Source organism: Lathamus discolor, chromosome 6 (genome assembly GCF_037157495.1).
Source record: "Lathamus discolor isolate bLatDis1 chromosome 6, bLatDis1.hap1, whole genome shotgun sequence".
NCBI lineage: Eukaryota > Metazoa > Chordata > Aves > Psittaciformes > Psittacidae > Lathamus > Lathamus discolor.
The window spans coordinates 88954587-89213024 of NC_088889.1; the positions used below are offsets into that span (position 1 = coordinate 88954587).

At 48.3% G+C, this 258438-nt stretch overlaps 6 protein-coding genes and 1 long non-coding RNA gene across 10 annotated transcripts; 3 read left to right on the forward strand and 4 right to left on the reverse strand.

The window, feature by feature from the left end:
• Nucleotides 1-39306: 39306 nt before the first annotated feature.
• On the reverse strand, nucleotides 39307-71504 carry MAP2K3 (mitogen-activated protein kinase kinase 3). 3 transcript variants are annotated; one of them, XM_065684608.1, is made up of 13 exons: nucleotides 71315-71504; nucleotides 52888-52917; nucleotides 52655-52724; nucleotides 50960-51008; nucleotides 48247-48360; nucleotides 47690-47809; nucleotides 47068-47184; nucleotides 46856-46907; nucleotides 45922-46049; nucleotides 45229-45306; nucleotides 43031-43170; nucleotides 42318-42363; nucleotides 39307-41899 (listed from the first exon to the last, which is right to left on the reverse strand). In XM_065684608.1, exons 1-13 carry the CDS (start codon nucleotides 71328-71330, stop codon nucleotides 41816-41818), a joined length of 1044 nt encoding a protein of 347 aa, XP_065540680.1. In that variant the 5' UTR covers nucleotides 71331-71504; the 3' UTR covers nucleotides 39307-41815. The 3 variants fall into 3 exon arrangements, with proteins under 3 accessions (XP_065540680.1, XP_065540682.1, XP_065540681.1); XM_065684610.1 differs by lacking the exon at nucleotides 71315-71504 and adding an exon at nucleotides 70157-70294; XM_065684609.1 differs by lacking the exon at nucleotides 71315-71504 and adding an exon at nucleotides 58006-58359.
• Nucleotides 71505-75107: 3603 nt separating this feature from the next.
• NATD1 (N-acetyltransferase domain containing 1) lies at nucleotides 75108-86808 on the forward strand. The gene is made up of 3 exons (XM_065684611.1): nucleotides 75108-75410; nucleotides 82678-82796; nucleotides 83576-86808. Exons 1-3 carry the CDS (start codon nucleotides 75314-75316, stop codon nucleotides 83690-83692), a joined length of 333 nt encoding a protein of 110 aa, XP_065540683.1. The 5' UTR covers nucleotides 75108-75313; the 3' UTR covers nucleotides 83693-86808.
• A 2436-nt stretch (nucleotides 86809-89244) lies between these two features.
• On the forward strand, nucleotides 89245-97869 carry TMEM11 (transmembrane protein 11). Its single transcript, XM_065684612.1, has 2 exons — nucleotides 89245-89352; nucleotides 96945-97869. Exons 1-2 carry the CDS (start codon nucleotides 89288-89290, stop codon nucleotides 97459-97461), a joined length of 582 nt encoding a protein of 193 aa, XP_065540684.1. The 5' UTR covers nucleotides 89245-89287; the 3' UTR covers nucleotides 97462-97869.
• Nucleotides 97870-100702: 2833 nt separating this feature from the next.
• On the reverse strand, nucleotides 100703-113546 carry DHRS7B (dehydrogenase/reductase 7B). The gene is made up of 7 exons (XM_065684617.1): nucleotides 113450-113546; nucleotides 107660-107835; nucleotides 105712-105827; nucleotides 104865-105075; nucleotides 104135-104227; nucleotides 102330-102482; nucleotides 100703-102007 (listed from the first exon to the last, which is right to left on the reverse strand). The coding sequence occupies exons 1-7, from the start codon at nucleotides 113500-113502 to the stop codon at nucleotides 101802-101804; spliced, it is 1008 nt and encodes a 335-aa protein (XP_065540689.1). The 5' UTR covers nucleotides 113503-113546; the 3' UTR covers nucleotides 100703-101801.
• Nucleotides 113547-123729: 10183 nt separating this feature from the next.
• Nucleotides 123730-128171, reverse strand: LOC136016901 (uncharacterized). The gene is made up of 3 exons (XR_010613737.1): nucleotides 126936-128171; nucleotides 125950-126095; nucleotides 123730-124076 (listed from the first exon to the last, which is right to left on the reverse strand). It is a non-coding gene; the product is annotated as an uncharacterized LOC136016901 (long non-coding RNA).
• Nucleotides 128172-129267: 1096 nt separating this feature from the next.
• Nucleotides 129268-230668, forward strand: USP22 (ubiquitin specific peptidase 22). Of its 2 annotated transcripts, XM_065684639.1 has the most exons (14): nucleotides 129268-129528; nucleotides 167453-167585; nucleotides 175779-175892; nucleotides 176437-176481; nucleotides 181103-181204; nucleotides 202845-203014; nucleotides 209726-209873; nucleotides 217629-217734; nucleotides 219367-219525; nucleotides 221754-221880; nucleotides 224613-224704; nucleotides 226178-226240; nucleotides 227998-228147; nucleotides 230069-230668. In XM_065684639.1, the coding sequence occupies exons 1-14, from the start codon at nucleotides 129403-129405 to the stop codon at nucleotides 230109-230111; spliced, it is 1578 nt and encodes a 525-aa protein (XP_065540711.1). In that variant the 5' UTR covers nucleotides 129268-129402; the 3' UTR covers nucleotides 230112-230668. The 2 variants fall into 2 exon arrangements, with proteins under 2 accessions (XP_065540711.1, XP_065540712.1); XM_065684640.1 differs by lacking the exon at nucleotides 176437-176481.
• A 4274-nt stretch (nucleotides 230669-234942) lies between these two features.
• On the reverse strand, nucleotides 234943-241638 carry TNFRSF13B (TNF receptor superfamily member 13B). The gene is made up of 5 exons (XM_065684642.1): nucleotides 241560-241638; nucleotides 239557-239697; nucleotides 238474-238590; nucleotides 237717-237944; nucleotides 234943-236717 (listed from the first exon to the last, which is right to left on the reverse strand). The coding sequence occupies exons 2-5, from the start codon at nucleotides 239693-239695 to the stop codon at nucleotides 236443-236445; spliced, it is 759 nt and encodes a 252-aa protein (XP_065540714.1). The 5' UTR covers nucleotides 239696-239697; nucleotides 241560-241638; the 3' UTR covers nucleotides 234943-236442.
• Between the last annotated feature and the right edge of the window lie 16800 nt (nucleotides 241639-258438).

Genomic DNA, 258438 nt, shown 5'->3' on the forward strand with positions numbered 1-258438 from the left:
CCATCCCTCCCTCCTCTCCCCAAAAAGCAGCTATCCAGGGAGATGCTCCGCGCTGCAGCTCTGCCGGTGGCACTGGCGCTGAGCAGAGTACACTGCAGCACCGCCGTTATGTAAGCCCCAGCCGGGCTCCGGGGATGTAGGACACCGGGGTTACCCCCCACCCTACCTGGGGGGCTGCCCCCCCCTAGCCCAGCCTGTCCCCGGGGTCATGGAGCAAAGGGGGGGACCCCCCGTTAACTCAGCTCGCACTGCAAGGGTGCAAAGGGGAGCAGGGTGGCCCTGCTTTGGGGCACACGGTGGTGGCAGGGGGGCAGCAATGGGGGGGTGCTGTGTGTGCTGGGGGGCTGTGTAGCCGTGGGGCAGCAGATGGGGTGGGATGCGGCTGGGAGGCGGTGGGTGAGGCACTCGCATCCCACTGAGTCCTCTGGACCCCTCAGCCCCAACTTGACCGGGGCTCACCCGAGTAGGTGAGAGCTGAGGGATGGAGCTGGGTGGCCAGGTTGTGATTCCTGGGTTGCGCCTCCCTGAGAGTGACTCATGGAGCAGGATGAACGCAGCCAGCGAAAAGGATCCTGGCCTCTCTCTCTGCCTGCTGTGTGTATTCCCCATCCTTGCATCCCTAGAGGGTCAGCATCCCTACGGCCAGGCTTCTTGGGCTCAGCATCCTTGGCATTAGCATCCCTGGGACAGCACCCCTGTGGTCAGCTTCCTTAGGATCAGAGTTCTTGGGAACAGCATCCATGGTGTTTGACAACCCTGGGACAGCATTCCTGAGGAGAGCATCCCTATTGCTTCCAGTGCAGTCTGGGGAACAGCATCCTTGGTGTTAACAACCCTCGGGCAGCATCCCTGAGGAGAGCATCCCTGTTGCTTCCAGTGCAGTCTGGGGAACGAGGATCAGGGCTTCAGAGCTAAAGGGGAGATCCTGCCCTTGAGGATAGCCCCAGCAGCACCTGCCTTGCAGGGAAGCAGAGGTGAGGGATGGCACAACGGGCATCATCCATCCTGGAAGCACAGGGAGCGGTCAGGAAGCGCTGGCAGCACCAGGGCTCCCCCAGGACCAAGCCCTACCCTGGCTCATGGACTGGCAGAGACCTGGCGGCATTCCCTGTCATGGTGCAGGACAGGGATAGGGAGCCCATGGCCCCCCAGCCATGTGGCTTCTCCCTGGCCTTCTGCCAGGCATAGTCTGGATCTGGCCATTCCTTTTTGGAGGTGGGGAGAAGGGAAGAAAGCCCAGGCAAAGGCTCCCAGCAATAGGAGATACCAGAACAGGAAATTAATGTTAATTAATTCATAATGACGCTGAGATAGTGATACCAGATGCTTCAAAAGTCCAACGGGGGAATCTGAAAGAGCTTTGCAAGAAAACCATCGCCCACCGGCCCTCCTGCCTCCCTGCAAGCTGGGAAAGAGGGAGCGAGCTGGGGACCAGGCGCTGGGACCAAAGGGTCAAAGCTGGCACTGAAGGACCGAGCTAGGACAAGGGAATAAGCCAGGGATGGGAAAAGAGGGGCATGTCCCAGTGAGGTGACAGACCCACAGTCACCCAGAGCCGTGGGGAGCAACACCAGGCACTCACCACCCTCCCACCCCAACTTAGAGCTGGAGTGGGGCCGTGCTCTGCTCCCCGGGGTGCAGAGGCTCCCTTGATGCTCATTTTCCCCTCCTTCTTTCCTTCCATTCCAGACACACTGGGAACAGGGCAGCCGGATGGATGGGCACTGTGGGCATGCAGTGGGGATAGAGGGACAGGCTCATGATGTGGGACAGGGACACAGGTCCTTCCCCAGCCCATGTCCCATGCTCAGAGGACAATTCCCAGCTCCTGCAGCGAGGCAGCAGCACCAGGAATGGGGGCAAACCGGGCTGGTTTCTCCCTTGTCACCCACAAGCAGCCTTGCCCTGTGCTGTCAAACCCAAACAGGGCTGGACCTTAACCAAAGGGTGCAGAAGAGCCTAATAAAGGGGCTTAAGCCCCAACACCGCCTCCCCAGGGCCGGATGACCATGGAGCCTGTGCCGTGAAGATGCAACCATGAACTATGCAGAAAGCACAGACAATGGCTTGAAGCCATTCACCACCCTGGTACCCCCGGTCAATAGCATGGATTATGAGGCCCCCCAGTGATGCAACAGCTCCTGCGCCCAGAGGGGACCCCCAAAACAGGGGTTAAGGGAGGTAGCCGAGGCCATAGGGGCTGGCAGTGATGGAGCATTATGGCAGAGCACGGCCAGGGCACGGCGCTGCCATCGCTGCTTACATAAGGTGCCTGCTCCATGTGCCACATCCCGAGTGGTGACAGGAGAAGGGGATGGATCCATCCCTCATAGCAGCGGCGCTCCCGCTCCTTCTAGAGACAGCATCCTCCCAAGTGCCACCCTGCCCTCTCCTCTACCTGCACAGAGGTTGGGTGAGGCTCCCAATCACATCCACGCTCCAAATCCAGACCCCAGTTGAGAAGGAAATGCCAGGGTTTAGCTCATGGTGCAGTTCCCTCGACAGCTCCTCCGAAGTTTATCCGTATTGGAGAGCCATTCCCACCACACTGCCAGGGAAGATGCTCCCGCAGCCTCGGATGGATGGTGGGGAGGTGAGGGAACCCGCAAGCCACAGCTATGCCCACAAAGAGCCACACCAGGGGGAACGCTGCCATCCCACCCCAACTGATCCCATGGGATTTGCCATATTCCCTGGGGTCATCTCAGGGCTCAGAAAAAAACCCCACTTGGACTCCATAGATAAAGCAACTCTTTCAGGTAAAGAGCAGCAGAGGTAATAGTGGATTTTAAAGCCTATAAATCAGAGGGAAGAAATAAAGTGGCCTTTAAGGCGCCTTCCCCAGCAAAGCCAGTGCTTTATCCGGCATGGATGGAACACTCGCAGTTATTCCAGGCCTGAAAGGAGCAGGCAAGGGATTCATCATTATTGTATTACGGGGTTTTTAGCCTTGTTTTCGTTATTTGCTGGTAGCTCCATTGCTTTGTGCTCGCACAAAGGGAATTTCACCTCCTGTTCATAACAAAAGGCCCTGGAAAGTTTGGCGGAGAAGGGGATGAGGAGAAGGAGCTTTACAGAAGCAAAAGGAGTTGTTGCGGGGTTTGGGCTTGGGTTTCTTTGCAGTGAGCTGTAAAACAGCCCAGGGAAGACCTGACACGAGAGTCCCCATCCCCACCAGTGTCACCCCCGGGCTGGGGGCAGGGATGTCTCCCAGCCCCTATGAGACCAGGATTGATTCGGGGTGCAACGGGGAAGGCAACGGGATCGCTTCCCATCCTTCCCACACGCAAGCAAAGTCCTCACCACGCTTTCTAAGAATGGGGAAGGAGAAAACCCAACCCTCATTTGCCGACACCGCTGCTAAACAGGTGGTTCTAAATCACAAGTGCAGGAAGGGGGAGAGAAGACAAAAAAACCCCCTTGTTTTGGTGATTTCGGGCTCGTATTCAGTGCAAACGCGCCTGGGAAGGGATGCTGCTAAATACACACCATTCCCCCCTCCTCGAACACTCTTCGCTCTATAATTAAGAGAGACTTCTAAAAATACAGATAGCCTCCAGCACCCAGAGAAGGCGTGTGCAGGTGCTGCAAACTGGAGGCACTTGAGTACAGCTCATTTTGTGGACCATTTTACTAGCCTGGCTCGTGCTCCGCGCCGATACTATTACAGTGATGCAATTATGCTGCTGCTGCTGCTGTCGTTGTCGGCTCCCTTTGCCTTTCCCCCCCCCTCTTGCTTCCTTCCTTGCGGTTTGCAGTTCGCCTTGGAAGCACACAGACACAAACCCCTCTTCTCTCACATCAGCTCACCCCAGCAATGGTCCAGGTAGCCGGGAATAAGAGGGTCACGCGAGCGCGCATCGCACGCGCGCGTGCACACGGATGCGGGCACATACACAGGGGGCATTATCCCGCCATGGGCATTCCCAAAACCAGGCGGTGTGCAAAAGTTTTGGCTTGGGAAAGCGAGCTGGATGTGGGAAGCGAGCGGAGGCAAGCGTGGCACCAGCGCTCCCAAAAAGCCAACAGCAAACCCTTTGGCCAGGGAGGGAGGGAGGGGGCCCGTGGTATCGGTATGGTGATAGTGGTCAGCTTGGTAAAATCCACCCCCTCTTTCCACATCCCCAAACTGGCATTTTGGGGTACAGGGGTGATGGGGGGGGGGGGGGGAACTTCACGGCTATGAAACTTCCCCCGTCTGATTTCTCCATTAGGGCTGCAATAGGTGGAAGTGATTGACTCACTATGAGACTGCTGTTTTTGCCTCTGACTTGGGATGGAGACGGAGCTGGAGGAGCAGTGGCTCTGTGGCAGGCAGGCGCTGGAGCTTGTCACTTACCTCTCACTGCATCCAGCCGTGCCCCCCCCCCCCGGCTGTGGGGCTGCAGGTCCTGGAGAGTTAGCTGGCGGGGGACCCCAGATCCACTCGGGTTTCTTCCAGGACCGACGTTCGGCTGCTGCTTCTTAGGCACAGACCCAGCCCCTCCATTCCAACCATGGGGGGGGAATAATAAATGTATCTTCTTCCAAACAGGAAAAACAAAAATTAAATCAAAAAAAAAAATTAAAAAGAGGGAGATTCTAAAAAATAAAAATAAAAATAAACCCCACGGGTTTGTTTTTCTTGGGTTGGTTTCCCCCTGCCACCCCCCGGAGGAAATAAAGAATAAAAATAGATAAATCCCAGCGAGCAAAAGATCCAGACTCAGGTGAATTTAGCTTCAAACTCCCTCTGCGCTTTCAGAGCCTTCGGCCACAAATGGGCTCTGGAAGATGCTGGGGGACCCATCGTCGCCAAAGTGTCATCAAATATCCTTTCGGGCTCAACTCCGCTCCTGCCCGGGGAGGGTGGACTTCTTCCCTGCTTGCTGCGTGCTGTGGAGTTGGCAGGGACCTGCCTGGTTCAGCCCCAGCGTGCAGGGTGGGTGGGTTGGTTGGTTGATGTGGGTTGGTTTTCTTCTCCTTTTTTTTTTTCCTCCTCCTTTCTCGCTGCTATTGGTTTTCCTGCTATCTGATCCTGAGCGAGCGCTGCAGCTCGCCGCTTCCCTGCTTTCCACCCCCCCCCCCCCCCCCCCCCGCTTCTCCTCTCTCCAGCTCCCAGCCTTTTGACAGGGAATGAAACACAGACACCCAGTGAGGCAGGCTCCAGCTTCTACAAAGCTCCACTCCCTCCTACTGCCTTTGTCCGTGAACAGCAACTACTCCAACTCTGCCCGTAGACACAAGTGAACCTCTGCATCAGCACTTTCCTAATGGCTGCTTCACTCGACTCCTTCGGCCCTTCTTCTTCTTCTTCTTCCTTGCTTCCTCTCCTTTACCTTGATGGCTTCCGCTTGCTTTTTCTAGCCCGGCCCCAGCTCCGAGAGCCACAACCACGACGAAGCAACAACCCTTTCCCGATGGATCCATCTCAGCTCCCCCGCGCCGGCTGCTGCGGTCGGGGGGTTGTGGCCCCGCAGTCCATCACCGTCCTTGCTGGGCGCCTTCCATGAAAAATCAATGGCGGGTACCGCCGGCCCCGGAGGCTTCGCTCCACTTTCGGCTGCTTTATAAGGGGCAGGGTCTGCGTGAGGTGAGAGGAGGGCTGGGATTTGAACCACTTCTGCCTCTATTGCAGGCCGAGATTGCTATTTTTTGTTAAAGATTGATTGGAGTCCAAGTTTGGGTCGTGGTGGTGAGCGTTATTTTAAGCCATTCGGGAGGCTTTGGGTGCCTCCAGGTCACTCTGTCCTTATAACAGCGAGGCCTTTTTGGACAGGGTCAAAGTGGAACCTTGCTCCAGCAGCCTTTTCCCCCCCATGGAGGCTGGGAGGCAGAGGGATGCTGCAGTGGGCTCACAACCCCGGCTGGCTTCCAGCCAGAGCGAGATGCAAACCAGCCACCGTCTGTAGTTTCTGATAGACTTCCTCCTCACCCTGCGAGATCCCAGAGCTGCTGCCTGCTCCTTTTTTGGGGATTCGTGGGCTTTGCTCAAGGAGTCACAGCCAGGAGCCCTCCAGCCCCAACAGTGATGCTGAACACGGCTCAGCTCGGCTGCCACGCAGCCAGCGGGTCACATCAAACCCATGAAGCTTCCCCATGTGCCCCATCTCCTTTTTGCATTGCCTCCCACTGCTTCCCAGCCTTCCCTTCACTCTTTGCCTCCCAACATGGGTTTGGGACCAGCAATCGCTCCCTTTCCTCTTCCCAGAGCAGAGATGCTCCTCATCCCCAGCTCCCATCCTCTCCTCAGCACAGCAATGGAGCACCGTCCTTCCCCTCTCTGCTCCCAAACACCCCTGAACTCCAGAGCATCCCAGGGTGATGCTGGCAGTGCTGCCTTCTCTCCCTTCTCCAGACCAGTTTCCCCATCTCATCCCATTGCACCAACCCCACAGAGTAAATTTTAACCAACACTTTGGTGAAATTAAAACACAAATAAAACCACTTTTGTTTTTAACCAACGATCCCCAGGTGAAAAGCACTGCAGGGCCTTGTTCTGAATCCTGATGGATGAATCCAGTGGGGATTAGGGTTTTGCAGATCAGAGGGAACAAGAGCTCCCATGGTGGGTATGGTGGTCGCAACCACCCAAAGAACAAGGGGCAACCATCAGCATCCTACCCCCAAATCACTGCTCCCTTCTGCCTGTCGGGCAGCCCCTCACACCCTGGCTTGCTCCTCGTTGAGGGCTCCTCTCCTTCCACCCCACCATGCCCACCACCCATGGAAAGCTTTCCCAGTCCCCTTGGTCCCTGGCAGTGGTGCCAGCCCCAGGCTCCCTGCTCCGGCCCCCCAGCTCCATCCATTCCCTCCGGCAATAACCATAATTAACATGCCGGGCAGGCTGAAACTGGCTGCAGGGCTGGGGCAGGGAGCTGGACACAGGCCAGGACAAGGCATAGAGGCACTGATGAGAGCAGAGGGAGCAGCTATAGGATCCCCAGTCCTGGCCCCCTCCCCAGCACAGTGCTCTGCCAGGGCAGCAGCTTCAAGCTGCTCGAGCTGGGTATTGCTGCAGCAAAGCAGCAAGTAGGAGATACTTAGGGCTTAAATGCAGGGGGAGATATGGGCATGTTGTGGGGCTGCAGCCCTTGGGCTGGCTGGGAGGGCAGGATGGAGCTGGGCAGCTAGAACTGGTGAGGCTGGTCTTGCCATCCCCCTGCCATGCTGGTGGCTTATCCCTCGCTCCCTGGTTTACAGCAGGAGATGCTAATAAATAGCCTGGGATTTCCATCCCAGCAAGCCCCAAGGTTCCTTTTGCTCTGGGGGAAGCAGGAAGGTCCCCCATCAGCGCTGAGCACCACGGCCCTGGGGATGAGGAAGTACATCACCCCCATCCTCCTGCTTTTGGGTGCAGGACTGCAGCACTGGGAACCCCAAGTGCCTGGCAGGCTTTTGGCTGGGGAAACGGGTTGGGATCCATCCTCACCCTGCAGCCAGGCCAGACTCAGCCACTAGCTTAGGATCCATCAACACAAGCGAAGGAGGACAAGAGGGCGAAAGGAGGGGATGGACCCAGTGGGGTCTCCAGCAGGCCCCTTCCCGATGCCGGCAGCGCGGCTGCGCGCGCGAGTCAGCACAGAGCCATTAGGGCTAATTTAATCAAGACGGATGGCCCCGTTGGAGGGCTGCCGCCCGTAAATCCCGCACTCCCGTTGCATTAGTGTCAGGGCTTCTGGAGGAAGAGGCCAAGAGGGAAGCATGGGGGGTGCAGGGCTGGGGAAACGTGCTAAGTCACCCGTCCTCCCAACGGCACGGGGATGCTTGGACTGGGTACCACCATCCACGTGAGCTCCCCATCCTACGGTGAGCAGCCTTGCCCTAGGGATATGATCCACCATCCTCCAGCCCCTCCAAAGCCCAATAGTTGGAGAGGGTGGGATGGGGAGCAGCCTAGTTTTGCTGAACCCCAAAAGGTGCAGGGTTGTTCATAAACCCACCATGCCAAGGCAGGGTTTTGCTCCCATGGGAATCTCCTCTGCTCGCTCCAAGGATTTGCAGCAGGAGGGATCAGGATGCTGGTGGAAACAGGCTGGAAGCCCCACAGTAGCTCACAATATGATGCTTGGGACTTGAAAGTACAAGCTGAGAAAGACCCAAGGCTGATGGATGCAGCATCCATCCCGGAGCACAGCCAAGACACCCCAAACTCAAGCCATGCCAACGTGTGCCAGTGGGGTACCAGCTCCACTCTCCTGGTACCCTGCTCCTTTCCCATCTCTGCTCCTACAACATCCATTTTCAGGCTCAGGGTTACCATTTGATGACCCAAAACACCCTTGTATCCCTGGCCCCATCACCATGTGCAGAAGGAGACCTGTGTTGTGCTGTCCTGCATAAGCTGAGTCAGGAAACAAGCACTCATCCTCTATCAAAGTCAAAAATAGCCCTTATCTTTGCCATTACCACACCTCGCCCCTATGCCACTGTCTGCCTGCACACTGAGGCCACTCTGATCCCAGCCCAAAAGCCAGCCATGGGGAAGGGACCATTCGGCTGCTGCCATCTGCTCCAGGCGGGGGCATCAGCATGGGATGCTGGCTTTGCCAGGCTGGGATGTTGGCTGGTGCAGCAGTGCATAGGGCCAAGTCCTGGTGGGTTTTGGGAAGACATGGACCAGGGGATGCGGCGGATGGATGGCGTGGGTTTGTGGGCATCGCTCTCACCCCTGGAGTGCTCATGGAGCCCAGCAAGAGAGAAAACAGGGGTGCAGAAGGTAAGATACTTGTACAATAAGGATAACAGGCTACAGCGGGGAGAGTGACTGAGAACATCAAGGAGCAGTTGGATGATGGAGAAATGGATGGTCAGAGCAGGTCTCCATGTCCGGAGCATCTCGAGGGCCATGCCAGCAGCCAGTTAGCAGGGAGTATGACAGAAATAGCTCAGAGAAGCTGAACTCAGAGCACAAGGAGCGATGAACTGTGGTGCTGCCATGGATTAATCTGGAAAAGGGAGAGTGCGCATCCCTGTGCACCTTTTGTTTCTGGCTGTGCTTCAGTGCGGACAGGAGAGAGGAAAGGAGGTGGACTGTGGCAGGAGGAGCACTGTCAGTGCTTGCAGTGCTCTTATGAAGCCACACGTGAGGTCCTGGGGACCACGAAGTGCTGATGGAGGCAAGAACCATCCCCTTCCATGCAGGGATGCAGAACAGCTCTCTGCAGGCTGGGTGCAAGTGGCACTATACCCAGCAGGTCTGGCTCTCCGGGCTCAGCACCTTTGCATCCACTTGCCCAGGAAACAAAAGCAAAGGCAGGATTGGGCCCGAGGAGCCATCAGCCAGAAGCAACAACCTGTCCCATGGAAAGCCATGGAGCAGGTGAGCCATTTCTCCCCCAGAATGGCTAGCACAGGGGAAAGGAATGACATTTGTATTTCTGCCAGGCGACAAAATGAGACGCTGCTCGTAGCCAGTGAAACTCTGCAGATTTTGCTAATAAAGGATTGCTCCGTCCAGCTTCCAGCTGGATTCCAGCCCCAGCCACAACGCGGACACTGGCAGCATCAGCCGTCGCATCCCAGCGCTGGCATTCCCAAGTGGACCGGCCCCGTGCCACGCCGCGGGTTCAGGCTCGCTGCAAGCTCAAGCGCTGCCCCGCAGCAGGGATGCAGCTCCCACCCTTTCCATCCCTGTGCTAGCGGTGGGGACCTTGTTGCTGGGATCACACTGCATCCCTTGGGAAACTGACACATCTTGGGAAATCTTCCCTTTACTATTCAGCTTAATTGCACCCATTAGAGCTTGTTTTAACAGGGTTCCCAGGGGATATTGCTCCCCAGCATCCTCCTCTGATTCTTCCTCTGCTTTTCTGCTCCTTCATACACGCACTGCTCATCTCAGGGAGGCTGATCCTTGCTCCATCATGAGCAGCAATGGTCCAAACAACCCTGTCCTCCATAGAACACGGATCTACATCACACCAACTGATAGCACTAACGTTTTCATATGGTCACAATACTCTTTTTAGGACTTCAGAGGAGCTGACTCTGCTTCAATGCATGCAGAGAGGCCAAGGCCATGTCTATGGGACAAACACTTGAGGAGCTCTTGGCTGGTGATGGGACCTTGCTCCTTATCTACAGCTGAAGAGCAGAAAAAGAGGCAGTTTGGGAAAACCATGTGTCCTCAGCATGCTGCCGTGCTGGGATCCTGTCTGGAAAAGAGAGGACGAGCAGGAAGCAAGAAGTTTATCTGCCACTGTAGTGAGCTGCAGTGCTTTGGGGCAGCAGATGGGATTTCCTAGACCTTGTGCACAAGCCCAGTGCTAGATCTATGACCCGGGCCAACTGGGGTGAACACAGCTTTGGCTTCTTACCATGGGATGCTCCAAAAGGAATGGTAAAAAGCAGCTCCTCTGGGATGCCCACAGTGCTCACAACACCCAAGAGAAAGCATCAATCCCCTTTCTGCTCTCCTCATGCCATCACCAGTGCTCAATCCCCCCGTCCCTTACCCACAGGGTAGATCATTTTAGGCCATGAAGGAGGAAAGAGCAGCAGGAACCAGCCAATGGATGGCTGCTGATAGCAGAGCTGGACCTCTCAGGGGTCACCCAGGCACCTCGTATAACCCAGAGGCTTTCCCAAAGGGCTCTCTGTAGCCAAAGAGCCCAACTGGCTTCTTATATAAATGACCTCAGGGCAGTGCCTCTGGGACCACCAGAGCAGGCAGCAGATGCTCGGAGGCAAAATCCACCCTGTCCTGAGCAGACGTCACCTAATCAGCACGTTGGCTCCTTCCCAAGGCGGTCTTGGGGCACACAGTAAATACCTTATATAAGCATCGGGTCGGATCCAGCTCAGCCCTGTCATACAGCAATGTCCTCCTGGATAGAGGGACAAGAGGTGCAGAAGGGGCTTTTCCCTGTTATGTGGTTGTAGAACCCCTTGATGAGCCATCGCCACGGTTTTGCCATGAGAAACCTTGGAGTGTGGAGAAGAGCATCTCATCCCCAAGGGCAAAAAAGGACAGAAGAAGGGGTGAAAATGCCTGCCCCTAGACTATTTGTCCTCCAGGACTTGGGTATGCAGCTAGGTCTCTACCTTGGATAGCCCTACGTCTTCCACAGCGTGGTGAGTTCTGAGTTCTTCCAACCCAGCTACAGCTTTCTGGCTGGATGCTGAGTACCTTGTGCGATGGAGGCACCACACCAAGCCAGCACTCGGCTCTCACAGCTTGGGAAGTTTCAGATCCCAGTCTCCTCTGCTGTAGGTTAGCCCCAAAACCCCTCAGCGTGGCCAGAGGCACAACAGACATCTTTCCTCTTTCTCCCAAGCAGTGTCCTACAGACCACTGGAGTTGGGATGCTGGAGAGAGCCTATGGACAGACACAGCCAGACGTAAAAGCAGCTGGGCTAGGGCATTAGCAGGCTGCAAGGGGTAACCTATGAGCATCCACAGCACTTAAGCTGTCAGTCCTGGCTTTGCCTCCAGGCTGCTCAGTGAGGTGGGGGCTGAACTAGCAGACAGATGCTGACTCCTTCCTCACTCTCCTCTCTTCAGACTCACACCTCCAGGTGATATACCCACACGGCTGTACATGGGTTAGGTCAAAAGAAACCCTACCAAACAGGTGGGCTCGATCCTCACTATTGCCTTTAACTGACAGCACCAGCCTTGGAGGACTTGCCTATCCACAGGACATCACCTTTCTGCCAAACCAGCTCACGCACAAGCACGGTGGGTTCAGACATCAGCAGCAGGATGCTCAGAGGCGCAGGCAGCAAGCAGCTAAAGGCAGCAGAGAGGATGCAACCTGCCCCTCTGCCTGCCCCAGCCTCCCCGCTCCTCTTTAACAGGTCACTTAAACACTGCACCACCACCAACCCATCCTCATCTTTCACAAGAGGCATTTCACACCAGCCCTGGCTGCTAAATAAAGCAGCCCAAGCGTTACTTGCACCGACCGGCCTCCACTGGACAAGGAGCAAGGTTAAACTCATCCGTGCGCAACCAGCAGCTTCTCCAGCAGGACAAGCCCTGGGATTGAGCATAAAATAGAGATGAATGGAGAATTTGGGTTTCTGTTGCTGAGGCTGGTGCATGGTTGTGTTCTCCTGCTATTGCAAGGCCTCTCTGCCCCATTGATGCTCGCTCACAGATTTTGGGAAAGGGCAAATGGGTCTCCCTGGATCCAGGGCACAGCAGTAAATGTAAAGCCCTAATGAATTGCTCAAGCTCTGTCCCCAAGAACACAGCATTGGGTGACACTGGGTAGCTCCAGGCTACAGAGGTGAGTGCTCAAACTTGGTAGAGTTGAAGAAAGAGTCAAAACCAGCCCCAAACCCCCCAGTTTTCATTGTCTGCTTGAAGCCACGGACAAAACCCACGCCAGAAAGCTGGGCTGTGTCAGGGGAGCCAGGACAGCAAGAGGGCAGCCTGAAAGAGAGAGCTGTATTTTAAGAAGATAACAGGGATCAGTGATGGGTGGGGGCTCGGAAAACAGGAGCTCGGTAGTGCTCAAAGCCAGGCAGATGAAGGGTTGAGCTATTCTTGGGCTTGTTGAGCAAAAGAAAACCGTACATTCAGATGGAAACCAATTATTTTTAAGTGAAAGACAAAATTACACGGGGTTTTTCCTCCCCACAGAAGGCTCAAAACGGTTTGCATTGAGCAAAATGAAGAAGCATCTCAGCAGGCTATTGCACCCGTTTGCAAAATCACAGTTTTCCTCTAGATGAAAGGCGTTTTCCAAGCCAGAAAACGCAACCCCGCATTAATCCCCAAACAGAGTATTCCGACTCTGTTGAAGCAAACCCCGCACAATCCCAAGGCAGAGGTGAAGCTCCGTGCTCTCTCAGGCATTGCCCTCCCCCATTTTGTGCAATCACACGTATTTCCCAAAGGCTGCCTGAGTTTGGGATCAGCGCCAGGCTCTGCAGCGCCGGTGCCGAGCACACACAGCTGCCGGCACACGCGGATCACAGCCGCAGGGACACGGCACCCAACAGAGCCGAGCTCCTGAAGGGGTGGGAAAAGCCCTTTTCCCCCCCTTTTCCACCGGTATTCATCCCTCTGGGATGAATCAAGGAATCCCATTCAGGATGTGGGGTTTGTATGCAGATCGCACTGGTTAATAGTGAATGAATTCTTTACTATGAGGGTGCTGAGGCGCTGGCACAGGGTGCCCAGAGGAGCTGTGGCTGCCCCATCCGTGGCAGTGCTCAAGGCCGGGTTGGACACAGGGGCTTGGAGCAACCTGCTCTAGTGGAAGGCATCCCTGCCCGTGGCAGGGGTTGGAGATGGATGAGCTTTAAGGTCCCTTCCAACCCAAACCAGACTGGGATGCTATGATACCTGCTGCTCCTGGATGCTTCAATGAAACGACTTGCATTTCCATGAGGGATAATTTGCACATGGAAATGTTGTGGAGCTTCCTTTTCAGAGGGGACCTCACCCTCCTGCCACACACAGTGGCACCCGCACCTCACATGGGGACAACAAGCATAGGAAGCCAGAAGCATTGCATAGATGAGGTGTAGTACCCAGAGAAGGTGTGATCCAGGTCCCTAGGAGAAGGGGAAGGTCCTCCCTCTGCTACAGCAGCCTGTGCCTTAGATTCAGCCCCACTGGGCTGGTCATTTGGCTGTCATCAGGTATATATGCACAAGCTGTCATCAGGTATATATGCACAAGCATATATGCTCTTCCCCATGCCAAGCACTCTGCACTTCTCAAAGATGCTTCTTTAGCACTTCCTGATTTCTTTTGCCCCATCCCTCTTTGCCTCCAGTCTGGATGCTGGATAATAAAAGAGAAACCAGCAAAAGGCTTCCCAGAGCTCCATCACCCCTCCCTCCCCACCAGGTCCCCTCAACCCCCTTGTTTTAAGTGTAAACCTTTGGGTTGGTTTATCAGGGATCAAACTGTGCCTCTTCCCAAGGGATCTTCCACCTCTGGTCCATTAAAGAGAAAGAAGAAAACCTTAAAGCCCCCAGTGTTTGACAAGGCAGCTGCAGGGAGGCTACTTGACTGATTGAGTTTTTACGTGGCCCTTACAGGCAAGCTAAAGTACTTAACATAGAAATGAGGTTTAGTCACAGCAAGGCGTTTGGGATTAGAGCTGGCTGCAGAACCTCAGATGGAGCCACGCTCCTCCAGACTATGCACTCCTGTCAAAATTGAAATGCTTTGTGAGATTGAATAGGTTCAGCCAGAAGTTCATTTTCTAAAGGAAAAATCAGGGAGAGGGTGCAGAGAGAGAGACATTGAATGGAAAAATGAGCTTTTCCTTTTGAGCCGTGCTGGTGTGTGCGGCGTTGGGAAGGGTTTGCTTTTAAGTCATGCATTACCCAGGGAGGAACCTGAAGAACTGTTTGCTCTCTAATGACAGGTTTACCCCAGTTCAGCAATTCCCCACTCCCTGCTGGCTTCCAGGCTGGTAGCCCTGAAGGCATTTATGGCTCTGCAAGAGATGTTTGCCATTGGACTCAATAAGAACAAGCTCTCAAAACCCACCCACAATGAGCCTGGGGAGGCAAGGAAAGCCCAGCAGGACCTGAGCAGGCTGTGTAATTGCAAACAGAACAGCGATGACCTTCACTAAGGTGAGGCCGCAGCGGCAAGTGGGAATATCTCACCCCAATCACACATCTTCTGGGGAGCTTCGTCCCACTGGAAAGCAGGAGAAGGGATGGGGGGCCACTCAGCATGAAGATGGGTGAGTGACTTGACTTCCATCCAGAATGGCAGAGCCTGGGGGAGTCTGCAAGCCTGTTGCTTTCTATTTCCAAATGGTTCCTCTACCAAAATCCAGCATTGTTGCTGTTGGGTAAACCTGCTATTCGAGCCTCAGCAAATGCTCATGGGTTGAACAGGTAGAAAAGGGTCAGTCTTTATCAGGATGTGAGGATGGATCTCCACTTGGGTCAGACTACACTGCGTTCTTGGCCTCCAGTGTGAGCACCACTGTGGAACAACGATGGCCTGGGCTCCCTCTCCATGGCAGCATCCTTGAGCACTGAGATTTTGGGATGTGGAAGCCAACAGCAAGCCCCAGAATAATCACATGCATTGTGCACAGCCCTTCCTCAGGATCACAGCCCATAAAGGGATGCAATTACCTCCATGCTTAGTTAGCAGATGCCAACAGCCTCCCTTGCTCAGCTCCAGGAGGTAGAGACTCCAAACCCCCTGCAATCATGCAGGTACTTCAGCATCCCTGCCCAGAGCAGTTTAGCTCAGAGGAGACATTGTCCAACAACAGGAGGCACAGGCAGAGCTGCTGGACCCAGCCACAGCTACAGATCCCACCAACAGGTCAAACGATAGCCCATATTACACCAAATCCCCTTCCCCACGAGGGCCTGCAATCTACACAAGCAGTTTTGGGGAGCCACCAACAAACAGCCTATGGTCCAAGGGAGGAAATCCAGCACTGTGAGCCATTCATTGCCATTCAAAACCAAGCAGGGTTTGTGCCATATCTCCATGAACCCCCTGACTACCATCCCTGTAGCTCCAGCTGCACGCCTGAGCATCCAGATCAAGCAGTGTTAGAGGGTTTTGTTTCTATTCGCCCTCCCTCCCCTTGCTTTGGGATGAGAGGACCTTTATAAATGACTTCCTCCTAATCTCATTGCCAAACCAACATCGCTGCTTTCTACCATCACATCGTGCTCTGAAGACAGAGTTTTCTGCTTGGGCTTAAAACGAGCATTGTTTGCCGAACAGAGCGAACAACAAGTGAAAAGGAGAAGGGGAAACAACAGGCAAGAGATCTGTGATGTTTGCTGGAAGAAAAACCCTCTCGTTTGTTTGGACGAGGATTCTCAGCACGTACAAACACGGAACAAAAGGAGTCACTTGTTCTCTGCTGTGTTTGTGGGAAGAGTCCTGTAAATACGCAAAGATCACCCGACTGCCTGCAGAAATCACTCCTGGCACCCCAAAAATCACTGCTCAAGGGTCCAGCCATCACACAGCCCCACGGGCCCATCAAAGCCCACCTGGGTACCCATCGGGTCTGGATACCGATGCCTTCCCTTTATATTCAGTGCAAAACCAGGCCGTTCAAATAAAATAAAGGCTACTAAATTCCACACTAATAAAATACCTTTGGGCAGAAGTTTTGGGAAGAAGCACAGCTCCACCTGACCTTGCCGGTACTCAACAAGACATAGGTTAAATACTTTAATTGCCAAGTCATTAATCCCCCCATGCACTTGTATTGCTGTGGACTTATTGCCTTCTGAAGCTGCGGGGGGGAAAGAAGGGGCTGCCTGGATTGAGGGGGTAGTAATTCCTGCTGAAGTACAGCGCTGGATACAACTGCTCGGGATGAATGGTTCTGACTGCAGGGAGAAGTGAGTGGAGCAAGGGGGAGATCCAGATCTGGTTGGATTCAGAGCTTTTTGCCACCTTCCCGAAACAACCGCTCCATCCTCCCGCATCCGACGCAACGATCCCAACCTCCACAGACAGCACCAGCAGCCCAAATACACCCTCCAAACCTCCCCTTCGCCCTCCAGAAACTCAGAGCCAAACAGCAGTTTTACACTTATAAGCAATCAGACAGCAAACCAGCCCCACCAGCGTGAGCTCCTGCAATCATCTCACCGGGGCTTCTCACGCCTGCAATGCAGCCACCTCCAGGCTGCAGCACTCCTTGCAAACCAAGACTCCTTCGGCAGGGAGAGGATTAGTAAATTGCATGGATGCTCCCCGAGGAATTCGAAGAGATGAAGTGTAATTACCCGCGATGGAATTTGACTCGCATGAAAACATACAACAGCAGGAGTCACAGCTCCCAGGTCACGCAGGGACAAGCAGGAGGACCCTGAATCATCAACTCCAGCCCCTGCCACCACCGGCAACCCTGTTGCATAATCCAATTTGGAAATCTGTCTTGGAAATCTTCGAATTAGCTCAATTTTCTACCCCCCACTGCTGCTGGCATGCTGCTCGGTGACTGCCTCCTTCCAACAGCACTGAGGATGCTCTATTACGGGTAAACCCACCTCGGCGTGGGCTTCCCCACATGGTTGGGCACACAGAGGTCAGCATTAGCTCAGTGACAGCGTTTCCAGAGAGGAATTACGAGAGGGGAAGGTGGGAAGTGTAACGCAGAACACGTTTTCAGTCCAGAATTAAAAGGTCAATTACTTTATAATCTCGCAGGTACAGGAATGGGCTTGCTCATTCAAATGAGACTTAACAAGACAAGGTCCCGGCCCAGAATAGAGGCATTGCTGCAGACCAGGGAGTGAATAATAAATACTGATGAGACAGAGGTTGCGTCGTTAAAATGGAGCAGGCTGGATTCTGCCCTTGGATCTACCCCTGTAAATCCTGGATACGGGATTTTCTAGATGACGCGTGCACATTCCATCCCCTGCTGCTTCATTAAATAATGCACGGTGCCCGTTTCATTGCATGTGCTGGAGCACTCGCCCCATGCATGCAACAAGCAGGCAGACAGTGCTTTGGATCTCGGGGCTACCCAGGGATGAAGATACACCAGGGAAGGAAAAAGAGTGTGGGGTTTTTCCTCCTCTTTCCCAATTGGCAGGGAGGATGCTCCTTTCCTTTGGTGTTGTGGTTGGAAAGCTCAGGTTGTGGCACCGGCTTAGTGGATGGTAAGAGGAGTTGGGTAATTTGCCTTGTCCAGAGACCTGGGACATGATGCTGTCTGCTGAGGCATCACGTGGAGATGCTTCATTTTCAGTCTTGCTTTTGCAAATAAGAAGAAAACTGTTTCTTCCTGTTAGGCCCATTCACTCAAAGATGCTGTTGGGGCACCTGACAGCAGGGGATGCCCCAGCTTTGGGATGCAGGAGGATGGAAGAGGCTGTGCCTGCTGCAGTACAAAGCTTGTACCTGTGCTTAGCTCCACGTCGCTTACATCTGGCCACTGTATAAGTGCCCAAAGCCCATCCCATGGAGAGCACAGAAGAGGTTACAACAGAGGATGTTGACCTCTGGACCAGGCTGGTCCTTCAGTGCACAAAATCTCCCTGGTGTCCCACAGGGACAATTATCAAATGGGAGAGTTACTCATCCTAAACCAAAGCCATTAGTTACAAAACAGGGAAGAGGGCTTTAAGCTCTTATGCTCGAGCATGTTAGCTCAGCCCTTTAGGGAACTCCTGATGTGCCAGAGCATCTAATCTCTGCAAATCACTTTTATTCTGCCTTGCTTTGGGTTTTCGTTTTTAATCAACTTAATCTTTATTCATGAGGTGTGTTGTTGCATTACAGAAACACCCAGATCCCGAGCATCAGGCTCAGGGAACGGAAATTGGGGAAGCTTGGTGTTTGTTCCAGCCAGGGCTTAAGGTCTGGAGCAATCCATCTGGACTCATGGCAGGCCCCAGCACTCCTCCATGTCCCGGCAGGGAGGAGAAGGAGGAGGAGGAGGAGGAGGAGGTGGGAAGTGGCCCAAGCACGCAGAGGACAAGCACTACAGCCCGAGGCTGCGATGCTTTGATCAGCACGCCCTATTGCTATATTTAATCAGCGAGGTCCACGCTCACCTTGTCTTGCTGATGGAGCCTTCTTTTAAAGAATATAGGGGAAAAAAAAGTTTCTTTGAAATAAAAATAATAAATTAATAGGATCAAAGAAACAAGAGACCAGCGAGTGACAGCGACACGGAGCAAAGAATAAAGGAAGTGCTAATGGGATTTCAAGGGGAGAAGTGGGGCAGGAGGGAGGCTTCGCTCCCAGAACTGGGATGCCAGGACACCACGACCTGTTCCACATAGGCTCAGCCTGTTACAATGATCCATCCCCACCTAAGGCAGAGTTGCACAAGCTGTGTCCGAAAAGGGATGCAGGCAGAGTGCAGAAGGACAGAGCAAAGTCTGACACCCAGCACAAACTCCCAAGAGAGGGCTAGGAAACACTGGTGTTAACACTTCTGCTTTAGGAAAATAGGAGCAATTCCCATATATGCTTCCCTGGAAGCAATGTTTCATCATTTGGGCTTCTCAAGAGGAGCTGACTGAGCACAACTCCATGCCCTCAGATCAGCCCCAAAGCATCCCCAGTTTCTCCAATGCAAACAGCGATGCTCAGCAGCCTGCGGTGCCCTCACTCGCATCCTCCAAGGATCAGCTCCCCCCCAGCCATAATCCAAAGGTACTTAGGGGTTTGTAATTCCACTAATGAGCTCTAATTAATTAATTGCCCTGTTAGCACAAGAGTTTTACAGTTTTTGGCAAACACGGAGCCGTTCTGTAGCTGGAGGGATGCTCTTCCCCGGCACCATCAGTCTGATCGCGGCTGCAGGCAAGCCCCATCTCAGCACAGAGCACACTTGCTTTGCACCCGGGGAACTCATTCCTGTTTGTAGCACAGGGAAAGGACCCTGGAAACAGCCCCGCAGCCCACAGGGCTCCCCGGATTACAGACAACCAAGTCACAGGCATTAATTCCGAGGGCTCACAGACGTCAGCCCCTTCAGAACATCAATTCCCTCTGGCTAACGTAAAAATAACACGCCAGAAACAGACAGTAAGAGATACCAGGACCCTCTGTGGTCCCTACAGAGCAAGAATGGGCTGAGACGGGTGCCCAAAAGCGGTGAGGATGGAGCCAAAGCAGGCTGGGGACCAGCAGCCCTGGGATGCGCAGAGCCGCGCTGCAGCCTCCTGCATGCTGGGGATAGAGGACTGCACCAGTGCATGGCAGCCACCTCTCCTCGCTCAGCTTCTCCATTACCTCCGTGCTTAATAATTAAAGCATCAGTGTAAAGGCATTAAAGTTTCAGGGAGTGACACGTTCAGAGCAAAAGACAGCAGGGACCAGGCAAGGGCTGCTGCTACTTAACCCTGCACAGTGCAGGCAGCGACGGGCAGGACCCTGCCAGGCTGCCCCTATGGAGAAGCCCTTTCCTCCCTATAGATGCTGTCTTTCCAGCCCTGCTTTCCAAGATCATCCACCCCAGACAAGGTGTCTCTAAGCAATCCCAATGGAGTGGGGGGGGGGGGGGGGGGCCGGATTCATCCCAGGGAGCACGGCTTTTTATAGACCACACGGCTTCGCTTGGAGCCAGCTCCGAGCAAGGGTTACGAGTTACCTTTGGCTGGCTGCGGAGGATGAACAGGAGGGCTCTTCTGCAGGAGCAGATGGAGCTGTCGTGCCTGGGAGCCAGCCCAGCCCTGCTGCGGTGACAGACTGTCCCACGCTGCCTCCCCCGACAGCGCTGCGCCGAGACCCCCGTGCAGGAGGCACCCGAGGGGCTGAGCACGGACACAACTCATCCCCCTTCCTATCTCCTAGGTATAACCCAGCAGGCTGGAGAGGAGGATGCCTCTTCCCCTTTCGTTAGTCCCAGCTGGGCAGAGTACACCATCCTCCCTCAGACAGAGCAATTAAGCTGATTGCATCCCCCCGGGTAGCTGGTGCTGGTCACACAGCCCAGGACACAGGGTTTGGGTGCTTCTGCACTTTGGGGGATACAAGCCCCTCGTGTATGGGATGCAATCTCCCAGATAAAAGGCTTTACACACGCTATTTACTCTTAGAGCTTCGTTAATGCAACCACAGCCCACATCAGCCTGAATAGGTGCAGGAGCAGAGCCCATCCCTCCATGGAGCAGCAGAGATTTGGGTTTGGTGAAGCTCTGCCCTTGGGGTACTGGGGCCAGGAGGGGTTTGGGGCTCAGAATGGGGGCCAGGAGTGCGCAGGCAGCCCCTTCCCGTTGCTTGCTGCATCTCCTCCAAACTGATGTGCTCATTGCATTAGGAGGAGCGGAGCCATCAGAGCCGGAGTCAGGATTTGGTGTGCCAGGACCAGTGATTAATCCTTCCCCACGACACCGCCTGGGCCCGGGTGCAAGCGAGCATTACCTTGATTAAAAGAGATGGGTTGATGCAGCGCTTGGTCCCAGCAGCCTCCCAGCACCGTCCCTCGTCACCGAGTGCAGCTCCCCACATTGCAGGTCCCCAGGACACCGCTCAGCCACCCGCTGCCTGACGCTCCCAGGGAGCATCCCTCCTTGCCAGGCAGCCAGAGGTTGTTTCCCTCATTAATCCAGCATTTGCTCCTCTGAGGATGCTCCTGCCCTTTCAAAGCATCTCCTGCTCTGTCACCTGCCTTTTCAGGCACTGCAGATACAAAAACACCCTGTTCTCTGTGCAATGCCACCAGCCAGGTGTGCAGCCCCCCTGGGTGCAACCCTGGAGCTAAGCTAATGATGCCACCGGTCACCCTCTTCTTCAACCCCCGGGTCGTTGTCCCAGTTTCCAGCCTTGTTTCACCACTTTGGTCTTTCAAAGAGAAGTTTCTTTCATAGCAATATTATAAATGTGATGTTTTGTGGGCTTTGAAGGCCCCTTTCTCAGAGCTGGGCAAGTACAGGACTGCCCTGTTGCAGGGGCAGCCCTTAGGCTAGCCCGATTTGGGCTGGTCCCTCTCCTTCCATCTCTGGAAGCTGCAACCACCTCTCACAGGGACCCAGCTCCCTTTTCCCCCTTGTGCTGTTCTTGCACCTACTTTGCTTTGCTTAATACCAAATATCTCATTACCTCTCTGGAAAGATGCCCTAGAATAGGAAACATTCAGAGCTCTGAGCTGCTTCAGGGGATGCATCAAGCCCAGGGATAGATGCAGCCAGGCTCACCCTGCACAGACGAGCTGGGCAGAGCCCAGCCCCAGCCTTGCCCTGGCACCACCGAGGCATTAGGTGTGCTTCGAATATGCTTCTTTTACCATCATCCCTTTTGATCTGGGCCTCTGACCAAGCCATGAACTTTACTGGTGGCTGCCAAGATCTCGGTGATCACCCTCCCCATCACCGCCGTCTCTTTGGCAAGGCGATGCTAATCCCTGAGCATGCTGTGGGGCAGCAGGACCCGCCAGAGGACATCCATCATCATGGATGCTTGGAGGGTGGAGAAGAAGAGCTCACATCAGCAGTATCTCAGCCCCATGGGCTCCCCACGCTGCTCCCGTTCCCTGCACCGGGTGTCAGGATGATAAAGCCAATCCTATCCCGCCGGAGCCAGGCACAGCACCCGGCAGCTCCCATAATTAATGGCACCTCCAGCACTTCCCTGCCGGGCCATGAATAAAACATCCTTTCTGAGGACCCAAACGCTGAAAAATCTCTTCTTTTCCCGTTAATTATGTTTGGTGGGACACTGTGCTCCTCTTCTTCCCTCCTCCTGCTCAATCAGGATGGTGGAAGGCGGTTCGGGGCCCTTTCCTTCAGGCTGGTACCCCATTTCATAGGGGGATGGTGTAACTGCCATGGCGATTTCAGACCCCATATCCCCCTTTGGAAAAGCAGCCACCCCTGCGGCTCCAAACCCGCTGGATCTCAGGATCAGTTACAGCCATTGGAGTTTTTGGCATTTCTGGGTCCTTCAGCATCCAAGAGCCTCTCCTGGAAACCAGCCTCCCCAGACCCTTTGCCATCTTGCAAATGCCTTTGCCGCATAACCAGGTTATGAACACGAAGCTGTTCGTTTTCATTCTGGAGATGGGGCTGCACATTGTCCCTGACCCCTGGAGAAGGAGGGAGAAGGAGAGGGTGATGGAAGCCAAAGGGCTCCAAGCACTTCAGATGAACTCCTGGCATGAGTTTCGGCACCACCACCACCACCCCCATGCCTCAGTTTCCCCATTTCTCTATAAAATCCATTAAACCCAGTGGAGGTTTTTTCCCTGCCTGCCTGGTTTTAACCTTTGGCTGTTGCAGTAGATGCTCAGAGAGGGGGAGAGTGGATGGATGCAGGCTGCTCACAGCTTCAGGTCTCAAACAAGACCCTTTACATCTGCCCGCCCAGCCTGCCATGGCTTATACCTGTAATTCCTCAATCCCGACCAACAATCCATCATATTCATCCATGTCAGGGACACAGGGGTTTGCATTCCCAAGTGCTTTCTGGGAGGCTGAGCTCTGTGTTTGTTCCACAAGCCAGTCCCACCCAGCAGCTTCTGAGTAGCTCCCATTGCCACTTGGCTTAGGGAATCAGAGCCATGTCCCAGCAGAAGAGAGCTGCTGCCTGCACACATCCAAGTCTCTGAGCATCTCCCCTTGTGGAGAAAGGTGAAATTCCAGCCCCAGCTTCCCTGGCTCCAACCCAGGAGCTGCATCAACAGAGCTTTGCCAGGTCAGGATCAGACCCATAGCCAGGTCCTACCATTGCAGAAGCCACTCCAAGTGCGAGCAAGGGAAGATGCTGCCCTGTGCCTAGAGCCCAGCAGGCGTTGAGCTCAGAGCTGTTCCATGCTGGTGGTCCCATGCAGGTAACAACAGCCAAGACTTGCATTTCCACACTGGGTTTGAGCTGTGGCTCTGCTGGGCAGCACTGGGGCTGAGTAATGCAGCACTGCCCATCCTTGGCTAAAGGATGCAAGAGGCACAAGCTCTGGGAGACGTGGCAGTTTCCTGCCTGAGCAACAAGCACTCTACTTCTCACCGGATCCTTTGCCAGCCAATTTTCAACCCTTGGGCTGCTTCCAGCTCAATGGTGCAGCCCCCGGCACAGCACAGTGATCAACACATCCAGCCTGTTCGGGATGGGGGCCAGCACCGGCTCAACCCATCCTACAAGGTGCTTTCTCCTTTCCTTTCCTGCCCCAGGGGGGTTGATGGCATCCTCTGTGCGTCCTCCTTTGCTTCTGTCTTGCTGAAGGGCTTGGAAAGGTTCATCTCTCAGCAAGATCTGTGCCATAACTCTCAAGAACCGGAGTGTAAGTGTTTGAAGTGCTCTCAAAGGGAAGAACTGGCACCTTTAACACTAGGAAATACAGTGACATCCACTCGCGCAAGCTGAGGATGCTTCAGTTGTGTTTTAAGAGGGAGGCCTGCAGAGGAAAGAGATCTTCTAGTAGCTTTGTCACCGCAGTGAGAGTCTGGAGCTAATAAAGGAAATTGACTCTGCCAAGGTGGAGAGGAAAATGAATGAGTAATGTAACCAGGACCACGAAAAATCTCCCGGTGCTCTTCAATAAAGCACAGATTAGCAGGAGGATTTGCAGCCATGCTGCAGGCTGGGGCTCAGATCTGCCACGGAGGTTTTGCACGGGCTTGGGTGAACCTCTTCATCTCGCCCTGTCCTCCTGTTTCTCCATCTGGGAAGCAGAGACAGATTTCATTCCCCAGTAAAAGCTCCATTGGGTGATGGCTTTGAAGCCCTTTGAGATCTCCCAGAGGGGACAGAAGCCATAGGGATGCAGAGCACGGCATGGCGGGGCGGTGTGGAACAGAGAGCGTGACCTGTCCTCCTTTCTGCAAGTGAACTCTTCGCTCAGATGCCTTCATCAGCCTCAGCTAATTGCTCATTTGATGTCACCAGGATCCTGGCGCTGCAGATCAGCCCCAGCTCTGTGTTAGCATCGGTACCACAGGGCAGCAAGTTTCCCTCCTTAATACAAGTAATACAGAGGGGGTTTAGCCAACAAAAGATGGAACCAAAGCAATCCCAGTGGGAGCGTATTTTTATAAGCTGGGGCTCTAAGGGAAAGGGCAGGGAACCTGACCCAGCACAAATCATTCTCCTGTCACTTGCTGTAATCTAGAAATGCTCTATTAGAAACAAGAGCAGCCCCAGCTGCTGGCAGCGAAGCAGAATCGAGGCCAGGGATGAGGGCAGCTCAGGTTCGGGTCTGGCTGCCAGGTAGATGGGAGTCTCTGAGGCTGGTAAGCGCTGCACTGCTCTGCTGTGATTTATGGATACATAGAGCTGCCCTGCTCAGTGACATCCATCACCCGCAGCCAGCAGATGTAGCCAGGGGGGAAATGTCTCCCTCCATCCCAGCCGGCCGGGCTCAGCTCTTTGCTTGATAAGGACAGAGCCACATGTTCCCGGTTTGTCCCCAAAAACACCTTCCCTGGATGAGGAAGGGGCAGGAAATGTGCAGGGCTCATTGAGCAGTGGGTTCCTGGGGAGCAGGAGGGTGGCACGGCGACCTAATCCCCAACCAGCCATGGAGGGCTCAGCACCGCTGGGCAGCCCAGCTCAGTGGTCCGGATGGTGCAAAGCATCCATTGTGCAGCGATAGCACATGTCCTCCTCTGGGTGCTTGCTCTCAATGAACGGGACCTGGTGCCAATGAGGTTGGGAAGTTGCCTTCTGCTCATTCAGTCATGACAGCTCTGAGCTCCCATGTCCCACCACTGAAACCAGAGCAGCAAAAGCCATCAGCTAACAGTGATTTGCCTGGAAAAGGAGGCTCTGGGGAAACTGGGGCTCTTTGCCAATGCAGTACAAAGTGGGGCAATACGTGAAGGAGGGCAAAGAAATTCGAGGGTGTCAAAGCACTCCAGCGCTTCCAGAAGGAGCGGGTTGATTTCTCTTGGGAAATGCAGATTCCCGTTTGCTTTGAGGTTTTCCAGGTGAGACCTTTGGCAGCATTTGAACATCTCCCGTTTTCGAACCCGTTTGCTCTGATAGCAGAGGACAGAGTAGCTCAAGAGGAGGAAAGAAGCATCCCAGAGAGGAGTGGGAGCCTCCTTCTTCCCTCTTTGCCTGGTTCCATCAGGGTCTCCATCACCACAAGACCTTCTCTATCTTTCCTATATGGCAGAACCAAGCTCTCTGGACCACCCTATCTCCAAGCACTGGATGTGGGGATCCCAAGCGTCTCCTGGCTATAGGAAAATCCCATCTGTGCAGATTATTTAGAGGAGAACGTTTGCTCTATTGCAGAAGATAATTTGATGATGAAAGTTTAATGGAAGAACTGAGCAGGGTGACCTAGAAATGGATTCAGCCCCATGAGTCCTTCGTGGGGTGACATCCCCATGGCACCACCCCTTGACCCTGAACACCAGGAGCACATAGGCAGTGACACAGAGGCTGGGATCCGCAGAAAGCCACCAGCCCTTGGACAACCTGCCCTGCAGGTTATAGGAGACACGGAATGATTTGTCCATACACGGAGTAAAAACCCTGTTGGTGACCAGAAGTCCATCAGGGAGAGCCCTGTGTGCTGTGAACAGCCCCCAGGAATAGGCACGGAGATGGGGAAGGGCAGAGCAAGCGGAACCCTTCACAGAAGCCCTACAAGCAAACATCTGCTCTCACCTCCTTGCCCAGCTGGGAAGGAATAGCCCTGCTCAGGGGCTGGAGCACATTGCTGCACCCCAAGGTAGACCAGGAAACCACCTTGGGTCCCTACAAGCATCGAGATAATCCCCAGGCCACCACATCCATTCTTCCTTCTGCCATTGGGGGCAGATGAGGAGCCTGAAGGAAAGCACCCAGTTTTCCTCCCAGCCATTCCAGGTCCCATAGGATATGGTTGGTTTGCATCTAGGACACATCCAGCAGGCACAAACTGTTGGGGATCACCCCTTTGAACCTCCAAATGCCCTTTCCTGGCAACGAAGGAGCCATGGCAGGAGGTGAAGTACAACCAAAGCAGCCGCATGCGCTCATCCATCCCATCCCAACCCACCCAACACGGACTCACACTCACTCAGCTCCCTCTTTTTCAGCACCCTGAAGATGGCTCCTGGAGCTCTCCCCTTGCTCCTACCAACGTCTCACCTCTTCAGAGCCAACCTTCTCCAGCTTCTTCTGCTGCTGGAGCCCAGAGCCGACCACCATGTGTCCACTCCTCCTGTGGGTAAGGCTGAGGAGCATCAGGAGCTCGGAGATGTCTGCCTATGGATGGATCCAGAGGAGGGAAAGGGCTGGGGAAGTTGTGCTCAAGCCAGCAATGCTTGCTCAACCGCTGGTTAGTGGCTCCACAGGAAACACCTTCCTATGCTCACCTGGAAAGACATGTTCCGAGTGTAGTAAGGGAGCAGGGAGTGGACAGGATGCTTTAGGAGGTACACCCCTTGGCAGATGCAACTTCCTCTTCACCACAGCTGGCAAAGAAGAGGCTTCAGCACGCAGGATTCTTTTGCTCCCTGCTTTTCAGCATTGGGGTCTGATATGGCTCTTTCTAGAGGTAAAAGAGCTTTCTCATCCAGGCCTAATCCAACCTGGGCTTGCTCCTTGGTAGCTCTACTATGTGCCACTATAACATTGCAAACAGCAACCCAAACCTGCCTGTTGCAGTCATGGAAGAGCTGACGGTGACAAGGAGCAGGTCTGTCCCACCATGGAGCTGCTCCATCGCCACCCTCCCACTGTCAGCTCTTATGGATGGGTACCAGATGTGACTGGATACACCACCCATAGCCCCATTGACTTCCCTGGGAGCACAGAATGCGGCAGAAGGCTCCATTCTCTGTCTGGAGAAGGTTACTCAGGTTAAAAGCACGTGTTCATGCGTCATGAAACCAAACACTGCTTCCTCCTCCCACCGCCCTCATCACGGAGCTGGGCGGTATCTCCAGTGCTCACCGCAGCGCTCCGGCCTCCTCACCTTTCCTGTCACACCCCTGCGAGGTGTGACACCACCCCATCCACTCACACCATGGGCACGGGATGGAGGAGACCTGCACAGGCATGACAGCAGCAACCACATCCCAAGGGGTCACTGAGCTGGTACCCGGCCTTACCTTGTGACATGGCATGATCCTATGCCATGATGGTGCCGGATGCTCATGGCAAAGCAGCACAGCTCCATGACTCACAGCCATCTCCCAAAGGCTGCTCTCATTCCTCCTAGGTATCAGGTACTTGCCATGCTCAGACCCTTCTTCAGATGCTGCTTCAAACAGCCTCTGGATGGCAAAATAAGGCCCATATCAGCTGATTGCCACACCTCCATGAGGCCACATGCCTGTTCTAGCGCAGAGCTGCTCCGGGCTCAGGAAGGCTGGGACATTAAGTGGGAAAACACTGATTTTACAAGGGGTTCTATTTACAAGGGGTTCTATCAGCACAGGAGAAGCAAAGCCCTACCTGAGATTGCTGCACATCAAACCCAGCCAAGAAGCGTTTCTTGCCAGTCACAAGCAAAGGAATGAGAGGAGGAGAACCAGGTGAAGCTAGGGACAAAGCACCATCTGCCATATGTCTTTGCGGGATGCCAGCCAGGTTTTAGAGTCCTGGAATGGAGATCTCTTGTTCACAAATACACAATGGTGTCTGGTGCAATCAAAGGGCTTGAGAGGTCAGGAAGAAACCCTCCTCCACAGCCATGAGTCAGCCCGCAGCGTTGCTGTAGACAGGAAGCCACGCGAGTCACGAGCTGCAGGTGGGATGGAGATGGCCACTAAGAGCACCACTGTTGTTCATAGCCAAGACCCTGATATGGGCAGAAAGACCCCGAGAGCTGCCCCGTTATCAGCACATCATGTCCTGGAGACCTGCTGTTCCCATCTCCGAGTCTCCATCCTGGTTTCCCAACCTGGAGCTGGGTTCCTGCTATGCTGGATGTGCCCCCTTCACCCAAGTGATACTCTCTATCCAACAGCCAGTCTCTATGCTAAAGCTAATGTCACTGCTAAACATCATTTCCCAAGGCTTTTCCCACATGGATACCACCATTGGAAAGAAACATGAAAGAACAAATGGATTTTGCAGAGGGATTTTGTACATAATCTATAACTCAAAAGGTGCTAAGGAGATACAGGAACTCTTCCATGAAGCCTTCTTTCACCTTGAAGGTTTTACTTCTCCATCTTTGCCGGTCAGACCTCACTTTGGTGGCTCAGGACTTTCCTCCTCATCTCACACTCATCCTCATCCCTCTCTGTACCCTCATTTCGAGGCATTTGGGTTGTTCCTCACCCATGGTGAAGGAGCAGCTGTGAGCACAGCATGCAGAGCAGCGAGGCCAGGAGCAACGCTTGCCAAGAGACTTGAAGAAGGGCTGGTTATAAGAAGCTGCCCTTTGCTAGCTGGTTTGCTTCATGCCTCCCTTCCGACTGCGTGCTGCACTCGGCCAAAAAGCATTAAAGGTTTCTCCACACGCTCATCACCTCATTTGCCTTCAAAGCTGGAGCGAGATCTCGCTCTTCAGGGAGAGGTGGTAGCGATTGCACCATGGTCAAAGCCAACAAAGGCTGTGCAGACCGGCTCCGAGCTCGCCTGGCTGTGGGAATTGGTCGGCATGCTTCCGAGGGAAGCGGTTAATGCCTTCAAAGTGAATATGGGTTGGTAAGTGGGGAGTGGAAAGAGACGTTTAGCTCCTGGTGGGTAATTATCACCTGTGGAAAGCTGAGGAGCTTGCTGATGGGAGGGGAATTATAACCTAGCATAAAACCAATCTCTCCCCCAAATCCAGTCTCTTCAGTGTTCAGGAATGTTTGATGTCGTTCCAAGGCTCAGTTTCTGGAGTTTGGAAGGGTCCCTCAACAGACTTCCAGCATCACTGCAAAGCAGAGGCTGCATCCCTCTTGTTCAGAGGGGCCCAGGAACGGGTGATGCCTCGGGGCAAGAGGCTGAGGGGAAACAAACGGCTTCCTTCAGGAGAACCAGTTGTGGTGAGATGAGAAGTGACTTAATTACAGTGAGTCCCTTTACAGCAGATGTGCCAGGTGCTAAAAGACTTTAATTTAGCAGGGAAAGGCAGATCAACGCCAAGCATCTGGAAGCTGAACCCGGAGAAAATCCAATTAGAAATCAGGCAACGCTGCGAGTGGAGCAAGCGATGAAGCGATGGATTATTCATCCCAGCATGTCTTGAATGCAAGGGAGGGGGAATCTAATGGATCCTTCTAGCACTGTATCTGTGGATGACGAACACTCCTACCCGACTTCTATGAGCATGCTCGCTCCACTGCAAAAGCAAGGCTGGGAGTTAGGCTAAATGCAAAGTACCCATGCACGTGATGGAGGACGACCCACAAGTCCTACTAGAGAAGTTGCTCTGTTTCATGCTTGGAGGCATTAATAACCCAGAACTAGCAGCCAACTCCATGGAAACCAACTGGTAGTCAGTGACAAGTTCTCCTGTTGCTATAGGAACAGGGCCCAAACAAATAAAAATTACCTATAATTTTTCCTCCCCAAAGTTCTCCCACATCACATTTCCATAGCAACCAATTAGCCCATTAGTGATCTGAACCAAACCAGTGGACGGGTGCGAGTGTCCGGCTGCCTTGTCCTGCTCTGTCCTCTCCTGCAGTTAGCTGAGAAGAGCCATTACGATAGTTTATGCTAGGTTAAGTGCAAAGGCTTGAGCACGAGGAGTTGGGTATCTCAGGGCTGAATTCCTTCGTGCCTTCCTCATGGTATCTCTGCTACAAATATCACTTGGTCCCTTCTATTTCTAGCTGTCACCTTACACTTCGGTTTCTTGACCTTGATGTTTTCTTTCCAGACTTCTCATGTCTCCTCCGGGATCAGCATAGGTCTGGTTGACAGCTTCATGGCTTGGCAATGTTTTCTCATCCTTCTGGCCATGATATTCAGGTCTCTTGGCTTGTTGCTACCTTCTGCACCAAGCTAACACACTTCATCTGCAAGGTCCTCTGCAGGAGCCTCTTCTCATTTACACTCCACAAATACCTCCCTCCATCCTCCTATGGCAATTTGCTATCATGAGTCTCTTCCATCTCTAAGCCATGCTGGAGCATTGTTCAGCCATTTCCACCTATGTCCCAACAGTCTGAGCCCTGGGGAAGCCACTGCTTAACTCTACTTGACCAAACCTGCTCTGAAGAGACCCATCACTGCCCTGTTTAAAATAGCAATGGATGCCATTGTCACCTTCATGGCCAAGGGAAGACATAGCTCTGCAGATGTAGGGCTAAAAGGGTGCATTGGATCATCTTCTCTTGATTTCAAGGCATCCTGGGTACATCACGATCCTTCCCCGAGGCTGCCGGGCACATTTGCACCCCAAGTGCTGCCTATTAGGCTGAGTTCAGGCTGCATGGCATCAGTGTATGGTCCTGTGCGTCCCGCCTGAGCTCAGCAGTCACATAATGGGAGATGAGCGGCCACAGAGCAATTGGGTGTAAAAACCCAACTGGGAAATAAGAAAAGACGCTAAAACCCAAGAACGAAGCTGCAGAATTGCTGTTGACAAGTGGTGGTGTAATTAACACCAACAAGTGCATCCGAGATTAGATGCATTAAACCACAGTTGCATGCCCACGGAGAGGAGATGCTACCTTCAATTAGAGCCAGAAAACAGGGTTTGGAAAACAGAGAGCAAGTCTGATTTCCTTCGCCGTAGTAGAAATCTACTGAAAATCCCTGGAAATCCCCCGACTTGCAGGCACAGGGAAACAGAGCCCAGGTTGTCCTGGGTTTCTTTCCTCGGATTTGATTATTTTGGCACTTCTCGAGGATTATGTTATGAAAACAAGGTAGAAAGGTGGGGAAAATCAATCAGCAATGTAAAGGCAAACAGCTGTGAGTCTTAGAAACGTTCAATCTCGAGTCTCTGGTTCGGGGACTTAAATACAAAGTGAGAACAAAAAACCCCAGAGAAAGCAGTTGAATTCCAGGCTTTTCCTACCTGGATTTGCCCAGCTTCCCTTTTTTACCCAGCCTTTTGAATGGACAAACCTAATCCTGAACACCGCAGGTCCATGGTGAGATACAGCAAGGGAAGAAGTGCCTCAGGGAGTCAGCCGCGGAAATGCAGTTTCCTTCTCCCATTCCCTTTGGTTTCACCATTCCAGCATTCCTGGGAGGCTGGAATAGAAGAGTATTCCTCATTCCCGAGAGCTGTGTCTCCAGCCTTGCTTGGGAAACATGCAAAGCTGCTGTGCCTTCACCTTTCCTTCCAGCACGATGATTAGCAAGCTGCTCCCAAGAATAACCTACGTAGGTGTCCTCCGGGACAACCTGAATGCTCAGAACCTGGGGGCTTCACTTGAGATCCTTTATTGGGACTTGTGCACCGAGCGTTTCTCCTAAGCCCCTCATATGAATTGTTGATAAGGATGAGTCAGTGGAAACGAGAGTTCTCATTGTTGGTTTCATCAAAGGCAAGAAAGATCACCCGAATTCCTGCGGATTGGATATCACCAGATGGGAGAGAATCTGCTGCAGAGACCACTGATACTCCCTGGAAACCTGCCCACCCTCTGCATCTTCAGCTTTCAACACTTTCTGCTACCACTTCTGCTCCACAGGCTCCTAAATACAGGAAACCCTGCTCCAGAGCATCCTCATTACCATGCTGCAGGAGTGCATCTCCCATCACAGCACAGGGATGAGCAGCCCTTCCCTCCCATCCCCAACCACTGGCCAGGGCAGGGGTTGCAGCAGGAGCCTGGAGGGGACATATCCCTATCTCCCAGCACTTACATCCCCCGTTACATGCGTGGTCAGCATCTGGAGCCCTCAGTGGGAGGAGAAGGATGCTCGTCTTGATGGTTTCTTCTTCCTCACTTTAGGATCCACTTGGGGTCATTTTTAGATACTCATTTTTACACCTTGTGTTTTCTGCATTGCTCTGCAGCTCCACATCAAAGCTGAATTTACTGTATGCTGTGCCACTTTTGTATGTTAGATATTATGTCTTTATTCTCCTTATTACCCCTAAAATCAGTTCTGCATGTCCTTCACTGACTACTGCCAAGCTGTTTATAGCCATGGGGTCTCCATCCCCAGGTCTCATCATCCCATGTCTGTGCTCCTCTACACCACATCCCACATCTCCACTTCTCACATCTCTGCTTTCACACCAGGCCTGTATTTCTCTATCTCACATCATGATATTAGAGTGAAAAAAACCCTCATTCCACAAAGAGTAACTGCTCGCTGGTGTTATCTGTAGAAAGCTAAGGCTGCAGCATACAAACAGAAGTAACATAAATTAATCATAGCTTCTTGCTCAACTAGAAAATCAGCTGTTACATCTAAACCAAGTAAAACAAAGCTGTGGAAGGGCAAAGAAAGTTCAGACAGAGCAAGTCCACCAAGCTCAGTCCTGAGGCCTTGCACACTCAGCACAAGGCTTATGGGAATGGCAGCATCACATCCCGTATGATGGAGCCTCATCTTCTCACCTCCATATGCCCTAGTGTAGGCAGCACTGGCACCCTGGGCTGCAGACTGATGTATCCCTCCCATGGCTCATTGAAGATGCTGAGGTCAGGGTGGGGGATTATTGTTCCAAGCCCAACCTGGGGGCAAAATGCTCCATGTCTCAGGCAAGGGATGCAGCCCCACTCAGGGTCTCTGATGCCTTCACTGCTGTGGCCAAGCCATTGCTGAGGACCAGGGGTGGAGGCCAGGCTGCCGACCCACTCCTCCCCGCCTGCTTCGTTACCTCCACAATTACACACATCATAAATGCCCAGTTAAACACTTGCTGACAAAAAGGCATCTGAAGCAGAGGGCAGCGCGTCTCTAGGAGGAATATTCCCCCGATCCCAGGGGCTGTGCTTCCAGTTGAGTTCATGTAAGTCACACATGGATTCCCATCATTAATCACTGCCATCTCTGGCTGCACAAGTGCGAGCAATAGCAGACCGGGCATGTAGAGCTGAGCCCACATCCATGCACAGATGCAAGACAGGTCAGGATGAGGCCGGGCTGGGTACCACATCTGCTGGAGCAGCAGCACTGGGGATGCTGGAGGTGCTGCAGTGAGATGGAGCCACCTCAGGGCTTTGCCAAGTAAATTGGCTTTACATTTAAGCAGAAACACCACAGCCTGTCTGGTCAAGTCCCCACTGGGACATAGAGTAAGTTCACCTTGCCCCAAAACGTGATCTGACCCCAGGGTGGATGGAGTCTGGCAGCCGTGGAGCTTCTCTGTTGTCTCATAAGGACCAAGTGGCATCAGCACGAGAACAAAAGCCCCCCTCTCACCTCCCTCCTCCTCCACCAGCCCCATCTCCATGTCACCCACGGGAATCTGACTATCAGCAAGATCTCTGCCACTGTCAGATGTGATCAAAACCACACTTCAATTAAATCTGATTGGATTAAAAGACGAGGGTTTCAAGGATACAGGCACATACATCCAGGACAGCCATTCCCGAAGGAATTGGGCTGAGATCCACAGGACAGTCACCTCTAGGTGAAGGAAAACCCAGGACACGGCTCTGGCCCCAGGATGAACTCCATCCCTTGAGGCCAATTCACACATCAGCCTTCCGGAGCATCCCAGATAGAGTAAGGTGAGCCCAGCCTCCCGGAGATGCTTTTAATTCTTTCTCCTCTTTTGAAATCAAATAACGTTCCAAAGGAGAAACTTTGTCATCTGAGCAACGGAGCGGGAATGGAGGGGGGGGTGGAAACATGCTTGGAGATGAAAGGGAATTAGAGATGGGTATTTCATCTCTTGCTCTTGGAACGAACGTGAAAGCAACCAAAAGACAGAAACAAACAAAGAATCCCAGACACGGTTAATGAGCTTTGCATTTAAATGTGGCACCAATGTCACCGCACAGGCTGCTCCTTCAAGGTCCCACCTACCCGCGACGGGTGCGGGATGGCCCCATAGAGCAAACGTTGGCTGGGATGAGATTCCCCTGGTGTTTACTAGATAAAGGATGCATTTCCAGGGAGCAAGGAAAAGTTTGTTAAATATTTTAGTACATCTGGTCTCCACCCCTCTACAGACTTACAAAATGCTTTGCATATTTATTTTAGCATGCACTAGATTGATGCAAAAATAGCATCACCAGCACTGGAAACGGCCCACTTGCTTTTCATCTCGATCTTTGCATTGAATCAATGAATCCAAAATTAAACAAGGTTGGCTGAACTAAATCTATACAAGGACCTCTTTGCTGATCGATACGGAATGTGGACGGCTGGGATCTCTGTCCTGGCTGAAATACGAGAGAGAAATTGCTTGTGTTATTATATTAAAAGAAATCAGATTTAATCTCCCCACATTAAAGATTATTTATCGGAGAGATGCTTTGCCCTAAATAATTCATGCTGGTTGTATAGTACCCAGAAGAGAGCAGACTCCCGACTGCCATTCCTAATGAGAAGGAAAAGGACCTCAAATATATTGGATTCAGCTTCATCAGCACAAGGGGATGAAACCGTTTGGCTTCTAGAGCGTGTCCTCCTCCACCACCATAGGAGAGCAGACACTCCCAAGACACAACACGCTGCATACGGAGGGAGAGGATCTTCAGACACCTCTGGAGGCCAATCTCAGATCACCATCGGAGGCGCATGGCTTTGGCATTGAGGTTCAGAGGATGATGGTGGTGACCAAGCAGCCAGGCAAAGGGAAGAAGCCAGCTCAATATGGCCATAATATAAACCCAGCCTCCACTGTCTGTGGCTGGAGGTGTTGCTCTCAGACAGGGTGATGGTGAAGCCATCCCAGACTGCACCAAGCATTGCCTAACCCAGCAAAGCAAGGCTGGAAGACCACCAAAAGTCAACCCAGGCCACCCTATATGAAGTACATTGAAGGCATGAGCCACAAAGGGCAGTGGAAACCTCTCCTGGCCCAACCCTGGAACAGAATCAGGGCTCAAGAGCGTGGATACAAGGGAACAAAAGAGGTGATTGGCCTTTTTGTGGGCACAAACCTGGAGCTGGATCCAGGCGCTACCAATGCTCAGCCAGGACCCTTTCTCCTAAGCATTCTGCAGGGATTGATCCATTGAGGGCTGTACTTGCTCCACTCCAAATAAATCTGGTGATGAGCAGCTTCCATGAATGAAAAATGCATGTGCCAGTAAATTGGAGGTGAAGGAATCCATCTGGTGTCAGCACTCCTTTTTCTTCCCCTCTTCTGTGAGTTTCATTAACAGCCATATCGCCCCTGATAAAGTTAACACCACCAGTTCTCTAATTGCTCCTGACACTTCCCTGTTGCTTTGATGATGGATCGCTGCAGAAACACCAGCCCCAGGCGGGCAGGGAGGGATAAAGTCACCTCTTCAGGCTATTTCTGGCATAAAACAGAGCAAAGCTACAAAGCCCATGCCCGGGAACAGCTCCAGGCTATGGGGAAGCTGGGGACAGGGGTGTCCCATGAGCCCTGTGAGGTATCAGAGCTGGATGCAGATGCTGCAGTGCTGCAGCCAGGTCCCAGTGTGCTTCCTCTGAACGAGCCAGTGCATGGATGAAAGGAGGGATGAGAAATAGGTGGCCGTGGTCAGACAATCCCAGGCCCAGCTTTCCCCATCATCCAACTGCATCTTTCAGCCCTTCTCCAGACCAGGAGCTGGGGAAACCCATAATGACTGGGTTTGGGGTCCAGCGCTCTCTCCTTGGGGTGCTGGCACTCAGCCCATTTGCATCCCCATCGGGAAGGACTCCATGGTGTGAAGGATGCGGAGGGACCCGGTGCTCAATTCCCACTCACACCTCAGGTGATTTCAGCCCTCCCATGGACAAGGCAAGGGTGGTTCCAGCAGCCAGATCTACTCAGCATCACCTTGGGATGCCTGGAGGACGCCAGGTGGGGTAGCGACAATGCCAGTGCCCTCCACCTCAGCATGAGTCCCATCCCTACGCTGTCCCCAGTGTCCCTGCATGGCCAGCAATCAGATGCAGGGCTTGCAACACACCCAAGCACGCAGCAAAGAGGCAACAGCTGCTTCCCACTGGCCCGGATCAAGGATTTTAATTAAGGAGAAGATTTAGGGGAATAAAGGGCAAGATCCTTCCAAAAGCTGTAATTAAGGAAAAGAAGGGTGAGGCGGGATGACGAGGGAGGGCACATCCTGCAGCCGATGGGGGTCAGCTCAGGAAGGCAGTGCAAGGGGAATAGAGAGCATCACCACGGCCCTATGGCGGTGGCAGAGCCCTGGGAGCCACCAGCACCTCCTGGCTTATCCCTGGCTCCCCATATTGCATCCAACAACGCTGCCCATCATTCCAGCTGAGTCCGTGTCCCTGTGCAGCACCAGCCAGTATCGATTCAGGTGAGGCAGCGCTGCGGTCGCATGGCAGCTGCTGTGTATTTACACAGCAATTATGAGCCCTGCAAGGGGGAGGAGGCAAAAAGCATCCATGTGGATCCCATTCCCAGGGCTGGGAGCAGCTACACATGAGCTAAACCCCTGCTGCCACCAGTATGGGCTCACCAGGCCTGATTTCCATTGCACGGTCGTATAATGGGGAACCCTCAAGCTCATTCAACAGCTCCTCATTGCCAGCACTGAGCAGGACCTGTTGCAGGCAGTGATATTCTGCAGGGCCCCTGCAGCAGGTCGGGATGACCTGGGAAGTAATGGATTGCCTTGCTAAGCTGGAGCAGGGATGTTTGGCAAAGCCACGCACACAACGCACACTCCATGGAATCTGGGGCAGCTTCAGACCCAAACCGGAGTTTTTGCCTGGAACCTCGGGGTTTATTCATCATATTTCAGCTTCCATAAGAAGAAAAGGAGCCTATGGCTCCAGAACAGACATCAGCAGCCCTAAGCGGGGAATGACGCCAAGGAAAACACAACTGATATCAAGGTAACTGCTTAGGCTCATCAAGGTTCCCATCTCCTCCACTCCAAGCTGCTCCGAGATGTAAATCAAGTGCAAAAGCCACCCTGGCTCACCAGGCTGCTCCACATCCCTGTGCCCACGTGCCTGCAGCACTCTCCGGAGCCGGGAAATAAACAGCTTGTTCCAGCACCACTTGGTATTTCAGGAAAGGTTAACGCAGCGTGTGAGGGGCCGAAGCACCGCTCATGCGGATGGGGAGCCTCCGGCACCAGGGCTCTCTCTATAAGAGGTGACCTCCTCAGCCACCCCCCCCACACACACACCCCCCCAAGAGCCTTTGCTTCAAGCTTTGGTATTTTCAGGCTTTGCCTTGCTAAAGCTCCTTTCTCCCACCCCCATGGCTCCCCAGCAGCATTCCCACCTCTGAGGAATCAACGGGAATTTCAAGCTGAGAGGGAAGCCAGGAGGGCTGCGTGCACTGGGTAAAGCCAGGAGGCTCCCCCCTGCCTCGGGGCTCCTGTTGAAGGCAGCAGGAAATCACCCCAGTTCGCCAGCATCCCATCCATGGGGAGTTGTGGGCGCAACTCCTAAGGGAATGCAGCAGCAAAGCAGCTGCACGTGGACCGGTCTCATCCGTGCTCCATAAATACGCACACACTGGGGATGGATTCGCAAACCAGGCTGCTGGGAGAGACAGGAAAGATGCTTTATCCGTGTCAGTGGTGAAAACCCATATCCAGGGACGAGCAATGAAAAGGGAGGGCACCAAAGCACTTGGATACCCATGGATAAACCAGAGCTTGAGCTCTCCTCACCCCAAACCAAGCCACCTACCTTTCTGTGGGGAGAGAAGACATCCCACCTGTGGAGATGCAGCTCACCATAGGCAGCAAAGACCTCCTCCACCCAAGCGCATCTCACTTAGCCCCATCCCCTTCTGATGGGGCTGCACTAGGTACCATCTGAAATGATTTGTAACGCCTCTGCCTGGGCCTGGAGAGGCTGATTCCGTATTCCTGAGGTCTCATTGGTATTCTGCAGCTTCCGCTCATTAGCACTTAGGTGCTACAAGAGCGAGCCCGGTGGAAGTTTCTGGTCCAGACAGCTATTAGGGGAAGGATGGAACACATCTAGGAGACAATGCCCTGCCTGAACTCCCTCCTTTACGCTATCGATCTCACAAGCGCCCACAGGCCACCTGAACCAGACAAATAAACCCCAACCCGGCCCCAGATGCAGCCCCCTTCAGAGGAAGGAGAGAAATGAAAGGGAACCAAACAACCCGCAGCCCCAGAAAGCCGCTTGCATCATCACACCCCCTGCTAACGCTATTAACCAGCCCTCCTCCACAAAGAGCTCTTCAGGAACGGCGTGAGCTCCGGCTCGGCAGCTCCTGCAGAGACACAGCAAAGGGCAGGTAGGGCCAGTACGTGCACCCACAGCGTACTGGGGGAGTGCATGGGACCGGTTCCATTGCGTGCCGCTCCTTAAAGGGTAGGGAAAGGTGTTTTAAAGGCAGCCCTGCTGTCCTTTCGCACACTGGATGCTCCGAGTTTCCCCTTCTCTGCACTGCGAGCCGCGTCCTCCTCACCCAAACCTGTGGGCGCCTCGTGATGGGAAGTAACCGGGAACAAAACCTCTCTTTTTGCCCGTTTTTGAGACAAATGGGAAGGAAAATAACCCCACCATTTCTCCTAATAAGGGAGCTCAAAGTAACGGATTTTGTGCTTCTCCCGGAGTTCTTCCCCCGGGGGCACTGATGCATCTTTAATGGGGCTCCATGTAGCTATTAAGCCGCTAATTGAAACACAGACCCCCCCCTTCCCCGGCCCGCTCCCAGCGCATCCCCGCACCACACACGGGTGCGCACGGGAGGTTGGGGGGGGGGTCTCCTCGGTCCCATCTGCGGGCACAGACACCGAGCCCCGGTGCTTAAGGGACCGGTATCCCCGGCCTGGTCCCGGCAACAGGGAGCGCTTGGGGCGCTGCTTCCCCCTCGCGGCCGCGCACGGCCCCTGCGGCCCCCGGAGACGGGGAGGGGGGGGTCCCCGTTACCCCCGGTAGCGCTGCTCTGGGTTCCCGCAGTTGAGGACCAGTGTGACCCCATGGTACAAGGAGCAAGCAGCGCATCCCCTCAAAGTGGGATGCTCAGAGCAGCCCCTGATGCTCAAACAGCAACAAGAGGAGCCAAGAAGTGTGTTTGAGGGTGAATTTTATTGGAAACAGTGGGGGGGGTTCCAGGGGTACAGATTGTTCTTAGAAATACAAGGGTAGGGGGGCTGCTGATGGGAGCTGAAATCATTGTCCACCTTAAAGATAAGCTGGGGCGGGGGACAGGGCTGTTGATCCTCGACATGAACATCAAGAGATAGAAAAGCCCCGTGTAAAGTGAAGCAACGCAGGGATTGCCTCTTCAGCAAAGCCTTGCTTCAGCCACAGGGACCTAAAACCCACCCCAGAGGTATGGAAAGGGCAGATGCTCCCTTTCCCCATAATACAGGAATGGGGATTTTCATCAGCGGGAAAAACACCATGCAAAACCAAATCACCATTCCCCACAGCACCAAAGAGGCAGATAAAGGGGATGAAACAAGGAGAGAAAGAAGGGGAAATGCTAAACATCAAAACAAGAAACAATCCAAAGTAACCAACTATGGAATAAAAATACAATTGTCCATCAAAGCTGTCAAACCGAGCGGGTAAGGATGCTCCCAGAGAGCAAGGGGTGGTTTGCAGAGCAAGACTGAGGAGGGGGACACGGAGAACATCGATCACCTTATTTTACATAGATTGGTGGTGTTGGAGGTCAGGGTCGCACCAAAACTGCACTGGGTTTGTCCCCCTCCGCCCAGGCTGGGTCTCTCAGGGTTTATATTGACACAGGGAAGGGGATCACATAGTGATGGAGAGGACAAGCACCAGCACTGGGACATGAAGATCTGAAAACCATGGGCCCTGAAGCAGCATCCCTAGGGAGCAGCTTGCAGGAAGAGATGGTTCCAAGCAATCCCGATCCCAGGCAGAGCATCCCCAAGTGCTGCTTCAAGCCCTGTTTGGAGTGGGGAGCAATGAAGCTAAGGGGACATCATCCATCTCTTGGCAGGGGGGACCTTGAATGCTGGAAATGCACCCTGAAATCCAGACCTCCAGGGTAGGCATTTCAGGACAAAAAAAGTTAAATTCAGTTAAAAAATAGATGCATTTCTTCGCTATAAAAAGGAGACAAAAAAAAAAAATCTTAGGCCAGGGTGTTTTTTAATGCCCCCTTCCCCACCACCCCAAACGTAGCCAGAAAAACGCTAGCCCTTTCACCAAATCTGCTGGCCACAGAGAGAGTCACACATTCATCATCGATTTAAAAATATATAATATTATATATATTGCACACACACAAATATATATCAGAAAAGAGGAGAAAAATCCCTCTGAAAACTCAAATCCATTAAAAAAGGACCCCAACAAAATCCACAGCCGGTGCGTTCGTCCCATGATCCGTGTACAGTAGAAGCCAGAAATCCCTTTTGCTCCTCGCAGAGTGTGCTCAGGCTGGGAACGTGGGGAAACACATCAGGTTTTCACAGTGGATTTGTTAGTGGAGAAGGAACTGCTCCTCCCTTCTCCCACGCAGAAGGGCTTTAATTTATAGCAAGTTAGATTAAAACTAGGAAGCACGTTACAAAGTCCATTATATATAGACATCAAATGTACAACCGGCGGCAGCCCCCATGTGAGTCACTGGGCTCTGGGGCTTGGCTGACACCTCGGCGGGCAGCTGGAGGGTTCAAAGGCAGTTTGGGACATGAGGGGTGCAAGGAGAGCCTCCAAACCAAGCTGGGGTCACAGTGCGAGGTCTTACGTGAGCTCCGGGTTGGAGAGGAGATGGAGCAAGGTCTTCTCCAGGAGCCAGGGAGGGCTGAAGGTGTTGGATGCCCGCAGTGGGGATGCATCCTCTCAGCCCAGGGCTGGAGGGGAGAGAGGCAGCACCCAGGGACCTGCTTGTCTCCATCTCCTTGTGCCTGCGCAGGGAAGGGAGCGCTGGGTGAAGTCCTGTGGGGAGAGCTTGCAGCGAGGTGGGTTCAAGGAAGGATGCATTATGGTTTTGTCACCCCAAGGGAGCAGGGTATTGATTGATGAAGGGGGATGCTCAGTCTGGTGCTACCTTGAAGGGTTGTGAAGGCGTCAAGCCAGGCATTACAACAGCCTCTGGTGTGAAAGGCATGGCCAAGGAGCCCCACAGCCCCCTTTGAGCTGTGGAGGCTCCTGGGGGCAGAGAGCCGGGCATAAAGGGAAGGCGAGCAAGACCAGACTGCAGGGAAGGGGCTTTGGGCAGGCAGGGGAGAAGAGTGGGGCAAGCACAGCAGCGTTTTCTCTCTCTGTCTTCCCCAGGCAGAGAAACATAAAGAAACATAAACCCCCTGTGCTGGGAGGGGAGGGGCCCAGGAGGGACACGCTGGTGTCAGCAGGGAACTCCCGAGCCTTCGGTCTCCGTGGCTTGGTTGGGAAGGTGTTGGCTTCCAAAGGCTCATCCTGGGGGATTTCATTTACAGGGCAAAGAGAAAAGAGACTGCAAGGCCAGATGGGGCCAGAGATGCCCACGGGCTGGGGAAGCGCGATGTGTGCAAACCACCATTAACTGGAGTCCTCATTTGCTCTTCTACAGGGAAGCCAGGATGGAAGGGACTGCACAAAGCCGTGAGGTTGGAGTTAGGAGTCTTCCCCGAGAATCTCTGTCACGAAGGAGGCCATGTCAGTCTCTTTGGTGTCGTGCAAGGTAAAGAAAGGGTGTTCCTGCCAACAAGACCAAAGACAACATCAGCTGATGCCCAAGGAGAGTCCCTAGGGGATGTCACACGGATGGGAGGTGATGGGAGAAGTAGGCACCAACTTCCTCCCCAAGCTCCCTTAGACACCATCCTTTAGCTTAAAGATGAACTCCAGCATTTCTAGGTTCAACCCCAGCAGGACACCCCCCACCTTTGCAGCTGTACTACCATCACTTGAGGTCTTAACAAGAGCAGGTAGGTCAGAGGAAGAAAACACTTAGAAACCCTAACCTTACACATACAGTCAACACACCCATCCCGCTCCACGCCTGAAAAAGGACCCACACCTCCCATGGTCCCATTTCCCCAGGACCTGCTGGTCCATTCGTTTCATTTTGGAAATGTGTGGGGATAAAGACCAGGAGAAATGGCTCCACGCTTACCATGAGTTCTAAATAGTTCATTCGCTCAGCAGGGTTCTTCCTTAAGCTGAAAGAAAAAGAACGGGAGACGAAAGGCTGTAGGAGCTCTCTTTTGGCTGGATGTGCGCTGTCACAGGGCATCTCCCCTTCCCAACCAGCACAGCATTCTTCTCATGGGCAGCACCCATTCCTCTCCCTCCTTGGCCAAGCAGGTTTGTGCCACCAGCAAAGCAGCCAAACAGGTAAGTGGGAAAGGACATCTCACAGTGCTCTGCCACAAATGGGGCGGAGAGGAGATGGGGTCCCACCACCCATAGGGTGAGCCTTGCCTTGGTGGGCTCACATCTGCCTGCCAGCTCCCAGGGAGCAGCGGAACACCCCGAGGGGAGCAGCTACCCACAAAACCACAAAACCAGCTTCACCCAGAGGCACCCAGACGCTGCCAGGGCTTCGTTCTCATTTCATCGCTGCTTTGCCAGAAACCACCAAGACTTCAGCAGCAGCAAAAGGGGAAGAGAAACCTCTGCACCTTCCAACCAGCCTGGGTGAGTCAGGCCGAGAGCAAAACCAGTTTGAGCAGCGCTTCCTGCCATGGCCAAGCACCAGCCCCACTAGGAGAAGGTGATGCTGTGAAAGGACAAACCCAGCCCCAACGCTTCGGTCCAACCCCTCACGGATCAGGGCTCCTCTTCAGCCAGGCTGGGAGAAGCCAGCGGTCCCTGCCAGAGACTCACCACTGCGCTGTGAAGTCCACAAACTCCTTGGAGAAGCGATCAGCAGGGAGCTGGGGCGAGGGCTCCTCCACCACTTGCTTGAGCTGTTGGAAGGGAGTCCCCCAGGATTCGTATGGGAAGCGAAGAATGGCCAGCTCGATCTGAGGATGGAGACAGGCTGATGTGAGACACTGGGGCCCCCTTGACAATGCACACCCCTACCTCCGCCAGCTTAAGTCTAAACCGAAAACCTCCTTTCCTTGCAATCCATTTTCAATGCAGGTCATGCCACTCTTTTCTTTATTGAAACAAAAAGACCTAGAGGCCAAAAATACTTCCTTTTGAGGGCGGCTCAGAATATTGATGCCTTTACAGGAAGCCACCAAAGAGATGTAAAGTGGGATTATTTCAAAAGATAGCAGTTACAGCACACCATTTCTGCACCGGCTTCCTAAGGGCTTTGCTCACCATAAGGCAGCCTCTGGGCTTCAAGCTAGTATTGTATGAGCTAGACACAAAAACCCCCAAGAAAACCCAAGTGCTAGAATATCACTTACAAAGATCTTTGCCAAAATCACCTCCATTACTGGGTTCCTCCTACAAGTCACCTCTGCTCCATCACTCATTCAAGCAGGAAAAAGCCTGTCATGGCTCTCGGGCAGTGTCCTCATGCCAAAGGTCAGCTCCCATCTTGAAATGGGCAACAGATCCTCCAGCCCTGCCTGGCAGGGTGGGACAGGATGGGAGGAATAAGGAACCTGAAAGGACATGGGGCAGAGCCAGATGTCCCCGCCTGACTCTGGCTTAGGTCAGGGGAGCTCAGCTCCTGCTGGTTGGAAAAGTGAATGAAGCCACCAGCCCAGAAAGGCCTGGATTAGCCCTGCAGCTCAATGGCCTTAAAACCAGCTGGGCTGAAATCAATCAAACCCCTTCAGAAACAAAAAGGAAACAGGAAGCCAGCCCAGGAGGAAAGCATTAGAGGGAGTCAGACAGGTCGGGGCTCCATTCAGCCACAGGCTGGCTGGCTTTCAGCAAGGTCCCCTCTCCCATCCACCTTTGGAAAGGTTCAGAGATTTCATCATCCGTGCAGTGTCCCATCCCACAGCTTCCTGCATCTCAGGAGGAAAGCCGGAGCTGATTACATTTCCAGTCAGGCAGCCCAGCTCTGCTCTGGCACAGGGACACCAAGGAGCGGAGCCGGGGTTTGGCACTATGGACACGACCGGCTGGGAAGAAGGGAATTTAGCGCAGGCAAACACAGGGATGCAGCACCCAAAACAAAGGCCGCAGCGAGCAGGGAGCAGGAAGAATTCCTGAACACAATCTACACAATCTACGTGGAAAGCGAGGCGGCATTCCCTCCAGCCAGCAGCTGGGATTTCCTTTGTCCTCTGGCGCCAGAGGATTTCAGCTGCTTTCTGCGAGATCCGTTTCTTGCAGGAGGTAGATAAAACCATCCCGAGCAGCTGCGATCTTGGAACTGAAAGTATTTCCCCTTCCTGTTGCCTGCTCCGAGCTACCCCTGCAGGCAGGACTTGCTGCGAACCATGCACAGCACCCCTCGCTGCAGCAGGACAGGCTACCTCACCCCAAGGCTTTGCTAACAGAGGGGTACGCATGCAGGAAGGCTGTGACCCAGCTGCAGCAAACCCTGCTCCACTCAATGCTCCTCCAGCCAGCACATGGGGAAGTGCAGAGCAAGGAAAAGCCACACTCTCGGATGCCCAACAAAGCCCGTTGTCATCCAGATATTGCCCCCTGGGACTCTGCCATCCACAGCAACATAGCTCCATTTAGCTCTGAGCTATCTGGAGCTGGCATTGCACATCAGTAGCGCTGTGACGCCGAGGGGTACAAAGGAACCACATGGGAATAATAGGCCTTTATATATCCCCCCCCGGATCCAGCAGGAACATACAAGAAGAGAGAAGGGGCAGAAGATGGATTATCTCCCTGCAAGCTTGCCAGCCACAGCAGTGGTGGCAACACTGGCTGCACACCCGGGCGCCCAGGTACCTGCCTGTGTGCACAAGGCAGCACGTCCAGCATGTACCCTGGGTAATGCACCTCGTAACTGCGCTATTGCGCTCAGGATTTAGTCCCATTTGATGGGCATCCACCCAGCTGCTATTGCTCGGAGTACAGGCAGAGCCCAGCCAGCACAGACCCCATCCCAAAACCATGCCTGCAGGGTACTGGTCCCAGCATAGCCCAGTTACCATTGTGATGCCCAGACTCCAGACATCCGACTTCACGTTGTAGCCCTTCTGGTTCAGCTCAGGGTTTATTCTTTCTGGCTGTAACAGCAAAATGGAAGGTATTATAACTATCTCATTAAACCAGTGCAAACCCCACGGACCGAATCCCTGGCTCTAAAACCCAGGTTGGGTTGATTCCCATGGTTCTTGTCCCCGTGGAAGGCAGGGTCTGAGGTTCAATCTAGCACTGATGAAAGCCAAGTCTTCCTCCACACAGCTCACAAACTCTCCCCTCCAACTCCTGAGTGAAACTTGTACTATCCCTAGAGCATGATCCCTGCCCCAGGAGCCCAAGCTACCCACACAAATGGCAAAGGGAAATTCAGAGACTTGAGGATGAAATTACCCTGCCAAGAAAAGCCTCAGCATCTTCTAGCCAAGAGGGAGCAGCCCTTCCAACTACCACAACCAGCACCAGCCAGTCTTCCACCCTTCTGCAAATGGAAGGAGGCTGCTGTGGGATTAACACAAACAGCAGGGTTTATAGGGAGGGTAAATCTGGAGTACTTTGCTGAGTCAGGAAGCCCTGAGCCCTGTCAAGTGGTTTCTTCAGAACAGAGGTGAACCGAGGCTATTTCTAAGCAGCAGCCTCTTTGAGTCAAGGCTGAAGGCAGGTGGAGGCTGCCAGCTCTGGTCCCACGTGAGCACACTTACAGCCATGTAAGGTTTGCAGCCAGCATCCATGGTCTTCGCCACAGAGTCCACCAAGTAGCCGCTGATGCCAAAGTCACACATTTTCACGTGTCCTTCCTTGTTGATCAGCACGTTGGAAGGTTTCACGTCTACGAGAGAACACAAGAGGGCAGATTGAGCCCTCGCAGAAGTAACACTGAGCCTGACACACCATGGACAATTCCCTCCCTACCTGGAAGGGGACCAGGCAGGCCCTGACACAAGTGAAGGGAAACAAAACCCCACCAGTCTCCTGTTTCAATAGAAGCTGTTCATAGCTAAAACCATACCCATGCTCCCCAGGCAGAAAAGGCCTCCCCTCTAACCAGGCAGGTCAAAAGGTTGGAATAAAATGAGGAGTTAATGCCCAGCTCCTTAGGAGAGACTCATGGGCCAAAGACAGCCTTAAAAGCCTCAGGACAGCTTGTCTCATGCCCATTGTGACCTGTCCACAACTGCACAAGGAACTCTATCAGGATGAAGAGCAGGAGCTGGGTGTTACAATTCCCACCTGTGGTTTTATAAGGCCGCCTTCAGCCCTTGCCCTTGCCCTTCCACCCAGCCAGGAAGGCATGGGGATGTTGGTCCCAAGAGCTACCTTCAAGGCACCTCTGTACTCTAAAGATACACAGAGATGCCCATAGAACACAGGTAGTAAGGAATTCTGTTATTGTATTCAACACTTCACCTGGAAAGGGGGAAGGGAACTACAGCATGCAAGCAGATGCACGGGGGATACACCTCAGGAATAAGCCTTGGGCATCTCAATTAGTCCACCAGCATCCTGAGTACCACTAGACCCCACTGTAAGCATCCCATAGGGACACACCACACATCTCCTGGAAAGGAGTCCTCATATAACTTATTTCAAGGCTCAATCTGCTGCAACATCATGTTCACCCCATCCAGCACCTACCTCTATGGATCACAGACAGTTTACTGTGCAGATGCTCCAGAGCTCGTACAATCTGGGGACAAGACAGACAAAGAGAGCACCCATTAGTCACATACAGCACCAGCCCTCCACTGCAAACAGCTACCCATTTCCACAGGGCATGGGCCTCAACAGAGGCCTCGGACAGGCTCAGGGGATGCTCAAACCCAGGTCAGAACCCAAGAGGTACTCACAGACACAGCCATTTTCCCCAGAATGTCTTCAGGGATTGTCTTCTTCTTCTCCAGTACTTTCTTGTAGAACTTATCCAGGGAGGTGTCCATGAGCTCCATGCAGATCCACACATCACCCTAAGGATGGGGAGAAAGCAGCTGAGAATTCCCTGGAAATCCCCAGGAGCTAAAGGGAGCAGTGGGGAGGGATGGATAAATGGACACTGCCTCTTCCACACAGGGCAAGCCACGGTCGCTGCCATGCAGCTGCTGTGGCCACCACCAGCACATAGGCTCTGTACTAGATAGCAATGGGCATAGATGCTCTGGTACCACCACAACTACCTGTAATGGCCTCCCTTTGAGGGTCTGCCCCATGGAGGACATTCTTGAGGCACTTCCCTCAAGATCATGGGGCCATGGGCAATAGCCTCGAGCATCTGCCACAGAAGTGAGGAATGGGACCTGGTCAGTGCTGTCTGAAGGAGGGAAGCCTTTGAGCTTTAAGTCATGGCAGCACCTCAGACAGGCCAGCTAGGCTGAAGGGAAGGCTGAAGTGATTTAGGACAGTTTAGTGCCTTCAGCACAATCACACAGGCCCCAGGTGCTGCACGGCCCCATCAGCCATCCACCAGCTCGGTACCTCACGGAAGAGGGCTCCATAGAAGGTGACGGTGTAGAAGCAGTCAACTGTCCTCATAGAGATGTCCAAGTCCATCAATAGCCTCTTCTGCTCCTGAGTGTTTACAGTTGCTCGAATCCTCTGAGACAAACAGGAAAGAAGAGGGGATTTATGTTACGGGATAACACCATTATCCCTCAGTCTGACCCAGAGGACCTGAGGTTTTGATGCCAAGGCAAGCGTCTCCTGCTTATTTTGCAGCCAGTAGCACCAAGGAGATGCCCGGATTCTTGCAGACAGCACCTCAATGAATGGCAAATCCTTGGCAAGCTCTGCAGGGGATGCAGGCCACGGCCAGCAGCCTGGACAGGCTCTCTGACATCCACACTTTGCACTATCTAACTGCAGGCACCAAGCCTGGATTGCAAAGCACAGACCCTTCAACAGCCAAACCACACCAGGAATGCTGGAAGCTGACAAACAAGCCCATTCCCACTCTGTTGTGACCAATGGAGCTGTGCAGAGCCTCTCCACTCCCTTGGAGCTGCACATCCTGACCTCCAAGCAGCTCTCCTCACCTTCACGGCCATGATGGTGCCGCTCTGCGTGTGCCGGACCTTCTCCACCACGCCATAGGCGCCGCGGCCCAGCTCTGAAATTGCCACCAGGTCATCGGCTTCCACCTCGAAGTTCTTTAGGGACAGAGACAACAGAACATCAGGTAGGAGCACATTTATCAACAAGGGCATCAGCAAAGGTCCACCACTTGCAGAGCATTTCCAAGTGACAGGACCTACAGGACTATACCACCAGCTCCTACACGCACCAGAGGCGCCATGCTTAGAGAAGATGGGTCCAAACCCTTTCATCTCATCCTCACCAGGGCTCATTTAATCCCCCTTTGCAGCTAGAGATCAGGACCTTCCATCCTTTAAGCCAGGGCACGCTGCCACTGGAAAGGGCACTAAAGGTTGGTGCCTCTCTGCCTGCTTGGGATTACCCACACAAGGGCATGACTGTGGTTGCTGAAGTACTTGCAGGGTTTTAACAGCTCCTGTATCAACATGGGCAGCAGTCAGGAGCTTCTCCCACAGCTCAAAATCCCTGCGTACAGACTAGGACCCCCCCCTTCACCCCACATCCCAAGAGATCACGGGTCACAAACACACCCGTGTAGCTAATACCACTTCTGCCCGTGCAAAGCCTTTCTTAGAATGGTGTATGCAGCAACCCAGCAACTCAATTCCTAATCACTGGCGCATCCAAATGGGTTTTACCACCATCAGAAAGGTAAACCATGAGTTAACACCAACAAAGAGGCTCAGGCAAGTTCAACTATCTCGTTTCAAGCTGGAAAACCCCCATTGCCAGCGCTGACACAAGCAAGTGCCCCACGCAGCAGGGAGCCAGCGAGCTCCTGAACAAGCCTCCCTAAAGATGTGTTACCCTGCAATTGCCTGTCCTGCTGGGCAGGGCACGGGCTGTGTGAGTGAGACATGGGCTATTTTTGGGCACTGTGTTCATCGCCTCCTAATAAGTCACAGAGCTCCTTTTAGCCTGGCTTTATCCAGCCTCCAGTTTTCCTCCGGTCTCAGGGAAACACAAATAATACCAGGATGCCAAATTGCCCCAGTAGCCACAAAGGCGGCGAGGGTGGGAAACACAGACAGCGCAGCGCCGGATACTGTGCCTGTGAACTACGCCCAGAGCAGGGAGGAAACAGCCTTTGGTGTGAAGGAGCCAAGCTGGAGATGGGGCTGTTGGGCTCCTGGCCATTGAGTCCCCTCGGTGCTGGTCACAGTGACCAGCTCCACTGGACCTTCCTGCCAGCCCTGGCTCCAGTTATTCCAGCCAGATGTGGCTGGCAGGCAGCTGAGGCAGGGAGCAAGGGAAGGCTGTGCTTGAGCTCAGCACTGAGCTATGTGCTGCTCAGCACAGGAAGGTGCCAGCCCTTTCCTGGGCAGGACAGTGGATCCTGAATTGAGGAGATTAGGGTAAGGGGAACATGTCCGACCCCACAGGCAGCTGGCAGAGGAGCAGTGCCAGCTCCCAGCTCCTGCAGGGGCCTCCCAGAAGGATCTGGTGATGCCTTTCAGGACACGTGCTCTGCAGTTGTTCCACGCTATTGTTTTGGGCTTTTTCTTTCCCTGGCATTTTCCTGAAGGCTTCCCCAGAAGCTGGCAGTTCCCAGCACACTCCAAGAACTAGCATTGCCCTGCCCAGCAACAAGAGGTGATGCACAGCCAGAGCCAGCGCTCCCCTCTACCGGGAATGGATGTAGGGCATCATCTGCATGGATCTGATGGACCCATCCGCCCCATAGCCGACAGCAGGCTCCTGCCCAAGCCCTCTTCCTCCATCATGTCACTCCAAAACACCCATGCCAGAGCCCTGCACACACGGGAGCAGGGAAGGAAGTGACCATAGGGAGCTTTCCCCAAGCTACACCCCTCTCCCCTTGCATACACCATGCCCAACCTGCTGCAGACAGCTTATCTCCCTGAGCTATTAATACACGCGACACAATGGCCAGAAAATGGCACAGGCAGCAGGACTGCTCCCTGGACACAGCCATAGCTTCCTCTCCTCCCCCTTAACCCTAAAACCTTGCACTGAAGCCGAGGGGCCCAGATCCCATCAGCCTGAAAGCAGCCAGGCAATGCTAGCTAGATCCAATGCATGGTATTTTTAGCTCAATTACAAACAGGCTTCTGCAGTCCTAGGAGAGCCCGTAACAAGAGCATGAAATAAAAGAGAGGCAGTGGCTATTTCTAGCAGTGTTTTTCACCAGGTCACTAGGAAAGGCTCTGGAGAGAAGCTTTATGCCCAGCTTATGGGCAGTAGCAGCCCTGTGGGTACGCAGGGCACAGGGGACTTTCAGCCACAGCGTGCAGTGAGGCCACACTGATTTAGGGCATTTGGGCCCTAATCCATCCAATCCCTGTGACCTCCCACTATGGACAAAATTGCACACCTAGCATTCAGTGTCACCCATCTGCCCTGCACGGATCTGCTCAGAGGCAAGCCAGCTTGCAGACACGGTCAGTTCCTCAACCATCACTGCTCTCAATACACACAGACACCCCATTGCTCCACAGGCAAAAGGTCCTGCTGTGGGATCTCTTACGCCTGCAAAGATGCAGCCCACAAGACTGCACCAGGAGGACACTGTCCTTCTCCTGGGGTGCTCTGAAACCCCAGGATCTGATCTGACAGGTTGCCAGGCATGATCCATAAAACTCTGCAACCAAAACTGGAAGCAAGCAAAAAAGAAACCAGGTTGACACGTACTTTATCTCCAATGGTAATGAACGCTCTGGAGTCCAAATTCCTTGGGGGCCTGTAAGGAAAGAGGAAGAGTCAGGAGAAAGCCCAATTTCATCAACCCTCTTGGCCAGAGCCAGGTTTCGCGTTCCTTTGAGCACTTTCAGCCACTGCTTCCCACTGTGCTTTGCTGCCCTGGCTTCAAACCAGTGCCCTCCAAACACTCACAAATGCTTTAATCATACCAGTAACACCTGAACCCACACCCACAATCGCTCACAAGCAATAAGAACCCCAAAGCCTCAGCTAGGTGAGACACGCATCAAACCACCGGGCTACGAAACTACTCCTGCTCAGGAGGCGAGCCTGAGGAACCAAGACCCACGGGATGAGAGGTTTCTGTGGCAGAGCAGCTCGACTGTCGTGTTTTGACAGGCAGGTGTTGTAACAGGACAGCCACGTAGCCTGAAACACACGCCGAGGGAACAACAGGTAATGCCTCACCCCTGAGTCATTTGTGTACACTCGCAGGCTTGCTTCAGACAGCGTCACAAGCAGGGCAGGCAGCACTTCGGTGTCACAGTGAACACCACACAGGCGAAAGTCTTCCTTTATGGCTGTTTTCCTCATCGCTGCCCACTTCCCATTATGGGCAGCACGGCTCTTTTAGAGCCAACACAAGCGTTTTGTCCCTTGCGCTTCGCTTCTCTGCTCTCCCCATCCCCTGGGACCTTCTAAAAGTGGAGATTGCCCAACTGATTTTGCCTCTCAGTTCCCATCAGAGCAACCTCCAGCTTCAAGGAAGTACTTCAGGCTCACAGCAAAAGCCTCGCACTGTGCAAATATTTGCACTGCAGCTTGAAAAGCGCAGAGAACAGGAGTCGGGGATAACTTACACCAGCCTCCGGGCATGCAAGCACACCACGAACTCCAGCATGAGGCCTTCTCCGGGGGCATTCAAACATGAACAGGAGCAGACACACATTGCACCCATGGTGGAAGGAGGGGGCTGTTGCATCCTATGCTGCACAGAGTTAACAGGGGAGCTCCCTTGGCTCCCCCCTCCACCAGATCTGCCCTATCTACCTGGGGTTTTCAGTAGGGATATTTCCCCTTTGGGGATTTCACTGTTCTCCTGGTGCTGGGTGAGTCTCTGCTATGGGTTTCTGGAGCAAACAAGGCTCAGCAGTGAAGATGCAGCCCAAGGTGCTTTCAAAGAGCGCAATGGAAGAGGAATTGCAGCCATCTGCTCTTTGTCAAACCAAGCACAGCTACCCTAGGCTCTCCCCAAACAACTCAAACTAACCCCAATGCACAGGACAGGGGAAGGATGCTGTGCCATGCAGAGCATCCCCCAGCCCTCACCCCCTGCTCCTGCCGTGGTCCAGCTGCCATCACCTCATCTCTTTCCCTGCACTAAAAACCCTCCCTTCTCCTTCCCTCAGGCAGATTTGCCCTTTCCAGCATATCTTTGCCCTTTGGCATCAACACCATCAGGAATCAACCATAGCAGAAAGACTGAAGAGAGCCTCCAGCCTTTGCCTTTCAGCCATTTCATATCAGGCACCAAGAGGCATGCATATGTGCAGACGTGTGTAATTCCTCCCCATCACCCACTTAAGAGAAGAGAGTTAACTGCTGATCTTGTGAAGACTTCACAGGCCACTGCCCTTGAGACAGCGCAGTGTCTGGAGACCCACTTTGGGCAGCAGACACACTTACGTTGTGTTGGCAACAGGCTGTTTGATGGGGACACATGTTATCCTCAGTTCCCCTTTCTTCCTGCTTTTCACTGGAAGAGAAAGCACACACGTGAGCAATGGGCTTTTTTCATTTCCTTCCTTCAAGCTTTTTACTCTTTCCCCTTCACAGCCGTTACAGTCCCCTCTCTTGGGGGATTTTAATTGCTGATGTTCAGAAGATGGGTTAAAGTTGTGATTTCCACCGGCACTTACCCGGTTTGTGTGGCTCCAATCCTTTGGAATCTGAAAGAGAGAGAAGGGAAACACCAGCTCAGCTTCCATGCTCCGGATAAGCCGGGTACTACCTTGGTATCCTTTAGGGCCACATGCATGGCCCAGGGGAGCCCTCCCAGCCACGCTGCAGGCTGAGGGATGCAGACGGTGCCAGAGCGCAGCCAAGCCTGGCCCGATCCCCGTTTCTCCAGCCACAAGAGGTCCCCATGCCATTAGTGATGCACAGGGCTCCTGAAAACACTCCCTGTCTACCTCCTCCTTGCCCTTCAAACCCTCAGCCCCCACCCAAGCTTCTTGGGAAGAGCCAGACCCATTCCGCAGTATGGGTTGGAACTGGCACAGAGGGCGATGTCCATGAGACCTCAAGCTAAGCCATGGAGTTAGTCCCAACAGGAGAGCAAATACTCCCCATGCAATAAAGGGAAACCAGGATGAAACCAGTCAGGAGCTGACTGCAAGAACCAGCAGTGAATCAGCCACAAATCAAGCTTGCAGTGGCTGAGATCCCACCAGACAAGGCAGGACCCCATCCAAAGCAAGAGGACGGCTCTCTTCCTGCTCCTCTCCAACTCCAAACAGCACTGAGATAACATAACCCATTGCCACAGAGGGAAACGGGGTTCAAGCAGGTCCAGGGCAGGCCAAACACTTGGAGACAAAACTACAGAGACAAGAGGTAACCAATATGGGAGGCCAGTGGGCAGAGGAGACCTGTGCGGGGCTGAGAATCAGCTCCTTGCAGTGGCACCGACCCCAGGCTGCTCATCGTAGTCACAGCTATTCCTCCCTCAGCAAACAGCTCACCCACTGACCCCAGCTCACCGGGACCACGAGGGACTGGGATGAGGGATGAAACGATAGAGCTGAGAGCATCATAGTCCTGATCCCCCCAAGACAGACAAGGGGGTGTCTGCACTTTGCAGCTAAGGACACTTCTGGCTGCACAGACCTGGAGGAAGCATTAAAAAGCACGAACAAGAAGGTGTGCTCTAGGCACCCAGCTGGGAGCAGGCACCGCAGCACGGCCTTGGACAGCCCTTTGGAAAGGCTCCTACCTGCCTGGCTCCTGGGAAGAGTCATGAGGACAAAGTCCAGCACTGAAAGGCTGCTGGGAAAGGGAAGGGAGAGGCGAGGAGCTGGGATTTCAGCAGGAGACGCAGCAGACAGGAGGATGATATGTGTCCAACACAGTCCCAGTACAGATAACCTCCATACCCATCCCTGTCCGTCCCCCCCACCCCAGTTCCAGATGCCTCAGCTAAGATGGGTGCCTAAACCCCACTTTTCCAGTCCTGTCATAGAATCATAGAATAGTTAGGGTTGGAAAGGACCTCAAGATCATCTAGTTCCAACCCCCCTGCCATGGACAGGGACACCTCACACTAAACCATCCCACACAAGGCTTCATCCAACCTGGCCTTGAACACCACCAGGGATGGAGCACTCACAACCTCCCTGGGCAACCCATTCCAGTGCCTCACCACCCTAACAGGAAAGAATTTCCTCCTTATATCCAATCTAAACTTCCCCTGTTTCAGTTTTAACCCGTTACCCCTTGTCCTGTCACTACAGTCCCTAATGAAGAGTCCCTCCCCAGCATCCCTATAGGCCCCCTTCAGATACTGGAAGGCTGCTATGAGGTCCCCACGCAGCCTTCTCTTCTCCAGGCTGAACAGCCCCAACTTCCTCAGCCTGTCTTCATACGGGAGCTGCTCCAGCCCCTGATCATCCTCGTGGCCTCCTCTGGACTTGTTCCAGCAGTTCCATGTCCTTTTTATGTTGAGGACACCAGAACTGCTGTCCTTCCCCATATTCGAACCTTGCTGAGGTTGCATGTGAAAGCTGGTCTGCAAGACACTGCAAAGGTCCCAACTGTGGACCAGCAGCATCCCTCCCTGCTGAAGGAGCCAGCATGGATCAGACCGTATCCCCATCTTATCCCGCCACCTTTCTGGCATCAGAGCCAGCCCATTAGGTCTGGGACCATGAGCTATGGGAGCAATGTGAACTTCCAGCTCAGTGAAACTGGGCAGCGAGCCGTTCCACCCCAAACTGACCCTGCTTGGCTGGAAACCACCTCTGGATACCTGACCATGCCACAGCTTCCAATTCATAAGCCTGCAAAGCTTCCCTTCCCCATCTCCCCAACCCAGCAGGGCTGGAAGGGGGACTATCAATGGCCACAGATGACACTTTGCAAAATACCCGGTTGAGCAACGACGGCAGCAAACGCAAACCAGAGCCAAAGGAAAGATGCCATCCGTAGGTTCCAAAATGCCTCCCCTTCCCACACCCAGCTGCTTGCTACTCAGTGAGGGAGGCTGACCACAGAACCTGAAAACCAGGGTTCTCAGTGTTCTTCTGCACCCAGGCAAGGTGGGGAGCTCATTGTGGATACACATCCCATCCTATCCACGGGGATAGACTGAGCTCACTGGCAACCAGGAGCTTTGCACCGAGTGCTTCTCCCCTATGACCTGCTCTGAAATAGCTTGCACGCAGCATCCCCAGGCAGTGATCAGCCCCAGCACTACAAGAAGCCCTGAAATGCCCCCAAAATGCTTCATCTGTTTGCTCTCCCTCTCCCCCATCGCTATAGTAACCCCACACAGCCGGCACAAAGCTCCTTCTGTGCCACCGGCTCGGCTGGCAGCGCCGTGACTCACACAGCAGGACCAGGGTCCTCACGCCAGGCACCCTGCAGCGTCAGCCCTTCTTCAGCCCTGGCTTCAAGAGCAGGGCCTGAGGGAGCTGGGAGCACCCAGCCTGGGGTCGGGAATCAATGGGATACGTTGTTCGGTGGGGGCCAAGCTCCAAATCCAAGGAGGATTTGCAAGCATGGGCTCAGAAGGGCAGCAGGGACATGGGGATTCCCTGTTGCACACCCTCTGCAGTCACTTAATGCCTCTGTGCGCTGGTCATCTCTGCTGTAATAGGGACCCTGCACATCATTCCACTTCCCTGCATCCCCAAACTGCTGCCCTTGACTTCCCAGTGGGGGTTAGCAGTGATCCCCTTCCCACTCCATCCTGCAGAGCCCCCAGAAGCATTTCCTAGCTCCAACCTGGAAAAGCACAGATTAAACAGGAGGCATCCTGTCACCACTCCCAGGCTCTGGCTGGGCCACCCACACCAGTGGAAAATCCAGCTCAGCTCATGCTTGCAGGAATAAAATCACCCACGATGCTGCCCTGCAACGGGGGGAACTGATGCAGAGACTGCTACAGCTCTCCCAGAATATGCCCTAAGTTTTCCAGCACACTCCAGGCTGGTCCGAATTCCTGCTTCCTGCTGCGAGCTTCTGCTGCCTGCAGGAAGCAGTGGGATGAGCATGACGAGCCCTTGCAACCCAAGCCCTTCAGTCCCAAGCACATCCCAGGGCAGCATTTGCTTTTAGCCCCCGCAAGCAGCTGCTGTCAGCTCCTTGTCAGCAGCAAGACCTCGGCACCATCTCTCCCACGTTTGGGATCCCAATGGGGTCAGTGCAGGAGGATGGTTTATGTCAGCTGAAAACCCTACAAACACCCGCTTCTTGCAAGAGGGGTGGCTGCAAGCACAGAGCACCACAGCTCCCCTTTAGAGATCCCTCCGCGTGGGGACAAAGAGCAGCAGATAAAGCGACGTGGGGACACATCCCTGCCACCTCCTGCAAGCCCCAGGGCTCTGCTGCCAGCCCTGAGCTCATGGGATGGCTTGGAGCTGCTGGTGCAGCGTTCCGGGCAGCGGAAGGGGCTGCTGGCTGTGGGGGCACGAGGCACAGCGCCTTGCACCCGAGCCGGGCAAGATTAGCTGACAGAAGTTCCTGGTGCGGCCGAGATTGTAACCCACGTGATGCCGCAGGCACGTAACGGCATCCTTTATGCTAAGAAAGGAACCATTTCCTCCTAAAGAGAGAAGAAAAAGCCTCACAATTCTTTTTCTTACCTCAAACCAGCCCAAAACTGACACAGATTTCCTGGAACTGCTTAATGCAATCTGAATGCTCATCTTTGCCACCGCCAACTTCAAGTCCTATGAAGCTGCACCTCTCCCCATGGGGTTTATCCATCCCACTCTGCTGGCGTGGGTGGGAAGAAAGGAGCAGGACAATCTAAAGAACTGCAAATAAAGCTATTTGCCTGAGCCGACCTTTGAAATGAAACCTCTCCACTGCCTCCCCAAGGCTCTGGTGCCAGCCCCAGACTGAAGTCCTGCAGCACTGGAGGCTGCTTCCAGAGCTGCGCCGCTTTGTTAGTGCCGGGGAGGATGTTTGGGATGCATCCCGCTTCTCCTTGATGCAAGGAAAAGGGTTAAATGCCAGGGATAGGGCAGGAGGGTGGATCCCAGCCCTACTGCAAAGAAAGAGCTGGAACAAAAAAGCATAAAGGAAAAAAAGAAAGGCATTGGAGGCAGGGTGCAAAGCGGAGAAGGGGAATTGGGTTGCTCGGGTCCTAAGAGCCAGCTCCTCACAGGCACACTTTGTGCTGTTTTCCATTGTTGAGAGTGGAAAAAGCTTATCCGTGGAAGTGGAAAACGGGCTCTCAACCTGCCGAGAGCCATCACTCATCGGTCCCGCTGCGGGGGGGGGGGGGTTCCTGCAGGTCACCCCCGCCCCGTGCTCGGCGCTTCTGCAAAAGGAGCGAGCGAGGAGGAGGAGGAAAAAAACCACGCTCCACAAAAAGCCCCTTGCAGCCCCAACCCAACCTGAATCAGCAGGCGCTGAATCACGGCTCCCGACTGCCCCAGCCACCGCGGGCACTCGCCTTCCCCATGCAACAGGCTCTACAGCAAGGGACGACCGTGCAAGAGCTGCTGGAAAGCCCTTGGGTCCCAGGAATGCAACCGGAGCCAGGAGCGAGCTATATTTTCCTTAAGCCATGCTGGATTTTATTGTGGTCACAATTAAGATGCTGCTGTTTTACCCCCCCCATAAAACATGCAAGTTTCCAGGGCTTTAAAAATAGATCCCTGGCTGCAAACACCAACCCCCTGCCCGAGCGAGGAGAAAGAAGCTAAAACCACATTAATTGAGCCCAAAAAGTCACAGAGCCCCCTTCTAGCAGCAGAACCAGCCCTTCACTCTCCCCCACCACGTGTTTTGGTAATTGCAACATCTACCTTGCTTCTTGTCCATGGTTTCCCAGAACTGAAGGAAGCGCCGGCACGCCTGGCAAAAGAGAGGGATGAGGGCGGAATGGAGGAGGGAGGGGATAAAGAAATCCCCCGGGATCCAGCACAGGGCCCTTCGTGCAAGCCCCGATTGTGATTTTTCAGTGGGAATGCATGGCCTGAAGCGCTCGGCGGCGTCACGGATTGCTCCTTGTCCGGTATCCCTGGATCCCGGGGGTCCGGGAGCAGCAGCGAAGGCGAGCGGGGGGACACAGGGCAGGCAGTGCCGTGTTCCCTACCGGCAGCTGCCGAGCCTGGCCGGGCTCTGGGCTCCGGTTACCCTTGAAAGCTCAACAGTTGTAAAAACTGCAGCAGTGAAATAGCAGCTGACGTCAACAGGAAACTGGGGGGGAGCCAGCTCCAGCTCCGGGAGCCACCGAAGCACTGGATTGCTACAGCGCATCCCGGTGGGATGCTTCCTCATCCAATGATCCAATCGTTCAAACCCAGCCTGCAAGCAGAGCCCACTCCTGCCTCCTCCATCCCCTTCCTCACGCATCCCACCGGAGCGACCATTGCTCCACGATAGCCCTACCGCCACCGGCACATGAGGGATCACTGGAGCCATCCCCGCACTCACTGGGTTTGGACGCAGAGGAGGTGGCAGGATAGAAAGAGGTCACGTTTCTTTGTGCTGCAGGTGACAGGGTAATTGCCTTGCCACTAACAACTATCACCACAACAAATAGCAGAAATACTGTTCCATGACAATAGGAGCACGGAGCTTTGCAGCTATTCCCGGGTGACACCAAAGGCGGCATCTCTGCTGGCAAAGTATAAATTGCTGCATGGATTTGGCTGGGGAATAGCGAAGGAGAGAGATGAGGGCGTGGAAAAGGAAAACCGGTCCCTTCTCTGCAAAGATGTGCAAGAAAAGCCGTGGCAAAGTATCATTGCTCTTCCCCTTTCCCTCAACACCAGCCCAGCGCCGACATTCCTGCTCAAAGCCAGGCTCAGCTTTGCCAAGCTGCAGTTTTGGGTTTGATTTCCCTCTCAGCCTGGAAGGGAGATCCTGGACCAGCTCCTTTACCTTCAACTCATTATAGGAAACGTGCCTTTGTGTTGCTCCTGAGCCAGTCCCTCACTTGCAGGCTGTACCAGGCCATAGGCATTTGCAGGCAGAGAAGTCAGAGGTCAAGGTAAACGCACATACCAACATAATGAGTGCCTCTGATTTTAAATAGTGTTTATAGAAGGCCCAGAAGGACTGCGGAAGATATTTTCTCAGGCACATTCCCACTCCCAGGGTATAGTTTCAGGCACAGATCATCAGCACAGAAAGGATGCTGACGCAGGAGCTGCTATCGCAGGCAGCACCAAGCACCCATCCCCAGCACGATGCTGCGCTACCCTCCTGGCATTCGCTCTCTCATTCCCTAAGCCAGGCATAAAGTGCTCCAAGGATCTTTACAGACACCCACCAATTCAGTGGGGTTTGGAAGCAGAAAGTCCCTAACCCAGCAGGTGGGACGGGAAGCACTATTTCCTTTGAATTAGTCCTGTTGGGTTTCAGCGCCTGAGGAGCAGGGGTGGTGTCAAGCAGAGCTTCCTGACATCTCAAAAGCATCTTAAAAAGCAAACACAGAACCCAAAACAAAAGGGAAAAGAACCCAAAGCATCCTTTCAAGTCTCGCTATTGGCAGCTCTTTCAAGACAGGGTAGGAATTGCCAATGCCTTGAAAGATGCACGCCGTTTGCCATTAATCATCCAGCCTTTTATGCATTCCAGGTAATCCCACAGGATCAAAAGGCGTCGGGTGTTTCACTGGTGTTAACGAAGCCTCCCCACGCCTCAGTGCGGGGACATCACCCCATGACAGGCAAGGGAGGCTGGGGGAGCAAATCCTGCCATGGGGAGAAGTCAAGGCAGGTCCAGGGACAGCAGGGCAAAGGCAGGGATGAGGATGGCTCCCATCACTCCCAGCAGGCTGACTTGAAGAAGTGGAAGAGCACACCCTTAAAAACAGCAACTGGGAAAAAGCCACTTTGCCACGAGCAGCAGAGATTCCCCATTTAGGATGAGAAAGGAGCTTTTTATAGGTGTGTGCTTGGAATTGAGCAAAAAGTTAATGGCTTCACCTGCCGCAAAAGAAGAACCCCTGCCTAACCAGGGGAAAGGAGGGGATTTTCCTCTGATCAAAGTCCATGCACCAGCCGGCCATCCCATCCCAGTGCCATGCTGTCTGGTGCCCGCTGCACCTCACTGTCCCATTGGGAATTGCAGTCGGATCCCTAGACAAGGCCGTAACACATCCACTGCCCCAAGCCCGGGATGTGCTTACCTTTCCACACACAAGATGCACATCCCATGGGAAAGCTCCACGCACCTAGGCCATGCAGCCCGGACACTCCGCAGCAGCTCTGTATTTAAACAAGCCCTTCGAACCGAATCCAATCGGAAAGCGAACGGGATCAGCCTTCTCATCCCTCGGATGGTGCTTGGGGCCGATCAATCACCAATACTGCACAGGGCTCATCTCCACTGCAGCACTGCACTGATGGGGCCACGAGGGCTGGGCAAGGAGGAGACTGATGCAAGGAGAAAGGGTGGGACGTGCTGGTACCCAGCAAGGGGCCTGGGGAGGGTACATCAGCCAAAGCTACCGACAAGCAGAGGCCACACCGGGGCTCCATGCACTGGCCAGATAACACTGACAGGGCTGTGCAGGCAGCTCCAGGAGGATGTCACCACCCAGTGACATTCCAGATGTATTTTTAGGTTACCTGCACAACCCCAAGGGCTGGAAAAATCAACGTCTGATGTTGTGTTTTGTTCCTAGGTGGCAGCTTGCTGTCCTGCAGCCCCGTGAGGATAGAGCACACGGGCTGCCCTCGATAGACTCACTTGAGGAAGCTGAAAAGCAGCAGCGAGCTGGCATTTGTGCTATGCCATTATAGAACACACTCTGTGCATGCCAAGGGTTGTGCTGCTTGTGCAAAGCCCTAGTGCATCACGATCACAAAGGCATCTCCTTGGAGCCAGCACAGAGCTGGGGTGTGGGCACGGCATCCTCTGGGAATGGTGCCACAGGGCTTGATGCTGCCTCCGTTGTATCCACTGCTCCAATGGGATTTTCTCCCTGGCAAAGCAGCAGCAGAGGCCGCACCTCCTCAAAGCTCAGCTGCAGCACAGTGCCAACGTGTACCTAAATGCTTGGGATGGATGGGTCATTAACCCAGCCCACAGCTGGTCAGGAACCACGGAGCTGCCCTTGTGAAACCCACCTCGTGGGACCCACACGTGGGCTGCAGGCCCTGGCGTGCAGCCACGAGACAAAGGTCTGGAAGCAAACCCAGCCTCAACACCTTACCTGTGAGGAGAAGGCAAAGGAGATGGTGCTTGGGGAGAAGCAAAGAGGATGCTAAACACGAACCAAAAGCAAGAGGCAGAACCAGCATCACCTATGCCCATCTCCCTGCCAATGGGTATCCAGCACTCCTCAGAGCAATGCTCTTCCCTTTCATTTCTCAGGCCATAGACAAATCCGCATCAAAACAGAATCTGTTTAGAATTTATATGGGCAGCTGGTGGCAGTTTCCTGACAGGGGAGAAACTCAAACCAGTTTTGGAATAGATCAGCTTGACAAGAGGCACACAGTTATAGCGGGGAAGAGTCATTTGCCTTTTAACTGTTGGCTCTACCTCAATTCCAGAGTAAACAGACCCTTATTTCCTATCCAATTTGGTGCAATTCAAGTACTCCCAGGTGTCCCCAAAACTCTGTAAACTTAGCAAGAGAGCAAAGTATCCCCTCTGCTTCTAATAGCTTTCCACCATCCACCCTCTCATTTATTTTGGGCAGGGACAGAGTGATTTCATCGCTGCAAATGATGTAAGGCAGAGCAGGCACCTGCTCTGAAAATGGGATTTATGGAGTGGGGAAAATAAATCAAGGCCTCAACGTCTGCAGCTGCCTGCTCTGGGAGAGGGGCAGAAACGAGAGGCAGACCCAAGAGCTTCTCTGGCACCAGCAGCATCCGCACCGCACAATGGGACAGGCAGCAGTTCAGGGGGTTCACAGTGATGTTACCCTCTGGGACCCACAGCAATTCCCTGCTCCAGGATGCCCTGGGGATGCTGCCACCGCTCAGACAGACAAAGCCTGCTCATCCTCAAAGGAAAACCTCTGATCTCCAACAGCGCAGCATCACGCTGGAGGAGCAGGGAAAACCTTATTCCTTTCAGAGCAGGGTGCCAATCTGGCAGCGTACAGAAAGCAGCAGGTAAATACTCTCCTACACCTCCTGCTGTCCCACACCAATTCATTGCTCTTTTTAGTGTGTCTTCAGTGCCATCCCTCTCCTCCCTGCTGTTCTCAGCCTGCTCCAAGCAGGAAGACACAAACACAAAGGGCTCATCGTGCCAAATGAACAGAGCCAGTTGCATCCTCAGTTTCTCCACTGAGACAAAAACCCACCCCATCACATGGCAGAGAAGGAGCCAGGATGTCTCCCCGGGCTTGGATGAGGCAAAGGAAAACCGCAGCCAGGGAACACAGAGACTGCCCAATTCCCCTCAGCCTTATCTCCATGTAAAGCCTGTGACCGCACTCAAACCTCAGCACCCAGCTGGAAAGCATCAGTCTTAACCACTAATGATGCGCCCAAGTCAAGCAAGAGAGGTGGCAGGTGACTCGTACGGTCCCTGTAACCTGCTTGCAGCAGCGCTGGGAGTAAGGGCTGATGTAGCAAGGGGAAAGGTGGCTTCTGAAATGCCCAGGAGAGCTCAGGCACAGTAAGCCAGACCTGCAGCCTCTATTGCTGGCATTAACCATCCCTCTGACCTGCACTGCATACCTCCTGCTCTCCTACCACTGTTCCTCTGCCCCAGGGGACAGCCGACATCTGTATTCCCATAACAAGCCTAACTGCCCCATGAGATCAGCTCCTGCTGCTCACCGGGTGAGGAAGTTACAGATAGATACCTTATAAAGATGTATATCTACCTTATAAAGGTAAATGGATTATAGATAGATAGATAAGGGAAGCACCACATACTCCATCATTTCGCAAAAATCCCTTGCAAACATTCCTCCTTTGTTCCTCCAAACTCCCTGCTGCAAAGCTGGAAAAGTCCCCCTGTTCCCAACCAAAGGCTGGGCCCCCAGCACACCGAAAGCTCCACCACCCAGCATCACCTTGCACCATCCCCTTCCACCTCCCCTTTATGGGCTCTTCTCTCAGGCTAAAACCACTCCATGTGGGGAAAACACCTATTTTATGGCACATCTGCCCAGTATCCACAGGGCAGCTTTGATTCCAGCTTGGGAAAGGCAAGGGCTCCATAAGCAACGTGCCCACAGCTCAGTGGTGTTCCTCCACCATGGTTTGCCAGCAGGAAGGGCACAGCCTTGCTCTGCTGCTCCTTTTGGATGGGCTTTATATTTTGGCCATACTTTAATACCCTCCACGTCTTTCCTGTCTCAAAGCCACCTCTTGCACCGCAGCTTTCCCAGCGTTCAGGGGGAGTTGCTGGCTTTTCCTAGTACAGCCAGATTCAAGAGCTGTCACCCCATCCCAGGAAGCCAGAGGTCTCCGCAGACAGGCCGGTCCCAACGCATCCGGTTCATGTCCCATCTCAAAAGCTCAGGAGCTGTGACTCAGCTCAGCCTGCAGCTCCCCATGGGGCACATTCAGGGCTTCCAAGAACCATTTCCACCTAAATCAGAAGTAACCCTTTCATTTTAAGCCCCTTTTACCACCAAAGAACAAGCTGAGATCATGCCCAATGTGGTTTTCTGTGGGTTTAGGGAAAGGAGCCGTGGCATGTGGAACAGTGAGGAGCTGGAAGGAGACGTGTGAAACGTCAAACCTGGCTGAGATAAAGGGAAACGCACGCTGGCTGCTTTCCCTGCCACGGTTACACACTGAGCTGCCACTGTAAAACCCCACGGGGAAACCCACAGTTACCGAACAAGCAACCCTTTGTGGATCCAAAATCAAGGGTAAACTCTTGCAGCAGCCTGGAATGTACATCAAGAAATCACACGTAAAGGAGAGCTGCTGGAGGAAACACTGAGCGGTTTTCTAGCACCTTGCTAAAGCACACACGAGGCTGATAAGAGTTTCAATTCGAATGCACGCACAGTTTCTGCCTGGTGATTTCTAGAGGCACCTCCTCCAGCCTCTGCTTTACCCTCATCACCCAGGCATCCTTCAAGAAACCAGGCAGGGGAAGGTGTCATTAATACCTGCAAAAAGCTTCTCTTGGGCAGGAGAACAGCACCTGCAGAGCACAAGAGGCAGCTCAGCCACATCACGAGATGTATCCTGGGCTCAGAGGACAACCCCAGCCCTGACACCAGCATCCTCCAGCTCCTGGTGCTCACCACTGAAGCACTGATGCTCGAGGCGAGGATGCTCACAACAAAGCATCACAGGGATCAGCCAAAACTCTGGAGGAAACGGGCTGCAGATGCAAACTAAGAGTGAACAGTGGGGGCTGCAGAAGCAGCAGATCCAAAATACCCAGCACATCCTCAAGGCAGCGTGCTGCTGCTTCCAGCCCTAAGGAAAACGGGTGCTGCCAAATAGACACAAAACACGGCACGGAGACTGGTAGTGTCCACACCGATCACCCCAGCGGCATCACCCCCTCATCCTCCTTTCTGCACCCTTCCACCAGTGAGCCAGGTCGGATTCAGCACGTGGGGAGACAAGGGAAACCTCGAAAGCCAGCTGAGCACAAGTGCACACACACACACACACCAAATGCCTTGCACTGCCCTGCCCTGCGCTGCCAGGGATGTTCTGGGTGCAGGCACAGGGCTTTACAAACAGGCACGTGGGGCTGGGGCTGCCACCCACCCCCAAGCACCTTTTGAAGGTGCTTGGAAGATGACAAAGAGCAGCCAAAGCAATGCATCAGCACCAGATCATTTCATCTTTGGCCGAGGTGCAACTTGGCAGCGTGTCAGGAGAGAAACCAAGCGGCAGGGGATTTTAGCTATGCAGAGCAGCTGTGTTACAAAGGCTGGGTGGTGAGCACATCTGGCCCTCAGAAACGGAGCCACGTCACTTTTAGTGACGAGCTGCAAAGATGCCTTTGCGTCTTCAGGACAACACGCACCCCTGCAGCCGCGCTGAGCCACGGGGCACACGGTCAGGACTGATTCAGAGGGAGCATCCTCAAGGATGCAGCTCTGCTGCTCCCTTGTCTCCCTTTCAGCTTTCCCATTCCAACACCAAGTAAACCAAGGTCTCCACCCTACAGCAAAAAAAGACCTTCACCACAAAGTGTATTTGCCCTTTGCTACCTTTAATAGGAAACAGTCTCCTCTAGGGATTGATGCACACAGCAGAAGACATCTGCTCCAGCTACGGAAAATGCCCTCCGGCAAGCCGGGTCAGGAGGCTGCCATCTCCACCGGCTGCTGTTAACACAGACTGGTTAAAGACAGCCAAGGGCCACGGCACCTGACCCAGCACAGCAACTCCAGCAGCAGACAAGCTGCTTCGTCAGCCATCCCTGTGAGATTTGGGTTAGGAGAGAACCGATACACGCACACCACAAAGCAGTATCTGGCTGGCCTGCAAGCCCAGACAAGCTGACACTCCCTAGATAACCCCGTCATCCCCTCCTAAGCCACCCCCAGCCCATCCACGTAACCAGCCCTGCGTGTTTATGATCTGTCAGACACATGACTGTCACCTGCCAAGCCCTGCAGGGAGCTGCTTCCCTCCTATCCCTCCGCTCTGCATCACCAGCCCCACCAGTACCCATCACCATTGATGGGAAGGAGGATATGGCTTGGCACGACCCCATCGCGGATGCAGGGGTTTATGCACTCCTGATTGGAAATCTCCAATATGAGAACGAAATCCAATCATTAAAAGTTGCTTTTTAAGTTTCTTAAAAGATATAACAGTGACTATCAAGGCACGGCACAAACACCCTGCAACAATGGACATCTGATGCCCAACAGGCGGCTTCCAATGAGAAGCTCCAAGCACCAGACAGGTTCATCAGACACAAGCAGTTAGGCTGATGGCAGTGCCAAACCACAGCTAAGGTTAGCAGCCTCTGATGGGAAATAACTTGTTTTGGGCACTCTGGAGGTTTCCTCCTTTCCAAAAGGAGGTTTTTTGCCTTGGTGGTGATGGTGCGAGGGGAGGAGGGGTGGATGCTCTACAAACAACTCCTGGTGAGTTTTGTCTCCTCCTCATCCTGCCTCTTCTACTCACGTTGTGTTTTTAACAGAAACTTAGCTTTAAATAGATAAAAAAATAAGCATTTCGGTTGAAATTATGAAATTAAGGTTCAGAACAGGGGAGAGACCTAACTCAGCAATGACCCTCCTAGAGCACAGTGCAAGCACAAGGATGGAGGCTTCAGCATCCCAGTGGGTACCGGACCCTCCCCAGCCCCTCCTGCACACTGCTGCCAGCTCCCAGAGGAGGAAGCAGCAGCCAGGCCACTGTCACCTTCACACTTCCCCTTTCCAGCAGTGGAGCCATTGCTCCCAGGGCCAGCAGGGAGCCAAGGGCTGGGCAGACATCCCGCTGCACCACACCCCGGAGCTCCAGCCAACTCCCCAGGGTCACAACACATTTCAGAGACACCAAACTCCAGCACTGGGTGCCTTTCACAACAAGAGCCAGTGTCTGTTTACACAATCTGGCTTAATTTGCCCCAAAAAGGTTGTGGGACTAACTGCAGTAGTTCCTGGAAGCAATGTCCTGACCTCCAGCCAAGCACGATGCTCACCATCATCCCTCCTGACCCTACAGCCTTCAAGTGATTCCTCATTTCTTCCTATGTTAGATCCAGCAGCACACAAGAACAATCACGCCACGTGGAAAAGCGCCTATCTTGAAAGGGATGTGCTCTTCCAAAGGGCTGCCCGTCTCCTCTTGCAACAGGTCGATAGAGCAGACAGTGCACAAAGGAGCCCTGTGGTATTAAGCCATGTGGACTACACAGCACAGGACTAGTGGGGAAAGGATGCTGAAGAAGATCCACCTCACCTTCATCCCAACTCAGGTCCAGAACCTCCCCCAGCATGAGGCAGTGATTCCCTCCCTCCCCTATCCACCGGGACCACAAGACTCCCAACTCCTGCCCTTCCCCTTAGCCACACCATAACCCACTGCATCCCACATGGGCAGCAGCTCTGCTCCAGCCTTTGATAGAAAGAGAAGTGGCTGAAAGAGAAAGGTGCAAACAAAGGCCAACTGAGGCCACAAAACACTACCATGATATCAGAGATAGCAGCAGTAATTATGGTATTCCTTGGGGTGCTGAACATTTAGGCTCACAACGCTGCCATGGAATCAGTGCAGCATCATTCCCATTCAGATAAGGCAGATGGGATATCTCCCAGGCTGAAAAAAAGAACACACTTCCTGTTTCCACCACGAAAAATCCTCTTCGCTCTCTCCCCCACCTAAATCCCTGGTTACCACTCAACCTGCACTACAGGGCTCTGTCAGCACTGTGTCACGCAGTGAGTACATTTAGCCCCGTACGTACCCACAAGTAGTCCTGAGTCACGCCAGTAAAACCCCAAACTTTTTGTTGCTAGAGCAAAATCACCTCCTCAGCCAACACAAGTTCCTCTCTCAGCAGCTTGCCCAGCAAAGAGCCTGCCCAGGCAGTGCCTTATTGACACCAGGGAAAACCATCTTCCATCCAACAAACCCACAGAGCCCCACATCCTCAGCGGTGGCTGCTTGGGTCACACATCACCAGGACCAGAAACCCGCACCCATTCCCAGGCCCCCCAAGGGAAGCTCTACAGAGCAAAGATGAGTTTCCTCCTGTAAAGAAACAACTGGGGCAAAGCAAACTCAGCCTGCAGTCCAGAGCTGGGGAATAACAGCAGCAGCCTTCAGGAAGAAGCATTATCCCTTGAGGAAAAGGCAGCGGAGCATCCCTCCAGGGAGGGAAAGGGATGGCTGAAGCACAGCTAAATATTTATCACATCCAACATGATGCTTTCCAGGTGCCCACTGTTACACTAGCAGAAGGCAGGATGAGGACCACAGGTACAAAGCACTGTGCTCTCTCCATGACTCTTACAATAAGTTGGATACAAGCTCTGTGATGCTTCAACTAGAATGAAAACCTGGCTCCTACCCTGCCCACAAACACCCAAAGCACATCACACTGGTGACAGGAGCCTGATGCCAAAGCCCTGCCTCTGCAGGTCATGTCTCCATGGGGATTTTCAGCAGAACTGACTCTTTTTGGAGGGATGGCGGCAGGAAAGGTGTGAATGGCACACGAGACAGCGGGATTCACACCCTGAACGGTGTAACGGTGTGTTCTGACGGAGGGCACTGCCAGGGTACAGGAGAGATGCGTCCCCACCACTTATGTACCTACCCAGAATAGATGCGCCACCAGAACAAGCACCAGCGCATCCCCAGGCTCCAGCATTTCTCGCCATTGATCTTTCCAAACCTCAGTGTCAAAGGAGAGCTGCCTCCCTGGAAACACAGAATCCAACCGGATCCTGCCTCCTGCCCCCAGCAGCACTCATCTTCCCACAGGATCTCTTCCCTGAAGAGGACTTGCTTTTGAATCACTCAGGTATCAGCACTGGGGGAGCCCAGGAGAGGCCAAGCAGCTTTCTCCCTCCAGACCCCATCCATGCATCCTCCCCCTCCTGCAGCCACTTTCCCCAGCAAAATCCCTGGATTTGGGAGCATGTTCCTGCCTCTCCCTCCAGAACAGCTTCCCAGCCATCAGGAGCCACAGCCAACAGCCACGGTGATGGGCGCACAGGCAGAAAACATGCCTCAAGCCCCTGGAGAAAGGCAGCAGCGTGGATTGGAGTCCACCACCCTCCACCACGATTCTCCACACGCCCAAAGGCTGTGAACTTCCCAAGGCTTCATCCCCTTCTGCTTTAACCTCTCAGACACAACAAAGCCTCCCTTTCCAGCATCCATTTCACCAGCAAAAGGTACATACTGCACTGGAAAATCATGCCCAGGACCAGCCACTGTCGCAATCTACAACCAGAGGCTGTGTCCCTCGCAAAGCTCTGCGAGGAGGACACAGAGGCAGCTCCAGAGCTCTGCACACAATTCCTTCCCTCAGCACCACCCATTCCACGGAGCACAGCCCAAGGGAGCTTCGGTGACCCGAGACAAGGAGGAGCTTTTGCATATCTTGGTATGCATCAGACCCAGCGGTGCAAGATAACACAGAAACCAAGCGCTTTCCCACTACCTGATCCTGTCAGACAATGTGGATCAGGCGGATACAAGCAAGGGAAAGAGGAAGAAAGCTGAAATCTTTCCTAAGCTTCCTATAATCCCCAGAAGGTGTTTATCTCACAAACTATGTTTAGCACAGAGCAAAGCTCTCGCCCAGCACCATTCCTATCGCGCGTGTCAGGGCCAGCCACGCGCATCCCAAAGAACTCCCGAGGCAGGAGACAGCCCCGTGACTAAGCCAGAATGACGACAAGCGAGTCTTGGTATGCATCTAGCATGGAAACAGCCAACCCAAGAGCTACCACGCAGCGGCCTCCACTTACAATCCTGATCCATTCAAGCGGGAGAAGGGAAAGCAATCAGCCAAGGAAACGCGAGGCCGCTCGCTGGATTTCCCTAAGGAAAATTAGGGAAATTCAGCTTAAATTCACACTGCCCAAAGGCAGAAGGAGCTGCTGTGAGTGCTGCCAGCAGCATCCTAAGTCCCAGAGGTGGGTACACGCACTCAAACCTGCGAGCATCCCTATGCAGCAGCGGCAAATCCACCTGGAGCGCCGAAGCAAGAGGGGTTTGAAGAGGCAGATGCGTTACACACACTCAGGATCAATCCCCACTGCGAATGCTGCTCCAGCGAAGGCAAAGGAGCTCAGGTCAGATGAGGACCAGCTCCAGCAGAAACCAGGCACACTCAGCACACCTCCAGCGCAGGATATTAGGAGTAATTGTATGAATGAACCAGTTCACCACAACCAACAGCCCCGTGCAACCAGAAACCCGCAGACACAGAAAGGTTCCAAACTTCCTCCAAGGAAAGCACCAAGGGTGCTCCGCAAGCATCGCCTTTTGCCATCAGCCAGCACGGTTGTCCAAAATCCCCCTGGATCCATCTCCACCCTCATCTCCTATAGGGCATGAATCCCTCAGCCAAGCTCACCTCTTCCCTCCATCCACACATCCACCGGGCGGGCACTGGGAGCTCGCTGTACCTACGAGCGGAGCGAGAGGTCTGGGATGGGGTATCCCGGTGAGAGCCTTTTAAAGAAGCACGGTCGGTGCCGTCCAAGGCGGGCTGGAGGCATGTGCTCCGGACCCGTGAGTCAGCAGCTCCGCTCAGCAGCACGATAAATCGCTGCTGATTCACACCCTGCTTACACAGCGAACAGGAAACTCGGGTCCACATTCCCTCCGGTTAACACACGGATCATTTAAAACAGCAAGGGGCGGGGGGGGGGGGGGAGAAAAAGTCACGCCGAGGTGCGTTCGTCTGCTCACATGGCGCCTGACTTCAAGTTTCCAGTGTATCACTCCAGAACAGGGAAAAACGCTCTAATTCTATCCCGAGGATAACAAAGCAGCAACTGCACTCCGTGTGCTCCCTCCTCCGTCCGGTCCGCGCTCCCAACGCTGATGCAAAACGGCTCCACGCAGCACTAAGGCACCAAAACAAAGCCCTTTCTTTCCCCATCTTCCTCAATGCCGGTACACCGGCAGTGTCATCCCGGCCGGTGCTCACCTTGGGACAGGCACCGGGCCACCTTAGTCACGGCGATGCTCTATAAATAACACCCGTGACACACGGTCACGTTCTCCGGCCGCGATGGGGAACTCCATCACGGCATCCCCAGCACATGAGGGCAGCGGGGAGCGCTTGCGGCCCTGCCCCCGAAACGATGCTCCGGGGCACAAGGACCGGGATCCTCACCCCATCCTTCCCGCTTCACCAGGCGGCGACGAAGGCTCTGCTCATCCTCCCATGACACCGACGGCACTCGCGGGCTCTCGGAACGGGAAAGGCTCCGGCAGCCGTGGATGAAACTCGCGTCCCCCATAGCGGCTTCAACCCGCCTCGTTCCCCGCCCGCAGCACGCAACACACCCGGGCCCTACACCTCTGCCCCCGCCGCAGAGGCATCCCCCGCAGGCAGAGGGATGCGCGCAGTGTCCCCATAGAGGAAGCCGCTGCCGTCGGGTTGGGCAACAGCGTCCCCGCAGGTTACGCCAGACCCGGTTCAAGACCGCTGTAACCCCGCTCCCCCCGCGGAACACTCGTCCCAGAGCCCCGCGGAGCAGGCACCGCCGGCCCCGGTTCCTACCTCGAGGCAGCGACATGGCGACGGCGCCGCGGCCCCCCGGCCCAGCGCGCACCCGGCGAGTGCGGCCCAGCACGGCGGCCGCCGGAGAACAGCGCCGGGGCGGGGCGACGCGACGGCCGGTTGGCTCCGCCCCCGAGCATCGGGATTGGTCCGCGGGGGGGAAGGAGGCGTGGTTACCCGGCCTCCGCGGGAAGAGCTTTGTGGTTCTCAGAGGTGGTTGTGAGGGTGAAGTGAGTCGGGCGGGCGGGAGAGTGGTGCTGCTCTGTTCCCCCAGACCCCGCAGGGAAGAGGCAGAGTTGGGGGGTCTGCCCTACCGGCAGCACGGCCCAAGGGACCCCTGTGTTGGCACAGGGATACAGAGCGCGATGGGGGTGATGCTGTGCAGCTGGGACTGGCCAAGCTCATCACATCTTCCATGGGTCTGGGTGACAAACGGATGGGGTTTTATTCCTCTACGAGTCAGCCCAGCAGTGTGCCGTGGCACAGGATGCTCCCCAAACACCCGAGCTGGTGGACAGAACATGAGCGGTGCAGCCGAGCAAGGAAAAATGAGATTACAAGTGCCATTTTCTAGCTGGAATTCCAAGCGTGCTCCGTACAGACACAAAGGAGGGGTGGGAACTGCAGACAGCCCTGGGGAAATCACAGCAGGTCTGTCACAGCCATTCCCAGCTTCATGTTTTGCAGTGTTCTGGATCAGTTCCAGCGCTGGAAAAGCTGCCTCAAAACCAGAGAACACAAGGGAATCATGGCAGGAGCTGGGTGAAATGGGATCTGTGCCTCTGTGGATGTAGGTGCCTCAAATGGACCTGTCATCCAACAAGCTCTGTCAGCTTCAAACTGAACCTAGAAAAGGTCAAATGGGAAGTAAATGACAGGGTTTAATAGGGAGAGCAATTACCTTTCGGAGGCAGAGCAGATTCACCCCCTTTCAACACAGGTGAGGAGTCTTTCTCAAAAACCCCGCTCCAGTTCAACCACAGGGTAATTACCTCTGATGCAAGAGCTGCAGACGTTGCTGCCCGGGCTGGGCCAGCAGGAGATGGGAGCAGACTGGGCCTTGCTGGTATTTAGCTGTGTAAATCTGAGCCAACAATGAGGGTTGAGCTCCAACCCAGCTGATCCAAATGGGGTTTGGCAGTGTTAGGGTGGGAGATTAAGAGAGCGCAGAGCGTAGTTGGCATCTTTGACCTGCAAGGAGTGGTGGGACCGGCTTGGACACAGATGCTGGTGGCACCTGGGAGTGCAGGACATGACCCTGCTGTCTCCATTGCATACTACAGCATCCCTTCGCCTGCACCCCCAGGCACGGCTGGAGATCGCTGCTGGCCCCGGCTGCAATTATAGGGTGGATGAAACACTCACCTGGTGTTTATTGAGCCACCTTGAATCACCAGGCACTTCACAAGTGGGGCTTTGTCATCTATTCTGAGGCCTCCCAGGGCTGCAGGAGCCCAGATGGAGAATGGGGTATGCTCAGCATCGAAGTCCAGCAGGGTGGGAAGGGTGGCGATGGAGGACATGGACCCCCACAGGCTGCGAGGAAGGGGCCAGAGGCAGCATAGGGTCACCTCCTCGTCCGTAGTAGGGCATGGGGAGCACCTCTCCTCTTCCGCAACCTCCAGTGCCTGTCAGCATGGACCCTATAGACAGCGCTGGAGAGGTGCATCTGAAAGATGCTGTAACTGCTGGCTTGAGGCAGAGGGGATCACCACAGGCAAAAGCAGTGCAATGTGGAAATCACAGGGAAAGGTGCATGTGGAAATGCATCCAAAGAAGGGATCCAAACTGCATCCAAATGCATACAAAGAAGGTGTCCCCAGCACATCACTGAGAACCAGCCAGGAGCCCCTCGCCTTTGTCTGTGCAAAACCTGCTTCTCCTTTCCCCTCTCCTCAGCCTTCCCAGTGAAGTGAGTTTGTCTTGAGCATCCCTGTGCACTGGAGGGCATCAGGATGCAGGATTCGGCCCCTCTGCCTGCCCCAAGCTCCCCCCTGCAAAATCAAAGCTGTGCTTGGCCTGCCTGTTTGCAGCCTTGTTTGCCTCCCGCTGCATTCCCTGCCCCGGGTGTTTTCCCATTTTTATCTTCCTGCACCACCATATGGCCTGGGAACACAGGCAGAGCGATGGCAGCCAGGGATGGCACCTCACTGCTGCTGTTTTCCAGCCTTTCATAGAGGAGGAAGATGAGGAAGCCTCTCTCCAGACACCCATTTCTGTAGGTGCTCGATGGAAGCAGGAGAGCGTGACCCGAACAGGAACAGCACCCACACTCAGCACCCACTGATGGAGCAGCACAAATGGAGTGCCCTGATGAATTAATCAGCTGATGGGCTCCAACTCGGGGAGCAGGAGCCAAAGGGATGAGTAAATAAAGGCCAAGCTACACGGGGTGGTATTTAGGTGCAGAGTAGCTGCTGGTGGACTATTACTGGTTCCAGATTCATTCCAGGTGTTGCTGCTTTTCCTGTTGTACAGGCAGGCGGTGGGCAGACACCTTGGCCAGGCTCAGCTCCCACCTCTGGAGCTTTCAGTTCACATCCATGGAGGTGTCGGTGCTACAGGTCCATGGGTATGGAGACAAACACCTCTATTTCCTCTCCCAGTTTGCACATCTTGGGTATTCCGGGGTTATCAAGCAGATCCTGAGGTACATGGTGTGATGAGTGGGTGCACAGAATGGTTTGGGTGGAAGGGACCTTAAAGCTCATCCAGTTCCAACCCGTGCCACGGGCAGGGACCCCTTCCACTGGAGCAGCTTGCTCCAAGCCCCTGTGTCCAACCTGGCCTTGAGCACTGCCAGGGATGGGGCAGCCACAGCTTCTCTGGGCACGCTGTGCCAGCACCTCAGCACCCTCACAGGGAAGAACTGCCTTAGATCCAACCTAAATCCCCCCTGAAGATGCTCCGGTGCTTCTGGTTTTGTGGGTGCACTCAGTGCAACTGCCCTGCAAGCAGTCATCATGGCACCGGCGCAGCACCAGTCCTGTGTGCTGGTTCAATACCAGCAGAGCAGGGCAGCAACAGTGCATCACCAGCACACGGGCAGGACCGGAGCACCAATCCAGAACAGCACAGCACCGATACACTGGGGCAGGACCGGAGCACCAATCCAGAACAGCACAGCACCAATACACTGGGACAGGACCGGAGCACCAATCCACAACAGCACAGCACCAATACACTGGGACAGGACCGGAGCACCAATCTGGAATAGCACAGCACCGATACACTGGGACAGGACCAGTGCACCGATCCAGAACAGCACAGCACCAATACACTGGGGCAGGACCGGAGCACCAATCCAGAACAGCACAGCACCAATACACTGGGGCAGGACCGGAGCACCAATCCAGAACAGTACAGCACTGATACATTGGGACAGGACCGGAGCACCAATCCAGAACAGCACAGCACCAGTACACTGGGGCAGGAACAGTGCACCAGTCCAGACCAGCACAGCACCGATACACTGGGACAGACCAGTACCTAGTCCAAGCAGCAGCACAGCACCACTACACTGGAGCAGAGAACCCAGCACAAGGACAGGGCTCCCATGGCAGATGGCACAGTGAGGCAATACCTGGTGCTGGGCCACAGTACAGCACCAACAAGCCAGCACAGAGCACCCAGTGCAGTGCAGCGGGGCCGCAATGGGGCCCAATGCGCCCGTGCCTATCCCCCCCCCTCCTCCGGTGCCCACCGCCGTGCCCCGCGGGTGCCGTCGTTCGGGGTGCGCTGTCCCTTTAAGAGCCGGACGGCTGTACCAAAACAAAACGGCGGCGCGGCCATTGGCTGGGCCGCGGGCACGTGGCGCACAGCTGGTTTCCTGCGGCCGCGCACCGGTGCCAGCCCCTCGGCGGCCCGGGCGGCCCGGCCTGGCCTGACCCTGCTGCGGTGTCTGCGTTACCGGTACCGGCACTCGGTGCTCCTGTGCCCCGTACGGCCTTAACACAGCCCGGCCCGACCTAACCCAACCCAGCGCAACCCGGCCGGGCCATGGCGCACTCGGCGCCGCTCGGCCTCTTGGAGCAGGGCTGCCCCATCCAGGTGGAGCACGATCGGAAGCGGCGGCAGTTCACCGTGCGGCTCAACGGTAAGGAGCGGGGCCGCGGGGCTCGCTGGTGGGTTATCGACCCCGCTCCGAGCCGGGCTATACCCCCTGGGGGTCCCAATCCCCCCCCCTTGTTCCCCCATTGTTCCCCCTCTTGGTTCCCCCTTTTCTCTGTCCCCCGAGCCCTCGACCCTGCCACCCGCTGTCCGTCCCTCTGTGTCCCCCCACGATGCTCCTCCGTGCCCCCGGTTCCTGATGCTTCCCCGCATCCTTCCCTAAAGGCTCAGCCAGTGGGATCTGGGGGTCTCTTGGTTGGTGTGAGGAGCCCCACGCTGGCACGGGTCGGTTTTGGGGGCTCCAGCTTGCCCCCACCAGGAGCAAGGGGCTTTGGCTGGTGTTGGGGATGTGCCTCGGTGTGTGTGTGAGCTGCTCGATGGGATCCCTGTACGGGGAAGCCCTTTGGGGGCTTAAGGGGACCCAGCACTGTAGGCTCGGCAGGACCCACAGCACCATAGCCACAAGCATCTGTAGGACTAGGGCTGGGGACCCCTAATGATGGGGTGACCCCCTCAACAGCTCTGCCATGTGTAGGGTGGACTGAGCAAAAGCAGTAGGTACCACTTCAGTTTCTCTATGGCACACTGATTCTTTTTTAGCCGTCCTCTTAATGGTTAATCCCAAATATTCCATGATCCCAACCTCTTTTCCCTGCCCATCTGTCGCGCTGAGAGCTACTCTGGATAAAACAGGCTGCCTCGCTGCCCTGCAGAAATTGCAGGGTAGTTGTCTCCTAAAAAATAGCTGGGTAGTTCAGAAGGACACCGACTGTAGGAACATTCCCAATGAAACAACAGGAATAGGCTGGGGTTTATTTTAGGCTCTTCCTCCCCCCCCCCAATCCCATTTTCATTTCAACCACTAATTACAAAGTGCAGGCTGGATGCTCAGCAGTGGAGGAGCGAGGAAGGAGGAGACGTGTGTGATGGGTGCGGGGAAAACAACTGCTCCAACTGCTTGTTTCGAACAGAAGGAGATCAAACAAGGTCCCCTGTTGCCATTCCAGCTGTGACACAGCGTTGTCACCCTCAGTGAAGTTTGTGTGCGCACAAAGAGAGCGTTTCCTTAGGGAAATGTGATCTCTTTATCGTGGTTTGCCGTAGAAAACCTCAGCTGGCCACACTGTGGGCTGAGTGGGGATGAATTGGGCCTGGGGAAGGGGAACTTTGAGAGGGAATCAACTGTAGGATCCACAGTGGGGGTCATGTGGGAATCGGCACAAACAGCTCCTGAAGGGGATGACCACGGCTTGGGAAGCCTCAGTGTTGTCTGTGTATCCGCAAGATCAGGGTTGTTTCTCTGGGAGTTCAGTGCCGGCCACACAAGGAAGCTGAGCCGCGTCCTGGCGTGACGGTATTCCTGCTACCGGGCTGACTGACGTCCACGCCGAGCGGGTGAGCCGTCCCTCCTCCTTGTTAGGCATGTGCTGATGACAGCCAAGCCCTGGAAGGTGCTCAGGCGATAACAATCTCTGTGGGAGTGCCTGGCAGGGTGTTTATTTCCTGTGCTGCTCTCTTCATCGCTGCTGGCACGATGAGCATCAGCGGTGCTGAATGTTCCAGCTGGTTTTCCATGCTGCACTCAAGGGAATGACAAGAAACGGGTCAGGTTTTAGTGTCGAGGTGACCTGCGTGTCCCTCTGAAAGGGACCATGGCAGGGATGAACAGCAGCCCATGGCGTGAACTCGTAGTTCGCTGTGGGCTCCAGGATCAGCTTGTATCTGCTGTCTTGGTCCTAATCTTAGGTGGATGCTGAGTGTGGGTGATGATCTGGTGTATGAGGCTCATGGAGGAAGGAGCCAGGCTTTGCTGATCTCTGGTCTGATGGGTTGGTGGCTTATGGTACTGTGATGTTGGATAGTGTATAGTATGCATTATGGTACATAATGTATAGTATATATCATAGTATATAGTGTTAGTATATATAACACATAATATATAATATATATTAGTATACACAATATAGTATTAGTATATACAATGTAGTATATATAATATACTATATATTAGTATATATGATATAGTATATATTAGAATATCACCATTTTCCGTGGTGATCTTCTAATGGAAATCCCTGTACAGTAGGCCTGAGACACTGTGAAAGCTGTGAAGTGGTTGTGAAAGTGCTGGTGTTCAGCACCATCCTGTGTTTGCCTCTGCATCCCCGGGTAACCTCATGTGAGGGCAACCTCATGTGTCAACTTCCTCCTCGGACACATGAAAGATGAATTGCATTTGGTATTTTCTGGGTTGCCCTGGCTTTCCCTTCTCTGCTCTTGCTTCCCTTTCTCACCTCACTGCTGCACATGGCTCCTAAAGCTCTGCTAGAAGCAGCTGCTTCACTTTAACACATCCCCTCTCTCCTTGCATCCCAAATGCACTGGGAAGCTGGAAGTAAAGCTGATTACAACCAGACCTCACCGAGCTTGGTTATCCCTCTGAGGGGAGGGTAGGAAGAAGCCCAACTGGATTTGTAATCGCTAGAGATGTGACTAACAGCACGAGCGAGCCAGAAACCTCCCCGTGTACCGACTGTGTTGGAAAACATCAGTTTGACAAAGCTGAGAACTTCCATGGGAATCGGACAGGCTGGTTTAGTCAGGAATAGTTGGGGTTTTTTCAGATCCAAGATAACATTTCTGGTCAAAACAAGAAACCCAAAGAGACCTCACCCTGAAGTAGTCGGTCATTCCAGCTGCTGGCACAGCTGCCTTGAGGCAGGGGACCTTGCATCAAAGGACCCATCAAGCACATCAGGCTCTCCGGTGGGGAGATGGGCTCACCGCATGCACCAAGCAGCTCCAGATCCAAAGGGATGCGTAGGCTCCTTGCACACCCACACTCCCACTCATCCAACACGTGGGTGCAGCAAGCCACACTTCCCAAACCTCCTGCTCCTCCCCAGCCGGGTTTGGGCAGGATCCAGTGGCTGGAAGCTCCTTCTTTGCCCACTGCAGAGCTGAGTCTTCGGAGCTCATTGTTGAGAGTCCAGGCTTGTATTTATAAGGAAAACTGGAGCAGGTCGTGCCTTGGTGCTTTCCTCACCCCTGGGGCAGATGCCCTCCAGGAGGGAGCAGCTGCTGAGTTTGCACTGGGGATGGAGGGATCCGGTCACTGCATCAAGACAGGCACCCCCTAAAGGGGGCCTACAGGAAACCTGGAGAGGGGCTTTGGACAAGGGCCTGCGGGGACAGGCCAAGGGGAATGGCTTTAACCTGCCCGAGGGGAGACTGAGATGAGCTCTTAGGCAGAAGCTCTTCCCTGTGAGGGTGCTGAGGCGCTGGCACAGGGTGTCCAGAGAAGCTGTGGCTGCCCCATCCCTGGCAGTGCTCAAGGCCAGGTTGGACACAGGGGCTTGGAGCAACCTGCTCTAGTGGAAGGGGTCCCTGCCCGTGGCAGGGGTTGGAGCTGGATGAGCTTTAAGGTCCCTTCCAACCCACTCTCTTTCTGTGCCATCCCCACTCCTGTGCTGCAGTCATCTCAAGAAAGCTCCTAAACAGGAAACTGCTTCAAACCAGGATCCCCCCCCATTGCTGCTCCTGCGAGTGAGGCCCCTCCACGGGCTGCACCATCTCCACTCGGCTCAGTCTGTTGTACTCTGTTGTGTTTTCTCTCCCTAGTAACGTGCCACTGCCTCCCTGGGGATCAAGGCCAGCCGGCAGCATGCAGCAAGCTCCAGCCTGGGATGCGTGAGCTCCCTGGGACATCTTGTCCTCTTGGATCGCCTCACGTGCAGCTTTCAGCATCCACCTTTGGGCTCCGCAGCCGGGGGAGCTGAGCTGCTGCCTGCCTATGGGTTTTCTTAGGTCTGAGAGTGGGAAACGGGGCTGGTGTCTGTTCCCTTCTCCCCATTGCTGCACAGGAATGGCTTTGCAGCAGTGCTTTAGGGAGGCTGGAGCTCAGGGGCTGCCTCCAAAGGCTGGCAACTGCTCAACCCTGAGCTCGCTGGGCTCGCAATGGTGTATTTGGGGCTGGGGCCAACATAGAGGGACAGGGAGAAGACAATGGGAGAGGGTCAGTGAAGGAGGTGCTGGAGCAGGATGTCTGCGTCTTTCTGGATGATGCCTTGTCCCCTCCTCAGCTTGGGGCTGAGGCTGGGCCCCCTGCTTATTCCCCTGAGGCTCATGAGCCACCCAGCCTGAGGGCCGGCGTCTGTCAGTGCTGCCCAAAGCCATCCGCCCTACTTGGGCGTTGATCCCAATGGAGAGCAGGTTGTCCCTTGCCCTCCTTAAAGAAAGCTTCCCCCTCCCCATGCACCCTGTGATTGAAGGAGGGCAGGCTGGGGACCAGCCCTGCTGCCGCTTCCATCTTTGTTGCTGTGCTGATTTGCATTGACTCAGACTTCCTTGCTCAGGGTGGCTTGAAGCTGAGGCGCTGCGCAGGGGAGCGTCTGCGAGTCCGATATCTCACACAGCGCGATGAGGCTCAAGGGTTAAGACCTGAGTCTGTTTTGCCAGGCTCTATCTGCCCAGGCTGATAAAATCCCTGCTCCGAGGTCCATGGGATAAGGCAGGCAGGTGGGAGGCTGGCTTGTGGCATCTCAGTTATGCCGTGTTTTGGTGTGGTTTCTGTGTGCCCCCTCTTTGGGATAGCAATAAGCTGGGGTTGGGCTGCTCCTGCTTCCAGCTCCCCCAGCTTTGCTGGGAATATTCCCCATGTCCAGGGTACCACATAGCAGCAAGGCTGGCTTCTTCCATAAGAAGAAGGGTTATGTGAACCCTTCTTCACATAAACAAGGGTTATGCCGGGCTCATGGAGAGCTAGAACAGCCCAGATTTGGGCTGCAGCCTGCTTCATCCTGCTTCTCCCAGAGGCTCTGAGTCCCAGTGGGGATGGTGCAGAGAACATGTGCAGGGCATCTGCTCTTGAAGGAAATGGGCTCTCCGTTGGCCGGTCCTTCTCCCCCTTTGTGAGCCATTGGCCACCTTCAGCCTTGCTCAGCAGAGGAAGCGGGATCTCCATCTCCTTTTGGATCCTGGCTTGTTTCTCCTTTGTTATCAGGGCTTTTTACCACCTCCAGATCCGTGTATCCAGCTGTGCCCAGCATTCAGGTTTGTTCCTGCCCAGAGGGCTTGCAGGGGGTGTTTGCGGTGACCTTTGAGCATAACCACTCACCTCTGGCTGTCCTCCCCAGCAGCGCCTCTTGCAGTTGTGGTTCTGCATCACCCACAGCAGGGAGCTGGAGGTGAGGGACTGGGAGACTGCAGAGCCAGCAGCAATCTCCTCCCAAGCTGTCGGTGTCACCTGCAGGCTCCTCACCAAACCCTATGTCCCAAGCATCCCTGATTTCATGTGCTGTGTGGCTCAGGGTCCCATCACCAAGGTGAGCACATCCAGATGTGTTTGTGTATGGAACTGGGATGTTCTGCACTGGGACCAGTTTCCCACAGCATTGGCAGTGCTGGTTTGCTCTGTAGAGCCAGTTGTAAAATCCTTTGGGCTCTGTGTGTGTTCACCTGTACACTGCGGGTATCCTGCTGGCTGGGGCTTTGTGATGCTCCTGTGATCCAGCAGATATGAGGGAAGGTCTGTCCAGGGCAAATCCAGGGTCCTCCGAGCACTGCATCATCTTCTGCTTTGAATGCATTTGTGTGTGTGATCATTCTAAACAGATCATATATAAAGAAGTGTATGAAAAAGAAGATGCTTTTTGCTCTCTCATCACAAGGAGAATTCAGTTCCAAACTTACCAAAGCTTCAGGCAGAGCCTATGGAAACTTCTGCCCCCGGAGCAGAGCAGAGTGGAAGGGCTGGAGCATGTGAAAGCCGCCCTTGTCAGAGCATTTTACAGCCTTCAGTGCTGCCGGCTCTGCCAAAACCACCTCTGAGAGGTGCCTCTGAGGGAGCTGCCACTCAGCACGGCACTTCTGACAGGAGGCTTTGCCTGTGCCCCGACCTGGGGCTGTCCCTCCAGTGAGACCGGTCTGTGCTGCTGGGGAAGAGCTGGGCTTGCAGTTGCTCCCTTGGCTCTTCTTGGGTGCTCTGGATCCATACGGAGAAGCGTTTGGTTCTCCCTTTGCTCCCCACAAAGATTTGCCGCTGTAAAATAGGGCTATAGGATCTCATCTGCGTTGGGCTTAGTAACAGGGAAAAGGCAAGCACCCCTTCAGCCCCTTCCCCACTCTGTTATCTCTGCCCATCCCAGTGCTTTACCCCAAACCCTCTGTCCTAAGACAGAGTGGGGCACCTGTCACCTATAGGGAGACTAAAGGGGCTTGGCTTTATGGTGATGCAGAGGCTGAGAGGGGCAGGACTGGTGCCTGGAAATACCCAGGGGAATAGCAGGGAGGGGAATTATTTATGTCCACCCCAGAACAATGTTGGCACAAGGAAGAGCGGGTGGAAAGCAGCAGGAATAAACTCGGGCTGGAAATGCAAAGGTTTCCATCCAATGTAGGGGGATTGAATCGCTGCCTAAAAGGAGCAGGAACAAAAAACCTGAGCTGCTTCTCTCGAAACACAATTCAAATGGGCTCATTCCTGGTGCCTCACAAATACAGGGATGGGGTGGAGCTGTCAGCTGAAATGCAGTTGAAATGCAGAGTATTGAGCTCGGTGAAAGCATATAGTGAGTAAATGCAGGGGAAACTTGTGCCCTTCATCCTCCAGTGGTTATTGGAGGGAAAGGAAAGGTTTACATGCTTATAACTGAGCTTGTGTCTTAGACTGGAAACTTGCCTTTCTGAAACTGGCTTTTAAATGCAGCTGCCCTCTAGACCTCAAGTGTTTGCTTTTACATTGAAGGCAAAGCTCAGGCTCTGCAGATGAAGCCAGAGGGTGTTCGTTAGATCCCCTCTGGTTTACACATGTGCTGAAATGTCTTTTTTCCTGTAACTGAGCTGCTGTGAGAAAGGTCAGGGTGTTGCAACAGGAAGCCTCTGTGTGTGTGTGCATGTAAATGTGCGTGTACAAACCCCCTTGCCTGCCTGGGGGAGCTTTCCGGTGTGTTTATGGGATTCACTTCTCCCAAAATGCGTCTGTCCGGATGCTGCAGGACCAGGCTGCGAAGTCTTGTCCTGTTTCATGCCGTGACACAAACGCTGTGCTGTGGAGAGAAGGGAATTGGCTGTCCAAGCAGTACCAAAAGCAAAGCGTCCCACACAGCACCACAGCCATTCCCATGGGCACAAGGGCTGTTGTATCAGTCCCAAAGCTGCTCATCCCCTGCTGTGGGCTCCATCCTGGTGGACCAGGAGCCTGGGGCTCCCCAGGGACATCCCAAGCCTCATCTCTCTCTCTCTCACCCCCCCAGGTTGCCATGACAAGGCAGTGCTGCTCTATGAATACGTGGGGAAGCGGATTGTGGACTTGCAGCACACAGAAGTCCCTGATGCCTATCGAGGGAGAGGAATAGCCAAGCACCTCGCCAAGGTACAGCCCTGGTCACCCAAAAGGGCAGAAGCCATGGCGAGAAAGCCTGAAGCCCCATCCCATTGGAATTGAATGCATGCCCCATGGGAACTGACTCTGATCCAATGGGAGATGGGGCGGCTGGCGGGGCAGATGGAAATCTGTGGTCAGGCATTCCTATTTCTGGTGGTGAGAGGGACTGGGTGGGTGCCAGCATGTCCAGCTGCTCAGCCAGGCTCTGCTTTTCCTCCTTGCAGCAAACAGCCCTCACACCCACTTTGATGCAGCCCCTCTCCTAGGGGCTGGATCCCTCATCTCAAAGCTTCAAGGTCCCTGTAAGCCCCTTTCCGGCCCTTGAGGCCTGCAGCCATGCAGGGAGAGCTGAGGAGCCACAAGCACAGTGGTGGTGGGGACTACAGGGTGATGCTTTGGGGTTACAGTGACTCCCTGGCTCCATAAACCAGGCAAATGTGTGACAAAGGTGGCCTTCATAAATGTGGCTGGGTCACCTGCAGTGCAGCATCCACCAGGCTGGATGCTTTGAGGGTTACCCAGGGGGTCCCTGCACATCTCTGTTTAAACTGGGGGTCCAGTGGCACCATAGAGGCTGTGGCAGGATAACTGTGCTCTGCCCCCATCCCCTCCCTCCATCCGCCTCATACAGGGGATACAGGAGGGCAACTTCCTGCTGCCCCAGTTGCATGTGGGGTGCAGGAGTCCGGATCCCTGTGAGCCTTCGGAGGAGAGCATAGGCTGAGGGTGCTGGTTGTAAACCTTGTGTCCTCTCTGCCTGCTTGCAGGCAGCCCTGGACTTCGTGGTGGAGGAGGACCTGAAAGCTCACCTGACGTGCTGGTACATTCAGAAGTACGTCAAGGAGAACCCCCTGCCGCAGTACCTGGAACACTTGCAGCCTTAAGGCAGGACTGCTCCGACACCAGCGCTGTCCCTGACTGTTCAACGCGGCCTTCGCTTCTCTGCCGTCTCAGGAAAACCCCTTCCCACACTCACAATTCCCTCTCTTTTTTAAGTGCATCCATGTGGTGCATGAGTGTGGGCACAGCCTCCTCCTCTCTGCCCACGTGTGAGCATGGCTGCTGGCTCCAGGCACATGCGGTGCCTCTCGGTGCTCTTCCCGAGCCAGGCGATGGAAGAGGATGATTCTTCCACCAAAATCCATCACAAGAGCAGGGGATGAGCCAATCTGCACCTCATCCTCTCCCCTTTGCCTGGTGACAGCTATGAACTTGCTGAGGGATGCTGGTAGGGGTGGTTGTGGGGTACCAGCTCCCCTTTCTTCCCAGCAGCTGGGGGAGATGCTATGGATGAAGCCTTGTGGGACAGAGGGAGGTGGCAGGTTCATCCCCTGCAGTTGGACCCTGGGCCTTGCCCAAGCCCATGTGGAGTACAGATGAGAACGTGTGGGCCGTGGTGGCACCTCGGGGGCCTTGCTGCACCATTGTGGAGACACTGGGATGGTGACACCTTCAAGTCTAGAGACAGGAGCCACGTAAGGAGTGGGTTTAATCTACAGGGGCTGCGGCAGAGCATATGCAATGTGAGTGTGCAGAGGAAGAAAGGCAGCTGAGTTGCAGATGCTGCTTACTGGAGATGCCAGCTCCTGCCCAGCCTTCATACATAGCCCCAGTATGGAATCTCCACAGGGGTCATGGCCATCGTTCCTGTCTCTGCTCCCTGCTATCGATGTTGACCGTGCTGGTGTGGACAAAGCCTGCTCAGGAGAAGAGCATCAGCCTTGGCCTAAGCAATAAGGAGACACCCCAAGCTTTTGCAGGCACCAGAGTGGTTTCCTGCAGCTGAAGAGGAAGGCTCCTCTCCATCTCCCTCAACTCCAGCTCTGCACCCACATCGTAAGGCCTGACCCGTCATTGTGTCCTGACAGCAACAGGGGTAAGGCCTCTGGGACTTGCTCCTATCCCATCTCCAGGACCCCGATGCTGGAGCCACCTGCCTCCACTTGGATGCTGATCACCTCTCCTTACAGCCTTTGGAAAGAAGCCCTGGCTCAGGGCATTACCTGCCTGCTCACTGGCCCCCTCACAGCTCCAAGCCCAGGGTGCTCAGCCAGCAGCAGGAACACCCTTGTGCTGTTACCTCCACAGATGATGACCCTGTAGCACAGCTCAGCATTGCCGCAGTTGGATGTAGAGGTAACACTGTGATGGCACTGCCTGCTTCTGGCTTGCTGTCTCTGCTGCCTTGCCCAGGCTTTCCGGGGCCTGAGTTACACCCCAGAGCATCTCCCCTTGATCCCAGGGCTGGGCTGTGGTGGGGACACCAGCCCTCAGCAGCCTGAAACAAGAAGCAGATAAAGAGCCTTTCACCTGGAGGTCAAATCCAGGCCCAGCTTATCTCTCAGCAGGGACTAAAGTTTACACTCTGTGCCACGCACTGAATGAAGCCCAGGCCAGGAGGCAGCTCAGCCCTGTCCCAGTGCCCAGCACCAAGCCCATGGCAGCAAAGGCAAAAGCTCCTACACCCTGGTTGTGTTGGTCAGAGACGGAAACCCTGTGCCTGATCTCAGCCCTGAGCTGTTCCTTCTGGCTCGAGGCTGCCTGCCTCTGCTTTTGGGCTGCCCATCACCAATATAACACAGCCCTCTGCCCAAAACCTTCACAAACTCCAGCCCTGCCACGCTACAGGCTGTGAGACCTTTGCCTGTGTCCATCAAGCAGACCCATCTCCAGCTTTTGCTGCTCAGGAAAGGCATTGGACTCAGTCCTGCCACTGCCTCACGTTTCTGCCCTCTTGCTGCTTATTTCAGCCAGGATGTGACTTTCAGGATGGCTTAGAGGGACTGGAAAAGGGTTGCAGGTAATGAGTTAAAAGGGCTCAAGAAGAAATCTGGGCTGCTAAATATTCACTTCTCCGTATGCAAAAAACACTTCAACATGCAGTTACAGGAGCAAGGCTGGCTCTGTAACAGCAAGCAATGACAGAGCCATCCCTGCTCTTGATCTCAAGGTGAAGCTGAACCATCTCCTCTCTTGCAAGCCAAGATAAGACACTGTTGTATTGTTATCATAGCAGGGCTGGGCGCTTGGAAGAGATGTGTGCCTGCCTGCCTCATGGGAGCAATAGCGTGAGCCCAGTGCTGCAAGCCTCTGCCCTGGTTTTGTGCACGCTTCCACTGTGTGACAGTTCCAGAAGTACCATTGTATCAGCTGCATGAGAGCAGAGGGTGTGCTGTGGTTGCTGCAGTATCCCAGCATCCCAGCTTGGCTCTGGAGCCCTTTGTGCTGCTGTGACAAGAATCTCATGCTTCCCAGCACTGGATCACAAGTGGCTGCCTTAAATCAGGCCCAGCACACGGTCTTGCTGCTGCTTCCCTTCAAGGTGCTACAATCCCTCCGGTGTGTGACCTGACGGAGACGTGTGCCAGTGTCCGTGCCAACAGTTTCACGCACTGCTGTACCCATCCTCTGCCCTGGTCTTCCCTTCCCTGTGCTCTCTGATGATAAATAGCAATACCCACAGGTCACCAGCGATGCTGCGGTCCACGGTGCTCCTGAGATCCGGCCTTGCCAGGCAGGAGATGGCTCGGGGTCTTGGTGTTGGGCAGCCCTGCCCCTCCAGCTGGCCTCTGCAGGAAGGAGCTTTGAGTCCCGTGCTGCCCCTTGGTGCTCACTAAGTCTGGAGGAGTTGGGGATCTTGGACTCTCTCTGGCAACAGGAGTGTGGAAGTGGTTTGGTTGAATATCGAGGTTCCCCAGACCCATTTGAACTATAGACCTGGGCGGGTGGGGAGGCGCAGGTTGCTGTCCAACGTGCTTCCACACCACCCAACTTGAAACACCCCTTCCCTCACCCACTTCCCAGCGTTGTCTTCCTTTGTCCAAGGTCTCCATTCTGTTGAATTCAGTGGTTACGATGTGCCTTTCCTTCTCAGGACCCGTTACGAACGACCTTTCTGCTTTTCTTTCTGTCTAACATTTATCTTCCTCCCTCCCCTCTGTCATACTATAAAACATGAACATAATGCATGGAATACAATACAATAAAAAGTGTGGCTTAACTGCCCTGCAGTGCTTCCTCGTGCTGCACCGGGGTAGGGGGAAGCAGGAGGAAGTGCTGCAGAACCAGGGCACAGTGGGTGTCCCCAGCTCTGTCGCTATGGGCTGGGTCACTTGGACACAGAGCCGGTTTGACAGGTCCTGGCACACAACTCTGCTCTCCAGTCCATGGCCAGGGTATGGTTTTTGCTGCATATGCATTTTCTACATAAAGGTAAATAGTATTTTCCTCATCCCTCCAAAAAAAACGTGTATTCTAACAGATCTAACCCCAAATTTCTTGTCAGTAACTGCCATGCATCTGTCAGCGTCTTGGAGAAGGTGAGAGAAAAGGCACAAGTTGGCAGATCTGCGCAGTGATGTGCTTACCATCTCCTTACCTACTGCTTACCCTTCTCCTCCAGCAAATGCTCCTTCTCTCCCTCATGAGAAGGAGGATCTCATGCAAGGAGAATCCCATCCAAGAGGTGAGGATGATGGAGGGTCCATAAGACCCTTGCTAGGTTCAGGACAAAGGAGTCGTGGTCCCAGGGCTGGCGTTGGCCACAGCTCCCTGTGACTGCAGCCGGCCACTTGTGTCTTCATCACCTAACCTGGATGCTACCTGCATCAGCCCATCTCCCATCATGAAGCACCTTGGAGCCAGATCCTAGGTGATGCTCCCGCTGCAGATAAACAGGGAACCATGAACTGAAGCAATAGGACTTTATTCCAGGTCATAGGGCTGGCTGCAATGAGGGCATAGAGCTTGGAGTGAGTGGGACCACAACTGGTTCCTCTACCAGCTGATCCACCCCTGCTCACACTCCTCAGTCCTGCCTTGAGATTTCAGGCCAGTCCTTGGGTGTTATCCTCTGCTGAGCAACCACTCAATGCTTGCGTTCATTGGTTTAAGATGTTTGAAAGCATTAAGGGATGAAAACACCTCAATAAGCAGCCGATGGAGTCATTCCCTGCTGTGCTTGTCCGGAGCAAGAGGAACACACGGCGCTTCCCCGCTGGGCCTTGGGAGCGCAGTGAGCTCCCATCACAGCGTGTTTCTGTCACTTCCTAAAGCTACAGAGGCTGAGGCTGGAGTTCCAGTGGCTAAAACCGGGGCTGGGGTGAGAAGGGCCACAGCTGATTTACAGTCATGCTCTGATCCAACTTGACAAGTGACAAGTGGCCCTCGGACTGCACTGAGAGCAGGCAGGAGCGTGGGGCTTGCTGCTCCCAAGGGACAGCGCGGTAGGTTTGGGTTCTAGCACCGAGCCGGGCTGTTGCTGGTAACACGCTCTGTTTACATTCCACATTCCAGACGATCCGAAGCTCCAGCCTGTCCCAGCAATGCCAGGCTGGGCGCGCTTCCCAAATGTCTCTTCTTAGTGCAAACGGAGCATCTACCTCCGCTGAAAGAGCCGGACCCCGAGTTCTGGCTGACAAAGCAGGGGTGCTGGAGGGAATCCTTGGGATGCCAGGGATGGTGGGAGCAGCCCTTCCCTTTGTTCTCTGGTTACACGACGTCGCTTGGAAATGGTGGTGGTAAAAAGAGGCTTTTTTTTCTATGGATCGAGATGCCGTTCCCTGCTGATGGGCGCTTAGGATAAAGGGAGGGCTGTGCCCTGATGGGTGCTGGGGACAGCTGGTAGCAAGGTTGATCTCCAGCAGAGGGGAGCTGATGGATCAGGGAGCTGTTCTTTGCAATGGAAAACTGAATTCCAGAGGAAAAAAAGGCTCCTTGTCTCCAGGGAGGAGCCATAGAGGGCCCTGGAGCGGCACAAGGATACTGGAGGTAACAGCATCCAAGCACCACTCGGGTGACCTGGCTGTGCAGGGAATGGCCTCAGCGCTGGAGGGGCCGTTGGGGGGTCCTGGACACCCCCAAACCCTTCAGCATCCACTGCTGCTGGATGGACGGGAGCTGGGACGCCTGCGTTTCGCTTTGTGATGAGGCATTTGGCTGCGAACTGTTACTGCCCCTCGGAGGTGCCGCAGTGGAGCCCCCCCATTCCCTGCCCCTCAGTCACCCCAGCAAAGCCCAGGCTCTTTCCCGTCGCTGCTCGGAGGAGCACCGAGCGGGTACGGTTTCCTCCCGAGCAGGAGCGCTCCCTCACCCCGCCACCGCCCGGCCTGGGGCGCCCCATCCGCGGCGGAGGCCGCACCGCGGGCCGCTCCCCCCGCTCCTGGTGGGGCCGCGGGGCGGGCCGGGCCTCACCGCGGGGCTCCTCCCGCGGCCGGCCCGCTCCGGTTGGGGCGCGGAGGCGGAAGGGGCCGCGCTGAGGGGACCCCCACGCTGCCGCCAGCCGAGGGGACTACACCTCCCAGGAGCCCCAGCGGGAGGGTGCTGGCGCGGGGCACTGTGGGACTTGTAGTCCTCAGAGGGGGTCAGTCCCCCGCTTTCTGAGTGGTTCCGGCGGGGTCAGCGCACTACATTTCCCGTCGGGCCTTGCGGCAGGCCCGGGGTCTCTTGGCGGCGACATTTGCGAGCCGAGTGTCTCCAAGATGGCGGCGTGGGGAAGGAGGCGCGCTGGCCCCGGCAGCACCAACAGCGGTGGCGGCCGGGAGAGGTGAGCCGCGGCTGGGGCGGAGGCTGCGGCGCTGCCGGCGCTCCTCGGGCCGGCAGCGAGCGGGACGAGGCGGGCTGCAACACCCGGGGCTCCCCCGCGACCCCGGCGCAAGGGCGGGGGCCCCCGCTGAGGGGAGCGTGGCCGGGCAGGGTGCGTGTGGGGGGAACGCGGCCCGGCTGCGTGTGGGGCTGAGGCGTTGAGCTCGCCGGGTCCGGCGCTGTCCCGCTGCGGGCGGCCGCGGGGAGAGCCGGGGCCGGGAAGAAGGGAAGGGAAGGGAAGGGAAGGTCAGCGCGGCCCGCGGGGTGGCGGTGGCAGCCCTTGCCGCCGGCGGGGATGCGGCGGCCGGGGCCGGGTGGAGGAGGGCCAGCCCCGGGGAGGCTCCTTCCGCGGCTATTTTTAAAGGCCGTAAGGGCAGCGAGGAGTCGTCCAGGGTGACCTCCTGCCGCCGCGGACCCGGCCGCTTGCGGGGTTCAGTGCGGAGCCGCCGCGACCCCCGAGCCGTGGGGACGGGCGCGGTTGCGGCCTGGGCGTTCGCAGGGCTCGGTAACGCTGCGGCTTTGCCTCTGTCGGCACGGAGAGAGGAGCAGCTGGGGACGTGCGGGAGCTTGCCATAGAGCAGCGGTGGGAGTTGGGAGTCGTTAACTTTAAAGCAGGGGGAAAGAACGAGGAAAATCTTGCTGAGCTGCTTTAAAATCGGCGTGCACGGTTCTTTACCTGCTTAAAACGTCTGGTTAAAGCCTGCGTTTCCTTACGTTGGCGTTTTCCCTGTTTTGCCCCAGGGCTGACTGGTGTAACAAGCGGCTGCCGTTTTTAGTGTGAGTTTTCCTTTGTCCTCCCTCCTTACCGAGACACTCTGATCTATCCCTTCCTTTCAGCCTCGGCTTTTGCTTCCTTTTGTTCCCTTGCTATAACTCAGTGCTGTTCTATTTGATGCTGTAGCCAAGGAGAGCCACAAGTAGCCCTTAAAACCCTGGCGCTGATGCGAGCTGCGGGAATGCCGGGTGCGTTCAGGGAATTCAAAAGTAATTGAACTGGAAGAGCCAACGGAATTACTGCATCAGCGGAGTTTATATAAAACGACTCGGGATGCCACAGGGCTCAGTGGCATCGTGGGGAAGCTGTCTGCACCCAGTGCTGGCTGAAGCCCATGAGGTGTGGAGTTTCCATGTGGGTTTTCTTTGTGGTAGACCTGGCCTCCCAATAGAAGTGGAGGGGGAAAATAGAATGGAAAAGAGCACGTAATAACTTCAATGCGAATCGATGCTGACTTAAGAGGGAGTTGTTACTTTGGAACTTCATCTGTGAAGCGTATAATAATCTAAGTGCAGTTTGAGGTGACTCTTTTAAGCTATGATTACTCTTGATCTTATGATCAAAACCACTTAATCATAAACTTGAGTTACTTCATGTATTAGTTTTTCTTTCCCAATCAGAAGTATGTAGTGAAGTGTGAGGAAGCACCGAAGTGACATGGAACAGCAGATGCCCCGTTGGCCCGTGTGTCACAATCCCCATCAAAAGATGATGGTTCTTGTTGGTGTCATCCTGCATGGATGTGATGGAAGATCATAGCTGTAATAGTTGTTGGGTGATACCAGCCTCGTGCTCCTTCTTCCTTGCAGCTGCAGAGGTGGAGATGCACATGTCTGGGCCTCTGCCCTTCTCCACCATCCTAAATCACACCTCCTGATCTCATCTGGCTGCTGGCACCTCGAGTTGTGCATCCGTGCTGGCAGGCCTGATGTCAGCCTTTGATGACATGTGTTTTTTATATGGTGAAGGCAGTTCCCTCGCTCTGGGCAGGGTTCTTGTCCAAAGACACACGTTCCTTTGAACCGAATATGCTAATCCAGCTTTCCTCCGAAATGAGCTGCTTCAAGGAGGTTTTAGGGTTGTCAGCCAGCGAGTCTAAAAGGCATCTGTGTGTTGGGAGGTGCTGTGAGGAGACTCAGCAGTGACTAAAATACTGTCTGCTGTTAGAGCAGCCCAGCCTTCGTTTAAAAATACCCCAACCCAAACAGCGCAGCAGCTCTATCTGTGGAGACTGTATCCCTTCATAAAGGACTTTATTGAGAGAAAGAAGTCAGTGGTTGGTCCAAAAGCTCTTCCCTCAATAGAAGTCAATGTAAGGACGTGAATTTCAAAGGATGGTGCTGTGAACTCCAGCTGGTGCTGAAATAGTACAGTGAAAATAACCCAAAACACTGAAGAGAACCAACTAAATATTTGTTTTTCTTCATTCTGGATAGACTCTTTAATGGAGCCTGACTAAAGGCAATTGTTCATCTCGAGACCAAAACAACCTTTTCTGTGCAGAACAGGCACTGAATTGTGCTTAGTGTTTTTGTATGAAATTCAGCACGAGGCCCTCCAGGAGAGAAGACAGAATGGCATTTGTTCCTCTGGGTGATGTGCTAACGAAGTCCAGAAAGAGCAGCTTTAATGTCCTCCCTGCTGCTTGCATTGGCTTCTCTGTGCCCTTAAAGAGGGCTCTGCTGTTGCTACCTGCACTGCTCCGTTTTCTGGTACTCTGTTTGCTTACAGCAATGATTGACCTGTTTCCATTAGTCTGGCTAATCATTAATTGACTTAAAATTGACACCTCCTCTTTGTCTCATGGCTGGAGTGGTTTGCTATGCTCTGGTGATGTTTTCCATAGTGTTGTCCTTCCTTACTAAGGCTGCTTGAAGATCTCACCTGTGTTCCCCTGTTCTCTTTCTTTCCCCATTTGTGTTTAAGGCACACCTTTTGAGCACAAGTCTTGCTTTATTGCTATGCTTTTCCTGTTCTTCCTCTGCTTTAATGCATGCATTGACAGCCTGTTGAGAACGGCCTCCTAGGCCTGACAGCCGTGGCTAATGGCCTGAGACTGGTAGATTATGCGGACACGGGGCAGAGAAACAATTCTTCATGTGTCTAAGCTTGGATGGGTCACTATTTTCTGTGCACCATATCCTGGAGCTCTCCTGAGTAGCAAAATACAGTTGAATATAAGGTGGAATATTTCCACTGAGAATTAAAGCCAAACCACAGCTCATTCCTTATTCTTGGGATGAAATTAAGTTTCAAGAAGGATTTACATGGGAGGAGGGGAGTTTAGTGTTTGAATTTGTCATGTCTTGACTTTATTGACTTACTCAAGCTTGGCAGAGATGCTAAGAATGACCCCAGACACTGCTTTGGCCATCTGTAACGTCCTTTTGCTGCAGTTCACTTGCACAGCAACATGAAGTCGCACTGATGCATTGCTAGATGAGATTGTGTGCGTGCTGCTTGTGACAGTTGTTATCACACTGCTGCAAGCCTCTCCTTTCTTATTTTTCTAACTACTAATCGTTTGCTGTTAATCTCAATGTGTGTTTGGTGCTCTCAGGAATACTGTTGTCCAGGAACATTCAACATGTTCCTGTTGTCCAGGAACAAAACTTGTCCTGCATATTATGGGAGGGGTTTAAAAGGAACTGCTTATGCACAGAACCTGTGCTTTGTGCAGTGAGAGATTGCTTCTAATCATGCTTCTCAACACTTTGCAGAGCTGAGATAGTTGGACAACAGGAAACCCTCACCAAAAGGCTGTCTGGTGGATTGAGGAACACCATTAGGCTGAGGGCAACAGCCCAGTCCTTCTCCCCCGCAAGTGGACGGTAGAAAGATGAAGGATGTTGTCATCTACCCTGTTCTCAGCACTCTCTTCCTTTCTCTTTTTGCCACTTGGCACCTGGCAAATGTCTTTGCACACTGAGCAGCACTGTGGCTCCTCCTTATAAGAGCATTCATTTCTTCATCCATAAAACTACCTAATTGAAACTTAGAATTAAGAGACAGGCTGCTGGTTTGCAAGAGGCAGGTCAGGACGCTGCTCCCAAGCTGCAAGCAGGGCAATGGAGCTGCTTTGAGGCCTGCAACTGGGAAACTGTTGGAGTGGCTGTTTGCAGGCAGCTGCAGCACCTCTCTCTTGGTGCTCTCGATATTCCCATGTTAGGAAGCTAATCCACACGTAATTTGAAGCTTGCCCTATAGCTGAACAGACACTTCTGCCCCTCCTGCTGGTGGTAGCTCCGTTAACAACCCATCCCTTATAAATAACTTTGGCAATACCAAATCTGACAGCAGTGATTTTAAATGGTTTTCATCTTGCTTTGCAAGCCTAGAATGCAGGAAGCTGCAACAGAATAAACCATTTGGATATAAGGTCTGGAACTGTTCTTAACAGAGAAGCTGTACCACTTCTTAACTTGGCCCTCTTTATTTGGGGTGGGGAAACAGGTCCTGGAAAATAATCGGATTGAATAATTAACAACTGCTTTTAGGTTTTGGCTGTGTAGTAAATAGCACATTGGGTTTCTGCGTTGGGTACAGCATTTTGTGGCTCCTGGAGCTAGGCCCTTTCTGTCACTGGTTATTTACTATGTGAAATGGAGTTGATATAAAATCACCACACTTCACAATGGGGGGATGCCAGCCTGGAGTTCTTGCATAGCTCGGCACTTTTGTTTCCCATCTCTGGGGGTGGGGGACAAGCTCCAAAAGGCAAAAGCCTCCAGCATTCCAGCAAATCCCATTGCTTTCACTGGGTTTGTTCATGTGCAGCTGCTGGCTTCAATTGAAAAGCTGTGTCAGGAGAGATTACTGCTGGGGATTGAGGTCCTCGGTCCTTCTCTGCATGCCAGCGAGGTCCAGAACCTTCCCAAGCCCACATATCTCATCTGTGTCTCTTCCTATATTAGTCTCCAGCTTTCCATCCTCTCGGGCAGCCAGTTCTTGCGTGGCAATAGTACGTGCTGAGCCCCACTTCCCCTGTTACAGAACTGGAGCTTTTCTGCTTGTGCTGCTGACTCCTCATGTGTCCTATTGTTTGGGCAGCTCGTTTTTCATGCTCTGTCTGTTGGTTTTGGATTGCACATTTGCAGCTTCAGCACTGTGATGGAGATTGAGTTGGATATTAGAGGAGTGATTTGGAGAAGCAGCGTAGTTTGGGGGCCACACTATCAGGGCTGAAGCCTTTGTACAGTTTAGTTCCCAGTGATTTTTTGCTTTCAATAGAGCGTATTTTAAGTTCTGCTTGTTTTGGCTTAAGGAGGATTGTGCTTTTCTTGACTTTATTGTTACAAAGCCCCAGAGCAAAAGATTCCAGAAGAGATGGACAGTACTGCCTCTGGCTAAAGCCTGTTGGATTCCTGCTCTCTTTGACAGGTTGTTGTGGCTTGTGGTCTGGCCCTGCCTGTACATCCCAGTGAAAGGAACAAAGGGGTGTTCAGAGGGGAAACCAGGCAAGATGTGAGCGAGGAGAAATGAGGCTGATGGGTTAGTGCCTCCAGTGAGCCTGGAGAAACCTCATGCAATGCAGTTACTTGATTCCTAGACTTAGAAACCCAGTTCTCCATGGCTCTATACAGGCAGGGGTAAAATGGGCTTGCTTCACCCTTGTTTTGCCACTGATAACAGGGAGAAGACCCCAGGGTGATTAGACTGTTGTGCTAAGCCTCTGCAGAGTTCTTAGCTGAATTTGGATGCTGCTTCTCTGCATGTTCCTATGTGTTACAGAACACTGAAAATCCTCCTTGGTAGGAAATAGTAATTTTATCTGGGGGGTTGTGTTAGCCCTGGGTCAGCTTCCAGCTTCAAAATGCTTTTCAGCAATAGCTTTTCCCTGAAGTCATTCATTAGGCCTTAGCAAGTGGTTTCACACAGTCACTGGTGTTGATTTACAGTTACCTGAAGTCTCAGCTGTAATGAAACTGGAGTTCGGTTTGGAAGAAGCTGCATTTGGGACAGTTGTCATCAAGGAAAGAAACCCCTTGGCAAAACCCATTTAGCAGTTGTGTTCTTAATGTATCAGTGTAACTTGGTTAAGTAGTTCTTGGTTAACCACCTTTGTGTTAGCTGATGCATTCAGTTCTGTTAGACCTGTAGAACTCTATATAGGTGCTTCATTATTCTTCTTTAAAACACTTTCCAGTTCACTGCAGAACCTCAGAGCTCCCTAAATCCTGTGCTGAAAAGAGTTAATCCTTATTTTCCAGCCTTAAAGAAGCCCCTGGCATACACATACACAGCATTCCAGTGGAGTTTTATTCTCCTTTCTACCCATGAACAGGCCAAGGGGGAAATGCACTGCAGAGACCTCAATAGCTGGCTTGTCAGTTGAGTTTTCCTTGTAGTTTATATGAATTCCAGGCAGACTGCTAATGAAACTGCTTATTCCTTTGCTTTGAGAGGCTGGTGCACCTCAGGTCCTGCTGTTTGATGTGTTTGCTGCTCTTCACACAAGCAGCTACTTCTGGCAACAGCTTGTAATTTCCTAATAGTCTTGATTACAGTTGCCCACTGCACAACACCCTGCGCAGCATGAATGGAGCTGCATATTAAGGGTGACGTCTAACCCAGCAGCTTGTGAATGTGGGTTTTTCTCCCTTATTTTCCAGTGCATGCACACAAGTGCTATTGTACTAATGGAGTAAAAAGTGGTGGTTTCAGTCTCCCTCTCAGCAGAGTCCTGCCTCTTGGTATTGGGAGGGTCTCAGCGTGGTTGGGATGAGGTGTTCTGTCTGCTGCAGGATTTGTTCTCCCTCTTGCTGAAGGAATCTGCTGGGTATTTTTATCCTCGGGAGGCCGCATGCTCTGGTTAAGCACAAGTATGTCGGGAATAATTATTTCCTCTCTTAAAAGGGAGGATTTTGCCTCCTCACGGATGGGGTTTTGCTCTTTCCCAGCGCAGGTAAACCGTCACCAGCCTGTTCCTTAGCAGTCTGTCACATGAATGTAGCTGCAGCAAAGGCGACGTGTGAGGAGGGTGGAGGGAAGGTGGGAACCGATGTGCCTTCAGGTAGCTAAAAGCTGCAGCTCAAATGGGGCCTTGTGAATGCCTTGTCAGTAGGAGCGTGCTCTGAGGTGAGGTGAGCAGCTCTTTCTGCACTGTTAAAGCCTGCCTAGGTTAAAAACGTTTTGTTGTGTCCTGTTTCAGGAGAGGCAATGAACCATTCCATAACAGGGTGCTCTGCTACCTTTTCCACCTTCACTTCCAGCAATGCTTCTTGGCCATCCTTGTTAAGGTTTACTATGGATTTACTAGGGTGGATTTACTGTGGAGGACTATGTAGCAAGCTGCATCAATGGCAAGGAGGTAGTTATTGGGAAGGGGAAGCCAATATTCCTCTGAAGGTGCTTCCTCTCTTCACTTTGACCTCCTGATGCACCCATCAAGTGCATCAGTCTTATTTCCTATGAAAACTCAGGTCTGTGTGGTTGAGTTGTTGATGTGTGTGGTCTCCATTGTGGCACTCCGGCATCTCTAGAGAAGCTGATGGGGTACCAGTGTAAGGAACCATCTCAGGACTGTTGACAACATCCTATTTTCTCAATGCTTTCCCTCCTCCAAGTTAGGAAAAGGTAAGGAAAAATACCCTGCCTTATACTGGGGTGACTTCATATACAGCAGGCATAATTGGCTGATGTGAAATGAGACGAGTTTAAAAGCTGCTTGTTGTCGAACAGAGGCAGTGCCTGACCTCGAGGGGCTGCCCATCCTCACTTTGGGATATTTCTCCTGACTTGAAGCCCTGTAGTTTTAATTCCGTGTTTCCTATTAACAGGGTCACTTTGTCCTCCACGGACTGTTACATCGTGCATGAGATCTACAACGGAGAGAACGCTCAGGACCAGTTTGAGTACGAGCTGGAGCAGGCCCTGGAAGCACAGTACAAATACATAGTGATAGAGCCCACCCGCATCGGGGACGAGACCGCGCGCTGGATCACGGTGGGGAACTGCCTGCACAAGACGGCCGTGCTGGCGGGTACCACTTGCCTCTTCACCCCTCTGGCCCTTCCAGTAGATTACTCTCACTACATCTCCCTGCCTGCTGGTGTGCTGAGCGTGGCTTGCTGCACCCTTTATGGCATCTCTTGGCAATTTGATCCCTGTTGCAAGTACCAAGTAGAGTACGATGCCTATAAACTTTCCCGCCTGCCCCTGCATACGCTCACCTCCTCCACCCCGGTGGTGCTGGTGAGGAAGGACGACCTGCACAGAAAGAGACTGCACAACACGATAGCACTCGCTGCCCTGGTGTACTGTGTAAAGAAGATCTACGAACTCTATGCTGTATGACTCCAGCAGGGAAGAGAGAAACCCACAAAGACAAAGTGTATTAAGACTCCCGCAGTAACATTTTGTTTTTCCTCTTTTTGAGAAGCAGTTGGAGACTGGGAAAGGATTTGGTTTAATAAGAGATGTTATTTTTCAAATAACACATCACTGGTGCACCGAGGTTTTTCAGTTCTTCGTTACACTTAAGGTGTGGATGTGTGGTGACTTGAGAGCTGTATGTTAGGCCATGGGAGTCCAATCCAGCAGCAGCATGTCGAAAGTGAGCTATAGGAAGAGGGGGGTGTGAGAGCTTCTTCTACTTCTTTATTATTTTTTTGGGGGGGGGGAAACATTTAAGTATCTTGTTTAATTGTATTACACAGAACCAGCCAGAAGTTATCATTGACCATTAAAGGATGAGAATTTCAACTGCTTTTTGCTCTCTTGTTACTGGTATCATAGTTCCTTTACCTTGCAGGGGATGGAGACTTTGCTGTGAGGATACCAGTGGTGATGATTGATTATCTGTGCTCGCACACAGACGTGATGCTCCCCTTGGCCCCGTGGCAGCGGTGTCCATGGACACTCTCCATCTGTTGAAGGAGTAGCTGATGTAGTGTTGCTTTCCCTCTTGCTTGATTAGTTGTGTTTCTTGGAAGAGGCTAACTTGGTACCCCAGTGCTTACATCCTTTTGGCAATTGCTTAGATACTGATGGTTGGGGCTAAAGGGCTCCAAATCCTCTGCTGCCCTCCTCCAGCCATTACTGCTCCACACAGTGGAGAGAACACTTGAGTTTCCAGCTACAAACTCATCCCGTTCTTGTTCACGTTCTTCCTAATGTGGCTCCGTCTCTCCTGTGCAGCTGAGCACTGCTAAGGTGGGAGTTGGGCTCTCACCCTTGTGCTTTGTTATGTGCTGACGCCTGGGGGCTGCGCCCTGACTTTGCAATTCCACTGCTCCTGCTTGGAACATGCACTTCTGGACCTGCTGCTGCTGCAGTGCATCCATGTGCTTGTGTCTTGTAACTCCATTGGAATTTTAGGATCCACTCTCATGCATTAATTCATCTTTTAGCTCAGAACTGTCAGAATCTTGTTCTTAGAATGGGAAATACTTACCGGTTTTGCCAGTTCCTTTCAAAAGCTGGGGGCCTGCTGCCTCTAACCTCCTCCTCCCGCATGGAAACCAGGCGTGGTTTGAACTTCCAAGGCCAGCTTGGCACAGCTTCAAGTGTTACGATCTGAATACAGGAGCAAAGCCCTGTAATAAAACCTGCCTGCACACAGGCGTCCTGCTTGCTTGGAGCCTGACCTCCACTGCGAGGCACTGACCTTGGAAAGGAGTCTCATGAGGTCAAAACCCACATACAGTAGCCCTGTCTTTATCTTCCCTAACTGCAGCAGCAGGCACTGAGGCATCCTCCTGGCCTCCAGGCTGCAGTGAGCGTTTCTGGCCATGCTTCCAGCTCGTGCTTTGCTGCTGATGTGGCTTTTGTGTCAGTAGGGCACCCGTCCCAGTGTGTGTGCTGGGCAGACTGGGTTTGCTGGGAGTCCTGACCACGTGCTTCTACCCCTGAGGCAGCCAAACCTCAGCAGGCGCATGGGTGAGAGGAAACACCAGCGGCATCCAGATGTTCCTGGGTGGCAACAGCCCTTTGCTGGTACAGTGGCTGAGTTGTCTCCCTCCAAGGTTAAAAGAAGCAGGGATCCAGCTCATCTCTATTTATAGCAACAATGTACAGTTGCCTTGGCAGAGAGGAGGGGAAGAAATGCAGCTACTTCATCTTCCTGTGGTTAGGCCAAGTCTGCTGGGCAGGCTGCCCCTTCAGACTGACGTTTGACGTCCTGTCTACTGGATGGATTCTAATTGAGTGGCAGAGCTGCCATAGCTGATATGTGCTTTACTACTGAACTCCCCTTGTGCTGGCCACACCAAAGACATTCCTGCTCCTTATTTTAATCCAGGATAACTGTCAGGGTTAGTTCCTTTCTTCACCAAACCCCTGTGGTCCTGCCACTTTCTTGTGTTAAGCTTTCCCTTGCCTGGAAGGATGGCTATGGCAGAAGGACTGACCTTCAGCAGGCTCCTGAACTGCCTGGCTTGCAGCAAAGACTCTGGAGTTAAGAATGCACAAGTGTCCTGTGGTGTTTTACTGCAGGAGGGAAGGTGGAGTCAGCTCAGCTGTCACAACAGGTAGGTCTGGTTTAAGAACTCACCCTTTGCTCCATGCTGAGGTGCAGAGGACATGGATGCGGTAGGAGGCCTGTTAATGGAGCTGAAGTGCTTGGTGACATCCTGGCTGTTAGCAAATCAGTGCTGGGACCACACAGGGTGAGCTGGGAGGGTATTAAGAGGGGTCTCAGGCTGTGTTTTGGGGCGCTGCATGAGGTGGGGGCTGTATTTGCTGACCCCCATTGCTGGTAGCTGTGAATTACAGCTAGGGACGAGCTTTGCAAAAGCCCCCCCATGCTTTGCTGCCCATCCTGGCCGTTGTGGAGGGGCTCTGAAGTGGAGCATGTTACGTGCCTCTCATCACAGAGAGGGGGTTTACTTCCAAAGGGGAATGTGCACACTCTTGGTAACCTTTGAGTTGGAGCTGTGGTTCAAACAGTAACTACAATTAACTCCCCATGTGTAATCTTTCTCCTCAGGTCCTGTGTTGCACCCTTCAGCACCCTGGATGATGACACAGAGAGCCCCTTGGTCCTTCTTGGGTTGCCGTGACCTGGAACACCACGAGGTGAGCAGCTGGACAGGACTGGCAGGAGGACCTGAATGTGCTAAACATGAAAGGAAAGCACAACTAATGCTTAGAAACCCGTTGTGGAGGAGGAGAGAAGGTAAAGCTTCAACTTGTAATTTCACCCCTAGGCCTTTAGGTAACAAATCTGGAACCTCAGCCACAGACTGAATGGTAGAAGGTGTCCTAAGTGAGCAGCAGTAGTGCTGCGGTCATTAGGCACATCCTGGGCATCAGCTGGGATGGATTCTCAAGAGATCAGTTATAAACCTGTAGTAAAGAAAAGACTTCTTGAAGAAGCTCCTGCTAAGCCTGCACACCTCTATTTGAGTTCCAGTGTGACTGATCCTGTGTGTGGCTTTGCGCTATGCCTACTGTAAGCTAGCAGATGATGGAAAGAGGGCTGGGATGAAGTATGTTGTTCTGCACCTTGCAGGAATGGGAGAAACCCAAACCTCTCCTGCTTTCCCTTCCTCTAACACTGCCTGCTGTGAGGAGCTGAAGTAGAACAAAGGATTGATTTCATAGCAATGTAATTTATTTGTCATCAGTGTGCACTCACAGGCAGGACATGCAAGGCAGGATACATAAAATGCTGGGAAGTGCATTGAGGTGGCCACCAGGGTCTGGACCTTGGTTCCCACTAATAGGCTTTAGTTAAAAATACGAATGAGAAAAGATCATTTCTGTCCTTACTGAAGTACCTCTGTGCAGCCACTCCTTTTCCTAGTGGTGCTGGCATCCCTCACATGAGGAGAAGGGGAAGGAATGGAATATGGCATTCCCTCAGGCCATCAGGCTCCCTGAAGCCTGTGCTACGTGATGGGTTGGTATCATTCCCCCACGGGCTGTGATCCTCATGAGCACCTGATTGCTTTACACCAGATGAGAACTAAGGGTCTGTCTCCTATTCTGTCCACCCTATGCACCCTCTGCTTGCAGGAAGGCAGTGTGCTGGTCCTTGCACACTCACACCTACTCCTGCAGATGGACCAGTACCATCAGCTCGCAGTGTTCACACACAGCAGCATGTCCGGCTGTGCTGGTTTCTGTCTGTCCAGTCCTCCCCCTGCTTTAGCTCATGCTGGGGTGAACACTGTGCTGTCAGGTAGTGCAGAGTTAGACTGAACCATGTCAGTAAGGCATGATTCACACAGGGAACTGCCAAATAAAGCTTAGATGCTCACTCCTCAGCTGAGGAGTGTATTTCACAGGAGCCATGGGGTAGGAAAAGACAAGATCTGCTTGTGTGAAGGCAGAACGGGTGGGTTTTATTTGTAGCAGGCCAGTAAAGCTGAGCAAGCCTGGAGTGAGGTGAGTAAGGTGCTGTCTTCCAGCACATGGGCCTCCCCTGCTGCGACGTGTTCCCTTGAGCTGCCTCCACTGCAGCCTCAGCTCTCCCCCTTTGTCCAAGCACCCTTCTCCAGGTGAGCTGTAGGTGCTGTCTTCCAGCAAACGGGCCTGTCCTGGCGTGGGGGAAACCCGCTTCCCACTCTCCATGCAATGGTAAACGGCAGCGTTTTGAGACAGGATTTTCCTGCAGGAGCACCTCCCGATGTCCCAGCTGAAGCGCAGGGGCTCAGCCTCTCCCTGCAGTCCCTGCTCCACTGAGCTCAGCTCTAAGAAGCCTTTGCTTTTCTCTCCTTTTTTGCTCTCTCTGCCATTAAGCTGAAGAAGAGCCTGGGGCAGAGGTTTCGCAGGTAGACAGCCAGGGAGGGTGTCAGCCCAGCCACAAGGACTTCCTTCTTCTTCTGTCCCACTGCATTGAGCACCACTTGAGCCACCTCTGCAGCCGTCTGTCCTTCCGCGGTGTTCTTGTCCATAACTGCCAAAGGAAAGCCAAAGGAAAGCCTCAGGTAAGCCCATGCTTGAGCATCTTTCCTGGGAATGCTCTAACTGTACATGGCTGCTTGGATGGTTTTGGTTTTACACCAGCTGTGTGTGGCAGCACAGGCAGGTATAAGTCATGGCTGGGCTAGAAGTCAGTAGTTGCTGTCTAGGAAGGCTGAATTTTGGGGGTTACTGTTCCTACCCTGCATCCAGGGTTATCTTTTGATAGTTCAGGGCTAAGCTGTGTCCCCACCACCTTTGGAGTAACTCAGTGAGGTAGAGATGCATTAGATACAGGGCACAGAATCACATCTCACCTCCATAGCGAGATCCATCCGCTGTTACAGCGTTGAGAGAGAGGTTTGTCTGAATGTAGCCAGGGCTTATAACGGTCACATCAATGTCATACTGCTCCACCTCTGCTCGTAGGCAATCAAAGAAGGCCTGGGTGGCATGCTTGGAGGCAGCATCTGAAAAACAGGGAAAGCACCATGCAATGGGAAGGAGCAGGGCTGAAGGAAGATTCACTCCCCTGAATGGGTTTGTCATTGCAGTGCCCCCACTTCTCAGCAAGAAGCCAGCAGTTCTCCACCTTCTAGGTTGGTTTGTGTGTAGTTTGGTTTTCTTTTGGTGAATGGCAGCAACAGGTAGTGGGGATGAGGGAGGCAGAATGTAAATACTGAAGCTGGAAGCTGGCTGGGGTCCTGAGCTTAACACCAAGCCAGGCCAAAGCACTACAGAGTGAACCCAAGCAGCCTCCTGCTCTTGGTAAAGAAGACAGGAAGTTTGGCTTGGGAAGCATCTGACAGGATAGGCTGGGGCTGGGGAATGCAGTGCTGGTACAGGAGAGCAGAGCTGGCACTTGCTGAGCCTACGTGTGCTGAGTACTGCAGACTTGCAGAGCAGGTCCAGCGCTCGGCTGCACACAAGTCAAAACCCGATCCCACAAGCAGTCAGAAGTGTGGCCTAGGGCAGGATTTCCCCCTGTTAAAGGCCTGAGCAGCTCTTCTTGCTGCCTCCCTTTCCATGTGTACTTGGTCACTGCCACTGTGCCTGCCATCACCTGAATGTGGCTGCAGGGCTGACACCAGGCTGTGATCCCTGAGGACATAGGCAGGAGCTGAGCTCCACACTCACAGACCCATGTGGCTCTGGTGGCTCTGAAAGCTCCTCGGAACATGCTTCTTGGCACAGTCCATCCCCACATTATCTGCAAGAGCAGATTACCCAGATGGTCCCCATTCTCCTGCACTCAGCATGCTCTACTGCTCTTATCATCACCGGACTTTGCCCTTTTTATGCCTATTTTCAGTGGTTTACAGATGCTTTTACATCAAATAATCTCCATTTAGTTCCTTCATCTTTCATAAGGCTTTTTCTAGTAATCTCAGCAATATTATTTCTTGTCATAACTGATGTAGCACAGAGTTTGCTGGATCAAGAGAACCGTTTAGGCTTTTGATTTGGCATTGTTTGTACTATGGCACTTTGGAACTTATCAAGACAAAAAAGTCCTGCTTTCTTATAGGTCATGAACCAGGCAAACAGCAAGGATAAAGTACAGTCAAATACAGAGTTATTCAGGCAGCTTATAGGGACTCTCAAGTGTTAAGATAGGAAAATAACTGACAGTGGGTAGATTTAGATAGATAGAAGGCAGAAGTTCTTCCCTGTGAGGGTGCTGAGGCGCTGGCACAGGGTGCCCAGAGAAGCTGTGGCTGCCCCATCCCTGGCAGTGCTCAAGGCCAGGTTGGACACAGGGGCTTGGAGCAACCTGCTGTAGTGGAAGGGGTCCTTGCCCATGGCAGGGGGTTAGAATTGGATGAGCTTTAAGGTCCCTTCCAACCCAAACCAGTCTATGTATATCAAGCTGTTTTCAGGACACTGAAAACACATTGTTCTTTCCCCATCCCTTACCAGGGACAGGGTTAAGATTCTGTAATTGAGAGTGCCCTCCTCCACAGCTGTCAGTGCTTTGTGACAACACTGAGAAGGATGCACAGCTCTGCTCTCCCTGCATGCAGCCAGCTCTACACAGAGCTAAAAGTGGAAGCAGCAGCCAAGTATTCATTCAGTCTAGTGCCCCAAATATGTCTTCCCCATCTTCTGTGGAGGTACTTACATGCGGATCTGAAAGGAATGCTTATTTTGCCTTGAACACTGCTGATGGCCACAATGTGGCCTTGTCTCCTCTTGATCATGGAGGGCAGAAGCGCTAGGAAAAGACAGAAAAGACCCATTGAGAATCCCAGTGCTGCCATCACTGCTGTCAAGAATCAATGCTTTCAGAGCGCTCTAAGATGCCCAAGTGAATTACAAGATCCTTGTTCAGTGTAGGGGCTGGGCAAGGGATAGTGTTTAGGATGCCTCAAACTGAAGCTGCAGCCCGGCTGGGATGTTCACCTATGAGGAGACTGCTTGTGCCACAGAGGCTGTCACAGTTCCTGTGATCTCCCACAGGCACCATCAGCAGGACCTGCTGTTTTCTTTTACCATTGCATTTCCTGCTGCTTGACGCCCTCCAGGCTGAGCTTTGTGTACTCAAAGAAGCTTCCCAGGGAAGCTACAGCTTCACCTAGAAGCCATTCTGCCTGCTTGAGTGTTTTAGCAGCACAGGCAGGCTAACCATGGCTTTCTTCATAAGACCAGAGTCAGGAGATTCTTTATACAAGATAGTATCTCTGATCAGGTACTTCCCATGCAGCCATGCCCAAGCATCTCTTAGAACAAGACTTTCCCCTCCTCTTGTACTGTACCAAACACAAAGAGAGGTTAAACTGTGCTTAGTTGTGCTGGCCTGCAGAAGGTATCAGCTAAATCCATTGTCCCTCTGTAATGTGCATCACGGGTACCTTTGGTGAGGGCTACAGGACCAAAATAATTTGTCTCCATCACTTTCTTATCCACATCCAGTCCTGTGTCCACAATTGTGCCTCGGAAACTGATGCCTGCATTGTTGATCAGGATGTCCACGTGCCCCAGGTACTTCAGGATCTCTTCAGCAGCATTTAGCACAGTTTTAGTGTCCGAGAGGTCGAATACCACAGTGTGAGGTTTGTGTGTCTGTGGACAAAGAGAAGTTAGCAAAAGCCTAGTTGAGGCTGTGCTGAATGTGATGTGTGTGCACGCTCACGATGGCATCTCCCAGCTCTGCAAGCACAGAAGTAGGGCCACCCAAACCTTGTGCAGCAGTTCCATTTGGAGGGGACACACAACAGGAGCAGGTTGTGCTCTCATCTTTCTTTGCTCCTGTTCCTTATAGAGCTTAGGAAAGGGGCAAGTGAGATCTCCCTCAAGTACTAAAGTGTCATCTTACTACAGAAAATGCATCTGAAAAAGTCAAAACCCCAACCCATGTGTCTTCTACATAGCTAGCAATCCCCTTCTTAGCCACTGTCAGCAGAACTAAGCATCAGGAATAAAGGCCAACAGAAGGAAAGTCACTTCCCAGATTCAGTCTAGGACATACAGATGCAAAGGCTCAGGGCACTGTGCACTTGCACTTCCATTCCAAGGCAAGGAGTCTTGCAGATAGCTTATTTTTGTAGGGTTTCTACAAGATCTGACTTGTCAGCCCTGTGTACTCCTAGAGCAGGATCTATCCCTAACCACAGAGTTGTATTTTTCCTATTGCTCAACAGAACAACCCACAAACAATTCTGTACCACCACGAGCAGCAGCTTCTCCTCCCACACTCACCTTCTTGCGGTGGTTGGTCACGGTGGAAAGCTGCTGCACCATGTCTTGGAGCTTCTCACTGTCTCTGCCACAGAGCACCAGCTTGCAGCCAGCTGCATGGAAAGCTTTGGCACATTCTTTGGAGGAAGCAAAGAAGAGAGCAAAGGATATTTGAATGACAAACAGCAGGTTCACATCATAGTGGGAGATAGGCTAAAAGTTCTTTTAGCTGGCAAGGGTCTAAGGTGGCTTTGTTACTCCTAATGAGGAATTATAGTGATGTGATTTACAGTGAAGGTGCAAGATGCCATTTTCTGTGGCTGACAGACATGTGACAGCAGTGCAGCAGCTGCTGTGCTCATAGTTACAGTGCTGGTTATGCAGTCACTGTGCTGTTCACACATCCTGCCCCATCAGCTGGTCAGATTTGCCTGTGCCTCTTCACTTTTGACTATATGCCCCTCTTAATAGGGACTACACTTTCCTTGTGTGTCATCTAATGCAGCAGGGCCAGGTCTTAGGAGATTTAGGGTTTAATGAACACCTCCAAAAGGTTCTGGAAGCCCTGAAGCTAATGACTTCATCAGGGTGATCCTCTTCATCAGAGCAAGGCTGAAGAAGGGATGGCTTGTCCTCCTTTCAGTGCTACCAGCTGCTGAGGCATTTGCATGTCCTACACTACCCCTCTGTGACCAAAATCACTTGTGCAGGGGATGACAGTGGATGTAAAAAGGGTGTATAAGAACACACAGTAATTAGAGGTGCTCTGGTGTATTAATAACTGGGAGTGAGGGGAATAGTGGAAGATCTTGCCACTGAGTCAACAAGGGAGGAAACTTCCGTGTATGATGGTGGAAATCCATACACCCAACACCACACTGCTGCATCTGCCCAGCCTACCACAGCTGAGATACTAGTTCTGCCTCTTCTTGATGTGAAATACAAATTGCTTTAGCACTCTTTGGTTGTGACAGGCAAAGGCCGATTGCATCTCCTTTGGCTGTTCAGTTACTGAACCCCCCTATCCTTCAGGATAAACCCACATGCAAAGACAGCATCAATTTAAGCTCTATTTGTTCCATGAATGTACTCATCCTAATGGAAGGCCTTGATAGCAGAGAGCACCTTGTCTTCTCTTCAGGAAGCATTTAAAGCAATTCTAAAAAGCAGAATTAAAGAATGTATCCACTCAAACAAAGAATCCATTCTATTGCTCACTGCTGTTAATATTGCCAAGAGTTTGGATTTAGAATAGATGGGTTTAAACTAAAACAGGGGAAGTTCAGGTTAGACACAAGGAAGAAGTTCTTTAATGTGAGGGTGGTGAGGCACTGGAACGGGTTGCCCAAAGAAGTGGCGAGTGCTCCATCCCTGGCAGCGTTCAAGGCTGGGTTGTACAGAGCCTTGGGTGATGTGATCTAGGTGCAGGGCCCATGGTAGCGAGGTTGGAACTGGATGATCTTAAGGTCCTTTCCAACGCAAACCATTCTGTGGTTCTGTGATTGTATTCACTGCTGTTAATATTGCCAAGAGTTTGAATTTAGAGATTTGTACCGCAAGAAACAGGTACCTTCACATGGGGGCGAGAGGGGCAGGGAGGTGAAATGGGAAGTATAGGAGAGTATCTGGAAATACAACAGAGGTGAACATAGAACACCAGTTCTGGGAAGCTGTAGAGAAACAATTTGACTTCCTGGCTTTTCCAGGATTTAGAGAAAAGCCCCCTGACAGCGCAAGAATAGCGTTAGTTGTTCCTGGCTTTGATGCCCTCCAGTTTATACAGCATGATGAAAACTTTGTTTTGAGACTCTCTTGCATCAAAGCTTGTGCTGGCTGTAGGTTGTAACTGTGCAAGGATTGCCTCAAAATTCCAAGCAATAGGAATTTCTTGCCCTTTACTGTTCTCCTCCAGCGCCCATTCACAAACCTTTGCTTGTCCTGCCCTTGGTGCCCTTCTCTGTGCACTTACCTTTTCCCAAGCCCGAAGTAGCCCCTGTGATCACCACCACTGCCTCCTGGAGGTACGCTCGCATCCGCATCCACTGCAGCAGGCGAAAAAGGGCGAAGATCCCCACGCTGCCAAAAAGCAGTGGGATGAGGACTGTGCTTGTGAAATCCATGAGTTTTCCTTTCTGAACCGTCTTCCTAGAGCCACAGGATGGAAGGAAACAAGACTGTTTCAGCAGCAAGAAAAGGAGCAGAGGCTTTTGAAAACTAGGGAAGTCCTTAGCTCTGATCACCAATAAACAGATCCCATACAGAGGTATCTTCCTGATTTCCACATCCCTTTCTTTAGACTTTCCCAAGTTCACATCAGTGCCCAATTCTAAGCGCTGAAACGCTCATCTGAACATCCCAGCAGGACATCTGGAGTTGGACTTCTCACAGAGTTGGCTTCAGAGATGCTGTTCCCACATTCTGCTCTAGGTTCACTCTCTTGTATTTAGAGTGAAAGCTCCTCTGGGCTGGGATGTGCCTCTGCATCCTTCTGCCTGTAATAAAACCTCTGGGATTTCTCTAGAACAGCCAGTACCGCAGTATCTATATCCCAGAGAGCAGTTACTGCCTATCATCCCAGATGAATATAAACCAGCGTGGCTTCTGGAGGCTCAGAGTAAGTTTTCTCTCTAGCCTGTTATTTGCTTGCTACACTGGAATCTGTGCTTCCATCTTCAGTATCTTTCACCACCTGTTAGCAGAGACAGGTTGTCTGATGTAAATGAACCACATGTCCATTCTAGCAGGGTAAAAGCCTAAGATCGTGCTCTTATGCCAACAGTAATCATGCAGTTTAATTGTGTCCTAATGTACTGAAACTAAACCTGTGAATGAAACCCAAGCCAAAGGTAGCTATGAGACCTTGAGCTCATCCTGGAACTGGATTCTGATACCAATGCATAACCCTAATCTCCTTGCTAAGCCATTGCCTTCAAGGGAGTAGTTTATGTTACAGCTTACTCCATGGATAGAGTAAGTGATACTTCTGCTGTAAAGAAGGCCCCTCACTTTCCCACTGTATCTAACCCGAAGCTCTTATGCTTGATGGCACAGCGCAGTCAGTTAAATCCCTTCCTGGGATCTATACAACTTTGGGGTCACAAAGTCAAAACCAAGTATTAGTGTATCATCTTAGTCCTGTTGTGCAGAGAACAGCACAAGGAGGAGAAAACAAGAGGTAACTGATAATGTCAAGCCAGAATTTAGTGTCACTAAGCAGGACTGAACTTGTAGGGATCTGAGATGATGACAGGGGTGCTACATGCCATGGAACAGAGCTAATGTGGAAAATACCAAGCTCTTCCAGATTTCCATGAGGGGCTTGGGCAGAATTCCTAATGTAGCTGGTCAGTGAGCAGACCAGCTCGCTGAAAACAGTAGTGAACTGTATAAAGTAAGTATTTCTGGAGGGATAGCTGGAACACAATAAAACAGCACCTAAAGATAGCTGAGCTGGCTCGAAATAAACTTGACAAGGTCTAAAAATAAGCCCCTTAAGTTAGTACACAGCTCTTCTCAAGGAACTACGTTGCTCCCCATTCCTGAGCTAACTCATTGTGTAATACACTGTGCATAATGCAGCAAGACATCCAGGCCACGAGCTCCCCCGGGCAGAGGGAGGGTGCTCAAAGTGGGGAATCAGGAACCCAAATGGGATTAAACTCATTCTGTTGCAAAACAGTGCATGAGCCCAGCACTCAGCTACTCAGAGCAGCATCTCATCCCTCTTTGTGCTGTACACAGAGTATTTTGTATTGAAACACAGCAGAGTTGATTTAGGATAAGAGTGTGTAGCACCCCTAAAATACTTCCTGGGAAAGAGCTGTTTTGGCCTCTTTAGGCTGGATGAGCAGAACGTTCTCCTTTCTGGCCCATGTTCAGTTACAGCAGCTGCCCTCTATGTTGTCCCTTTCTTTCTGCTCTCAAAGGCCCCTTGACATTCAGGAGGTGAGGTGTGGGCAGGGACAGCAGGTGCTGTGCCGATACTGAGGCTCACAGGACATTTTGGGATCAAAAATCTTCAGCTCCCACTTAGGACCTTTCAGTATTTCCAGAGTGGGAGCTGACAGATGCAGTGGAGCTTCCTTTATGAGCCCTGATCCACGCTGAGGTATTTAGAAGATGTGGCCCTGAGCAGCTTTGCTTCTGATTTCAGTAGATAGTGGAAAGCAGATGAAAAGATAACGGGAAAGAGGGGGCTTTTTTGACACCTTTTTTAGCTAAAGCACACTAGGAGATGGGAGAGAGTCCCATGCTTGATGCCAGCCTGCTTCTTTCCATGTTCTTAGGCAAAAATAAAGGTTGACAGGGCCTGGTGGCAAAGAGTCCCCCCCTGCCTAAGCCTACCAACTAAAAGCTGTGTTTAGGTGCCTCATCAGCATGAACCAGTTATTCCTGAATCACATCAGTTATTATTCATGAGCTTTCTATGCAAAGAAGGTCTCTTTGATCCTTTCTCATTTGAAAAATACTTTCCAAGGCTTTTATTGGTTTTCTTTCTCTCTTTCCCCCTCCCTTTCTTTTCTGTATTATAGATACAAAGTGGACAAATCACCCAGTCTCTCAGTTTGAGACCCCACCGTCACCTTTGGTCAAACATTTGGCTATTCCTGCTGAAAAACACTATTATTAATTCTTAACAGATCATGTTCATGGCACCAGTTTATCAGGTGATGCTACTGGTTATAACTGGTTCAAAGAAAGTCCTGTTAATTCTCAGTTCCCCATCCCAAAAGGCAGGATTGGAACACACAGGTGATCAGAGAGCAGAAATAAGAACCCTGACAACGTACATACACAGGTGATTGGAAACTCTTTGAAAGGCTTACCTTAAAATAAATCATATCTATCCAGTTAAAAACGCCAACTTTCATCTGAGACCAAGACCTGGATGTTATCCCATAAACCCCAGGACAATGATTTCTGAAGGGTCTTAGTTAAAAAGGTCAAGAGTGCACTAAAGGCAGCAAAGATGAGACCAAAACCTAAAAGAAACTAACCCCCGGATACACAGCTATTCTCCTTAAGCTGCAGCCACCTAAAATCACATTGTCCTTTACATGACAAATGGCAGCAACTGGGAGGCTATTTTCAGCAATCAAAAGGTGCCATTTCAAAGGGGAGGGGGGGGGCTAAAAGGAAGGGAAAAGAATCATTTTTTCCTAAGGAAGCCCTTGTCCTGAAGCAGAGCAGCTCTAAGCTGGAATAGCCACTGACTTTAGGCTGAAGAAAGCACAATATCCTACCTTTGAAAAGCACTCACTTGCCAGTGCCTCTGAGGTGGTGTCTCCCTCCGGGCTTTTAACAGCACAGCCCTGACTTAAATTTGGAAGTGGCAGCATTCCAAGCAAATGCGTTCTGCCCAATGCCAGCCCAGCCAAGAGCTGCCTCTAAAAACAAACCCGAGGAGCAGAGGCTGTGACCTTTCAAATAGGGGGGAAATTTAACCCCCAGGCTGAAGAGAGAGAAGTGAGTTCAGAATGATACAAACCTCTTGATCCTCTGGTTATTTCTAATACTAAATTCGTGGTGTTGAATCCAGAGCACCCCTAAAGACCAATACTTCTCTTTTAGATGGGAGAAAATAAAGGCAGCTTGTGAAGCAGTATCAGTGCTCTGTTTCTGGGATTAGTTTTGGTGTCATAGAGCACGCTCTGCAATGTGTATTGTGCTACTTAAACCAGACTTTTAACTTCTTCCCTTAGGGTTCTTAAGGCTTTGAACACAACTGAACTGACAAGTGAGTTTCTCATACGTGTCAGGGAAATGGGCATCCCCTCCAGCAGACCGAATGCACTGAATCCCTTAGAAGTGTTTGACAGGGAGGAAAACAAGCCTTATTTATGGTTTGTATCAGCTAAACAGTTGTATTGACCCAGCTGCTTTGGAAAGAAGCTGAAATCAAACTTGTAGATACCTAAATCGGGAAAAGTCACGTAGCTGACAATGCAAATTTACTGACAAGTTCTCTGATGTAAAAAACCCCAAAATGGGAAGTTCAACCTCAAAAACCTCATTCAAACCCCAGTGAGATCACAGTAATTCAGCTGACTGAATTACCACTGTGCATTTCCATGTTCACAGCTTTCACTCCATACTTTCTAAGCAGAAAACAGCGCAAAAACCACACTGAGGTCACAAGAAAGCACTAAAATTCCAAAGAAGGCCCATAGGAACTGGACAGAGCTCACTGCAACACAGCCGCGTCAAACACAGAGAAGGAATTCAGGAGAAGGAATACAATAAACTGACCAGAATGGCAACTGGCATTAAGAGCACCAGGCAAGTGCTACACAGGGGTAGGACTGGTTCTAAGCAGCCGGCAACAACGACCCAGTGTTGGAGGTTTGCTGGGGGTGGGTTAATATTGGTTATAATACTTTGAATTAACTTTTTCTAGTGTAATTTGACCATCTCAGAAGCATCACTTGAAGCATCACCTACAAAACCCATCTGTTGTTATTCAAAGGCATCCAGCTTGCGTTTTAACATACTATGTATATATATATATATATAGAATCATAGAATAGTTAGGGTTGGAAAGGACCTCAAGATCATCTAGTTCCAACCCCCCTGCCGTGGGCAGGGACACCTCACACTAAACCATCCCACTCAAGGCTTCATCCAACCTGGCCTTGAACACTGCCAGGGATGGAGCACTCACAACCTCCCTGGGCAACCCATTCCAGTGCCTCACCACCCTCACAGTAAAGAACTTCTTCCTTATATCCAATCTAAACTTCCCCTGTTTCAGTTTTAACCCGTTACCCCTTGTCCTGTCACTACAGTCCCTGACAAAGAGTCCCTCCCCAGCATCCCTATAGGCCCCCTTCAGGTACTGGAAGGCTGCTATGAGGTCTCCACGCAGCCTTCTCTTCTCCAGGCTGAACAGCCTCAACTTTCTCAGCCTATCTTCACACGGGAGGTGCTCCAGCCCCTGATCATCCTCGTGGCCTCCTCTGGGCTTGTTCCAGCAGTTCCATGTCCTTTTTATGTTGAGGACACCAGAACTGCACACAATACTCCAGGTGAGGCCTCACAAGAGCAGAGCAGAGGGGCAGGATCACCTCCTTCGCCCTGCTGGTCACGCTCCTTTGGATGCAGCCCAGGATGCGGTTGGTTTCTGGGCTGCGAGCGCACACTGCAGCCGGCCCATGTTCATTTTCTCATCGACCAGCACCCCCAAGTCCTTCTCCACAGGGCTGCTCTGAATCTCCACGTTTTGACATTATGCAAAACAGCCTCACGTCATGGTACAGGATGAGAAAGTACGTTTCCAGCACCCAAACCCACACCTGGACTTGAGAAATCATCTTCTCCCAAGCCTCCCTTTCACTTCTATTCCGTTACAAGCTTCATTTCCAGCCCCGCACCCGAACATCCACCATTGCTGTTCAGGGGGCAAACAAAGGTAAGTCTTAAAGTTGTTCCCTGTGAGGGTGCTGAGGCGCTGGCACAGGGTGCCCAGAGAAGCTGTGGCTGCCCCATCCCTGGCAGTGCTCAAGGCCAGGCTGGAGCACCCTGCTCCAGTGGAAGGTGCCCCTGCTTGGAGCTGGGTGAGCTTTAAGCTCCCTCCCAACCCACCCCGGGAGGCCCTGCTCCGCCCCCTCGGCAGCTCGCCCGGAGGTCAGCGCTCAGCGGGCGGGCCCCGCGGCCCGCAGCGGAGCCGTGCGGGGGTGCCGCGGTCAGCGGAAGGACCCGCGGCCCGCCGAGGAGCCCGGCCCGGAGGCTGAGGGGAGGCCGCGGGGGTCCCGGGCCCTACCTGACCGCTGCCGTCACCATGGCCACCGCAGGCAGTGGCGCCGGAGTGCGCATGCGCCGGGTGCTCCTCCAATGACAGGCGGCTCCGCCTCGGTGCCACCCGCCGGCGGTCCGTCCGCCTGTGCCGGCCGGGCGGGGAGCGGCGGTCCCGGCTCCAGGTTCCTTCAGTGGGACCGGTTCCCCCCCGCCCGCCGCAGCGCTGAGGCCGAGGGTCTGCGCCTCCGGGTAGTGCTGGATGCGGGTGGGAGCAGCTTGGTCGTCTTTGGGTTGGAAGGGAGCTTAAAGCTCACCCAGCTCCAACCCCTGCCACAGGCAGGGACCCCTTCCATAGAGCAGCTTGCTCCAAGCCCCTGTGTCCAACCTGGCCTTGAGCACTGCCAGGGATGGGGCAGCCACAGCTCCTCTGGGCACCCTGTGCCAGCGCCTCAGCACCCTCACAGGGAAGAGCTTCTGCCTAAGAGCTCATCTCAGTCTCCCCTCGGGCAGGTTCAAGCCATTCCCCTTGGCCTGGCCCTACAGGCCCTTGTCCCAAGCCCCTCTCCAGGTTTCCTGCAGCCCCTTCAGGCACTGGAGCTGCTCTCAGGTCTCCCCTTCAGGAGCCTTCTCTTGTCCAGGCTGCCCCAGCCCAGCTCTCTCAGCCTGGCTCCAGAGCAGAGCTGCTCCAGCCCTCGCAGCATCTCCATGGCCTCCTCTGGACTCACTCCAAGAGCTCCACGTCCTTCTGATGCGCGGGGCTCCCAACATCTCTCCTCATGAAAGCTGAAGATGGAGAAGCTCCTTCCAAGAGGACTGTGGGCAGTGCATGGCTGTGAGCAACAAGAGGAGGAGCGAAAGAGGCATTTTCAAAGCCATGCTCAGGGGAAAATCCAGTTTCTCCGTTTTCAGGTGAGTTCTGTGAGTGCTGCAGCAGTGCTATGGGAGCACCTCAGCTTGTAATGAAATGTGTCCTGAATGTGCTGCATGTCCTGCAGCTTTACATCGCCTCATTGAGGTAATGGTGCTGACAAGGGGCAATAGAGCGCCCCAGGCTGTATCACAAACCTGAGCTGACCTTTGGAATCCTGAGGTTCCAAAAGCTTCGATGGAGTCAGTGGTGTTGGGAGTTTTTGCCTTGAGGAAGGAGAGGGTACATAGCTTCATTCCAGCACTGGGAGCTTTGCCTCCTCTTCATTATGGTCTGTGTGAGCCCAAGATCCATTAAGAGGGAGCTAGGTATACTTTGGCAGCAAAGGCAGTTAATCCAAGAGGTCTTTCCCTGTGGAAAGCAGTGAGGTAACGGACAGCTTTTTATGACAGTTATTTGAAAGGCATTTTAATCATCATTTTTAATGAATTCACAGCTTCAGTGTAAGTTTGCCATTTGTAAGAGATCAATATTTCCGGCAAAAGGAGAAAAGGGTCCAAGATCCTCCTAAAAACTCACATTCCAGGGGGTATAATGGGAATGCACTGCTCTGGCTTCAGGGCCAATGTGAAATGAGAGACTCAGTAATCTTATTTGCACAAATTATATATTGACCAATAACATCCAGAAGCAGGGGGTTTATGCCATGGAAGCTGTGGTCCATTCAGTCTTATGAAAATCAGAGCTACAAAGAGCCATTTCAAACCATCTTTCCCACCAAAGCAGCAGGATGAGCTGTATCCTATGGGATTCTTATAGGCCAGCAGTTGCCTGAGAGCTCCTGTGGGCATTACCTGGTACGTGCCAGCCTGTTTATTCTAACAGGGAATAGTCTATCACCACACCGGCAGGTGCTGATGGAAACCACGTGCCTGCAGTGGTTGTACCAGGAGGGAGTCACAGGGCAAAGGGTTACACTGGGATCGCAATTAGAGAAGGGAATTCATTGAACTAGGGCTTGACTTTGGTGCTTTGACTGGGGTCTTATTTTCTTAGGTTAACTTGGTGTAATTAGCAACAAATTCAGCTTAGATTTAAACCTACTGAGTGACACATTGCACATTGAACTCACTTACATGGACATGGTTTTGTTCTCAGAAGCATTAGGGGGAATCTATGCCCCTAATGGACTTCCGTTCTGGAGACCACACAGGCCCAGCTGGTAAATATTGGTATAGTCTTCTACAGCTATGGCTGCTTTTGTTAGCACTTAATCTCTCCCCTCTTCTTTCTCACTGTGTCAGGCCAGAACTGCAAAGGGCTGGAATCCTTTTAGCAGTTTAACACTTCCTTGACAAACATCCTGTTCTACCGCTGCCCTCCTGAAGTGCAGGAGCTCTTTTGAGGGGGAAACCCCCCTCCAAACTCACACAACTATTTGCACTTGTGTTTGGTGACATCTGCTTTACTGCAAGCATCACTGAGTGCTCATCTACAGCCTTTTAACCCTATTCTCTAGGGCAGCAATTTTGTGCTCTAGTTCTTCCAGGCTCTTATTTATCCCCTTTTCTTCAAGGAGGAGAAGATGTAGCTTCTTCCTTAAGAAAAGCTTTGGTTGCTTACCCTAAGAGCAGAAACCTCCACAGGGTAACCAAAACCTTCCCCAGGGAAAGCATCCTTGAACTAGTTTGAACTGAAAGCTCCCAATTTCACAGTGCCTTTGGCTGGAGAATGTAAATGTTCAAAGGGCTGTGGCTTGATTAGAGATTCTCTCGTCTCAAAAGCACAAACTCTCCTCCCTGTTTGCATGGATTTGGTTTATAGGAGTGAATGAAAAGAGACCTGTGATAGAAAACAGATAAATAAGGGTTTCTTGGGGCTTTTTGCCTTCTTTTCCTGTGCAGCTCTTTGTGAATAACCATTTGTGTCCCTTCCGGGTAGTGGATTCAAGGAGATGATCATAATTTTTGCTCCACTTACAGTTCTGGTTTGGAACTCCTCTTGCTGGACCCCTGGTCATTCCTCTTGGCTCCTCTCTTTGCTGTAGGTTCAGGTCACTGCATTCACAGGGGGTTCTGCATCATCTGAATTGGTTTTGGGGTTTCTTTAATTAGTTTCTCTAAGGTTTGGTTCCAGTTGGTTGTAAGTAGTGCCTTCTCCAGCCTCTGCACTGCAGCATTTCCAGGCTCAGTATGACAACAGTGTAGACAGACTTGGTGAAACTGCATTTGTGATGTCTGATTGTGCCGCAAATCCCCAATCATTGCAGCTAACCCAAAAGCAGGGGAAGAGGGAGCAATATCCTCTATATAGATGCTCAAACATACACCACAGCCATTTTAACTGCTGTGATAGGAGATAGTGATGCTTTGTCATGCACAGAAACGGAGACGTGGCAAAGCTGAGGTACTGTTTCCATTAAGATACTAATTGTGGTTGTTTTAATTGCTGAGGGGACAGCTTAAGCTCTGTGTACAGAAGTATCTCCTACCTGCACCTTCACTGATCTCAGGATATCCAACCCTGTCCTTCCCTGCTGCCTTCCCTTGATGGTTTAGTAGGTAAGGTCTGAGGGCTGGGCCCCCAAGAGCTGTAAAGCAGCAAGAAGTCATGCAGAGAAGTGTATACCCTGCCCCTCTTCTGGTATTTGGTGGGTTAGGAAAGAGTTAAATGACAACAGAGGGAGAGGCTGTGCTATTGTTCAGGCATCCCTGGGTTCAGGGTGGCTGATCTCTATTCCCGGATCTGCCTCTGGCTTCCTGCATGACCTTGGACCGGTCCCTTACCTTTTCTTTTCCTTAGCTCCCAAATTATAACATGGAAATCATTCCTCTTCCTGTGGTGCCTCCTGCCTTGCGGCTTTCGGGGTGGCTGAGATTCTCTGGCGGGAGATGATGGGAGGAGGAGAACACGTTTCCACTGCAGATATATTTACACAGGGGGTAGCAATGTTGGGGCATGTCCTTGTTCATTCAGAGCTCGGGCTGTGCACGTGGTGATATTTGGGGTTATTTTAGCAGTCAAACCTGCGGTGAAAGTCGCATTCCATTTGTCGCTGCTGCAGCAGCCCCAGAGAGCAATGCCAGTTGCAGTGAGCCCTTTCTTCACTAGATGGTGCTTTTGATCAAAGGTTTGAACAACCGCAGTTCTTTTCCGCACAGAATTCCCTAATTTTCTCTTCCCCAGTCTCCATTCCTTCCCCTTCCGTGCTTTAATACTACGGGGGACACTTCACGATGCTGGCTATTGAGCAAGGCTGATGTGATGGTAACATAGGCTCCGAGCCACCCGTACCCACCAGCCAAGCTTGTCTTCTGGGCTCTGGGTTTTGAAGCATGGATCAGTGCTGCTGGGCTGTGGCAGAGAATTGAATTCTTTCCGTGTTTTCTATTCCCATAAGGAAAAGGCTTCAAAGAGCAGGTCCCCTCCCCCTCCCTGCTGGTGAAGGGCATTTAGGGAAGCTGGGAAAAGAAAACCCAGCTCTGACAGATGCATTTCTTTAACAAACCGCTGCTTTTCCCTACCTCAGCTGAAGATTGGTTGTTTCTTTTTAAAGGAATTGCTGCTTTTAGATCCATCTTTGTATTCAGGAGACAGTTACCTAGCCAAGGTCATCGCTGCTGCATGCCAGCATCCCGCAGCGAGGCAGCCTCCTCTTCCTTGAATGAGCACCAGTTTCACTGAGGTTTCCCTAAGTAAAGAGTGGGATAGGCTTGAATCTGCCAGTGCAAGGTCCTAAGGTCAGTGCTGGGTAAGGAAAGCCAGAACAGCCTTTTCTTGTATAAAGACAGCAGAGGAGATGAATGAAATCATAATCAAACATTTCCTGTGCACACATGCACAGGGATGGGTTATGAGGATACCCATCCTGAGCTGGGCCTGCCTTGAGGCTCTCCTTGCCCCTCTGCCACTCATCTGCAGGGATGAGTTGTGCGTTCACATCCCTGCGGCCTTTGTGCTTTGCAAGCTATAAACCTGCATCCAGGCTCCCATTGGGAAGACTGCGAGGTTACATCCCTTACAGCTTCCCTCCCCATGGAATTTCACCACCATTAATGAATGGGGCTGGATTGCTGCTCTGAGGCCAGTCAGCCATGCACAGATTTATAGTCTGAGGCCAGAAGAGATGATGCTGCTGCCTCTGGCACTGCACCAGTGACAGTGATTTCATGTGTGTGCTGACAAGCCCACAAGGCCAGTTGCCCTCACGTGCTGCATGTTATGGCAGTGACGTCCCCACAGCAGGGACACGAGCAATGCTAAACTGGAGCGTGACACAAAACTCCTCTCGGGACTGGAGCTGACAGTGATTTCTTTGTCATTCCCTTGTTGTCACCATCCCACTGCACATACATTTGTTCATCGTTAGTAAGATATTGCTGATGACTAAAACTTGGGTCTGCATCACAGAGAAACCATTTGAAGGAGCAGCCCAGAATGGCAGGGTTCAAACTAGGAAGAAGTGGGGACAGCGCTTTTCCTCACATCTATTAGATATGGAAAGCAAACCAGTCTCCCAATCCCTCCAGGCTGAGAGGGAATTGCATCACTGGTGTGTGTAGATATATATTCTTTTTCCCTCTGAAATACGCTTGTTTTATTGTTTTTCCCCGTTGGAATTTGCCAGCGTGTCCCAAATGATGTGGCTCTGCAATTGAAAAGCAACATACCTGTGTGGGGGAGAGAATGAGTGGTTTTCACTTTGCAATCTGGCTCTTCCCTCCTCCCTTTTCCCCACATCCCCATGTGTTATGGAGCCAGCTGCTCCCAGAATAGTTTGGGAATGAAATGTCACCGTTTGAAACTGGTGAGTCACACTCTTTTTTATGGGGGGGGGGGAGATGAATATGAAATCTTGCGGTGTGGCAGAGCATCTCCTGGTGAGTACAGAGAGGTTTTTCAACCACAGACTCCCTCATGATGGAGTAGAGGGGTTGCAATAAAGGCTCCTGGGTGTGTCCGTGCTGCTTTTTGCAGGAGGATCTCAAAACCCTCTCTGCAAACTCCAGTTGTCTTCCCTAACATGCCCATGGCAGCTGGATCCTTGTGTCTCCCCCGGCAGGGCTGGGTTGTATCTGGCAACACACCTCCAGTGACTCTGGTAATTAAGTCTCCTTGCACTGCTGTGAGATGTAATTACAGTGAGACCTGACTTCAGCAACCACTCCAGGGACTAAAACATTCTTTACCAGAGCAGGGAGGAGCAGAATGGTACTGAATACACTTTTGGGATGTCTTAGGGGAAGTTTATTAAAGAAAGGGGGTTATTAATCAGTTTTCTTCTCGGTGTATCCCAGTATTAGGATGATGCCTTTAATATCCTGGGTGTTAACAGAATCAGGGGGTTGGGTTTTTTCCTTCCTACTTGAAATCTTTTGTCTCTTAACAGAGATTGCTATTAAAAAGCGTCAGTTGGTGCAAATGGTGGCAATGGTCTTGCAAAATGAGCTGTTTTTTATTAAAAGCTGGGTAGTTGTCCCTCCTTGCCCAAATACAATTTGTAGTGAAAAGGCAATATTCATGATTCCAGCTCTAAGGTATCATAACGATCAATTTCCATGACTCTACTTGGCAGCTCTGCTTAGTAGGTACCAAGAATCATGTATCTTGAAGTAAAGTTAAGGTTTAACAGGTTGTCAAAAAAGGTGGTAAATGCTCCATCCCTGGCAGTGTTCAAGGCCAGGTTGGATGGGGCTTGGAGCAAGCTGCTCTAGTGGAAGGTGTCCCTGCCCATGGCAGGGGGTTGGAACTGGATGATCTTAAAGTCCTTTCCAACCCAACCCATTCTATGGAAGTACCATAGCAGTAAACTTCTATTTCAGGTTGCACTATCCCAAGTGGTGGCCACAGAGATGTGCCACCCATTTTGCAGTCTCTGTTTCAACACTAATGATCTCCAGCTGAAGGATGGGAAGAAGCTGGCAATGGTAATATAAATAGGCCCAGTATGGGCTGGCAGCCCTGCTCTTGAGTCCCACCTTCAGTGACATTCTGAATACATGCTGTGAGTAAAACTCCCACATTTCAAGCTAACTGGGTGGGGATTTTGCAAGCAGAAGCCCTGGGGGGGGGGGGGTTGATGCCATCTCTATCTGTTTTATTTGGAAGCCTGAGCTAGTAGTGAGGTTTTATGAAGTGTGCATTTCTATCTCAAGTTTTAGATAGCGTTAACTACAAACCCACATACTTTATTGTCACTGGGATTAACAAAAATAATCTCTGTCTGTTAGAATTTGCTGCAGAGCCTAAGATTTTGTTTAATACAAATAACATCAGAGACAACTTTGGGAAGCCCAAGTCTAAGTGCCAATCCACGTGCCTTTTTCTCTACTTATCTGCCCCTCTCTTTTCTCTGTTGTCTCATTGTTGCCCTTTTTTCATAACTCAGTTTCTGGGCTTTGGTTTTGCACTGGGGCTCTGCAAAGAGCTGAACCACAACACTGCAGGAGCTGGAAGTGGTGACAGCAATGGAGGAGTGAGCCAAGGAACCAGGTAAGAAAAGGGCACTCCTGTGGGGACCTGCTATGCCATTAAGTTGGAACTTCCAGGTACTCCAAAGCAGTAAAAAAGGATGTGAATGCCAGTGGACCATCAGTTCCGAAGCTTAATGACAGGGCATTGCTTGATACTGTCTTCATAGCCTCTGTTCTAGCATAGGTGCCTGCCTGGTATGTTTACCTCCCCATATCCCAAGTGGGGATTCTCTTTAGCTTGCAGTTTCCTGCAGATAACTCCCAAGATAACACTGGGCATGATCATGGAAAAAATAGCTTATTTTATGTAGAATGAGGTTAGTGTGATTTCAAATTGAGTATTCAAAGATGAATTTACTGAGTATCCAACTCTCTGAAGTACTGAATTCAGTAAGGGTTCCAAGTTTCCAAGCAGGTGATGATTTCTTTAATGGATTTTTGCTCAAATGGAAGGATTTTGCCTCATCACCTTCAATGGGATTTCCCAGGGTGCCTGAGACCACACATCCTCCTAGACCTTGGCAAAACTGATATACAAGGTGTGGAAGTCTTCCTAACAAGAAAAAGCATTTCAGTTCATTCAGGCCAAGATTACTACTGATCTGTTTGGTGGGGGGGGAACATAACAAAAGTTAAAAACAAGGACAACCAAAATGACATTGGACATTCATTAGTGAAGCATTGTCAGAACACAATAGAAGAACAGACAAAAGCCAGGCCACATTCTGTGGTATTTCCTAAAGGGCTCCCTCTGGCACATGGTTATTCCCTGCCAATCCTTTTGTATTGTTTTTGATAATGAAGAGAAGCTGAACAGATGATTGTTGCATTGTCCACTAAGTGATTCATTTACATTAAATAGTGCCTCAAAAGTAGGCTTTGGGTGGACTTTTTTAGTCACTTCAGTTGTTTATTTAGACACTTTAATTGCCATCTTTTAACTCTCCACTGTACATAATTATTTCCTGATTGCTTCAGCTAAATTACCCAGGGTGTAACTCCTCAGTGGTCCAACAAGCCCTGATTTAAGCAGCAGCATCTCTGCATTTTCAAAGATGCTTAATTCTGAATGTCCACCTCTAGAACACTGCTCCTGATCTGGGAAGGTGATGAGGTTTTGCATGTCCTTGGTCCCTATCTCTGAAAGTTGGGTTGTGAAGCACAAACTTGGCTGCACAAGCCCTCGCAGTTCCATTGATTTCCTCCTTAGTCTCTCAGCTCTGCTGCATGTCTGCACCAAGGTTTCTGTATCAACCCAGGACTTCCATTACAATGACAGGCTTTTTATCCTGAAAAAGTTTGGTTTGGTTTTCCAGGATGTGTGCCTGAGGGCATACTGACACTACTGCAGTTAGAAGAACTTCAGTGTTAAGAAGCTATTTACCCCCAAATCCACATCCAGAACTGCAGGTCCACTAATATGGATGTACTAATGACTGGGGGAGAACTACACACAGGTTTTTTGATGGTTAAAGAATCTAAGGAAATCAGCGCTCCTTTGGTCTCTCCATTTCTCCTTGTCTGAGAAGATGCATGACTTTGCCTCTGTTGAATAGCTGTAGTTACATCTCAAAAGCCCTGATCTCCTAGTTATTCTCTGTTCCCTATTGGATGTACCACAAGGAGAGGTTCAGTGCAGGCTCTTGTTTCTGCCTGTATGAAACAGCAGAGTCTGGGGCAAGGCAGCAAACAGTGAAGCAGAGAGGGGAAGGAAACAGTCCCGATAGTGTTGAGTTGTTCATGTAACATGGCCAAGGTCTAAATCTTCCAAGGCCAGAGCAAAGCAGTCTGACATTTTTGCAGTCCCTTCTCCTTCCAGTTAGGAAAAACATTACATTTCTGTTACCCTGCTCTGTGATTAAAGCAAACTCTCCAGCCCTTTGGATCAAACTGAGTTTTAGCCTTTTGGTGGGGGGGTTATATGGCATCTTCATAAAGCCAGCTGAAGCTCAGCAGACACACAAATAAAACCAGCCCTCCCTGTGCATAAAACCACAAAGCCTCGCTAGGATTCCCCCCCACCCCCCACCTTCCACTTTAACCCTCCAGCATTGCTCTCCTTGTATTCTTGCTCTCCCAGGAGTCCGCATCGCTCTGTGCTTAGTGGCAGGCGATGAAATCACGCCGTGCATTAGCAGCTCTGTAATAGCTTTGCTCAGTGGAACCCAACTTCCTTCATTAATCCAGAAAATGAGACTTGTTTTCGTACATTTGAGAAGCTAATTATTTAAGTGCTGGGAATTAAGGCTCATCAGATCCTGGAGCCTGATTTTGGTTCTGCTTCCCAGGGGATGGAAGGAGATGGAGGGAAGCTGGTTTTGCACAGGTGTGTGGTATAGTACTTGCAGCAGGGAATGACGGCGTGCAGATCCTCATCTACTTTAGGCATAAAAGCCCCTCTCTTTGTGCATCCCTTTTCTTCCAGACATCATCCAGTGGTTCTTGCCATCCAAACAGATCTTTTAAAGTCACCACTAATAAAATTACTTTATAGCTTTCTTATTTTTAGTGCATGAAAAGATGTGCCCCTTGTGTGGTTGACCCAGCCTGAAGATTTTGCAATAAAACAATAATGCCTTGTCTCAGTTGGGTTTTGGAGAGGCAAACGAGCTCTCACCCATTATCCTTCTACAATCAGTTATTCTTCAGCCTTACCTTTGACCACCATATTCAGAGAGGGGTTTAGATAGAACAGCTCTACCTAACCTAGCAAGGGACCTTCCAGTGGGAAACAGAAGATGAATTGGGTGAAAACCCCCCTCGTCTGTAGGAAACCACAGATGAGGGCAGATCTGTTGTTCGAAACCAAGTTTTTACAACAGAATGCCTTTCAACAGTAGATGGGTGCTTTTGACATTCTTCCCAGAAAATGACAGAGAACCTCCTGACGCTGGTTGCCAATAACTAAATGCTAAAGAACAGGCATTTGGTTCCGATAGTGTCACTGGACGGATCCACTCTTAATTACAAGCAGCTTGCCAAGAACAAAGCTTTCATTTTTATTGAGATAGCCAATGTCCTGTGTTCACTTCAGAGACTGAGGGAGCAAACATTTCTGTGTGTTCAGTTTAAGCCAGATGTTAAAGTATTGTCTGGATGTAATTGACTTGACAAATAGCAGGAGTGACATTTTAGTTCCATTTAAGTCAGTGGCAAAATTCCTGTTGAGTTCAACTGGGGCCAAGATTTGATCCTATGACAGTGCTGATGGGGAAACTTAACAAATGATCTTCACAAAAGTAAGTGCAGGCATTCTGTTTTTCTAGGACTCTTTTCAACCTATGGAATTCTGCGCACTGCTTTGAAGAGGGCTGCAAAAGATCACAAAGACAAGGAACCTTATTGTCAGTAGCTTCAAATGAGCTATCCAGGGGTTTGTGATTCCAAGGGAAAACTTCAGGAGTTGATTATAAAGTTCTAAGTCAGCTCGATCCATTAAAATCCACCCATCTTTGTAATCCTTGGAGTGACAAACATCCTTCTGGCAGGACCTGTGCAGCTGAACTAACACTTTGTCACTGAATATTGTGGATTCAAGATGCTGCTCTGTCCCCTATGCTGGGAAATCCATGTGGAAACCTCTAACCTGGCACCAGATACCAATGGACTGGGCTGGAAACAAAACCTTTGCTTTAGAGAAGCTGGAGTAGCTGGGACCATACAACCCATTCAGTTTTGTAGCAAGGTCATTCCTTTGTCCCCAAGATAAATGATCAGGTACACAGTGTTCACCCCAGACTGTGAGGTGTCTGAAGTGTCTCAGATGAGCTTTATTGGGAACTAAAGGCAATCAGCTTCAGGCAGAATCATGGAACAGATTCTACCCATGATATCTCCTGTCCCTACAGGCCCTTGTCCAAAGCCCCTCTCCAGGTTTCCTGCAGCCCCTTTAGGCACTGGAGCTGCTCTAAGATCTCCCTGGAGTCTTCTCTTCTCCAGGCTGAACAATGCCCAACTCAGCTTGAATTTCTTTCTCAGATCTACCAAGCATGTGCAGAATTAAGAACTTTTCAAGATGTTCAGTCCTTCATTTCAAACCAGCAAGCAATGCATGCTCCTGAAGAGAGCCCTTCCAGTCCACTTTTGGAACCAGGGTCTTCAGCTTCTTGTTGGTTCAAACTTAAGACAGCTCCACTTGTAATCCAAGTTTATGTGAGGAATCCTAACTATATCCTTGATCTTGCTCACACCTCTGATCAAAGGGAAAGGTTCATATTTACCTGAGAACTAAATTGGACATTTTAACACATATTATATGGAAAAGTATGCCCAAGTGATGAAATAAGAATTGATTCATGGCTGTGCAGCAGAGTCTAGAAGTGCCACTTTGAGATGACATGGATCGAAGATGCGGTTACTCTGCTTTTCCATAGGAAGAATGCTGCTTCTTCCCAGATGAGCTGTCATGTAACACAGATGACTCTCTGGAGGAAGAGTTTGCTGCACATTTGCAGTATGTTTTAGCTACTATCAACATTTATATTCCTTTGGCATTTGAGCATAAGCACTGATTAGCATAATCATCAATGCTTTAACGTGAAAAACTCCTCCAGGAGACATAGGAGGGATTGAAACTGTTCCCTTCCCCCAGAGGCAAGTCCTTTAGCAAGCTGGCTGCTGCACCAAAAGGTTTGATTCTAGAAACATTGCCCAAGAGTAAATGAAACTAGAGCAAACCTGTAAATTCTTGTGTGTGTGTGTGTGTGTGGAGTAAGCAGGCCCTGATTTAACAATTACTAGGTGACAAAATGTTGTCACTATTTCCCAGCCTTGTGTTGTTTTGACTGCTGCTCTGCGTTGTTGTGTCACCTCTACTGTGTAGGTTGGAACAATCCAGGAGTGTTTCAGAGGTCAAAGTTTTATACTTCAGAGGAAAGGTTCTGGTGTCTTCACAAGATAAAGCAAAGGGTTTCATGGCACTGCCCTCTTCTAGAGCTTGCCTCAAGCTCCCCAAGTCAGGAGTTTGTGTCAAAATATCTCCTGAGCCACTTTTCTACATTATTTTAGAGTGGATTTGTACTCTGGTTCTAAAACGATTCACTGACAAGAACTTCAGCTTGGATTTCTGGCTTAAAGAGTCTCCTCTTTATGGAAAATAAGGAAAACTTTGAGGGAACTTAAAGTTTGAAAGAACATTCATACGTTGGAAACCTCCTCTTTAGAACTGATCTTTAAATCTCTTACCTTTCTGCTTTTGGGAGGTGACTTTGGGCCTCAGCTCCCATTGACAGATGTGGTCAAGGATGCGTGTCTTGCAGGTGGGTTGATTAGGTCTCTAAGAATGCTTCTCACATCATCATCACGTCTTCAAGGACTGGACCATGAAACCTCTAAGGAGCGAGAATAGTTAAATGTTATCATTGTTCTTGAAATGGCCAGAGAGAAAAATGAGTATTTTTTCAAATTAAATATTTCTTTGGGAAGGAAACAGTACCAAAAGCAGGTGTTTCTGCAAACACTTGTGTTTATAGACTCACAGTTCTTGTTCTTTCTGCATAAGACACCACACCCTGCACTGAGTAAACATGGGGACTCTTCAAGACAGAGTAGCATAGAAACCTGTGTGAACATTCGGGGATGTGCAGGGTACTGAACATGCGTGTTGGCTTTTGGGTGTCCTGGGTTTTTTTCAGAGAGATGGACTTAAAGGAGAGAATTTCTACCAATTAAATTTATCTTAATCTCTTGTTTTGATGTGGTAGCCATGGAGAAAAGCCTGAGATTAGTAACAATAGGTTGTTGCAGAATAACTCTCTACTTGGATTTAGACTGTAGTAATATTGGGGATTGTGTTTAACTGGAAATACTCAGATCCCAATGAATAAATACCAGATGCTGTTAGGACATTATTCATCCACCTTGTACTAAATGCTGGTAATCTTTAGCTTTATTCTGAGGGGTGTTTAAGTGGCTTTCACAGGGCTTTTTCTCAGAGAATCTAGGAAGAGACTGAGTGGCTTTTGGGGTGACACGGGCTTAGAAAGAGAGACAACAGTAGGAACAAAGCCACCAGTCCTTGCCCTTCTTTGCTATGGATGAATCTCTCTGCTATCAAGGTTTCCCTAATAAAGCCATCTGGTATATTACTTAGTTTGCTCTCCTCATCATCCTAACATGTTTTGCAGTGTTCTTTTATAAAACAAGTTTACATTTTTGAGCCATATACAAACCAGAGCTCTTCCGGCATATTTAGGAGGAAAGGAATCTCCTCTGCTCTTGCTGGGATGACATTCTGGATGGTAGAGACATGCGTAGAGATAATATCACATATTGTTAAGCTATACCAGTCAATGTGTTTTTATAACATAGAACTTGCTTCCGAATGATCACAGCTATGTTTCTGGTGGGGGAAACCACACATGGATGACTAGCTCATTTTAAGGCTACAGCAAAAAGGCTGCTTGTCAGAGACCCCAGGGTCTGCTTGAAGCCTGAATGAAAACTTGCTTTGATGCCTCTTTTGTATCTGTATGAGAAAGATCCAAGAAACCCCCTTTTCATGAATTGTAGCAGATGATGTCAGAACACACACATGACTTACGTCTCTTTCTTCCAAGAAGATAAAAAAAGAGTCATTTAATTGGTAAATGTCAAAGATGTGTATTTTCCTGCTGGTTTTTTTCATTATTGAAGATCTGGTAGATGTGAAGATCAAGGTTATTAAAACCAGTTGATGATGTGTCTTAGGTGAGACACTCTTTCAAGTAAGTCTGCTGCAGGTTTGGTGTTGTCAGGGAGATCTGGAGAAACAAGGAATCTGGAGAGGGACTTTTGGCAAGGGCCCATAGTGATGGTTCAGAGGGGTGGCTTTAAACTGATGGAGGGGAGATTAAATCATGCAGTGGTACTTAACTACTACCTTTCTTGTCGCAGTTTATCAGGGCTTGTGTATAAGCCTGGTCTCTGGAAGGCTTCCTTCCTCTTTTCAGAAATCCTATCAAAATTCCCATCCTTTTCCTCTTGCTTCACTCCACTATTGTGTAACCCTATAGCGCGTGAGGCATACAAGAGCTATGTACAGATTCAACTATTTTACAGTCTTCTCATTTCCATGTATAGGAAAAAGCTGAATTAATACCAGTCCTGGTTATCCCCTGCTTCAATTTCATCCCTGTGGAAACACCACGAGCAGAGGGACCATATATGGGAGCATTGCATTGATCTCCCCAGACCCCAGTGCTCGGCGAGGCCTGAACACCCAGACCGGCCTCCACACAGCCGCACTCCGCTTCTTGAAGCTGCGATGGGTAAGGAGGGGGAAAGACCCGCCTCTCCTCGTTTCGACCCGCTGTCCCGGCTGCCCTAACCGGAGCCCGCTGTGGTGTGGGGCGGCGCGGAGGCCAAGGGTGCCAGGCAGGGCCTCTGCCAAGCGACCGGGGCACGGGAGGGGGGGGAGGAAGCGCGTCTCGGGAGAACGGGCCCGGGCCCGGCCCCGGGAGCGGCGCCGGCCGCTGCCGCCGCCCCTCTCCCCTCAGGAAATCGCTGAGGGAGCAGCGAAAGCGCCGGGACCAGCGGATGTGACAGCAGCGCGACTCCCTGAGCCGCGACCGCCCCCTCAGCCAATCACCTCTCGCCTTGGAGCATGACTGACAAGCATGCTGGCCAATCCAGCTGCGACACTCGCCACACGGGCTCCGCCCCTTCTCTCCATTGGCCAGACGTCCTGTCAATCGGCCGAATTCTTCCCGCCCCTTTCCGGCAGGGGGAAATGCTAGGTAGGAAGGGTGGAGGGGGGAGAAGAAAGGGAAAGCAGCCAATGAGAGGCTAGAGACGGGCACCTTAGCGGCGGAGTGGCAGGCGGGCGGACCAATGAGCGCGCTCCTTCCATGCTCTAGCTCCCTCCCTCAAGGGTGGCGGGGCAGAGGGGCGCACCTACCGCCCCTTCCCCGTTGGTCTGTCCCACTCCGGGCCTGGCGGGCTAGGTTGAGTTAGCGGCTCGGACCATTGCTCACGGCGGGCGGAGGGGGGTGCGGGCGAGAAGGAAGGAGACGACGAAGGAGGCGGGGGGGCCGGGGGGCGGTTTAAAGAGACAGGAGCCGGGCGGGCGGCCGGCTGGGGGAGCGGGAGCGGCGGCGGGCGGAGGCTCGCCCCTTCCCCACACACGCTCGCTCACACCGCGGCCAGGGTCGCCGTTGCCAGCGCCACCCCCCCCCCCCTTCAGCCCCGCTCCCCTTCCCCTCCGGCAGCCGCTTCCACAGCGGCCTCTATGAGGTAGAAGGGAGCGGCGGCCACTCCGGGGGCGGCAGCGGCCGCTCCAGCCGCCTCCTCCTCCTCCTTCTCTTCCTCGCCTCAGAGAGCCCCATCTTTGTGTGTGAGGGAGAGGGCGGGCGGGAGGGAGTGCGCGCTGCCCGCCCGCTGCCGCCGCGCTTTGTTCGGAGCCGGGGGGCCGTGGCGGCGCGGAGCCCCGGCTCTATGTGCCAGCCGCTGCCCGCGCCCCCACAGCAGCCCGCGGGGGCGGCGGAGGCCGCGCGGCAGGCGGCGGCCTGAGGGGCCGGAGCCCCTGAGGGCGGGCGCGCGGCCGCCCCGGCCCGTGCCCGCGCCCGCGGCCGTGCGGTTGGTGCGGAGCGGGGGAAGGGGCCGGCTCGCTGCCCGCCGGCCCGGCCCGTCTGCGGGTGGATTGATGTGGGGGGGTCTGACATGAGTCCGCCGGCGGCCGGGTGCTGCCATGTGACCGGCTTCAAGGTGGAGAACTGGAAGCAGAACCTGCGGGCGATTTACCAGTGTTTCGTGTGGAGCGGCTCGGCCGAGACCAGGAAGCGCAAGGTACCGGGGGCGGCCCGCATCCACCTTCCCCCCACCCCCCTTCCCCTCCCGGCCCTTCCCCACACGCGCTCCCGTCCCTTCCCCTCCCTCCCCTTGCCGACCCACCCGCCCGCCCTCCCCGAGCCGCTCGCACGCACTCCGCCGCCTCGGCCTGCCCGCGGCTGCGGGGAGGGGACGGGTCCCCCGCCTTCCTTGTCTCCCTACGGGGCAGGTGGGCCTGAGTCTCTCCCCCGCCTCGCTACCGGCCCCGTCCCCGCCCCGCCGACAGCGCCGGGGCTCCGGCACGCGGTCGTGGTGGGGAGGAAGAGAAGGAGGAGGAAGCGGCCGGTGTGTTCCCGGTGGCGGGGCCCGGTCACCGGGATGGAGGAGGCGGCCGGCCCCGGTGCCTCCTTCCTTTTCCTCCCTGCCACCTGCCCCGGCGGCGGGGCCGGCTTTCCGCAGCGGGGCTGTTCCGCAGCGCCTCCGCCTCCTTCTCTGTCTCCTCCCGGAGGTGCGGGAGGCAGCGAGGGTTTCCCGGAATACGGCGGGGGAGGGGAGGGAGGCCCGGGGCAACGGGCACGTCCGGCCTGCGGCGGAGCTTTGTGCCCCGTGGGGGCGCGCCCGAGCCCGGGGGCTGCGGCGGCGCCGGGTTGGGGGGGCAGGTTTATTGAGTTCTTGCCTTAAAACATGAAAGCCATAAGGTGGTTATCCTGGGAATCCCATTGGGAAAGGGGGTTCTTGCTGTAGCGGGGGGAGAAAAGGAGCTGGCTCAGTGTGGGGTACACGGAAGGGCAGAGGGCAGTTATCTCTTGCTGGCGCTTGGGACACGAACGGCGCAGCAAATGCTAATCCGTGTTAATGGGGAAGAGCACTTATCCCTGTGTATGTTCTAAAGTGCTGTCTGTACCCACATGTATGTTTCTGGAGGGCTTCTCTCTTCACTCTGCAGCGAATGACTCTGTTCCCCTGAATCAACTGGATTTACTTCAAAGTGACTTGGCAGATTTCTATTACTCGTCATATTCGTGGCTGAGGAAGGGAGTGCAGCAACTGCATGTAGCAAAACTTGGGGCTTGGGACAGCACAGGTTGTGTTTGTGTTGAGGCAACCCATTGAGAACTTTCTGAGCCCAGTTGCTTTGCGTTAAGCTGCTCAGCTTATTATTTGCACTAGACCTAGAGTGCGAAGGATGCACTTCAAGGCTGAGGTGCCTAACCACTTTGTGTGTTCGTGTTCTCAACAATGCAGTTTTCCATTTTTTTTTACATAAAGAGGGAAAAAAAAAGGAATCGTAGAAACATGTATCACTTGATAGCCCTGCAAAATATGGTTAAACTGATCTTTCTGTACTTATAATCCCCTTACAAGTCAATATTATTAAGAATATTAGTAAAAATCTGGTTTTATTTGGCCTTTAGTGTGTCAAAGTACAAATTAGGATACAGTATGTGGTACTTAGGCTTAAATGGAGGAAAAATACACCTGTGCTGTGGAATCAAAAATGGCAAGTGAGGTAAGATATCTCGGACGAATGTAAAGGAAGAGTTAGGTGGAAGAATGCAAATAAAATTTCGTTAGCAAAATTGCCACCTTAGTGCTTTATTTTCGTGTGGAGCATCTTTTGTAACCTGCATACTCTTTGTGTGCAGCAAGTTTGGGTTTTGTTTTCGTCTGATGTCTTCCTCATTGCTTGAAAAAACAGCTGGAAATACATAATAATCCATTGTAATCAACCTGTTCTTACTTCCTCTTTCTGATAAAACAGAACAGGATTGTTTCAAAATTGACTGTCGTCTCATGAAAAACAGCAGTTTTCCAAATCCCTGATGAAAATGCTTCCCCTCACCCCCTTTTTTTTTTTTAGGAGGTTACCAATCTGAAAATAGTTGGATCCCTGCATTCAGCCAACCTGAAATAGTGGGAGTATATGAGCACATGTAGGGAAGCATTTTGGCCAGCTGAATTTGGGGTTCAGTTCTCAGTCTATATTCATAAGGATTGAGGAAAGTATATAAAGGACAATTACGGTACTTCCCTCGCCTGCATATGGATATGAGGCATTCTTCCATGGAATTTTTCTTTCCTGAAATTCTCTGTGTGTGTAAAATTTGATGAAGAGTGGTTTCTGTTTGGAGGCACGTTTCTAGTCTAACTAGAAAACAGTCCTTTGTCCTTTAATATTTTATATCTACATATATTATGTATGTGTGTGTATATATATTTTAGGAGCATAGCTCTGCTTCAGAATACCTATTTAGTGGTGACGATTCTTGGTCTTAATCAAAACGATGAGGTCAAATTAAAGGTTTGGTAAAGGGTGATGTTCTTTTTGTTGTAGAATCAAGGACAATCACATCATTTAGCACAGAAAACATTTGACATGGGTAGTAGTTGATAGATAATGGGAAGCATTGGTCAATGTAACTGTTGGTCAGGTGAACCCAGCTGTAAAATTGTTTTGGCTGGCTGGTGACAGCCAGATCTCAATTGTTAGCTTTCTGTAATGGTAACATACTGTATTCCTCCTAAGGCTGTCTTAAAAATCCAAATAGCAATGGGAACTGCAGGGGGCAGAAACTGTCCATTCCTCCTGCTTTGCTTCCCCTGCTTGCTGTGTTGTGCTTTGGAAGACCATTTTAATGCTGCTTTGCTGTTTGCTATTCATTTTTAATACGTACCTTTTCCTGCAAATAAGCTTTTATGAGCTTCAGCTCTCGGTTCAGTATGCTTCACAGCCAGCATTTTGAATAGGAGAGCTGTAAAGCGCAGTTTATAGTTGGAAAGCTGTCTCCTGAATGTAGATTTGAATCCTCTGTCAGAAGCAAGAGGTAATTCTCTGTGTGTATCTTTGTAGATCCTGGATTTCTGGTGAAGGTTTTAGGAGTGTGTTTGCTTCTGAAGCATTGTCTATGCCGGGATCTGAGCTGCTGTCATGGTGCATCGTTGTATCTACACGAAGGAGTAAGGCTGTAGCTTTCCTTACCTCACTGCGTCTTGGCCGAAGTAGCAGAGTGCAGCAGTTATAGTACACACTGTTCTAGGCAGAGGCTTTGCTGTGGTGCAAATGTGTTGCTGATGGTAAAGCCTAAGTGAAGACAAAACCTGTCATGCTGAAGAGTGGAACAGGTAAAGGGTAGAAGAAGAAATCTGAAGAATTGACTCTTGAAATGGTAATAATTGTGATCTAAAGTTGGAAATAGATTTCAGGACTAAAGTTGTATGTAAAGTGGCACAAAATTAGTGTTGACTCTATTGGCTTTATAACTTTGACCTGTAACTCTTGATTTTTAATTTGGGATAGTTAGAATCTGTTTAATAAGCTGATGGCAAAGCTCATGTTCCTGTGGGTCGTGCACTTTACCTTGAATATTCTGATGTGGAAATTACCTCACATTTAATTAAGTAACACTGTAGAAGAGCTCCTTAAATCTGACACCACTACCTCCATTTAGGAGTTATGGAAGAACGAGAGGATGCTGACAGGACTTTGGCCAACCTTTTGTGTCAGCTCTTTCCATTTTTCTGTTGGGTCACACTTCAAACCCTTTGCTTATTCCTTTAGAATTAAAGATGAGAAAAGTCTCTTTTGCATGTAGCTTTTGGTCCCCAATCAGACATGTAGGTGCATCTCTGTGGCTAGAAGTAGGTAAGTAATGGTTTCAGTGCTTGAAGAGCAGCTGAATTGATGATTGAATTCTGGGTTACTGGGCTATACACCTTGGAGGAAAACAGTCTGCCTCATTCTGAAAGGGTTTTATTATCACTGCTCTGAAAAAGGCTCTCTGATAAAAGTAAACTCTCATCGTGACCATGGTCATGATATGCACAAGGTCCTATCTGGAATTTCAGTATGTTTGTTCTGTGCTTCTGCCAATAGATCAAAGAATAATTGCCTGTCAGGGTTGTACGCTCGCACTGATGGCGGGAGCATTCTCAGCATATTTCTTCCTGTTTGAGAGCTGCTCTTGGGTTTTCCATTATTATTATTCTCTCTTTACATGAGCACTCCAAACTGATTGATGCTTTCAGATCTGAAGAAGCATTTTCATGACCTTTCTCTAGGTATCCTCCCCATGTATCTGCAACTACTGTTGTTGGTTCCTTGTAGTATTTGACAGAGAATTGATTCATAGATACTTAGAGCTGAAGCAACTTTGGTTCATGTCCTGACTTTCAAAGCAGAAAAAGCTTAACGATATCTTAGCAAATAAATGCCATGTCATGTTTGCAAAGTGTTGTGGTTCACAGGCTAAATCAATGTGTTAAGTTCTTGCTAAAACGACCTGGCAGTCACTGGGTGAGCTAATGGTGGAACTTCTCATCTCCTGCTTGTTGAGGCACGTTCGCTCACATTCTCCCTTGCAGTCTTCCCCATATACATGTCCAGGAACAGGCAAGTGATGCTTAGGCAGTTTGCTTTTTACTGCATCAGATCAGCAAGGAACCTTAACAGGCTGTGCAGCCTTCTCAGGGCTCAGTGTTTTGATTGCTTAAATTAATAAGGAAATCTTAGCTTGTTTTTCTTTAATGTTTTTAGCATATGAACCAAACTTCTGGATTACAAATCCTGTGGAGAATTTGCAAGAGGAGCCTAGGATTCAAGAAGCTTGTCTCTTTCAGCTGCATACTCCGCTTTGGCTGCCTGTGTGAGCTGTCTGATTGACTCAGGAGGGATGTTCTTCTTTGCCATGTATTGTGGGGACTGCCTTCTCTCTGAAAGCCCCTAAGAAGTGTTAAATTCAACTGCAAGCTTCGTTGGTCAGAGGGTCTGCAGTTTCATACCTGAGCAGTCTTCCTTAGTTCTTAATCTCTAAGGAGTAATAAGGTCCTTAGACCTGCTGAAGGTAATACTGTCTTTCCTTGTGTTGTCTTTCATGTGGAGACACGATCTTTGGTGTGAGAGAGATCCAGCCATGAGATTTTAGCTCTATTCACAGATTGAGGATGATCCACTGAGCTTGTGTCTCTGGTGGTGAAGAAGAATACAAGACTTTCCTCTTCCTAGTGGTGTTAATCCCTATTTTATACCCTCATTTAAATAAATGGTTGATTTCTTGGCCAAAGGTCAGGAATTAGTCTTGCACCATGAACTCTGAGGTGGTGAATAGCAATTCTTCAGTCATGGGATCTGAGCATCAGGACATACCCAAACACTTGCTCATCTCTGTCTCTAAGGTCAACACTTCCATTGTGATTTAAAGGTTACATAGGTCTCTGTCACCAAGCTGACTCACGAATAGCAGTTGTATTGGAACTGTTTCTTTCTCTGTTTAATGTGGATGGAGAGACAAACAAGCGCAGTAAATGCAGTTTCCCCCATACTTTGTTCCTTGGTGCAGAGAAAGAAGCTGGATCTGCATAAGCTGGTAAAGTTAAAAAATAGGGGTATGCTGGACAAGAAGGCTTCTTTTCTGTAGTTTTACCAGCAGTGAAGGTTTCCTAATACCCTGGCTGTCTGCTGGGAGCAGTTGTAGCATCTCTCTAATTTTCTCTGTAGTCAACAATCTTGTCTGCTTAGTGTTGAAAATGGCTGAAAGCTTTCAGGCTAGAATGATACTTCGTAGCGTGAAGGTGAGCAGGGTGGCACGGCTTCGTTTGATTTGTTGGACCTATTTGTTGAGCTTTATTTTAAGCCAGCAAAGCTTGAAACCCCAAACAAAGCTTAGCTGATATCCTCATCTTTGTTTTGGGCCTTAATCTGTAGTGCTAACATGAAACCAGAGCTGCGAATCAGTTTCAAACCTTCTACTCTCCTTTCATTTGAGGATTTTCTGTCTTAGTAACTGGAGTAACAAATCAATGGGTAAATGCTGTTGACTGATAGTGGAAGCTGCCTGCTCATTAAGTGCTGACTCCCCTTCTCCTGACTTACTGCTACTCGAGTCAGAGCAAAAAACACAGTGCTTTTTCCTTTGGGACATACTCTGGGGATCCTCTTTGTAACAAATGCTGTTGCAGCTCTTTGATTCCCAGTGGTGGCTATGGTTGGTTTGAAACCAGAGAAAGATTGTTTAAAAGCTTGTGTTTCTCACCTTAAACCTAGCACCCATAGTGTTCCCTGTTTATGTGCAGTGGACTTGGAGCTATGCTTTCTTGAGGTCTTTCTCTCCCGGTAGATTTAGGGCTTTTGTTATCAACCATACATTTCTATTTTATCTGACTGATGGCTACTTGAAAATGTTGGGTTTGTGTTTTTAATACTGGTATTCCCATGGTTCACCAAGTATTTACAATGTGTCTGTAGCATGTGACAGCATTAAGTTGAAGAGATTCATAGGTATTCTTGCTTCTATATCAGGTACAGCAGGAAGGCAGTCTGAAGGTGACCTCTATGCATTTCACTGGATTTACTAGAACTATATAGCATTTTCTTTTAACCATGCAAAGAGCTGTTGTTGTTAGAGCCCTTTTAGACTAGGCTAGAAAGAGCAGCTATCTCCAGTCTCTTGTTAACCTCTGGACCATGGAGTGAAATGAGTGAAATGCTGTAATGACGTTACAGTTGATTACGTTATCCTGGCTGTGTTGTCAGCAAGCAGTGCTGGAACACAAGGAGAGCCATATGCTACCCAAGAGGCCTGAACTGGGAACATTTGCTTAGCAGAAGCAGTTCTAGAAGCTGATAGATCTGTTCTGACTGGATGAAAGCTCTGTCTTGGTAGTTGTATTCTTTTACATATTGATTTGGCAGTCCTTTATGTACATTCTGCTTAATTCAAGATAAGAACTTCACTGCATTGTAATATAATCAATGTTGTAAAGAGTTACTTGCTGCATTCTGTTTGGTTCCAAGCGGGGGAACTACATTAATGCAACCTGCGTAGGAGCGCCACAACGATCTGTGGTTTACTCTGGTGCTAGGACAGATCCCCCATGTGGAGCTGTCTCATTTAAGAATCATTTTATCCATTTCAAGACCTATTTGATGATCAGTAAATTGAACTGTCACCCGACACCAGTTGCCTCAAAGTAACCTGAGATTCACTTTATCAGTTGGTAACTGATTGGCAGCAAGCTGTCTGTCTTGTCACGTTCTTTTGTGTATGAAGTACAGCAAATGCTCAACTGTTTTTCAGTTCTCTACTTACTGAGAGGTACAATGTTACTCAGTTTGGGTTTTTTTAAACCTCTCAGTTATATATAACACCAATTTAAAGTTCTTATTGTTTTCTGTCTGTCTCTTGCTTTTCCAAGTTGGTAAGAATGACTTTATTTCCCTCTTCTCACTCTTCCTTTCCTGTGTTTAGTGGAGCTTGAAATTAACATGGCTCTTCTTGTCTACCTTTTGCATGGTATCACTGATGATGTCAGCATATCTCTGGGAAGGTTTACAGTGCACTAAATATGTCATTGAATAAAAAATGTGGCTATTAGATAAGGTGAAACTCAGCAAAAGAAAAAAGTAGGCATGGTAACAAAAGTTGTTCTCAACACACTTAAAAACGTGGTCTTTTTAGCATCAATATTGAGAGCTAGTGCAAGTTCTCATGTCCTATAACAAATTTTAACATTAAATAGGTAAAATACATTAAATATCCTCATATTAAAAGCAGTAGCGAGAAGCAGTTCACTAAATGTGACACTACCTCAGTAGTAACTCTGAAGACAGAGCCTGGGTTTAGCTGTGCTTACGCAGTCTTGTTCTTACACCGTACTGTGTTTGCGGTATTGGTTTGCTCACACACTGAGCTCTTCTGCAAATACATGTAAAAACACAACTCTTCATAAATTCAATGAGTTGTATTTATGTAGAATTAAACTGTAGAGATGATAGATCTGCATTTCAGTTAAGAGATTATTAGAATATCTCTTTGTTTTCATTAGCATCTTAATCTGGAGTTCTGTGTTGCAACTCATGCCCTAATATATTAAACCAAGTTTTCATCCATCCATATATGTATGTTGATCCACAATTTAAAAAGTAGCATTTATGATTCAAAGAGTAAAAGTTACCAAATTAGTAGTAACTTAATTTTTGCCTAAACACATGAAAGTCCCTGCACTATTTGAATACAGTTAAGCGCTGGAATGATGGAGTGAGCATCAAATGCCGACGTGGCACTGAGTTCCGTCTGTGGCAGTTGCCTTACTTGTCACCTTGTGCATCCAAGTGGCTTTTTTAAACTGGGATTTGGCTTTGGATTCATCTTACTGAATTCCAGGGCTTTTATAGGTATGTTTTGCTTCTGTTTTTAAAGGGCTTTTGGTTTGAATAAAGTACAGACTTGACTTCTATTGCTTCAGTGTGTATTAGCACACAAAGAGAAACCAGCAGCTTATAACCTTTATTTTTGCCTCCCTCATGCCCCAATTTTTGTTAAAAAAGGGTAAATTTTCTTTTCCTTGTGTCTTTGAACCACCTAATGTTATTTCACAAAGTCTGTTTACTTATAATATGTGCTTCTATCCTGTGCTTTCAGACTTGTTGCATGCAAGTCTGGTAAGGGACCTTCACAATATCACTGGTAACTAAAGGTAAGATTTATTGCACAGCAGATGTATGACAACTTCCTAAGTGAAGACAGCTGAGATAGCTGACTGATTTCAGTACCTCATTTGTGTTAGGTGAGATTTGGTGACCCTGTGCCCTCCAGTGACAAATGCAAGATTTGTCTTGAAGTTTCATGTTTTGCTTTGCTGCGCTTCATTATCTTCATATTACTGCTTACTGTTGTTCTGAAACTGGATCATTGTCCTGCTTGGCAGCTAGTGACCAGGTGAAATTCTCATGTAATCTTGTTTTCTGTATATTGCTGACTTTTGTCATGTTCTCTTAGCAAGCATCCTTCCCCCCAAAGTTTCTTATTGGGTATTATTTTCTAAATAACACTCAGTTCTTTGGTCATTCATGACTACATTTTGTGGTTTTGGTTGTGGGATGATCTTAACAGTGATGTGGAGAACAGAATGAGGAAAGCAGGGAAAATAGCTTCAAGAGCTGTTGCAGTTATGGGTGTGAAGAGGAACAAGGCTCTTCTGTCATTAGGAGGCTGTTCCCTAGGGAAACCGATCTTGCATGTTGTCCAGTGTAATTTTATCTTACCGCCCTTAGCAATGTGTTTCTTTGTCACATAGTAATTCTACTGCTTATAACTTTTCCTGATGTTCAAGTTCCAGGTTCATCTCAAGAAATTCATTTTCTCCATTTCTTAGTAGCTTTTCTACATGGATTCAGCCCCCAGAACTGATTCAACCTTGCACATGTGAAAGAGTTGCTCTCAACCACGAGTTTGCTAATGAAAGGGGCATAAACCACAACGTGTGATGGAGTGGTACCAGAGTTCATAATGATACAGAGTGTATCAGTATCTATCTGTGAAATAGTGTCAACTGTGAACAAGAAAAATACTCAGGGAGCATTGTTCATCCATGTGATTAAGTATTTAATGGAAGGAAACTTTTGGGGAGAGATGCTGCTATCTCTGAGGTCTCAGGGACATCTTCTAATTGGAATGTAAGATTTTAGGCCCTTGTTAGAAGATTTCAGGCAGTAGGAGGTGGGGTTTTTTCTGTCTTAGGCTGAGTACTGCAAAAGTCTGACTGTAGAAAACCAGGATTCCAGTTCAGCAGTAACCTGAAGAACTGCTTTATTGCAGCAATTCTGTATACAGTGAGCAATGCAATTCTGTAAGGACGTTGTATCTGTAAGTTGAAATTCTTTTGCAAACGAACTGTTTTTTTAAGCAGTGGTAAAAAATCATAAGAAATTACATGAAGGAGAAATTGAGTTAGAAAATCTGACAAATTTAACTCAAAATGAATTACAATTTCATAGCTAGTTCTGTATGTGGGTACTAGTGAGTTACAAGTAGGTTATGGAATTGATAAATGGTCTGGAAGAGAAAATTGTCATTCAGCTACAGGACAGGGCAGTCTTTGATTCACCAGAGCAGAGGAAGCGATGTGAAATTTGGACTTTTCAGTGCATTATCACTGAAGACTGGTGAGTGGGGAGCATGAAAGCCAGCTCTTTAGGAGTGCCGGTATGTGTGCCTTCCCAAACAGTGTAAGGAATTGCCAGCTCTTGGCTGTGTGTTCCTACTATTGTACCACACGCTGCATCGAGTTGATGCAATTGTGCTGTGAACCAGAACAGATAAAGATGAAAAATACTATTTTCCTCTTCTTAGAGCCTATTCAGGTGAAATACTACAATGTTATGTGTCAATGCAGGGTTGAGGAAGCAGCTGTAGTGTTGGTAGCTTGAGGGGAGGAGTGCCTGGGTGATGGGACAGGACCTGAGTGATGATGCTCAGAGGCTGCGTATGGCAGTTTGAGTAACAGCTGCTGTCTTCCACTGGACTTTGCTACTGACAGATTGACTTTGAATGTTCTCTGTGTACAAATGGTTTCTTCTTCACAGAAGAAAGTGTGGCTGGTACTGACTTCATTTGAAAGGTTCTGTGAAGTGACCGATGTTACTGCTACGGTTGTGTGATGGTACCTGCTATTGTAAGTATTGAAGGATTTCACCAGAGTAGTGGTGTGCGCTGAGTCTGTTGGGTGGAACTTAATGTCTGCAGTTATTAGAACTTACTCCTGCGTGACAATAATTTGCTTCTACTCCAATTTCCTAGTGAATAATAAATGATGCAGGAAGTGTAGAATGCCTGTAATCTGTGATCAGCTATTACAGCAAATCTACTTTTCGTATTACATTTAATGAAATGAATAGTGTTTTTCTGAGTAATCAAGTTATAAGCCACTTGTTTGACTCTTTAAACAGGCCTGTCTCTAAGTTAAGGTTTGTGTTTTATAATTAAACTCTTAAGATATTTTAACTTTCTTCTGTTGGTTCAAAGCATCTGGTCATGGGGTATGTACCTAGATCATGCTCATGCTGCATCTAGTTGGGGATGATGGGGTAATGGGATTGTAAATTAGGTCTTTATGGTACTGGTTTTCCTCTGACCTCTTCCCTTGCATAGTCTAGAGCAGCCCCAAGGCAGCACTCCAGTAACACCTTGACATGCTGCCTGGGGTCAAGGATAGGTGCTGGCTCTGCAACACCATCAGGGCATCCCCTGGCAACTGTCTGTGCTTGTACTCGGTTGCTCTTGTGCAGCCATGGAAAGGACTTGACTAGGATCTCTGTGGGTCTCTTTATTTTGTTGAGGACATGCATAACACAGGATCCAGCTTTTAAAACATTTTGAGTGTTAGCATCTTTTTCTAGTTTTATGCTTCTGTGCTGTATCTGTGAAATATTAATTTCCATTGCTTGAACAGATAATCAAATCAAAGAAAATCTATCTTAATATTGAGCAAGTGTGGTTATTTCAGATGCTTGGAAATACCTGACCAACATAGGCTTATGCACCTCTGTTGGGAGGGTTTTTTTTCTAGCATCTTGGGTTATATCAACTGTCTGTGCAGCAAACACGAGCAGAATCAAATCCAGGCTTGCCAGCTATTTTGGGCTGGGATTAGAAGTGTTAGCTGCATTAATGGGGCAATTAGAGCAAACTCTTCTGTGGCAAGAGTGTGATGAAACACTGGGTAAGTTGGTGTATGTCGGCTCCTCTAGAAAACATCTACTGTTTGGGCAGCCACCAGGTAATACAGTTCAAGGAGCTTCACCCATTTACTGTCCTCATCTCCACAAACTGGAGATTTTCAAACATGTGGGATTTGTGGGGTAAGTCTTCTTCGGATGAAACTATTCTGCTGCTGCTGGGAGACTGCTCTGAGTAAGCTTGCACCTGAATACAAAGGCCACAGGGTTGAGGTGGACCAGCATGACCAGCATATACCTGACTATAATGCACTAACAGCAACAACAGGTTTCACTGGTATTCCATGAAATTAATTTCTTATGGTAAAAACTATAAAGTCAGTTTCCCAAGTGCAGGAATTAAAACTTCTGATGAAAGATACCACACTAAACTGTGTCCTTTGGATGGAGGTTGATCTTCCCAGCCAGTGCAGCATGAATTTCATCATTATAAGCCAGTGTTAAAAAGCTGTAGATACATTTGCCCAATTTCTTTACAAAGTAGATTCTTCCAAACTGACTTCAGTTACAGGATCTGCTTCAACTCCTCTTTGCTAGACAACAGTTTTGTTACCTTTTTAGTTGCAGAGAAGCTTCTAATCTTAGGGGATTGGAGCTGATTTCCTAGCAAGATAGTAGGTGAATTGTAATCCTTCCTTACAAAATCCTCAACACATACTCTTCTTTGAATTCTCTCTCATGCTGTCTTATTTGTTTGGAGGTACATTATATCGACTTACAGGTATGTGTTTGAAATAAAGGTTTTCAAGGAAATTGTAAAACACTTCTTTTGTCCTGGATTTCCTCATTGCTGACTCCCTTATCCTCACCTTTTCCTATGCTTCACCTCACACTGCTTAACTTAAGATCTTGGAACATGCAGTCTGTGAAATCAGTTCTCTTAGTATTATACGTTTTGTCTGGTTCATGAAGCAAAGTGAAGTTGTATCAAGAGCTGAAGCTGATAATTGGTGGAATCTCCAAACTGCACTTACAGACCAAAGAGCAGAAGTCATGTTTTACAGTCTATCAACTCTGCAAAGCAAAAGGTCTGTGTTTTGTGATTGTTCAGTTAGGAAGGAGAGTCCACAATGTTTTCTTCAGCTTCATGGTTTTCTTCACTTCCCTGTGCAGTTGTTATGTAGAGAAACTTGTGGTAAGGAGCTTTGTTTCAGTTTTCTTCTCTTTGTGGCGCTCAGTCAGCTGGAATGGAGGAACACGGCTCTGCTGAACAGAGCTCCTTAGTACAGTTGGTTTTGATGTAATGTCATCTCTGACTTTGCAGTGAGGCCAGAGCTGGTTTTGAATCTGCACTTAACCCACAGGTAATGGCACATGCTGTTGCAGAACACAAAAGGTTCGACAGACTCTAACTTCAGCGTGAGTACTGCCCTGAGTTTGATTGGGTTTTACCTACAATTTGCACCTTTCAGAACAGCTTATTTCATGTCAGGTTGGCTTGACTGGATACTTACTTTTTCTGTGAAGCAGGAGAAATTTGGTGGGCTGTTTCCTGACTTCTGGTCTTGTTCACATCCTCCATCATGGGTAGTTCCTCGTTTTCAGCATGTGCTTGTCTGTCTTTCCCCCATACCTTGAGTTTCCATTGGTGTTCCTACCTCTTTAGCTGTACACTGGTGCTCTGTTTTGGGTTTTCCCCCCTGTAGGAATGATCTGTTTGTTTACAGTTTAGGCAGCATCTGCATTTCCATGCTTTTAACTCCTTAACGTGGGCCCACCCTTTCGAGTCCGATGACGGTGGCGTGCTCCTCTTGCCACGCTGTCTGGGCACACTGCTCTTCATGCCAAGGTTGGAAGTGTTAATCGTGCTGCAGATTGGGGTGATAATTCATTGCTGTCACAGCAACACATGCTTCAAGTTGCTTCTCGCCAGATTTGTTGGCTATATGCTACACCAGAGAGAATTATTTCAAGCGTCTTATTGCATAGCCAGATGCTGTAGAACTGGTGCAATCAACCTCCCCTCCCCCTTTTTTATGACTGTTCTGACTTTAGAGAGGAAAAACTGTTACAGGGTGAAACACATTCCTGTGGAGCACTGGGAAAGACGTAGATGGACTTCTGATGGTGGCTAATTTTGCTGGTTTTTGCTTTTAGGGAAGTTCTGCTTTGCATTCTGCTTAAAAAGAAAGAAGATAGGGTGAGGGGAATTTAAAAAGGGATTGGTGTCCCCTTGCTGTTCTGGTTGTGCTCCCTGTGATAGCTGGGTGCTGTGGAAGTTTATTTCCTTTAAGAACATGTGCTGCTGAGTAGATCGCCTTGATTTTGAAGAACTGGAACTCCTTCTGCCATCTGCGTCCTTACCACCTCTCAAAAGAAGGAGAAATGTTGTGAACTCTGGTCTGATTATGGCCAGCACATCTGGGCACTGGCTTGTAAGATGCTGTTTGATTTAGTTACGGCTGCTTTAGCTAGGTTAGGTGGTAATAGTTTTATCTCACTCAGATATTTTTGTTCTATGCTGCTTTAAATGCCCAAGGATATATACCCTATTCCTGGAATTTATGGCAGTAACTTCAAACTCTTTGTTATTTGGGCTCACTAGAAGATGATGCTGTAAGCCAGATCACAGAATACAGGTCACTGTTATTTATCACATCTGTCCCTTGTAAGGCTTCTGCAAGCCCTTACATCAGTAGCTGTGCTGGCTCTGGGACATTGTAGAGCTCCGAAGAGGAAAATTGGTGGCTTTTGGGTACAGGATCCGAGCTCCCCAAAACAACTTAACAAACTTAACATTTGCCCTCATATCCATGCTGTAAGAAAATGCAAGGTATGTCATAAAGTCACTACATATTATGCATGATGGTGTTTGATTACCAAGGAGATGAGATTTACTGGTTGTTCAGTCTGACATAAACTTACTAACACACTTTTCCCAGTGCTTTTCCAGTTTAAATCTCATGTCCAGTGGCTAGGCATTGTGGCACCAGTAACTTCAGCCTCGCTTACATTTTAAGAGAAGTTGCCATAGAAGTTAATTGTTATGACTCTTTTCCCATAGGTCAAGATCCAGACAGAAATGCAGCGTTGGAAAGTTCGCTCAAGTATCACCCAGCTGATGTCACGCAGCATTCCCTACTTGTCATTCTTTGTGCCTCAGTTATTTGCACTACCAGATTATAGGCAAAGCTATCTTGAAAATCAGAGCTAGGAAGGACTTTTTAGACCTGAGTAAACCGTGGCAGGGATAGCTCTTGAGTAACTTGAGGTACTCTCAAGAAAGCCTGAGGCAGTACTCTCAAATTCTTTAATCCTGCTGTAAAGCTTAAAGACCATGTGTTTGTCCACAAAACACTCCGTGTATTTATAACCATAGAAACAAAGCAAGAGATCAGAACTAGAAATCTGAATAGGATCTCATGTAAAACTCCTGCTCTGCTCTATGTGGGATTACTGGTGATTTGCAATTGTAATACCTTCCTAAGAATCCCCTGGTTTTGCTTCAAGCCCTTAACTGGTTTTTCAAGTGATGTGTGCCAAGGCAGTTCTGGTTTTTGCTCAGGTAAAAGACTTAATTCACTTTCTCCCTCATGCCCATGTTTTCCCTTGTTACCCCCATCCCAATGCTTGTGCCTATGTATTAGCCTTTTGTTTTCCTGTGTACAGGGGCTTTAAGAGCCCAGGCCACTTTATCCTGCTGCTGGGGTAAAGCCTGCACAGCTCTGGAGCTGAAGCGAGAAAGGTTGAGTTCTGTGGCCTGTTTCTGGCCTTCACTGACACATCCGAATGAATGATAGATTGAGGCTGACTTGGCCTTGTCATGTGCGTTCTTGGTGTTGAATTTATTACTGGTGCCATTTCTGTGAGGGATTTGTTTAGAACAAATTGCCAGATGAGTTTTCTGTTCTTGCAAAGATTCAGATTGTACCGGGGTTATTTTTAATAGCAGACGCTTTTGTTGTCATGGCAGGAGTTTGCGCATGCTCAGTGTTGCTAAAAACAACAACATTAACTTCGCTTAAGGGGTCTGGAGCTTTAATGAGCTGTTAGAGTACCAGCAGAAAGTGTTGGGAAGTCTGTCTTGGTTTTGGAAACAGGGCTGAGCTGGATCAACAGAAGAGCAGACTAAAAAGCACGCCTCATCTGCCAAAGAATATTTGTGAGTATGTTGGGGGTGGCAATAAATAATTCAGAGTTTCTGAAAACTGTTAATGTTCCTGTAGTATGGGGAAGAACAAGGAAAGCAAATACCGTTAAATCCCTGGTTCGCTCTTTCCCACTGAGACTGCAGTTTCAGATCAAGTCCAAAGTAACTGTTCCCCCTCCCAGATTCAATTGTTCAGTTGGGAGACAAGCATTAAGCTTATCTGTTTCCTTGCACTGACTGATTTCAGACCTCAGCCATGTGCAGCTTTGGGGCAGAGCCTGTGGAGTCCTACCTTTCTGATAATGTTTCTGTGTTGGAATGCAATGTGGTAACTTGGGAGATTGCATCAGATGTCTTCCCACTGAAGGGGAAGCTGTGGATACCAGCAGACCCCCCATGCTGACGTGGGGAAAGAACTGAAATTCAGGGCATGCAGAACCTATGCCATCCATCCTTTGGCTTGTTCAGGCTTCTCTGCAGTTCAATCTTCTGCTTGTATCCACTTGATTAAATGATTGCCTTCTAGCACAACAAAAGAACACTTTCAGTATGGAAAGTAAGTAAACTGAAACTAGTGAGCGATGGAAGCACAGGCAGCATCTGATACAAAGGGAGGGAGTTGGAAGTAAAGCTTCTTGTTTTGGGTGGGGAGATGATGAGCGAAGTGTGTCATAAAATCATAAAATAGTTAAGTTTGGAAAGGACCTTAAGATCATCTGGTTCCAATCCCCCTGCGTAATATGGAGTGTTGAGGAAATTCCTGGTGTAAGCAGTGAGGGTACACCAGGGATGTAACTAGTGACCAGCTACTTGAGCAGCATAGAATGAGCCAAGCGCTATTCAGGTGTAACCATCCCTCTGTATCTCAAAGGTCAAACACTATTGTTTGATTCTGTCAGGGTGATGGTTGGTGGTATTGCTGATTGTGTCCATCCAAGCAATATGTTCTCTTATACACGTTTGCTAATAGGAAACCTTGGCACAGACAAGTCAGACAACAGTCTGATTGTTGGTCAGTAGAAATTACTGTGTAGACTTCACCTCCCTGTTTGCATGAACACAGCTTTTCTTTATGGATGGACCTTCTTGCTTTTCTTGCCTGTTTTCGATGCTTAAATTCTGTGCAAAGTCTGTGTAGTCGCATAGTTGCGTGTTAAACATAAATGACACGTAAATGATGCATGTGTTGCAATTCAAATTTAAAACCCCTCAACAGAAGAATGAAAACCAAGAACCTGTCACTTTGGTGCTGCAGTAGCATGGAAGAGTTCTTGATTCTACCACCATTCCTTGGTTTTGGAGAGAATTTTGAAGTCACGTTATATTGGCTGATGGGAAGGCAGCTGGGAATGGTAACTTCTTAAGTTGGAAAACCAAATGAGTTTACTCTTAAGTCCCTTCAAAAGCACCACTCTTGGCATCTGGTGTCTGTTAATATTTCTTAGAGAAACTACAGAAATACTACTCAATGTGCTAAGTTTCTACAGCTTCTCTACTGACTCCATTGATGTTTTCGAAGCATAGATTTGTTCCCAGATCCAGTGGGGTATATTTGAACAAAGTACAGGGCAATAAAACTGTAATGGTAGCACAGGTATGGTTAGCAAACAAAGCATTAATGTGATTTGTTTTGCTAGTAGGGGCTGTGTTTGAAGTGTAGGGTTGGTTCTTAAGCCTTTTTGCACTGTTCTGTCTCGTCTGTCACGTAGTGTTTTGCATTAAATTGGTGTTTTCTATGTAGATGTATGTGTATCTGTGGGTAACTAGGTTAAAAGAAGTCAGAATGTCTGCAGAGGCTGGTTTGGGAGTTGCTTTTGGTAAAGATTTCCTCTTCTCCATGTTATCTTAGCCATGAAAGAAGAATGTCATTTGGGTTGTTCCAGTCCACAATCTGTTATTGAGTACTAGTACACTTAATAGTCACTGTTCCATTGTATTAGTGTTAATCATAGAGTGACTTCATCTAGAGTTTACTAAAAATGCAGATAGCTGTTGTAAGTTAGTTTTAACATTTATTTCTCATTTCAATCCCAGTATCTCATGGAAGATTCCTGTTGAACTTTATCTTATGTCATGAGGGACCAGAACTGTGTGAAGATAAAATGTGGTTTGGTATTTAGAAGCCTGTAAGAACACTTGCCTCTTTCTTGTGAAGTTGCTGGAGGGGATTGGTTTTTGCCAATATAAATGTTTCCAAATATAAACTTTTTGAAGTCCCAATTTGAATGTTAAGGTTTTAGCGCTTCATTTTGTTGCATAGAATATCAGTGCCATGGGTTTTTTTGCTTTAATTAGTGGGTTTTTTTTTTTGTGTGTATATGTATATAAAAACACCACACAGATCTAGTTAATGGTAATTTGCTTAGCCTTGGGAAGGAGAAGTGGAGAATGGCGATACGAGGTTCTTCAAGGTGTGTGGTATCCGCTATAGTAAAGAATCTGTTCCTTCTCTGCCTTTTTAAGGATCAGGTTCACTCCTTTTAATGATCTATTAGTGACGACTCAAGGTCTGCTGAGTTTTGTCAGAGCAGCACAACCAGACCATGTGCATAACTCCCCTCCACTTTATCTGTTTTGGTACCCTGTGTGGTTGTCGTTGTTACTATCTCCTGTTGCTCAATTAGAAGAGGAATTTAATAGTTGCTTTAATTATATACAATATGAATGGTTACTCTGAATTATTTCCCCCTTCTTTTTGAAGAGAATGCTCGGCAGCAAAAGAGCTGCATTAAACGCTTGGAATAAAGAACTGCTATCCCTTGAAATAGCTGCTGTTTCTGACTCTTTTTTTCCTTAGTAGAAGCAGAATGTAGCTGCCCCAAGGAGAGAAAGTATCTTCTATTGCTGTAAAGATGGAAAGATGAAACTGCTGCAAAGAACAGGTGAATGGAGACAGTAGTGTTCTTGTAAATGCATATGCCATTCCTCTGCTCCCTTCCCAAGAGTCTTGTTGAAGAATGATGGAAACAGTGGTCACTGTTGAAAGTTTGTCATTACTGCAGAGTGCTGCTCTTCAGTCTCTGTCAAAAACACATGAGGAAGAAAACCCCAAGGGAGGTGGGCAACCTTTCCAGCCCTCCTCGGGTAATATTTTAGTCAATGTTTGTAAAATCTTCATTATTATGTTGACTGTTAGAGATGAAGTCTGACCAATATGTAAAATAAGAAAGGACCCACTTGTTTGAGTTAATTTGGGACTAAAATAATGGAGGATTGGTTGTAAAATCTCCCAAGCCCTCTTTTACACTGTGTGTGCACTGCAGTGGCTTTGAGGATGGCCTGTAGCTTGAATATTTATCAGACACAGCAAATCTGTATGTTAAGGTGTTGCAGCTGACCATCTTGTCACTCTTGCCGATCCTGAGTGGTATTAATCCCTTCTCTGAGGAGCTGCAGAATGATTTCTTATCTCTAAATGGACTTCTGGTTATTTCAGCCTGTTATCTGCTTGCCCAGCAGTTTTAGGTAGCTGGAATTCTGTTCTGTATAGAACTGCTTTCCCTTCCTCCTCCTCTTTACCTAGCACCCCCCGGCAAAGAAACAGGCTTTTTCTTGCCTCTCCTGTTTGCATATTGGCCTGCAAATTTGAACTTCTGATGTTCAAATTGCTGTACCTTAGGGAGAAGTGTTAAGTTGGTCCACGGATAATCTTATATGAGCTGTAAAAGCCCCTCTGGTTCAGGTGACCACCTTACATTCTGCACCAAGTAACAGAAGAACCTATTTGCCCAGTGGATTGTGAGACCTTACAGCTACTGTACTGTATTTTCCAATAATCCTTTCTGTTTGTTTTGGGTATTTTTTCTTCAGTTTAAAAGAGCTGCTGATGTAGCTTTGTCTCTGGTTTTCAGATGTAGCTTTGTCTCTGGTTTTCAATTCAGTCTCTTAATAAAAAGCTCATCCTGGAGGCAGCTTTACATTGGTACACAGAGCAGTTACACTGATGTTGGCGTAACTCACTCCACATGTGTTCAAGCCCCATATTTTAGGCTTATCAAGATGTCAGTATTTTCTGCTGTAGACATGGCAGGAATCTTTCCAAGTACGTGAATGCTGGAGCCTTCTTTTCCCATCTGTTTTGGAACATTATTTCAAATCTGAAGTTGTACTTGTAAGAGTGCTTGGATGTTGCTTTCCTGTCCTGTTTCCAGACTCAAACAGGTATTTCCTTCATAGCTCTGGGTAAGCTCTGCTGACCTGAGCAAGTGTTCAGAGTTAGATTAGATCTTAGGCAGAAGCTCTTCCCTGTGAGAGTGCTGAGGCACTGGCACAGGGTGCCCAGAGAAGCTGTGGCTGCCCCATCCCTGGCAGTGTTCAAGGCCAGGTTGGAAGGGGCTTGGAGCAAGCTGCTCTAGTGGAAGGTGTCCCTGCCCGTGGCAGGGCGTTGGAACTGAATGAGGTTTTAGGGTCCTTTCCAAACCAAACCATTCTGTGATTCTGTGTTTGCCACGGCAGTTAAAAAGCAGTTTGTTCCACCAATGCGTGTTCTAATTTTGAGTTGTGCCATCTTTCCAATTGGGAGTCCTTATATCTGTGATTTTTGCTTTACAAAGAGATAATTTAAGTCACGCAATTATTATGTTTATACCGCTAAAGTTCTCTTTTGTGTTGTGCTTCACACAGGATTGCACGTGCACCCTTAGTCTTCTGATAAGATAAACTGTAGATTATACCTGAGTAACTTTTCTTCTGGAAGCAGCCTTCAGCTTTCCTGTGCAGGTGCTCTTGGTAAATGAAACACTAAATTATTAGTGTTAATGGACATGCTGTGGGCTCAGTGTTTGCTAATGTCAGGTGGAATCAAAGTGACACTGTTTTATGCTTGGCAAATGTGACAGTAACTGTGGCTGTGACTACCTTGTCCGAATGAATCAGTGCCATGTGTGTAGTTGCTGGCAATCACCTGTAATGCATGAGCAGACTCAACTCTTGCTTTTAAGCATCTTCTGCAAGCACTGTTCTTATTAAATGCCACATGCTACTGATGCGTCAGGTGTTTGCGTTCCAGAACATTCAATAACTGATGGATGTATTGTAGTTTTCTCCTTGTGCATTTATCTCTCTTTAAATGTCTCTTGGGTCTTACAAAAGCTGAGCTGCTTCTGTCCAAGTGTACGTTGCCGACCACTGAGTGTCTGTGGCCTTAATATAAATAGACATAAATAGAGCAAGGCCTCTATAAAAACCGTATCTTTTCCTATCATGCAAACTATACCTGTGTTCAGATACTATTTTTGAGTTGAAAATTTGCAGTGGCTTCCTGGCCCTCCTCGTGTACTCTGTAGAGTACAGAAAGGACATTCTGAAACCATCCTTATGGGAAACTGAGATTCAAATTCCCTTTTCTTTCCTCTATGTAGAATGGTTACACTTTTATCACGTGTGTGTATATATATGTACATAAGTTATATTTTCATGTGACAAGGAAGATTCATATATATGGGATAGTTCTTTTCAAAACTGCAGTTTCCCAAGAGCCAGTGAAGGAAAAGGGAGACGTGAATGAACTGCTGAAACAGATTTGATCTTATTTGTCATACTCCTGTTCTGCAAGATCTAGAGAGGAAAATCATGTTTGGCTTTTTGTTTGTTTCTTGAAACAAAAACTGAGCTGGTTTAAGAATTAGGATATATGCAAATAGCTATTCCTGCTTACTTGTCATGGAATGTTACTTGGAAGTTACTGTCTTTGTTTTAATGAAGTAGTCTTACATGAAACTGAAGATGAATCTTTCCATGAATGGTGAAACTAACTGAGCTGCACTAATTTCTTGTGGATGTAAATGTTCTAATAGTTGGGCACTGCACAGAACAGCATTTATATATACTTCATGTTTCTTGTACCAAGTGCTGAAGGAGTTGCTGCAGCAGGGCGATACCTAAGAAGTCGTCACACTAGAGCTCTGGTATCCACCTTTCTTCACAGCATTCCTGACCTGTCCACTATGTGGATCTTTTTTTCTCCTCTCTGGCCCTAGTGTCATCATTTAACTTCTCTCTGGCAAAACTCTAGTGATGAGTTTGCTGTGCAAAAACACTTGTCCAAAGGTTTCTGTGGAGCATGAGTACACTTGATAAATCTCTTCTGCATTTTGATCAGGAGATAATTTTTACCTGGGATTGGTGAACTGGGGGGTCCTCATGCACATCTTGGGCTAAACACACGTTGGCAGTGCTGTCCCCCCATTTCCTCCATCAGTTACCACTGCCATCACTTGATTATCAGAAATGGGATATCAGGAAATTTGGCACTTTAATTCCAAGGATGATTTCATTACTGAGGAAGAAATGCCCAGGCACGGATTCACAGTGCTGATGAAAACCACTTGAACTTGCCTGCAAACTTTCTAAAGAGAGAGGCAGTTTTTCAGCGAACCTTTTCTCTGTGTTCTTAATTTCTGTGTGATTAATCAAAGAATAACTGGAGTAATTCATTATCTTTGACAGGCAAATTGTCTTCTACATCAAAGTACTGTTCTTCAGCGCTCTGGCAGTGGACAGAATTGAATCTTTAATAGGAATCTTCATGTCTTCATCAAAAAAGATGTGGAAAACATTATGTAGCATGTTTCTTTTCCTTGCTTACAGGGCACAGACGTAACACCTAGTAGAGCATCTTAAAGGTTAGAGTATTGTGGTTGAATACTCCCACTTAAGATGTGTAATGGCATTAGTTAAAACTGCTGAAGGTGTAAGCATTTCTTGTTTTGGATATAGTTTTAAAATGTTCTTCAGCACCTTTAAACCTTTTTCTTTGCTCTTTTGTAACTTGAGTTCTAGTATTTAAAGGTTCTGTTGTGAGAAGGTGAAGCAGCGTGCACATTGAGTTCTGAAGTACTGTCAGATGCATTGTGGAGTGAAACAACTGCGTTGTGTCAGAAGTGTTCTGTCTTGGCAGTTCCTGTTTGTAGAACTCTGAACAATTTCAAGAACTGGAATAGTTTTAGGGTTAACCTCAGCTTTTCAGTTACTCAGTTCCGTATAGTCAAAGCTGTGCTCCTTCCAAAAGGTCACTAACAAGTGTTTGGAATTGGCTACCAGAAATGCTCCTCAGAACTGCCCAGTTGCTCTCTGTAAGATAAGTCTTTACCCCATAGCAATGCTGAGTTGGGTTTGGTTTGTTTGAGGTGTTTGCTTTGATTTTGTACTTTTCCCCCTTCTCCTGGAGGTAATTACAAGGAGGCTCAGCATTTGCTGTTTGGTAGCATAAAGTTGGATGGGTTTTTAGCTTGCTAGGGTTGAGTAGCAGTTTGGCTGAAGCATTGTCTTCCTCTTCCATCTTTCATGTTTTCATAGAGGCATTAGAATTTTATGAAACCTACTTAATTCAGAAAGAAACTGGTGTTTGCACAGCCAGCTTGTATAATGCTTACAGCTCTGGCTATGATTTCATGCTTGCTATCAAGGAAGGAGGAGGTGGTTTAGTCCTGAAAGTAACGTTATCTGCACTTAATTGTATTTTCACCCCTTCTTCTGCAGCCCTTCTAACATCTGCCTTTGGAACAGTAGAGGGTAGGGGAAGCTTTTGTAGAGACAAACTTCTCTTTAACACATGGCAAAAGGGAGGTGCCTTGGTTTTGTTTTATTTTGTCCTTTAAAGAGCAAGAAAAATAGCAAGAAAGATGTTGTTGATATTATGAAACAGGTCTTCACTGTCATTAGCGGCTTGGGATGGTTTCTGCTTGCTTTTCTTATCCCAGTGTTGCGAAAGCTTGCTGTCCTGCTGGGATTTCTTTTTGGAATGCAGAGGTGTGTTCTAGCTAAAAGCATGTGCTTTGCCTAATAGGCTTTCCTGGCCAATGAGCCCAGCTGGCTGCTGCAGTCTGTATGTCTTTTGTCTTAACTCATTTTTATATCCATGCTTTAAATTAACACTTTTTTGCATTAAATAACAAACAAAGCACAATGGCCATAAATGAAACCAAATCCTATAATCTGCTAATTTTTGTTTTCAGTATGTGGCATTATGTAATCCAGCAGCATACTAAAAAGATGTGGACATAATACTTGTGGCATGTAAACAGTGCTAAACTGAAGTGATGAGCCTTTGTGGAAGGGAATGTTAATACTGAAGTAAGGTTTTAGCACTTCCTCTCCTAAGCAGAGAAGACAAGTGAAGAGAGCAGGGTCTGGCTGGTCAGCACAAAATGTTCGTGTTAAATCTGCATCTCTTGCTGTAGGAGATCAGGCATGCTATCAACATGGAGCACTTTGCTGGAGTCTACTGATGGGCTCCTTCTCACAGTTGCTGCAGTCTTGCAGCTACCTCTCAAGTTGATAAAAGTCCCAAGTGCTCAAACTGTCTGAAATTCAGCCACATGCCCTTCAGGTTTGGTCCAAATGATGAATGAAGTAAATGTCAGACGATCAAAGAGGGTAGACTTAGATTAGACATTGGGCAGAAGCTCTTCCCTGTGAGGGTGCTGAGGCGCTGGCACAGGGTGCCCAGAGAAGCTGTGGCTGCCCCATCCCTGGCAGTGCTCAAGGCCAGGTTGGACACAGGGGCTTGGAGCAAGCTGCTCCAGTGGAAGGGGTCCCTGCCCATGGCAGGGGGTTGGAACTGGATGAGCTTTAAGGTCCCTTAAAGCAACCCAAACCAGCCTGGGATTCTATGAAGCACGGAATAGAAATCCTATTTCACAATGTCACTATTTGCAAGTCTATGACAGGGGCACTGGGGTTGTTGCTGCAAGATCATTCTTCATATATTTGTGGAAATTAAGAATGTTTTAGTTCTTATGGCACTTCTCAGTTTTTGTAGTTGTGAGCGATGTGAGAGGTTTTTGTCTTAAAACATTTGCCAGTGGGAAAAGGAATTCTTTGTGTTTTCTGTGATCGCTCACAGATTTGGGAGACTGTTGGATCATACATCTTTAGCTGTAGACAGACTTACTGTGGCTGCTACCTATAGCAGATGCATTGTAATGGGGGTTTTGCTCTCAATGGCTGCAGAGCTTTTGGTCCAGGGCTGGTGCTATATCGCTTGCAGTGTGCTGTATGGAATGTGCCTTCTCTGCTTCTGTGTCTCTGGTCTTGCAGATCACACCAGCAGTTTGGGTTCTGCACAGTTCTCCTTGCTTCTCGACCTGTTTCTCTGTCAGGGCTGTGCACCCTGCTGCCTTCTACTCTTCTCCAGGTATTCTGGCCCTGGTTTGCAGCTGAAGTTGCCACACTCAGCGGAGTCATAAGCATGGACAAGAGGCTGGCTTCTTTGGCTTTACTGATGAGTATGAGAGCTTTTCATAGTACCAGTCAAATACACAAAGCTCTGGCCACGTCCTACTCTGCTGTTAGGTTCCAGGGGAGGTTTTTTTAATGAGATGCAGCAGCTTTTTGGAAATTAAATAAAACCCCCCACAACAATAATAAAAAAAATAACAACCAAAATGCATTTCTTTAACCCTGTTTGGGTATTTATTCTCCCAGTAGTAAGGACAGGCTTTTTTCTTCTAGTGAATTCACGTAGTTCAGAGCTGCTATAAGTAGAAGCTTCTCCCTTTGCTGCTAAGGTGAGTGGCATCTGACCTGCACATAAATGCTCTGCTGTTCTCATATTCGTTGTAGGCAGCAGTCTGAGCTGGGGGTCAAGACAAAGATTTGAATGTATTTGATGGTTCTCAGTGCTGCTCTTCAAAGAATTGCATTGCAGTTTGGCTCTGGACTTTCTCTTTTCTTTACACAAATGTCAGTGGACAGATTTGGGGCCTGGGTGTCAACTCCATTCACTTCCAGGGTTGCCTCATGTTTATTAAACTGTGGCTGATCAGAATCAAAGTAGATTTCTTGAAGTCAAAACTACTGCTGATGACACCTCAAAAAGATAAAAAGAATTGCATTTGTAATTCCAGTATTAAAAAAGGCAAACTTTTGAATGTGACTTTAAAAAAACAACCTCTTTTTCCTATTAGCATTCCTTTTAGTAACCTAGACCAGGTTACTCAAGACCCCATCCAACCTGGAGACCTGCTCTAGGTTATTCTGAGTATGGACATCTGGACAAGATGCTCTAAACTCAGCTCCAGAAGTGAGTCTAATTAGTGAAGTACCAAATTGAGAATGTATTGTGATGTGGTTTTGGTATATGATGGATTTTGGGGGTGCTCTTTGTCTCTTTGGAGAGGGGGAGGTTAGGTTGGAGGGATTTTAGTTGTTGCTTGATTCCATTTAGGTGATTACATATATCTCTACTTGGAAAGCATCCCTTTTCCAAGCTCTCCTGAAGCTAGAATTTCACGTGTCCTCTACTCGAGAGGCAGTTTAAGTGCACCCTCTTCCCAGTTCATTCCTTTGTGGGGCTGGCAAAACAAGTTAATGTCCCAAATGCAGCATGAAGTATTAAAACATAATAACTGGCTGTAATTCCTATATAAAAAGACAGAAGCTCTTCTCTAAGAAACTGTCACCCACCTTCCTACCACCATTGTCGCCAATGAGTCTCCTGTGGGACTGCAGCAGTTTGCAAACTTTTTATAAATGGATAGAGGAACAAGTTTTTGTCATGTGAATGCTTATGTAGCGTGAGAAATACCGACTCCTTTCCTCTTCCAGAAGGTACTTCATGTTCATATTGCTTTAATAACAGTTTTCTAAGCAGACTTGTATGTCTGTAGAGTTCAGAGTATCCACTGTCTGAATCTTAAATCTAAAGGGTGCAGTTCTCACCACCTCTGCCTTATCTGCAGAGCTTCAGGTTTGTGAAGCTGCATGGAAGTTTCCTAGTGAATGGAAGACCTCTTATTTTGCTCCAGTAAAATGAATTATTTAGTTTTGTACTGAGGTGTGAGGGAACATTAAGCTTCAGCTTACAAGATAGCAAAGCATGTTCTGTGCAAGCATGTTGAGAATTTGCTTTCATTCTGTGGCAGTAATGTGGTAGTTGGCTTAGAGTATTCCTGTACGTACATGCAGGAAGCTGTACATACAGCTAGGTGAACATAAATACGTCCTCAGATGATGGTGTCTTGGGACTCTTCATCAGGGATTATCGTCATGGGACAAGAGGTAATGGGTTCAAGCTTAAACAGGGGAAATTCAGGTTCGATCTAAGGAAGAAGTTATTCCCTGTGAGGGAGCTGAGGCGCTGGCACAGGGTGCCCAGAGAAGCTGTGGCTGCCCCATCCCTGGCAGTGCTCAAGGCCAGGTTGGACACAGGGGCTTGGAGCAAGCTGCTCCAGTGGAAGGTGTCCCTGCCCGTGGAAGGGGTTGGAACTGTATGAGCTTTAAGGTCCCTTAAAGCAACCCAAACCATTCTATGATTCTATATCATAAGTGGAACTAAACAAGCAACATTTCTAGTTTGTCCATTATAGCTCTGTTTTATGCTCAGTGCTAGTGAAAACACTGAGACCCTGTGGATGTTCTCTTATTTTCTGCGGAAGACTTGCAGTGTAATTCTAGAGGATGCACTTGCTTTGTGATGAAGACTGCTCAGCATGTGTGGTTAGTGGTCTTTTCTGTGTCAGCACGTTTTCTGGCACGTTTCTAAGGGGGGAATATGCCTCTTGGGAATTATTTGTGCTGCTTTGGGCAGATCAGTCTGTGGAAGGAGAATCAGCCAATGTGCCTTATAGCTCTTGTAAAACCAAAAGGGAAATACAGCTTATTGTTTTGTAATGGCTTTTCTTGTAGGCACTGTAGAGGGGACTAGAACTTGTCTTCAGCTCCTATTAGACAAAAAGGATGCTTTATTCTTATGGCAAGAAGAGATTTTGGCTTGTATGCCTACTTTGTTTGCTATATTACCATCATTGAAACCTACAATTGTCAGAAAAGCTGTAAGCAGTGGGGTTAATCTCTGTATTACCAGTTGGCTGACTTGGCTGCAGCAAACATAAAATGTCACGTATAGTAACTCTTGAAGTCTTGGGCAGAATGGTGCATAACTCATAGGAAGCTTATAAAAGCCAGAAGTGTTTTCTACCAGACTAATATTTCTTGGTGAGGCTTCACAATGGATGTACCCTAGTTAACTGTGGCATTGTTTGTGGGGTTGTTTATAATAAAGCAAATAGTTGCTAATAGAAGCACTTTGTCACTCTATTGCTGCTCATTTTCTACTAGTCCCCTTTTTTGCTGAGAGTATTTGTCTCATACATAAGTCATGTTCAGCCTGGAGAAGAGAGGCTGTGTGGAGACCTCATAGTAGCCTTTGAGTATCTAAAAGGGGGCCACAAGGATGCCAGAGAGGAACTCTTCAGGGATTGTAGTGATAGGACAGGGAGTGATGGGTTCAAACTTAAACAGGAGAAGTTCAGGTGTCAGATACAAGGAAGAAGTTCTTTACTGTGAGGGTGGTGAGGCACCGGCACAGGTTCCCCAAGGAAGTGGTGAATGTTCCATCCCTTGCAGTGTTCAAGGCCAAGTTGGACAGAGCCTTGAGTGCCATGGTTTAGTGTGAGGCATCGCTGCCCATGGCAGAGGGTTGGAACTAGGTGATCTTCAGGTCCTTTCCAACCCTAACTGTTCTGTGATTCTGTGTTACAGAGAATCCGTGCTATAGCACCATCCCATCCATCTTCCTACAAGCAAATTGCTTTGACTTTCTTGTGGACTAAGTTCACATATTTTTATGGCCATCTTAGAGTAGTTAAAGATAGCTGCAATAGCTGGGCTTGTCTCAGTGAGGCTCTAGGGCTCTTTAGGGCTTTGATCCTATGCATCCTGAAGTTCATTTTGTTTCTGAAAGGATGCTATCCAGAGTATTTCCATCGCAAGCTTCCCAAGAGCTGTTTTCACATGAAGGATCTGATCCCTTAGTTTTACGCAGGGCAAACCACAATCTCTGCAGCACGGGCAGGGTTTAGGAAGAGTCTGCCCAGCATCAGGCAGGTTTGCCTATTTAACTTGCTCTTTGAATTGCTTCCCAAGTCACGTGCTGCCAGATTAGATCAATACATTACCTAATAGAACAGTTAAAAACACTTCCACAATTTGCTGACAACGGGGGAATGGTGAAGTAAAGGAATAGATTTTGTAGGAGATCTCGGAATACACGACTGCGGCATTGGCAAGCCCCTTGTTCTCCTGTGAAATTCCTTACTGCAGTGGTGCATTGCAGGAAATAGATAAAAATCAACACACACAACACAGCCATGCATCATATTCAGGGAGAGAGACATGCATTTGAACCTGAAGCAGCTGATGTGCTTTCACAAGGCAAAGGCACTTTCCGCTTGTAAAGGGATCATGCTGTAGAAGGACATGCAATTCAATTGGAACAGGCTTCATTATAGCAATGGTTTAAAAACACAATAGACTCTTAAATGCATTTCTTTATAGAGTACTTGAGAAATCAGTTAGGTTTGTAAATGCTGGGGGTGGGGGCTTAGCACCTACGAAAGGAGAGGCAAATAAGCAATTTCAGCATAGTCATTTGAATACTGGGGAATGGCTTTGTTCTTGTTGAAATACAGCTTCTTACTACTATGACTGTACATGGGGAAGCCAAAATTGCATCTTTAGAGCATCTTTCTGTTTTCTCCTCTAGCTTGTGCTGTCTGTCTTTTTAAATAGTGCAACTTTTCTTCTTCCAAGTTTCATTTCAGCCTGTACCTGCTGTGGAACTTTGTGTGAAACAAATTGGAAAATGTTGGGGTTTTTTAAAGGAAAAAATAATCTGATTTCATGTCCATCTCTTTCTATATATCATATATTTGTATATTATATTTCTATGTATATATAGAATCATAGCATAGCTAGGGTTGGAAAGGACCTTAAGATCATCCAGTTAAAGGCCCCCTGCCATGGGCCGGGACACCTCACACTAAACCATGTCACCCAGGACTCCATCCAGCCTGGCTTTGAGCACTGCCAGGGATGGAGCATTCACCACTTCCTTGGGCAACCTATTCCAGTGCTTCACCACCGAGGCACTGTAAGGGTGTGTGTGTGTATATATATATATACACATATGTGTGTATATGTACATATATATATATACACACCTTATGAAGTATTCATAAGTAGATATGAAAATATATATACTTACATAATATATAAGTATAATATGCATTTTATTATATATGTAAAGTTCAGAGTAAGGAGAGCAGGAAACAATCTATTAGTGGTTAAATGATAACTAGTCAGATCTCTAATGAAATTAGCAATTGTATTTGGGGGTGAACCAAAGTTCTGTGGTTTTACATTGTCGTGCACTGTGCTCTCTTAAGAAAAGCCCTTGCCCCAGAACTATGGTTTTGGAGCTTGGGTGGACTTTGGCTGCAGCATTATTCTCATTTAAGAACACATGTTCATGTCGGAGTTGATTGAGAAGAATGTGTTGTCTGTCTTCTGAGTATTGTCCATAGGTTTAATCCCTTAACTTCATTGTATTGGAGCTTCAGCTGTGATTGATTCCCTTCTGGGCAGACACACCCCAAGTTGAATGGAGCCGAGGCTGGCACTAGAGGCAGCTCTCCAGCTGTGGATGTCACTTGTTTTAGAGCAGGCAGATGTGATCACTGCTCAAACCGCTCCTGTTGCCCCAGATTTGTGTCGCTGCTCCTGGTTTGGTGATGGTTCCACCTGCAGTTGAGCCAGTGGACCAAAGAATGTGAGTGCTCCTCCTCAGCATGAAGGCTTAGTTCAGAAACATACCTGTAAGTGCAAATGTATGAGCTGAAGCAGAACAGTGTAAAACAGTCCCTTCCAGTAGGAAGTGGGCAAAAAAAGATGAGTTTAGAGATGTTCTTCATCCTTCCATTTAATGCAGAGCTTCACTGGAGCTTTGATCCTATTGAATGAAAGACCACATCAAAACCAAGTAATTATTCTTGTTCTGAGTCCTTGGGGAAAAGACTTACTTGAGGTAGCTTACTTAAGAATGGGAAGAGTTGCTTTAGGTTAGGGTGATCCTGGTGCAGTTTAGTGATGAGGACTGAAGTATCTGTCCTCAAGAGATCTGGTCCTTTCTGGAGGCGCAGGGCTCTAGGAAGGCTTTTCTGGCTCCTACAGGTCATTCTTTGTGTGTGTTAATCCAGTATATGTGGATGAGGAAAGAAGATTGGCTTTTCTGAGATAACTTTCAGTAGCTTCTGTTATTCTCTCTCCCCTTTGCTGGTCTCAGAGCAGCTGTAACATGTTTGGGCACAGTGGAAAATGGCCTTTAACACTGTTGTCTAAATTGATGCCCCCCAGTTCAGAAGGGCATGTGGAGCCATAAAACCCTACTGTATTACCTGGAGAGAAGCATTTTATAACGTCTTTTTATATGGAACCTCTGTGCTCTCCATTTCTTTTTCTAATGGACTCAAAGGTATTTCAAACATGCTGTTTTCAGTTCAGATCAGTGACTCCTTATTTTATACTGCACCTTTTTCCAGCTGCTGCTCGGTGAAAAGTTATCCATGTTTTCCTTAAGCAAGGATAGGGAATGAATTTAATTAATTATTTTAGCCACAGCTAATTTAAGGCTGGGACAGTACTGCTATGCACGTAAGTTATTAGTGTAACTACTCACTGTGCTCTAGCACTGCTTAGTACTCTCCATTCTCCTATCTTGTACACTTCGGAGAAGGAAAGTGAATGCTCTGACTATGGATTCCTAAGTCAGTGGAAGCTGGGATATTACCTGCTTAGTGAAAGCCTTTGGTATAATTTAATCGAGATGTTTCATCCTTCAGAATGGATAGTGTTATTTCAGAAGATGTTTGTGGTCCTTTCTGAATGTTGTTGCTTCCATCTCATGTGTGTGGAAGATGCTTTTACCAATGCCGCCTTCTCTCATGTGCTATGAAATAGATCCTATGCCCCACGAACTTGAAGGGTTTACCTGCATGTTCCTCTTGTACCTTGTCTTTTGATCAGTGTTCTTTCTGCCTTGTCTTTAGATCCATGTTCTTTCTGCCTTGTCTTTAGATCCATGTTCTTTCTTTGTTACTGACAATGCTCTTTTGCGTAGACCATTTTTCTGGTGTTCAGCTGCTTCTTGAAAGCATGGACCTGTCTTGTCATCTTCCCACTGTTTGAGCAGAGAATAAAACCAACTGCTTACAGTGTCCAAAGGCACGAGACAAGATGCTGTCAGGCTTCCACAGTCATTTTTGTGGTTAATTTTACACTTGAGAAGACCTGTCAGGAACTGGAAACAACATACATAAGTGGTCTCTTTATTTCCTTTTCCTCCTTCCTCCCAGCTCAGTTCTACCATTATTGTTTCTCTGGATGTGCATTCTGGTTTAGTCAACTGTACTTTGGTTCCTAGTGGGTTGGCCATGGTGCTGCTGTGACAAACCATCACTCCTGCAGAAGGTAGCTCAGGCTGCTTTATGAATTAGGATAAGCTCCCATAGACTTTGTCAGCCTTTGGCATCAGAACACTTGGCAGAGGTTTGTCATTGCCAGCTGAGGCAATGGAGATAATTTGTTGAAACCGAAAAACACAACTGAGAAAGGAATAGGATTAATGAGCTTACAAAACTTTTAGACCAAAAAGTAGTAATTAAGCAGCAGATCATTCAAAATTATATTGGCCTCAAAACCTGCAAGTCTAGTTCTCTTGTGTGGTGCCTAATGTGTCCTCCATGAAGATAGGAGGGGGAAAAAGAGCCCTGAAAAAAACAAAGGGAGCAAGGGGAGAATCACCTTCAGACTTGGAATTCCGAACATATTTAATCATTCTTTCTCTGATTCTGAGTTTCTCCCAGGTGAGCTTAATGTGCATGTTACTTTGCCTTATCAAAAGACAGGTAGTTTGTGCCTTTACTGGGATTCAGCATCGTGAATAAGGTATAATGGAATAGTTTGATCAGTCAGGAGGTGAAAGAAGTTGCCTCAAGTTGTTTTTAGCATCTTCTGTAACATGTTCAGTACTTCCATTGTTCCCTCTTTCACAGTGTTTCTTCTCTTATAGGCAGAAGTAGGATTCATGGGGTTAATCTAATCTACGGAAGGACAGGAGGCTGCTCAGATGTTCAGAATGGTATATTTTTATTTACACTCAGCTTGAGAACTGTGATGTTATTTAACAGCTTAGGCTACTTCAGCTTTAATTATAAATGGTGATATCATTGTATTCAAACTTGTGCTTAGATCGTTGGAGCCAAACATTCTGTTCACAGATGAGGAAAGCTGTGTGGACATCTTTGCTGCACCTGATGGTAATATGGGAGCCAGCAAATACACTGGTGCAGAGCAAGGACCTTAGTTTTAATGTTTGCTGTTGAACAGAACTGAAAACTGGCTTTTTCTGCTGATGATTAAAACATCTATCATGGAATCACTGAATGGTTGGAAGGGACCTTAAAGCTCATCCAGTTCCAACCCCCTGCCATGGGCAGGGACACCTTCCACTAGAGCAGCTTGCTCCAAGCCCCTGTGTCCAACCTGGCCTTGAGCATTGCCAGGGATGGGGCAGCCACAGCTTCTTTGGGCACCCTGTGCCAGCGCCTCAGCACCCTCACAGAGAAGAGCTTCTGCCTAAGAGCTCATCTCAATCTCCCCTCTGGCAGGTTAAAGCCATTCCCCTTGTCCTGTCCCTAGATGCACCAGGAAAAGTCCATCCCCAGATTGCACATAAGCCTGTTGAGGTATTTATTAGACTATAGGTATTTATTTAGAATAACCCAGTTTAAGAAGTTACCTGTACTTGGTTTTTTTCTTCTTAAGGTGACTTTCTGAACACTTCGCAAACCACTAAATCCTGTAACTAGTACAGTTTTCCTCGTCTTAATAAAACCTTTACTAGTAGTGGAGCTGGAACCACAACTTACACTACGGATCACATTCTTTTTAACAAATAACTGACACTTGTAATGAGACAAGCTCATAATTAAAACTTGGTTGCAGGAAGTAAGTGGAAAATACTAAAGTTGATCTTTCACTTTCTTTAAAGCTGATGTGTCAGAAATGTGCACTGACTCAGAGCAACTCTGAATCATCCTATCAGTGTGTGGAGGAGTGATGTATATGCCATACCACTGGGAACTGTGGAATCAATTCCCATTTCTTGCTTCTTGATACCTAAGAACAGGGCTCTGAAGTTTCAACTACTTAAATATATGCAGTATCCCAACTACGCTGCTAATGGATGGTGGGTCTGTGGCACCAATGAATCTTGAAGTTAATGGAGGCTAAGAAGGGATAGAAATGTCATAAGGTAGATTTGACCTAAATTTGTTACTCTTGTGCAAAGAGTACTTGAGAGTAATAAATCTTGTCAGCTGTAGTTTAATATTGGCTTCCTCCTCCCACAGGGCAGAAGAAATGCTGCTATTGGAATAGCCATAGGGTCTCCATCTTCAGCAAGGAAAGAAACAGTGGTCAGTTATATGACCTTTTGTGATTATCTGTCCTATTTTCCTTTGAACAATAGGTGAAGGGAAGCATGCTGTTTGTCACTCTGTGTGAGCTGCTGTGTCTGTGTTACACTTGGATAAGAGCTGTTTGCAGCATGGATGGATAAGAATAAAAACAAGTCTGTGCCCAGGCTGTGGTGTGGACATCCAAAGGGAACAGCAGAGGCAAAAATGGACAGAGAGGACTGACTGTATCTCAGATGTGCATATTAAGACCATTTAGGGAACTCTGAATATGTGAGGAAATGTTTAAATTTCCCTTATATGTCTTGATCTGTGGCCCAGTGAGGACATTTGCACATCTTGTCTTACCTGACTTTTCTCTTGGGGGTTTTATTTGTTTTCCCCTATTCTGCTCTTAAACTAGTGAATGCTGCAAACTTAAATAGGTCTCTTCACGTGTCTGTAAGAGATTAATTGTTGAAGAAAGCAGAGGTCTATTCCAGGAGCTGTCACACATTCCTGAGGCTCCAGGCAAGTGGACCCTCATTTGTTGCTTTCTCCTACTTGCCTCTTTCACCAGTGTGTGGAAGCATCACCAGGAAAAGGGGATGGAACTTAAAGGATGCATTTGTTTATCTTGTAATACTTAGTGCAAGTCAAGTCTGGCCTTAAATACTGCCAGGGATGGGGCAGCCACGACTTCCCTGGGCACCCTGTGCCAGCGCCTCAGCACCCTCACAGGGAAGAGCTTCTGCCTAAGAGCTCATCTCTGTCTCCCCTCTTGCAGGTTAAAGCCGTTCCCCCTTGTCCTGTCCCTACGTGTCTTTGTCAAAAGTCCCTTTCCAGGCTTCTTGTAGGCCCCATTTAGGTATTGGCTGGGCATCTCACTGCTGCTGCGCAGACAGACATGTTAGTTACTGTTCATACTGTGCAAGACCATTCTTTCCAGTTTTCTGTCATTGATAAAAATAGTTACAGTATTCCATAAAGAAAACACTTGAAGCCTCTACTGAATCCTCTGTGCAGTTTGTTAGAGTATCAGGGCAAAAGTAAGGGGGAAAGACTGGCTGGGGATAAAAGGAACTGGGTGTGGGGGGAGAGAATAAGGGTAAATATGGAGAGTGGTGTACTTGAGTGACAGAAGAATAAAGGAGAAGAGCAAGCAGGGAGTAGGATAATAATGGGAGAGGGTATGGAGGAAGAGGAGTCCACACTTATACCTTAGGATAAGGAAGGGGTGTCCTTTTGTCTAGGAGGGACGTATGAGAGAAGTGACGTGTTGATTCTGCAGCCAAAATGCTGTTGGCTTTCCTGAAGCATCTAGACCAGAAGCAAGACCTAACTTGCTTTTTGCAAAACCTGAGTTGCGTTTTAAAGCCTTTCTGGATCAGACTGATTTTTGATTACTCATTTGCAGGATTCTGTTTCATCTTGGACTGTAGCCTCAAGAGATGGAAGCAGGGGTGGGAGTATTATGAAACAAAGTGATTTGATTATTGGGGGGGGGGGAGGGTGGCAGCTTTGTTTTAACTTAGCAAATTGTTTAAAAGCACAGGCAGATGAAAAGGAGACAGCTAATCCAGTTAAGAAGAGCCACTATGGGTTTGGATATTGATTTCTTCCCTCACTCTGTTGTCTTTTAACCTTGTTTTCTTACAGTTCTAGAGAAACTATCTTGAGCTCTATGCAGCAAATAGAGGATATGAACAAAATCACTTCCTTTAAAGAAGCGGTTGAACTCCTCTTTTAACTTGCCATTAAGTTTTCTTTCTCCATTCTTCAATTTCTCTTAATCTTGATTGAAATAGTAACTCTTTTAGGTATGACTTTTTTGCCTTTTAGCCTAAAATGATTGGGTTTTTTTTTACATACTTGTTATCTGTTTACAATACATCTAATGCTAAAAGGTATATTTTTAGCTGGCTCAGTAAAATAGCTTGCTTGCTCGAGGAGTTGTCATAGCAGCAATCTTAACAGATAGGCTGATCCTATTTAGCTTTTGCAGCCAAAGAGCGACCGTTAGGCACCAGTTTGACAGTTCTGCAGTGTTTTTTCTAAAGATGGAAATTGTGCTGGTGGTGGGGAATATGTTTTTTTGGTCCTACTTTAAAATATTGCCTTCTGTAGGTGTGTGGAGTTTTATTCAACCGGTCTATTTTCATCTAGCAGAACTTGGGGAGAACTTTGAACGCACACACACAGCATGTGAGATCCAGGATTTGAGGCTTAATTTGTAGAAGCTTGGAAATAAATGACACAGTGCAGCATATGCAAAGCTGCTTTGATTCCTTGAACAGCCATAAGTGTTCTGAAAGAAAAATGCCAGACTAGGGAGCAGGCTCGTGCATCATTTATTCAGCTCTGGTTTTAAGTTGTGATAGATTGGGTAAATAGAAGAACTTTAGGGGTTAGTTTTGAGGAGCTGCACTGCCTGGGTTAAGTGCTAGCTTAGTATTTTACTAATTCCAATTCTTATCATAATACAAAGAAAAAAGGTGCTCCTGTATTGTCCAGCAAAGGAATGGTGTTTTCAGGTGAGTCTGTAAGATGACTCTGTAAGGAATCTCTGTAGTTCTGAGCTGTTAACAAATTCGGTTACTCTTAATTTACTGTGAAGAACTTCTACTGTCTGTATCTTCCAGTCAGACGGTATTGGGCCCAAATTGTTGTTGTGGGGCAGGAGGTTTATTCTTCAAACTCTCAAGTCTTTTACTAGACTAATGCTTCTTCTAAAGACTCATTAAAGTACCTGAGTTTAATGCTAACAGAAGGTTTTGGGTGTTGTTGGCTTAGAGTGCTTCAAATGGGATTGAGAGTCAAATAGTCTGTTTAGCCTTCTAATTGCTTCTTTCTTTCTCCTGTTATACTTGTTAAAATATATTGTTACCATGGGAATGCAAACCTTCATGTCAGCCTTACACACTTACTCATTTCCAGTGAGTCCTGGTAACTTGCATCACATACCTCCACATTTGGGGTTGCCCTGGGAAATACTCAGCACGTTGCTTTCCATGCTTGGCTCAAAGCCAAGCTGACAGTGGCACAAGTGACTTCTGTAACTCTGGTGTGGATTTGGTGTTGCACCACTGTTTATGGGCTGGTATGGAGCTATCTAATGAATGAATCTAGCAGAATCTCCCTGCAGAGAAATGAAATGCTGAATACCAACAGCCATTTCAATGTTCAAGTTACATTACAGCTTTTGAGTGGCTTAAGGAGCTTGGTGCAGAGTTCTTATTGTGGTCCCACCACCCAAAACCCCTGCCTCTTCACCTTTTTACTTCCTTGCCAGGCATCTGCTTTTCCTAAGCGCTAATGTTCATCCAAGTCTACTCATCCCCTCAAGCCTGTTAACCTGACCAAGGATTAGTTTTAGTCTATCTTCAGCTTCCAGGTTAGCAGGTTGAACCAGCTCAGCAAAGGGGCTGTTGAGCAGCAAAGCCCATTGCTTCAAGGTAGAGACTTTAAGTAGGGGGTAAGTAGATTTGGATGAAGAACTGAACAAGACCAAAGGCATCGAGGCCTTGCTCCCCTGGTAATCATCATCTGTACTGCTGTATAATGTTAAGCTACACAACCATAATGCCCAAAGCCTTGCACCGCAGTGGCTGTTTGCATGGCTGGATGGAGGAACTAATACAGGTTAATCTTGGAGGGAGTAAGTGGCAGGTTCCTTTCACACACATCTTTCTCCTGGCTTGCACATGGCTGTGCAGGGCATTTTACTAGTGCGTGGTTAGTAGGGAACAGCAAAGGTAGAGTGAGGGAATGGTAGGATTGTGTGTTTTTAACAGTGTCTGCTTATCCTGCTTGAAGAGTTCCATTAAGCTACAGGCTGAGTTGTAAATGGGTTGACTGTTGTCTGCTCTTAGATGAGACCTGTTCCCTATCAAGACTTGGAGATAAATGTATTGGACAAATGAAAGAGCTTTCTCTATTAATACATCTAATTGGTGGGTTTGTCACATGGGGCAGGACTTGGTTCCCTGCTGGTTTGCAGCATTCGAAAGGGAAGACAAGCAGTTAGATGTACGTCCCTCTGTTCAGATGGACCTGGAGATCCGTTTCTGTCACTCATACTCTGTCTCTGTTTTGTTATTTCAGGCAAAGTCGTGCATTTGTCATATGTGTGGTGCCCACCTGAACAGACTCCACTCTTGCCTCTACTGTGTCTTCTTTGGCTGTTTTACAAAGAAACATATTCACGAGCACGCAAAGACAAAGCGACACAATTTAGGTAAGCTGTCATCCTGGTGCTTTTAACTCGCTCTATTATCCCTGTCACTTCCAGGCCAGGAAGGTAATACGGCAGGGGGTTGGAACTGGGATGGTCTTAAGGTCCTTTCCAACCCAAACTGTTCTATGAGTCTATATTTTATTGTAGACAGGGAGATCAATTTTGTTTGTATTTTGCATTAGTTTGGTGGTATTATTTTCTACTTGGTGCTTAAGCTTTCACTTTATCAAAGATAAGTTTTAGTTCACAACATAAATGTCAGTTACTACTCTTTAGTATTTATGAATTAATGTCATACATAGGGGAAAACAATAAAATTGGGGCTATTTTTCCCCCAAGTGTGAAAACTGGTAGGTTTAGTGCCTTGAACTAAAGTGTTTATTTCAGAGAACTTTATTTCAGGAGGTCATTCACTTTCTTGTTCTTGCTGAGATAAAAACCATCATTCCTATTGCAAGGAAGACTAATCAAGTAACAATCAAATTTGTGCCTTTTTTAATGGATGGATTTGGTTTATGCTTTATCTTGGGTTTTTTTTTGGGGGGGAGGAGGGAAACAGGGTTGTGAGGGGTTTATTTCTGTCTTCTTGTTTCCAGTGGGGTTAATAACTGAAGTAATAAAGAAACAGTTTAATTCAAAAACATACATTCAGAAGCTCTCTGGATGTGGTCCTGGGCAACCTGCTCTAAGTGCTTGAGCAGAAGGCTTGGACAAGGTGAACTCCAGATACCTCTGCCAACCTCAGCCGTTCTTTGAACAATAAAAAACCCAAACCAACCCTGTGTGACCACGTTTGATTGGCTTTTACAGGATGTAATCTCAAGGAGCTTTTGAAATCAGTTCATTAAGTGAAGTTACTTAGGAACCTTTTCCAGTGCAGAAGTACAAATTATTCTAGGTAAAATCTGTCAAAGGATTTCCAGTAATGTGTATATAAAGGTGTATTAAACCCCATTTTGTTCCACTCTAAGCTTATGGCTAGGTTTAAGATGTAAAAATTGACACCATAGACAGTATTTGCCTGTTTCTCTGTGGATACTATATGAACACTGTAATATTTTTACCACTAAATGTGCCATATTGATGGAGAACCTTTTAAAAGAGCTTTACGATTGCACATGTTGTGAGTTGCTGTTTATGTATTTAGGAAGCCTCAATTCTTGAAGTTGATTTTTGTGCAAGGTGTCTGTTGTAGTGAAATATCTTCTGTTTCCTTAAAGGAAAAAAACACCCTGGATGGAGGAGGGAGGTTCTTTGAAGATGCTCTCTTGTTTAAAGACTGTTCTAGTTATCGCCATGGTACTAGACAATTAAGAACATGTCAGATAAGGTACTTCCCAAAAGGAATAGCCTTTAGATAAAAAGGGCAGAAGTTAATTATACCCATTGAAGCACAGAATAAAGTCTGGTATCATCCCCAAAAGGATTCTTTTGCAGCTAAATATAGTGTACTCTGCAGAAATCCACGTAATACGAAGATTGTACAACTGCCTGCTTGACTTCTAGTTTTGGAGATTCCTTTCGTCTATATTTTTAATGTATGTTTTGGTGTTTAATTTCCAGCTGAATGCAAAATGAGCTGTAAAAATATCTTGGTGGCTTTGCCTAGTGCTTTGGGTTGCTTTTACTGCTGCAGTTTTCACTGGAGGGGGGAAATAACATCTGATAGGCAAAACCAAGTGAAGTGCTTTGAGATTTCAAAACGGACAGGGATTATTTTAAAACACTTGGTGACTTTTTGCTGAGCCAACATCAGTCTCCATGGAGACCAGCAGGAACTGCACACTTAATCACAGCTCGGAGAAATATCATTGATTTCAGCTCTAACAGCTGTCTGAGCACTGGAAGTGATGGTTTTGCAGCTAACTGACTCTGTGTTTCAAGAGGCTTCAGGATCAGAGCCCAGTGTGGTTTTAAAAGACATCTCTTGTTCCCTCTGCTCCCCTGAGCAATAGACACACTCCGAGCTTATAGAAATACCTGTGCTCTTGCATCTGCTTGCCTATTCAGTGTCTATTAATAATACTGTACTTTTAGTGTATTCTTTGATGTGGGTGACAGGTAGCTGAAGATCCAGCTATATGAGCTGCTGTTTTTAATCTCTGCATTGCACAGTCTCTGTTAGTCGATCACCGCGAGAGGCTGATATGGCTGATGGGTTGGGAATCCTTAATGCAATGAAATATCTTCATACAGGTGTGATATCCTTTAGAAAGAAGTAATAAGACTGACCTTTCCAGGACTTTGAAGACTTGGGACTGTTCAAACTAGCCTTTTCCTGTTCTCTTTCAGTGCTGTTCTCTTGTGTAGGCATCCCATATCCCCACCAAATACATGAAAATGGTATCAGTTGTAAACACCCATGGGTATATCCTAGGATTGCTCAGAGAAGATCTGTGTCAAAATACTTTCTAATACTCAAAGAGAAGGAGTTACGTTTGTATGAAACTCCTGACAGGCACGAGGTTCAGAGATACTGCTTATACTGAGGAGGGCTAGGTAGTCCTGTGATAAGAACTAAATAACCTCATTGACTGCAAGGATAAAAATGAGATTAAATTTGATAAGAGAAAGTACAAACTCTTTGTGCTTTAAGATAATCATATCCTCGTGATGGCAACCAGAGGATCTATTTGATTGGAAGCAGAGGAGGAGGAAAGCATTTAGGATATACACGTCAGCCATTCCTCATAGCCTTTAAAAATACCTGCTGTTCTAGGATGTGGTGTGCAAAGTATTGCAGGCAAATTCTTGTTTGTTCCATGATGTGTATTCCTATAGCTTAGCTTGAACTTGGAGCCAGACAGGGCTAGTAGGAAGGCAGCAGGTTCATCATCATTGTCTTCTGCTACAGCTGCTCTGGTAAGTGCAGATAGTTGTGAGCTCCTCTTGGTATCAGAAATTACTCCTGAAGAGTTCTCTGTATGTCTGGAATATTCTTAGCTCTCAGCTCTCTCTCCTGTACATTTACCTGCTCATTGCCAGCTCTTCTTGCCTCAGACTCAACTTGTAACTTCTGTGCAGTTCTGGATCTTACTACTACTCTTGTTGAAAACAGTGTTTTGAGGTAAGTCTACATTGTTTATCAGAGGAGAATACGCAGATAAGTATAAGCAATTTGCATTGTATCATATGGAGCAGCACAAAACTTGGTGTCTGATTTGGGGATCTTGCCCCCAAATTTCTGGGGAAAAAGACCTAAACCAGAAAACAAACAAACCAAACTGAAACAAAACCCCAGCAGGATTAAACATGGAGTGTTTAACAACTTTTCTCCTTTAAACCTGAATAGTAGTTTCTGCTATCAAGAGAAGGTGCTTTAGGCAGGAGGATTTCACTCTTTTCGGTTTTCAAAGGCTTACTGCAAACAGGGAAGCTCTTGAAGGTTGTAGGGTCAGAGAAGGGCAGGGACAATACTTAACAAAAGGCAAAATGTAATAGGAAGCAAAGGGTAACCTGAGTGTAGGCATGCTCTGGAGTATACTGGGTGTGCACATGTAGTAAGTAGTGTGTGTGTATATGATACCTGTATTTCTTAATGAGGTCAAAGAGCTGGAGCTAATATGCTGCCCATAATAAACTAACATAAAATGTTTGGCCAAACCATGGTTCCTCTAAATTCCAGGTCTGGATGGGGTCAATGGGTGTCTTGGAGACTTTAGAGCACAACCCACAAACACACTCCTTATCTGTTGGCTGCTGGTTTAAAAATAGAAGAAGTACATAGAGTAGAACGGTTTTATCTCAAGTATTAGGAGAAGAAAATACCCTTTCTCTTAGGTACTGCTGAACTGTGGCCATTGATTTAATATGTATTAGAAGGGTGGATATTTGATGCTTCATTTTTTGGCAACAAAAGGAAGTTTGGCTTGTGTTTGGGTTTGTTTTGGTTTTCCTTTTTCCCCCCTCTGAAATGAAGTACGTGCAACTGCATGTACTCCATGGTTCCAAGGTGGGTTGGACACCATATAATTATTCAGTGGGATCAGCCTTTCTTTTTCTTCCTTTTTTCTTTCTTTTCTCCCCCTTTTTTCTTGGCACATCCCCGTTTTGTTTTTCCTTTCTGAAGAATCTCTGACTAGGAGAGCTGATAAGACTGTTGTCACCTTGATAGAGACTAAGAGGATAAGCGAGAAGAATGAATACCCTTTAATGTGTCTGCTCACTAGTTGCTGGCAAAATCCAATATACATGTTGGTTGATGCATCAGATGAGTCTGGTGTGTTTGGGGCTGTTCTGGTTGTTTTGGGTTTCTTGGGTTTCTTGGGGTGTATTTTTTGTTTCTTATTGAGATTAGTAAAGACATTCTTACTGTTATCAGTAAACCTTAGTATCTTCCAAGCTTAGGAATTCTGAACTGTGATGCAAGTTCCAGGTGCCAGGAGGACAGGAGGAAAACAAGTGAGTATTTATATTAATACATCAGGTACAAGAACAAGTGAAGAGCTGGAGTTTAGCAAATCCCTACTTGTGAACTTAAGACTATTGTCTCAAACTGGTTTAATATTTAATGTTTAAGGTGAGAAATTAGGGAGCATGAATTAGTTTAGGATGCTTAAAACACTGTCTAAAAGAATTACTGCTGTATTACAGAAGTAGAATAGAATGCAGGTGACTTGCATAGAATGAGTTGCTTTCAAGTTGATAACATTCCAAAATTGAGTCACAGAAACTCTCAATGGAATTAACTTCCATACAGGTAAAAACTGACCTGAATTGTGAGTTGCTGTATGTTTCATTGTACTTCAATGCAACCAGTGTTCTAAAGAAGATGGTACCAAAACATCATTCACAGATCTGTCATATCTGATGGCTGTCATATATTATGGTGAAGTATCCCCTTTCCATCTGAGCAACGTTGGTTCTGTTCATCTGGGTTGTTCTTAACTGAAACATAGCAAGTTTCTTAACTGGATGAGACATGCACACACTGGATGTGGCACATTTCCTGCTTTCTTAAATGTTGTTAAGTTCCCATAATCTCTGGTCTCTTTAACATTTTCACAAGGATGTCAGTGGTTATATTTGGCAAAGTAAAGCACTTGGGCTTAAAATAAAACACTTTCATTGGCTCCCAGATAGAGTTTGAAGACTTTTTGCTGCCTTAATTTAAACTTTCACCCCTGAGCTGTTGTCTTTCCAAGCTTACTGTCACTTGCACCAGTAGATAATGTTGCTCTTGTTATGCCCACATGAGCTTCTGTGATGCCACCTTGTTTCTCCATCGGCTGATAGCTTTATTTTTAAATGAATATTGAGGTATCTTTTGACTTTCTCTCTTGTGTTGCAGCTGCTTAGAACTCTGTGTATGAAGAGGTATGAGGAGATCTGACTGGAAGATAAGGGTTGTCAGCATAGAAAGTGTAAAACCAAACTTCCTATGAATTTGAGGTCCGTTCCTGTTAGGTTTGTGATCCCAAATCCTAATACGGATGGGATTTTGTTCTGTGTGCATTCTCATCCTTTATTGTCATAGTGGTTTGTACTGAATCCTCTGGTCAGGTGTCTCAGTTCAGAGTAAAGCTTCACAGTAATTTAGTTTTAACAAACCAAAATGTTTTAACCTGTTGATAACAATGAGGTGAAATTTGTTGTTTTAGATGGACTTTGTCCTTTTGGTGTGGTGTAGTTTCTGCTAGTTGTAATGAACCGCTTGCTTTGGAAGAGTATCTGTCAGTGAGTCTGTCCCTTCTGTGGTTCCTTCACTGGGGGCCCTCTGCTCAGGACCCACCAGGCCCTGTGGACCGGCTCTGTGTACGTGGTGCTCACCACAGTGACTTGGTAGTGGATATTTTGCAGTTTGCCCTAAAGAAAACATCCTTTTTCACCTCAACATGACCAGAATAAGAAAATTAAAGTATATTTCAAGGGAAAAACTCAATTTATACTGATTGGAAACAATAAACACACTTTACTAGGATTGTGAAATTGAGCAGCCGTGTTTTGGCTCTCATGAGAAACTGCTGCCTTTCCTTTGTGCTGTAACCAGGCCTGTACAGCTGCCTTGTCACTGGTGCTTGAGGTAATTTGTCCAAAACCTGCTGCAGTCTTTTTAATGACATTGAAAGCATTGGCATATATACAACTCTATTGTTCACTTAAGTATGCTGGAAAGAGGACATTTGCTCAAGAGTCCTTAATCAGGCTCTGGACAATTACAGCTTTTACTCCACCAGTGTTTGTATTAGACTTTCTGGTTCTTTATATCAGAAATTCATTCTGCTCTGCACAAGTGGTTTGTGTAGGGTGGTCTCTTGTTGGTTTTGATCTTGACAGCTATACTTCATCATTCATGCATGTAGATTCAGAAAGCTGAGAAGGAATCCTCTGAGCGCAGGTTACACCTACCCATTCTTATATTGAAAGTGCTCACAGAGTCTTATATATTTAACATTCTGCCAGCCCTGTTCTGTTGTTTGGAGGGGAGAGAGGCTGTTTGTGGCATCTTTTAAAAGAATATATGGGGAACAATATTAGACTTCTGTCTTTTGAGACCAGTATTTTGGATTTCCAACAGTTATTCTTCGTTGAAAACTGTGTGTAACTGGCAGTGCAGTAGATAATGGAGTAAATAGCTATATAACTAATACTATGTAGCTTGTGATATCCACCCCCCACACACACACATGCAGTTGCATAGTGTTGTTGCTGATCTTCACTGCAGCCAAAGTTCTTATCCCTTTCTGTAATATTCTGCTGAAGGAGCAGAATTCTGAGCACAAGGGTGAAAACTGCAGTGTTTGGACATTACACCAGGTAACACTTTATAGTCCTTATCCTGTTCCAGAAACTGATGGTGGTCCAGATAGGCAGAACAAAAGAATGAGGCAAGATACCAGACATTGTGCAAAGTTGCTTACAGTAATTGTTTTCTATTCCTAATGACTTGATATGATCATTGAAAAAGTGGTTTAGAAAGAGGAGGAAGAGGAAAAACAAAGGCACACAGGACTGAAGAGGAGTGGCAGGGAGCTGAGAATGGTTAAGAGGCTGTGAAGGATGGACAAAACATGGTTAGAAAGAAACCTTACCACAAGCACTGGCCCACTAATGGGGGAGCACAAAGACTTCACCTTTGTTTGCCTGGTGAGACCAACAGCAGAATTCCAGCTGCGTGGCATGTGGTTTGGCTTGCTTATGACTTCAAAGCAATTCAAGGCTGTTTCTTGCAGGCCACCTAACGTGCTAATGGTTTCCTTTGTTTAATACAAGTTTCCACTGTGGAGACATTACTTTAATAATGCTGTTTATCTGGAAATAAAAGGAATTTGGAAATAAATGGGGCTATACTCTTGAGGGGGGAATGGTGATGTGTTTCTCAGTTGGCTGCTAGGTGCAGATTGTGTTTTAGTAGCTGACTGAGAATTTGATAGTGCCCACTGAATTGGTTTTATTTTACTTTGTGGCTTTTTCCCATATCTGTCTGATGTGGAAATAATTACTGAAAATCAGCAATTTGCTATGAGTAGTTTGCACTTACTTCTTCCTCAGTATATATTGAAGCAAAATATTTCCCAGTTAGCTGATACATTTAATTTCTTGGCTTTTGTTTCTTTAGGGTTGTGTAAGAAAACTACTTTGAACAATGGACAGAATTCTTACGTCTGTTCTGAAAGGGTGTGTGAAACAAGAGAGAGCCATGTAACCCATGGTATAAACTGCTCTGTAAAAACATTCCCCTGCACTCAAGCATCTTTGAGTCTTCAGCTCTGTCTCCTGTTCAAGCCTTCATTTGGGTTTTAAATAGGTGCTTTCTAATTATTTTAATGGCTTTGAATAAGAATTACTGAAGTCTTAGAAAAAGGCAACATCAAACTTACATATCAAGTCTTACAGTACTAGTTCTGCACGTGTTGTAGTCAGTCACTGTAATTATGCCTTTTGGTTACTTAAGCCTTCGAGAGGTATATTGTGAGTTACAGCCAACTTGAAGGCAGTGAATGATTTGTTGTCTTGCACAGTTTTCTTGCTGTACCAGAAGCAATTGAATGACTAATACTGTAACTGGAGAAGAAATCAGGATTTTAATGTATCTTTTTTTCTTTATTCTTCAGATTCTAAGGTACAGATTTTACTCTTTGTGAACTACTGAGAAGAAAGTGCCTGACTTGGAAACCTGCTTTAAAATGTCTTCTAGTTTATAAACTCACGTCTTTTTTTTCCTTCCTCCCCAACTTCCCTTCTGTTTTGCAGCCATAGACCTTTTGTATGGGGGTATATACTGCTTTATGTGTCAAGATTACATATACGACAAAGACATGGAACAAATTGCCAAAGAAGAACAACGAAAAGCTTGGAAATTACAAGGTTTGGTTTTCCTGCCTGAATTTCTTGTTTCTGGCTTTAATCATACCTATCCCTCCCATTTGTCAATGGCAAAAAACCAGTAAGGGGAAGAAGAGAGAGCTCTTTAGAGACAGTAGTGCAGGCTATGGGAGAGAGGGAGATGTCTAGCTGTTACTTTCCAGGAGTTAGACTGTTAGTTTAATATGTGCGCCACACCTAAGTGTAGCAAAACTATTTCCTTTTTAATGGCAAGAAGAGATAAAAATACCTAACATTAATAGTGCCAAACATCCGAGTCAGGTCTGTATTAGGTAGAAAATGTACCAGTCTGCTCTTTTAGGCTTATATAGGCAATAAATCTGTTCCCCTCACATGAATTTCCATCCTTGTGTGTGATTTTTTTCTTTTAATGACTTTTTTTTTCTAATAGAACGTGCCAGCTTACTTACACACCCTGTGCTTTCATGGTACACGCACAGTATCTATGTAGAAATATTGACACACAAAATATCTGTACCCACATTTGTTTTATTCAGTTTGCTTTCCCTAATTTTTTCTTTTTTAGCCTTCACCCCAACAGTGGTTTCTCACTACCAGTGTACAATGACAGGTAAGAGGCGTGGGCTGGCGACGCACTTCACTAACAAGCGTCCCTTTGCTGGTTATCCTGCCATTATAGACATGAATCACAGTTACAAATGCCAGTTTTATCGTGCCAGTTGTTTTCCTCTTGTTTGGATATGTTCCAGTGACTGAATAATTACAGCAGACTTGATTTCATATGCCCTTTCCTTGATAGAACTACTCCAAACCAAACCTTTTCTCCCTGTGTATTTTTTGGAAAGGAAAGGAAGTAGCATTTATCTTAACCTGAGTAGTTTCTAAGCATCAGTTATAAAAGCTTGTCATCTTCCATTTCCAGTGGCCTCCAGGGGGTATGTTTTCTTAAAGTGGGAAAGTGTGTATTTGAAGACAGATGACTTCTGTCTAGTAACGTCTCTTTACCGAATCCATGGCATCCTGTTTCAATGTGACAGCCTTAGTCAGGGCTGATATGACTTCAAACCATTCTTAACCTCATTTCCCATTTTAAAAATAGCAGCTAATGTGGTATTAACAGAGTTTTTCTGATGGCATATCAAAAGTGTAGCTGCTGTTATTTAGTTCCTGCTGCAGATCCTGTTCTACTTCCTGCTTATTCCCATTTTGAGGGAGTTGGGGCACCAAATTAATTAACTACAGCAACATAACACTTCTTTGTGATGCTATAGAAGAAGAAGGACCCAGGTTCCTTATTTTTGAATATATAAATTCAAAGACTAATTTCTTAATTATGTTATTCTTGACAAATGATGTATTTGTGCCTTCTGGACTGAGATGCAGCCACTTGTCCTCCAGTAGACCTCAGGCTGCTCTAGCTTATGTTCTAGGGAAATAACAGCTTTAAGATAGTTAATGTTCTTGTCTTGGACCAGAGAGTTGTGTGTTGAAGGGAAGAATCACCTTCTCTGTACTGGCTAACTGACTAATGAATGCCATACTATATATGCATGTATATTCATATAAATATGCACACTGCATCTTCTGTCTATGTAGACCAAATCTGTGATGATCAGTGAAGCTATAAAACGAAGGATTAGACAATCCACTTTAAATGATTGTAATACACCATATAGATAGTGTTTTCTTTCAAGTCATGGCATAAGACCTTTTGTTTTATGGTTTTTCATCATGAAACCATGTGTGTTTCCCCACAAATTTATGTCAGGAATGAGAAAGGGAGATACGTAGGAGAAATAATGGAGAATTATGTCTCTTTTTTTTTTCTCCCCCTCCTTCTCCATTGCATCAGTCCATCCCCTCCTTCCCATAGTGACTCAAGTTATCTGAAAGATTATAAAGTATAAAGGGGGAGGGAACCCTTCTTCCTCCAAAGTGAGTGTCAAGATTAGTACAAACCCCAGACTGAGTGTCTTGGTTTTATATTTCTATCACAGTTAGTTAACCTCAGATAGTGTTGGCAACTTCAGAAGGGAACCCAGTCTGCAAAAACTGAGATTGGCTTAAAAACTGAAGTGCGAATGCTGTGTATTTTCAAACTTGGATCCACAGTGCTTGAAGGGTGTTAGTATATACTTTAATAGATGCTCACATAACAACACGATGCCTGGAGAAAAAAAAAACCAACTTTAAGAAAACCCCCAAATATCATGATTCATTTCATTCTCTTGTAATATTAACACTTAGTGTGATGAGTCCCCATGTCCAGCTGTAGTTCAGGGTTATATGATATAACTCTGAACAAGTCGCAACTCTACCATTGTTTTTTTCCCTTTAATACTGATTCTCTTTTAATAATGAGGGAGGTGTGAATACACAGAGCCCTTCTTTCTAGTGAATGCTTGGATTTTGGGGAGGGGAAAAGGGGGGGATTTGCTCAAGTCTGGCAAAGTAACCAGTCAATGATTACTTGCAAAACTGACCTGTATAAACTAGAGCCTTCATCGCCTTTTCCTTCCCTCATCTGTATGTCCCTGAGAAATGACAGTTTGTGTAATTTGACCTAATAAAATGAATCGTTGGATGGAGATTTCACATGCTGACTTGAATCTCTGGCTGTTTTAGAGCATCATTTTCAAAATGATGAATTTTGACTCTTAGAACGCTACTTTCCTTTAGTTGTATATTGTAACCTGTGCATGTTTTGTCTCAGGTAGATTATGGTGGAGTTTCTGGCATGTTTGTGGCTGGTGTTAAACCTCTCATTAAACCTTTTTCCTTCTTTGTGGTGGTTGGTTGTGTTTTGCTTTTGTTTTAAACACCGAACCACTCCTAATAAATGGTTCTGTCTTTTCTCACCCGTTTTCAGGAGTAATAAAACCTCAATATTCATGTTAAATTACACAGCTGGAACAAAACACTTTAATATCTGTCTCTGATTTAACTCGTGCTCTTTCTAATGAAAGGCTTCTGTAAGAAAGTTTTCTGTCTGTTGTGCTCTGTGTATGTTGTGGCATTAACTTTACCCGGTTTTCTGTTTGATTTCATTCCATTTTAATTGAACAATATTTGATTCACCCAGAATCCTGCAAAGTAACCCAGGCTGTCATGTTTAACTTGTCTTGAAGAGTTGCTCTTGTGAAACGCTTTGGTCCCCATCCTCTTTAAGCTATATAATTATATATAGATATATATAAATATATATGAATAGTCCCACTGACATATGTGGAACTCTTGCATGCCTAAGTTGAGCGCAGATGTGTTTCTGGGAGTGAGTTTTGTTACATTTGATTTAAACCAGGATTTAACCATATCCAAGGGGTTTTTACTACAAGGCTTCATCCCACTGTCAGATAACACTGTGTTTGGCCATGCTTAAACTCCAGTGAACGTAAATGCCAGAGTTGGGATTTTACAGCTGGCCACTGCAATAGCTGGTGCTAACACTGTGTTGAAAATGATGTTGAGCTTTCTTTGCCATCCAATTCATATGAATTCCTAAGGGAGCATTACAAACACGAGAAGGGTTGCTGCAGACATCTAATCCAAAACTTGTTGCCAGCCAATGTTCTGTCATATGTGAACTGTCCATATGTGCATCTCTGAAGTTGCTTCATTCGTTTGCCTTTGCCTACTGTATAGTGTATTCAAAGCATTGCAGCTGTTTTAATCTCATCAACCGGTTACACAGTAATTAGTTTCCTTTTCTGTTTTCCTGGGTGTGGAGCTTGATGCTGAACCTTGGATAAAGGAAAGGGACTGTATGATTCTGGTATTCTTTCTTATGCTTCTTGCATAATCTCTTGCTGAATCAAACCAAGTGAGAGATGGGTGCATCCGTGTAAATAAGACTTTTCTAGTCCTCCAGAATGTGAAAATGAGACCTTTTCTTACTAGAAGCTGGAGGGTCAGTAGTAACTATGAATTGAACATTTTTGGGTGGGTAGCTTCTGACAAGCAGAGCTATTTCTGAAAATGAAGATCAAAGAGCTATTAAAATTTCATGCACATTATGCAGAATGTGTAAGCCTCTAGCTATGTTTTCTGCTCTCCCTCTTTTCATATGTATGATTTATATTTTCTGTAGCACAGCGCTGTTTCTGCTCCATGCATTCCGTGAAAAATAACTCCTAATTGACTTTAATCCTCAGTTTTAGAATAGATTGCTTGTCATCTTATTATTCTTTAGTTTTAATGCCGAGATGCTTTTGTGACTCGCTACAATTGACCCTGCATAGTAATTCCTCTGTGCTACGTAGAATGCTGCAGCACTACTTAGCTGGTCAGCACATGAGTCTTCACTGTTGCGTTGTTCTTGTATCAGGTTTACACTGCACATGACTCTGTGCTTACTCCAGATCTATTCTCCATACTACTAATCTGACTCATTTTTAGTGCACTTTCCTTTGAACAAAATTTAATGTATTGGAAATCAGTGTTGATGTTTAAAGGGAGTAATGACAGATTTTAGCTGCAGCTCATGAGAAATAGTAAAGTAATTGGAGAGGTTTGGTTTGTTGATGGGGGGAGGGTTGTATTTAAACCTACTATTAATTGCATTTGTAGGTGATCTTAGGTCCATCAGTAGAGTGAATCTCAAGTGCTAGAACTTGCTAATGTCTAATCCTACAACGGTGCTTTTAAGGAAAGGTCATACTTTGTAATGGTAAATTCTAAGATATGTAACAACTGTTTAGTATATCGAATTACTAAATACTGCTATTAATCTATAAAGATTAAGCCTCTATCTGTCCATTAAGTTGGGTCAGTTTCGATCTATTTAATAACCTGTCAAAGCTTTGGAGAGGAGATTTCTTGGTTATCCTGTATCTTCTCGTGAAATCATATAGTGGTTCTGTCACTTGACCTCCTGAGCACAAAGAAATGCATTTCTGTGTAATAGTGGATTTATTCTTGTGCTGGAATTTCCTTTTAACTGAAAGGAGGATTATAATCCAATAATGGAAAACTTACTTGGGCTAGGTATTCCTTATAGGTAAAGAACAGCTTCTCTTTTCTTCTTTGAGTTCTTACTTGTTCGAAGATTGATTGCTATCTTTCTGAAGGGCTAAAAAGAAATCAGCCCCTTGCAGTTGTACATAGATTGAACCTAACAGTTGTACATAGATTGAATCTAACCTAATGGACAAGATGTTGAAAGCTTTTACTTGAACTGCGGTTTTAACCCTTTTACTAAACAACTTCCTGAAACTTTCTTTTTGTCTGCTTAGGCATTGGAGAGAAGTATTCAACATGGGAGCCAACCAAACGAGAGTTAGAATTGCTACGACACAACCCCAAGCGGAGAAAAATAACCACAAACTGCACCATAGGTAAGTTCTAGACATCCTTTCTGAAGCTGATCCTCAGCATGGTCAAAATTCCATGGTGGTGTTTTTTTCCCTGTAAAAGTTTTTACCCTGAGGTTATTGTAGTGGGTTTCCTAAATGTAAGGATAACAAAATGAGTTTATTTCACACTACCTTGTTCTCACTGGAGAAGGATATCGGCTCTGTCACTTCAGGTACTGATGATGAATCATCTGTGGAACAGCTCTGAAGTGGAATTGGGTTTTTTTACAATATGCCTTGAAAGACTTCAGCAGAAATCAGTGATGTTATTTCAGCTCAGAGATCCCATGCCAAGTATATGAAGGGAATTCCTGTAGTTGAGATGTATCCTTACCTATAACAGTCTATTGGGAAATCTGGTTTTAGCAGACAATAAGCACAATGATGTCTTTCTGCTTCATGTTCTAACTCTAAATGGAGTCTCTTCAACATCATATTGACTCTGAAAAGATGCAATTTATTCTCCAGTGTGTCAAATAGCAGTCTTGAAATGTATATCAAACATTTAATGTTTAGAGTTCAATAGTCTGGAGCAAAGACCTCTCTGAAATGCTAACGTGTATCTGCTTATGGCTGGGAGAGTATTTGGGTGAAGATGATGAAAATGAAAAGTGTTTTCCAATCTCTTTCTGCTGTCTTTAGGGATTAGGGGGTTAAAAGTAGCTTGAAACTGTTTAAAAAGCTTATTCCTATTTTTTTTAAGCCACTAACTCTCACACAAACACATCATGCTTTTAGCACATTTGCTGTTGTCCAAATACACTGAACCATAATCGCTTCAACTTCCTAATGTCATGTTTCTAATACAATAAGTCGTAATTAATCCAAAATGTGTGTATATTTATTTGGAACAACGGACTGAGCAGCACAGAGTAAGTTGTGGTAACTTGGAAATGCATCTAGAATGGTGATTTTAAAGGGACCTATGCATTTGCCGTAGTGAAACAGGAAAGACAGTTGGAAGAACATGTGGGCATTGAAAAGAAGCAGCCTAAGAAAAAAATCACTAGGCAAAGATTGCTTGCATCGTGTTCACACTGTGTTTTATGAGGCCGCAGTATATGCTGTAAAGACTGTTACCAATTCCTTAAGGTAATAGAACTGTACAGGGAAAAACAAGTTTGAAGGTGAACGTGACCTTTCTGAAGAAATGAGGCCCATTTCTGTGTTTCCCTTTGCAACTGGAAGGAATGCTCTGCCTACTCTGAAAGGATTTTACATTTTCCAGTCTGTTTCAAGAGGCCGTGTCTGGTTGCGTGTAATCTCGTACAACGCCGCACGGGCGGGGGAACGCTCATGGAACACAGGGGACAAGGGAAGTGACTGATCTCTTTACTTCTGCAGGCATGCTTTTAAGAATCTCTCCTCCTGAGCCCTCAAGCTGTCTATGTGCTGAGATTTAGAAAGTGGGGAGAAAAAAAATCAAAGCGCCCAAGAGACATAATGCAGTTTGGGCTACAGTTAAAAGCAAAAGAGTAGCTTTCTTTCACAAAAATACATTGGGGGTTTAGCTGAAGGAAGAAAAGACTTGCCATTGTCCTTGAGCCTTTTCTCTCTATCTAACCTGCTGCTAAATATATATCTGCTTCAGAGTCTTTTTACCTTCGCTTTCCTTACATTGACTTGTCTGTTTGCAGTTTCAGATCAGTGAAGAGCCTATATGTAGACTGAAATGCTGCAATTATCTGGACATGCTCATTTCTCTCTTTTTCTAATACTCAATTTTTTATCAATCCCATAGCAGATATTAGTGAATCCAATTTATCTTCTGAGGTAGGTAAATGGCTTAGAGAATAGGCATAATGTCCAGTTTTATTGGTTCTGAAAATGGAGCTGATGTTGATACCCATCTGTAATAAGCATTGCACATCTGTTGATCAGTTCGGTTTACAGAAGAGTCTGTTAAAACATAACCAGCTGCCTTTTATGTATAAAATGCTCTCTGCAAAGCTGTTTTAAGAGGAAGGCTGGGGTGTTTGCTGCTTTCTGTTTGAGATATACTGCTGTCAGATGGGAGGTGGCGTGTTCAACTGCTCTGCAATGACATGAAATGGTTATTGTGCCGATGCCTGTTTCAGCATTTGCGTATGACAAGTGTGATAGTGTTATAACTAAAGTAGATGGGACAACACTTTGAAACTTGGACAGGCATGACCTTGAAAGGGTATATTTAACCTGTATGTGCAACGTTTGCATGTGATGTTAAGCCTGTTAAACTTTGTTGTTTGTATCTGGAACTTGTAGTGAAATATGTTTTGTTGTAGTTTCCTGTTACATCTGTTACATGTTATTTGCATGGCACTTATTTGTGTGAATGTTTTACTCCATGGCAGAACCTTCTTTGTACCTAAAGGGACCTTTTAATTCCAGATTTTTACCAATGTCTTGATGCTTCTCAAATAGCTGGATGCGTCTGCTCTTTTTGAGCTGCTTGAACATATATATACAGCTGCAGGATCCTTTGTCTTTCATTGGCATCATAAGTTACATCTGAAGAATACTCAGTCATGAAATGAATGTTATAATGGAGGATTGAACTGGTAGTTCATTAGAGGAAATACTGTGCAAAACTCTGAGCTTTTGATGTTTCCACTTGAGTGATAATCTGAAACGCATTGAAGATGGAACTTCTTGTTCGCAGCCTCAAACCACACAAAACTCAAAAATGCAACAAAGAAGCCCCAGCTTAACAAAAACCACATAGATTTTGCTTGGTTCTCTTTTGAAACAATGTGTGTTTCCATCTCAGACTTACCTTTCCAACTAGGAAGAAGATAAAATAGGTTGACGATTCAACATTTGCTTCAGTCACTATTTTGCCATTGAGCAAACTGCTGTTCAAATAAAAACCCTTGTCAGGCTCTGCTACAGGCTGTGCAAACTGTGCTGATTCCTGCCTTTTGGAATATAAAGGGCTGTTCCCACTGTTGCACATAAATATCTTAACAGTGTCACCTGAGTTACTCTGAACCATGTGGAAACATTGAGCTATCTACATGCAAGAAGCTAGGATGAAAAATCCTCATATAGTTATGGGGTTTGTGGGACATTTCATATCCTAATGTCCTAGCAGGCTTGAAGTGTCAATGGAGTTTCTGTGTTTGAAGACATTCAAGAAGACTGTGTAGTCTACTCGGACCCTAAACATGCAACCCTTTGAAAGCAGTATTGGCTCAAGACATTCTCAGGCCTTGATGCTCCATTTGCTACAGCATGCTGCTTTGCTCATTTTTTCAGCTGAGCAAGATCAGCCTGAAGGGATGGTGTACTGTGAGGAATGCAGAGGGGGAGTAGAAAGTAGAAACTGCGTAAGTTATTGTATGTTGTTCTCCGCAGCAGTTCTGAATCATGGCCTTAGGCTATTCAATTCATAGAACGTTTCTGTTCATAGCAGTGCTCATGATGATTTTGGGTTGAAGCTTTCAAGCATCCCCTGAACACCAAAACTTTCATATGGAAAATTAAGGAAGGCTTGATTATTAAATTAGATTAAATCAACTTAGAAGGAAAGTGATTTTTTTCAGTCTCGTATCTGTGAAGAGACTGCCCTCAACAGGTGAGTGTAGTGACCAAACCCCACGTTCACAAGCAAAGTGTTTTTATGAGGAGGTTGGAATGCCACTGTAAGTGGTACACCATCTTTTGGGAACTATTTTCCAAAGCTTATCTTCTCTGCTGTCATTAATACCCCCAGCAGATCAGTTCTCCTGAGTACATGAAGTATTGGCTTGGGATCAGCTGGTCTCCGATTACCATATGAAGTGACTTCCTGGCTAAAGATTGGTGTAGTAACAATAGGAAGAATTAGACTCTGGAGGCACTTGGGTAATTAGCAGGAGCCATCTGGGGTTCCCATTTGCTGTCTTGCAAAAAGGTAGAGGGGATAGCCTTTAGAGGAGATGGAACAAATCCTTTCAGAAGGAACGATAAGGTGGGGGGAGATGACAGAAACAATAGTTACATGGGAGAAGCAGGTGGGTTTTGCAGCTGTGCAGTGCTAAGCAGCACAATGTGATAAAGAGCAGCATAAGTGGAATAAATATTGCAGCAGAGCTCTCATGTAAAGGTGGCAAGAGAAGAGGAACAGCAGCCTGGAAAATACTTCTGGTTCTCTAAACAAGCTACCAGGAGCATTCCCACTTCTGCAGAAGCACCTTCAACACTTACAGGTGGTGAAGGCTACATCGGTACCTGAGAGTTGTCTTTGTGAATCTACCAGCTTTCTGGTGTACTTTGTCTAGTTAAGTGCTACTTAAGGCAGCTGAAAAGGAAAAGTGGAATGGAAAACATGGTTTGGTACAGCACCAAGTTTTTAGCTGTAACTTAAATTGCAAAGTGATTGATTTATAAGCAGAATACTTCTATACTTGAAATCATGAGCACACAAAGTGCACCTGGAATTGGAAGCCTTTGATTCTTAATTGGTTTTAGGCTGCTCTGTGATGACAGAAAGGAAAACCACCTTTGAGACTGCTCAGGTGCATGTTTCCTCTGTGACTCTTTTCGTCTAATTTCACAACTGGAGTGGTTACCTGGTTGTAAAACTGTTTCCTCAAAGGTTGGGTTAGGAAGTTCCTGTCTTACCTTGTCATGAGCTCTGACTGTTCGCCTGAGTTGTGTGATTTCTGGGTCTCGCATTGATAAACCTGATAGTAAACCTAAATTTAAAACCCCCTTTTCCTCTCAAAGCTCCAAGGGAATTCTAAGAAACATTAAAGGAGTTGTGATTTCCTTTCTGAGGTTTTTAGAGATGTGCTTTCGGGAAGTCTTGCTTAGACTTTTGAAGTTGACCTCTTTAGCAATATAAAATACAAAGCTTTCCTCTGCAAAAGGCTTTTCAAAAAGAAATTCCAGATTTGGTGTTTCACTCATCTTTTTATGTATTGATGGATAGTTTTTGTGTATCGATTGATGGTTTTCCAAGGCAGAAAGCAGTTTGCATCTCTGCTTTAATGTCACATGGTTTAATTCCTGTGAAGGTATCTATGATTTAATTGCTGCTGGATAAGCTTAGGAACAGCCACACTAGCGCTGAAGTCCCTGGAGCATTTATGTGCTTGGAGTGAGCAAACTTCTGTTATAGAAGCTTTTGTTATAGAAGGGTAAGTAATCTTACCTTCGCATTTGAAGAGTTTACTAATGAACAGTACTTCTTCAGAATGCTTATTTGATCTCTAGCTAGCTTCACAGGAATGAGGGGTTTTTCTGCTTTTACTATCCCCATATTTCATTGAATCATGAATCAAGGAAATGATGATTTCTTTCTGAATATGAGTTACCCTGTTTGTGTTTCCATTTCATGTCATGGTTTTGCAGGGATGTACTCTTTAATGAACATCAAGAGAACCAGACTTTAAAAAGCATTTCTAATGAAATCAGTAAGACTTCATTATCTATCTCTCTCCCCTTCTGCCATGTCTTAAGCAAAAGAACTAGCAGTATACTTCTAATACCTGCTAAGGGTGAAGACATAATGCTACAACTGAGGGAGACAGCTTGCTTACATCCGGGGGCAGTCCTTTTCTCTTCACCCTTATGTATGCTTCCCCTTAATTCCAGCCACATGGTCCCACCCTCTCCTGGGCATTGGCTCTTGAGCAGTCAAGCTGGTTGCAGAGTCTGTTCAGTTCATTAAGCTGGCAGAAAACATTGTGCTTTTTGTTGGTGGTGGTTTTGCAAGAGCAATGTTCCTCTGTGTTACTGCACTCGACAGCTTGACAAAGGTTCCGACATAAGCACAAAGCTGGCGTGAGGAGGGCACAGGGACGGGATGCCTGGCTGGGAGTGAGGGGGAACCTCCTTTTGCTGGCAGCAAGCCACACTGCATCCAAGCTGTGGTTTTCATTTGTCTACAGCAAAGCCAACAAAGATTTGACTACTCTTGGATCATAGAATAAGTGAGGAAGTCAGTTTTAAACAGAAAACAAACTTTTCAGGCTTTTTAGGATTCCGTATGAAGATGACAAATTCTGTGAGAAGCTGACATCGGTGATAACGTGGCCTCTTGTTGCATGGTCTGCTTAATATTTTTAAAGTAAATATGTAATTAAATTAATTCCTTTTATCTTTTAAGATTCTAAAACAATTTATCTTTTATTTATCAATTTATTACGTTTTTAAAGCAATCAGTAGTGAGGCTGAAATCCAAATGAACTTGCATTATGCCATGTTCCTGCTGTGCTGTACATGCATAACCTCAAAGTTTGTGGCTCTCCCTTTTCAGCCTTTATACACAGTCCCCCTTCCCAAGAGAAACAAAAGCTCTTTGGAAGTAACTAATATACAGTGTTTGCCTATCTTGTGCTTGATGATTGAAGGAACAGTTGAAACTTGCAGGGCTTGTTTTTCAGCTTGTAAAGAATAATGAAAGGAGGATACAGATTCCCTTTACAAAGAGCTACTTCTCCCCAAGGGCTTAGTCCTACTTTCAAGTTGAAATGCTATAACAAGTTGAAGTATAAACCAGTTAACATCTCTTCTCTGGGAAGTATAAGGCAACAGCAATGGGATAACTTGGAAAATAATGTATTCCAGGAAATCATGGCTAGTTTTGTTAGGCTTCCCAGTGTTTTTGGGTTGATCTTCTTGTAGTAGGATGTGGATTCTTGAAGCAACCACCAGACCTAACTTTTGAGGATCAGGAGTATTAGCAGCTCTTAGAAACAGGAGACTTAAAGGTTGTTTGTTGCAGTATCTATGTACGGCATAAATCCCATATCTTTGCTTTGTTTCCAGTAAACATTAACAAAATGTCAAAACCAGCTTTGAGAAGGAGATACCTTCAAGCTTGGTGGTAGGCTGGCATTGGAAACAGCTTTTGCACTGGTGTGCTAAATGTGTTCTGAAGGAGTTTCTTAGGCTCAGGGGGCTGCTTGAAGGCCTTAGTTTGCATGGCTTTATGTGGGAGCAGTTTAGTTTAAAACAGAACAGGAAGCTGAGTAGAACCTTTGGGTATATTTGGTGTCTGAGGAGCAGTGGGTTTTTGTACAAGTTTTAGAATTCTTTACAAAATACATATATAAAAACCTGTGAATGGTTTGACTTTTTTCCTCCCATTTAAAGCTTGTTTTACAGGTTTTATTAGGGAAGTAAGAGCAAAGAGAGGCACCAGGGTATAGGCATGTGCATAGCTACAATAATATGAGGTATTGCAGATTAAGACATGTTGATGTGAGCATCAAAGTTTGTAAAGCTGGAATTCTAATCTCCAGAGGTACTTACTTCAAATAAAATTGTACCAAGTTAAAACTATTTGTGTGTGCAATAAACAGATTGCCATTGGGATTGAAGTTTTGTGTTGCCCTGTCTTGGAATATTGCTGTTCATGTTGCTTACATAGCACATACTTGAATATTGTAACTCTAGGTGGCTCCTGGGGTTTTGAGACAAAAGAAGATGCACTGTGTGTGTTCCCAATGTGTAATTCCTTGGAAGACAGGGTTCTTAATCCAAGGCTTGGATCCTGTTCCAAACGTCTAACTCAAACCTGATTTCCTCCTCTGGACTCTTTTAAAAGTGGATCCATGGTTGTTACTAATCTATACACATTGTTTTTAGTTAAGACAGTGTTTCAGTTTGACTTCTTGAGGTGAAACTTCATCATTGGATCCAGCTAGGTAGCAGCACAGAACCATTTTTCCCTGTTCTAGATGCTCATTCAGCTTTCAAGTGTCAGATGTTTGCTGGCTTCATTAGTTCTCTTACCTATTTTTCTCTAATGGTAGAGTTTTTCCCCCTGTACTTTCTTCACTAAGTCATTATATAACTTCATCATGCAGTCAAAACACTAGGCTTTTAACATGAAAAATGCAGTAAATGTTAGTCACTTTTCATCATCTGCTTGAACAGGTTTTTATGGGAATGGGAGTTTTCTTGTCAAGAAAAAAACCCAACAGCAATATATAGCCAGAACTTCCTTCTGGCCTTCTTGAGCAAGGTATCTTTATTTAGATCAAGTATTGGTTGTTTAAAATTAAAGGAAATTCATCAGGGAATTGTTTAGCTTACTAAAAATTAAATCAAAACAGTGGATACAGAAAAAGTTGTTCCAGAAGTGCTTGGCTTTGTGTCTGTCAGAACAAACAGCAGACCTTGTCCTTCTTTGACAGCAAACCCTGAGGTTAGCAGGTATGTCCACACAATGCCAAGCTGGAGACTATTGCGCTTCTTGTCCATATCATGCAGTGATCCTCTACAAACCAAAGCCTTTCTTGAAATGGAGGGTATGTTTTTGCTGTTCAGCGCTGCAGTCAGTGCAAAGGTACTTTCATAATCTCTGAATCAAGAGCCAGATGAGGAAGTTCAGAGTTAGCCCTTGTAGCTACACTGGTTACAGCCTTAATATGGGCAGAGGTGCACCCATAGCATGAGAAGTTTCTTCTTCCTACTCTTAAACCCAGCCCAAAGAAACAAACTGATTTACCAGTGGGTTTTAACCTGATTGACTCTGTGTCATGAGAGCATGGCAGTTTCAACAAGGCCAGTAATCTTCATCTCAGTTTTGTTCTTTTGTGGATAGCTTTTGGAGTATATTTACTATGACCTTCCATTCTGCTCTTTCCTGTCTGCTTCTAGAGCTGGGCTTTGTGTGGACAGAAGGTAGATACAGTATATACTGAAACTAGGAATATGCATAAACAGCATGTGGCGTGGTTTGTGTGTTGTGGATTGTAGGAATAGCTCGGTGCCAGTTCATCAACAAGAATTTGTGCATATTAATATATTTGGATGCAGTTAATTTCGTTGGCTGTTAGCCTACTCCTCAAGTTATTAATTTGTGAAATCTGTTTTGAGGAAGGGGAAAAACTCGGAGGCAGCATATGGTGTGATATTGGGGGGAAAGGACGGCTGCGGGTGTGAATCTTGGTTTGTCAGTTTAGTGGGAGTACCTCTTGTTCTTTAAAGATGCCATCTGCACAGGATTCTCACTGCAAGTCTTGCGCTTCTGTGCAGATCATGCAAGAGCTCACTGAGTTTTGGAGTTGGGCTGCTTTGGGGGAGGGCAAAGTGACTATTTTATTCTGTGCCACCTTTTGATGTATTTTGTTTTGTATGAAGGCTTTTTTTGGTTGCTGTTTAAAAATACCTTGAAGGGTCTAGAGCTGAACTAAAGAGCTACTTGTCATAATGCTCTGTATCGATCCTTCAGCCCTTTTGACACAGTTCCTGCTCTTTGCCTACTGATGTTCTTTCCTGATGTTGTGTGTCTCCTCTCTGTTCTCCCTTCCTGCAATTATCAGATTGTTATTTTCATGCTCTGGTTTATAGGACTTTTAACGCCTTGAACTGTGCCTTGTAGGGTGGGTGAGACAAGGTAGCTCCTGCTTCAGTCGTGTGGTTGCTTTAGGAGCCTCTCCATACCTCTATTCAACTTCTTTAAATCCATTAATCTCTGTATTTCTGAGTGTACAACGAGCACAACAGTTATAAGGGGCCTGGCTTCATTGTTAAACTAAGGCATTTTGTGCAGTGCAGATACCTAAATATAGCATTTCATGTCATGTTTTCTGCTGTGCAGAAATAGGCACCTTTCTGTTTCTCTAGCTCTTGATGCGACGTGTGCTTGGAGAGCATAGTGTTCCATCTTTCTCCTCCAGCCAACTGCTCTTCAAGTGTTACAGGGATCACATAACGCTTTGATACTTGGTAATAGATTTGATTATGTGATTATTTCCAGTGCCACGTAGGAAAGATGTTTTCTTCTATTGCATGTTCTGAGAATCTGAGGTCCAGATTGTATGTATGCATTCCCCAATGTGTTCACTCCCTGCTAAGAGACCCTGACAGAGATTGGATCAGGTTGAGGCACAACAGACAAAATTTGTTCAGTGAGTCCTGATATGCCAAGATAGGGATTCAGAGAAGTTTGGTACAAGTTCTGCTGCGGAACTTAATGTCTTTTTCAGTCTTACTCATTTCAGCTGAGAGAATCAAATAGAGAGAAATAATTGCCATGGATGATAACATGCTGTATAGCTTTCTGGTTTTGAGAACATGATGCATTTGGTTTCTTCTGGAGACACCTGAGAGAGAAAAACAATTTGGCGATGCAGATGGTCGGTAAAAGTGCTGAAGATGAGAAATTACAGATATAAAACCTGACATTTCCCATACTGCTGAAACAAAAAAAGACCTTTTTGCAGAGTGCTCACAGGTCTTCCTTCTGTTAGCAGGTGACTTTATCAAAAGGTTCAAAGCTCGTCTTGCATACCGCAGAGGTCCTTGGCTTTAGCTCCCCTTTCTCCTCCTGCCCCACACTTAATTTAAACATGCTTGCTGTGGGAGACAGTAAATTCATGCAAATGCTCATTATGTGTGTATTTTAAAGCCTGGTTTTGGGTGTGGATTTAACTGTCTCACATCAGCTTACGAAAAGGCCTTTCTCTGGCTTTTTCTTTTACTTCAGGTTATTCTTCTCACAAGACAGCCAGTGCTATAACAGGAAGAACAATTCAACTTTACACCCTAGCCGGGAGAAATTGCTCCTGGAATAGTTTTTGTCTCCTACCTAGGTGAAAACCCAACCCTTGCAGACTCATCACATGGAACTGTGTGTGGTTGTGTAAGGATTGTTGTGCTTTGCTGCTGCAAGACAGCCAAGTATTTATTCTGTAAGGAAGTATTATTTGTATTCTGGTCTGTTTCTTTTTACTCTAACTTTGATCAGTTTGGGGTCATCTTGTCTAGGTTTGGCCCACAGAAGGCTTCTGTGTGGCTGTTGTCTTTTCCTACTTGTTGGGGACACGTAAGAGGACATATAATGGCTCATGCCATACCCACTGAGGTACACAGAAAACCAGTGATACTTCAGTATGTTGGACAGGTTGTCTCTTCCCTTATTTCAGGAGCTTTTCTAAAGCTGTTGCTACTTGAAGTACAAAAAAACTTACTTAGAAGCTCTGATACTACTGGTAGAGAAGCTTTTCTGGATTTCATAGTGGATGCGTATCTTCCATATTAATTGTTGTTGCAGTTCTTAAGCTCTGCGTTAATTTATTGATCAAGATGACACTAGAATGCTTCAGAATATGAGTGCATCAGGGGATATTGCAGGATCTCAACTCTGAAGAGTTGTAAGAATAATTCGGGGAAGCATTTGTCAGGAATAATACAGGTAGCGTTAATTCTGCCTTGAAATAGAGGAATAGACCAGGTCACTTCTCACCAGCTTCTGCAGCTGTTTTCCTGTGATTTTAGTGGAAGACACAATACCCCTGTCAGTGGCTTGCTCAAAACCATTCCCTGTGTTTGGTTTTGGAAGCGTGTTTCTTCCTTTAGTTTTGCAGGGAAGAGATCCTTGCAGTCCCTTGACTTGCTTGAAACAGCTCCTCTATTCACACGTCCTGTATGAAAAGTTAACCTCAAGAGGTTGGTTTGTTTGTATCGCCAGATATTTTAGGCCTGCTGACTCATTTCACCAGGCCAAGGGTGTGCGCTTCTGAGCCAAGTACCATCAAATCAGAAGGATGAGAACTTAAAGGACATGGAGTGCTCCTTCCTTGTCTGTGTGCTTGGTCATAACCCAAGCGTACAGTTACTGTGAAGGAAATGACCTCACAGCCTGGCTTACCATGCCCACACCGTTATAAGAGATCACTGACCTTGTTTTGAAGTGTGTTAAGCCTGGAGAAACAGAAATACAAGTAAGGGTAATTGGTCAGAACTCTTTTGGAGGGTCGGGCACAATGCTTGAACACCACAAAGTATCTACAGGTAAAGGAAATCATAGGGAGTGTGCCCTAAGGCAAATAACAAACTCCTCTGGGCTGTGGAGTGGCTCATGGTTTGGCATCATTAGTTTGTGAAATGATGCCAAAGATGTATAAGCTGTGGGTATAGTATAGAGAGTACTTTCTGTGTCTGGCACAGTGTGTACACTCAGGAATCACTGTCTGGCTTGGGGATTTTGTTTCATCTCTACAATAGTAATATAAACCACTGCACTTCCTGTGCTTGATCATGCTCTTTGTGACTTACTTGATCCGTTAGCTCCAAGGATGTCACTTGCCCTTAGGTTCTTCCAACAGTCTATGTCCGAGTGGCATGTGTGTAAAGGCTGATCAATTGCCCTACAGTAAAGCCTTCTTTGGTAGTCATTGCTTAGAGATGTGCGTTTTGTCTCCCGGATCTGGCAAAGTAAAGAGAAACCTTTCCTTATTCTCACTGCCAGTTATGGTTGATTATTTCTATATCATTACTAGAAATTCTGTATTTAAATGAGTCACAAACATGTAGCTCCTATGCTGTGTCTTCAGCCCAGTGCTTTTTGGCAGTTACAGCTTTTAACTGAAGGTGCAACATGATACAGGGACACTCCTCCAGTTTTGATTTATAGCACCTCTCATAGCTGCAAATGTATTTATCTTGACACACACTAGCAGGTATGACACAGAGGAAATGAACTGAAATAGCAGATCCAGGCGACCTCTTTGTGTTACCCTGTGACTATTTTTTGCATTGCTGAAGTGAATGAATGATGCATGGAGCCACAGATGCAGAAGTTCATACGCAGAATACCTATGCAGTCTAAAAATGACATTGAGGATAGTTAGCAGCCCTGATGCTAGCAGCAGCTGTTACCTGTTCTCCAGCCCTTCCTGAGGGAGGGCAGTTTATCTTGGTTTCTAAAATCATGTGGTAGGAATAAGGATACAGATATTAGGGCTGTTCTGCTACCCTGCTTGTGGCTTTTAGACAAAAGCCTGTGCTGAAAGCTTGTGACAGTAGAGGGGATAGGAGGCTGTTTGTCCATGAAAGAGACCAACAGCTCCTGCATCCCTCTCACGTTCTGGCGCTGGCATTTTGTCCTGACCCTTGTTGAGCTCTGTGAACCTGCTCAGACAGGTCAAAGTCTTGTTGCTGGTAATGATGAGTTCATCCCCTCAAGGTGAGACTGCTTCCCCTGCCAGACAGGCAAGGTGACCCATTTCACCACGGAGTCAGGCAGATGCAGCTCGGTGCAAGGTGAACAGCCTTTTTGGCATCAGTGAGCTGTTAGATGGGCTTAGCTGTTGTATGCAGATGCCCTCACCTTGCCCATCCCTGTCAAAGGTGGTTTGTATCATGCTGTAATATTAATCTGGATGTGTGAACAGTCACAGGGTGACAAATAGAGGGGTATCTCACGCCTTTCCTGAGTCAGGATCAATGTTACGCGCCATTCCTGCTGGAGCAGCGTTTGGAACCACTCCAACAACTGGGAGTCCCAGACTCCCTTGTTGCAGTGTTTTCTAACGGTGAGACAATTATTCTTAATATCTAATTAAATTTCTCTACTTGTGAGCTCAGTCTTTTATTATAGCTTTGGCAGGCCACAAGAGTTAATTACCGTCCTCTTTGCAGTGGCCTGTAACGTACTTGAGAACTGTCAGCCTGGCTCTTCCTCCATCAGCACTATCTCCTTTAATTAATTAAACTCAACCAATGGGTTCTTCAGTTGTTTCTCCAGTGTCAGATATTCATTTAATGGAAATTTTCACTCATGTTCTCAACTTTCCCCCAGTTTCCATAGAACTAAAACGTGTGCTCAATTCCAGCTGAGGTTTTCTTGTCACCAAGGCACAATAACAACCTGCCAGGCCTTGTCATAGTCCTGTGAAGCTTCAAAATGCTGTTTGTCTCAGCGCTATAGCACAGTATGAAGTCATTTAGGTTGCGTTGCTGCAGCCATCACTCCTCATTTTGTGTTTGTCCACTTAATTTTCTTGTTTCCTACTTCACAATTGTTTTTATTGAATGTAATTGATTTCAGATAGTTTGTCCTACTTAACAAGTTGCTCTTGAATTATTGTCCTGTCTTCCAGTTACACTCGCACTATCTTGATGTAGTCTGTACCTTCTGTAAGTGTATATTATGTGATGTCATTGAAGCCGTTGAACAAAAGTGAATGCAATAAATTCCCTGTTAACTAAGAGGGATGGGGACAAACTAAATGCTGGTAAAACATTATCGGTGTCTCAATCCATGCTAAGCCAATGCAAATTCCACTTAGGCTTAGAGCAGCAAGAATGTGCTCAGTGTCAGTATGAGCATGCTCACGTGGTGGTGTGCCCAAGGTATGGAGCCTTCCAAGAATGCAGTGCAGAGGCACTAAAGCTGGTTGCATAAAGAACATAACCACATTGACTTAGAATCATAGAATCATAGAATAGTTAGGGTTGGAAAGGACCTCAAGATCATCCAGTTCCAACCCCCCTGCCATGGACAGGGACACCTCTCACTAAACCATCCCACCCAAGGCTTCATCCAACCTGGCCTTGAACACTGCCAGGGGTGGAGCACTCACAACCTCCCTGGGCAACCCATTCCAGTGTCTCACCACCCTAACAGGAAAGAATTTCCTCCTTAGATCCAATCTAAACTTCCCCTGCTTAAGTTTTAACCCATTACCCCTTGTCCTGTCACTACAGTCCCTGACAAAGAGTCCCTCCCCAGCATCCCTATAGGCCCCCTTCAGGTACTGGAAGGCTGCTATTAGGTCTCCATGCAGCCTTCTCTTCTCCAGGCTGAAAAGCCCCTACTTCCTCATTAGTTTTGCCTGTACAGAACCGCTGCTGCTTGTTTTATGTTGTGGTGTGGGTGAACTCAGTCATTCTCATAGACATGGTCGAAAGTATGTTCATTTCTACTGCTGGACAGATGCTACAGACATCACCATGTATATACCATTGAATCATGGAATGGTTTGGGTTGGAGGAGACCTCAAAGCGCATCCAGTTCCAGCACCCTGCCATGGGCAGGGACACCTTCCACTAGAGCAGCTTGCTCCAAGCCCCGTCCAACCTGGCCTGACAATTTAGGTAGGTTGTTGCCTATTGGTAACTTTTCATGGGGGTTATGGATATTTTAAGGGAGAAAAAAAGATAAAATCAGTGACTTGTGAATGGCAATCCTAACACAGCATAAACCTGGATAAATCCGGGAAGTTTCCTGTGAATGTTGAGGTCACTCCGGAACTGCCCATTTGCACACAGATATGCCAGAAATCACCAAAAGGAAAAGACTTCAAGTTGTCATGTGAACCTGAATGAAGTACTTGAGCTCGCATTTAAGTCATAACACTTCTCTTGGAGGCAGCAAAACTGCGAAATGTGAACTGACATGTTGTCTTGGTGGTTTTGAACCACTTCTTCATTGTCTTACAGTGACTGGTTCTGTTTTCATTGCTTTCCTTGTTTAAAACTGTTTTTTCATGTGCACCTTGCATCTTACATTTGAGTTTCCCAGGGGAAAACATGCCAACATCAGGTCAGCACGTGTAAGGAACAAGTCCCACTTCACTCTTCTTGTGTGTTTGGATAGGGTAAGCAGTTGCAGTGAATACAGATAAACTGATTTTCTGTTCTAATCCCAGTATTCTACAGAATAGACTTAATCTATGGTTTTCCCAAGTGATGCGTGTGCAGGTCAGCTATTTAAACTGAAGAATGTGTCCTCCAGCTGCACCAGAGTGCACTTTTGTGTATATTGGGGCTTCTGGATGGAAGGGGCTGGCTTTGTATTTGACTCCTGTCAGTGCCAAATGGAAATACTTGTTAAATCCATATTTGTATACCAATGTTATCTAACTGCAGTGCACTCTGTCATCCTCCCAGCCTCCCAGAGCTGCAGGACTCAATGCGGATGATGACTCTTGATGCACACACATCAGTTCTTGATAGGTATTTTTAGATAAAGGAGTAGTGTAATATAAGAAAATATTATATAGAGAGTATAACATACAGAAAAAAATGAAAACATCCATATCAGATATCTCTTAATAAGTTAAGAAATACTGTTCTAGAACTCTGTTCTGACTTGTGATTTAAAAGGCTTTGCTTCAAACTGAACTGGAGCAGAAGAGTGAAGTTCTCCAGGTGACTCCCTGTGCCTGTAGGTGACTGAGCAGCTTGAGGGGCCTGGACAGAGGGTGGGTAGTGGTAATGATACAGCTCCAGAAAGGTAGCTTGGTTCAGAAAGGATTTACAGTGATTCAGAATGAGCAGTGACTAACCTGGCACCCTTGAATAACTGGAGAAGAGGAGCCAAGTCAGGAAAATAGACACAGGGGAATTTCATTCTCATAGACACAGGGGAATTTCATTCTCACCTGGGTGAGCAGTAAACCAGAGCGAGAAGATTATTGCTGTGAGTGTTCATCTTCATTTCCTTGATCTGTCATGTTAATCCCTTGCTAACTGTGTCTGTCAAAATAGAATCACTTAATAGTTAGGGTTGGAAAGGACCTTAAGATCATCCAGCTTCAACCCCCCTGCCATGGGCAGGGACCCCTCACACTAAACTATGGCACCCAAGGCTCTGTCCAACCTGGTATTGAACACCACCAGGGATGGAGCATTCACAGCTTCCCTGGCCAACCCATTCCAGTGTGTCACCACCCTTACAGTAAAGAAATTCTTCCTTATATCCAATCTAAGCTTCCCCTGTTTCAGTTTTAACTCGTTAACTCCTTGTCCTATCACTACAATACTCCCTTTAAAAGATTTCACTGATAAACCAATCTGAATCAGTGAATCAGCTTGGAGAACACTTCCTCAGGCAGCTGCCCCAGCTTGTCTGCTGGGGATCCTGAATTACCAATGCAAAGGGTGGTAATAAGTCTAGTTGGTAGATTGCACGTTGTATGTTTGCTGGAGGTAGAAATGTTCAATTGTGAAGTCAAGTTTTAAGATCATGTGATTGAATTTTCTTCATTTAACTCGGCTGTGGCAAAAGTTTCTGGAGCTTTTTCTTGAACTGTTGTTAAAATAATGCAATACCTGAGGGTGTCCTCAGCAAGTCTGTAAAATGGTCTGTAACACCTGAAACAACCTTTTCTAATGCATTCCAGTCCTGCTTCTGCAGTTCCTTGTTGGTTTCATGCAGCCACTGAGAAAACGATGCTTCAGCTGAAGTGGTGTGGAATAGATTGACCAAAGCAGCGTGGTTGCCTTCTCCGATAACCAGTGTCTCAGTGTCTGGCTTTTCCCCACACAGATTTGCAATTCCATGTATCTACATATTGCTGCTTTCTTAAATGTTGGGGGTTTTTCTTACTGCTATTTCAAAAGGGATTATCTATTGAGAATAATTGCTGTCACTAACCCCATTAGCAAAACCATGCTGCTTCTGGTGTGCAGGCGGAACAGGGATGTATTGGGCTGGCTGCGGCTGGTGTTTGTAACAGATACATTCTGGTGCTGTGTGTGATGGTCTGCACCTGAAACTTGAGAGCTGAGAGGGAATTTGGGTTTAGCTTTAGGTGCTAAGAAGTGTGGCAGCTCTCCCCTGAAATACCTTTCCACAAAGATGCTCTTCAATGGTGGCATAATTCCTGCTGTATGAACATGGGATGAAAACCTAATATTGGTCTGGAGATCTTCATTGCCATCCTACACTGCATGTTTTCCAAGGATTATAATTCCAGTGAGATCTTCCCCAGCTTCTGGTACTGTCTGATGGAGCTTCAGGGAAGCATCAACACCAAATGGGGGAACTGGGAGGGCTGGGATGCAGGGGCAAAAATGTCTCTTAACGTGTCGTCAACCTATGTTTAATGGAAAAAGGATCTCAAGCTGGCTGTGTTTTAGTGGATCCGAGTGATTTCCTGATTGTCTCACAAACTGCATTTTATAGTGACCCATGTTCTTGCTTCTACAACCTTCATTCAAATAAATCACAGGTTTCTGTGTGGTAGTATTTGTTCAGACTGGTTTACCTGCTGTCACTCCTATCCCAGCACGAAGCTCTAGGCTTAGAGATAAACAGACTCTCTTCCAGCAGAAAAAGGGAGGCACCTGGTTGGTTTTTCTCTATGTTGTATTCATGTGTGGTCCTCTCATTTCCCTGCTTTCCCACCTTTCATATACAGTTGCATTTAACAGAGAAGTGGAATTTCCTTATCTTGTTTTGGTTTTTCCATCTCGCCTGTGTGGGTGGACTTGCAGAACCAGTGTTCTGGATCTCCCAGCATCGCAACAAGCCTTGTTGCCCAGTATTGCACATCTATTACTTTGGGCATTCGAAAAAGAAAAAGCCTGTTACTGGAAGAAGATTGAAGAACTGAAGCTGACAAAGGTAAGCCAGGGGCTTAGAACCTGGGTTTGACACTGAATGTAAAAGGAATTTGCCAGGTAGATTTACCTGTGCTGCGGGCATTGCAGAAGTAGGTTTCTTCTTTGCTTATGCCCTGCCTCTCCATCATGTGCCAGAAGGAGAGTAGCGGATGTACACCATGCATGATGGGCTTTCTTTATGGATTATACCATGCAGGTCAGCTCTGTCTTGAGAGCAATATTAATTTCAGTATTCACGTTTACATTAGCAAGGTTCAGAAGTGAACCAGTACTTTTCTAACTGCACTTGCCATAAGAGCACATGTGTGTAGAATATGTTGAGTATCTCACTGATTGCTCTTGCTTATTTCAGAACAGTTCATAAGAAACAGATAACACTGTGAGCACAGCAGAAGTTTGCAAAATACATTAGCTTTATGGGACACGTTATAAGAGTAAGTAGTGTTAGGACAAGGGGGAATGGCTTTAAACTGACAGAGGGAAAATTTGGATTAGACATGAGGCAGAAGCTCTTCCCTGTGAGGGTGCTGAGGCGCTGGCACAGGGTGCCCAGAGAAGCTGTGGCTGCCCCATCCCTGGCAGTGCTCAAGGCCAGGCTGGACACAGGGGCTTGGAGCAAGCTGCTCCAGTGGAAGTTGTCCCTGCCCGTGGCAGGGGTTGGAACCTGATAAGCTTTAAGGTCCTTTCCTAGCCAAACCATTGCATGATTTATTACTAGAGGTAAGATAATGTTGGCAATCCTTAGTTAGCCCCACTCCTCTGCACAAATGGCAAGTTATCCACTATCATCTCATCAGGGCACTCCTACTCTGAGGTTCTGGCACATTATTTTTGTGTTACTTTATGACCCAAGTGTTGCAATGTTTGACTCTTCCAGTTAAATTTTGCCAGGCTTTATTAATGTGGAGGGAATAGGTGTGGCAGACAGAAGTATTTTACATTCTTAGTGTTTTAATGACTAGAATTCTGTACAGGCTTTCAGTTTTAGCTATTTTTCTTTCCAACAAAATCCACTTTTTCCCATAAAAGTTAAGCACAAGAGGATGTGTTGTTCTGAGCTTTGTCAGCTCTTTATGTACATGAGATTTTTATGTTTTCCAATACACTACAATTAGTTATGCAGTACATAGCTGTAGTTCACTGCATCATACCTGTTTCATTTCAAACGTCAGTTTAAGAGACAGTATAGCAGCTGCAGTTATTGCTCCCTCAAGGATAAGACTGATATATGCTCCTTTATGTTTTTCCCTTTTCAGCCAAGTAAGTTCTTGTGTTTTGCTACATTCACCACTTTCTTATTTTATTAGGGTTTGGAGTACTCACATTTCAGCCTTGTCTGTTTTGCAGGTTACTTTGGGTTCATTCAAGTGAAGTCATAACGTATGAAGCACTCCATTTAGACCCAGGGTAAAACTGACACCAAAAGACCAAGCAAGTAGAGTAAACCCAGAGAACCCTCTGAATTTGATGCCTGTGACTAGTCTTCTGGTGGCAACTTTAAGGAAGAATTGATTCTTGTGGTCACAGGGAAAGAAGGTCCAGCCACAGGCATGTAATAAATGATGCTTAATAAATGATTCCAAAAAAGTTGTCTTTACGTGTTTGCTTTTACTTGTGATTGCTCAATTGGATATCAAAAAGAAAAGCACTAGCATGAGTCTCTAGATGTACTGCTGGTTTTCCAGCAGTCTTCTGTGCTTGAAGGCTGACTTTGTATACTGGAGCTAACCAGAGGGACTGGGTTTTCCAGGCAGAAACAGGGAGAGACTCTTCTGCCCCTCAGAATACCCTGGTGCGTCTCAGGCATGTCCAGGGGTTTGCAGTCTGTGACTTAAAGAAACCCAGTAAGCTTTAAATGGAAAATACAGGAGAGAGGTAGGCAAGAGATACCAACCAAACATTGCTCCACTTGCACAGCATGGACACACTTCTGTTATGACATTGTTTGCAGAGACATGCAGGGTGGGGAATGAAATAGGATGGTGTTCAAAGCTGAAGCATCACACTGTATTTCAAGCTGCTACAACAAATTAACTATTTAACACTTGGCTAATGTGCATACGCTTGTTGCCTCCCAGCATGAAAACAAAGCAATTGCAATAAGCTTTCTGCCCAGTAGAAGTTACTGGGATATAATGAGAAACTTTGTCCTTCACTTTTGAGTAAACGGAAGCACCAGGAAGCTGTTGGAAGGAGGATGGTGCTGCATTAGGTAGAGGAAAATAACTTTGATGGCTCTGTGTCCATTGCCTGCAGCTCAGTAGTGCAGCTCAAGCTGATGTAGTGCAGCTCAAGCTGATGTAGTGCTATTTCTCTCTGGTAACATAGCAACTGGACCACACCTCCTCCTACTGAAAGATGCTAAAGAGCCCTTTGAGCACTATCTGGTGTACTGCAGGGGAACTGCACCAGTGTTAATTGCCACAGCATTGCCAGCTGTTTGGGTTTTTTTGCCCCTCATGGATGGCAAGGAAATTCTTTGTTCTCTGTCAAGTAATCCTGTTTTTTTCATTCGCTGCTCATGTAGTAATCGTATTGCAGAGAAGGACTATGTTAATTAAAAATTAATACCAGAACTGTATCTGTCAGTGCATTTAATCTTGTTTCAAAGTAAGTTTTTGATTACAAATAAGCACTCTTGTCCAACTGATGCTCTTCTCATTTAGCACTCCTGTATGGTTAGTATTATGGTAACCTTTTGGAAGAATACTCAAGGATTTGAGCATGTTTTTCTTCTCGCTTAGACTTTGCAAATGACTGAAAAGCTTTCCCCACTCCTAACCTCTCTTCTGTTGTGCAACAAAAGAGCTTTCCTTTAAGCATCTCGGGTTCCAAGCACAAGAAATCGTCTCTGGGCATTACTGAACGTTTGACTTAAGGTGTGATGAATCCTCTTATGCCAAGTTGAATTTTTTTGATGTATACTGTAGATTAACGTTTAACTTAGCTAAAACAAGTGTGGAACTAGTGTTGGTCAGAGTTTCTCTTTTAAGGTTGTTCGGATCTTGGGTTTTGAACATAAAAAGGATATGCTATGTCTGCATTGGATGTCGCAGTCTGACTTGGTTTTGTGAAGGCCGTTTCCTTTGCTGCCCATCTTAGAAAAATGATTGTTGCATTAGAACAGTACAAAACCCTTATTCTGGCTTTGTGACTTGCATTAGGGAAAACCTTTTAAACTGTCTGAAAACTTACTATTTAAATGCATCAGTTTCTTACTGTAGTGACTTACCAGTTCTTGTATTTGCACTTCGGTATCAGCTCGGGGAGGAGGGGGTGTTTTGGTCACATATGGCAAAACAGCCACTGCAAAATAATGCTATTGGTGTTGCTGTACTTGGAGGTTTCCTGAGAATTTTAAAACCAAATCTAGTGTAGAAAGTGGCAGCTTGTGACTTGGGTACATCAAAACCAATAGCCTACCTAAAGCAATATAAAACTGTGTACTTGGAGCTGTGCATATACAGTAAATATGTGGCAATATTGTGAAAACTATATAAAAATGCAAATACACCATTATGTTAACTTGATAATGCTTATGCATCCCCTCCCCCTTCTGTCTTTATAGGTCTACGAGGGCTAATCAATCTTGGGAACACATGTTTTATGAACTGTATTGTCCAGGCACTTACCCACACTCCACTGCTGCGAGATTTCTTCCTCTCCGACAGGCACAAATGTGAAATGCAAAGCCCCAGCTCATGTCTGGTCTGTGAAATGTCTACGCTTTTTCAGGAGGTGAGTGCTGTTTGCCACAAACACAATGCTTTTCCCCAGATGCTGGCTGGTTCTTAACCCAAAAGGGGTTGTGTTCTGTTTGCAAATAGGGAATCAAATTACGTTTCCCCTCAAGGTATAAAAGAGCAGTAAAGATTGAGTTGAGACCCTACTGTCACTAATACCCAAGTGCTGAAAAGGAAACTATTGTCCCTTTAAGTCCTATTCTTAAGTCACCCTTGTTTAGGCGAAGCTGGTATTGGAAATAATTACAGTGCTGCCTGCTCTTCTGAGACTGATCTGGAAGGCTTCAGTCTTAGAGCTGAATATGTGCTTTAATTAAAGGTACAAGTTGTAACTGGAAAATATGTCATAGGCTCTTTGGGTGCTAATGGGAGTGAGAATGAAGCAATGGTATCTAGCCTGGTGGTTTGAAGCACTGGATTATGTAGGTCTGTATGAATATTTTAAAGATCTTGATTCAGAGCTTTCTAGCAGGGGGAAACATCTTTGCTATCATCTCTATTGTGGCAACCCATTAATGGCCAGGAGGAGGTAGAGAAGCGAATGTGTTGGTACAGTTTGTACCTTCCATGTAGGAGCTACTCTTCTTTCTCTTCCTCACTCAGGTGACTGGCTTTGCAATGTGCCTTTCTCTGTAGGTCTAGTCTGTGCTGCATGAGACAGGCACACTCTTCCTTTACAGTCAAAGAGCTTTATTAACTATCTTAATCTCACATCAGTAATATAAGGACTGTGGCTAGACATGGGCTCTGAGTTCTAAGATGAGTCTTTGAAAACAAACAAATGCAGTCTGTGCCTTCAGTGATAGATCTGCTTTCTTGGGAAGTAAAAAAAAACCCCAAACCAAACCCCAGACAAAGCAAGCCAGGCAAAACCCCAAAAAAGCTTTAGTACATGCTGTCACAGAGCACTTAAAATAGCTGGAGATGTCTGTACGCGGAGCATGTCTTTGTGTATGTGCTGTCATGGAAGCTCGTTCAAGCTGAGCCCAACCTAAAATAACTTTACCTTTATCTTGTGATTTTCAATTTGATTTTACTTCTGTGCTTTTTTCACCACAGAGGATTGGTTTTGGTTATTGCAGGCGAGTTACATAGGGAAGGCAAAGTGTCCCTTTAGCCATTCCAGTACAAAGTTGTTTCAGTGAATTTGCACCTTTTCGTGCTGCTTTTCAGTTATTAGTTGTATGTTATACTTCTTATTCTTCGGTTTATTTTTCAGTTCCTCATGAGTCTGTCAGGAAAGGAGGTAAAACCAAAAAGCAGGAATACCGATAGGTAGCAGCTGCAGGATTATTGAAACCAGATGTGCAGTTAAAGGGGGAAATACCACTCTGCCTAGCTAAAAAAATTCAGTCCGTGGTCTAGAAATACCACTTTCTCTACACTGTTAATAGAGAAACCTTATTTGCTTGTTTAAAAATAAAAGGTACCATTAAAATCTTGATATCCTTTCATCAAGTTGTGGTCTAAAGTCTCATTTTGAGTATCACCACATTCTATTTACGCACGTAAATCCCTTGGGAAAGGGGGAATGAGTGTTACATTACAGATTGGGGGGCTGGAGGAAAGATCAAGACTGTCTAGGTAGTGATTTTGTATTTGCGTTAATGTATGTGGAGCCCTGTCAATGGCCTGGGATGCCTTTTGCCAGACTATGTACAAGCATGTAAGAAAGGACAGGCTTCTTATCCAAAATGAGCCTTAAATGCAGCATTCACATTAGTTTCAGTTGTAATCAAGTTTAATTTCATACACAGCTTTGGGAATCTCAGCCTTCATTTTCCCCAATCAAAATTCATGCCTAAACTTGCATTAGTTCTAATAATTGATGTGCTGCAACATGAGGGTATGTGAATGAGGGAAGAGCTATAGCTGTGATATCAGACTGTGAAGATGGCAGGACAGCATCTCTGTCCTTATCTCACATTGAAGTTCTGTAGGTCCCTGCTGTGGGAGGACAACAAAAAATGACTCAACCACCTTGAAGTTAAAACTAGAGCCTTAGTCCTTCACAAGCAAAACTGTAGTGTCTGCAACCAACTCCGTGTATTTTAACTTGCAAGCAGTAAATACCATGTTATGTTTATAGCTCTGTCAGCACTCGTTTGTTTCCTAGTTTTAATCTCTTTGCATTCAGAATTAAAACCAAAGTCTTGCACTTTTTGAGCAGACTGGTTATCTTTTTTGTCCCAACTATATGGATGAAGATTCCTACACTCTGCAGAGATAAGGGCTCCATGGAGGAAAGCTAACGAGCGGAGATTTCAGTGCTATGGTTAAGAATTCCTTTGTAATTGAATTACTGGGGAAACTTTGGTTCAGGTTATGTCTTGTTTTCACGTAGCTTTCCCACCAGGATTAACTGATGTACTTATCCCAAGGCATTTCACCCAGTGACAAACCATCAGGGCAAGGGTTAACTTCCATCTCCCCTCCACCCTTCTTTTCTGAAGGTGTGACCTTAGGCAAAAGGAATGCCAGGGGATCTGGTGAATGCCTGCCAGTAAGAACTCTCCAGGAGAAAAAGAGACTCTTTGGAGCGCTAAATGAAACTTACTCTACATAAAAAGCAAGTTTTGCTTCTCAAACAAAAAAACACTTGTTCCTTTCTTTCTGGTTTAAGATGAGTTAATTATAATGGGGTGTGTGATTTCTCTGCGATAAATAGGAAGCTACAAAGTTCTTGCACCTTGAAGTAGGTTGGTGGTGAGTAATGAGTATCAGATGGTTCTCAGAACTGAGGGTTTTTTCCTGGTAGCTTTTCTTGCAAACATGCCAAGCATTGATCTCTGTTTGTTTTAAAAATATCTGACTGCATCAATTAACATTCTCATTTTTGCTACTTGAAACCTATTTCTCAATAGAATCATGACATGAATTACACTGCATAAGAAAAGGAATAAAAAGGATTTGGGAATAACAGATAGTGGTGAAACTGGATGGAGGGAAGATAGAACACACAGAATCCGTTCATTGAGCCTTTGGGCTGAAAGGGTTTGTGCACTACTTTTTACTTACTGGTATTTGTGTTTTGCTTCAATGAAAATTAAGATACTCCATACCCTAAGGTTTATCTGAATTGTTTATGGAATGACCATTTAGGATGGTAGGAGTAGTGGATCTGTATCCTGGTATACTCTGACTGAAAACCTGGGAGCATAGCAGAATGCAGGGCATCCACTCAGAGGTGTAAAGAACATCATCTTCCCATCATTCCTCATTCTCGTGAGCCTATCAAAGTGCACAGCACAACTACAGGGAGAGTTGAGAAGCGAGGATGAAAAGGAAAATCAATGATAAGGCTTTAGTATCTTAAGATGGCACTCTGTTGCAATGGCTGTGTGTAAAGTAAGTTTTAACAAAGGTACAAGAGAGAAAAGTAGGTAAGTCTTTACACAGACACCTTGCAGTTTAGTGCCCAGTTAGTAAAATCCTTGATGTAAATATAGAGCATACAGTGTGTGTGCAAGGAAAACGGTGTTTCTGACTCCTTGAACCACTGCTCTTTGGGAAGGCTCCAAGAGGTGTTAAAGGCACATGTATTACCCGCTCCCTTTATCCACTGTAAACTTTCTCAATGTTTAAAGTCTTAATTGAGAACCAGTTTCTAAGAGGTGGTTTTCACTTTGCAAATTGGACTGCAGCCTGCTACAGGATTTATGCCTATAAATTCTTGATTACAAGGCTTGGAGACCGTTCAGTCGGTCCGTATGCATCATAGATCAAATGTATTTGTTCACATAATTGGGAAACTTCCATGCATGACTTTTTGGCAGGAGGAGGAGAAAACACTACAGATGTGTGTGGTTGTGGTTGGTTTGGTTTGGTTTAAAACCTGACTGGTGTCTGTATATTTTTGGTAACAAGAATGCAGAATATAAAGCTTAGAATCCTCAAAATCCTATAGATTGTTCATTTTATGATCCAAAAGCAAGTGTTCTAAGTACAAAAAAAGGAAGTTATTATTACTTGTTTTGTATGCAAGAATGGAGGCTTTGAATCCTGGGTTGGGTTTTTCCTTTTTTCCCTTTTGTTTTCCTCTCTTTCCCTTGGAATAGCCATTAAACAGCGTATTTTCAAATACACTATTTAATACACAGCCATTTTCCAATGGCTTGAATTAGTTCTCTCCAATATAAACAACTGATGCTGCTGACTTGAAAGCAGATTTAAGCACAAATCATTTAAAGTTACGCTTGGAAGAATTGTGCTATTAAAGCATTTTAAAGGTGACTTGCAAACCACCATCATTATTTCTGTTTGCATGCTTTAATGAAAAGGTTTGTATTACAGTGATTGAATCAGACTTTACATGGACTTCTTTCCCTTTTGTGGATTGGAACAGCTCTGATAGGCTGCTTTTCCCAGCAGCAAGGAAATGACAGAGAAGGGATGGCTGTTTTATACATTCCAGTTAAAATACTGCTATTGAATGTGCTCAGATTCCTTTGTTTCATTATGATTTATTATAGCAGTGACACTTCCCTCCACACACAGTCGCCAGCGTTTTCCTAGGTGTGTTTCTAGCTTCTCTGCGATAATACCTAATAATTTGATAAAGCTTCTTCTTACATCCTTCCCATCCTAATGAAGCACCAGAGGATGTACAATCTGGCACGTCTAGTGACTGCAGTGGAGCAATTACAGAGAGTGCTGTTGGTTAAAATGACCAGAGAGAGCTCTGGGACTAATTGTAAGGCGGGACAGAACAGAGAAGTTTTATTGCTGCAGTTCCCTGAATTATGTTGAGCAGCAGCTGCGTCAGCAGATTTCAATTACTCTACTACTGCTCCAGTCCCTTGGTGTCATTCTTGTTGGCATCAGAGTTTAACTATTGATCTTCTTATTTATAGAAGCATTCTGTGGTGGTCGGGTGCAGAAGTATATCTTCTTGTTGGGAAAAAGCAGAGCTTACAGTCAGTAAAGCCATCGCTTTGCAAGGAAACACACTAAAGCCATTTAGAAGAGCCTACAAATATGAGGCCTAGATGAGAAGATTGTGTTCTTTTTTGCCTGTCCGTCCTTTAAAATACTGTGTGTTTTATCCTGGCAGGTTTGTAGCACAATGCCTGTGCTTGCACTGATGCAAAATGCTCTGAGACTGGGCAGGAAGCAGCTTAGGGCTGGGGAAGGAAACCTGCTTTGCCAATGAGAGAGAGACATTATGCACTGCTGGGGTTTCAAATCTTATTCAGTGTTTTTGCTGCTTATTGTTTTCTGTTTGGGAAGGGTAACTGAAAATAAACCACGATTTGAGTCAGTAGGATCTGGGCAAAACATGATTGTGGTGTTGCAGGAACCCTTTACTGGCAAATACCTTTTCCGAAGGTTAGGGAAAGCAAAATGACTTACAGATTTTCACTTATTAAAACGAAAATGTTAACTCCATTAAACACAACCTGAAGGCCAAATGAATAAACTCATTTTGGGCCTTTCCTGGCTCCCTGAAGGGATACCACAAGCATCTGTGCTTTGCTTTTGGAGCTGTTATCATGGCACAGGGTTTCTCCAACTGGTACAGAAGTCAGCTTGCTCAAGAAGGGGCTGTTAGCTTTGGTTTCAGATTCTGGATGCTGGAGTTGGCACCAGCAGAAGTGAATACCCAGGAAGATGAAAGTTGCAGCAGTAGCACTTGGATATAAATGGGGAAGGTGAAGGAAGGAGTTGAACCTTGACTGAGGGAAACACAGACCCTTACTAGGAGGGTTTTTGAGTGATTTTTAAGGGGGACCTGGCTGGTTTTTATTACCCAAAAGATCTTCTGTAGGCAGGTACCTGTCCTCCTCTTCAGTGCTGATTTACCTCCCCAGCTGTGTGCCACCACTCAGCAGCAGAGTTTCACATCATGGTTTTGCTGACTGAATTATTTGACTATGCACTCTAATATGCTTTTGGCAAACTCACCTGGGGCAGTTGCAGTGACTCCTGCAGCCAGCTCATCAGATTTGGACTGAAGCTGACTAAGAAGCAGATGCAGGAGCTGGTCCAGGACCAGATCTCCAGGCAGTGACACCCTGCAGGAGCCGTAACACGCAGGGATAGGAGAAGGAAGTGGTACCTTCAGCTCTGCAAGCAGCTGTGCTGAATAAAGTTGTTTCTAAAGCCTGGTGCCTGCTTATAGCAATAGAGTGAAAGGCTGCCATCCTGCTTGTAAATCTTTTTTCCGTAAGATAGGACTGTGCACAGCCATTGGATGCTGTGCATCCAATACATAGGTGCATCCAATACATAGATAGAACATAGAGAGTTACTATGGTTTGGTTCAGGGGCAGGGTGACAGTTGGCATCTAATATTCTCAACTTCAGTGTTCTGATTTTTGAGGGAGGTAGAATTTGTAGATGAAATTCCTGATGTCTTGCAAATGTAGGATACTTCTTCCTTCCCCTCCCCAGCTATTTTAATAAAACCCAGTGGTATCAATAAGGAGTCTGGGAGTGGTGTTTGTATCCATCTTCTGCCTGGTTTTGGCTAATCCATCACAGAATTATGGAATTTCCGGGGAGCAAACCGAGGTGCTCAAATTCTGAGATCACTTTTTCAATAGTCTGTGATAAAAAGCTGTCTCTGTCTCTTATTATTAAGACCATTAAAATTAAATGGTTTAAATGTATTTGACTAACTGCACTCATTTAAGTTTTTAATAATTAAATGCACTGAGGCTGTGTAACTTGTTAACAGTCATGTCCTTTTCTTTGCTTTGAGCAGTTTTACTCTGGGCACCGATCTCCTCACATTCCATATAGGTTATTGCACCTGGTATGGACTCATGCACGGCATTTAGCAGGGTACGAGCAACAAGATGCACACGAGTTCCTCATTGCTGCATTAGATGTGCTACACAGACACTGCAAAGGTAAGGCTTGTACTGAGTCTTCAATCCACAAGGAATATTGGATCAAAAGGAGGTAGAACAATCTCTTCTTAAGTTTAGTGTCTCCCAACAGCAGTTTTAGCAAATTCGCTTTAAAATGTTTGGTAGATTTAAAGGAAGAGCCTTTATAAATATACCATAACTGTCAAAACTTACCTAGAGTTAGAAGCAGACAAGCCTGTGCATTGCCTTCAATCACCATCGTGGGGTTCTCTTATTGGTTGTGAGTCATTGTCTTTCTTTTCAGTTGCCATTCTAATTCTATTTATACTTGAGGTAGTTAGAACTCTTACTCAGTATGTCATGGGATTGATGGAAATAACACAGGGGAAGCTATGGCTGTTCTGCTTAAATATTATTCTACTGTATTTATGAGGCCCAATTGCTTATAGAAATATGAATAAGAAAAAAAAGTAATACTTGGTTTTGGTGTCTTGTTTTGTTAGTCTGTATAAAATATGTACTCATACAACTGTTCTACAATAGTAGAGATGAGTATTAAAGTGTTGAATTGATTTGGTAATACCATATGAAACGATGTATTTCATGTTGGTTAGCTGAACTAAGTCCAAGCTGAAGATTTCCCAAGCTGCCAATGTTTGATGTAGTTTGGTTCACTTACTTAAGTGCAGAAATTCTTCCCATTGTTGTAAGGGGGGAAAACCCTAGGGTTGATACTAGCAAACCAAACAAAGAAGTCCTTACTCACTAAAAAATCAGCTTTAAAGCACTCAGCTTTCTTCTAATGCTCTTAGAAAAAGCACCTAGAGGTTAGGGTTTTGGCTTATCGGAGGACTATCAAAGGGAAGGCTGCTGCTGCTTCTTTGAAGCATTTTGAAGTCTTGCTTTTATCTTTGAGATAGTCGTACCTTGTAGCAGATGTGCTTGTTCAGCTTCATAATAGTTGTCCTCCAAAGGAGGCTTCTCCAAGAGAGTACTTCTAAGGACAGGATTACATAGAACAGTTCTCTTGTAATAATTGTCTGTCATTTGATAATCACTACCTGAAATGCAACAAGCCTGATGTAACTAGTGTTGAGGTGCTTTGAGGAACAGCCTCTACCCAAATATTGACCTCTCGCTTCTTGACACTGAATAAACTCAGCTGCAGACAGAAATACTTCTTGGTTCCTGTGAAGTTTCTGAATCATTGATCTAATGAATCTTGAAGCTTTTTCATCATCTTTGATGTAAAATGATGTTTGTATTTCTTCTATACCATAGAATCATAGAACGGGTTGGATTGGAAAGGAACTTAACATCATCCGGTTCCAACCCTCTGCCATGGGCAGGGACACCTCATGCTGGACCCTGTCTCCCAAGGCTCTGTCCAACCTGGCCTTGAACACTGCCAGGGATGGAGCATTTACCACTTCCTTGAGCAATCCATTGAAGTGCCTCACCACCCTCAAAGGGACCAACTTCTTTCTTATATCTAACCTGAACCTCCTTTGTTTCAGTTTAAACCCATCACCCCTTGTCCTGTCACTACAATCCCTGATGAAGAGTCCTTCTCTGTCATCCAAATACCTTGTGATTAGTTCATGAAGTACTGGTATTTTTTCTCAGAACTGTAAAGAAAAAACATACAACAATAAAGGTCCCTGTGTTCTTTTCAAACTAATAAAGAAGCTGTAAAGACTTCTTTTGGTCTGGTTTTAAATGAAGAATCTATCTGCTATATCTTGAATTACCAACAAAAACAAGTTTTCTCAGCAGTTTCTTTACTCTTGGTTCTGTTTGGCCTCTACCACCCAGAATGACAATGAAACTGTGATCTGTCCTAAAACTAGAAATAGTTATATGTTGGATATTCTTTGTTGGAAAGAGGGAGTGCATGTGGACGGATTCTGTTACTACTTGTTGGGTTTCATCGATGTGTTGAAAACACTGACTTTGGAATTGGTATCCAGTTTAATCATGGTTTCAGCCAGCTTGAATTGAATTAGGGAGTTTTGCACTTGTAGTACCGAGCTTGGGTCGTTGGAAAGGTACCACTTACAAGGACTGAAACTCAGTTATTTAATGTCTGTCCTTAAGTTTGAGCCTACCTGCATGGGCATAGCTAAGGCGTTACAGGGCTACAAGTGGGAAGGCGTTGGCACTAGAACCTTTACATCTCTGCACCCAGGTTTTTCCATTTCTGTTTCTGGAGAAATTGGGAGACTTTTATTAAACTATGGTAAATAATCCATACCACATCAAGGTAATTTAAAAGAAGTGGTTGAGCAGTTGTGTGGGAACCAAACAAGTTAATCTGAACCAGAGTTTCAAGTTTGGTCATGATGAACCGCTTTTGGAATGAACTAGTTTGCTGTGTAGTGAGAACATTTTCCCACTTACATACTTAAGTATTCACATAGACACACACAGGTGAAGTATACATATGGAAAACTATCATTGCTAACAGAATGTGTCCTAAAGCTACAATAAGCAAATAAGGCCTCCCCTGCTAATATTACGTATTTATTTTACTGACTAAAAACAACTTTTAAAGCTTCCAGTCAATAGCAGTCCAGTTCTAGGGTTAGCACACAGTGAAGTAAAATAGTCATGGGGACAACTTTGACTAAAAGCCCTATGCAGGACATTATTCATGATCACCAAGGCTTGAGACACTGAAGAAAGTGAAAGTGTTCCTTACGTTAAGAACTGTATTGCTATCTAGTGAGACTTGTTTGGCTGACATTGGTCATTTATATCCTTTTTCCATTCTATTGACTCAAGTTTCTAGGAATGAAAGTCAGGGAAAGCTGTGAATGCTTGTTACTGATACCTGCCAGTGCTTGAATTAGGAAAATGATACGATTTTTGTCCATGTAAAGATCAGTTTTGTAATGCTGCATCCAACAAAGCATAAAATCAGCTGCTCTATGATTATATGGATGGCCCAGGTAGTTGCTTGGTTGGTTTGGTTGTTTGGTTTTAAATGATGGTTGAGTATATATTTTAGTGCATCTGAGAAGTTTGGAAGCCTGGGGATACCTGTATGATCACCCATGTAAATCATGTCTCAGGGGTGAGAGCTCTCCTTGTGCTAGCACTGCTGTGCTGAGCTGTGGCATCTGCAAGGCATGTTCTGAACACTTAACAGGGCTCCTCTGTGCTGCTGGAGCAGTATAAAATGGTTCTGAATAAAAGGGATTGAGTCTGTCATGCCAATGAATCACTGCTTTTCATTCCAACAGCTGGAGAAAGATGGTCTTAACTGGAAAGTAGTATTTTGGTGAGGGGGAAAAAAAACCCTAAGATATGAGTTGCTCCTGTTTCTCTACCCAAAGTGTGATATGCAGAGTCTGCCCTTAAACATATACTGTAAGTCAAAAAGTGAGACCTTCCTGGAACCTGAATTCCAGCACTGCTACTGTGAATGACATTTATAGTTGTACCTGTATTTTGTGCTATTCTGGTCTCTCTTGCTGATTTGATAGTGCTCAACATTCTGTACTGTCATTGTATGTTGGTATTTGTGGTCTTTCTCACCACAAAAGCTTCCAGATGAGCTTCAGAGCTCATTCTGCATTGGGTAGTACCTTCTTTACCAAAGTAATGCTATGAACAGCCTGGCTGTATAGAGAATTGTCACTTTCTTCATACTAAAGTCTAAGGATTCACCTGAACTTTGGCATGTATTTATTGCCTTTAGGCTTTCAAATTCACAACTACTTTGATGTACGTTTGGATTATAGATGATGCTGAAAACGATCAGATATTGATCTGTGCTTCTTGTATGTTTTCTTAAACTCTTTCTATGAAGAACAAGTGCAAAGTATACCCCATTCTTCATGTGGGATATTTCAGGACTTCCAGGGCTCTTCATTTGTAGAGGAATATAACTAATGGCTGTTTCTGCAAGCTCCTATGACAGTGAGGTCCCAATCATCTAGATGCTTTGTAGCTGACTAACTTTGTCTCAGACATAGTCAGACTTTGAGATACTGAGACCAGAATCATAGAATCATAGAATAGTTAGGGTTGGAAAGGACCTCAAGATCATCCAGTTCCAACCCCCCTGCCATGGGCAGGGACACCTCACACTGAACCATCCCACACAAGGCTTCATCCAACCTGGCCTTGAACACTGCCAGGGATGGAGCACTCACAACCTCCCTGGGCAACCCATTCCAGTGCCTCACCACCATAACAGGAAAGAATTTCCTCCTTAGATCCAATCTAAACTTCCCCTGTTTAAGTTTTAACCCGTTACCCCTTGTCCTGTCACTACAGTCCCTGATGAAGAGTCCCTCCCCAGCATCCCTATAGGCCCCCTTCAGATACCGGAAGGCTGCTCTGAGGTCTCCACGCAGCCTTCTCCAGGCTGAACAGCCCCAGCTTCCTCAGCCTGTCTTCATACGGGAGGTGCTCCAGTCCCCTGATCATCCTCGTGGCCTCCTCTGGGCTTGTTCCAGGAGTTTCATGTCCTTTTTATGTTGAGGACACCATGGAGCAGGACTGCAGTTCACAAGTTAATGTTCAGCCCAGTGAAATCACTGGCTGTGCTTTGGCTTTCTTTATTATTGCAAGAGCCACAACAATCAGGCAACAGAGCGGCTGAAATGGGCACTTGTACACAAAGGTTCAAAAAGCAAGATTAAAAATGGAGGTAATCCAGTGGTTTTATCCTCAGCTTTATTCAGCTGAAGTTACTCACTTGTCTAACAAAAATAGAGTAGCACTTTAAAGCTGATTCTTCCTCATTTATCTGGTTTTCACGAAGCGTTCTGCATTCATCTTCAACAAGGACTGCTACAAAGCAAATGTGAGGCTAGGTATCATGACAGGAAGAATGCCGTGCTGAGGTTTGGGAGTAAAACACTACCGTGCTCTCTCAACACTGCATGATATTCTTAGGAGCTGATAAAGCATATGCTTGTGGAACGTCATCTGCTGTGATCCGTTTAAATCTATGTGTACCCTGCTTTGTCATAAAGAACAACGAGCGCTTGTTCAGAACACTGGGGGGCCAAAGGAAAGCAGAAAAGTTAGCGTTAATGTCTTGTTTTGATAAGTACCCCTTTAAAATCCAGCAATTTTAAATTCTTATTTAAAACATATAATAGAAGTTGGAGGCAAAACTTCTGTATTTCAAAGCAAAAGCAATGTTAAAAAGTAATCTATAGCTCTTACATATGATTAACCTTTAGTAATATATTAAATATTGTCCTGGTTTCAGGTGGGATGAAGTTAATTTTCTTCCTGTGTATTTGAACACAAGTTAATATACTTGGTTATTGCAGAGATGTAGTAACTTCTGTTTGTTTTGGTTTAGAAGAGTGATATTTAATTTGAATCCAGACTTCTACACTCCATTTTCTGCCATTCTCATGGTCACTTTATACATTGATGTATTTTCAAGTTTGATTTTAGGCTTGCACTGCCAATCTCTTACTGATTTCCCTAATAGCAATCATGAGCAGCTTTAAAAACAAAATATGCATTAAACCAAAACCTACTTTGTAAGACACAAATGTTGAAGGGAGCCTTAACTTGAGCACAACAATCTAGCAGCTTCTAGTTCTCAGCTGCATAATATACCTCCTCTCAGCATCTGTTCCATATTGACAAGTGTGAGTAGGTGGTAATCTAACTCTTATTTTTTCCCTTCTCTCCAACCAAATGTCATGGGAAATAATGTTGAGTGGGTAATACCCTTCTGTTTTGCTGGGAACAAGCTTGCAGGAGCCTCTTTGGAGACCCTCTCGTCACTGATCCTAATTGACTTGTATAATTGGAAGGGGAGTATTCGCTCTCTCCTGTAGGCGGAAATGGCTGTCTATTAACAGTGTCCAACAGGGATGATACCTGTGGGCCAGGGGAAATCTCTTGATGCTGTTTCTCTGCTTCTGCCCCCTTGAAACAAGCCAGAGGGAAAGTAATGTTTCAAATGGCAAGATTACCAGGATGTGACTGGGCTTTTTTCCTTTAAAAAGGAAAAGTGGAGTTTTAAAAACAGGGATAAAAAGCATTAAAGTAATTTTTTTGGAAATCCACATGTAGTCTTTAAAGCTTATATGTGATCTTTTTTCCAAAGGTGAAGAATGTCTTGTAGAGCCTCTATACCTCCATTCATTAGCTTAGTGTAATTGAGACCTTCTAAAGATCTTCAGTTCAGTAAGATTTAGCTGCCTGAGACTGGGTCTGATAACCCTGGACTTGAACTTCCTACATTTGAAATCCAATTTTAGTGCGTTTTGTTCAAGAGCCATTTACAGGACAAAATGTGCTTTTCTTGACAATTCAAACAAGACTTTCAAGCAGGCAGCTGAGTGAGAGCTTCTCGGAGGCATTTAGGGTCAAATTAACTGAAGTGGTCCATTGCAGCTTGGTAGGTATCACCTACATCTCCTTTTCTCAACAAACTACTGAAGCTTCATTGGGAAAGAAGTCACATTCCTTCTTGCTAAAGAACACTCCAGCCTAGGGCACCTTAGACACAAGGTGGTGGGGTTTACCCTATGCTGTTAGGGTCTTCAGCTGAGGTTTCATTACATACTTGACTAGAGATTAATCGGTTTTGAGTAATAGCTGTGATTTGCAGAGTCAGCATCTAAGTGCTTCAGGTATTAAATGCTTCCTAGTAAGTTAAAGATACGAGAAAACCTGGTGAAACTTTCCTGGTTTCTGTTGTAAGAGAGTGGGAGACATCTGAAGATGTACTTTACAAAATAGTCAGCTGATGCCGTGTTTGGGTGTGCATCTCTGTGTACAAAGCAAGCCCAATTGCATCTGTTCTACCCAAGGAAAACAAGCACTGTACAGTGTTGGGAATCAAAGTAGTGTATCATCTATGGGGAAAGAAAGGAGTATGCTTCAAAGCTGAGAACTATGCCAAGAAATTTTTGGTTATTTAATGTTCTGGATAGTTTGAGAGCTGAATTGGCCTAATCTCAGTACTCAAAATGAGCTGCTGTGCTCCTGCAGTGATAGTTGATTATGGCTGAAAGATGGGTATGAGTTCATTGTGCCCCCTGGGAACTTAGAAGATTGCTGTGTCTCTGAAGAAGCTGGAGGAAGACGCAGCCCTTATCTTCCTGCTTCAGATAAGGACATCTTTCGTTTTCTGACTGGTGGAAACTTGCATGGAAAGTCCACGCCGATGGTGAAAGGACAGGATACAAGACAGCAGGCTGGAGATTGATGGGTCTTAACAAACCTTCCCTCACTCTACTCTCAGAAGTTGACTGGCAGAGAATTAAAGAGTAGCATTTGCTGATGGTTCCTTTCTCTGTTCATTTAGGAAAATACTGTGCTTTTGAATACTCTGCCTAAGCAGAAACCTTTGCTCCTGTAGTGAAGAGCTGGCCACTTGCTCAAGTGCAAGTGTTTATGGTGGCACTCTTTAAGTGTAGCTTGAATATTCATTTTCATGAACCACCCTGACAACCCATTTGTCTTGGGAACTGATCTTTATACTGGATAGGACAAGGAAATCTCTCTAAAGGGGGCTGTACCCACAAAAGGGTTTGGCTAACAGCTGATAATGGCTTTAAAGCTTCACCTCTACAGAAGTTAACTGCATTTAATCACTTTCTGATTGTCTTTTTGTATTTTCTAGGAGTTCTCTTCTTGTTTTCTTGATTTTCCTTCAATGCACAACATTTTCAGGGTTCTGTATTGTCAATGTGAACTTGCAGTGTGTTTGTTAAGTTATAGAGAGTTACTGAAGACACAGTCCAAGACAACCACTGTTCCTTCGGAGGATTTTTGACTTCTGAGTCTGTGTTTGCATTCCTCCAGGTGATGATAATGGGAAGAAGGCCAACAACCCCAACCACTGTAACTGCATCATAGACCAAATCTTCACAGGCGGACTGCAGTCTGATGTTACCTGTCAAGTCTGCCAGTAAGTACTTCTTTTTCTGGTTCTGAACTCTGATTTGAATCTTTACATCCTCCAATGCAACTGAGTCTTTTCTTTCTTGAATACCAATAAAACACTAGCAAAGTTCCAGCAAGACAAGAACTGTTTAAATACAGCATCAGCTAAATGCAATCAGTTACCAGTTAACTGATCTCTATTAAGACATACCAAAAAAGCCACCTGGAAAGTACCACAGGCTTCTTTGACCTTTTACTAGCCTGTAAAAGGTTGTTCTTCTCCAAGTTTGTGAGGAAAAGACTTTTTTGGGTTTCCAAGTATGTAACTGCCACTATGTTTGAAGAAAATTCTGACATGAAACCATATTTTCCTTCAGTTAGGAGCCTCATGTAGCATCAGGAGAGGTTTCAAAGAGGCTGATATCTCTTGTAATCTTGGGTACCAACAACTGAACATTTGACAAGAGCAGGGAAAAACTTGTCTGTTGTTCTACTCTGTGTACTTGAGCAAGTTAACTTCTCATCCAAGATGTTTGGTTTTGCCATAGTGCAGAAGTCGGAGTTCTTGGGTTTTGTTGTGTCTTGCATTCTTTATAATTACATACCCTGTCCTGCAGATGGACTTGTTCTGTGCTTGTTTGAATCTGCTTTTATTCTCAGTTTCCTGGAGAGATCTGTGGAAGATTTACTGTAAGGAAAACATAGGAAATCTTGTTCTTTGCCTGGTAGAGCCACAGAATCCTTGTATGATAATGAAAAGCTCAATGTGTTATGACACAATATTAGCACTGATGAAACTTGAACAAAAGAAGTTTTCTTTTGAAAAGTGACAACCTTTGCACAAATGAAGCTGAAAGAAAACGCAGAGTATTGCAGGCTGAATGTGATTGCATAGTGACAGACACTGGTTTGAGAGGAAGAGAGAACTCAAAGAAGAAGAATAAGGAATGCAAGCAGGCAGTACTTCCAAATAGGAGCTTAGACTCCTGAAGTTCTCCTAACAATGTAAATGCTGAAAAAAAAGGTTTGATTCAATGCAAGTTAACATTTTGGGAAGCTTCTTCCATAGTTTAGCTGTTGGCTTGTCTTCAGCTGTCTTGTAGAGAAATCTGATTGAGAACACACACTACTTCTTTGGTCTCTCAAATTCAGAACACTGTAGGAGATGCTAACAGGAGCAGCAAAGCTTAATTCAGTTCACTACTCTATAGCAAAATTTGGCTCTGTCTTTATCAGACTAACCTTAAACACGGTCTGGCATAGAGCCATGACCAGACACCTCTGCTTCTAAACTAGCTTGATTGCATATAGCTGTCATCATAGCTGGTTTGTACTGGTCAGTTGTATGAGTGGTACCTCTACCTTCAAGTAACCCTGCTTGTTCACTCTGAGTCACAGGGCTTCAGTGAGTGGGAGAATGTATTAAGTGCATGTATTTTGCATTTAGTACATCACAGACGTTTCCCAAAATCATGTGGCTTTTAAATATTCAGAAAAACACAATCAGTTGTGGGAAAATACTCTGGAGCAATTCTGTTTTCTGTCATCTTTGAGTGCCCTCTAGGGGTGATGTAGATCCTGTGGTTCTTCAAAGTATCTGATGTGCTGTTAATTTGACTTCCTTTAAACGTGTTTAAAACTGCTTTCTTTATCCTAGTGGCGTTTCCACAACGATAGACCCATTTTGGGACATCAGTTTGGATTTGCCAGGCTCCTCCACCCCGTTCTGGCCGCTGAGTCCAGGGAGTGATGGCAGTGTCGTGAATGGGGAAAGCCATGTATCAGGCACCACCACTCTCACAGACTGCTTGCGAAGGTAGGAAAGGAGACAGATACAATGTGGTGGGGTAAAGAAGCACTTTTTATACAGATTTTAGTATATAAGAGAAAGTGATAAAGCAAGGAAGGCTCAGAGCAACAATTGATCTCACAATAAGCAATCAAAACCAGTTGCCATGCGATGCAAGAAGAAAACAAATTCTGCATTGGCTGCTGCCAAGCAGTGGGGGTTGAAATAATCAAAACCACTGGTGTCTGTCTCCATGTTCTTGGTTGTGTCAGCAAGCACATAAAGAGTTCACAATGCATTTAACATTTATCTGAATTACAACACCAAGTCTGAATCTGATTTGTGCTCTAAGCAGAGCTGAGGGTCAGCTACTGCTACAGCGTGGTTGTGAGGATCTCAATAGGAATGTAAAGGAAATTAGCTTTCAAAATGAAAGGATAATTCTGAGCAGGAAACTTGGGCATCTTGGAAACAGGTGACTGGGGAGAATGTTATGGCTTTATATACAGTTAACTTGGATCTTTTAACAGATCTGGAAGTCATCTTCCTGTGGCAAATGCAGATATCTGTTGAAGATATTTGTCTGAGGAAGAGGTTAATTGTAGCCTGAGGCAAAGCTAATCCTCCTGAAGTAAAAAATCATGTCCTGTGACATCTAATTTCTAACCTTCTTGATACTTTTAAGATCAGTAATTTTAAGAGAAAAAGGGAATTAGTACAAATGAGAAAATGCTGATGCAGGAATGCATCAAGAAGCCAAAAGGGTTGAATTTTGGTGGTTTTCTTCAAGATGGGGATTAGTAGGATCAGAGAGAGACGGGAAGGGAAAACATCCAGGTTCAGAGGTACTCTCGAAGAATATGGATTTTGATAAGAAGTTGAACTGTAATGGATAAAGTGGATGGGTCTAGATTTTAACCCAAAAGCTAGAAAGCAGGTTAGATTCAAACAAGGAAGGTATGTAACTTCATGTCAATCAGTGTGGCTATGCAACTTGGAAGTTGCCTTGAAGAAGAAAGGATTGGGCAGGAATATGACAAAAACTAGCAAGATGTAGGCACTCCCTAACAGTTACACCAAATTTGTAAGCCTATTTACAGACTTAAGAGAAAAGAAAAAGAAGTAAATCACAAGCAAAATCAAAACCAGAGAATGATGGTGGTAAACACTCCATCCCTGGCAGGGTTCAAGGCCAGGTTGGACAGAGCCTTGGGTGACATGGTCTAATGTGAGGCATCCCTGCCCAGGGCAGGGGGGTTGGAACTGGATGATCTTAAGGTCCTTTCCAACCCAAACTCTTCTATGATTCTATGGTGCATAGGCTAGGTAAAGGAGGAGAGGGGAGACCAGGAGGTTGTGATCATCATTTAATGCTGGAGGCTGTGTTGGCCATCAACAGAGTGATACAAGGTAGGGTTAGAGATGAGCTGATACCATGTTGCCCTCACGTGCTCAGTGTGTGCATTAATGTAAAACATTCAGTTCTTTACGTCTGGATGTAAAGCAGCCTCTGAGATGATTTATTTGCCCCATGGAAGTCTAAACTTGGAGGAAGAGACTCAACAGTCCATCCTCTGAGCCTTTTCTGTGCTGACAGTTTCTGAAGAAGAGGGATTTTGCTTTAGTGTTGTGAGAACATAGAAGTCATATTTTCTCTGAGCAGTTCCCTGCTCTGTAATGGTCTCTTCCTAGAGCTCCCTTGAGCAGTTCTGTCTGAACATTTTGGAAGAGATTTTTCTAGTTGTCAGCACTTGGGTTTCCTTGGAAGATGTCTGTGTTTTGAAAAGAACTTTGTGTTTACAGCCCTTTCCATCTCAGAGCTCTGATCCTAGCCCTAGAGGGCTACAAGGCAGAAGGGTGTCTTGCAGCTGAGCCCACAAGTCATGTCATCTCGCTTCAGAACTTTCATATCAATGTTTTTGGTTTTGAAGAGGAAAGATCTTTATTTTCTATATGAAAATCAGCTGTCCTGTTGTAGGAGATGAGCCAACATTCAGCTCCTTTCTGAGACACTGATGCATTTCAGTGCAGTGTTCCCAAGCAGAGCAATGATAAATGTCACATTTGGCTACCTGAACCATAGCACTTTGCATTATTATAGATGTTGGGCTCTTTCAAAATGGCACCTAAAAGCCATGAACTGTTTCTTGTGGTGCCAATGACCCACAAGTAAAAGCAAGAGAAGTGTTTTCAGCATGTGTAGAAACTCATCTGATTGTTTTGTGCTTCCTTTTGCTTTTCAATGCTTTTTTCAGGTTTACAAGGCCAGAACATCTAGGAAGCAGTGCCAAAATCAAATGTAGTGGTTGCCATAGCTACCAGGAATCTACCAAACAGCTCACTATGAAGAAGTTACCCATCGTGGCCTGTTTTCATCTCAAAGTAAGTTCACAGGGGGCAAACAGAGCAGAGGATGTGTATTTCTCTCTGAGAGGATGATCTAAATTCCTGGACATCTCTTCTGGCTTTCACTGACTAATCTTTTATGACATAAACTAATATAAGGAACAGCTTGCATGCCCAGCTTGATTTTCTATTAAGATAGTATTACATTATCTATAATGTAGCTTTGCAGTATGTCTGTGGGAATCCAACTAAGCAGAATTTAGAAACAAAGTGAAATGCCAGTGCAATACCTGACCCAGCATAGAAACCAGTCTGCAGAAACACTTACTCATCCTGCATGGTAACATTTTTACCCTGCTCTTTTACTGGAAGAATGCCACAGAGGAACAATTTGTGGAAGGAAAAGAATGAAGAAGTTATCACAATGGAGAAGCTTCTTGTTATCTTCCCAGCTGTGATGTAGTTTTCAACATTCCCAATCCAGATTATGTCAGATGCAGTGATGGGGAGATAATGTCATAACTGGTGCCCTCAGATAGTTTAGTCCAGTACAATTTCTGTCTTAAATATTAAAGGTGACTGTGGTGCAAAGTGGGTGGCTATAGCAGATGATGAAGGTCATTCTGTGTCCTTGCAAAGTGATGCCACAGGCCTTTGTAGAAGCAGCCACCATGGTAATTTAACTGCATCTATGATCTGCTTGAGCTGTTCGGATGCAGACTTCTAAGGTCCTGAGTGTCTCCTGGGACAGAGTGACAAAGTCCTCTCATTGCTAGGTAGCAACTAATAATCCCTTATCTCAGCTCTTACTGTGACCAGTGTTTCAAGAAACTGCTTTCCTGATGATGATACTAATGTCAGATGAGCTATGTAAAGGAAAACAGCATTTTACCTGCAATCATGGTGACTGGAAATAGACTTCTAAAAGAGCAGCCTTTATGCTCTGTGCAAATGAAGTCTTCTATTGCTTCTCTTTCCATTTGAGCAATGGTAGATTGAAAGAACACACGCTCCAGCCATTTACTTCAGAGACTTCATTCGGTTGTTCAATTTTTACGTGGTTTCTAGGCTTTGAACTTCTGTAAAACACCTGGATGAGTTTTAATAGTGTTGGAATGAGACCTTTATCTTGTAGCTGTCATGGCAAAGTGCACGCTAAACTTTGCTGTAGCATCTAAGCTAGGTCAGTATGTTCATACTGAAAAATCTAATGATGTGTGTAACTGGTGTCATGGTCCCACTGAGGAAGTCATGGACTGTGTGCAAGAAATGATTGTAGTCTGGAATTGTTAAATTCCATAGCAACTCCATATCCAGCATAGCAGTGATATAAAATTAGTTTTCAAAGTCTAGCTTGTGAAGAAGCTTGTTAATGAAATGAGGTCTTGACATGAAAACAAAATGCCCTAGGTCTGTATTCTGCTTTCTACTGAGAAAAGGTGTTGCAGGTCAAAAGAATTCCCTCTCCTGTAATTTACAGGCCTGTTTGGGACAATCAGGCTTTCAAATGGTCACCCCCGTATACTCGGTTGCATCTTGAGTATTAACCAAGATGATATGCAATGTTACATGCCAAAGACGTTAGCCAAACTGGAAGAGATAGTAGCACAATTCCTTTGGTGGTTTTTTTGGCTGTGATCTTCCTGGAAAGCATTCTTGTGTGAGTAACTAGAGGCTTCAGGAGTGCTTGGCTGGCTGCTTGGCTTTTGGAGGGAATTCTGGGGGTGTTGAGCTCTTGGGTTTATCTTCTGTTTATTATTGCAGAGGAGTTGGCAAGATACACCCAGGAGATGCTGCTGTCTCTGGGCAAGGCACTGTGAATGTGCTCAACCCCTTCCCTACACTCAGTTCAGTATGTGTGTTATCCAAAGTGACTGAAGATTTTATGTTCCTTGGGGAAATGAATGACTTTTCCTCGGTGATTGTGTTGTCCTGTCCATGCAAAATGCAAATTTAACTTCATGGCTTACAGTAAAATAAGAAACACAAATGATAAGGATTCCAGAAGTCTCAGCTTTCCACGGCTGGATCTGTTGCTAGGGAATTGTTATGGCACCACAATTGGAAAATAATTAACTTGAAGTGTAAATAGAGCAGAATTTCTGAGAAACGGGGAGAGAAGCTGCCTTTAAATAGAAACTCATTCATCTCTCTCTGCTATTTGTTCCTGTTTCCATTTAATGTTCAATGGAGAAGATGAGGAGAGGATGGTGGGGATTGCAGGCTCCTTTGGCAGAGGGACAAGGCTTTTTTCTTCTCGTATGCCATTTTTGCCTGAATTTGAATTGGTTTTCCTGTGTAGGCTTGACTCCTGTCACTTGAGATGATTGGATGGGTGGATTAAGTGTGTGAATCTGATGGCAAGCTCTCATTGTCACCAGTTCTCTGTGCTCGTGTAGGCAGCAGCCATCTATTTGAATAGCGCGTAGTACAAATGAACAGTGGTTTGCGTAAAGGCTGTGCGTGCTCTGTTTAATGTATTTTAATGGCAGTTTGGAATAAGTTTATATTTATAAATATTAAAGTAATCTAATACTGTATTTTCTCCCCAACGAATTGTGATTTATTTTCCTGGTAGAAATATGTTGGCATTTACATAGGGATTCCCAATCCATATATAGTTGGTAGGGAAGATCTGGGGATATGCCTGGACTCCTGCCTGCTAATCTGTTTTCATGTTATTGTTCCTAAGCTTAGGACATGTATAAATAAGACAGAAAACGTTGCCTTTCTCTGAAGATAAATTCATTCCTCTACTTTGTCTCCAGCGGTTTGAACACTCAGCCAAACTGAGGCGAAAGATCACTACGTATGTTTCGTTTCCGCTGGAGCTGGACATGACACCATTCATGGCTTCCAGGTGTGTACCAAGTTCAAAATCCCCCAAAGACCTGGACAGAACTGTTTACCAGTTCATACATGTGCAGCATGAAACATGGAACCTCCTTGAATCAAGGTTATAGAACAGTATGTATAATGATCCTTCTGCTGTAAGCTTCTCCTTGCAATTTGTTATCTTTTCTAAACTCATTTTTAGATAAAATACTAAGTTTTATGTACTGGAAAAGGCTTGATATTTAAACTTTTTCTATATATTATGTGTTCTGTTTGTGGTTGCATGTTAAATTTAGAATTCAGATCCATCAAGCCTTCAGATCTCTGCTTCAGTCCCACTACTTGAGTGCCCACCCACGAGTCACCATATGTAATTAGACAGACTAGACATAACCGGAAGCCGAACCTAGTATTTCTAAGTTACAAAACCCCTTCCTCTTTATTCCTGCACACTTGAAAATTGGAGGGTTTTTTTGTTTTGTGCCTTCAGCTTCTGTTCACAGAACGCCGCAAGAAGAAAAAGCATGGTCTAGATTAAAATAGCTGTTTTGAGTTGGTATTTAAACAAACAGGAAGACTTCTCCTACCCCCATATGAAAGACGTGACATTTATATCAATATACCTTTATAAAAGGAATTGAATAAGCTGAGTTAATGAGTGTTTGACAGGTATTCCATTCAAATATACAGGAGGATATTCAGATTTCATTTCTATCTGAAGCAATAAGGAAAGCCCCAAAATGTGACATCTCTTAACACAGAGGGGCTGTATTTGGTGCTAATATCTTTAATTTTAAGCTTTACCCACTCGCACTCCATCCAGAGCAAAAGTAGATGCTTCTACTAGGAGAGAAAAGAGAGCCCTGAAGCTCTGTTAAACAGTGTTATATTAAGAATCTATGGTTTATTCCAGTATATTCTGGAGATTCTAATACTTCCCTGTTCCTCTGTAGTGAGTTCTCCCTGGATAGAACAGGCTGTGCTGATGGAAGGTATCAAGCATAATGGAATATAGATGGGAATAATCAGCAGGCATAACTCAGTAGTCTGAATTTCATCGGCTGTGAAATCAACAGCATAATCCTATTGCTGCTGCCAAAACACAAAATGAATTTACAAGTCAGAGCCAGGGTGATTGATCCATCACAGGATAAAGGATTGATGTAATTAGATATTTTTTGCAGATTTAAAATACAAATCTTTCCTTAACCTCTTTTAAAGGTTTTTTTTGGATAGGGCATTTGACATAAATAAATCTGTATTTGCAGCACTGAAGCCTTGACCGGGAGCAGAAATGATGTTTCTTATGTAGCACTGCTGTGAGAACAAATAAAGCATCGTTAGCATCCTAATCAGCCCTTCTCTGCCACTGAGCAGCATTGTGCTTTTGAATAAGGACCTGCATTCTGCAAGGGGCTCTGTCATGTAAAACCTATTTCCTTGATTTGGGAAGCCGCTGCTTTAAGTGACTGGATTTTTGTGTGTGTGTGTGTTGCAGTAAAGAGAGCAGAATGAACGGGCAATACCAGCAGCCGACGGATAGTCTAAACAATGATAATAAGTAAGTGGTACATTCCATGACTCCTATTGTGAAAGGTAGTTGGCTTCTAGAAGGGAGATAGTCTGCTGTATATCCTGCAGTGTGAAGTGCATTACCATATTTGACAGCACAGTAAGTCTGAACTGTTGCAAAGTAAAGCTTCGTTCATGACAACTGCCTACCCTTTGGTGGGTTTGTGGCAGCTGACTTCCAGATCCAAAGGTGATAACCCCAGCAATGGGTCTGTGCAGCAGAATTAAAAGCTATGGTTACAATATTAAAGGGGAGGGGTGTTTCCTTTAAATAATCCTGTTTCAATTGCAGTAGGAAAGGGAGTTCCAGAGGACTGAATGAAAGTTTATGGAACACTGACACTCAAAGTCCCAAGAGAACTCCAGTAATTGTGGGGTCTCTTGGTCAGGTATTGATTCCAGTTGGAATAAATGATGGGACTGGCTCAAGAATGTAAAGGGAGTGTAATTGAAACAAGTATCTACAGCTTTATGGGAATAGAGATGGTCACACAAACCTTATTAAAAAGGAAAGATAAGTTTGCTACAGTCATTAGCTGATGTTGTGTGTTAAAATCCTTCAGTGCACTTCATTTGGCACTAAATGTTTCATTAAGAAATAGGAATCACTCAATAGATGGATTTAAAAACTACCTAACCAGGTCTTGGTGCAGTTGTCATACAAACAGAAACCAGCCTGATATAATGTGTGGTCCGACAGCAGTTGATTCATTAGATGTATGGTGTTTAGTAGTGCTAGCAAAGGTCTGACAGAAAACACAACAGAGCACTGCTGGGGTTTGCATGTGTCTTAAAGTGAAGAAGTTATTAACAGTGAAGATGATTAGGTAGTAAGTGCAGAGGCCCAGTAACTGGAGCAACCTTAGAACCCTCCATCTAGGACTAAAGAGCAGTGTCCACCCTGGTTAGATTAAAGGACTCGACTAGGGAGAGGGTGACTTTGTACATCACTGGCTCTGTAAGGAGTCAACTGAATGGGTGCCTTGTTGTGGCACCACAGTGTCAAAAGAGCTCTGAATTTTGAACAGAAGTAGGACAATATCAAGTAAGATTATTTTACAGTGTTTCTATCCCAGTTCGGGAATAGCATTTTAAGAAAGAGTTAGAGTGGAGAACCTGTGAAAAAGAGCCAGTAAGCACATAATCTTACCTTAGAACAAAATAGCCAAGGACTTTGATATCCTTCTTTGGAACAGAGATGTGTCTGCTAATTTTCAGGCCAGCAGGCATCTGAAAGCTGGAAGTTGAAGCTGAATATATTCAGTATTTCAAAATAGGTACAGACTTTCCAGATTAGGGACAATTAAACCAGTACAGCAATTTGGTATCATGAGAAACATCTCAGATTAGCTATATTTAAGATTATCACCTTCCCCATCCCCAAACAAATATGTTTTCTGGTTCACTAGAGTAACTAATTTGGGGAAATAGAAGGTCCGACCAGATACTCAGTGGTCAATGCAATGCAATTGCATCAATATTGATCTATTTTAGAACAAAGATCTTTGGTAGCCAGTATTGGGAAAGCTGGTGGTTGTCATCAGCCTGGAGTTATTGTAGTAATACAAGGCAGAAAAGAAAAAACCTGGGTTTTGGCCCTGGGCAAGGATGTCCTCTTCCCAATAAATGTTAAGAGCTGGTGTTTTATTGCTGGATCACATTCTTTACTATTGCTGTTGAACATAAGCTTTTGCCTGTCTTTTCCCCCTTTTGATCTACGTATTCATTAACTCTTTCCTGTACCAGGTATTCCTTGTTTGCAGTAGTTAATCACCAGGGAACCTTGGAGAGCGGGCACTATACCAGCTTCATCCGGCAGCACAAGGACCAGTGGTTCAAGTGTGATGATGCCATTATCACCAAGGCTAGCATTAAGGATGTGCTAGACAGTGAAGGGTAAGTTGTGAACTGGAAAGGGGAAATGAAGGGAAATTTTGTTAGGTTTTCCTTAACTTTCAGTAAAAAAAAAAAACTTTCAGCATAGAGGAGACACAATTTCTGTCTTTGAATATCTGATGTCTGTCTCTGTATGTATCGGTGCTTCAGAGAGTTGCTTTATAGTCCTGGATTTGTGGAAAGAAGAGGGGAAGGATGAGGGACATTGTTCCAATATTTAAATGGTGGCTATGAAGATGGATACTCCCTTTTTACGGGGAAAAAGAGGAGGGGTAATGGGTGCAAGTTACTCTTGGAGAGATTCCAGCTGGACACGAGGAAAATATTTCCTAATGAGAGCAATCAGCCACTGAAATAATCTCCTAGGGAAGTGGTGGACACCCCAAAATTGGACACTTAAGATCTGGCTGGACAGGGTGCTGGACCATCTAGTCTGGGTCATGCTTTGCCTAGGAAGGATGGAATAGATGATCCTTGAAGTCCCTTCCAACCTGGTGTGCTGTGATTCTATGATTGATCGGCTGACTTTGCTGTGTCTGGAACTGCATTAAGTGAGGGTTGGGAGTGCAGAGCAGTAGTCTGCAAGGGGAGCATCCTGGTATTCCTCATTTAAGGGAAGCACCGGGGACTGATACATGTTTCAAGAATAAGGTAACTTAAAGGTCTTCATTCTGCATTTTCAACTATGGACCTGTTACTAGAAAGAGAAGCATTTATTGTTGGTCAATTATTCCTGACATTTCCATGGATTGCTGCAGGCACAGATGCTCAGTTTGTTGTAATTTTTTTAACAGATTTCCCTATTTGTTTTCAAATTTAAAAATTCAGTCAGGAAATTTAGTGTGAGGTGTCCCTGCCCATGGCAGGGGGTTGGAACTGTGTGATCTTAAGGTCCTTTCCAACCCAAACCATTCTGTGATTCTGTGAAGTAAATCCTGTCCTATAATATCTGAGTTTTAGTGCTAAAGGGTTTGACAACTTCTGCGGCAGAAGGAGTTTGTTTTTCTTCACTGACAAGTGGCCAGCTCTGGCCCTCAGTTGGGGTATGTCTGTGGAAGAAATTGCCATAGGCAAGAGGAGATGAGACGTGACACAACTGTTGCTCGTCCGTCTCATCCGGCTGGTTTGAGCTCTGGTCCATTTCCCCTGGTTAAGCTTCAGGCTGACACTAAGGAGATCTGCATTGTACAAGGGAATCTCCATAGGGCATGAGATGGAATGATAATAATTGGAAAGTCTCCAAAGTGCTTTGAAGCTTTTTAAGAGGGTCAGGCAGTGATCCTGTTGGTGTGTGGTGTGTGTAGAGATGAGTCCACTTCCCTTTGGTATGTAACTGCTTGAGGACTCAGCTCCCTTGTGTAGCAGTACACATAAAGTAATTAAGGACAGGAAGAATTCCATCCTGTTAAAACACCAGATTTGAGTACAGATTGAGACATGAGATGTTTGACTGGGACACGTGAGTCTTCCCCCACATGCCTGGTTCTTCATTCTGCTTCTGGAACAGTAAATGGCAGACAGTTTGCAATAATCCAAAGCATCTGATGCTTTGGTAATGTGACTCCAATAGTTAAAGCACCTCTGTTGTGTTTTGTGTCATGATACTGTTAAATGGGTGCTCCCTATCTGGGCACCAACACATCCAGAGCTTTCAGGCTCTAAGAGGATTCTGTACAAGAAGGAGGTTTGACTGATATACAACTGTTCAGCTTCCCAAGTTGCTGGTGAAATTGTGTCAGCTGGCTTTCCTCCTCCTCATCCATGGTTGCTGTAGGGAGCTGGCTTGTCCCTGGAATTGCTTCAAATTGAAAAGCAAAACAAAATTAATAGCCTTCATTTCTTAGGATCGCATGAATGGAAACACTAATCTGCTGTGGTGCGTAGCAGAGAGCTGAAAAACTGTACCTCTGCTTTCTTGCAGATATTTGCTGTTCTATCACAAACAGTTCCTGGAGTATGAATAGCCTTATCCAGCAGTTTGGCAGATACAAACAAGGAAGAAAATAAGCAAGCCTTCTGAATCGACACACAAACCTACCTGAAACGAAAAGACCCATTACAAACCAACTAGCACTGAGCTGTAACAGGACCTACTTGACACTGACTGAAAGCCTGGCGGAGTAAGGAATGAACAATGTCCAACGTGTGAGGACAGAAAGGGGGAAAAAAGAGGCTACAGTCAGTCACTTAACAGAGGAAATATAAAATGAAAGGAATGCTCTGGGTGGGGGAAATGGGAGCAGAGGAGTCCGGGCACTGGTACATCTCCTGTGTTCCTCCAACATGTGTGTGGGAAGGCAAAGGGTTCTACCCTCATCTCCATAAAGCATCTTCTCCATTTGGTGCTTCAGCTCCAACGACCAATCATATAACAGTTAAAAGTTAAATCCAAGCCCATTTTTTATGCATATGGGTCTGAAAGCAGCAGAGTGGCGGAGGAGGGGATGACACAACTAAAGGACTTTGCAAGTATCTTTTTATTTGTGAATTTTAGTTATTAAATAAATACAGTATGAAACTATTAGGCTCTTTGTTTTCCAACAACCATAAAAGAAACCCTGGATTGTGGAACTGAAGCTACAGCACTCAAAACAGGTTTTCAAGCATGCCTGCTTGCACAGGTAATGGTTAATGCCATCGGACTGCTCATCAAAAGCATCAGCACAGATTCTTTTCTGTTTGAGCCCTTTTTTTTTTGGTTTTGTTTTCTATAAATAGCTATTTTCTTAATTTTTTTCCTTTTATTCCTTTTTTTTTTTTTCCACGAGAATGAAATTCATAAATGCAACCATCAGTAAAAATGAATGAATTGGCGTGTTTATACTGTAAGAGTGGTCTTGGTTCTTTTTCTTTTTCCCCTGAATCTTGTGAAGAAGTTTGAATTTCTCAAAACTGCTTGTTCTGTTGTTGTTGGTTTTGGTTTGGGGTTGGTTTTTTTTCCTGTTCCCTTGCTGTCTTCCAAAGGTTTCTATGTGCCACAGGAGACAACTTGAGCATTGAAAACTGTACCATCTGTTGGAAGCGGCTGCTGCTGGGGGCAGCACTGAGCGGTGGAGCTGCTGCTATTGAGCACTTCTGCAGTGCACTCGGGTTTTAAGTAAACAACACATTTTCCTGCTCTGTGCAAGGCTGGTTTTGGTTCCTTGTATCCTCCCACATGTATTAACTCCTCACATACTCCTCCCTGCAGAATCACAGCCTCCATATCTGTAACTTGCAGCGCTGGGTGCACCAGCTCACCCTTGCTTTGTCACGGACATGGGTTTGCTCCTGTTCTGCTCCGTCACCATGTTGGCTTGACGAGATGGCAGCAGTATCCACCCCGTGTGCTGTGTCTTCCTTTCAGGAAGCTGGGCTTGAATTGCAGAAAACCTTAAGAGCTGCAAAGAGCAAAAATAGCTTTGTTCTACCTTCTCCTGGAACCTGTCGAGAGCTGTGTATAAGAGGCACTGTATTGATAGGTGTAAGAGCCACACCAAAAAGGTCATTGAGCTCCAGGCAAGCCTTAAACTTTACCACTATGGTTAAAACAAAGGATGTGCCTTAAGGTTTTCGATTCTGTGCTCTAGCAATGAGTGAGAGGTGTCCAACCTGCCCATGACAGAGGTGGAAAACAGCTTAATAAAGAGGAGAAAAAGGAGGAAAAATAAGGGAAAGGAGTTTGGGTTTTAAATGAGCGTCTTACAAGAGCTGTGTCTGATCTATACACAACACTGGAAGAAGACTGGAAGAGATCTCTGCGACAGCTTGCACCAGGGAAGGGAGACAGCGAATTGAAGCACCTTGAATACCAAATGAGACATGGAAAACATTCCGTATGGTGCGGGAGGTACCTAAGGCTGCATGATTCCTGCAGGAGCAATCCCATCCTCTCATTTGTAACCCATCTTTCCCCGTCGTCACGCTTGAAATCATGTTCAGTTGTAATTGGGTGCTGCAGGATTTAACCTGAGCCTTCCCGTGGAAGAATGAAATACGGCTGGAGAAATGCAGATGGAGGAACGTGCTCCCATGGGAAGGGGGGGCCCTGCACTGTAGCGTGCAGATGCTCAGCGCTTTCTGCTCCCTTTGAATAATGCAGCAAGCTTGCAGAGGAAGACAAGAATCAGCCTTTTATCATTCCAGGGCTGCTCCCACCTTGTCCTGTGCCGGAGGAGGAGTGCCACCATGCGGCAGATGGGCTTCGCCGTGCCGGGGATGCTGCTTGCTTTGTGGTGCCCTGGTCTTAGCCTTCTCCTGCTCTGTTTGATGCTGGAGCCTGAGTTAATGAATCCTGCTTCCCACTAACACATGCGTGGCCACCGGAGCTAATGCAGCCTGCTTTGTTAATCGTTTAGGAACAAATTGTTTAGGGGTGAGGCCAGCCATGTAAATCAATTCTCTGGTCTTTTTCCCCCAGGGCTGTGATCTGTGTCGCTGCACCGGCACAGATGGGGTTTGGTGAGAGATTTCAGTGCTGTGTTTTTGCCTTCAAAAGCAGAATTCCTGGTGTATTAAAAGCTATTTTTCCTCTTTTCCCTGCACCATCATCCCACCCTCCCTCCCTGGATCGCACCGGGCATGTTTCTATTTCTAGCGACAGTAAATCAGTGCAGGTTGCTAAAGGAGGAGAGAGAGAATATTCCCTTCTCTTCCTATAGAAAAGGAAGAAGAGCTGCTGTCACAGGAGCAGCACTACCCCTCGTGATGCTGCTTCTCAGACAGTCTGCTCTTACCCTTCATCTCTTCCATGCAGCTCATGCACTGGTTTATGCCCTGCAGAACCAGTTCTTGCTGTGCAGCAGTACAGTAGTGAAGGGCTGATGGAGTTCTGCCTCCCCAATGTAGAGAGCACAGGGGAAGGCTGCAGTGACTCAGTTACAGTGACTGCAGCTCCAGCTGCTGACCCCTCTTCATCTCAGGGAGTGGTTTGGGGTTGGCTTGTGATTGTTGAGGTTTGGTTTTACACCAGCACGGCTTGGGCTGTTGGGAGGAAGCATCTGCAGAAATGACTGAAAACAAAGGCGTGTGTGGTGGTGCAGGCTCATGTTGTTGTATGTTCTGTTAGCAGCAATGAATGGGCAAATGGGGCGCAGAAATAGCCGGGAAGTAGCTTTAGTTACAGTATTTTCTTGTCGCTCAGCCACTTGACTAGAGATGAAGCTTTATGTGATGCTGGTGCTTAATGAAAGCCTGAGCAAAAGCTGAGATGGAGAATTGGTTTTACCCCCTGGGGGATGATGCTCAAAATCAGTGCCCTTAATTCCATGTATTTTAACTCATCCCAGCTTGCGTCCTTTACTTGCAGTGCCTCTCTAATATTGGAAGTGGTGGCTGCACATATGCTCCATCAGGGCTGTTTGCCAGTGGCTGCAAAGGTGATACCAGATCTATGGATGCCTCTTGGTTTCTCAGCATCTAAGGGTTGTAAGCTGGGACCTTGTTTGTTCAAGTTACTCCATGTTAGCTTTTATATGGTAATAACAGTATAGTTACATTCCCTGAAGGAAGGGTGGGCATGGCTGTGGGGGGAAGGAACGCTCCCCTCTTGTGTATTGGGGCTGGAGGGAAGGACTGCCCCATCCCTGGCAGTGCTCAAGGCCAGGTTGGACACAGGGGCTTGGAGACAGCTGCTCCAGTGGAAGGGGTCCCTGCCCGTGGCAGGGGTTGGAGCTGGATGAGCTTTAAGGTCCCTTCCACCCCAAACCAGTCTGGGATTCTGTGACTTGGTTTCTGATGACAGCCCCATCCCACCATGGTGCAGAAGGCGAGTGGCGCTGCTGGTTGCCAGTGCCATGCAGGGTGAGCTTGTAGCTGGCTGCATAATGGCTTTCCTAAAAGCTTTCTCGTTTGAATAATGGATGTCTCTAGGTCCTCAGGAGATGCTCTAATGGCAGAGCTGGTGGCACGCGTTCACTTATTTCTGTGCTATTTTTAACTGAGGTTCTCTCCTTGCACAAGCAGTGTTGCTGGGAGTTCCTGTGGGTGAGGAGCGCCTGTCCCTGGAGGTGACAGAATATCCACAAGGCACCAGAGCTGAGATGAAGCGATGTGTCCCTGCAGGAGCTCTGTGCTGGGAAGGGGCAGCGTGACAAGGCACCACATTTGCTTAGGAGGGTTTTCCTTCTGGAGCCCCTGTGCTTGCTGGGAAGGAGCAGCAGCTGAGCATGAATGCAAGTGGAGACTAAAGGAGGAGATGAAAGGCAGAGGAAGAGCAGATGCCAAAAGATGCAAGGCTGAGTGGAACAGAGAGACTGGGGGAAGCTGCAGTAGAGATGCGTCTACACACAGATGCAGGTTGAAGAAAAGCTGAGGCTGAGCAGGAGTGGGAGGATGAGGAGGAATTGAGGGATGGCTTCTGGGGCTGAAAGGCTTCCAGAGGTGTAGAGGAATTGGGATGCTGATGATGCTGCAGTATTTGGGGCCATGGCGTTGGAGATACGAGAGCTGAGGCTGCAGGGCAGGAGGCTACAGGACCAGAGACCACAGGAGCAGATGCCTTGAGACCAGGGCCTTGTTGGGTATGTGAGAGGAGATGCCAAGAGGGAGTGGGAGGCCATGAAGGGTCTTCAGGTTTAGAGGGTGTGAGGTAGGGCAGGTATGGAGGGTGAGAGACCCATTGATAGGAGATGGTGGGGGTGAGGCTCAGCCAGTGGAAGCTGTTGCTATACTCTGCCAGCAGCTTGCTTATGACCGGGGCCTGCATTATGTTCTCTGCACACACAGGTAAGCCCTTGCTCTCCCCATCACGCTGTGGGCTGATGGCTTTCAGGGCTCACCCATCACATTCAGGAGACCCACCTGAGTAAAACAAGGTTGCAGGTTTGACACGGTTTATTATTCGCCCCTGGATGCGAATGCAGCACGATGCAAAACTCATCCCTTGTGCTACATGGGGTAAGGACTGTGCTAAACAAAGGGAAGAGATGAAAAGCAATGTGCAAAGTCACCAAGACACAGAATCACCAGGCTGGTTCCTGGAACGTTTTGCCTCATGTACCAGCTCTTGGACCAGCACGTGGCCTCTTAAACCTCACCTTAAACCACCTCCTGCTCTTTCTTGTTTGGTGGGTTTCATGTGGTCCTAACGCCTTTCTGCGTTGTGACCAGACATTGCGCATGGCACTGGCTTTGTGCTAGTGCCTTCCTTTGTCATGGTGCTTTCTTTAGTGAGAAGAAAATGCTGACATTTAAACGAATACATTATATGGAGGGGACAGGTCTCTATGACTTCAATCTGCTCATGCTTTCTCCAGCTGTCCGTTTTCCAGGCCTGATATGTGCATATATTGACTCATCTTTATTCTTCCAAGTTGGAAGCTCTGGTTTTAGACAGTTGGAGGGGAGGAGCTCCTACCAGGGGTGATTTCTCACCAAGCAAAACATTCCTATGCTCTTTAGTGAAAATGAGAACTTCAAGTTACATATGGAAACCCATGGTCTTCCACAATAGCTTCCAAAGCCAGGTCGTATAGAGCCTTCCCTCCAAGCAGCTGTATCTGTAGCTGGTTCATCTCCTTTACCAGCTATTTTGAGTAACCCAAAGCAGACAGACATATATCCAGTCTTTCAGAAAGTTCTCACCCTTGGATGAGTTTTCCTGTTAAACCCAGTTCCATCAGGGATTTGGTGCCTGTCCCATGGAGCATCGTGTCCTGTCGCAAGGCAAAGCCTCACCATCACCCATAGCCCGTCCTCCCCTCCCAAGCAGTGTTGAAAGGTGGCAGTGGAGCTTCCAATATTGTGTCTTAGCAAATACAACGTCCTGGAAAGAAACTTAAAGTCAGGAAGCTACTTTTGAGAGCATGGCAGTGGCATTCCATGGGCATTGTAACTTCCATGAGTGGCTTGCTGGGTGTGAATCCGTGTTTGAGGTGCTTCCGGCTCTGCTTGCAATCGCTTGTGTTGCCCAGTTGAGTTCTCAAGCAGGGAAAGGTGTGATTTCCATGAGGACACCACAGTCTGACCCTGACCCTTTGCAGAGCCAAAGTGATGCTGCTGGTGGAACCAGGATGAAAAGCCCCAGTGAGCCATCACTCCCAATGGATGGGCTGCATGGAGGAGGCTGCAGAGGTCAAGTCAGAGCATGAAGGCGCTGCTAAATGGGAAAAGACTTCTTTCACTGGGAATGCATAAGAATAAGGAGAATTCCTGAGTGGAAGAAGACAGCACTGTCTGTAACCTACAGCCCTTGGGCAAAGGCTGTGCTGGAAGAAGCTGTTAGTCACTGGCAACAGAGGGTGAAGCAGCTGTGTCCTGAGGACAGAGGGAGCATCCCTCCTTCCTGACCCTGTGCAGGAACATCCACTATGGGCATCACACCATGGGCGTCTTCTCTTGTGACGGAGAGCAGATGATTTTGAAGTGGCCATCGTCAGGGCTGGGAATGGCCCCAGCGCTTCCCATGCTGCGGATGCCGCTGTGAGAGGGAGCAGCTCTTTCCCCAGCGTGACAGGAGGTGCTGTGGCATGATTCGGTCTCTTGTACAGCGGAGCCTTGTCCAGGGAAGCAGAAGCCACAGGTTTCCACTGGCTCTGGGACCCTGCTCCCGGTGGGTCCATCGCCAATGCTGCCTGCTTCCACCAGATGATCTGCAAATGTATTAGATTAAAGGGGTTTAGGAGCACCTTTTCCCTATGGAATGCTCTGCAGAGCTGCAATAGAGCTGCTCCTGGGGCTGGAGAGGACATCCACCTCCCACCACTCTGATAAAGCCCGTGATGCCTGTAATGCATCACCTCCATGCCCATACCTAGTCCTGCCACCTGGAAAATGCCTGGAAATTGGGAAGTGCCTTGAAGAAGGAAGCTGCAGGTTCAGCATTAAGCACTTGTAGCATTTATAACATCATATGTAAATCGTGTGTTCATTAAAAGCTGCTTTTATAGCACATGCAAATGCAATGGTGAGAGGTGCTGGAGCTCCAGCAATGGGACAGGCTGGCTCCAGGGACCCACCACGCTCTGTGAACTGGTCAAAGGACTCTGCTCCATCCTCCAGGATATGATAAGCAGGAGCATGGAAAAGCACACAGTCAATTTCTTTGGACCTGGGGCTTCCCTTAAGAGTGAATGCTCAGTGCCAGCGTGTCCTTTGACCAGAGCAGACAGGGATGGCTTGAACTGCAGTTCTGCTGGAGGGGGGCTCCAAGCAACGCAACGGCTCCAGGGCTGCTTCTCTGTGGTTTGTGGCATCCAGCAGGACTGGCCTTGGGCTGTACGTGTGTGAACCATGGGGTGTGCGTGCAGACATGGGTGAGTAGGCAAATTCTTTTTGTAAAGGCAGGGGAGAAGAGGAGGAGGGAGAATAAAAACCTCTCTTTGGATGTTGTGGCTGCTCCATCCCTGCATTGCTCAAGGCCAGGTTGGACAGGGCTTGGAGCAACCTGCCCTAGTGGAAGGGGGGTTGGAAATAGATGAGTTTTAAGGCCCCTTCTAACCCAAACCATTTTGTGATTCCATGTTCTCAGTTTACTCCACGTTATCCTTTCCCCATCTTTCTTCTTTCACGCAAAGACTCGTGGCCGGAGCCTGCCCACCCCTGTGCACTCCCCATCCTCTCCCATTGCCCGCAGTGCATCCAGCGCTCACCTTTGGAGGAGTCCTCCCTGCGGTGGCAGGTCCCGGTGCTGTCTTGGCAGGAGACCCCCTCTCCCTTCCTCCGCAGGTGGGTCCAGCCCAGGAGCAGGGAGCAGAGCAGGGCGCAGAGGCAGAGCGCCAGCAGCAGGTACACCACCAGCCACGGCTCCTGCTCCGCGTATGTCTTCTGCTCCAGCGCAGGCACCGAGGCCGGCACCGGGGTGGCCCCCAGGGCACCCGCTGTGGGCCAGGCAGAGATGGGTGAGCTGAGATACCCCTTCAGGTCCATGCTTCGTGCTTTCCAATAGGGAAAGTGCTAATAGAGGCACCCAGCAGCCACACGCTGCCTCCACGCGCTCACATTCCTTTCTTATGGCGAAGTAAAGGAGATCCCTTCCCATACCCCATTCCCACTCTCTCTCCTCCAGTGACCGTGTCTCAACACCACTGTGGGACATTAGGAACGCAGGGACTATAACCCATCCCCTCCCCAAGGGCTGGGGGCAGCTCAGCAAGTGGCAAACACCGTTGCTGGTCCTGCCCCTGGCTTGAAGAGCCCAAGGATGGGTCTATAAAAGGGAAAGCGCTCTGTATGATGAGGAAATGGGAGAGGGATGCAGTGAAACGGCAGCACACCAACACATCACCCCGGGGTGAAGAGAGGGGGGTTTGCTGCCCCTTCCCTGCCTTCAGTCCCATAACCCGGCTCCTCTTCCAGCCCAGCTCCGGGGGTCCTACCCCACATCCCCTGCCCTCCACACATCCCTACCTTCGCAGGACGGGATGCACTGCTTGGGATGCTGCCCGCAAACCGTGCTGCAGTTGATGCAGTTTTTCAGGAGCTTGTCGTAGTAGAAGCCGGGTTTCCTGTTGCAGTCCATGGACTCTGCGCACGGGAGGGAAACAAACACGGAATCGTGAGCGCGTCCTCCTCCTCCTCCCCTGCTGCGTGAGCACGAGGCTCCCAAACCACCCCCAGCGCTTGGCATCGTGTGAGTATGAGCCTGGGGCAGCTCTGAGCAAGCTCCGGTGGGTGCTGCTGGTGCTGACAGCAGCTCCAGGGCTCACAGGGGCCAGATCTATGGTGCTTTGGGCTGTATAATGGATGCTGGGGGGATGCAGCTGCATGGAAGGGGATGGGATGCGGCCAGACATGGAGCTGTACTCACCTGCAGCACGCAGCTCCTGCTCGCTCCTCTTAGACCTGGCTCAGCATCTCCTGTCCTCAATGGGGAGATGTGATTTGTCCCCATGCATAGGGCTGGTGCCCCTGTGTCCTAGGACACGGTGCAGCGGTCCCACACTGTGTCTGGCTGGGTTGGGAAGGGGCCATGCACAGGGCTGTGCTCAGGGTTTGGGTGCAAAGTGCATCTGTCTTGTCTCTTCCTCCCTCCCTGTTATCATTACACCTTGGTGCCTGCCCCAGTGCAGCTTTGCAGACCTACAGCTTGAGTTTATCCCTATCCACATCAACTCAGCCTGCTCTGTCTTGAGCTCATGGAATGGTTTGCCTTGGATCATCTAGTTCACAATCATTTAGTTCATTTGGGCTCATGATCATCCCGTTCCAAGCCCTAAAGTCCTGCCTTTGGAGGGTGCAATGCCCCTGATGGGGGATACAAGTGTTGATGCAGCTCTAGGAAGTCTCCCTGTGCCCCCAGAAAGGAGCAGGACAGAGACAGGGCCAACCTGAAGTCTGTGCTGTTGCATTCCCATCGCTGGGAGCCTGTCAAACCCCAGCAGTTCGGGCTCAAGGCTCCGTTCAGCTGAGCTCAGAGCCTGCCCCTTGGTTCACCCCGGCGCCGCATCCCCAGTCCCATCCCTGCCCTGGGTGCAGTGGGGCCGCACTCACCGCACAGAGCCGCGCACCTCCTCACGGCGGGGCGCCCGCACACGAGCCTGCAGGGGATGCACTGGCAGACGAGCGTGTCCCAGTACTGCTGATCCGTGCAGTTGTTCATGGCATCCCCCGCCGTGCGCGGCCCATCCATGGCTGTGGAATGAGAGGCAGGTGCGGGGTGATGACCGCGGCGCGGTCCTCATCCCGGCGCAGGGACCCGCGCTCGTCCCACAGCCCCATAGTGCGCTTCAGGCTTAGCAAGCTCTTCAAGTGCTAGCCCTGCGTGAGCGCATCCTGTGCCAGCCCCCCGGGGACACGCAGGGAGAGCACACGGGCTCTGCCCTGAGGGTCTAGGGATGGATGCGTCTGCCTGTGGGAGTGATGGGGTGGGATCTGCTCCTCTTTACCTGCTCCCCTGACAACGGCAGCAGCACGCCAGGACCATCACTGGGAATGTCTGCTGGGACAAGGTTTGGTTCTGGAAGCTTCTGAATCCCTCTGTGGTGCCAGGGTGGTTTGTGTCATCCCGTGTGTCATTTCTGCCACCTCTCGCTGGTGTTCTGGCCTCATAATGAAACCCCTTTTTGATGTGTAAAACTCCCCAAAGCAGAAGGAGGGACGGGTCTCTCTGACAGCTGTAAGCGCTGGTTTAACCACCACCAGCTGCAATGCAGGAGGTGGACAAACCCTTGTCCCTATGAGGAGCCATTGTCCCCATGCCCATGTGGGCTGAGTGTGATGCCAAAGGCACAGGAGAGGAGCAAACCCCAGCCAACAGCTTCCACTTTGAAGAATCCTCTTCCTATTAAGCATTTACTCATCAGCAGCTGCGATACCTCTGCATGCGCCCATCTTTGGGTGCTGCTTCTGCCTGTGTGAGGCCTCCCCTCTACCACTGCAGGTAAAGCGCCAGTGCCGTGCCATGTGCAAGGCCTGTGGCAAGCGCAACCAAGCAGCTTCAGGAAGCCCTAGCCCGGTGGCAATGTGCTGTTTGCCAACCGAGAGGGCTCGTGGGTCACCACATCCCTCCCCGGAGCCGGGAGCTGCAGCTGTTTCCTGCTGGGGTGGAAGATGCTGGTGCTGATGGGGACCAGAAGGTTTCAGGCTCCCCAAGCACCGCAGCAGGGTCCTGGTAGCGCTGCCTTTGATGGTTACATGGAGAAGCCTCCATGCTCTGATGGGGATCAATCCTTCTACCTTGGGAGCATGCAGCATCGGGCACTTTGCATGTCCCTCTGTCCTGCACAGCACCTTCCCTGCACAGGGGCTGAGCATGGGCTCCTCCATTGCCTGCTGTGAGCTGGCTCCTATCCAGGGCAGCACTTCGCATCCTCAGGGATAAATCCGGGATGCCGGCCTTACAGTCCCAGTTGTTCAATTAACACTGCCGTAACAGCCAATAACTGCTTCCTATTGAGCTCACTGAAGGCATTCCCCAGGGCAGAGTGACCGGTGCTCTCCTCGGATGCTCTTTGAAGATGTTTTGTACCCAAGGAGAAGAATGAGAACCCCCCCGTGGATGGCAGCAAGCGCTGGGTGAGCCCATCCTCAGCCTACAGTGGGGTTTCATATGGGATAAGGGAGATCTGGGGCTGTGTCTAAGCTGTGGGGCTGCAGCTGAGCAGCTCTTTCCCTGCTGCTGCTCCAAGGTTATATCCAAGGTAGTTTATGGCCCCATCTAGGGAATTCCTGCCCAATGGCTGAGCTCCTTCCCCAGGGACCCTCAAGGTACCTGTGATGCTCCTGGTATGGAGTAGCCATGCACGTTCCAGCAGACCCAGGTGCATCTCCCCTCTGCTTCTGCACCCTCCTGGGGCGAGCACCCCAAACTCCCCTCTGGACCCCCATCCAAAGCATTAAGCACCCATTCCACCTCCAGCCCCATGGCGCTCACTGCCTTCAGCAGTGGCGGCTGGAGCTGGGGAGCCCCCCTGCTCCCTGCCAGCACTGTGGGCATGCCACCGTGTCCCCTCACCCCCGTGTCCCCATGCAGCCCCTTCCATGGGGTAACTCACGTCTGACGCTGTCTAATCCCCCTCGGCTCCTGCCATGGCCCTGGGAGCTCCAGCCTGCATCGCTCGAGAGGTTTATTATTAGAGGTTGATTTGGTTAATGCCTGAGCCATGCGTTTCCGGGGGGGTTCCCCTTATCCTTTCCATGCAAATGGGCTGCACGCACAGTGCTTTGCATTGGGTGTCCAGGTACCCCGTGGGGTGGTGTCCCTGGGGGTGCTGGGCCATGCAGAGGGGCCTGCAGGGGTGAGGGCTCTGCCCTTGCGTTGCGTGGCTGCAGTGGGATGTTTTCTTCCATAGAGGAGGGAGCTCCCTGGGGTCAGGAGAGCTGGTGGTGACCCTGTGGGTTATTGCTTTAGTGAGAAGGAGCAGCTATGTCGGAGCAAAGGGGCTTCATCAGGGACTGCAGTGACAGGACAAGGGGTAACAGGTTCCAACTGAAACAGGGGAAGTTTAGATTGGATATAAGGCAGAAGTTCTTTACAGTGAGGGTGCTGAGGCACTGGAATGGGTTGGCCAGGGAAGCTGTGAATGCTCCATCCCTGGCAGTGTTCAAGGCCAGGTTGGACAGAGCCTTGGGTGGGATGGTTTAGTGTGAGGTGTCCCTGTCCATGGCAGGGGGTTGGAACTGGATGATCTTGAGGTCCTTTCCACCCCAAACCATTCTGTGATTCTATGCCATGCAGCCACAGGGCGATGTGCGCTCTGTCATGGCCCAGAACCCCATGAGTAGCATCCCGTTGATGGCTCGGTGCTGGTCACCCTCTCCTACTTGCACCTCACCCTGCCTCCGATCGGGACCAAGCATCGCCTTGTGCACCCATCCTTTCCCTGTCCACAGGGGACGGGCAGCCCATGCCACTGGCCTGTCTCATGGCACGTAAAGCATCTCACGGTCCTCAGCAAGACACTTTAAACACTGCTTTTCTCTAGTGCCTCCATGTCTCGGGGTTGCAGGAGGCTGTGCTGCTCCATGCTCACTGCGGGCAGGGGAGCTGCACGAAGCGTTAATGGCACAGCTTGGTTTTCACAGTGTATTTATAGATCCCACCTCACCCTGCAGGAGGAATGGGTGCGATCAGCAAAGGGGCAGCCGGGCACATTCGTTTCTGGAGGTTTCCCCCTTTCCTGCTGTGCCGTGGCATTAGGAAGGAGCGATTGGTGCTGGGAGCAGGGCAGGACAGTGACTCAGCGCAGAAGCAGCCAAAGGAGGAAGGAAGGAGCAAATACCTGATACTTCCTACCAGCATCAGTGGGGCAGCACCAAGGCTTTTCCATTCAGTTCAGGAGCTCCTACTTTGTGCCCATCGTGGGGATCTGCAGCTGAGAGACCAAGAGGATGCAACGTGTCCATGGCAGGGGTATCGGAGCCTGAACCGGCTCGCAGGGAGCAAAGCTCAAAGTGGTGAAACCCGGCACTTCATAGCTGCTGGGCTCCATGGCCACCGGATGTGGCCCATCATGTCCCAGCTCCCTCGGGAAGGAAAGAACCAGCACTGGCATCATCCAACGGACACGGGTTGGGAGAGGAGGCACAGCATGGCCACGGGGATGCTGCAGCACCGATGCTGCGCCGCGTGTTGTGACTCTGCGCGTGGCTCTGATGCAAAGGATGGGATCATCAGGGCTTGAGCTTCCCACTGGGAAAACCTGTGGAGGGCATCGGGAGGGAGCAGGAAGGCAGAGACACGGCTGGGAGTGGGGTTTGGGGAGGAAAAGACACCTTCGACCACCCATAGCCAGCCCGTGAATGGCTTCATCCCACTCTTGCTGTGCCATGGGCAGGCAGCAGAGCCTGCAGCGATGGGGACCATGCCCTCGGCATTGCCTGTGCTGCTGGAGCGTGGCCCTGCAGTGAGAGCCCCGGGCTGCAGCTCTCGGGGTTTTGCCTCTGTAAATAGCACGGGGCCACTCGCAGTTTCCACCCCGGTGTGCAGCGAGGGGGAAGTGAGAAGCACTTGGGGGTGGTTTGTCCCCCCTCGCTGAGCACGTCACGCAGCGTGACTGCAGCTTCGTAATGCTTGGTCTGTGCTGGCCACCCCCAGCGGCCTCATCCTCGGTGCCCTCAGAGGCATCACCCCCTCTTACAGCCTCCAAGGGCGCTGTGTGGTTCTTAAGCACCCCTAGACCCGGTGGTAGCTGCCACCCTGCCCTGCCTGGGGTCATCCCTGTGCTCTGGGACACAGGCAGGGCTTGGGCAGCGCCATCCAAGTTAAACCCTTCCTTTGCTGTGTGCCGCTGGTGGGACAGCCTCCAACAGCCGTTCCCCATGTGGCTTCCCAGCACGGTGCATCCCTCTGCATGGCTGCATCCCCTCTCATTCCCCCTGCATCCCCCTGCATGGCTGCATCCCCTCTCATTCCCCCTGCATCCCCCTGCATGGCTGCATCCCCTCTCATTCCCCCTGCATCCCCCTGCATGGCTGCATCCCCTCTCATTCCCACTGCATCCCCCTGCATGGCTGCATCCCCTCTCATTCCCACTGCATCCCCCTGCATGGCTGCATCCCCTCTCATTCCCCCTGCATCCCCCTGCATGGCTGCATCCCCTCTCATTCCCACTGCATCCCCCTGCATGGCTGCATCCCCTCTCATTCCCACTGCATCCCCAGTATGGTTTTGGATCCTTCAGCTCCCATGTGCCATGGTCTGTTTGGGGGTGATGGAGACCAGTTTTGTCCTGACAATAGAATCTTTTCCTTTCCTGGGCTCTTTCCTCAGTAGCATTGCTGCAAGGAGAGCTGCAGGTAGCACACAGACAGGATGGATGACGTTTGGCTCCATACAGCCTTTTTGGGATGCTTTGCTTTCCCCTGGAGCAGCTTTGCTGGGATATTTTCCTCCCAACCTCTCTCTTTGCAGTCCCTGTGCTCAGGCAAGGTTGGGCTTTGGCCAAGGCCCACGTGCTCCCTTCGGGACCTGAAAGAAGGGGCCAGGGAGAGGGGAAGAGGAAGAGGAGTCATTCTGGGTCGAAACCAGCAGCCGAGCACAGATGGCTCCGGGGCGGCTGCTGAGGACTCGTTTCTTTCACCCTATTCCCTGCGGACGGGTGCGCTTGGAGGTGCTGGGGTCAGGATGTGCCCATCCCTGTGCACTGCCTGGTGCCCTCCGTGCCCTGCCACCATCACCATGGCAGAGCTCAGAGCTGCTGCATGGCCGAAGCCTCAGGGTTGCTGGTGCACAGCACCCACGGGTGCTGGCTGGTTTCAGTGCGTGGTGGCACACGGGGTGTCTGTGCAGGACCTGCACCCATACGTGGCTGCAGAGCCGTGGCCATCCCATTCCTAAAGACCCACAGCGTGCTTGTGGCCACGGCTCAAGCATCCCTGGCTGCCCACAACCCATCCATAAACTAAGGGTCCCATCCTGCGCCTGGTGCCGGGTGCGCTCTGGTTGTGTGGGTCTCTCTCCAGGAGATGGCACCCTTGGCTAGCCCAGCCCGGCTTCCGCTGGGTGCTGGTGCTCTGCCTGCATCCGGACATCCTCCAGCCTTGCTCCCTCTGTGCCAAGGTGAGCGCTGCCCGCACTGGCTTCAGCCAAGCCCCAGCGCCTCCGTTTGCACCAGCCCCTGGTGCAAAGCGGGGTTCGGGTGCCCCCATCCACCCCATATGGCTCCATTCCTCCCTTCGCACCACTGCCTCATCCTGCCACCACCCCACGGGGCTGCAATGGGGCATCATCCCAAGGATGCTCAGCACCCAGCGGGGTCCAGGCAGCCCTGTACCATGGGCTCTGTCCTCTCATGGTGGTGGTGTCGGGGGTTACAGGGGAGCCATGGGGTGATCCAGTCTCCAGAGGTGCCCATGAGCATCTTTAGGCAGGAGCTACTTGCCAAACCCCAGCACACATGCAAAGAGGGAAGCGTTACCATAAACCAGGCTGTGTTCAGAGCCAGCTCCCCAGACCTGGTCCCCAGCTGGAGATCAAAGGCCTGGAATGGGAACATCCCCGGCTTGGCTGAGGACTGCCATGGAAGCAAGGATAAAACCCTATCAATGCAGAGCAGAGAAGCAAGGAAAAGGCGACTTCAGCGCCAGGGATCAGGGAGATGAGTCAGAGAACAACCTTTGGCCAGAGCAGCTCATCAGGTAACCTAATGGGACCAAGGCCCCATTCCCAGCTCCAGTATCCCTGGATTCGCTCAGGACAAGGATGCTTTTGGCAGGACCCTCCAGGAAGGGGCTCGGAGTCTGCTGAGGAGGTGATGGATGAAACGGCTGACCCTGGGAATCATGGACCAAGGAAGGTGATGGCAGTCGCAGTGCGTATTATGGGATGGGTAACTGGGGATGGTGACAGCCAAAAATGAAGCTAAAAGTGTAATGCAGGTGGTTGGGTGGGTTCATGGATGGCGGCTCCGGGCAGTGGCAGGCTCTGGTGCCTGGTGATGGGCTGGGTGATGGAGGCTCTTGTGTGGCTGCGTTAGGATGGGTACTCCACCAAAACCCATCCAAAGGGGTTGGTTTATGGCTGTGGGATGCTCTCATTGGTGTTGGATGGAGGCAGCAGAGACCAGAGGCTGCGGCTGCACAGGGAAAGGGGATGGGGATGGGGGAAGTTGGAGCTGGGAGAGGGGTTTCAGCAGCGGTGCTGAGGCTGAGGGTGGGAGGCAGCAGAATGGGATGGGATGGGCTGGACTGGACTGGGCTAAACAGGGCTGAATTGGGCTAAGCTTGGCTGGGCTAAAATGGACTAGGCTAAATCAGGCTGAACTGGACTAAACTGGGCTGAACTGGACTAAATTGGGCTGAATTGGAATAAACTTGGCTGGGCTATGATGGGCTGGGCTAAACTGGGCTAAACCAGGCTGAGCTGGTCTGAACTGGTCTAAATGGCTGTGAACTGGACAAAATCAGGCTGGACTGGTCTGAAATGGTCTAAAGTGGGCTGAACAGGGCTAAACTGGGCTGAACCAGGCTAAACTGGGCACGGCAGGGCTAAAATGGGCTGAAGTGGGCTGTAATGGTCTGAACTGGGTTCAACAGGGCTGAACTGGTTTAAACTGGGCAGGGCTGGGCTTGGCTGAGCTAAACTGGGCTGGAATGGCCTAAACTGGGCTATACTGGGCTAAACTGGTCCAAACTATGCTGAGCTGGGTTACATTAGTCTGACCTGGGCTAAACCGGACTTAACTGGGCTAAACCGGGCTTAAGTGGGCTAAATCGGGCTGGACTGAGATAAACTGGGCTGGGCTGGGCTAAACTGGTCTGAACTGGGCTAAACTGGTCTGAACCGGGCTAAACTGGTCTGAACCGGACTATATCGGGCTAGACTGGTCTGATAAGGGCTAAAGTGGGCTGAAAGGGCTAAACTTGTCTGGACAGGGCTAAACTGGGCTGAAGTGGGCTAAACTAGACTGAACCAGGCTAAACTGGGGTGGGTAGGGCTAAAATAGGCTGAACTGGGCTGGAATGGTCTGAACTAGTCTAAACAGGGCTGAGCTGGTGTAAATTGGGCTGGGCAGGGCTTGGCTGGGCTAAACTGGGCTGACTTGTCAAAACTGGGCTATACTGGGCTAAAGTGGTCCAAACTGTGCTGTGCTGGGCTACATTGGTCTGAACTGTCTAAACCGGACTTAAGTGGGCTGGACTGGGCTAGACTGGGCTAAACTGGGTTGAACTGGGCTAAGCCAGGCTGAACTGGGATAAACTGGGCTAAGCCGGGCTAAACTGGGTTGAACTGGGCTAAATACGGCCGAGCAGTGCCGTGCCGAGCCGAGCCGTGCCAAGCCGACCCCCGGCGCCCCGAACGCGGTGCTGAAGGGACAGCTCCGCTCCGGCGGGGCAGGGAATAGGCAGGGATGGGCAGGACCAGGCTGGGGCTCTCCAGGAACAGGGAATAGGCAGGGCAGGGACCAGGGCAGAGGCATGCGTATTCCCTGATGTTCCCTTCTCTTTCTCCTCTCCAGTGGTTCCCTGGATTCCTGAGGGTGGTTTGGGTTGGAAGGGACCTTAAAGCTCATCCAGCTCCAACCCCTTGCCACGGGCAGGGACATCTTCCACTTAGAGCAGCTTGCTCCAAGCCCCTGTGTCCAACCTGGGCTTGAGCCCTTAACTTGAACACTTTTGTGAAGTTGAGTTTGTTGTTTGGGGTAAAATCACAGTGCTTAGAGAAATAAAGGTGTGATAGATGGAAATGTCTGTTATCATTGAGAATGTATTGCACCACCGCATCACACGCGCCGTGTTCATAGGCACTCTGCTATATCACAAAGTCATCTTGAAGGGAATACAGTGGGACTGTTCTCCTCTATCCTACCTGCATGCTGCCAGATTGGCTTAACAATACTGCTTCCCTGCTGCTCTCTACCCAAGTAATAAAGGGCTTCCCAGATGAGCAAGCTTTCCGGTTGCACCGATTCCCATTGAGGGGAACTCTGTCAAAGGCGTTCAGTTTGCTGCTGGTTGGCTTTTCCCAGCTGCAGAGGGGAAATACAGGGAGGAAACAGCACTCTCAGGGCCCAGCTCTGCCTCTGTCAGGGAGGAGATAAAGGTTGCAGTGAATACAATAGGAGGGAGTTTGTCTCTCTGAGCACTGTTATTGACTCCAACCCCAGGTGATGCTTTGTGGGTGGCTCTCACAAAGCAGATGTGCCCGGGAGCAGGTTGGAATAGGAATTAGAACCTGAGTGCAGTTACAATGAGGGCTTGGTCACCCCGTGTGATGTGCTTCGAAATGACTTTTCTGGTGTTTTACACCCATAAACTGGGAATCCTTGGGATTTCTGCTCTGTGGATTCAGGAGGGGATCCGCTGGGAGTCGGAGAGAGAAGGGACCCAGAGGCTGAGGGCTCTGCAGCAGCCTGAACTCTGCTAAACTGGGCTGGACCGAGCTGGGCTGGGCTGGATTGGGCTGAACTGTGCTAAGCAGAGCTGGAGTGGGCTGAGTTGCGCTGGACTGGGCCAAACTGGGCTAAAGTGGGCCAAACTGTGCTGGACGCATCTGAACTTGTCTGAATGCAGCTGGACTGGGGTGAAATGGACTAAATGTTGATGGGCTGGCCTGAACTGGGTTTGAACTGGCTGATGAGGTCTTGGCTTGTCTGGTGTGAGCTAAAGCAGGCTGAATTGTGCTCAAGTGGGCATAATAGGGCTCAAATTGTCTGAGTTGAGCTGGAGTGGGCTGGGCTGTGAATTGGTCTGAACTGGGTTAAATTGGGCTAGGATAGGTTGGACTGGGCTAAAGTGGGCTTGGCTTAGCTAGCCTGACCTGTGGCATGTTGGGGAAGGGAAAGGGTAAAGTGGACTGAACTGTACTGGGATGGACTAGGCTATGTTGGACTCAACTGGGATGGCGTGGGCTAAATTGGGCTTAAATGTGCTAAAGTGACATGGAGAGATGTGAACTGGGTTAAAGCAGGCTGAAATGGTGTAAACTGGGTTAAAGCAGGCTGAAGTGGTGTAAACTGGGTTAAAGCAGGCTGAAGTTGTCTGAAAGTGGGCTAAATTATTCTGAATAGGCTAAAATTGGCTGTGCTAAGATAGACTGGCCTGGAGAGGGCTAAAGTGGGCTGGAGTGGTGTGAATTGGGCCAAACTAGGCTTAAGAGGGCTAAAGTGGGTTGGGCAAGGCTAAACAGTGCTGAACATGGCTAAAACAGGCTGGGCTGGGCTTAACTGGGCTAAACTGGGCTAAAGTGGGTTGGACGGGTCTGAACAGGCTAAAGTGGGCTGAAGTCAATTAAAGTGCAGGGAGCTCTGCTTGGTGGGCTAAACTGTGCTGAACTGGGGTAAAGTGGGTTAAAGTAGGCTAAAGTAGTCTGGAGTGGGCTAAAGTGTGCTGAATTGGCTAAACTTGGATGTGCTAGGATGGACTGTGCTGGAGTGGGCTAAAGTGGGCTGGGCAAGGCTAAAGAGTGAGGAACTGTTGTAAGTGTGGTGGGCTGGGCTGAACTGGGCTAAACTGGACTAAAGTAGGTTGGAGGGGTCTGAACAGGCTAAAGTGTGTTGAAGTGTTTTAAAGTGCACCGAGCTCTGCTTGGTGGGCTAAAGTGTGCTGAACCGGGGTAAAGTGGGTTAAAGTAGGCTAAAGTGGTCTGAAGTGGGCTAAAGTGTGCTGAATTGGTTAAACCTGGCTGGGCTAAAATGAACTGGGCTAGAGTGGCATAAAGTGATCTTGATTTGTGTGAATTGGGCCAAAGCAGGCTGATGTGGGCTACAGTGGGCTGGACAAGGCTAAACAGTGCTGAACTGTGCTAAATCGGGCTGGGTTGGGCTAAACTGGGCTGGAGTGGTCTGAACAGGACTAAACTGGGCTAAAGTGGGTTAAACTGACCTGAGATCTGCTTGGTGGTCTAAACTGTGCTGGAGAGGGTTCAACTGGTGTAAACTGGGTTAAGCTAGGCTAAAGTGGTCTGAAGTGTGCTAAACTATTCTGAATTGGCTAAACTTGGCTGTGCTAAAATGGACTGGGCTGGACTGGTGTGAATTGGGCCAAACAAGGCTTCAGTGGGCTAATGTTGGCTGGACATGGCTAAACAGTAATGAACTGTTCTAAATGGGGCTGGGCTAGGTTGACGTGGGCTAAACTGGGCTAAAGTAGGTTGGACTGGTCTGAACAGGGCTAAAGTGGGCTGAAGTGGGTTAAACTGAGCTGGGCTCTGCTTGGGTGGGCAAGGCTAAACCAGGCTTGAGTGGGCTGAACTGGGCTAAAGTGGGCTGAACTGGATTAAACTGCACTGATCTCCTCTTGGTGGGCTAAAGTGTGCTGGACTGGGCTGAACTGGGTTAAACTAGGCTAAAGCGTGCTGAATTGGCTAAACTTGGCTGTGCTAAGATGGACTGGGCTGGAGTGGGCTAAAGAGGGATGGACTAGGCTAAACAGTGCTGAAGTGGGCTAAACTGGGCTCTGGGCAGGGCTGAACTGAAATAAACTGGGCTAAAATGGGCTGAACTTTGCTGGACACATCGGAACATTTCTAAATGGGGTTGGACTGGGCTGAATTGGACTAAATTTCGATGGGCTGGCCTGAACTGGGCTCAGCTGGGCTTGAGTTGGCTGATCAGGTCTTGGCTGGGCTGGGCTGAGCAAAAGTGGGCTGACTTGTGCTGAACTGGGCCTAATGGGGCTCAACTTGTCTGGGTTGAGCTGGAGTGGGCTGGGCTGTGAAATGGTCTGAACTGGGTTAAATTGGGCTGGAATAGGTTGGACTGGGCTAAAGTGGGCTGGATGGAGCTGGCCTGAATGGTGCTATGTTGGGGTGGGAAGGGCTAAACTGGGCTGAACTGTACTGGGCTGGGCTGGGTTGGGTTCAAGTGGGCTGGCGTGGGCTAAATTCGGTTTAAGTGTGCTAAAGTGATCTGGAGAGATGTGAATTGGGCTAAAGTAGGCTGAAGTGATCTAAGCTGGTCTGGGCTGTGCTGAAGGTGGCTGAAGTGGCTAAGGTGGGCTCAAAAGGGCTAACGTGTGCTGGAGTTGTCTGAGTTGGGCTAAACCCTGCTGAACTGTGCTAAATTGCTCTGGACAGGTCTGAATTGGACTAAACTGAGCTGAACTGGTGTAGGCTAGGCTGGACTTTACTTGTCTGAACTGGGCTAATCTGGTCTGAATTGGGCTAAACAGGGTTAGGCTGATGTAAAGTGATCTGGAGAGGGCTCAGATGGTCTGAGTTGGGTTAAAGTGGGCTTGGCTGGGCTAAAATAGAAGAGACTGGGCTGGAAAGGGCTAAAATGTGCTGAACTGAGCTAAATGGGGCTGGGCTGAACCTGGCTAAACCAGGCTGAACTGGGCTAAAGTGGGTTGGACTGGTCTGAACTGGACTAAATTGTGCTGACCTTAGTTAAACTGTTCTAAAGTGGGCTGAACTGTGCTGGAAAGATCTGAGCTTGTCTAAATGGGGTTGGACTGGGCTGAATTGGACTAAATTTCAATGGGCTGGCCTGAACTGGGCTCAACTGGGCTTGAACTGGCTGATCAGGTCTTGGCTGGGCTGGGCTGAGCAAAAGCGGGCTGAATTGTGCTGAATTGTGCCTAATGGGGCTCAACTTGTCTGGGTTGAGCTGGAGTGGGCTGGGCTGTGTTGGGCTCAAATGGTCTGGAGTGGGCTAAACTGGGCTTAACTGGTCTAAAGTGGTCTGGAGACTTGTGAATTGGGCTCAAGTAGGGTGAAGTGGTCTAAACTGGGCTGGGCTGGGCTGAAGGTGGTTAAAGTGGGCTCAAGAGGGCTAAGGTGTGCTGGAGTGGTCTGAATTGGGCTAAACCCTGCTGAACTGTGCTGTATTGTTCTGGACAGGTCTGAATTGGGCTAAACTGAGCTGAACTGGTCTAGGCTAGACTGGGCTTTACTGGTCTGGAAAGGGCTAAACTGGTCTGAACTGGGCTAAACTGGGCTAGTCTAAGCTAAATTGGTCTGGAGAGGGCTCAGCTGGTCTGAACTGGGTTAAAGTGGGCTCGGATGGGCTGAAGTAGAAGGAATTGGGCTGGACAAGGCTTAAATGTGCTGAACTGAGGTAAATGCAGCTGGGCTGGGCTGGGCTGAACTTGGCTAAAGTGGGCTGGACTGGTGTGAACAGGGCTGAAGTGGGCTGCAGTGGGTTAAACTGAGCTGGGCTCTGCTTGGGTGGGCTAAAGTGTGCTTGACTGGGCTGGACTGCGTTAAAATGGGTTAAAGTAGGCTAAAGTGGTCTGAAGTGGGCTAAACTGTGCTGAATTGGCTAAACTTGGCTGGGCTAAGATGGACTGGGCTGGAGTGGGCTAAAGTGGGCTGGACTGGTGTGAATTGGGCCAAACTAGGCTTAAGTGGGCTAAAGAGGGCTGGACAAGGCTAAACAGTGCTGAACTGTGCTAAACTGGGTTGGGCTGGGCTGAAGTGAGCTAAATTGGGCTAAAGTGGTTTAGACTGGTCTGAACAGGGGTAAAGTGGGCTGAAGCAGGATAAACTGGGCTCAAGAGGGCTAAGGTGTGCTGGACTGGTCTGACTTGGGCTAAACCCTGCTGAACTGTGCTAAGTTGGTCTGGAGAGGTCTGAATTGGGCTAAACTGGGATGAACTGGTCTAGGCTAGACTGGGGTTTGCTGGAGTGAACTGGCCTAAGCTGGTCTGAATTGGGTTAAACCGGGCTAAACTGGGCTAAAGTGGTTTGGACAGGTGTGAACAGGGCTAAAGTGGGCTGAAGTGGGTTAAACTGAGCTGGGCTCTGCTTGGATGGCTTAAATTGCCTGGACTGGGCTGAACTGGTTTAAACTGGGTTAAACTATTCTAAAGTGGTCTGAAGTGGGCTAAACTGTGCTGAATTGGCAAAGCTTGCCTGGGCTAACATGGATGGGGATGGGGTGAGATAAACTGTGCTGGACTGGTGTGAGTTGGGCCAAAGTAGGCTTAAGTGGGCTAACGTGGGCTGGGCAAGGCTAAACAGTGCTGAACTGTTCTAAATGGGGCTGAACTGAGCTGAACTGGCCTGAATTGGTCTAAAGGGGGTTGGACTGGTCTGAACAGGGCTAAAGTGGGCTGAAGTGGCCTAAACTGTCCTGAATTGGTTAAACTTGCCTGTGCTAAGATGGACTGTGCTGGAGTGGGCTAAACTGTGTGGACTGGTGTGAATTGGTCTAAACTGGGATTAAGTGGGCTAAAGTGGGCTGGACAAGGCTAAACTGTGCTGAACTGTGCTAAATGGGGCTGGGCTAAATGAGGCTAAACTGGGTTAAAGTGGGTTGGACTGGTCTGAAACAGTGCTTAAGTGGGCTGAATTGGGTTAAACTAAGCTGGGCTCTGCTTAGGTGGGCTAAACTGGGCTGGACTGGGGTAAAGTTGGTTAAACTGGTCTGAAGTGGGCTAAACTGTGCTGAGTTGGCTGAACGTGTCTGGGCTAAAATAGACTGGGTTGGACTGGGCTAAAATGGGCTTTGTTGGACTGGGTTAAAATGGGCTTTGTTGGACTGGGCTAAAATGGGCTGGGTTGGTCTGGGAAGGGCTAAGCTGGGCTGAACTGGGCTGGACAGATCTGAACTTGTCTAAATGGGGCTGGATTGGGATGAATTGGACTAAATTTTGATGGGCTGGGTTGGTTTGGATTGAACTGGGCTAAACTGGGCTTGAATTGGCTGATCAGGTCTTGGCTGGGCTGGGCTGAGCAAAAGTGGGCTGACTTGTGCTGAACTGGGCCTAATGGGGCTCAACTTGTCTGGGTTGAGCTGGAGTGGGCTGGGCTGTGAAATGGTCTGAACTGGGTTAAATGGGGCTGGAATAGGTTGGACTGGGCTAAAGTGGGCTGGATGGAGCTGGCCTAAAGTGAGCTATGTTGGGCTGGGAAGGGCTAACCTGGGCTACACTGTACTGGGCTGGGCTGTGTTGGTCTCAAGTGGGCTGGTGTGGGCTAAATTGGGCTTAACTGTGCTAAAGTGGTCTGGAGAGATGTGAATTGGGCTAAAGTAGGCTCAACTGGTCTTAAATGTGCTGGGCTGTGTTAAAGTGGGCTGAAATGGGCTCAAGAGGGCTAACGTGTGCTGGAGTGGTCTGAGTTGGGCTAAACCCTGCTGAACTGTGCTAAATTGGTCTGGAAATGTCTGAATTGGGCTGAACTGGGCTGGGCTGGTCTGAACTGGGCAGAATTGGGCTAAGCTGTGCTGGACAGGGCTAAACTGTTCTGAATTGGGTTAAAGTAGGCTTGGCTGGGCTAGGCTAAATTAGAATCAACTGTGCTAAAGTTGGCTGTGCTGGGCTACAGTGGGCTAAAGAGGCTGGGATGAGCTGGAATGGGCTGGAGTGGTGTGCACGGGGCTGAAGTGGGCTGAGCTGAGCTAAGCTGGGCTGGTGTGAAATGGCCTGTACTGGTCTGAGCTGGGCTGGCCTAAGCTGAAGTGGGCTGGGCTTCATTGGGCTCAGCTGAGCTGTACTGGACTAAAGTGGGCTGGGCAAGTCTAAAATGAGCTGAACTGGGATAAAGTTGTCTGGATTGGGCTGAATGGCCTGGCCTTAAGTGGGCTGAGCTGGGCTAATGTGTGCTAAACTGGGCTGGGCTGAGCTGCTCTTGGCTGGGCTTAGTTGGGCTGAACTGGGCCAAACTGGGCTAAACTGGGCTGGACAGGGTCTGACAGATCAGAACTTGTCTAAATGGGGCTGGACTGGGATGAATTGGACTAAATTTTGCTGGGCTGGGCTGAACTGGGCTAAACTGGGCTTGAATCAGCTAAACAGGTCTTGGCTGGGCTGTGCTCGGCTGAGCTAAACCAGGCTGAATTGTGCTAAACTGGGCCTAATTGGGTTCAACTAGTATGGGCTGGACTGGGCTGTAAAGTGGTCTGAACTGGGTTAAATTGGGCTGGGATAGGTTGGACTGGGCTAAAGTGGGCTGGACTGAGCTGGCCTAAAGTGTGGTATGTTGGGGTGGGAAGGGCTAAACTGGGCTGAACTTTACTGGGCTGAACTTTATTGGGCTGGGCTGCGTTGGGCTAAAGTGGGCTGGTGTGGACTAAATTGGGCTTAACTGTGCTAAAGTGATCTGGAGAGATGTGAATTGGGCTCGAGTAGGCTGAAGTGGTCTAAGCTGTGTTGGGCTGGGCTAAACTGGGCTCAAGAGGGCTAAGGTGTGCTGGAGTGGTCTGAGTTGGGCTAAACCCTGCTGAATTGTGCTAAATTGATCTGGACAGGTCTGAACTGGGCTAAACTGGGCAGAATTGGGCCAGGCTGGGCTGAGCTAAAGTTGGCTGCACTGGGCTAAACTGGGCTAAACGGGCTGGGATGAGCTGGAGTGGGCTGGACAGGGTTAAACTGCTCTGGTCTGAGGTGCAGTTGAGCTCTGTGGATTTCTTCCTTTGGGTGATTTGGGAGCTTTTACTTTTCCCAATGGGAACACTGGGCTCAGAGCCAGCTCAGGGTACATCCCCTGCACCCAGGAGCTTGTTTTTCACTCCGCATCCCGGGGTCTAACCTGGGAGTCATTCCTATGAGATGCAGGGTGCCTTGAGGGGCACCCAAACCTCTCCTGGCCACTTCTTCCCCAGGCAGGGCTGTGCTGGGGGCTGTGGACCCCCCCCCAACCAGCCTGGTTTGCTTCAGGGGCCGCATCCAGCCCTTATGGCTGGGACTCCCCTGGGTGCAGGGCAGGAGGAGAGGAGCCCTCGCAGGCGCCGCTCAGTCCCAGCCTGGATCCATTGAAGATCCTAGGGCTTGCCTGGGATCCTGCCCTCTCCCCTGGGCATCCACCCGTCTGGCTCCACCGTAATGACAGCGAGGTGGCGGCACAGAGACATTAAATGAGTTGCCCAAGGTCCTGAGCGCACCCGGCTGCAAAACAAGGCACGGCCGCATGTACCACATCCCTATGGATGCTCCATCCCTGGCAGCGCTCAAGGCCAGGTTGGACACAGGGGCTTGGAGCAACCTGCTCTAGTGGAAGGTGTCCCTGGCCGTGGCAGGGGTTAGAACTGGATGAGCTTTAAGGTCCTTTCAACCCAAACCATTCCTTGATGCTCTATGATTCTACCGCAGGAGGAGGTGGTGGATGGTCCTGGCAGCACTTCCATGCTGTGATAGGCAGTGGGTGCTGCCTGGAGCAGGAGGGTTTTGTGATGCCCTTTCGCAGCACAGCCAGAACCGGTCACTAACACGGGTTTGCAGCCTGTTTACCTGGCGCTGGGGCTCCGGTTTGGATCCCTGAGCCACTTCAGCGCCCTCCACTGCAGCTCCCTGCCAAACACTTTCATTTTCCCCTCCCTTTAATTGCTCTCATTTGAGGAAACCAAACATCCTGGCTCTGAGCTGAACCTGTTAGGCACAGCTACCCTATCCAGGCGTCCCCATGGTGGGGACACATGGGGGACCTCTGTGGCTATGCCATGGCCATGCATGGCCCATGCAAAGGGGAGAGGTTTTGGCGTCCCCATGAGCTGCACACAGCGAATGCGGCACAGGGCGGCTGAATGCAGCCCGGCAGGTTTGTGGAGAGGCCTGTCCCGTTCAGCTGGATTCTTGGAGAGGCTGGAGCCGCTTCCCGAGAGGTGCTGCCGGCTCCGGCGGGGCCGTGCGCGGCGCCAGGTCGTGGCCCCAAGCCATGGTGCAGCTTGGCTGCATCTCAGGGCACGGGAGACGCCAGCCCTGGCCCCTGCTCCATGCTCTGTGCCAGTGCTGTGCCCTGTGTGGTGCTGGGGAAAGAGCAGCCTCATTGCTCCAGGAGGGACACCCCCCCCCCACCCCCCCCAGCCTGTGGGGTCCTTGCCCCATCTCTGTGCACATCAGTGGGGGGACTTGCACTGGTTACCCCCATTCCCTCTCCCCCTGCTCCTAACCTAAAGTGCTTTAGAGGCACATCCTGCCCCACTTTGGCAGCGCGGGAGGATGCTGTGTGCAAGGGACCTTACGTCAGCCATGGGTACCATGCCTCTGCCCCAAAGAAGTGGCAAAGAGCTAGGGATCATGAGGATGCGACATAGGGGTGTCCAGGGACTTGCAGAGGGGCTTTTTGATGGATAAAAAGCATCTCTGGGACCCATGGGATGCAAGGCATCAGTAAGGGATGTGGTGGGGAGGAAGCTGACAGCAGGGATGGAGGGAGGGAGGAAAGGGAGATCATGGCAGGAGAATGGCTGGGAAAACTGCCTGCCCTGCTCTGCAGAGCAGGAATTCTGCAGTCATGTGCCAGGTGAACCCTGGACCCACAGCGAGGGCATCAGGGTCTGTGAGTCCCAGAGGGGAAAATCCTCCCTTCCCTGGGGAAGGGCTGTGCTGCTTCTACAACATCAGGATCAAGGGAAAGGAGACAAAATCCATCTGAACTGGAGGGTACCCCCAGCCCTGTGTATCCCTCCTAGGAGCATCCCATGGGCTCAGGGCCACCCGGGATGAGGGTGCAGCTCTCCCATCCTAACCCATGGCATTGCGTGCTGCGAGTGGCGATGGCAGGAGGGAGAAAGATGATTAAAGCAGCCTTTGATGAAGCAGAAGTTAATAAACAAGCAGGCAATTGTGCTGGGCTTTATTTACTCCGGGATGACAGCGTGGAGCCGGCATGGCGAGGCCGGGCCCCACATCAAACAGCGGGGCAGCGCCAGGCGTGAGGGGACCGCGCCACCACCTCTTCTCCAACGGGTTTTTCCTGGTCCCAGCAATCCCAGGAAGGTCCATGAGGCTGTTCCTTAAAGTAGGGCTCCGTCCCATGCCGGCGGGGGATGTTTGGGTGAGCGGGAGGCACTGTGTGCCATTGCAGCATCCGAATGTGGCAGGACGTGCCGGGCTGGGGTGCGCTTTGGGTGTGCTGCTTAGCATGCCCCTGCTCCAGGGTTGCATTCCTACCTCTCTCCTACCCTGGTGATGCTCCAGAGGCGCTGAGGTCCCTGTTCTGGTCCATATCTGGCTGATGTACAGAGTTAGGGCTGGGAGGGTAAAACCAGACGTGGCACGTGGAGGCCAAACCCTGCACCCTTGTGCTGGGTCCTTATCTCCTGGTTGTGTGTATTTACCTACCGGTGCTGCCGGTTCCCACCAGATAAAAGCACACTGGACAAACAGGAGCTCCCCACTGGCCCCGGGGTGGTGGCACAGTGGACAAGGAAGGACGGGCACCCCTGTTCCTGCTTTGTTCCTGGTGGCTCCCTGCAGCTGGAAGGGCCACGTTGCCACCCAGCAGATTTAGGTGCTCAAATGGGTGGTGAACCCCTCCGTGGGCTCAACGGGACGGGGACAGTGCCTCTCTGCAAGGGTTCGGCACCCTGGGTCTGTGCCACCCATGGGACCATGGCACCATAGAATGGGTTGGGTTGGAAGGGACCTTCAAAGCTCATCCGGGTCCAACTCCCTGCAATGGCAGGGCCACCTTCCACTAGAGCAGGTTGCCCAGAACCACATCCATCCTAGTCTTGAATGCACTGCCCAAGCACAGCGTGAGCCAGCCCTGGAGGCTGCACCCCAGAGGCGTGAGCCAGCCCTGGAGGCTGCACCCCAGAGCACCCCTGT

Bases quoted from the DNA above. Each gene is read 5' to 3' on its own strand.
- TNFRSF13B (XM_065684642.1), bottom strand. From the start codon at position 239,695: ATGGATGGGCCGCGCACGGCGGGGGATGCCATGAACAACTGCACGGAT. The intron at 237,945-238,473 runs GTAGGGATGTGT...CCTGGCCCACAG, and splicing joins GTGCATCCCGTCCTGCGAAG to CGGGTGCCCTGGGGGCCACC. The intron at 236,718-237,716 runs GTGAGCGCTGGA...ATACATTTGCAG, and splicing joins CAGGGAGGACTCCTCCAAAG to ATCATCTGGTGGAAGCAGGC.
- USP22 (XM_065684639.1), top strand. From the start codon at position 129,403: ATGAGTCCGCCGGCGGCCGGGTGCTGCCATGTGACCGGCTTCAAGGTG. The intron at 129,529-167,452 runs GTACCGGGGGCG...TTGTTATTTCAG, and splicing joins CCGAGACCAGGAAGCGCAAG to GCAAAGTCGTGCATTTGTCA. The intron at 167,586-175,778 runs GTAAGCTGTCAT...TCTGTTTTGCAG, and splicing joins GACAAAGCGACACAATTTAG to CCATAGACCTTTTGTATGGG.
- MAP2K3 (XM_065684608.1), bottom strand. The intron at 47,185-47,689 runs GTACCGAGCTGG...CCCCATCCTTAG, and splicing joins ATGGAGCCCTCTTCCGTGAG to GGTGATGTGTGGATCTGCAT. The intron at 43,171-45,228 runs GTAACTGGGCTA...CTCCATCCTCAG, and splicing joins GGAGTCTGGGCATCACAATG to ATCGAGCTGGCCATTCTTCG.
- TMEM11 (XM_065684612.1), top strand. From the start codon at position 89,288: ATGGCGGCGTGGGGAAGGAGGCGCGCTGGCCCCGGCAGCACCAACAGC. The intron at 89,353-96,944 runs GTGAGCCGCGGC...TCCTATTAACAG, and splicing joins AGCGGTGGCGGCCGGGAGAG to GGTCACTTTGTCCTCCACGG.
- DHRS7B (XM_065684617.1), bottom strand. From the start codon at position 113,502: ATGCGCACTCCGGCGCCACTGCCTGCGGTGGCCATGGTGACGGCAGCG. The intron at 107,836-113,449 runs GTAGGGCCCGGG...CTGTGGCTCTAG, and splicing joins ATGGTGACGGCAGCGGTCAG to GAAGACGGTTCAGAAAGGAA. The intron at 105,076-105,711 runs GTGAGTGTGGGA...CTTTGTCCACAG, and splicing joins TGACCAACCACCGCAAGAAG to ACACACAAACCTCACACTGT.
- NATD1 (XM_065684611.1), top strand. From the start codon at position 75,314: ATGGCGCACTCGGCGCCGCTCGGCCTCTTGGAGCAGGGCTGCCCCATC. The intron at 75,411-82,677 runs GTAAGGAGCGGG...TCACCCCCCCAG, and splicing joins GTTCACCGTGCGGCTCAACG to GTTGCCATGACAAGGCAGTG. The intron at 82,797-83,575 runs GTACAGCCCTGG...GCCTGCTTGCAG, and splicing joins TAGCCAAGCACCTCGCCAAG to GCAGCCCTGGACTTCGTGGT.